Source organism: Thamnophis elegans, chromosome Z, assembly GCF_009769535.1.
Source record: "Thamnophis elegans isolate rThaEle1 chromosome Z, rThaEle1.pri, whole genome shotgun sequence".
Taxonomy (NCBI): domain Eukaryota; kingdom Metazoa; phylum Chordata; class Lepidosauria; order Squamata; family Colubridae; genus Thamnophis; species Thamnophis elegans.
Genome location: NC_045558.1, coordinates 44354096 through 44610604, shown reverse-complemented (window position 1 = coordinate 44610604; position 256509 = coordinate 44354096). Strand labels below are relative to the sequence as shown.

The 256509-nt window shown below is 40.6% G+C and overlaps 2 protein-coding genes across 3 annotated transcripts in view; one reads left to right on the top strand and one right to left on the bottom strand.

Moving 5' to 3' along the window:
• The window catches only part of TBC1D5 (TBC1 domain family member 5), a 379115-nt gene extending 334001 nt beyond the window's left edge, over nt 1-45114 (top strand). The window contains exons 17-19 of the mRNA XM_032235839.1: nt 292-371; nt 1819-1995; nt 41694-45114. Of these exons, the coding sequence (XP_032091730.1) occupies nt 292-371; nt 1819-1995; nt 41694-41984 (548 nt within the window). The 3' untranslated portion in view covers nt 41985-45114. The remainder of the gene's footprint in view (nt 1-291; nt 372-1818; nt 1996-41693) is intronic.
• A 69737-nt stretch (nt 45115-114851) lies between these two features.
• Nucleotides 114852-214610, bottom strand: PLCL2 (phospholipase C like 2). Of its 2 annotated transcripts, XM_032237320.1 has the most exons (8): nt 214370-214610; nt 213198-213716; nt 181916-184302; nt 146587-149073; nt 144576-144779; nt 126129-126204; nt 120723-120832; nt 114852-115905 (listed from the first exon to the last, which is right to left on the bottom strand). In XM_032237320.1, exons 4-8 carry the CDS (start codon nt 149020-149022, stop codon nt 115774-115776), a joined length of 2958 nt encoding a protein of 985 aa, XP_032093211.1. In that variant the 5' UTR covers nt 149023-149073; nt 181916-184302; nt 213198-213716; nt 214370-214610; the 3' UTR covers nt 114852-115773. The 2 variants fall into 2 exon arrangements, with proteins under 2 accessions (XP_032093211.1, XP_032093212.1); XM_032237321.1 differs by lacking the exon at nt 120723-120832 and having other exon boundaries at nt 115815-115905.
• Nucleotides 214611-256509: the final 41899 nt, after the last annotated feature.

Here is a 256509-nt window from a genome sequence, read left to right as displayed (position 1 = left end):
GATGTATGTGTCAGTAGGAGAATAATGTACCGTGTCCTAGAAGTTCTATTTCTTATATCAGTAGCAAGTAAATTATTGCTGCAACTGTTGAAGAGTACTTGTGCTCAGTAATGGTCATGTTTATCTTTAATTTAATTATACTTCATAGCTTCAGGTTTAGGAAACTCCTGAATATTTTTTTTTAAAAAAATCTTAACAACTTGTGATTTTTAACATTTTATAAAACACAGAAAAGCACGTCTGTTTGATAGAAATAAACATGAGACTGATTCATTGATAATGACATTATAGGAAATATTCAAGAAGTCATCCTGCAAGAACACTTGGAAAAGGAAGATGAAATTCTAGTTTCTTTGGCTGGACTGAAGCAGGTATGGAAGAAAAGTGATATAATTTTAGTATTTTATTGATCTATAAATCTTAACATTATGTTTAAAAAATCAGTGCAGAGGAAAACTAAATTTCTCTAGACTACTCGTAATGGGGTTGTCTTGGAATACCAGATAAATTTTCTCTGGGAACATACCTTGATTACTGAAATTCCCTCCCATTTTAATTGTTACTTTCCTCATGTTCATTAGCAACCAGAGATTTCTATTTTTTTTCTTGTGCGATAATAGCATTCTTCCAGGAACTACCTAAAAGTCCTGTCACTATTTCCAGAGAGGTATGGTTACCCAAGTTCTACCCATCTGTTTCCATCTCCCCCACCCCCTATTATTATGCAGTAGTGTGGCTTTTACTGTATACAGCCAGGGGGATAGAATCATAGTGGGCCACTTTACCTTCATCCCAATGATCCCCAGTTTTCCCCAGATGCTGTTCAAAGCTGAAATGTCAGGTGCAAAACATGTGAAATTACAATTAAAGTGATTTATTACATCACCACCACCATTATTATTATTATTATTATTATTATTATTATTATTATTATTATTCTGTATTCATTAAACATAAAACTCAGTCAACTGAACATTCAAAAATGTATCACAAATATCATTGACTGGTGTTAATGGGTTGCTGCCAGCGTCCCAGATATCAACCAAGTACCTTCTTAAAATATACAATGTTCCAAGTAGAAGGTACTTTGTTGACACCCAGGACCCATATCAACATCTTTTTCTTTGACTCTGGCATATCAATAATAATAACAATAATAACAACAATAGCAACAATAATAATAACAACAATAACAATACATTTTTCATTAAACATTAAACTCAGCCAACAGAACATTCAAAAATGCATTACAAATACCATTGACTGGTGCTAATGGTTGATACGGTTTGCTGCCAGCATCCTAGGTATCAACCAAGTACCTTCTTAAAACAGGTTTTTTTTGCAGTTCCGCTGGTGTTATTGCAAGAAGCTGTAATTTGTTGATGTATCTTATAAAATTCTTGGACATGGTGCTAAGTGCCCCGATGACAATGGGTATCACTGTTACATGCTTCGATGGCCAGGTCATGATATTTTTTCTTCTTCTTCTTCTTCTTCTTCTTCTTCTTCTTCTTCTTCTTCTTCTTCTTCTTCTTCTTCTTCTTCTTCTTCATTATTATCATCCTTGCATGGTATATGTCAGCATTTTAATGACATTAGAACCTGTTGTAATATTTTATTCTTTTAAATGTATTTGCGTTGCCTAAAAGATTCATGAGTTTCCTAAAGCTTTTTTTTTACTGAGAAACACTGTTGGCCATTTTGTACATGTTTTAATCACTTAAGTTAGTTGATGATAGGATAGTTCTCTCTAGAGAATCTAGGTAGCCTTTTTTAGAATTCATCCAAAGCATACATTTCTGTCCTTATCTTCAACAGATTAAGGATATTCTGAAAGGCTCCCTCCGTTTCAATCAGAGTCAATTGGAAGCAGAAGAGAATGAACAGATTACAATAGAAGATGATCATTATTGTTCCACCAATCAGAGCAAAAGGGCAGTTGAAAAGATAGAAAACCCCTCAGCTCCAAAGCAGTTTGTCCCTCTACTGAAGGAGGTAAAATGCATGCTTTTCAGTGAAATGCTTGAAGAGAATGTATCCATCAAAAAGTGTATTGCTATAGTTCAAAAATAATTTAAAACTTATACAGACCCAATCTTATGCATTCCTAAAAACCAAAAAGTTCACTGAATTTGTGTGTTTTGTAGTTTTAATAATTAGTATTAATTTTAGCAGATCTATCTTCTAGGATGACATTAAGCCTTAGCAGTTGTTCCAATACAGGTAGCCCTTGTTGAACTACCATTCATACAACAACCGATCAAAATGACAATAGGGCTGAAATGAATTGATAGTTATGGCCACTCCTTGAAGTTAATAGTTGTTGCAGCATCACTAGGGTCATATGATCAAAATTTGGATGTTTGGCAGTATGCCCACTTAGAACTACAACACATATTTCAACTTCGATAACCCACCCCGATCTGTTCCTCATCTCTCTCCTTTTGGCAGCTTTGTATTCTGCAGCTACTGTCCACTACTAATACTAACACTTGGACTGATAAGGCTTGTCATCAATGGGAAGAATATGGCAAAGATTCAGGTTATACTCAGCCATCTTTAGCAGTATAAAATTGCTAAATTTTTATAGGAAATCAATCAATTACAATATAGTAATGTAAAATCAGAAACATCTAAGCTAAAAGATCTGTGGAATTTAATAATATTACCTACTATAAATTAGAACTTACTGATTTATTTTAAAACAAATTCACAGGAGTCCATGGAAAAATAGATTTTGGTATGTTTTAAAATTTCAAAGATGAATTAGAGACAAAAATAGTTCTCTATTGTCATTCACATACTGGGTACTCCTGTTCCTAACGCTATGGCTCTTCATCTTTTTTAATGACAAATTTAATATAGTCCCACAACCAGGGGTGAGCTCCTACCAGTTCTAACCACTTCTATAGAAGAGGTTCCACAATCTACAGTGCCATTTAGAGCCGGTTCCAGCTCCCTCTCCCCGCCCGTCCGCGCATCATCAAGATGAAGAGCGAGATGAGGAATTCTGGGAGTTGAAGTCCACAAGTCTTAAAGCTGTCAAGTTTGAACACCCCTGGGTTTTTTTTTTTCTAAAGGGTTAGGGATGCAAGGGTCTTGTAACTTGACAGCTTTAAGACTTGCATGTTTCAAATGCCATAGTTTCTGAGCCAACATTTTGGTTGCTAAGCAAGAGCATTGTTAAGTGAGTTTCACCACATTTTACAAGTTGGCCATGCCCACCCAACCACAACACTGGCAAGCCACTCCCATCCGGTCACATGGCCGGCAAGCAACTCCCACAAAGCAGGCCACACCTACAGAAGAGATTCTAAAAAAATTTGAAACCCATCACTGCTCACAACTATTTATAAATTGTTACTGGAGGTAGTCCTCAACTTCATTTCAGTTGCATAGGGGAAATTAGATTACAATTCAATAAACATAAAAGCCTTATATTACTCCAAAAGTAAATTAATTTGTTTGTAATATGGTTTTAGAAAAAAAGACAATATAACAAAAACAATTCTCTGTAAAAAATCACATAAAATAGTTCAGTTAATGAAACAAATAATGAAAAAATAAAATATGTTTATGTTTTTTGTTCTTTATACTTTTAACATTTAATATTTTATATATTTAATTTATATGAACATAATAAATTATATAATGGATTTTATTTAAATAAGCCCAGTTTACTTAAATGGATATATACTTTATATATTTAAACAAGCTAAGTTGGCCAATGAAGATGTCAGAAACCGTTTTTGTCTTTATTTCTTCTAATGTAATAGCACAAGATTTGTTCACTTTCACATGTTTGCATTGGACCCCTCTCTCAATAGAAAAAAACATTATTTCTGGTTAGGACCATTTAAAACATCTGCTAATAGTGGGGATGTGGGGGAATTAGATAAAATATAGAGTGCAGATCAGGAAGACTTGTACAGTTATGTCAATCTCTACATCTGAGGATCTACTGAGATCTTCTTAAAAAGGAATGTTGCTAAATCTCCATCATGTTCAAAGGTAGGATATCAAATCTTTCCATATTGTATGCTGTTAAAGCAGTGGTGGGATTCAAAAATTTTTACTATCTTTTCTGTGGGCATGGGTGTGGAAAGGATATTGCAAAAATCCCCATTCCCTCCCCACTCCAGGGCAAAGATACTGTAAAATCCCCATTCCCTTCCCACTCCTGGGGGAAGGATGCCGTAAAATCTCCATTTCCACCCTACTACAGGGCAAGTATATTGTAAAATCCCCATTCCCTCCACACCCCACTAATCTCCTTTCCAGCTCCTTTCTCCTGTGCCGGCCAATAGAAGAAGACCAAGCTGATCAGCTGGAATGCCGATCATCTGTGACTCAGGAGGCAGTGAATGGATGGGGGCAGAGCCAGTCAGAGGTGGTATTTTTTGGTTCTCCAAACTACTCAAAATTTCCGCTACCTGTTCACCAGAATGACTGAATACCATGTCTGAGATATATAGGGATAACAGGGATTGTCAACAAAGACAATAAAAGAATAAAGGTTTTCCTGTCCAGTTATATCTGACTCTAAGGCACTGTGCTCATTTCCATTTTGGCCTGTCTTCTGCTTGTTTGTCCTCCACAGGGCTGATGTAGTCATTATACTGTATATTGCTGTCTTTTCTTGGGATTACTTAGGATATTTTGATGGAATTTATTTGGCTTGTGTGCTATGCTGATTCTGTGTGGGTGTAGCAGTCTTTCTGAAATGTTCTTGAACTATGGCAGTGTTATCCTTTTTAGGGCTTGTATTGTGCTGTCTTAGGTTGAATGGTCAGGAACATTTTGTTAAAGTTGAGGGCAGTGGTGGATTTCAATTTTTTTTACTACCTATTCTGTAGGCATGCCCTATTTTGTGGGCATGGCTTGACAGTCATGTGACTTGCTGGGAGTGGCTTGATGGTCATGTGACTTGGGTGGGCATGGCCAACTTGTAAAATGTGGTGAAACTTACTTAACAACGCTCTTGCTTAGCAACCAAAATTTTGGGCTCAATAGTGACCGTAAGTTCTCTTTCTTTCCTTCCATCCTTCCTCTTTCTTTCTTTCTTTCTTTCTTTCTTTCTTTCTTTCTTTCTTTCTTTCTTTCTTTCTTTCTTTCTTTCTTTCCCTTTCTCTCCTTCCTTCCCACCTTTCTTGTCTTTTTCTCTCCCTCTTTCTTCCTCTTTTTCTTTCCTTCTTACTCTTTCTTTTTCTTTCCTTCTCTTTCTTTCTCTCTTACTCTTTCTTTCTTTCCAAAGAGACACAAAAGGTGGACCTAAGTAGATGTTTTGCATCATAAAATATATGCACCTTACAAAGCTGACCCACCAACTTTTTTCACTGCTGTGAAAAAAATATTCCTTGTATTTATATAATATTCCACCTTTTATAGGCTTTATAAACATATTTATTTCCCTAAGAGAAGAGAGAGATCAGCTGGCAGAAGTGGGCTTCATGTTAATCTGAGGGGACAGCCAGCTTTACCTTTCCTTTTCATCCAAAGCTGGTGAAATAGTGGTTATTCTGAACTGGTGACGGAAAAGAATGAAGTGAGGGGCCAATATTTTTGTCTCTTGTATCCACGCAATATAAAGGCATTATTGTGGGTGCCTTATTTGTCTGAATAAAAAGAACAGCTTGAGAGGAAGACAGACATTTTATCAACTCAGCTACCTTATCAGGTATAATACTGTTTGGACAGAGCTAGCTAGCTAGTTATCAAGGTAGGTAAATAGAGATATATGATGATACGTAAGTAGGTAGGAAGGTAGGTAGGTAGGTAGATGATAGATAGATAGATAGATAGATAGATAGATAGATAGATAGATAGATAGATAGATAGATAGATAGAGAGGAGGGAGGAGGGAAGAAGTTCCATCTTCTGAATCAATTTTCCAACATGAGAAATATTCTTAGAAATTTTGTAATGAATCTAGATGAACCCAAAAATACCTTTGATATTTACAGGGTGGACACATTCACAATCTATAATATTTCAACATTATAGAAAACTTAATTGTTATAGCCTCTCATCTTATATCCAGAAAGATACCTGAGATAAATTATAATTTCCCAAAGAGTTTATCTTTCTTTCCTTCCTTCCTTCCTTCCTTCCTTCCTTCCTTCCTTCCTTCCTTCTTTCTTTCTTTATCTCTGTCCCCCCCCCCCTCACTCACACACACACCTCTTCCAGTTGGCAAAAATTTCTCCACGCAACCTCCCCGCCATGCCACCAACCTGGGGACACTCCATGTTCTGCTGGACAACGGCTCCTTCGCGTCCCATTGCCAGCTGCAGTTGGCTTTCTTCTGGCTGGCAGAGACCTTCTGGGGCAGACCCACCACTCCGGGCGGGCACTCTGCCCCCAGAGCGGTCACATGACAGCAGCACATGGGCTGCTGAATATCCCAGAACCTGCCCAGACGCAGCCAGAGTGACGGGGATGCTCCAGAGAGGAAGGTTGCCAGGAGAAAGCTAGCTGCACCAGCAACAGAGCATGAAGGAGCGTCCATCCAGCAGCTGCTGTGTCCCGTTGCAACCGCCCAGGGCGGCCTCAACATCCTACCTCCCTGCCGCCTCCAGCCCTGTGCATTCCATTGTCAGCTGCAGTGGCTTTCTCCTTGTGGCTTTCATATGGCGCACCTCTCTGCCATCTCCAGCACTGCGTGTCCCATTGCTGGCTGCAGTTGGCTTTCACATGGGGGCTTTCAAATGGCAGCAGTCACAGGGTGGCGCATAGGCTGCTGACTGTCCCAGGGCCCATCCAAGTGCAGCCAGAGCGATGGGGACGCTCCGGAGAGGAAGGTCGTCAGGAGAAAACCAACTGCAATGGGCACGAAAGAGTGGCCATCCAGCAGATGCCACATCCCGTAGCAGGTGGCCAGGACGGCCTCGATGCCTCGCCTCACTGCTGCCTCTAGCCCTGCACAACCTCCCTATCACCTCCAGCCCCGCACGTCCCATTGCCAGCTGGTGCACAGACTGCTGACCGTCCCAAGGCCCGCCCGGATGCAGCCAGAGCAACGTGGCTGCATCACCAGGAGAAAGCCAACTCCAGCCAGCAACAAAATCCAAAAAGAAATTGCAAATGGTGTTCATGAGCTCAACCAGCCAACCTCGCAGGTTTTCAAGCTTGTCTGGAGAGGTGTATTTTTTTAAGAAAACCTTTGAAAAAGCTGCAACATCCGGAGAGACTGGCGGGAGGTCTTTTAGGGGGGATCCCCAGAACCAGGTTGCCCAGGACCCCATCACTCCGGATCTTGCGGCTTTTTTTTTTTTAAAGCTCTCCAGATGAGCTTGAAAACATCCGAGGTTGCTTCTGGAGGGGTAAGGCAGACAGGCAGAATTCCACCGACCCCCCGGGTGCCTGCAGCTAGCGAGTCTGCAGCAACTTGCACAGTAAATGCAATTAAGAACTTCTCACATTCGTGAAAAGATTTTCTTTACTGTGCAAACGCTTGCTCCAAGGCTGCAGGGCCAGGGAGAAGGGGAATGCTGCCCATCTGCCTCCTCCCAAAGCAACCTCACAGATTTTCAAGCCGCGAAATCTGGAGCCGCCAGTCTCCGGTAAGATGTGCATCTCATAGCCGGGCTTTCCCCACCCCGTGCCCCACTTGCCACCCCAAATTGAGGGTCTCTCAGCCGTTGTGTGCAGGGAAAATGCTTGCACAGAAAAGAAAAACTTCCCAAGAATTCAAAAAGCTGTTAACTGCCTCGCACTCATGAGAAATTTTTCTTTACTGTGCAAGATTTTTCCCTCCACACAACAGCTGAGAGATGCTCGCAGTGGGATGCAATTTGGGCTCAATCCCCTCCCCTAGGACCTCCTGCCTTCTTGTCCAGTGCTCGCTCAGCCGCCCCCTCCAATCCCCCAGCTGGATGCAGCCACTCACCGGCGACTGGAAAGCAAGGTCATCCACCTATATTGCCCAGCGTTCACTCAGGGACCTCATGGCTCCTTCCCACCCATCCCCCCCCAACATCCCCCCCCCCAACCTAGACGTAGCCACTCACTGGTTCTTTTTTCTTCTGGTTCCAAACTAACTCCCAGTTGGTTGGTTGGTTAAAGTGCAGGTTGGGTCCTAATGCTTCATCACTGGCTTTTAAAATGGAGAATTTTTCGGAGGCGGCTAGCAAAGAAAGCTCTCAGCCATGACCGGCACCGCTGATGCTGATGCTGACTGGGCAGGCAAAGGAAGTGGTGAGCAGGGCAAACATGGTGCAGACAGGCAGGGAGAGAGAGTGAGTGAACAGGGAATGAACTGGCGGGGGCAGGCCAGGGGACCATACCAGTACGGCTACCGGCCGATTACCACTAACTGTATGCCCGTCCAAGGGATGGGTTTCTGCCAGTTTGGTCCGGTACACCCCTACCGGATGGTCAAATTTACCGTGCCTTTCAGTACTGGATGGTCTGGTGGCACCGAACCAAAATGCTCCTGCCCACCCCCGCTCTCTCCCCCTGCCCGCCTGGTCACCACTTGATCTCTCTCTCCCTCTCCCCCACCTCACCATGCTTGCAAAGCGTGACATGTGGGGCAGAAGCCCCCCAAACCCAGCAGGGATCCTTAGCAAAGGAGGAGGCGGAGAGCTGGATGGAGGAAGGGAGAAACCCTAGTGAGGGCTGCCTGCCACCAACTCGACTCCACGCAGAGCGGGCTGCAAAGGGTGCCATAAGGCAGTTTGATCAGGGCAGTGTGCTGCTGCAAAAAGCCACACTGCTACTGCTGGTGCTACATTTCCCCACTGGGTTAGGGCCTTGGGGACTTCTGCCCCTCGTGGTGCACTTTGCAGCTGCCAAAGCCCTACACAGATTTCTTTGGATGCAGAAGGGGCAGAAGTCCCTGAACTAGGGTTTCCCCCTTCCTCCACCCAGCTCTCTGCCTCCTCCTTTGCTTAGGCTCCCCGCTGGGTTTGGGGGCTTCTTCCCCTCATGCCGTGTTTTGCAGCCACTGCAGCCCCATGCAGACCTTTTCAAGGTGCTGGGCAACCTGGTTTTGGGGATTCCCCCCCCCCAAAAAAGACCGACCATGCTGCCGAGAACGGGCACTGGACGGGATGTCGGCAGTGCTGGGAACAGAGGAGCCAGAGGCTGGGGCGCCCTGCAAGAAGAGCCCCAGAGGCAAGGGCAGCAGCGCCACGCCCTCCTCTGTACTGCCCATTGCCCAGCAACGCGCTGCTGCCACTGCTTCATCAGGCAGGGGGCAGGAGCGGCCCAGGAGGGGGCGGCCAACGGGGGTCACTGTCCAGCCCACCCTCCCTCAGCAGCAGCAGTGGGTTCCACAACATCACCTTCAAGGTAAGCGGTGGGCGCTACTTGGCCAGGACAGCGGGGCTAGCCCGGCGCCCACCCAGCCACTGCATGGCGGCAGGTGGGCTGGCGGAGGTTTGCCCTGACCCGACTGGTGGTTGGCTCGACCTCCCCTCCTGTTCCTTCTTCTGCGGGGCATGTTACCTTGTCTTTCACAGATGCCTCATTTCCAATTGGGGGGAGAAATCCTCTGTGAAAAATGTGTACGGTCCGGAGCCCATCTGTGCTGCCGAGGACGGGCACCAGGCGGGATGACGGCGGTGCTGGGAGCTGGGCTGCGCATGGAAGAGCCAGCGGCCGGGGCACCCTGAAGCACCGCCAGCCAGCATGTCCTGCAAGAAGAGCCCGAGAGGCAAGGGCGGCAGCACCGCACTCTCCTCTGTCCTGCCCATCGCCCAGCAAAGCGCTGCCACCACTGCTTCATCAGGCAGGCCGAGCAGGGGGTGGGTACGGCCCATGAGGGGGCGGCCAATGGGGGTCACTGCCCAGCCAGCCCTCCCTCAGCAGCAGCAGCAAGTTCTAATTCTATCTTTAGTATTTTCTGCCATGCTGTGATGATTGTCACAAATCAGAAGTGGAAAGAGACTTGGCTAGGATTGAAATTATTCCAAAATTGAGAAGGCAGTTGACTTCAGGATTAGTGTGCTTCTTCTCTTGAACAAAGGATGCAGTTGGATTTATTCCATTTTGTTCCAGCCATAGGATTCTCAAAAGGAGTCTCTTTGAGAAAAGAAAAGCTGTATAATTAGCCTGGCTTAAATGCTGAAGATGGATTCTCATCTTCAGCAAAAACTGCCTTCTTTAAATAAGATGTGAAGTTGAAGAATTTTTGTATCCTTCATAGAAATGTGTTGATAAGCACTCCTTGGACATTCTTGATTGACTTCTCAGTAGGTGTGGTTAAGCTAGTAAGACTAATGAGGAAGCAAAATCCTTCTGTTATTTCTGATTTTGGATCTTGCCTTAATTCAGCTGTAAAAGGTCAGAAAGATAATTTCAAGCTAGCTTTAGCATCTATTTTGTTAAGAACAAAGAAATCCTGAAAACTAACTGGGATATAATAGAGTGTTTGCATATCTATTTAATTTTCCTTCTTTATGTGGTGGAAAGCACTATACAAAAACAGCTGGGAAGTCTATCTGAGCATGAGTGTTGTGAAAGAAAAAGAAAGTGGGAGAGAGAGAGGAAAGAAAGGATGGAAGGAAGGAAGGAAGGAAGGAAGGAAGAGAGGAAAAGGAAAAAGGAAAGAGGAAGAGGAAGAAAGGGGAAGGGAGAGAGACAAGAAAGCAGGGAAAGAAGGAGAGAAAGAAAGAAAGGGAAAGAAAGAAAGAAAAAGGAAGGAAAGAAAAGAACTTATGACCACAATTGAGCCCCAAATTTTGGTTGCTAAGCAAGAGCATCACATGACCGCCGAGCCACTCTCACAAAACAGGCCACATCTACAGAATAGATTCTAAAAAAATTTGAAACCCACCCATACTGATGTCCAAGAAGAGCAGAGAGATGATGTTTTCTCTTTCTCTGGTACAGTAGATTCCTTTGAAGAAGTAGATTATCCTGTGGATGTTCTGTAATTGGCCCTTTTATATTGAAATGAAAATATCATCTATATTGTCGGTTGTATTTGTAGAAGTGCCGTGGCTTCTAGATGTTGCATAACAATCTTTGCTATAAGTCTTGAAATCATTGGTGCCGTAGGTGTACCTTTAATTTATTGGTAAAATATGTAGTGTAGTTTCAAATTGAAAGTAGATAGATAGGCAGAGGTTTATAAGATCCATAGTCCTCAGTGTTTCAGTCTAAGTGTATTTGGTTAAGTCAGGTGTGCTAGGAGCAATAGATTATAGATCTATTAGATCATAGATTTGACTAATTCCAGATCTATAGACATAAAAAGGCTGGGATATCTACTACAGATCTTAAATAGCTTTAACAGGATAAAAATGATTTCTGGATTATTTAGATGGTGGAACATTGAAATGAAAAATGCTGCATAAAATAAAAATGTGTTTTGCCAAAGCACAGCAAATTTCATTAAAGTTACTCTGAAGTAAACTCAACAAAATTAATTTATCAATATTGTAAAGTGAACCTAATGTAAAATAAATGGACGAACAAAGAGAAACAAGGCTACTGCTTGTCCATTGTCACTATCCCAAACAAAAAGATGAGCATGATGCCTCAATTGTGAATCTTTCAATGAACCCTGAAGTTGCAGTGTTAGGAGACTTGACTTAATTCAGTGCCTGTTAGAAGTCAGACTTCCAAATGTGATTCTAGGGGAAAAGGGCGTTGGTACTCACTTCATATGCCTCTTCTAATAGAGTGGAGATAGCATCCACTTATGTGTTAATCCTGTCCGTTCTCCTATTGGACTGAGTCTGATTAATAATTAATTAGCCGCATATATAACCCGTCTCTGTGAGTGACCCCACCCATCTTTTCGACGAAGAACAAAAACAGACTCCACATGTTATCCAACTTTCAACTTTAGTAACGATATATAATAAACCCAACAATAAATTCCACAATGATACAAAATGCAATGAACAACAACTTCATCAACACTTTGTCCAGGTAATCACTTAAGGAACAGTCTCCAATCAGGGCGGGCTGGATGCTATCTCCACTCTATTAGAAGAGGTGTATCAGGTAAGTACCAACACCCTTTCTCAATAGAGCTGGAGATAGCATCCACTTATGGGACATACCCAAGCTAGTCCCCATTGGGAGGGAGAGACTGTTGTATTACTTGTCAGTATGGACCGCTTGTAGAACTCTGTGACCAAAGGCAGCGTCTGCCGAAGTGAATTTGTCCAGCTTATAGTTCTGAACAAAGGGCGATGGGGTCGCCCAAGCTTCCGCCCTACAAATTTCCCCCAGGGAAGTCTGGATGTTCCATGCCGCAGAAGTGGCCGAGCTCCTGGTGGAATGGGCCGTAATTCCTTGCGGGACTGGCTCCTCATTGGAAAAATAGGCTGTGGCTATACATTTCCTAACCCATCTGCCTATGGTAGTGACCGAAACCCTCTGCCCCAGAGAGGAAGGCTGGAAAGAAACGAAGAGACGTTCCGTCTTCTGCCAAGCCGCATCCAGCATGTGCCACTGCTCCTCCAAGGGTCTTGAAGGCAAGGGACAAAAGTCAGGTAATACAATGTCCTGCGCCCTATGGAACCATGAATTGACTTTGGGGCGGAAGGAAGGGTCAAGCCTGAGGATCACCCTATCTTCATAAAAGGTGCAGAGCCCTTCGCCAATGGATAGCGCCTGGAGCTCTGATATTCTTTGCGCAGATGTGATTGCCACTAAGAATGCAACCTTCAGGGAAAGAAATAGAGGAATAGTGTCTAGAGGTTTGAATGGTGTTTTCATTAGGGAGGCAAGGACCTTTGCCAAGTCCCATGTGGGATATCTGTGTACTATAGGTGGCCTAAGATTAGAAACCCCTTTTAAGTATCTCCTAACTGCCAGGTGCTGAGATAATGATTGTCCCCCTCCCCAGAACATAGTGGACAAGGCCGCTACCTGCCGCCTAAGGGTATTGGGTGACAATCCCTTTTCCAGTCCATCCTGGAGGAACTCGAGGACTTGGGGAACCAATGCTGAAACCGGCGTTACCCTATCAGAACACCATTCACAGAACACTTGCCAGGTAGCATTATAAACACGATCCGTGGAGGGTCGCCTTGATGCCTGTATAGTGTCTATGACCCTAGTGGAGAACCTGTCCAGTCTCAGGCCTTCCCTCTCAAGCACTAGGCGGTTAGCTGGAGCCACTGGGGGTCCAGATGCTCCAGCGACTCCCGGGTGAAGGACACCTGGACTGGCGGGATTCTCCAGGGCCTCTCCCCAGACAATGTCTGAAGATCCGCAAACCATGGCCGGCATGGCCAGTGCAGTGCAATCAGTATGATTTTTGCCCTGGACGTAATGATTCTTTGTACAACTCTGGCTAACAGTGGAAGTGGCGGGAAAGCGTATAGTAGTCCCTGAGGCCAGGGCCAGCGGAGAGCATCCGTCCCTTCTGCCCCTGGTGTAGGGAACCTCATGAGGAACCGTGGCAGCTGAGCATTGGTTGGAGAGGCGAAGAGATCCATGATCGGGACCCCGAACCAAATCACCTGGAAGAGAGAAGGGTGTAATCTCCACTCCACCTGATCCAGAGTAGAATGGCTGAGCCAGTCTGCCCTTACATTATCAACCCCTGAAATGTGTTCAGCGACCAGGGACAAGAGATGCCCTTCCGCCCAGCGACCCAGCTCTTCTACCTCCCCCATTAGCTGCTTTGACCAGGTGCCCCCTTGTCCGTTGACATGGGCCTTGGCCCTGTCAGAATACATACATGTGTCCCCTCGACCTTGTCAACGAAGTGGAGGAGGGCAAAACGGATGGCCCTAAGCTCGAGGAGATTAATGCTCAAGGCGCTTTCTACCTCTAACCACCTGACCTGAGCAAAGTATGTGTCAAGGTGGGCACCCCAACCTGTGAGACTTGCGTCAGTTGTGATCATGATCCTGTCCTCTATCCTGAAATAACACCCTCTCTTAATCGCAGGGGACCTCCACCAATGCAAAGAATGACGTACTTCGCTAGGCAAGGTAACCCTAGTTTATGTTTATGTTTATTTCATTTGTATGCCGCCCTTTTCCCCCGAGGGGGACTCAGGGCGGCTCACAACTCAAAACAAGGGAAGGGGGGATACAAACAATTTGACAACAACACAAAACAATACATAATTTAAAAGCGCAACAATCATACCATTCGAGATAGGGGCACGGTTCTTTAGCCCCAGGCCTGTCGGAACAGCCAGGTTTTAAGGGCTTTGCGGAAGGCCTGGAGGGTGGTGAGGGTGCGAATCTCCACGGGGAGTTCGTTCCAGAGGGTCGGAGCAGCCACAGAGAAGGCTCTCCTCCGGGTAGTCGCCAGTCGACACTGGCCAGCGGATGGAATTCAGAGGAGGCCTAGTCTGTGGGATCTAATCGGTCTGGTGGAGGTAATTGGCAGCAGGCGGTCTCTCAAGTACCCAGGTCCAATACCATGAAGGGCTTTATAAGTGACGACTAGCGCCTTGAAGCGTATCCGGAGACCAATAGGCAGCCAGTGCAGCTCGCGGAGGATAGGTGTTACGTGGGTGAACCGAGGTGCACCCACGATCGCTCGCGCAGCTGCATTCTGGACAAGCTGAAGTCGCCGAATGCTCTTCAAGGGCTGCCACATGTAGAGTACGTTGCAGTAGTCCAGTCTAGAGGTCACAAGGGCGCGAGTGACTGAGGGCCTCCCGGTTCAGGTAGGGACGCAACTGGTGCACCAGGCGAACCTGGGCAAATGCCTCCCTGGTCACAGCTGTGGTGTTCAAAAGTCAGCTGTGGGTCCAGGAGGACTCCCAAATTGCAGACCCTGTCTGAGGGGCATACTGTTTGACCCCCCAGCCTGAGAGATGGAACACTTGGCCAATTAGTAGGAGGGAAACACACCAGCCACTCGGTCTTATCTGGATTGGGTACAAGCTTGTTAGCCCCCATCCAGTCCCTAACAGCCTCGAGGCCCTGGCACATCACGTCCAGCGCTTCATTGAGTTGGCACGGGGCGGACAGATACAGCTGCGTATCGTCCGCATACTGGTGATATTTTATCCCATGCCGTCGAATGATCTCACCCAGCGGTTTCATGTAGATATTAAACAGGAGGGTGGACAGGACCGAACCCTGTGGTACCCCATACATCAGGTGCCTAGGGGTCGATCTCTGCCCTCCGACCAACACCGACTGCGACCTGTCCGAGAGGTAAGAGGAGAACCACTGTAGAACAGTGCCTCCCACCCCCACCTCCCGCAGTCGTCGCAGAAGGATACCATGGTCGATGGTATCGAAAGCCGCTGAGAGGTCAAGGAGCACTAGGGCGGAGGCATAGCCTCCATCCCTGGCTCTCCAGAGATCATCGATCAATGCGACCAAAGCGGTTTCCGTGCTGTAGCCAGGCCTAAATCCCGACTGGAAGGGATCTAGATAATCGGTTTCCTCCAAGGACCGCCGGAGCTGAAAGGCTACCACCTTCTCAACAACTTTCCCCACGAAGGGGAGGTTGGAGCCTGGACGATAGTTGTTTAAGACGGCTGGATCCAAAGATGGTTTCTTCAAAAGGGGTCTCACCACCGCCGCCTTTAGAGCGGGGAGAAAGAACCCCTCCCGAAGGGAGGTGGTAACAACCGCCTGGATCCAGCCCCGTGTCACCTCCCTGCTGTTAGCAACCAGCCAGGAGGGGCACGGGTCCAGTACACATGTGGAGGTACTTACAGCTCCCATGGCCTTGTCCACGTCCTCAGGGGTAACAGCTTGAAAATCAATCCAGTGATGTCCTGCCAGATTCTCCCCTGGTGCCTCAGCTGGTTCTGCGCAATTGGAGTCCAGGTCCGCCCAAAGCCGAGCAACTTTATCCACGAGGAATTGGACGTAATCCTCAGCTCTGCCTTGCAAAGGATCGCTCGTATCCCTCCTATTTAGGAGGGAACGGGTTATCCTGAACAAGGCGGCTGGGCGCGACTCAGCGGAAGCAATCAGAGAGGCAATGTGTGTTCTTTTAGTCGTCCTAATTGCCTGGAGGTAAGCTCTGATGCTGGATGTTAAAAGTGTTCAGTCTGACTCGGACTTACTGGATCTCCATCGTTGCCCTAGGCATCTCTTTCGGCACTTCATCTCCCGGAGTTCCTCAGTAAACCAAGGGGCCCTCCTGGATCCACTGCCTCGGATCGGCTGTAAAGGCGCAATCCGGTTAAGAGCCTCTGTCGCTGCTGAGTTCCAGGCAGCAACCAGAGTCTCTGCCGGACTGCAGACGAGGGTATCAGGAATAACTCCAAGCTCCGTCTGAAAGCCCAAAGGGTCCATAAGTCACCTGGGGTGGAACCACCTAATCGGTTCCTCCTCCCTACAGTGGGGGTTTGGTCTCCGAAAGTCAAGCCTCAGTAGGTAGTGGTCCGACCATGACAGGGGTAAGATCTCGCTACCCCTCAAATCAAGATCACAACTCCACTGCTCCGAGAGGAATACGAGGTCGAGCATGTGACCCACCGAGTGAGTTGGGCCCCAAATTACTTGGATCAAGCCCATGGCTGTCAGGGAAGCCATGAACTCCTGCGCTCCATCAGAGTGTTCACCGAGCGAAGGCAAGTTGAAATCCCCCAGAACCATAAGCCTGGGAAACTCAATTGCCAGCTCGGCTACCGACTCGAGGAGCGAGGGGAGGGCTGCCGCAACACTTGACCCTTGAGGTCCAACTTCACCAGCAAGGATTCACACCCGACAAGCTCCGGAGCAGGGATCCTACGAGGTACTAGGGACTCTCGGATAACAATAACCACACCCCCACACCTTCACTGGGGTCGCGGCTGATGAAGCACCTGAAAGCCCTCTGGGCACATCTCTGTGAGGGGGACTCCTCCCTCCGGACCCAGCCAGGTTTCAGTAATACATGCCAGGTCTGCCCTCTCGTCTAAAATTAGGTCCCGGACGAGGGGAGCCTTGTGAACTACAGACCTGGCATTTAGCAACAGCAGCCTGAGACCAGGGTCCTGATTACTCGCGCCATCTGGCCTTGGAGTGGGACTCATAGGGCCGGAAGGAGGGATCTCTGTAACGTAGCGAGCCCTCCTTCCCCGGTAATGGCCAGCCCTAAAGTCCCCGCCATATCTGCCCCTCCCAGTTAAGACCGTAATGCTCCGGCCCACTCCCGTGTCCATAGTCCCTCCACCCACACCCATAGCCCCCGCATTTCCCGACAGGCCCTTCGAATCAATCATCCTGAGATTGGAACAGGCACAGGTCCCCCCAACACTTCTGCAAGCACTCAGTGTGGGGGAACCCGATTCCCATCCCAATCTCGCTTACACACTGAGACACTCACTCACTCACCCCCCCACAAAAAATTTAAAATACAACAATATAATATAAAAAGGGGATTACACAGTTAAAAGTGTGGGATCATTCAATCAATACATACGTACCACATGCACTCCCCATACAAAAAAGAATTGCGCAGCTATTAAAGATGTGCAAATTCGAGTACAGTTTGTAGGTGGATGTACAAAAAAGTCCAGTCCCGTGGACGGTGGAGTAGATGACGATTGTAAAAATAGAGGGCAGATGGAGTAATATCCCTGATGTCCCTGGAATGCCAAATTAAAACAGGAGGCAGTCCAAAGCCTCACCCCCCCTCTGTTTCTCACCATTAGTCCAAAGTAGCACAGTCCCAAGGGGGCATAGATGAAACAGGACAGCATTAAGAGCAATGGTGGAAGGGGTGGGAAAGGAGGCAGGAGAGGCGTGGGGGGAAGAGTCCAAAAGTCCAAAGTTCGAAAATTCGGGAATGACTGAAGTGGTTGCTGGCCCAACCTAGGGTATGGTTGCAAAATGTCTCCCTGTGGGGCAGCAGATGATGGATAATGAGCAGCAAGAGCGAGGAGGGGGGAAGGGGAGGGGAAGGCTGTTGCAGCAGCAGCACAAACCAACCTACCAATCATAATAGACATGGTCCAGTTGATAAGAACCACACACCGTTCCCCCTCAACCCAAACGAGCGATCCCTCTCCAACCAAAACGCTCCTCAGGATGTCCCAATGGATAGCTTCGGCGGGGGGTTTCTCCCTTCAAAGTTCAAGTTCTAGAGGCTCCGTCCCTCTCAGTTCCGTTCTTCACCTCTCACACGCAGCTCAGCGTCTCGCTCGAGCAGCCGTCTTCCATTCCTCGCACCTCCTCCCTTGGAATTTCCCAACACCTGGTAACAGCGTCCCCAAACAGCGTTGGTTCCTGGACAAAGATTTCACTTTCTTAATCAATAAGCTGGTCTCGTTAAAGAAGGCGCCGTCACTGTCTGTTGTTCATGCGGCGAGGGGGGGTGGTGCGGCGAGGGGGGGGTGCCTAGCAGTTGCTCACCACCAGGAACTATCCAGGCCACCAAAGCAGTCTCCCTCCAGTCTCCCTCTAGATGAAAACGCCGCTCTTCCCGGTTAAAACCCTGCCTCTCTCGCTCCACGCCAAGCAAAAACACTGCCTGTCGGTTAAGAAGCCACCATCTGCGGGGGGGGGAACGCCGCCCGAAGGCCATCCCACACTGTCCGACGCCGCCGAGGCTCGTCCCAAGTCGCCCGAGAATGTCTCTCCAAGTAGGCAGCCCTCCAGGACGCTCTGGATTCCTCTCTCCCTAATTCTCCTGTTTGAGAGGTCCAGCGGTCAGCGGAGGCACGGACCAGGTATTTTTTTTTCTGTCTTCCAGCCTGAGCGGCGAGCTCAGGCAGCCATCTTCCTTCGCACATGCGCGCAGATAGTCAGGGAGGTGCTCCTCCGTTCTTTCTGGAAGGGCAGTAGGAGCCATTGCAATTCCCTTGTGTGTAGTCTGGTCCAAGGAACAATTGCGATGGCCAAAACCATCTTCCCCAGAAATTTAGACAAAGTAGCTAGTGAAACCTTCCTTTCCCCCCCCCACCTGGGACACCAATTGGCAGATGCTTTCCTGTCTCTCCTTGGAGAGGAACACCTGGGTTGCTTCCATGTCGATCCAGGCTTCCAGGTGTAAAATGCGAGTGGTGGGCAAAAGGTGACTTTTGGCCCTGTTGATGGAAAAACCATGAGACCGGAGGGCATGAACAGTGGTGTCGAGGTCCGCCAAGGCCCTATTGTGAGAGCGTGTCTAAAGGAGGATGGGCCATAATCCTGATTCATAAGGATCCCCCATTATCTAGTTGTCTAGCCCCCTGCCTCCTAGGATAAGGTCCTGGGCAGTACGACCCCTTTTTATAATTGGTGGGCAAGACCTTACGCTTATCTTTCCCCTCTACTAGGAGAGGCGTGAGGGAATCCCCGAATAGGTCACCCCCTTTGTATGGCTCCGAGGTTAGACGCCACGTGCCGGAGATCAGTCTGCCACAGGTTCAGCCACAGGAGTCTACAGGAGGCCACGGAGGACGCCATGGCCCGTGATGCAAATCTGGTGGCACTCAGGGTGGCATCCGCCAGAAACTGCACTGCAACTATGATTTTGTTCAGGTCCTGGTGTGATCTGGAGTCCCCGGCCAGGATCCTCCCCTGCAGCTGTTACAACCAGCTCAAGCTAGAACGAGAAAAAAGGAAGCCGCCACTGAAGCCCGGACCGCCCAAGCGGCTGCTTGGTGGCCCCGCTAGAAGATTTGGTCAGCCTTCTTTTCTTCAGGTTTCAGGATCTCTTCCTGGGATCCTGGTAATGTAGTGCTAGAGTGTAGAGCTGAAATCAGGGTATCCACGGTCAGCCACAGCAATAGCTTTTCAAGGCACTCAGCCATGTTATAAAAACATTTGTCTGAGCTGGACGGGGCCAGGCTTGATGTTGGTGTAGCCCATTGCCTCTGGATGGTGTCCATAAACAATTGGGGGGCAGGGATGGCGTCCATCTCCAATTTATGTTCTGTAAACCAGGTGTTGGCTGATTTGGTGGTCCTGGAGGTTGATGGAGCCTCCACCTGCCCCCCCATATCAGCCGCAACAATTGCCTTGGTCAGGAGAGGTTTAAACAGGGTTGGTGGAAAAAGGCCCAAGGCCACCAGCTTGTCCAGGCCTTCCCCCACTTCTTCAGATAAGCCATCCTCCCTGATCTCCTCTTCTGAAGCTGGAGATGACTGTGCTCTGGGCGTTGAGGCGAATGTTCCGCCCTTATGTCAGGAACAAGGGTATCGTGTGCACGCACCTGAGTAGCTGGTGGAGGTGGTGGTGGCACCCGCTGCTGCAACCCAGCCGCAATCCCCTGCTTAATTGCCTCTGCAATGAATGACTGGTATTCCAGAGGCATGGCCGGGGCCAGGTACTCTTGATGAAAGCCCACAGCCGTGGGCGTAAATGTGGCTTCCGCATGCCTGCTAGGTAGGGGAGGTTCCATAGGGGGTGGTAGCACTGATTGCCCCCAGATCCCTGAGGTATTAATAGACAGCATTGGACTAAATGGGCCAGGCCCAGAATCCAACTGTGAGGGGGGGGTTGCGGCCTGAGATGGTAGTAGGGGAATGAGAAAGAGACCCAGTCTGGGCCGGGGATGGAGCCTCTTTGCTGATTTCTGAGTCTTTTTTTATTTGGAGCCCTTGCTGGAGGATTTAGAGTCCTTAGAGCCTTTATCTTGAGGCTTATTTGCACTGCTGCTGGGATGAGGCAGGCAAGGCTGGTGGATCGTGGCCCCCATCCACTTATAGCAAACCTCCTTGGGTGCTTCCTGACATGTCAGGCTGGCCTGATGCTGTGCTATCTGCCATTTGAGGGACCGTTGGCATTCAAAATGGCGGCCGCACCAATTTTCCTACCAAAATTCTCCTCCTTGTAGATGGCCACCAGCTCTCTTTCTGGGCTCCTGAGGTCTCCCTCAGCCTATTGTGGTCGCTCATGCTTCAAATCTCCCTCTGCGGGCCTCACAGGGATCAAAGGCAATGTGTGAGGCCCTTTTGTCTCTCCGCAGCGTGCCATTCTTTGACAGCGCGGCTGCTCCGATCCCTAATTAGCTTGGAGAGGTCGTGTAAAGGCCGGCAAGGCGTCTCCCAGCAGCAATCGACCTTTCACAATAGGTGGAGGGAGGGAGGCATTTGAAGTGGCTGGTTGTCAGCACGCAATCCTTCCTCCCCCTTTTTACATCTGTGGCTCGGAGGCTACCAGAAACCTCAATGAGCTTCTCTCTCCAATAGCCCCAAGGCTCTGTTACTCACTTTTCCTGTTAAAAACAATTTCGCTAACGAAGAAGATCAGATACTGGATAATATTACTGTCCAGAGTGGACTGAGTGAAAAAGATGGGTGGAGTCACTCACAGAGACAGGTTATATATGCAGCTAGCTAATTAATTATTAATCAGACTCAGTCCAATAGGAGAACAGACAGGGTTAACCCATAAGTGGATGCTATCTCCAGCTCTATTGAGAATTCCTGAGTCATCTTGCTGACAATTTTTTTCTTCAGAGGACAAAGAAAAGATGATCATCTCTGCTTGATCTGTTACTAATCAGTAGAAACATAGTTGAAGAAGTAGAAGAAAGAACTATGAAAAACTGCAGTCCTTGGTTTTATAGTTACAGTATTTTTCAGAATATAAGACATACTTTTTCCCCCTAAAAGAGGGTGAAAATTTCGGTGCGTCTTATACAATGAATGTAGCCCCGCCCACCCACAAGCCCACATCCTTTGGCCTCTGACTCCCAGCAATTTGCCTCTTTGAAGCATACAGCCTATTTCACTTTCACCTTTAGCACAGTTGGATCAGCCTCCCAACTGTGATGATTTGACATAAAATAAAGGCAGACAGCAAGGAGGTTAAACTAGAGGCTTGTCTTTATTCAGCGGCAGCCATCTTAAAACTACCTTCTGCCCCAGATGACATCATTAAAAAAGTTAACTGTTTCCTAACCTCCTTAAAGAGATAGGCATAACAAGTAAACTTTGAATATAGCATAAAACATACACATCATTACATCTCCCTTACATATAAAACATATAATATGATTCCATATATTTTTTTTAATAGCTTGGCCATAGCGAGAGAAGGTTACAGTTGTCTGATATCAGTAAAATTGCTGTCAGGTTGTGAATCAGTTCCAGCATTGTCACATGCTGAAATGCTTACATTATCCTTGCCGTTCTCAGTAGGCTGTATATCCGTGTTCAGGAATTCTGTGCCATCATGCGCTTGCACTTCATTTTCCTTGTTGTTTTCTTCTTCCAATGTAGTATCAGCAGCAGTGTCTGGACAAAGATGACACCTGTTTCTTCTCAATTGCTGTCCACACTTGGTTTCAATTACATATGATTTTGGTGAATTGCCTTCTCTGACAAAATACAATTTTTGCTTTCTCATGTTTATGTTGCTCTGAGCTGTTACCTGCTCATGTGCAATGGAACGAGGCTGCAATTTATGCAGAGCAGTAGGCACTGTAGTCCTTAGTGTTCCCCCATTAGCAGCTTTGCCGGTGAGCGTAAACCCTCAATGGGTGTTGCACGATAGTTTAATAAGCCTAAATACACATCCTGCCCTGACGATTGTGCTTTCTGTATAATGGATTTGGCTAAGCCAACATACTTCTCTGCTAAGCCATTGGCCTGTGGGTGATAAGTGCTTGTGGGTTTGTGCTTGATTCCCCATTCATGCAGGAAGCACTGGAATTCAGCACATGTAATTGTGGCCCATTGTCAGACACAAGTTCTTCACACACTCCATGTCTTGAAAGTATTGTCTTGAAAGCCCATGTAACTGTTGACCCGTTTAGACTTTCCAACTGTACTAGTTCAAAGTATTTGTTGTAGTTGTCTACTATCATTAGGTAGTGGATGTCTTCAAAATTAAAAGTATCTAGCCAATCTCTGCCATGCCCGTGAAGGAGCATTCCACGGTGTAAGAGGTGCTTTCACATTGTTTTTTGAAATGTTTGTCCTTGTTGAGTCAGTACAGTACCTAGCCCAAACTGGGATGCATCCACTTGAAGCACGGTGTCAGCATTTGCATCGAAGTATTTCAGTATTGGTCCTTGATGTTTAGTGATCAGTTTCTTCACTTTGTCAAAAAGTGGAGTTGAAAGTAGTGAGGTAAGTGCTGACTTCATCAAGACCCAATTGCCAGTAACCAGACTGGGCATCTAATACACTGAACACTGTTGATCCTACTAGCTTGTGTGCTAGGTGGGGAGTTTGTAGTTTCTCTCATTATTACTTTGTTCAAATCACGTGGGTCAATGCATATGCAAATTGCACCTGTGTTCTTCTTTTCCACCACAACCATACAACTGACCCATTCCGATGGTTCAGTGACCAGTAGATGGTTTACTACTCCCAACTTCTCCATCCTAGTGAGTTCCTGTCTAACTTTATCCACAAAACTTAGAGGTATTTATTGGGGCATGGATGACAGGCTATGCACCCTCTTTTATATATATGTGGCTTATGCCTGGGAGACACCTCAGGCCCTTGAATAGATCACAGTACTCATGTTTAATGTCAGCTTCCGTCAGACCTCTATGCCCACCATCCACAGTCATTATGATCTTCACAAGTCCAATCTCTTTACTTCTTTTGAGACCTAGCATGGCTGGGGCTTGCGTTTCTATCACAAACAATTATAAAACTCTTTCAGATCGCATTTGTAGGCGCATTTTACATGACAGCGACCCATTACTTTCAGCTTTTCACCACCATATCCCATTAATTTCGGTAGGTCCAGAGTCTCTAAGGGGAATTCATTCCTTTTTTTTTTTTTAAATATATTTTTTATTAAACATTATTACCTTTAAAAAAATGGAAAAAACAATACAGCGACATAAATACAACGACATAAGCAAGACAAATCATACATAACAATATAAAGTAGAACATACAGATACAAATGCCGTTTTAAACATACAACCCCCCCCTCCCCCCCCCCCCACGGTGACAGTCATTCACAGCCCGGTTTTTCTTTCTTTCCTCATTATTAGGTCTCTAAGCCACATCTTCTCATTGCAAGATTCAGGGATCTATTACGGTACCTATGTTAACTTTCCCCATTTTAAGTCCCTGCTGTTCTCCTAGTCGCCCACATATACCATAGGTTCCAGCTAAGATAATGTTCTGTTTCTCCTTTGTCCCTCAGCCAACCCGTCATTCTGTCCATTTCTGCACATTCGTAGATCTTTTTAATTAAAGCATCTTCCGGCGGTATAGTGGTGGATTTCCAAAGTTGTGCATAGGTTATTCTTGCAGCCACAATTATATGCAGGCTCAAATGCCATATTGAGCTGCTTATGTTATCTGGTTTGATGCTTAGTAACAGGTTCTCAGGTCTCCATTCAATGTTTGCCCCGGTAACCTCTTTTAACCATTTTTTAATCCTTTTCCAATATTTCGTGGCCTCAGTACAGGACCACCAAATATGGTAGAATGTGCCATCCTTTCTTCCACATTTCCAACACAATGGAGATAACCCAGGAAACATCTTAGCTAATCTCGTTGGGGGGAAGTGCCACCTATAAACCATCTTGTATATGTTTTCTTTGAATGCAGTAGAAGTTGTAAGTTTAATGGTCTTACTCCATAGATCCCACCATTTGCCCATTTCAATTTCATAACCTAGGTTTCTCTCCCAAACTGTTAGAAGGCTTTTGTCCATCTCTTCATTAGTATCTTGGCAGGTCAAAAATTGGTAGATCTTCGATAACATTTTTTTGTCTCCACCAAACAAGATCTTATCTAGCCCCTGAGGGTTTGGGTAGATCCCGAAATGTGCCTTATCACTTTTAAACCTGTTTCTAACCTGTAAATATTCCCACCATTCCAAATTCCTGCCCTGTTGCTCTAATTCCATCTTTGTTTTTATGTTGCCCTCTTCTGTCATGATATCTTTATATGTTATGTTTCTTGTCCAATTAAATAAACTCGGATGCGTTAAGGCCTCTAATGGTGCCAACCAACATGGAACCCTAAGATAATATTTTTTCCTCATTTTTTCCCAGACCCCCATCAAAATCTTCCGAATATAATGTCCCATGAAGTACCTATGGGGGGTGTCTCTTTCTTGCCAGAGGGAGGCATGCCATCCCTGGGGGAGGTCATGTCCCTCTATAGCCAATAGGCGCCTTCTATTCAACATCACCCAATCTTTCACCCATGTCATGATTGCTGCGTTATAGTATGCTTCCCAGTTGGGTACTCCAAAGCCTCCCAGTTCTCTGCGTTTTTGTAAAGTTTGGGCTTTGATTCGTGCTTTCTTGCCTTGCCATATAAACTGTGTCACTATTGTCTCCAAGGATTTAAAAAAAAATTTGTCCAATTTAGTTGGTGCCGTTTGAAACAAAAACAAAAATTTTGGTAATACATATGTCTTGACTGTCGTGATTCTGCCCATCAGAGACAATTGTTTGCTACTCCAATTAGTCATATCTTTGGATACCTGTTGTAGCAATTTCATATAGTTATCTACCTTGATAGAGGAACATCTCTCCGTCAGCCAAATTCCCAAATATTGTACTTTGTGGGCCATGTTGATCCCTAACAGGCTTTGTACTTCCCTTTTCTGGTTCAGAGTCATATTTTTAATTAACAGTTTTGTCTTCTCTTTGTTTATACGTAGCCCCGCTATCCTATCGTACTCCTCTATTTTACATAAAAGTTGTATCCCAGACGCCGTAGGGTCCTCCAGGATAAAAACAAGGTCATCGGCGAAAGCCTGGACCTTGAATTCCTGAGCTTTAACTCGTAACCCTTTAATTTGTGTATCGCTTCTCACTATTCTAAGAAGGGGTTCTAATGTGAGGATAAACAGTAGGGGGGATAGCGGGCATCCTTGTCTTGTGCCTTTACCAATCACAATGTCACCCGCCTCTTCTCCGTTTACCAATATTGTCGCGGTTTGTCGTACATAAATTGCCCGAATTGCATTTAAAAAACTTTCTCCAAACTTCATGTTTTCTAGTTGTGACAACATAAAATTCCAATTTACCCGATCAAAAGCCTTTTGTGCGTCAAGAAAGGGAATTCATTCCTGATGTGTTTCAGATATATGTGGCTTGGCACACAGTTTACTTGTGCTCCAGTATCTATTTTGAATGTGACTGGAGTTTTGTTGGCCCCTATCTGTAATGTTACATTGGCTTCATCTGCAGACTGATGAGCTTTCTGTATTGCTGCAAGATATATCGGGGAGCAGCCTGAGTCTGACCCTGCATTGTCATCATTGTCCTTTATGACGTGTACAGCCCGTGTTTGTGGCCGGAATTCCGGTTTGCGAACACAGTTTACACACCCTGGCAAAGTGTCCTCTTTTCTTCCATTTGTTGCATACTTCCCCTTGCAGGACAGACACTGTTTTTGTGGTGCATATTTCCACAATATCCACAAGCTGCTTCTTTGTTACTTGTTCCAGTGCCATAGGTACCTTTTGTTCCTTTGTGTGCCCTTTCTTGACCATATCTACTGCTTTGAGTTTCTATAGCATTGATCTGGTGCTGTGTTCCTTCCAGTATCTGCATGTCCTTTCTTGATATTTTATATGCTCTGGCAATCTTAACAGTTTTCTCAAGATTTAAGTCTTCTTCCTGCAGCAGTTTTTCCTGAACTTCTTTAAACTTACTGCCCATCAGAATACAGTCTTTAATCATGTCTCCCGCATCATAAAAAACACAGTCTTTGGCAAGCAAGCGCAGCTGGGTCACCCATTCATCCACAGATTCACCTCCACACTGGTTTCTCTCATAAAACAGTTTTCTCTGCACTATGGAGTTTTTTTCTCAGGTTGCAGTATGCTTCTAACTTTGCAACAGTACCTCTGTTTTTGTCCTCTGCAGTGATCTCCCCACTTGCTTGCCAGGCTCTGCACACATTGCGTCCTTTCTGTCCCACTTATATTAGAAAGTGTGCTGCTTTCTGCTGATTAATCTATTTTTCTGCATCAGGTCTTGCAAACACAATCTCTATCAGCTTACTCCACTTTGACCAGTTTTCAGATATGTTCCCTGACTCCAAATCAAGGGAAGGAATGTTCTTTGTGTTGCTATTTGCTGCCATGACTCTTCTCACCCCACCCCTCAGTACCATGTGATGATTTGGCATAAAATAAAGGCAGACAGCAAGGAGCTTGAACTAGAGGCTTGGCTTTATTCAGTGGCAGCCATCTTAAAACTACCTTCTTAAAGAGATAGGCATAACAATTAAACTTGGAATATAGCATAAAACATACACATCATTACACCAACCATCAGCTGTTTCAGGCTGCAGGGATTGCCATTGACTATTGCCATCTCCGCATGCCCCATTTTCGGCCTCCGCATCCCATTTTCCAGCCATTTCGTTCCCTGCCAGCGCAACAGGCGGAAAATGGGGCACGCAGAGGTGGCAATAGGCTATGGCAATCCCTGCAGCCTGAAACAGTCAGGAGTCCGATCCAGCTGCTTGTGCTAATCAGGCTGCTGAAACTAAAACAGGCTGCTGTTTGCTGCAAATTGCTGGGAGGCAGAGGCAGTTTTTTTTTTCCTTGTGCTAATCAAGCTGTGCTGAAACTGAAGCAGGCTGCTGTTTGCTGCAAATTGCTGGGAGGCAGAGACAGAGTCAGATTTTTTTCTTGTTTTCCTACAAAAGCTAGGTACTTATACTTTGGAGCATCTTATACTCTGAAAAATACAGTAAATATGTATTTAAGGGAACTTTAATTTAAATGTTTAAGTGGTAAGCAGGAAAGTCCAGTTATTTGCCTTTATTTTTTTCTACCTGATGATGAATTAAGGAGCTAGGTCAAGAAGATGGAGAAAGCAGCAGACTTTGTCAGAGGAAAAAATTAATTTGAGACAGAAAGGCCATTTGGGAGACTACCTGTACTTTATTCTCAAAATGTCCACCCTGAATATCCTTGTAGTGTTAATTATCATGATTCTTTTATAGGAAAGGACTATATCAGAAAACATTCCAATTATATCTCATTCTCATACAACGTTTTATGCTAACATTGGATGCATGGTGATTGTTGTACCATGCAAAAGTATAGACCGTTGTGCAAAAATGTTATAATTTTAAGAAAACTTTAGAAATAGAAGTGCTAATAGTTTATTTTTCTCAATTAACAAAAACGGAAAGGAAAGAAATAGAAGAGAAATCCAAATCAAATCAATATTTGCTGTGACCACCCTTTGTCTTCAAAACAGCATCGAATCAAGTGCAATTCTTGCACGCTTGCAAGGTTGAAATACAGTCATTATCTGAAACAGCAACAGCTGGGTAAGAGGCTTAAAATTGGGTAAGGAACACCCAATTCTAGTGGCATGAGGTTGTGGATGACAGTTTGATCAGGGCTGGGTTTCAAAAAAATTTCCTATTCGCTTCTTCGCCTCTGCCCAGAAAAGGATGCTCCCAGCGCGAGACTGAGACGGAGGCTCAAGGCAGCTCCTTTTCTCAGGCAGTGTGGGGTGGACATTAAGGCTAACCTGGAAGAGGTGGCGGCCTGGTGCTTGCTGCTTCTTCTGGCTCGGGGAGAGGCAGCTCAGCCAAGCAAGCTCTCTCCTTCTTTGGGTGGATATGACGGGAGGGCAGGAGGAGCGAACTTCCTTGTCGGGCTTGAGGAGGGGAGAAGTGGAGCTGTTTCCCAAGGTCGAGAGCAACCCCTGACTGCCTCTGGGTTAGGGTAGAGAGTCGCCTTGAGCCCTCTCTTGGTCTTCTTGCGCTGGGAGCATCCTTCTCTGGGCAGGGGTGAAGAAGAGCTGCCACCCTCCTCCTGTGGCTCCTGCCCAGCGCTCTCTCTTCTCCCCCCCCCTTTGCCTCCCCACACTTGGTTACCCGTCCCAGAGAGCTCAGGCTACCCCTCCCTCCGCCCCCAGCCACCTTCCTCGCAAACTCTTCCATCCTTGTTTGTTTGCAAAGTGGCTCTCAAAGAGAACAAAGCGGGTGTGGCACACCCAGAGCCGCCACTTCTTCACAACAGCCAAGGACCTCTTCGGCTTGGAGCTCCAAGTAGCAGGGGGCAGCTGCAGTGCTGGCAACTTTGGGGGGCTCCATCCCTCAGTGGCTTGTTTTCTTACCTCTAGGTGGCTACCCCGGCTTTGTCCTTAAAGGCTGCTCTGCTCCTTTTGATCTTTCTCGGGCATGGAGAAAAACAATCCTGTGAAGGAACTGAGCCTGCTGCTGAAATTGGAAGCCGAGAGGCTTCTTTTCCACCCAGCCGCTGGCACAGGGCACCAAAAAGATCTCCAGTTGCTGCCACCATCTTTGCGCATGCACAGCTTTCTTCTCACCGGCTGGAGGGCTTTTCCGCACCCTGTGATCAGCGGCTGGGTGGAAAAAAAGCCTCCGATCCCCCGGCATTCAATGAGGTGGCTAAAAGGCTTCTTTGCAGCCATCCGCTTCCCAGCACAGATCAGCTTGCAGTCCAACGGATGCGTTGGATGGGCAAGCAAGCAGTGACCTGGGAACTGGTTTGTGGACGTGACCAACCTGCCGTCCCTACCAGTTTGGCAATCCAGGCCCAATTACCAATGCCAGTTCACCCGAACCAGTTCAAACTGGTAGGAACCCACCTCTGAGTTTGTTGTCACACATCATACATCTTGATGTATGATAAAAGGTAGATATACTGCATTGGCAAGGTCTCTCCCAGGCAAAGATTTCAAAGCAGCCTGGGGTTTCAAGATGTGCTGTCCAAGATCTTTTGAAAAAGCACCAAGAAACAGGCAGCATTGAGGACCAGGGACACAGTAGTCAGCTAAGGACACTTAATGAGCAGGTGTAAGATATATCATGTTTGTATCCCTTTGACAATGGAAAATGTCCGGCAGTGCAATCAGCACAGAACTGGCAGAAACCACTGAAACCCAGGTACACCCATCTACAGTCCAGAGAAATCTGGCTAGAATTGGTCTTTATGGAAAAATTGCAGCCAAAATGTCATACCTCTGATGTGGAAAAAGACTAAGTGACTTTTAACTATGCACAAAAACATAAGAAACAGGATGCAGAAAATTGGCAGCAGGTGCTCTGGACTGATAAGTCAAAATTCAATATTTGGCTATAGCAGGAGGCAGTTTGTTCATTAAAGGACTGGGGAGCAGTATGATATTGAGTGTTTGCCAGCAACAGTGAAGCATGGTGGAGGTTCCTTGCAAGTTTGAGACTGCGTTTCTACAAATGAAGTTGGAGATTTGATCAGGATCAATGGTATCCTCAATTGATTGATACGACTGAGGTACTTCAACCGATGTGTTGTTCCATCTGTCATTGAAAAAGTGGGATGGATCACATCAAAGAGGACAAGAAATATGTGAATGTCACTTTAGAAGATGCCCTGGATCAACCCAAATGGAAACAGGTTTGCCGACAAGCATAGTATGGAAATAAAGCTGGGAAGAAGAAGAATGGTGTCATCAATGCAGATACTTATTGGCAGATACCTATCCATTATCCATACCACCAAGGAGGTGTGTAATTGGCCCCAATTTTATTCTGAAGAGGACAGTGCCCCAAACATACAATCTCATGAAGAACTATCTTCAGCATAAGCAAGAAGTCCTGGAAGTTTGACCCTCCTCAGAGCCCTGATCTCAATATCATGACATTTGCTTGGAATTACATGAAGAGCATCCTACATCCACAGAAGATCTGTAGTTAGTTCTCCAAGATATTTGAAACAACCTTGAATGAACGTTGCCGAGTTCCTTCAAAATACGTTCCATTTTGTTAAATGCTAAAAAATAAACTATTGACACTTCAATTTCTGAAAGCATTCTTAATTTACAGCATTTTTGCACAACTGCCTAACATTTTTGTACAGTGTGCATATTTCTATTTTTTCCTAAATCTATGCCACACTCATTCTTGATTGTTCATTTTTAATATCTATATTTGATTGGATGCCTACATAGATTTGTTTGCAATGTTTTATCATACTCTATTAGCATTTTAAATTAGGGGTCCTAATTTTCCCAACAGTATTAGAACACATTGTTATTGAAAGTTTTGCATTTAAAAATAAAGCTGAAATATTTTTTTTAAAAACTGTCTTTATACAAAAAGTTGCACAAGTTGTTTGGGGTGCTTTTAAGCGACACATTAATATATTTTCAGCTTATGTAAAAAGAGAAATTTTAGAACTAATATATAAAATACGATGGTAAACCTATGGCACGCGTGCCACAGGTGGCACAGGGAGCCATATTTGCTGACACAGCAGCCTTCAGCTCCAGTGTGGATGTGCATACCAGCCAGCTGAATTTTAGCCTTCTGGAGGTCCGGGAGAGACCATTTTTGCCCTCCTCAGGCTTCAGGAAAGCCTCCAGAATCTGGGGAAAGTGAAAAACGGCCCAACGGGCAAACCGGAATTTCAGGAATGGTTGGGCATGCACAGGGGGGTGGACAGTGTGGGCATGTGTGTATGCGCGATAGCATAGGTGCACACAATTTTAGCACACCTTTAGAGAAAGGTTAGAGAATCACTGTTCTAGAGAATATAAACATCTTTTTCTGCCATAATATTTTTCTAACTTTTTATCATGACTATATGACACTAAATGCATCAGCATTTTATTGCAAACACAATTTGGGCAAGATAAAACGATTGCCTTATCAGCATGTTGGAAAATAGAAACTGTTTTATAGTTGGTTTGTAGCCCTCTTCCACTTAGGGCTCAGCTTTCTGCTGGAATCAGTTAAGTGTAATTTCCTAAAGAACATGCTGCATGCTCAGTGACGGATTAAGGCTCACTGGTGCCCTAAGCACTGACAAATCTTGATGCCCCCCTCCTTTGTACATACTATACAAATCTTCCCTGTGGTGCTCCCTTGGGCCTGGTGCCCTAAGCACATGCTTAGTCTGCTTAATGGTAAATACAGCACTGTGTGCATGCCTTCCTCTAGGAGCAAGGACATTTCATTTTGGCTGTTTCTTGGCTGTCAGAATGAGTCTCTGCCAGTTGAAATTCTGGCTGAAACAAACTGATGGCTAAAGAGGGTGGAGGGAGTTTTTAGACCAGCTTATCCTGTCTGATTATGTTACCTTAAGTAAAAATAGCTTCTGATTTGACTTAAAAATTCTCAATTTATGTTCTGTTTATGTTGGGATTAGAAAAGCCATGGAGAAAGCATTTAATTCAGACCTCCAATTATCTAAAGATTGAGCTACAAAGGTTGTTGTTTTATTTTTACAATTTTTTTTCAGTATGGGAGAGGTGGGTAGTAAAAAAATGGTTGGCATCTCGTAGGTGTACCGAAGAATAACCACCACTTTAGACAATCACCTTATCCATGCCATTTGCAATGTATTTACTATTAAGGATTTGTTTTTATTTAATGTTTAATTTGTTTAGTTCTGCAATAAATTGCTGTTTGTTTGTCTTGTTTCCCCTTGCTCCCAATTTGTTTGCTCCCAAGAAAGGAAAAAAAGAAAACTAAAAAGAAATCACTTCTGATCTTTTTGACAGAAGTTATAAATGCTCTGATATTTCATCCTCTCTTTCTAAGGTTAAATTCTAATTTCCTTCTTTCATAACCTGCCCTATCTAATCTTCAAATGCATAAATCACAAATTCATTTTTCTCTCTTTTCAGCAAAAAAACTCCTATAGGGTTTCCATTTTCTGATATTATAGTGGTCATTCTTTTTCAGATCAAACAAGTTAATATTTGTCATCTCTGCTGATTTAGTCATCTTCACCGACCATTCCCCCAATGTGGATATTTCATAGGTTTTTCACTTTTATGCACATAGTAGGCTTGCCACAATAATCATACATTAAAATAAACTTCCATGATTCTTCTTTAATTGACTATTCATTAACCCCATCAAAAAAGTTCTAATTTGATTGAATGTTGATCTGTAAAATTCAATTCAGTATTTTAATTCAGAAATTATGCCTTTTTTACAAGTCCATCAGGCGTGATAAAATGATCTTTCAGGTTGTCCACATTTACAACATAAATTTGAAGTGCATTCTACACTTATACATCTTAGACAATTTTTTTGGAGTCATGTGCTCAATAGTACATCATTTTATAAGAATTCTTTTTTAAGTTATATAAATGTTCATGCCTTTAACCACAGAGCCGAAGTAGCACAATGGTTAGAGTGTATGTAGTCTGCAGACTACTTCAGCTCCAGTTTGGCAGTTCAAATCTCACCAGCTCAAGGTTGACTCAGCCTTCAATTCTTCTGAGGTGGGTAAAATGAGGATCCAGATTGTTGGGGGCAATACGCTGACTCTGTAAACTGCTTAGAGAGGGCTGTAAAGCACTATGAAGCGGTATATAAGTCTAAGTGCTATTGCTATTGCTATAATTTTCTATTCTTCGATCAGTAAGATTTCATTTGGTCTATTTCAAATTTACATTTTATCAATTTGCAAATAGTTTTAATTCCTATCTTCTGCTCAATTCCAAATATTTTATCATCTATCTTAAATCTGTCTCTTAACTGTGCATAAAAAAACCAAAAAAGCTCTTTTTGATTTAATCTTATATTCTACTAAAAGAATTAAAATTTTAGAATTTTTAATTAGAAATTATTTTAAAAAATAAAATGGCAATAATAATCAAATTTTGTTAAAAATTAATTTTCAAAAGAAAAGAAAAGTCTGCAGTAACACCAACCAACCCCACAACTGCATGCTTCGTTGGGCTTCTCAAATGGAAGGCCACAGAGCCATGTTTTAACCCACTTCTGGAAGAAGAATATTCCATAGGATGGGGACATTCACAGAGAACACTGTATTCCTAATCCCACCAGTCAGTTTATTAACTGATGGGGTCTGCAACATACCTGAGTTGGTGGGATGCAGTGTGGACTACATATGTTGGCCTGCAGAGTAATGAAGTAAAAAATAAATGAAAGTACCCTGTTTCTCCCCCCCAGATAATAAGTCCAGTCGGGCTTTTGAGTGTATGTGCTAAAATAAGCCCTCTCAGAAAATATTGCAGCAGCAGCCATGAGGTAACCATGCTGTCAGATCCTCTCCATTAGTTAATTAGGAAAGAATGACCATGAGACTCCATGCGTAGAAATCAAATGTACTTTTACTAATTAAAAATGGTTAAAGGCAATGCATAGCGAAGTCTGGTTAATTAGGCGCGAAAACAGTTGATATATAGAATAGCCCATTCCCCACCCCTTGGCATCATAGACCCAGTCCAATCATAAGTCTTCCAAATGTCAGGTGCAAGATAACTTCAAAAGGCATCACGAAGATGGAATGTCAGTGCCGTTAGAGCTGGCGGGAAACACCCACGCATGCGTAGTCCAATCAATCGGTAGACTCCAGAAACTTCCACCAGCACAATTAGTAACCCCTCCCAAATACCATGCCCACCCTCCCCGTTTCATGGCAGCTGAAGCGATAGCAAAGCAGAAGCTGACATCCGGCCGTCCCCCGAAAAAAAGGCGATCAGGCCTGTAAAACGACAGACAGACGAACAACAAAACAGAGAAGGAAAAAAGGGGGGGTAGAGAGAAAATTAAGGCTTGTCAGGATAAGCAGCATAAAACTTCCGAAGTAGTCGGGGAGCACGAACATGGGACTTGTCAACCCATTCCGAGTGGGAGGGGGAAAAATGTTTCCAAGCAACCAAGTACTGGATGCGGTTACGCCGCCTGCGGGAGTCCAAAATCTCACGGACTTCAAAGTGTTGTTCACCATCAATCAACAACGGAGGAGGAGGAGGAGGAGTATCAGGCGGACATAAAGTGGAAACACGAACAGGCTTAATGAGGTTAACGTGGAACACGGGATGAACACGATTGAGATGCTTAGGCAGTTGCAAACGAACGGAAACAGGATTGATGATCTTGAGGATGGGGAAAGGACCAACATACTTAGGCCCCATTTTTTTGGATTTTTGAGTGGTCTGAAGGAACTTTGTGGACAAGTAGACTAAGTCACCCTCCTTGTACTGATAAGGCTGAGCACGCTTCTTATCAGCTTGTTTCTTATGAGCGCGATGAGCAGCATCCAACGTAGCAAGAGTCAAAGGCCAAACACGGCTGAGATGCTCACTCCAATCAGCGACGGAAGAAACTTGCGGCTGGTCACGAGGCAACTCAGGAATAGGAACAAAGTCCTGACCAAAAACAACCCGGAAAGGGGTAAAACCAGTGCTGGTATGAACAGAATTGTTGTAGGCCACTTCAGCGTGCAGCAACAAGTCCACCCAATCATCCTGCTGATAATTAATGAAACAACATAAGTACTGTTCTAGAACAGAATTAGTCCTCTCACAGGCCCCGTTAGTCTGAGGGTGGTAGGCGGGGCTAAGGCCCTGGGCGGAGCCAATGCGTTTAAGAAACTCCTTCCAGAAGGTGGAGGTGAATTGGACCCCTCTATCAGAAACAATACGATCAGGCACTCCATGCAACCGGTAAACGTGGGAGATGAAGAGTTTGGCGAGAGCCTTAGCAGAAGGAATCTTGTGGCAAGGTATAAAATGAACTTGTTTGGAAAATAAGTCCGTAACGACCCAAATGATGGTGTGCCCCTGGCTCTCAGGAAGCTCGACAATGAAGTCCATCGAAATTTCCTTCCAAGGGGCGACAGGTCGTGCCACAGACTGGAGCAGCCCCTGTGGTTTCCCGGGCGGCCTCTTAGCGGCAGCACAAACTGGGCAACTGGCCACATAAAGTTCAATGTCCTTTTTCAAAGAGGGCCACCAGAATTGCCTCTTGACTAGATGTAAGGTTTTGACGAATCCAAAGTGACCCGCCAACTTGGAATCGTGAGCCCGTTGGAGAACGACGAGACGAAGAGAGGCGGGCACATAAAGCTTGGCGCCGATCCACGGTAGATCGTCCCTCACAGTGCACTCATCTTGATGTTTCTGGAACCAGTCGTCCTGGGGAAGGGCTCGTTTGAGGTCAGACAGAAAATCTTGAGGCACCTCCACTTTCGAACGTGCTTGCTGGCGAGTGACCACCGGAGCCGCCAGGCTGGAAGTGGGAACAACAGGTTGAACAACACTCAGTTTGGAGCAGTTGTATTGGGGAAGTCTGGACAAAGCATCAGCCATGAAATTTTTCCCTCCAGGGGTGTACTTGAGCGTGAAATTAAAACGGTTGAAATGTTGGGCCCACCGCATTTGTTTAGGGGATAGACGGCGCAGGGTCCTCAACGCCTCCAAATTCTTGTGGTCAGTCCACACCTCAAAAGGGTGCTTAGCGCCCTCCAGAAAATGGCGCCATGTGGTTAGGGCCCATTGCACCGCAAACGCCTCCTTCTCCCAAACGGCCCAACATCTCTCAGTGTCCGTGAGCTTGCGAGAGGTGTAGGCGCATGGTTGTAAGTCACCGTGGTCGTTGGCTTGTAGCAAGACGGCCCCAACGGCGACATCACTGGCATCAGCTTGGACGACGAAAGGCTTGCCATGTCGGGATGTCTGAGGACAGGCTCTGCAGCAAACAGGCGTTTTAGTCTTTCGAAAGCAGCTTGGCATTCCATGGTCCAATCCAGTGGTTTGCTAGGCTTAGGTCTAGGCCCACCCTTGGACTTCAACAAATTTGTGATAGGAAGTGCAATTTTGGCAAAAGAAGGAATGAACTGACGGTAGAAGTTAGCAAAACCCCAAAATTTTTGCAACTGCCTGCGTGTTCGGGGTGCTTCCCACTCAGTGACCGCTTTCACTTTTCCAGGGTCCATCTCAATGCCAGCGGGAGAGATGCGGTAACCGAGGTAGTCAATCTTAGCCTGGTGAAACTCACACTTAGACAATTTGGCATAAAGTTCAGCGGCCCTGAGTTTCTTTAAAACAGTGCGCACCAGAGCGACGTGGTCGTCATAATTGTGAGAATAGATAAGGATATCGTCCAGATATACGATAACGCCTTTGTAAAGGTGGTCATGCAAGATTTCATTTATTAATTGCATGAAAACGGCAGGCGCCCCCTGCAGGCCAAAAGGCATGACCCGGAATTGGAAGCAACCAAGAGGGCAGTTGAAAGCAGTTTTCCATTCATCCCCTTCCTTTATACAGACCCTGTAGTACGCCTCCCTGAGGTCCAGTTTAGTGAAAATGCGGCCCTTCCCCAATTGGGCTAACATGTCCTTCATCAACGGTAGCGGGTATAAATTTTGGGCCGATATGGCGTTAAGGTTTTTAAAATTAACACACAATCTCAGAGAGCCATCTTTCTTTTCATGGAACAGCACAGGAGCAGCGACCTTAGGGCGGGCAGGCTCAATGAATCCCCGCTCCAAATTTTTATCGATGAACTTCCTCATCTCTTCCATTTCCCTAGGTGACATGGAATATATTTGGGGTTTCGGTAGCTTCACCCCGGGTAAAATGTCGATGGAGCAATCAGTAGGCCTGTGGGGCGGAAGTTTGTCGGAAGATTTCTCACTAAAAACTCCTCTCAGGTCCCAATACACTTTAGGAATTTTTTCCTCTCCTTCAATCCTCTCCTGCCCTCTGGCGGCCAAAACAGGACTGCAGCTAACAGGCTCTGAAGAAACTCCCTCCCCTTCCGGAGGTGTGGCCGTGCAAATCCGTAACCAACCCTCCCTCCAATTTATGCGAGGGTTCCATTTTCGAAGCCACGGGAGGCTCAAAATGAGTGGTCTGTCCATCCCAGGAGCCACAATAAAAGAGATTAGTTCTGTGTGGGATCCCATTTTCATCTCTAAGGGCTCAGTGAAGAAATGGGCGGGTCCCCCCCCTGCGATGGACCCATCTATCTGGCAAAAAACAATAGGGGTTTTCAAAGTTTTCAACTTGAGGCCCAGTTTTTCCACCATAGCAGGATTGATCATTGAGCGGGAACAGCCTGAGTCAAGGAGGGCGGGAAGGCTTTTGGACCCCCCATCGGGCAGAACTCTTAACTCTACGGGGATTAGCATAGGGCCTTTGTTTGAACTCACCCAGCGAGGCGAGGCGTCGTCATCGGAGTCATCAAAGGAGCTGGTGGAGACTTCCGCTTCTCCCTCCAAAGCCTGGGCGAATTGGGGGGGTGGAATCAACGGCGAATGCAGCTTCTTTCTTTTTCTTATCTGAGGCCTTGGTGGGTTTTCCCTCCCGTTTGGAAGGGGTTAGGGCAGCCGTGGGCAGCTGGGCGCGGCATTCAGGGGCGCGATGGCCGATTTTCCCACAACGAAAGCAAGCAAATGGTCTGGATTTCCCAGAGGGGCCTCCCCTCCCTTCGCCTCTGCTTCCGAAAGGGGTTTTGCGGCTTGGGGGGGAAGATTTCGCAGCTTTCTCCTTTCTCTTCTGCCTCTCCTCCCTAGCACATTTGAGTCTCATTAAATCCAGTTCAATGTCTGCCGCATTTTCAAACCAAACAGTCAAGCGTTTGGGAAGGTGGCGATTAACACATTGTTGATAAATATCTTCATCCAAGCCCAAAGCAAACTTGTCCAAAAGGGCTTCTTCACCCCAACCCCTCATGTAATTACATAGGTGTTGAAACTCCTGAATGTACTCGGACACTGGCCTGTCCTCCTGCGCGAGGGTCATAAATTTCAGTTTGCCCCATTTCTCAGTCAGGGGGTCATCAAAACGTCTCTTGAAAGCTCCCATAAACGCATTGAAATTCCTCAGGAGGGGGGAATTTGATTAGTGTAAGCCTGTTCCCCAGTCAGAGGCTTCTCCGTCTAATGCAAGTAAAACCATGCGTATTCTCAAGGTATCTGATTCAAAATCGGGCCCATAGATTTCCATGTAATTATAAACCTGCATGATGAAAGACCCCAGCTTCTTAGGGTTTCCATCATATTTCACAGGTAATGGGGGAACTTCAGCCATTCTGCGTCTTCTGGGGTGGGGGGCCCCTGGCCTGGCAGCACCCCTGGCAGGGGGGGTGAAGCTGCTCATGGGTTTTCTTGCTCCCATCCCCTCTCGGCCTCTTCACCTTGCCCAAATCTTTGCCCAGAGTACCTCCGCTCCAAGTAATCAGGTTGATCTCTCTCCTGGGGTCTTCGTTCGGCTCCCGCCTCGAATGGCCTTTCCTGGTGTCTTCTTCTGGTAACGGCCGCATCCCAGTTTGCCCCCTCCTCTCTTTGTCCCACCGACATAGACAAACGGGGGGGACTAGCAGGGCTCGATATCTCCAGCTGAGCCAATTCTTCAGGAAACAAGATATCAGTGGTTTCTTTGTCCTTTTCTCCATCACTAACTGGCGAAGACATTTTTTTTTCCTGTCTCCTTGAAGTTTTTGCACCTTCCACGGTAGATTATAGTCTCCTGGAAAGGTGTTTTGAGACTTCGCTACCTGTCAGATCCTCTCCATTAGTTAATTAGGAAAGAATGACCATGAGACTCCATGCGTAGAAATCAAATGTACTTTTACTAATTAAAAATGGTTAAAGGCAATGCATAGCGAAGTCTGGTTAATTAGGCGCGAAAACAGTTGATATATAGAATAGCCCATTCCCCACCCCTTGGCATCATAGACCCAGTCCAATCATAAGTCTTCCAAATGTCAGGTGCAAGATAACTTCAAAAGGCATCACGAAGATGGAATGTCGGTGCCATTAGAGCTGGCGGGAAACACCCACGCATGCGTAGTCCAATCAATCGGTAGACTCCAGAAACTTCCACCAGCACAATTAGTAACCCCTCCCAAATACCATGCCCACCCTCCCCGTTTCATGGCAGCTGAAGCGATAGCAAAGCAGAAGCTGACACATGCTCTGAGCCAAGGTGGCGCAGTGGTTAAATGCAGCACTGCAGGCTACTGCTAGATCAGCAGGTCAGCGGTTCAAATCTCACCGGCTCAGGGTTGACTCAGCCTTCCATCCTTCCGAGGTGGGTAAAATGAGGACCCAGATTGTTGGGGGCAATATGCTGACTCTCTGTAAACCGCTTAGAGAGGCCTGAAAGGCCTATGAAGCGGTATATAAGTCTACTGCTATTGCTATTGCTATTGCTCTCCGCCTCCTGCACCTCAAAAATAATAAGACCTCCCTGAAAATAAGGCCAAGCTCTTATTTTGAGGGTCAAGAAAAAAATAAGACACACTCTTATTTTTGGGGAAACACGGTAAGAAAAATGGATATACTGTATGTCTCTGAAACTAAGAGCCCTGGAAATATACTGGACCTGAATAAAGGTGGTCTGATCTTGTAGAATAAAGTTGATAAACATATGTTTTTAAATGAATATAGATTTTATTATGAATAAAAAAGATACATGAAAAAATGCTTAGTAAATTATTATTCAGTGAATAAGGACATTTGATGTGAAGTTGAGGACATTTGATGTGACTTTTATTGTTTAACCTATTCCGTTTATAAGTAATGCTTATAGTAATGATAGAAACATGTACCGGTTGAATGATTTATAGAGCATATTAGACAGATTTGGGAATGCAGTGAGAATGGAGATACAAAATAATGATAGGAAAAGTAAGGAAGTAAAATTAACTTATAGAAGTAGTGCAAGAAAATTAGAAAAGGTAAAGATAGTCCTTGGTTTATGACCATAGTTGGGAGAAGACTTTCCATTGATAAGCAAGGTGGTTGTTATTAGCGGTTCACCTGATTTTATGACTTTTTGCCATAGTTGTTAAGCAAATCACTGCATTTGTTAAGTGATTCATGTAATCATGAACTGACTTTACTTGTCAGAAGCGGGCTCGGAAGATCATAAATGATGATCACTTGAATTCAGGATGTGACAATTGTCATAAATACATTCTGGTTACCAAGCACCCAAATTTTGATTACATAACTGTGAAGATGCTGTGATGGCCATTAGTGGAAGGACCAGTCATTAAGTCATTTTTTTTCAGTGCCATTGTAACTTTGAACAGTTGCTAATTGAATGGGTGTAAATCAAGGACTAATTTCCCATAAGTTTCCATATCTTCACTATTAACATTGGTCTCTTTTTCATGTTCCCCAATTTTCATCTTCAACATTCAGTCTTAGCCTTTGGATTCTTATTCCAACTATCCAGCAGTTAATCAAATTAATATGGATTTGTTTTAATTTCCTTCTGTCTCTCCTTCATATATGATACGTATTGCCGATTTTTTCCCCATATCATGATAAGAATGTAATTATTTTATATAATTATTTTATATAATAGTTGTACAATTTATTAAGCCTGTTGCCCTGATGCTTGAGGTATTGCTTGGACATGCTTGGTTGACTATATTTGATGCTATTGAGTTTTATTCCCCAATCAGAAATTCATCAGGAAAAGTATTCTGAAGAACCATATGGCATTAAGTTTAAGGTTGTTAATTTTCAAAGCTCCTGGAAGTATAATTCTATTATTTTCCATTTATTCGGGAGCGGGAGCAGATGGAAGGAAACATGCTTCGTGTCACTATAAGATTTTTTTAAACGGAAACTGGCAGAGAAAGAATAGGGATAAACTCTGGAGATACCAGCATCAGAAAAGGCTAGGATTACCAAAGATGCTGTAGAAACCTTTGTCTGTAAAAATGAGTTGAGAAAACAAGTGTGTATATCAAGTTTTACATTTTAAATTTCTGCATTGAAACTATTTCAGAACCTTTTCTTTGCAGTTTAGTACTCATTATTAAACCAATTATTTTTTTGTATTGTAAATCACTGAGGACCACCTCATAGTGACATTTTCCATGCATAAAGATATTCGCCATACAAGAAGACAAAGTGCGCTGAATAAAAATACAGAAATACCTGGCAGTCCAGAAGCTGAAGAAATTTTCTAAATTCTATGCATGTTTCTATTAAGAAAGGGGACATCTCTACTTGATAAACCAACTATCCTTTATGATCTATAGGAGAGGCGCTGCTTAAAGAGTTTCCATCTAGGATACCCTTTATATGTACCTTTTTTGGCATGTAACTTTATGCGGGAGCAATGGTGGAGGCATCACCAACCACAGCTGTAGAGGTATGTCCCAGCTGTGATTATGGTGGCTGTAACTGCAACCTAAGGAAATGACCGCTTAAGCTTTATCATTTAACTATTTTTTTTCTCTTTCATAGGCTACTGATCATCCAGGTAGAAGTCCTATCAAAAGACACAGTGATGATTACATCCTAGTTTCTAAAAAGGAAGGAAACGTTTCTGCTTCTGACCAGGAACAGACTCTGCCAGCTTCCCAGGATATGAACATGAAGATTGAGGCCCCATGTCACACTTCTTTAGCCTTCACTGATCCACTGCTGGGATCTATGTCTGCCTCTTCAAGTAACCTAAGTTCTAGTCCTGAAGATAGCAATAGCAACAACAGCAAGGATTCTGATTTTACAATTGTTAGCCCTCTTGAAATGTAAGAATGTTATTCAAGAAGTTAGCAACTCCTGTGCCTCAAGACTTGGTCTGTTGGGATTCCAGATTTATAAGGCTAAACATGCAAGTGCACAGATGCCATCAAGGCAACCCACATTGCAACACCAAACATGTAATGATTGCCTTTAAAATGCACACATGTAATATCAAGATGTAATACATGAGTGCAGATATTGTTGGTTTACTCCTATTAACAGATTTTTGAAACCTTGAATTAATAAATTTATATTCCTTCATCATATAAAATAAAATGCATTGCATAATCTCATGAATTTATCTGCTCAAATATAGGGAAACAAATGAATATTAAAATGATTTCAGAACCTGATAGATCATAGAAGCTATGAGTAAAATCAGATATTCCTGTCATCAGACAAGAGGAATGCTTGTTTCAAGTTATATCCCTCTATTTGTCTGATGCTGCCTCCTCAATCATTTTCTGAAGAAGAAAACAGCCATAATCACTTTATAGATGGTGCCGAACCAATAGCTACTATTCATGCAAATATTCATCCTTACAAGGTAATACAAATTCAATGCCTTGAAACAGTTGGGATTATAGCTGTTCTAGTCCTGAATTTGTTTCCTAACATCTGGGATGTATTTTTAGTTATTTCAAGACTTCTGCCATCCTATTTTGTCTAGGAACAAAGTTTTTGAGAACCTTAATAAAAAGTCATTTTTAAATATTAATTTAAAGTCCAGGATCTATCTTTTCACACTAAGGACAGCAAGACTCCTAAGTGATTGAATTTCCATTCTGACTGTAATTCACTCAAGGGCAGAATTTCTAGTAGAGAGCTAAAATATTTCTGGACACAGTCCATACTATTATCCTGACAATCACAAAACAATATTCATAGGTTAGTGTCCAGTTTGGGGAGGAGTTAGTTTGTTGTTTTTTGGGAATTTTAGTAAATAATGATAGAAATAGTTACAGACATCAACTTTAAGAAACAGCCTAAAGTCTAACTTTATTGAAGCACTCTGATTTCTAATTAGATTCTCTTTGCTCATGTGGCCATTGCTAATTCCATACTTGCTAACTATATTGACCCAGAGAGAAAAGAAATAATGTATTAAGGTTAATTAGTCAAAATCATGGTGTTATGCTGGTCTTTCTTCCTGGTATGTGGTATTCATTCCAAGGAAATTGCATTTTCCAAACTGTTTTGTTGTTTGCAAGTTGAATGCTATTTAACTCACAGAGAAATGGGTCTTGAAACCAATATATCTTTTTAATATTCCAGCAAGCTTTCTCTGGATTTAGTTAAGAAGAGAGACATTTGTTCAATGATTTAGCCTCTAAAAACTAATTCTCTACTGTAATAGGTAATCAACAGTTCTTAATAGAAAACTCCCATAGCCACAGTCTAAGCAACCCATTAAAAATGGCTTTACTGAAAAGCTTAGGTATATTATATCTTGAACCCTTGGAACTAATGATCACAACAGTGTATAGTTTAACATGATCATTTTTCCCCTCCTGGTTAGTAATATTCTTGGAGCTTTATTCTTAAGCAAAACACTCCCCATATGCTTTATTTTTATTGGATGCGCAATACTGTAACCATAATCATGGTGAGTGATAGGATATGAGAATGAGAACACTGCTGTATAACAATTGTCATCATAATTTCCATGAGCAATTCTTTTCCCTGTGAATATGACGTATGAATCATGATAACCCAAAGTATAACCTGATCACAAACTACAGAGAATGTGCTTACACAGCATACAATTCTTTTTGAATATTACGCTAGTAACTATCTAGATCATACAGATGAAATTTGAAATATTGAAAAATCTACTACTTTCTGAACATGTTCTGAGCTTGATGTGGTAAATTTAACTGAATTGACACTCCTATAATTCATTTGGTTCACCTAAACTCACTTGGATTTGTAATGCCCTGTCCTTTAGCCATAGTTTTGCTTCTATAAATTTACTGACATAGGACTAAAATTATCAAGTAATTATATATGGCAATTGTATAGTTACATGTTTAGATAACTTGAATGAGTTATGAGAAGATGCTTCCTGGTGTTTTAAAGTTAGATATAATATTGAGAGTTTCTATAAAGAGCTTCAAAGTATATAGTTAATAGAGTTAATGAAGAAAGTAATCACATAACTATTGATTCAAATGAAAAACCTAAAAGTGTTCTGTTTATGCAATTTTAAATCTAATGCTCTTTTACTTAAACTATCATAAAATAAATCACCTCAGGATTCTGCCCTATGATCTGTGTAGAGTTATTTAATTTCCTTGATTTTCATGAGGATGATAACTGGTGATTAATTTGACATGGCTAACCTTACTGCTTTCTGCCCTGAATTTTTCGTTTCTTACCATACATTAAAAGTGCCATTTAAAGCAAACTTTTTAATAGTAGAAAATGAATAGGAATAGATGAGAAAATAGTAGGTCACCTTTCACTAAATGAAAAAATAGTTGGGCAGAGGTTTGTTTTGTATGTTTGTTTTGTTTTAAAATGTTTGACTCCTTTGCCTATTTCATGGTTCAAATATTTTTTCTTGTCAGAGCAATTTTTGCCATAATATGTTTGCCTTATTTGGTATATATTTACTTTCTCAATGTTATCTTTCTGGTTTCATGTAATAAATAGCACTTTGCTAACAGAAAGGTGAATAATTTCTTTGGAAAATTCAAATAAAGTAATGCCATGTGGTAAAACTTAATAATATACCAAATTTCATTTTGCATGACACTGGAAGTGTCAATCAAAGAAAATTAGACCATAATAACACATTGCTTTCTACCAAGTGTACTAAGGTTCCCAAATTAAAGCACCAATTTATTTTCTCTCTTAAGTACAATCTGCTCATCTCAGCTATTGTTAACAGTAAACTGACAGGAAAGAATATATAGTATAAAGGGTTTGTTAGTATTAATATGTGATGCTCTAAAACATTTTTCAACCTGTTAGAAACTCTTCTGGATTTCTCTCTTTTGCATGTCAGCTTACATTGCTGAAGAATGTCAAGGATAATTTAGTGACTAGATCTGTTCATTTTTTAGCTGTGAAAAGTTGTATTTTTCCTCTCTAAGAATGACTGGCTACTTTATTAAAGAAAGAACTAACATGCACACATCTTGAATTTTGTGTTTTATCTTGTAAAAACTAAACACTGTTTTCTCTCTTACCCATCATAGGAAAGTAGAATTTACTCCAATTTTTTAATCCATGAAATGATGGTAATAAATAATGTAAAATACCCTTAAGACACTATATTGAGATACGTGTTTGTGAGTCAACAGTGTGTGTAATGATAGAGAAAACTATATACAAAGAAAGGAAAAATGAACCTATCCCCTATATTTTTACAAATATTTGGTGATGATTTTATATCACTCTTTTGCTTGAAGAAGCCTATTCCTGTCAGGTTAATCCAGCACAAATATTAAATATTTGTTACATGGGGAAAAAATTGGAATGTGTGTTAAAATCCTGCTCCTTCAGCTCAGTGGGTGTGTGTGTGTGTTTTTATTGAAAGTTCTCACATTTTACGAAGCCCTTCAATTGTGCAGGATTTATAAGTGATATTAAACATAGTTACAGCACCACTAACATTTTCGGTTTTACTCACATTTAAGAGTTTTTATACATCTGAAGCATGGTCAAAGGCAAGAGTGGAGCCCAAATGACAAAATAACATAAATTCTGTCCCTTTTGTATTATGAATTGTAATAGATCACTACATCACATGGTACAATTCTGAAAGTAGCCACCATGTTGGAAGGGAGAGAAGGAAGGGAAGACAGAGAAAGAGGGAAAGGAAAGGTAAAAAGAGAAAGTTTACATATGTTTATAAATCCAAACCAATGAGCAAAATGATAGGAAAAAAGCATCCAAAGAAGAAGATTAAATAAAATAGAAAACGGCCCCTAACATAATAAACAGAGTAATCAAAAACTAAAGAATTTAAGTTCTCTATATAAAAAGGTAACTTGGTTGCAAAGAAACAGAGTTCCAAACCTTCGTCTTCTCACTCTATAAACTAAATCCAACATCCAAATAAATTTTCTATAAAATACATCCTAAAGTACTGAAAATTTCTCCATAGTATTTCTCCAAGTAGAAATATACTTCATAATTAAAGAATGCCTCTCTTAAATTTAAAAAGTAAAAAATGCTTTAGAAATTGAATCTGTTCCAGTGTCTATTCTTTAGGCTATGCCACAGCATTGAACAGTTTTCTTACTCAGCAGCCAATTGCAAAAGGTCCCTTTTCATGATCCCACAAACACCACTTGTCCCTTGACATCTAACAGGTTGTGGGCTGTCCGCAATGTGTCTTCAGGTGGATGGTAAGGCCTATACGGGAGTGAAATGTTCTGCCACATGTCAGGTAGACGTGTGGGCACCATTGTTGCAGCATTTACAGCTCTGGCTTGGCGGAGTGCTCGCTTCTCTTGTGTTGTGATTATTGTTCTGTCCTCAGATGTCTGGCAACTTTGGTGGCTCAGCGTGCACCATGTTGATCAGTATTGTGCCAGGATTTCCAGGAGGTAATGTCAATTTCCAGCATCTTGAAGGAGGCTTTCAATGTGTGTCTGTATCGCTTCCTTTGTCCCCTGTGTGATCACTTTCCTTGAGACAGCTCACCATAGAGTTGTTTGGGAATGTGATGATCTGGCATCCTTGCAACAGGGCCTGCCCAGCCTGTCTGGGCTTTCATTAGCAGAGTGTGAACTGATAGCAGGCCTGGCACCTTGTCTTGCCACCAGATACTCAATAATCTATGGAGGCATGTCATGTGAAAGTGGTTCAATTGCCTAGCGTGCCTCCTGTATACAATCCAAGTCTCACTGATATACATCAGGGAGTTACCACTAGTGCTAGGTAGATTTTGAGCTTTATAGCAAGGCTTATTCCACGGCGGTCCCACACATTAGTCAGTAACCTGCCAAATGCAGAGCTTGCTTTGGTGATTCTGCAGTTGGCATCAATGTCAATTGTCACTGCACAGGAGAGGGTGCTCCCAAGGTATGTAAATTGGTCCACTGCTTGTCCCTTTTGTCCCTTCACTGTGATGGTAGGCTCTTGGTGTTGGGCTTTTGGAGCTGGCTGATGCATCACTTCAGTCTTTTTATGTTGATGAGGCTAGTTGCATGCTGCTGCAAATTTGTCCACACTGGCTTGCATTTTCTGCTCTGATCCAGCATTCAGGGCACACTCATCAGCAAAGAGAAAGTCATGTAGCACAGTCTCCTTTATCTTGGTGACAGCCTGGAGTCTTCTCAGACAATTTCCCATCAGTCCTGTATCTCAGGCTAATTCCCAAGAAACTGTTCTGGAAGGCATATGACAGTTTGGCTGAGAATATTACGCTGAACAAGGTCGGTGCCAATATGCACCCTTGCTAGATGCCCTTTGTAACAGGAAAGGCCTCTGAAGTTTCTCCGTCATCCAGAATACGAGCTACCATACCGTCATGGAACTGACATACCATCAAAATAAAGTTATGAGGCACCCAAATTTTGACATGATGAGCCACAGACCTTCATGACTGACAGTGTCAAAAGCCTTAGTGAGCTCTACAAAAGTGGTGTACAATTCACAATTCTGCTCTTGATACTTCTCTTGGAGCTGTTCAACTGCTATCTCTCTTCACTCACCATAACTTACCAGTTAACTTCAGGTGGATGAAGAGAGATGGCAGTTGAACAGCATCAGTTCTGTGGAATCAAACGCAGAACCTCAAGCCAATAATCAACTCTCACCATAATATTCATTGTTAATTGTGCATTGAAGAAATTTCCTCCAAAAAATAGTGGGCGGAGCTTCTACAGACAAAACTATTCAGCCATATTTATACGTTTCAAAAAAGAAGAAAATGATATAGGCTACATATGCATAAATAATAGATGATGTAAGTATATATATTTATAGTTACCAAATATAAAATTACTACCCTACCCTTCTCCTGTTACTATCTTTGAGAAACGACCATAAAAGACCATAGAAATTGCCATAGAAATTTTGATGACTTAATAAGAACCAGTCATTTCATGTTTGCCTACTAGCATATATAACTTTGGGGTTTCTATTTTGCCAATATGCTCCAACCCTTTAAAAAAATATTTCATTTATGAAGTATGATTGTCTTTCCAGATATAACAGTACAGAATCTAATGCCATTTGCAATGCCCTTTGCACCACGTATCACAAATCACTTGAAGACATAAAGTACTGAAAAATAAAATATTTAGAATTGTCTATTTTCCAATGCTTACTTTGAACCAGAGCCCAATACTATGTTAAAAAAAACTTATTGGTTTAAAATTTGCCTCTTAAATACAATGTGGTTGAGTCAAAGTTGGGGCAGTTTATAGGCTTGTGTTTGTATCTATGTCTGTGTGTATAGAAAGAAAAAGAATTCTTTTTGCTTACCTAACATAATGATTAAGCATGAAAGGTATAATTTGATAGCCAAACGTGTCCTCATGCAGAATAGTAATCAACCTGCCTACTGCAGTAGGATGCTCTCTGGAAGACATTAATTAAGGTTGTGAGCTAAAATTAGGCCAAATTACATATTAGAAGAAGAAACATACGACTAGATCATCTATTTTTTCTTTTTTTTAAAAACCCTCAAATGTAGCTATAGATGTTTATATGAGAGGATAGTAATGAGAGCATTCCAAATCCATGTTATATCAAACACCAAGAAAAATGTGTAAGCTTTCAAGATCTCCAACATTTGGAAAGTGTTAGAAGAGGTAGTAAAAGAATAAATGAGAAAAAGAAAAACATAGGAAAACAATATTTAATTCAAGAAATAACCATTTCCCCAGACACCAGATTTCTTTGATTTTCCTGAACCCAGTAGCAGTCAGATTATTTGACTATACATTGCCCCGCAGATTGTTGATTATATGCCATCAAGTAATTATTGACTTTTAGCAACCATAGAGACATATTTTCTTCATGATAATCTGTCCCTAACCTGATCCTTCAGCTCTTCCAATGCTCACCCTCCACTGAAACTGAGTCAGCATCTTTCCCATTCTCCAGTTAGGTTTTCATATAATGTGTCCAAAATAGGATAACTAGTCATTTGTGCCTCAAATGAGAGCTTTGGGTTAGTTTTTATAACACTAAAGTTCAAAAGCATCAATTCTCTTGTTATCTTGCTTCTGTGGTACACTGGTTAGAATGCAGTACTGAAGGCTCAATCTGCTGACTGCCAGCTTCCAGCAGTTCAGCAGTTCAAATCTCACCAGCTCAAGATTGAGTCAGCCTTCCGTTCTTCCAAGGTTGGTAAAATGAGGGCCCAGACTGTGGAGAGTGGGGGAATGCTGACTGTGTAAACCACTTAGAGGGGGCTGTAAAGCACTGTGAAGCATTATTAAGTGCTATTGCTATTCTTGGCGTTATAATAGCAATTGTAACATCAGAAATTGGTGCTTCAGCTTTCTTTCTTTGAGGTTTGTGGTTGGTCAGGCACTGTGAAGATCTCTCCAGCATTGCTTGCCTGGCCTCGAATGATGATTGACCAATGACTGAATTTAACAATTTAACACAGAGTTGTTTATTTTTAAGCTTCTTGAATAAGAAGTAAAACATCTTCAAAGAAAAAACAGAAAGTCCAGTTGCCTCTTGAAAAAAGCACAGTTGGGACAACCATGGCCTAGATTAATGAGAATCTCCATAGAAAATAATGAAAGTAACCAAAAAAACCCCCAATAACTTAACATGTATTTATCATACATGTATGTATATGAAAACCCAGATTTTTAATCCTTCTTAAGAATTGAAGCTAACTAATTTCAGGGGAAGGACATGAGAACAACAGAAGCAGCATATTTCTTGAAAGCGGGCAAAAGCGTCCCGCCTCTATGTCGGACATAGCACCAGGGCGGCCAAAAGCCGCTTTCTTTCTTTTTGCCTTACCAGCCATAAACCTCGCTGCATGTCACTGGTGATTACAATATTTATATTAGAGTCTTCATATTAAAGTTTTAAAACATTAGTTCTTATCTGCTGGATTGGAAAGAAAATCAAGATGCCCACTTCTTTTGCCCTGGATGACATGAGTTTCTGACTCCCACTGTCTCTTCAGTTTGCTTTAAAAAGGGATCATATTATATCTACCTTAAACAAAAGAAAAGAAACAACCATTCTAAGAGAAGAACTAGAAGAAGGAAATTAGGAACAGGAAAAAAACTACTTATAAAACCCTGTTTAGTAAAACATCAAAAAAAAAATCTTGTAAACCCAATAATTCAGTAGTAAATCAAAGATTGCTAAATATAAGTTAAGTTGAAAAAGTGAAATGTCTAGCAGAAGAAAAAGAATTTTAAATTTTCTAATGTGACAGTGATTATGATGACGATATTTGATTGCTTGTAGAATTAAACATTTAGAAAAATGGAAATATTGGTTTAAGTCTCATTTGAAAAGGTTCAGCAGAGGATATGATCAAAAACATTTTGAATTCCTGAGGAAACTGACACATAACATAGAAAGAAAGTACATGAATATTGTAGCTGCAAAGTATGCAATAAATTGCAAACTTTATTTAAACATTTCCATTTCTCTACCAGTTTGTAAAATTGGGATGTGAATTCCTTCATACGACCTGATTCTAACTAAGATTTCAGTTTCTTCTATGCAGAATCACATCTTTTCTAGGAGCATCCATAAACTGAACAATAATTAACAATAATAATTAAATTGGTTCCAGCTCAGTTTAATTGATCCCAATTAAATTGGCTCAGCATCAGTTTAAAACTCAATAGGAAGTATCATATAACTACATTTGTAAAAAAAAAAATCCCATAAAGTCTGTTTAAATCTGAATAATATTTTCCATATCATTCGCTCACAAGATTTTCCTATATAATTGGGATTTTAGAAAGGTATTGCAATTATTAAAGACATTATAAACATTGTCGTTTCCTGTTCTGTCCAGTCTAGAAACCAGTGGTTCGTGCTTGGAAAGAAAAAATAGATTTTTGGATTGTCTCCAAAGTCTTTCATATATAAACAATGCCATTTAATCAATTAGCCATTGTTTCCCCCTCTCCTGTTTTTGGTACCACTTGGGGTCGACATTGAAGCTGAAGTTGCACCATTTTTGGTTCTGATTGTCAAAATTAAAGCAAAATGATCAACTACAGTGAAAGAGTACATCACATAAATATACCAAAGTAATTACTGGTAAATCTAGTCCATCCAGTCTAGGTTGTGATGAGGGGAGGCATTAAATAAAATAATTAGAAAGAATTATGTCAGAGAGTACCAGCTAGTCTGATTCCATTCAGTTACTCTGTAACTAACAACCTTCCCAACAATCCAGGAAAGGTGAGAGATTAGGCTGCCTAAATTGCCTAGATTTAGGAAACAGTTTACAGAATGGGAAGTACCATCATCTCTTTCAAGGGAACAGCATGACACCAGAGAGATGTTGATAGTGTCTTTGATCCAGGCCTTCACACCACCTTCAACCCGATGTATAAGCCAGGTTTAACACTGATCCTGTGAAAGCATTTTGTATTTGAGCCAATGACCAGTTTGTTCTGTCTTGTGAGTAACCTCTCTATGCTTGAAGGAATATATGTGAAAGAGAATTATTCCAGCTGGGTATCTGCATTCTGTTTAACATGATATATACATCTCATTAGTAGAATTTTGCTCCATGCCTGTTTTTTGCTGCTGTATATAGAAGTAATACATTAGAGCACATTATTTTTAATACGCATGTTCGATGTGGCTAGCGTTCCTGAAAAGGGTCAGGTACGATGGTGTCTAAAATTCAAAAATAACATTATGTATTTAGAAAACTATTATCAAGAACCAAATTAACAAAAGAATGTCTGTAGTTTGCCAGGCTTTGGGGAGGGAGAACAAACAAATGGAAAACATCTTATGGAACTTTATTTTAATATATGATAACTGCAGCAAGACTTTTATATATTCAAAGGGGGAAGGACTTACAAATATATACAATGTTATTCTTAAAGTAAGAGTTTGATGGGGGGAGTTAAATCTATATCTACACAAAGAAAATCAGAAACCATTCTTTTTCTATCTTTACTTTCCCCCTTCTTTCTTCTCTTCACTTTTACTCTTTTCTGAGGGTTCCCCCCCAATATAACTTTTTTTTCTGTTTATTTTTTAATTTTGTAGTTTTTTAAAAATATAAATTTTCAGTTATATGTGAAAAACAATACGTCTGAGAGCAGAGGATGTACAGATGTCTAGATTTCTTTGGTTTCATTTACCATAGCCCAGTTGATTAAAATGCTGCTCCCCAATTTTCCATTCTTGGAAGAAAAAAAAAAAGCACACTAAGCAGTCTTTCCCATCCCAGGATGCTGGGACTGCAAAACATTTAAATTCCCAATCTGCATGTCTAATTGGTTAATCAGAGTTGATTTATGCACTTATGTACTTTATATTAACGAAGTTGTAGGGCTTTACTTTCTGGATCTTGCTGGAGAGAGGGAAGAGATTCCCAAATAGCAACAGAGCATAAATTGCCAGTAGCAAAAAGACTGAAATAAATCTTCTGACAAGAAATGTGCAACATTATTACAAAGAAAACTGCCTCTTATTTGGTAAAACGAGGTAGGAAAAGCATGACTCTTTGTTATTATGATTGTTAAGCTTCCATTAGCACTAATTGCCATGGTTAATGATGAGGCCTGATATAACATACATAGGGACATCCCTGAGATAAAACCCTTGGACTGGCTGTAGTCTTACTGGAGTAATACTCTGTGGTTATAAAGGAGGGATTCTTATTGCTGTGAAGTTTAAAAGAGATGTTGCTGAACTAAAATAGAAGCAGCAGGCAACATTTAAATTATGTGAAATGCTGGGAGTTCAGCATTGAGCTAGAAGGTATCAAGGATTCACCTAGAATTTTCTCAATATACATTTCATCAAGCAATGGCTTCAGTCCATCCAGTGTTATTTATGTCAATTACAGTACAATTTCACTATCCACACAAATGTTGTTCTTTCAGGCTTAAAAGGAAGGAACATGGAGCAAAAATATAGAGAAGGAAGTCCATTTTTTTTCAGAATGATGACATAAGATATTTACATCCAATCCACCTAAACGCCTTTCTTGCTAGTATTTTGAATGGAATATCAATGGCCAAGAAATGATTGGATCACAGCATTTTTTCCTCTCACTAGCAATTGCATATGGGCCAAGTCAGGAAGAAGCAAGCTTTTTGTAGTTTTGGATCGGAAGCCTGTGGTACTCCATATGTTACTAAGAAATCTTTTTCAAGGACCCTTATATGCCAGCAACATCCGAAGTGCAGCAGGTTGTCTTCTCCAATGGATTCTCTCTCTCTTTTATTTTGATATTGTTACACAGTTTTTTTCTCCTGTAAATACATGCTAATTTTTTTTCAATTGCTAATATTATTTTCCCATTTTCCATATCCTTTTCTGAGCTACCCATAAGCTAATTTTAAAAAATGGAGTATATTCTTCCGGAAATCAAAATTTAAATGAGACACTGTGTCCTCTGAAAACTATTAAAACATATTTACGTATTGTGTTACATGCAGAAAGTTTATTTACTATAATTATACAAGGATGCCTAGATGTTTAATAATGTCAACTTGAAATCAAGAGTGCTGGGTTTTACTGGGTTTTTAATTTTTTTTAAACCAGGTTTTCTTTCAGCAAACATTCACTGCCAGAATAGATAATATTATCAGCATTATGTTGTGGGAAGATTTCTGTGCATTTATCCAGCACATATATCCAGCCATTCTATTTCTATTGGAGAACATAGCATCCCCCAGAAAAAACTAAACTTCAAGACACAGAATACCAACCAAGTAGATTTATTCACAGCTATATATAGCATTAATCAAAATAACTGAATTAACCAATGAGAACAAAGAAAATGTGTAGCAGACAACTTTATTTTTTACCAAACAGCCAAAAAAACAAAGCTACTCAAGGGAAAAGAAAGATTGACTGCATTAAAAAAAACAAACATAACGAGATCAAAGGATGGCAAAGTGTAAGTGTTTTGCTAATAAATTGCATCTGACAATTTTTTATGTTTATCTCTATATTGATTAAAAAATTTATACGGAGCAACAAAATTTTTCATACAACGCAAAAATAGTATTGTAATATTTTTTATTTCAACATAACTACAATTTACAAATATAAATTGTAACTGTTGCCAAACATCAAAAATTTGATCACGTGACCATGAGGATGCTGCAATGGTTGCTAAGTGTGAAAATGGTCGCTAAGTGTGAAAAATGGTCATCAGTCACTTTTTCAATGCCATTGCAACTTTGGTCACTAAATGAACTGTTTGAAAGCTAAGGCTAGCTTGCATTATAATACCTTATGGTAGCTTACATTTTCAAGAGAGAGAAGCTAAACTCCTAAACACACAAGGAATTTGTCTTTGGTGAATATGCTCTCAGTGTACATAAAGAAAAATAAAATAGAATACATTCATCAAGAATCATAAGCTACAACACTTAGTGATGGTCACTAAAGCCTGGAGGATTGTTCCCTCTGTACTTCTTTAAAACAGTATATGTTAGAATAGAATAACAGAGTTGGAAGGCACCTTGGAGATCTTCTAGTCCAACCCCCTGCTTAGGAAGGAAACCCTACACCATTTCAGACAAATGGTTATCCAACATCTTTTTAAAAACTTCCAGTGTTGGAACATTCACAACTTCTCTCCTTGATTAGTTTCCACCCATTGCTTCTTGTTCTGCCTCCAGGTGCTTTGGAGAATAGCTTGACTCCCTCTTCTTTGTGGCAACCCCTGAGATATTGAAACACTGCTATCATGTCTCTCCTAGTCCTTCTTTTCATTAGTGGTTCAGGCACCAGACAAGAAATCAGGAGTTTCTAGTCCCATTTTGGGCATGAAAACCTGCTTGGATGAAATGAGGCCAGTCACTCTTTTTTTCCCTTATTTCCTTCCTTCCTCCTTTCCTTCCTTCCTTTCTTCCTTCCTCCTTTCCTTCCTTCTTTTCCTTCCTTCCTTGTTTCCTTCCCTCTTCCTTTCCTTTCCTTCCTTCTTTCCTTCCTTCCCTAACTTTCTTCCCCCCCTGCCTTTCTCTGTTGTGGGAAGTTGGAAGGAGCATTAGATCTGCTCACCGCCTTAAAAGTGGGATTTTTTTTAAATGGCTTTTTTTTTTAAAGTGATTTCAGCCGGGATGCCTTTAGTACTCACCCCATCCGTCCTCCCATCCTCCTTCCAAAAAGTTGATTTAAAAAGCCAGTGATCTGCGCCCGCTTCTCCAGCGTTCCTGATTCAGGGGCAGAGGTGCCTGGGCGCACCCTGTTCCCCCCTCAAGGCTTCACATTAAAGCCAAAAAGGACCTCCACAGAGATGGCTCTGAGTCTGGGAAAGCAGGGACGGGACGGGATGCTGGAGAGCAGCTTTCACCTACAGCCTTGGGGGGAGGGGGGTGTTTGCAACCCTGCCCTGCTTGGCGCCCCTCGTTGCTTGAAATGGAGTGCTCCATTTGGGAGGGGGATGCAGGAGGTCCAAATAAGAGGTGGGCTCAGCCTTTGCTGGGATGGAGCAAGCAGAAGGAAAGGCAAGAGCGGGGGGATGGGACTTTGCTGGCAGTTGCAAAGCAGCCTTCCCCCATTGCCTTCCCCCACGCCTCCCAACCCTTTCAAAAGCTACCCCCATCACCAGCCTCTCCCAACTGGATCCCCGCCTGCCTCCCCTCGGCTCACCAGACTAGATTGGCAGCAGCTTGCACGGCATGGCTGCAGAAGAGCGGAGCCCAAAAGAAGCGGGGGGGGGACTTCCAACGGCTGAGCTGCTTGGCCCAGGACCTAGCCTCCTCCTTACCATCGCTCTCCCTGCAGAAAAACAGCGTGCGTCGGCGCGCGCACGCGCAAAAGGGGAGGGAGGGAAACACTGCCCTCTAAAGGCCACACCAGGAACGACACTTAAGAGAAATAAAAAAAAATTTTTAACGGCGTCCTTTTTAAAATTGATTTTCTTTCTTTTGGAAAATCGGGACTTTTTCAATATGCGAAGGGACACGGGACAAATTATTAAAAATAGTGACTATCCCACCAAAATCGGGACGTCTGGTCACCTTACTTATTATCACATGTGATAGACATATGTGAAAGCAAAGAAATATTGGACAAAAATACATGCATGGTTAGAAAAAATGTTAAAGCTGCAAATAGATTATAAACCAGAAATATTTTTGTTAGGTAAAATAATAGAAAAGTATGATAAAGGGAATTTGTATTTAATATTACATGTTTTGACAGCTGCAAGGATTGTATTTGCAGAGTACTGGAAAAATGAGGAAACACCGACAGAAGTAATTTAAAAAATATTAGATTGTGCAGAAATGGACAGACTGACATTAAAGATAAAAGAAAAAGAAGATACAGAGTATTTTCAAACATGGGATTTGTTTTATAAATGGTTGAATAGTACAAATTAGGAGCTAGAAAAGTATTATGTAAGCAAATTGACCCAGACAATACACTGTTCACAAAGCACTTACAATATGTATGTTAAATGAAAATGTATAAATAAACTCTTAAAAAAGGAAAATAAAAATAAAAACAATCAAATGTTTCGAACTAACCAGATTTAACTACAAATCAACCTTAACAAACAATCAGGATAGTGGAGTTTAAAGAAAGCAACACATTGTTCTTTAAGTCAATGACTTCAATGTCATTACAATGCAATTGACTTACACTTGGTGGAGTGGCTTCCTAGCAAGATGGGTTGTAAGTGAATCCTACTGACATACAAGCAGTCTATAGTTCCAAGAATGCCTTTTGAAATGAAGCCTATGCTGACTACCTTTGTAATATTTCTAAGGCATGTATTTCACAAGATATAGATCACACAGAACACTTATTGAGTCACTTTTTCAAAATGCACTTTAAATGAGCATCAAGAAGTGGAGGTTGTGGTTGACACCTGAGAAGATAATATACCTGTCCTTGGAGAAGTTTATTCAAATAAACAATTTTAGGCAGAAAGAGGAAGACAGGTTACACCTGAATCACTGGAGGCAGAATTAATTGACACTTTTAGAGCTCCACCAATCTTTAAATCAGAAAATGTACTGAAGAAGTTAGAGGGTCTTATTAAAGGAGTTAGAGGATCTTATCCAGATGTTAACCAAATCACATAAAATGGCTGGACCAATTTGGTTTCTATACTCTTATACAAGAGACTATAAAAGCTACATTAATATGAGCTATAATATTGGAGAGCAAAAACTGGAAGGCCTTATATGATTCCATTGTGCTTTGTATGATTATGCTGATATTTTCATTAAAATAAATATAAATTAACTCCAGAACATACTACTGGTCAGTAGTGAAATTCAATTTTTTTTTTAGTAATGGTTCTGTAGGTGTGGTTTGACTTGGTGGATGTGGCTTGGTGGGGATGGCAGGGGAAAGATACTGTAAAATCTCCATTCCCACCGCACTCAAGGGGAAGGATACTGCAAAATCTCCATTTCCACCTCACTCTGGGGCCAGCCAGAGGTGGCATTTGCTGGTTATCCGAACTACTCAAAATTTCCACTACCGGTTCTCTGAACTACTCAAAATTTCCACTACTGGTTTTCCAGAATCTGTCAGAACTTGCTGGATTTCACCCCTGCTACTGGTTCTTTTGTTATTAATTATATTGAGCAAATCCTAAAATCCATTAATTCTTCTTCTAAAATTTTATCTTAACTTTGAGTTCTATAACTGCTTTTAGTCATGGGCATCAGTTGTTTCTTTTTAAGTTATGTGCTTCAGTTCTGTCATGTGCGGTGAGGTTTATGGCTGGTGAGGCACTGACACAGTGGTGGGTTTCAAATTTTTTTAGACTTGTGGACTTCAACTCCCAGAATTCCACAGCCAGGCATGCTCAGTTCCGATTTAAAGCGACAGCATTTGTTGGAAGGGTGGGGTTAGTTGCCAGCACAAATGGCTGCTTAAACGGAGAGCTCCATGAAGAGCAGCTGGATCTGGCGTCCGGAGGGGTTTCTGGAAAGATTTTGGTAAACCGAAGGTTTCGTGTAGGGAAGACTGAAGAGAAGGTTGGTTTGGCATGACCATCGGATGGCAGTTCATGGTCTGCGCTTGAAATCTCCTTCATAACCCCGGGCGTGGAAGAGGGTGATCTGTAAAGGCCGTCCCAGAATGCTGACAGCAGTTCAAAGTAAGCGAGGCTTTATTACAGAGAAGCTGCTGGAGTCACAAGTGGCTTAACAGTTCCTGATCTTGGTGGAAGGTATTTTTATTCCAAAACAGCTCAAGAGATTAAGGGCTCAAAGAAGGAGTGGGGTGGTTGTTTCGCCAAGGTGGCGCAGTGGTTAAATGCAGCACTGCAGGCTACTGCTAGATCAGCAGGTCAGCGGTTCAAATCTCACCGGCTCAGGGTTGACTCAGCCTTCCATCCTTCCGAGGTGGGTAAAATGAGGACCCAGATTGTTGGGGGCAATATGCTGACTCTCTGTAAACCGCTTAGAGAGGCCTGAAAGGCCTATGAAGCGGTATATAAGTCTACTGCTATTGCTATTGCTATTATTCTATTCCCCCCCCTCATTATAGCGGTGAGAGGAATATGCTGAGTGAAGGCTGGAGACTATTCTTTTTTTTTTCTGAACTGTCTGAGGAGCTGAATCTAAACTTAATTAGTTAACACAATAAAGGCCGGCTGTAAATAACTCTGATTACATGGATGCCTTCAGGGGAAATGAGTTAACTATTCAAGGTTTGAAGAAGAAAAAAGAAAGCTGACTCATGGTAGTATATTTTGCCACATCTGTTTCTTGTTCCTCTGTATCTGGTTAGCTTGTGGAAGAGTGACATCCATTGGCAAAATCTGGAATTTTCCCCCTATGGTATACCTTAAGAGAAAACAGATCTTTTGGTGACTATACCCCTTGGATAACAAGAGAGCTGATTACTGGAGAATATTGAGGTTAATCTTTGGACATTACTAAAAGAAACAACCGGAGAGAGAGAAAGAAGATTTACTGGACCAAGGGCACCCAGAACATTTTCATATAATTATTTAACTCAGGAGGGTCTCATGTAAGGTTGAACTTAAAGAATAGGAATTAATGTTATAATATTACTAGCAAAGGAATATATTATTATTGTCATTGGTATTGCTATAAGATTATTAATTCCAACAACTTTGGATATTATTGGCATTAGTATTGATTAACTAAGGATATTGTTTGATTACAATATAATCAATAACTATAAGCAATTTACTCTTAGATTTTACTCTTAGGTTAATAGAATAAATTAATAGATTAATAGAAATATAGGAATATTATAAGTGTGATATATATATGTGTGTGTGTGTGTATGTGTATGTGTATATGTATAAATTGATAAGTGTCTCTCATTCTTTCTATCCTATGATAGTTGTTTTCATATAATATACGAATCTATAGATATATAGAGTATATCACCCCTTAAAACTACTTAAAATTGATAATTGAGTGGTGGAAGAGGGAAGAGGGAAGGGAAAGGGAAGAGAGGGAGAGGAAAGAAGGAAGGAAGAAGAAAGAAAGAAGGAAGGAAGGAAGGAAGGAAGGAAGGAAGGACTGGAGAAAGTTACGAGGGAGAGAAGAAAGTGGGAGTTCTGGAAAATAACTAAATTAGGGATCCAATTCTTCCAAAAAATGACAAGTGGTACAAATCTAACAAAAATTGGCACGGGGAGGAAGCCAGCATCCCAGCCATCTCTAGTGGCAGCCAGCCCTTCGAACCAAAGATCTTTGGAGGATATGCTCCAGAGAGAAAGATCCAATTCAACTAAGGAGCTTCAGATGATATTACAGGCTATGCAGGAGGTAATAACTAAAAATCACAAAGAAATAAAAAAGGATATTAGAGAAATAAGAAATGATACTGGAGAACTAAAAGAGAGGATGCAGAAGATGGATGATAAATTTGAGAAGTTCCAGGAACAGATCAATAAACACGAACAAACAATAAATGTAATAGAATGAAGGTTGAAGAATGAGGGGGGGAAATGGAACAGCTGAGTTCTAGGCTGATCCAGGCAAACAAAGAACTTGAGTTAACAATCCTTACATTACAATTGGAGAAAGCAGCCCAATTTCTACGGTTCCAGAATGTAAAGGAAGAAAAAGGCAAGGATTTACCAGACACAATGGAAGACCTTATGGCAAAGGCTTTGGAAATAAAAAAGGATGAGATGGCAAGTGAGATTGATGAGACATATAGAATACAGACAAACTACACAAAAAAGAACACTCTACCGACAGAAGTCCATGTAAAGTTTGTTAAAAAATCAATATGCGACGAGGTGCTAAATAGAACAAAAGACGACCCGATAATACACAATCAATGACAACTAACAGTCCTAAAACAGGTACCGAGGAGAATTAGAGAACTAAGAAGGCCCTATCAATTTTTAACATCTGTCCTGAATAAATATGAAATTAACTTCAGATGGCTGATGCCGGAGGGCATACTGGTAACTTGGAGAGATAGAAGATTTAGAATAGACATGGTGGAACAAGCGGAAGATTTCTACAACAATTTTGTTGGGCAGGAGGATGAGGAAGACAAAGGAGAACAGTCGGGAGCAAGGATGCAAGGACTCAGGGCCCAGATAAGAAGAGACAAGGAACTAGTGGAGACAAGAAAGGAGAAAGAAGTTGTTTTAGACAAAAAAGGAGAAGAACCAAAGGAAGTGAAAGAGATAAGGGCAACAAGAAGCACACGACCTAAATACACATAGAATTATGTCGGCAGAAATCAAGATTCTATCATTGAATATCAATGGTCTTACCCCAGAAAAGGAAAACAATATTTAATAAACTAAAACATTTGAATTATGATATAATTGCAATGCAAGAGGTCCATATAACTAAACAACAGATCCAGATCTTAGAATATCCTAGATTGGGTAAACTTTACATGGCATTAGCTGATCAAAAGAAAAGAGGAATAGCACTATATGTTAAAGACACGATCCAGACTAAACTAATTTATCATGATGAGGAAGGGAGAATATTAATTGTAGAAATAATGTTAAACCAAAAAAAGGTGTCACTGGTTGTAATATATGCACCTAATGAAGGTCAGGAAAATTTTTATTATAGACTATATAGCATTATTCGAGAGATGGGAAATGAAAACGTCTGTTTATTGGGTGATTTCAATGCTATAGTTGACCAGAAATGGGACTATAAAAGTGGAAAGAAAAGAAAAGGAGCTAGGAGAATTTTGCCGAGGTCGTTCTTCCAAATGGCTGAAGAACTTAATATTTATGATGTATGGCGAGAAAGATGTCCAGAGGAAAAGTAATATACCTTCTACTTGAATAGACATGAATCCTGGTCAAGGGTAGATATGGTCTGGATGTCGATGGAGTTAATTTCGGAAGTGAGCGAGATAGACATAGAACCCAATCTATGGGCCGATCACAATCACATGAGGATTATATGGAAAAAATAAAAGGGTAGTTATTGTTGGTTATGCAATAGAACAATACTAAAGGTTCAGGAATATATTAAAAGAGTTAACCAAGAATTAAAAATTTTCTTCAAAGAAAACTGGCCAGGAGACACATCCATACAAAACTTATGGAATACAACTAAGGCAATTCACAATTCGCAATTTAATGAGTTTATATGCCGACCAATCCAGAAGGACTCCGGGCGGCTTACAAATACGAAATGAAATAAAATAACACATAGAGTGAAAGAACAAAAACAGTTTAAAAAACACAACATACATTTGGCTTATCTGGGGGTTTGGACTTGATTTAAAATCAGCAACCCCAGGCCTGTCGGAACAGCCAGGTTTTGGTGGCTTTTTGGAAGGCCACGAGAATGGGGAAGGTCCAGATCTCTGCTGGTAACTCATTCCACAGAGCTGGAGCAGCTACAGAAAAGGATCTCCCCCGAGTAGTCGCCAGCCGGCATTGTCCGGTCGGAGGAGGCCTAGCCTGTGGGTTCTAATCGGACGTTGGGAGGTGTGTAGCAGGAGACAGTCTCTCAGAAATCCAGGTCCAATGCCATGTAGGGCTTTACCAGCACTTTGTAGCGCGTCCGGAGACCAATAGGGAGCCAGTGCAGCTCGCGGAGGATAGGTGTAACATGGGTGTACCGAGGTACACCCGATATCGCTCGCGCAGCTGCATTCTGGACTAGTTGCAGTCTCTGAACACTTTTCAAGGGCAGCCCAATGTAGAGTGCATTGCAGTAATCGAGCCTTGAGGTGATGAGGGCATGAGTGACCATTTGAAGTGCCTCCCGGTCCAGATAGGGCCGCAACTGGTGCACCAGGCAAACCTGGGCAAAAGCCCCCCTGGTCACAGCCGACAATGATGTTCTAAAGTCAGCTGCGGATCCAGGAGGACACCCAAGTTGCAGGCCCTCTCTGAGGGGTGCAAACTTTCACCCCCCAGGCTAATTGATGAAAAATCTGGACTGTCCAGATTTATAAGAGGGGTGACAATATCGGCCACAGCTAGGAAGAAAAAAATTGAGAATCAAAAAATAAGAGAGTTGAAAGAAAGGTATAGAAATTTAGAGAGTGAACTTCAAAAGAAACCACAAAATAGAAGTATAAAAGGAAGTATGGAATTGATCAAACATCAATTGGCTATATTTGAAAGAGCAAAATTGGCACAGTCTATAAAAAAAGCAAAACAAAATTTCTTTGAGAATGCAAATAAGCCGGGGCGGTGGCTATCCTATAGGTTGAAGAAGCAGAAGCAAGAGAATTGGATCAATAAATTACAAGATGAAAAAGGCGACATCTGCTATCAACTAGGGGAAAAGAAAAGAATTACCCAAGAGTTCTATGAACAATTATATAGAGAAAACCGAGACTATGCAAAGGAAGGAATACTACAATATCTGGAAAAGTAAGATCTGCCAAAGATACCAGAGGAAATAAAGGATATGCTCAATGAGAACATTAAAACATCAGAGATAATTGAGGCCATACAAATACAAAAGAATAATAAAGCTGCAGGGCGGATGGACTGCCAGCGGAAATATATAAAGAATTCCAGGATATGCTTGTTCCAATGCTGTTGGAAGTTTATAATGCTGTGTTGAAAGAGGCGAAGACACCGCTATCATGGACGGAGGCTAATATTGTATTATTATCTAAGGCTAACGCAGACCAGATGTTTATACAAAATTACAGACCAATCTCACTGCTAAATGCAGATTACAAAATTTTTGCTTTAATAATAGCAGAACAGTTGAAAAAATTCCTTACATCATTCATCCATACAGATCAAAACAGATTCCTCCCCAGAAGACAAATTAAAAACAATATGAGAATTATGCTGAACATTTTTGAATATTATGAAGTGCATAATGTAAAACAGGTTGCACTATTTTTTCTCGATGCCCAAAAGGCATTTGATAATGTGAACTGGGAATTTTTGCATCAATAATTAGAATACATGGAATTTGGGGATAAATTTATAAACATGACCAGAGCAATATATACAAATCAAAAAGCCAAAGTAATAATTAATCGTGAATTAACGCAAAGTATAGCAATCCAGAAAGGTACAAGACAAGGTTGTCCCCTATGCCCCCTGCTGTTTATATTAACCTTAGAAGTATTAGGCAGGAATGTACATAAAGAGGAAGAGATAAAGGGACTAGAAATCAAAAAGGAACAATTTAAGTTACAGGCCTTTGCGGACAATCTAGTGTTTGTGTTAGAGATCCTATAAAGTTTGGTATGAAACTCATTGAGGAATTGACAGAGTATGGGAAAATAGTGGGTTTAAAGATAAATATGACAAAGACTAAAATGCTGGTTAAAAATATGACATCAAAAGCGAAAGAGGAGTTAACGAAGAAATTGGGTATCCAAACTGTCAAAAAAGTCAAATATCTTGGTATACATTTATTTGCGAGGTGTGTGACCATCAAAGAAGATAACTATACTAATTTGATCAATAAAACTAAGAAAGACTGATGGGTAGGATTGCAGTTATAAAAATGAATGTATTACCAAAATTTCTTTTCCTATTTCAGAATGTTCCCATTAAATTAGAAAAAGGTGTTTTTAAGGATTTGAATCAACTGGTTTTGAAATTTATTTAGCAGGGAAGAAAACCAAGAATAAAACTCAAGGCTATGCAAGACATTAAGAAAAAAGGAGGATTTGGCGTATCAGATTGGGAGCTTTATTATACTGAAGCCACTCTAACATGGCTAAGAGAATGGATAATGTTGAGAAATAAAAGATTACTTAAATTGGAAGGTCATGACCTCCAAGTAGGATGGCATGCCTTCCTTTGGTATGAAAAAGGATCTGCACACAAATATTTCAGTAGACATTACATCAGACAGTCCCTGTTACTAATATGGAACAAAATTAAACACGAACACTATACTAAAATACCCGTTTGGCTATCTACAATGGAAGCATACATACACCCAAATTTAATTAATATGGAAAATATAGTTACATATAAAGAGTTATTGAACAGACAGAGGGAGATCAAAACTAGATCAGAATTGACATCATAAGGGGTACAAGTAGATTGGTGGTCTTATTTACAGATACAATCAAGGTTTGCACAGGATAGGAAGAAGAAAGGTATTGCCGAAGATTACACAATATTAGATTAACTTTTGATACAGACAGAAAACAGGCTGATCAAAGTATTGTATAGATTCTTGTTGAAATATAAGCTAGAGGAGGAACATGTCAAAGAAACTATGGTCGCCTGGGCGAAAAATTTCGGTTATAATGTGGAATTGGCTAAGTGGTAAAAACTTTGGATACTGAATCAGAAACTAACAATGGGTACGGAGTATAACGAAAATCTGTATAAGATGTTCTACAGATGGCATCTCCCCCCACCACGGCTTTCCAAAATGTTTAAAAATCTGGCCCCAAATTGCTGGAAGTGTAAAAAAAACAACAGGCACTTTCTATCATATGTGGTGGACGTGCAATGAGGCAAAAAAATATTGGAAAATGATTCAATCATGGTTAGAACAAATGGTGGGAGACCAAATTATGTTTAAACCAGAAATTTTTCTTCTAGGTATAATACCGGAGGGGTTTAAGAAAGATACACTTCATTTATTTATACATATACTAACTGTGGCGTGCATAACCTATGCACAATATTGGAAAAAAGAAACTACACCATCAGAGCTAGATGTAATCAGAAAAATGTTGTCCTGTGTGGAAGCAGATAGGCTCACTCTTGAACTTAAAAATAAAGGGGAATCAGAATATTTTAAAGTCTGGAACAGATTTTATGATTGGTATAAGACAAGGTGACAAGACTGGAACAAAGTGTATATATTGTGATTGGACAGAAGGATAGACAATGTATTAAGTAGGCTAATTGTTAATGGTTGAAACTAGCTGTATATAATGTGAATGTATGGTCATGTCGACTTCGCAGTATTGCATTGTTTTAAATATAAAAATAATAAAAATATATTTTTTAAAAAAGCACCAGCATTTGTTTTTCTCCTTTGAGAAAAAATTTCCTTCATTCTTTTTCTTCTCCCTCCCCCTCCTTCCTCCCTCTCTCCCTCCCTTCCCCCTCTCTCAAACAGACACACACACACAGAGAAGTTGGATTATCTCTCATATCCCCTTCCCTCTCTCACTCTCTCTCTCTCTCAAACAAACACAAACACAAATGGCTTGAAAGCAGCTCCTCTGCCATACCCTCCCATTCCCCTGCTGCCTTCCCCAAACACAATAAAGCCCACCCACCCATTCACCTCCTGCTTGCAGGCTGGGGTGAGAGAAGAGGCAGAGAAGCCGGAGGGGAGCCGATCCGAGCCTTTGATTGCAGGCGGAGCCACGTTACCTTTTCAAACTTGTAATCAGTGAAGCTGGGCTTATATAGTTTTATCCAGCTCTGTGTGTGTGTGTGTGTGTGTGTGTGTGTGTGTGTGTGTGTTTGAAAAGGCAATGTGGCTCTGCCTGCAATCAAACTACATTTGGGGAGGGATCTACACTTGAGGATGAAGTTTGAATTCCTCCCCCTTCCTCCAACCCACACGTACCTTTTCCAGCTGTTTCAGAGAGGATTTCAACTCTGCTCTTGCCTGTCATCATGAAAAGAAAAAAAATGTAAAAGGAAAAAGGCAAGAGCTGAGGTTAGGCTGAGCTAGTTGCTGCCAGAGTCACCGTGGATGACTCTGCTTAACTATTTAAAAAAGCCTCTAAAAAAGCGCCCTCTACAGGAGGGGGCAGGAGAACGACGTCCCTCATCTACGCCAGGAATTTTTAGGCTTTTAATCCTTGCTTAACTCTGATCGAAGTGATCATAAAACGCCTAAAGTCAGACTAGATGAGGCACATCATTCTCCTGCCTCCTCCTGTAAAGGGCGCTTTTTAGAGGCTTTTTTAAACAGTTAAGCACTAAGCAGAGTCATCCACGGTGACTCTGGCAGCAACTAGGTTAGCCTGACCTCAGCTCTTGCCTTTTTCCTTTTACAATTTTTTTCTTTTCATGATGACAGTGGTGAGGCTCTGCCTTCCCTGCCTCCCTTGACTGCACGTCCCTGCTTCAGTTCATATTTGGCTTTTAGTTCAGATCAAAGACTGATTCAGGACTTATTTAGTCTCCAAGATCATACAATCTGATGTAGTATTAGATCAGGATCCCCAATGTATTTTGTCTCTTTTCTCCAGGACCATTTTCTTAAATTATTTTGTTCCTGATAAGTAAAATGGTTCATTATATTGGCTTCATGCAAAAAGAAGGGTTAAAACCCTGACAATTGTTGAATATAACCTTGCTAGGTTATTTCCCCCCACTTTTGGTGTTTTGCACCAAATTTTATTCCAATAGGCATTCTAATGATGCCTATCACACTGGGTTTTGTAACCAAGTCTGTGATGGTTTTATTACCAGTACGACTTTTCTTACCAATAATTGCATGTGGTTTTGCAGTAATTTAATAATAATTGATCCTCAATTTAATTTCTGTTGTGAGAATCTGCTGTGGTAAAAAATAATGTCTGATAGCTATTTTGTACAACCAGCTTGACACTTTTTATACATTAGTTTCAAAAATCACTATTTTAATTTCCCCCATCTCTATATTTTAGTATCACTCTTGTAGAGATTAGACATAGTATGCTTGCCCAAGTAGTAGAGAATATCTATAGCTATCAAGTTGTTTCAGTCTGCTGTAATGTATTTGTCAGTTTCCAAGTAATGTATCCCTTGCAAATCGAACTCTGAGGCATTTTCTTTCCTCAAAGAACACATTTATTTAGATACACCATCTTGTCATGAACTAATGACAAGCCAGTACTAAAGTTTCCAGGATTTTCACCCCACTATAAATAATGGTTTCTTATTTTTTTTAAAAAAATGTCACATTGTCCAACCGGGATGAGAGTTGGTGGCTTGGCTACTTCACTCCTCCTCCTTCAGTCAGTCAGCCATTGGAATGTAGCTTACTCATCAGCCAACTATTTTATTTTGGCTGAAGACTCCAGCCACCTCATTTCTCCCCCCTTCCATTCCCAACTGTTTCAAACTGAATTCATGTTAGCATAACCCAGAGTACAAACAATCCCACAATCTGATCAAATTCAGGCTTGACAGGCTGCCCCCTCCCCGCAACAGAAGGGACATTTCTACAAGAGACAAAGCACAATGGGATTAGTCAATGCCACTAACTCTCTCTGCCTCCACTTGGAGGCCCTGTTAGTTTCTGAGGATACTTGGCATGAAACTGCTTCACCAACCTGTCTGCATTTACCTTTCAACTCTTTACCCAGGTTGCCTCAGAAAGTGGGTACCCCTTCAATACATTAAGTACTCCAATTGACCACTATGCACTTTTGAGTCTAAAATCCTCTTTATCTCATAATGAGTCTGACCCTTGATTGCCGTAGGCTTAGGGGAAGCCCTATCAACAGGTCAGACTTGTGAACTCACGGCTGGTTTCAATAGATTACTGTGGATCACTGGGTGTACCTTTCCCAGCAGCCAGGGGAGTTGAAGTTGTACCATGACAGGGTTGATCACTTTCATGATAGGGAACAGTCCTATCAACTTAGGCCCAAGCTTTTTAGAGGCTAATTTTAATCTCAGATATTTTAAATATGTACACCCTATCCCCCACCCTAAACTCCTCCTGGGCAGAGCAGTGCTTGTCAACCTGTTTTTTATAAGCCTTTGCGGTCTCACTTAGGACCTGCTTTGTATTCTCCCATGCCTTCCTCAGCAACTCCATCCACTCTGCTAGCGACATTGAGGAGGGTGCCTCTCTAGGGAGCTCATGGGGACAAATTCTATACCACTGGTCACATGGAAAGGGATCAGACCAGTGCTACCATGTACTGCACTGTTGTACACTGCCTCACAAATGGCAGCAACTCTGCCCAGTTTGATTGCTGATAGTTGACATAACACCTCACATATTGTTTCACCAGGGCATTAGTCCATTCTGTGGCCCCTTTGGTGTTTAGATGAATGCTGAGCTAAGCCCCTACAAGGTGCCAATGGCCCTCATGAATTCTCTTCAGAACTTCGTGGTGAATTGAACCCCCACATTGGAGATAATCTTACAAGAAACCTCATGCAACCTATAAATATGCTTTATAAATAGGTTAGACAACTTCCACACCGATCAGAGCCCTTGACAGGCTACAAGGTGGACCTATTTGGAGAACAGGTCTACAACGGTCCAAATGACTGTGATCACTCCACTCTCGGGGAGCTCGACAATGAAATCCATAGCTGTCTCCTCCCAGGGTCACTATGGATTTGTCACCTGCTGGAGTAATCCTGGGAGGTCTCCTGACCTCTTTTTCATTGTCACGCAAGTAACACAGCTTTTCACATACTCCTCAATGTCCTTCTTCATCTTCAGATACCAAAATTGCCTCCTGGCCAGGTGCATGGTTTTTAAGTAGCCAGTGACCTGCCTGTTTGGAGTTGTGACTCTGGTGGAGGACTTGGAGTTGCAAGCTACTGGGCACATATAACCTAGATCCCTTCCAGCCTAGTCCATCCTTATGGGTTAGTATTCCCCAGTTGTCCTTGTACTACGGGTCATCCCCCCATCTACGGCCCTCCTTAGGGTAGCCTGACCCCGGGTTAAAGCTTGTGATGCAGGATGAGAAGAGGGGATCATTGCATGAATCACTTCTTCAGGCTTACTGTGGTACTGTGGCTTGGGTGACAAAGCATCAGTCAAAAGGTTATTTCCCCCTGGGATGTATTTCAGTTGATCAATCAAATTTGATTCTTTTGAAGTATTGCACCCAAAGGACTTGTTTTGGGGAAAGTTTGTGGGGTGTCTTTAGTGCCTCTAGGCTACTGGCTGGTGGGAAGGAAGTGTAGGTGAGAGAAAAGAGGCTCTCCCCTCATAGGATGATGTGGTCCTCTCTTCCCCGGGCTTTGACTTGTTTGTTGCCTGCTGTCCTGGGCTTTGGCTGAAGACTCCAGCCACCTCATTTCTCCCCACTTCCATTCCCAACTGTTTCAAACTGAATTCATGTTAGCATAACCTAGAGTATAAACAATCCCACAACCTGATCAAATTCAGTCTTGACAGTATTTGTTTATGTCCGTGTGTGAATTTAAAATAAATAAATTAAAAAATAAAGAATGGTCACCATCATAGACTTACAACAGACAACCAACCAATCATAAATATGGATACAGCAGCATACATACAAAAAGGAGAACTGCTGAATATCAAGAAAACCTGTAGAGGCTTCCGGGGAGGAACTTGGCCGTCGACAGCGGCTTAATTGAGCCGCTCCCAGATTTCTGGTTCATTATCTAATTAAACACCCTTTAGATAACTCAAACTTCAGATAAGAAGATTGTAGTGAGCGTCTCAGCTGGTAAGAACTTTTCCTTGCAGTTTGTAGCTTTTTTTTCTGCTGCAAACGAGGGGGGGGGTTGTTTTTTTTTTAAGCTGAGTCATCTCCGGCCAGATTTCTCTGCTGTATTAATGGCACAAGGCCAAGAACCCCCCCTTAGGACAAATTAATGAAATTATTTTTTTTCTTATGAAATTAATACAAGCAGAGCTCATATTTGAGAACTTTACGTCTGTTTTTTTAGGAAAACTCAAGCTTCAGTGTTAATTTTTTTTTAAAAGATGGCGATTCTCCAGCCTTTGTATTTGCAATGATGATACATTCCGGCAGCTTTTCTAATCAGCCTTATTCCCTTTGAAGAGACTTCCTTATCTAATTAAAAGTTCTCAAAGGCCCTTTGTTGACACAGAGACATTCCGAACAGGGCTTTTCTCTGTTTTTTGTTTTGTTTTGTTGAACTGTTTTGGCGTAATGCCAGCCCTTTGAAATCCTCCGTAAAATTCTTGGCAAAAAAGGGAGAATTTTTTTTTCTCTTCTCGGCATAGTGGTTTGTTAAGTGCTTGAAGCAAAGATATTATGGCTTCCAAGTCGAATCCTGCGAAATTACCTCCTAAATCTGCTTCTCCCATACCTGGCACAAAGTCACAGCCCCCACCTTCTATGCCCCCTAGTGGAGATGTATTAACAAAAGAATTTTTGTTGGAAATGTTTAGAGAATCAAGGGAACAGAATTTGGAAGCTCTCAGAGAGTTCAGAGATGAAATAAGGAAAGAGATAAGCAATGAGATAAAAGTCTCATATGATAAATTTGATACCAAGATTACCAAAATAAATGATGATATGTTGGGAATTGTAAACGTACTCACAGAATATATTTCTGGAATGGAAGAGAACTTAGAAACTCTCAATGAAGCTAAAATTAATTTGACATCTAAAACCGAAGAGGTGGAACGAAAAGTTGAAAATGCTGAAAAACAAATGATTATGATACAGTATAACCAGATGGAACTTGCATTAAGAGTTAGGGGGCTGCGTGAAGAGAGACAGGAGAACTTAAAGCAGATGTTTTCTGAGGCTTTTGACTGTCTGGTGGGAAGACCGGGATCTAATTTTGATTGGCAGATTGATAAAATTTTTCACGTCAACTCCTGGGCGGCAAAACAAAAGCAACTCCCCCGAGACGTGGTAATATATTTTGTTACAAGAGAATCCAGAAATAAGATATTACAAGAGTCCTACAATACCAAGCTTCAAATTGGCGGACAGGATTTGATGTTTTTGAAAGAGATACCACCTCAAATGCTAAGAGCCAGAAGAGATTATGCTTTTTTGGTGGAAGAGCTCAGAAAGCGCCAGATACAGTACAGATGGGATGCCCCATTTGGCATCATAGTTACATTTGATAAGCAAAGATATCGTCTCAACTCTGTATGGAAAGCTCGAGATTTCTATCATAAGATTTTGAAAGTGGGGCACCCTGAACCATCGGGATATGGAGAAAAACCACAAGCAGGACAAGAGAAACAGCAAACTACACAATCACCAGACAAAACGTATCATCTCCCCCTCCCAGAAGGGCAAGGGGTTAAGGAACAAAGATCTAACCATATGACCACCAGACAAACAGAAAAACAAGCCATAACGCAACAATCTTTACAATTTTCGGCCATTGACCAAGGAGCTACAGCAACAAGCTCAGAAGCTGTGGGAGGAGCTAGACCCAAGGTGAGACAGGCCATGCGGGAGGCTCTAAAAAAGCTTCAGGCAACCAAAAATGACAACTAAGATTCTGACATGGAATGTTAATGGACTGAACTCTCCACAGAAGAGAAAGAAAATATTTCATTATCTTAAACAATCTAAGAATGATATAATTTGTTTGCAGGAAACTCATATCAAAATAACTGATCAGAAATATCTGTCCAATCCCAAACTTGGTCAACACTTTGTGACCTCTGCTACGGAAAAAAAAATGGTATAGTAGTATACTTAAGGAAAGACATTAAAGCTGAGCTAATCGAAGCAGATCCCTTTGGAAGATATATCGCATTAGATTTAATCTTAGAAGGGAAAAAGACACTGCTTTTGGGAATCTATGCTCCTAATCAACAACAAGATGGATTTTATAGAAATCTCCATGCTAAATTAGTACAGTGGGACTTTAAGTCGTGCATACTATTGGGTGATTGGAATGGCGTGATTGACACCAAAAGAGATAAGAAGACATCTCGCCCGAATACTAAATTCCGAGCTAAACTACCCAAATCCTTTTTTGACATGATAGACGACTTCGAACTGCGAGACGTTTGGTGTGAAAGGCATGCAGAAGAATATGACTTTACCTTCTTCTCCGACAGACATCAATCTTTTTCAAGGATCGACTTTATATTAATTACTAATGATTTACTTTCTAGGGTGAAGAAGACAAAGATTACGGCCAGAGTCCTTTCGGATCATAACCCAGTTTGGATGGAGCTGGGAAGGGTAGTTCAGGCTAGAAGGTCCTGGAGGCTGAATGAAAATGTATTCAGATATGAAAAGTATGTTAATGATTGTAAAAAATTGTTATCTGAATACTTTGTTTTTAACATGAATAAGGGTACACCTATGGAATATGTATGGGATGCAAGCAAAGCCTATATGAGAGGAGTATTGGTAAATATAAACAAAATACATAGACATAAACAAGGGCAAAAATGTAAAGAATTGGAAGAGGAAATTAAAGGGAAAGAGCAGGAATTAATATTGAACCCAGGTGATACAAAGACTAAAGAAGCAATTTCCATATTAAAATCTCAATTTGATATGCTGATCTCTGACCAGGTAGCCACCAGTTTATTATATGCTAAACATAATACTTTTTGCAATGCAAATAAACCCGGTAGATGGTTGGCTTATCAGATCAGGAAAAAAAGGAAAATTCGAAATGTATCCAAATTGTGTTACAGAGGGAAGGAAGTGTTTCAGCAGGAAGAGATCCAAAAGGGATTTCGAGAATTTTTTACAGAGTTGTATAAAGGGGACAAAATTAGGGACTTAGATATAAATAAATACTTAGATAAAGAGAAAATCCCCCTAGTTAGCGAAGAACATAGGTATAGGTTGAACCAACCAATAACCTCTGGGGAAATCCTGCAGGTAATCAAACAATTAAAGCTAGGGAAAGCACCAGGTACAGATGGCTTAACAGCCGTTTATTATAAAAACTTACAGTTAGAAATGGTAGAACCTCTTAGAGAATTATCTAATAAAATTCAATCGGAAGGTAAAGTGCCCCCTTCATGGAAGACAGCGTTCATATCGTTGATACCCAAAGAAGACCAAGATCTTACTCAGCCGAAAAATTATAGACCTATTTCACTACTTAATGTAGATTATAAAATTTTTACCAAAATATTAGCAAATAGGTTAATGGTGGTTATCCAACAACTGATACATACTGACCAAACAGGTTTTATACAGGGCAGACAGATGAAGAGCAATGTCAGGTTAATTACTAATGCTTTAGAATACTTGGGAAAGAATAATCAAATTCCTGCCGCATTCATATTTTTGGACGCTGAGAAAGCCTTTGATCGAGTCAATTGGCAATTCTTGTTGAAGATACTGCAAAAAATGCAGATAGGAGATGGCTTTTTAAGGTCAATTGGTGCAATATATCAGCAGCAAAAAGCCCAAATTATAGTTAATGGAAGTTTAACAGATTCCTTTCAAATAGAAAAAGGTACAAGACAGGGTTGTCCTTTGTCCCCACTATTGTTTATTATAACTTTGGGATTATTGCTGAATAAGATACGGGCTTTGGATGCTTTAAAAGGGATCAAGATCAGACAGCAAGAATACAGAGTCCGTGCTTTTGCGGACGACTTGGTCATAATATTGAAACAACCGCAGGAATCCAGTAAGGTTTTAATGAATACGATTAATCAATATGGTCAAGTCTCTGGATTTAAAATTAATTTAGGAAAAACCAAAATATTAGCAATGAATATGAATACCAAACAGAAGGAAGAATTGGGAGTGATGTTAGGATGTGAGGTTGTTAAAAAAGTCAAATATCTTGGAGTTAATATTTTAACTTCAAATGGGAAATTATACAAGCATAATTATGAACCACTCTGGCATAGTATACAAATGGAGATGAAAAGGTGGGAGAAACTGCATTTATCTTTGTTGGGAAGGATAGCGGCAGTGAAAATGAATATTTTACCAAAATTTTTATTTTTGTTTCAAATGTTACCAATACTCAAAAGAGATGTGAACCTTTTAGAATGGCAGAAGGGTATCAACAAATTTGTATGGGCAGGAAAGAAGCCGAGGGTTAAGATGAAGCAAGATGTACGTGAAAGAGGAGGATTGAAATTACCAAATTTAAAATTATATTATGATGCAGTGGCTTTATCTGCAATTAGTGATTGGATCCATTTAACCAATGACAGAATATTGAATATTGAGGGACATGATTTGGTATATGGTTGGCATGCTTACTTGTTATTTAACAAAAAACTGGATAAGAATTTCAAAAATCATATTTTAAGAAATGCCTTATTGCGGGTTTGGGAAAAATATCAACATAAACTAAATGACAAATTGCCCATGTGGGCAATTCCTAGACATGCAATTGAAAATATGAATATAGAACAAAAACACGATAGAACCACTTATAGACAACTTCTTATTACAGAAAGAGGGGTGTTGCAATTAAAATCCTTAGAGGTACTTAAAAAAGAGAAGGTAGTTCAAACGTGGTTTCAGTATGGCCAACTACAGGCCAGGTGGAAAATAGACCAAAAAATAGGTTTTGTAATAGCTGAGGATAACTTGTTTAAACAAATAAGAGATCAAAGTTTAATGCACATAAAGAGGATATATAATGTATTAGTACAGATGGACTCAGAAACCGAAATGGTTAAAGATTGTATGATAAAATGGGCTCAGAATATTGAAGAACCTATAATGCTGGACACATGGGAAAAAATATGGGTAAGAAATGTAAAATTTACACAAGCACAAAATTTGAGAGAAAATTTTTATAAGATGTTTTATAGATGGCATTTAGATCCCAAAAAGCTTGCTTCTATGTATTCAAATGTTCAGCCTAAATGTTGGAGATGTGGTTCTTTTGATGCTACGTATTTTCATATATGGTGGACATGTCGTAATGTTAAGGCATTTTGGATAAAAATTTGGTGGATCCTGCAAAATATCTTCAAAAAAAGGATAAAATTCACTCCCAAACTGTTTTTACTAGGTATATGTATTGACTTTGTAGCAGTAGAGATTAATTTGGTTCTGTACTTAATAACGGCAGCAAGACTCTTGGTGGCGCAATACTGGAAGAAGAAAGACCTGCCTACAATTCAAGAATGGACTTTGAAGGTTACAAACTTAGCCGAAATGGCAAAAATTTCAGCATATCTTAAAGAACATTCAAATGAGAGGTATAAACGAGACTGGAAAAAATGGATTGATTATATACAAAGCAAATACGGGACTAGGAAATTCCAGATAGCTTATGCTTAAAATTAGTAATAACTTAAATTGTTAAAAATTTGGGTAACAGCAAGAAGCTGAGTTCAATGTAGAGATATTTTAGACTGTGATTGTCAAAAAGTTATACCATGTATGGGCTCTGGGAAGTCGGGGGGAGGGAAGGGAGGCGGGGATCTAGGGGGAGGGGGGAAATATAATATGTGTTAAATTTTAAAGCATGATTGCACTTGTATACTGTGGTTTTTATTAATGTTAGTGTCAAAACAGAACAAACTGAATATATCGGAAAGTAAGAGATACCGAAGGGAGGAGCTGAATGAAAGAAGAAGGAGAGTAGAGAGAGTGAGAGAGAGGAGGAGGAGAAGGAAGGGAGGGAATGGATTAAGAGAGGGAGTGATAGGGTTAGGGTTAGATAGAGGGGGAGGGGAAGTAGGTGTAGAGGGGTATGAGAGAAGGAAGAATGAAAGTTGGAGGGGGATGAAAGAGGGTGTATGGTGGGCTAAGGCGGTATATTGGGTTTGTATTGTAGGGGGCATTTTCTATAAAAGTGAGGGCTGTGTTTATTACTCAATGTTATATGCCTCGGTTGCACAGTAAACATGTGATTGTATAGAATGAAATGGAAATAAAAAAGATTTGTATTAAAAAAAAATAAAAAAAATGAAGAAGAAAACCTGTAGACTTGTAAACACAAGTCTAATTCTATTAATTGGGCAATTAAAAAAAATGTCTAACATATAACATAAAATGACAAACTATGAAAGAACAATTACAAAAAGCTGTGAATGCGATGCACAACAGTACAGTGGATTCCCTAATATACAGAAACCTGATATATCACTCTGCTTAATTGTATTACTACCAAAGACCTCAAAATAAATTTAGCCAAGAAACTCACAAAAACTTAATCATGACATAGATGAAAGTAAACAATCCATCTATATGCCAATACAGCGTCTTGAAAAAATCAAAATTCTAACAACTGAGAAATATGAAATAATGTGCTATTTCATGTTACTGCACTCTTCATACTCATTGATCAATTGTAGTTTCCTATAAAACATACATAGCAGAGAGAGAAAATTAGATGCCAAGAGTTATGGAATTTGCCGATTTTTGCTTAACTGCAGACTTTCAGTTTGATGGCAAAATATACAAACAAATCAGGGGAACTCGATTGATTGATATAGCAGACAATTTATAGCAAAGAAGTGATGCAACATCTGGAAGCAACAGTACACCCACATATACAACTGTGGCTCTATTATGTGGAGGACATATTTGTCATAATCGAATAGAAGAGTTAAAAGACTATCAACAATACCTCCGAAGGAATCAAATTTACAAGAGAAAAGGACAGCAATGATAGAATATCCTGTTGGATATTGTCCTTAGACAGAAAACAAATAGCAAAAGAGCAAATCTAAACATATTGTAAATTAAGCTATTCTAGTCAACTACCCAACTATCTCAAAAATAACATCCCTAAAAAGAAAGCTATCCTGAAGAATCCTTTAAAGACAAACAAAATGACATTGCAGTAATCCAGAAATCCAAAAAGCAGATTACCTACTGTATGTGGCTTGGAATGATGGTATTGTGTTTTGGTTGGGTGGGTAGATACTTTTTAATGAAGTTGTATGTGGATTGAATTAAAAAATGGTATATACTGTATAAGATTACCTCTTGCAGACATCAAAAGCATCTCAGAAACACCAATAAATTCTTACAACACCTTCCATTACCATAGCCCACAAACAACAAAACCCTTCCAATGCGCATTGAAAGGCCTAGTCGTCAATTAAGACAAAGCAAGACTCAATTACAGTATACAATATTTGGACTGTAAAATCACTGTGTAGAACCAACAGACAAAGGATCATATCAGCAAACATCAACCAATAGTCAGAAGACATGATGAATATTATTTTTACAGCACATAGACAATTTCAATCACAATTTTATCTAGGAAATTGTAGACATTTTTACATCAGGTTGCATGAAAGAAAATTCCTATATGTTTGGTTCTCTGACAAATTAGCAATCAGATGACATACAGTCATAAAATCTTGTTTATAAACTTTTCAAAGGGAATGACCAAAGATCAAAGACAGGGACAAATAACTAAAATGCATTGTCTCATAACACTCACTTGTTAATACAGGAACCAACACCTAATTTCCACCATAACGATCAGATTCTCAGTAAAACAAGTCTCATTGTCACAGTTTGAAAAACTGCTTCACAGCATTTATGGAAGCTCATTTCTGGATCTTTAAGACTTGGGAACAACCAGAAGAAGTGTAATAGAAGGAGGAAATTGCCAATTCAAACTTGTCCTTGTGCTTATGGCTTTAAATAGGTTGATTGGTGAACTAGAATATGTCACGGTTTTTCAGGAAGGATGTCCCCAAGTTTATTGTACACAATCAGGACTTCAGTCAGTAATACTTTTTCTTCAAGGTGAATGTTACATTCAACAAAAATGTGGAGAGAAAACAAGACAGCGAGAGAAGTGTATATGAAAGGAAGTATGACAGAAAAACCGTGCTAAAATGGTGCAATTTCTAATGTGGGGAAAACATTTCAGACTTACAGCATAAAGTTTCATGCAATTACTGATGACATTGTGTGCTTTGCGGTAAGGTCATAATAATGTGGGTAGCAAAGTCTACACACCCCTGTTAAAATGCCAGCTTTTTGAGATGTAAAAAATCAGATCAAGAAAATTTCTTTCAGAATTTTTCCCCATTTTTAATATAACAGATACGTTATACAGCTCAATTGAAAAAAAACCTGAAATTTTTTCAGGGGGGAAATAAAATAAAATAAGTATACAATCCTTAAATTAATACTTTATTGAAGCACCTTTTTATTTTATGACAGTGTTCAATTGTTTGGGGTAGGAGCCTATCAGCATGGCACACCTTGCCTTGGGAATCTTTTCCTTCCTTCCTTCCTTCCTTCCTTCCTTCCTTCCTTCCTTCCTTCCTTCCTTCCTTCCTTCCTTCCTTCCTTCCTTCCTTCCTTCCTTGCAAAAGCACTCTAAATCTGTCAGATTGCAAGGCATCCCCTGTGCATAAACCTTGTCAGGTCACCCCACAATTTTCAATTGGATTCAGATCTGGACTCTGGTTGCCATTCCAAAACTTGGATCTTCTTATAGCGAAGCCATTCTTTTGTTGATTTGGAGGCATGCTTTGGGTCATTGTTTTGTTGAAAGTGAAATTCATCTTCATCTTCAGCATTTTAACCTGAAGGTTTTATGCCAAAATTAACTGATATTTAGAACTTTTCATAATTCTCTCCATTTCCACTAAAGCCCCACTTCTATATGGAAAAAAAAGTAGCCCCAAAGCATGATCTGTCACCATCATGCTTCACTGTAGTCATGGTGTACTTCTGGTGTTGTGCAGGTTGTTTTTGCACTAAACATATTTTTGGGATACCCTAAAGCAGTGTTTCTCAACCTTGGCAACTTGAAGATGTCCAAATGCTGGCTGGGGAATTCTGGGAGTTGAAGTCCAGACATCTTCAAGTTGCCAAGGTTGAGAAACACTGCCCTAAAGCCTCCTGGGACCAAAAATGGGCCGGGGGGGCTCACCCCCCACCGTGCCCTGTTTTGGGCCCAACAGGCCTCCCTGAACATGTCTCCCACATGCGCAGCAAAGATGCAAAAATCAGCTGGCCAGTGGGAGGCACAGCTGGCCATGGAGCTGAGCTGGGCGACGGCTCGCTTGCCCGCAGAGCGGGCTCCTTATGCCACTTGTGACACACATGCCATAGGTTCGTGATCCCTGTTATAGAAGGTAGTTGGATAAATGTCAGAAAAATGTTACCAGAACAGCTGAATTTTATATGGGTTTGATCAAAGTCACTTTAATTGATAGCAGATGTATACTGACTACTATATAATATCAGTTTGAATGTGATTGGTTAATTCTAAATACAGCCACACCTCTACTTAGGAGAGTGTGCACACTTATGCAACTATGTTATTATAATTTTTATTTTATTTTTGCCCTGAAAGACTTTTTTTATACAACGTATATGTTATATTAAAGGTGAAAAAAATTCTGCAGTGATTTAACTTGATCTGATCCTTTTTTTACATCTCAAAAAGCTGGCATTTTAACAGGGGTAAGTTGTCTTTTTATATCACTTTATGTAGGTCTAAACTATTCTAGTTATATTCAGAAGGTATGTTTGTATCAATTCTATATAAAAATCTATATAAATTCTATTTAAAAATCAGAAAAAATAGTGATTTTTCTTTTATTTTCTCTCTTTACATTTAAGACAAACCATAATAATGAATTAATACCTTAACATACATCAACCAAGAAAAGAAACATTCACATGTTGTCTTGATCTCAATCAAGCTAGAAATATAGCCACAATTGCTGGATACCAAGGCAGTCTAATCTTTAGTTAATCAAATCAAATCAAATCAAACCTTTATTGTCAATGTACAACATTGTACAATGAAATTGAATGAGCCTCCCTTGGTGCAGCCCCCCCCCCCCACGGCCTCGAAACACAAATTAAAATAAATGGACGTAATAATAAGTGTATTGCCATACTGGATTGTTACAGGATTTATATAAAGCCCTTGTTGTTTAGTGACAGACATAATTATGGTAATTATGAAGAGCATTGTAGAATTCAAAACAAAGAATTGGCCAAGCTCCTGTTTCTTTCAGGGCCTCAAGCATTCCAATGAGGAAATAGCTGTGAAATCATGCTGCAATGACTTATTTATACAACAACTACCTGGAACTGAGGGAAATCATAGCTCAATCAATTCAGAAGCTGAAAGTCTGGGTCAATCTCAGAAGCTGACCAAAAGCTCTACCCAGATCCTGGTAGAGTTCCATTTGGACCTTGTAGCTTTTTGTGAGACATAAGGATAAACATGGAATGGCTATGATGCTGTAAAGTAAGGATGGAACATTGAAGAATCATTTAAAGCAGTTGTTCAGGAAAGAATTCAGAAAGCAAACCAGCAGGGAAAGAACTTTGCACAAGGACTCATTCATGAAGCCACTTGGCCATCAGTTCCTATTGTCCTCGAGTCAGGAAGAAATTACATCAGCATAAATCATTCTATGTTGTACAGTGTGTCTTTATTGTGTACCTGGAATGAGACCATGCTATGATTGTATTCATCTCTGTTCTCTGCAACAGTGTAAAAGGAAGGACAGTGATTGGAGAGTTTCCTAATTGATATTTGAATATAAGCCACAGTGGAACAGTGGTTAGAATGCAGTACTGCAGGATAGTTCCACTGCCTGCTGGCTGCCTGCAATTTGGCAGTTCGAATCTCACCAGGCTCAAGGCTGACTCAGCCTTCCATCCTTCCAAAGTCGGTAAAATGAGGACCCACATTGTTGGGGGAAATATTCTGACTCTGTAAACCACTTGGATAGGACTGTAAAAGCACTGTGAAGTAGTGTATAAGTCTACTATTGCTATTATAAATTGTCTTTTATACTACTAATTGCAGTATAAAATGAATATGCTTGTTATGCTTGTAAGATCTGGGAGTGCCACCTAATCCACATTTCCTAATACAGTTGTACAAAAGACATATAAAGCAATGGCCATTAGATGGCAGCAAAGAATCTGTATCTCTTAATTGCAACATCACAGAGAGTTCTTACTGCTTAATGCCACATAAATGACTCTTGAAGCTGGAGTTTAAAAAAAAGGTGGTGAGGGGAGTGGGACATGTTTAGCTGTGGAGAGTTTACAGGTATAGTCACATAATTTCTCAAAAATGATTATTGTCAGTTGACTTAGTGACCACTAGATTGTAGCAGTGGAGGTTGGACTTGTTTAAATCCTTCTAGATTGCTATCTAGTCATTCTTTCGGTTGAGATGTGGTCTCTGGAGAAATGTTGCTAAAGAGCTGGAGTCTGACAAATCACTTTACTGATTTCAGTGTCAAATCACAACATACATTCAGTTGTGCTTATACAAAAGTAAAGGAGCAGGAAAATATGATTGCATGTGAAAGCCAGTGTCTCCACCAGTTCAAAAATTCAACAATAGGATGAACTTTTTAAAAAACATTTTTGAGAAGAAGAGTGAGGTACCAGGATTTCCTGTTCAAATAAAAATCCAGGGCATTCTATGGAATCTGCAAAATCATTTCAACATGGGCAGAATGATGATGAAAAAACATGGCCTGTCCTCCATAAAGTTGCTGTATTTCTATGATACTTCCATGTTAAATTGGTAGATTAAGATTGTGTATGGCTCACTATGCCCATTGATTGTCCAGTGGGAAAAAGACTGCAAAATCAAATCTTACTATTTTCATATTGTTGCAGTTTTGGTTTATGAACTGTGGAAACTTAAAAAGCTAGAGATTCGAATTGAACCACTCTTTACTTTTTAAGTTATTTCCTCTACCACCACCACCACCCCAATAGTAGAAAATGTCCTTTTTAGGCTCGCCAGAGGTTATGAGGGTGATGGTGGTTTTCGAACAGTAAAGAGGGAAGTACTTGTAAATTGGTGGTTAAGAAAATCTGAATATGGATCAAGACTTTAGGTGATAAGGACATTATATGTTTATTTAATACCTCTTTTATATCCACTCAAGTCCATCATTGGCTAGGCATATTTTACAGGAATAAAATATAACAAAAATTGAGCTAAAATTAAAATAAATTTTCAGATAAAAATCAGAATTAGGCTAAAATTAACGAATAACTAAAAATCTGGTAGAACTATGCTTTCCAAAATTTTAAAGGGAGCCCCCAAGCAGCTCTTAGGAAGCCCTCTCTACAGCTAGAAAGCTACTCATGAGCACTTCCTGTGTACCATATATATCTGTGATGGTGAACCTATGGTACACATGCCACAGGTGGCATGTAGACATCTCTCTGCTGGCATGCAAGCTCAGGTCTGTTACACATGCGTGCACACCTTCCACCAGCTGGTTTTCAGATCTCTGCCGCACATGTGTGGGAGTGGAGCTTATGCAGGAAAAGCACGTGGATGCCCAGGGGGCAGGGCACATGTACAGGGGGTCATGCACATATGTTGGGGTCGCATGCACATGTGTGAGGGTCATGCATGCATGCACAGGGGGTGCACATGAGGGATCACGTGTACATGCACAGGGAGCACGGCACATGGGGTGAGTCGACTGTGCATTGCATTATGGGCGTGCCCATGCAAGTGAACACTTTCGGCACTCAGTGCCTAAAAGGTTAGCCATCACTGATATATACCCTCAAAAGAACTTTTTCTATTGGTCTGAACATCAAGGCAGGAGAAGCAGTCCAAATTGTCAAGCATTTTGGCCTTGGACAATCAATACCAACATCTTGAATTATGCCAAGAGACAACTGAGAACTATTGCAGATCTTTCAGAGCCATTAACTGATCACATGAAACTTTGTGCCTTTCTGCCACTTTATGTGCCAATGTACCAATTGCACATTATGTTCCAGACATATTTTAAAAGTGGCCCATCTAGAGTGCAGTGCAGGAGTCAAGATGAGTTGCAACCAATCCATGGATAACGGTCACTAAATCTCAGCTCCTCAGGAAGGGTTACAATTGTGGCACAAATTAAATTGTGAAAATAAACTGCTTGACATAACTACCACTTGTAAATTCAATGATATATGGAGCAGCAGCTGTGATGCTTCTTCTAGAGAGTAAAAGACCATACCGAACAAGCTTCACCTCAATCTCCAGGCTGACTTTTTTTTTTAACAGTATCTTTATTTTATCTGAAGTTAATTTCAGTTTGTTTAAATCCAACCCATTATTGGATTTCAGCAATATTCAAAGGTATTGATTACTTTCATGGACTTAGAAAATAAGAAGCAATATACTGGGAAGTTCATCATATTGATGGCATCCATTCTGAATCTTCAACACTATCATGTAGATGTTTAAAAAGCATAGAAGTGGGAGTAAACCCGTGGGAGATATTACATGTCAATGACCTAAGTGTTTGGCAGCAATATCCTGGCCTCACCTATAACATATCCTGACCAGATGAATGGGAATCTTTTGAGCAGTTGATCCCACCAGATCATCCAAAAGATTACTATGAACTATGATTAAAAAAAAACTGCCAAGAAGTCCAAAACTACTAGCAGATCTCCCCTTTCTAACTTCTTACATAGGCCATCAAACAAAGCAACTAAGGCAGTCTTTGTACCACATTCTGGACAAAATTCCTATTACAATGTTTCCAGAAAAGCAGTTGTCATCTGTGCATATATGGAACATTGCATTCTCAATCCCATTATTCCAAAATTAAATGAGAAAATGAAACAAGACAACAAAGTAACATTTAACCTCTTCACTTTTACCAGCCAAACTGTATAGCCAACTCAGAATGTGGTCTGCTGCTTGTAGTGACTAGATATATGGGATTGTCATGGCAGACCTGAAAACTTGACTTACCCCAATTGGGTAACCTCATCATACATATTAAATGTTTCAAGATTTTTTAAAAAATGGTTACTATATATCAGTTATAGACCAAATATATAGTAAACTTTAAGTATTAGTACATGAAGGCAGATATGATATGGATGCTATTCAGTGGTGGGATTCAAAAAATTCAACAACCGGTTCTTCCTAATGACTGGCTGGGTGGGAATGGCTGAGCGGGAGTGTCATGTGACTGAGTGGGCATGGCCAACTTTATATCACTCATGTGGGTGGTGCCTGAATGGGCCAGGTGGGGTTGGGGAGGGAATCCAGGGGTCTGGTGGGTGGGCCAGGAGAGGGGCAGGAGGAAAGAAAAAAAGATCCAGTGTTTGTGTGTGAGAGAGAGGGGGGGGGACATACTGCCATCCCTGCTATAACTCTCCAAGATTGGATGATCTCTCTCTCTCTCACACACACACACACAGACAGACACACACACAGACATTGGACCAGAGTCTCTCTCTCTTTCTCTCTCTCTCTCTCCCTTCTCCCTCCCCCCTCCCTGCTTTAGGCAGGCTTACAAAGTCTGTCAGGCTGAGGGAAAATGCATGTGCTATGACATGCTGCAGATGCCCCTCGCTTCCCCCTTTGCCTGGCTTCCCTTCTCCCATTGCTTGCGCTCTTCCTCCCCAGTCTATCTTGATTCAGGCAGCAACTCACAATTCCCTTTTCCGCTGTTGGTGAAGCTGGGTGCTGGTGAGGGCTGGCTTTTTGCCTAGGTTTGTCCAGCTGTCAGGGAGGGATGGACAGGGGCCTGTGGAAGAAGCTGTTTTCCTCCTGACACCCAGACAAACCTAGACAAAAAGCCAGCCCTCCCTGGCACCCAGCTTCACTGATAGCGGGCTTGCAAAGGGCATCCTGAGCTGCTGCCTGCATCACCCTAGACTGGGGCACAGGCCAGAGTCTGAGGCTATAGGCTCTGTCCTGCTCTCAGAGCCGCTCTCTGGCCGGCAGTTGCTCCCACTGCAGCTCCTGGAGGTCACCATGGAGCCACTTCAACTGCTTCCCTCTGCTGGGAGAATGCAATACCAGGTGTAAGTATGAAGCAACCATCTAGTTGGGCCTTATTTCCATAGCGTCACATGACTCTCCCAGGGAAGTAGGAGACACGGTCCCTAGGGGACTGTCCAGGAGCACCCAGCGGGCTTGGGCTAGGCTGGCTGGCTTGTGAAGTAGCAGAAGCAACTGGGATCATTGCTTGAGGGATGCTGCCTGGCCTGGATGCAGCGGACTGACCTCGCTCGGATGGCTCCGAAGTTAAATGCGGAAATGCCGGAGAGGCTGGCAGTCAACACCAGTTAACAAAGGCTCCGTGTTCAACAAAGGGACCAGGTAGGAAGGCAGAGATGGCAGAAAGGGATCAGAAGGATAGGGCGTGCTGGGGGGAGTCTCTGGAGATCATGGAAGGCAGAGGTGGCAGAAAGGGAGAAGAAAGGTAGGCAGCAGCACTGAGGAAACAGCAAGGAGTGGAGTCTGCAAAGATCAGGGAAGGAACAGGCAGGCAGTTCAGGGCTCAGGCAGCAGAAAGATAGGCCATGGCACAGGGAAGGAATCTGGCTGAGGAGCAGAGATCGGGGAAGGCAGGTACCTGAGGCAGAAAGGTAGGCCGTGTAGACTGTGTGGTCAAGGGAAACAATTGAATCCCACCTTTAATGCTGTTACTGAAATTTGATTGGATGAAAACTTATGACTGGAATGTACTGGTGAAACAAACTATTAAAAAGAAACAGACCTAACAAAAGAGGAGGTTAAGTTGCATTTTATATAAAAGAGCACTAGGTTTCTACAGAAATACACAAAACCAAGGATGAAAACCTCCTAATACCCATATGACATTGCTATAGGTGTATATTACAGGCCACCCAATCAAGCAAAGGAAATAGATGAACTCTTTGCTAATTAATTAACAAAGGTAGGTAGGAAACATACCACAATAGTAATGGAGACTTTTACTCTGATATCAACTGGGAGACAAAGTCTCCAGCAAATGGGAGATTGAACAGATTCTTAATCAATTTAGCTGACAATTCTGTCACCCAAAGGATAAAGGAGAGAATTAAAACCTATGGTAGACCTAATTCTTATTAACAGAGAAGAAGTAATAGAGTTGAAATTGCCAGAACATTGGGCGAGAGTGACACATTATATTGGAATTCAATACAATGAAACACAACTAATAGAATATAATCCAAGCAGTGTCTTGAACTTTAAAAGAGCTGATTTTAATTAACTCAGACAGGGCTTAAGAAAAATTCTATGGATTAAAAATCCTAAAAGGAAAAACAACCCAAGAAGTGTGGGAAATTCTGAAAAATATGCTCACAGAAGCCCAGTCCAATACAATACGACTGAAAAAGAAAAAATCCAAGAAGAAACTAACATGGTTGCACAAAGATCTGTTTAAATGTTGTTTGAATGTTTATTTAATTTGTTTGCTGCCCCACTTCTGAGGGACTCAGGGCGGCTAACAACCAAAGTGGGGAAGGGGATACAAATAGGACAAAAGACAGACAGAGTAAAAACAACAGCAGTCACAACATTTCAAGTGGGGCTGGAAATTCATCAGCCCCAGGCCTGCCGGAACAACGTGGCTTTGCGGAAAGCCTGGAGGGTGGTGAGGGTCCGGATCTCCACGGGGAGATCGTTCCAGAGGGCCGGAGCAGCCACAGAGAAGGCCCTCCCCCAGGGATTTGCCAGTCGGCACTAGCTGGCGGATGGAATTCGGAGGAGGCCTAATCTGTGGGATCTGATCGGTTGTAGGGAGGTAATTGGCAGGAGGCGGTCTCTCAAGTACCCAGGTCTGATACCATGTAGGGCTTTAAAAGTAACGACTAGCACCTTGAAGCGTGTCTGGAGCCCAATAGGCAGCCAGTGCAGCTCGCGGAGGATAGGTGTAACGTGGGTGTACTGAGGTGCACCCACAATCGCTCGCGCGGCTACATTCTGGACAAGCTGAAGTCTCCGAATACTCTTCAAGGGCAGCCCCATATAGAGCGTGTTACAGTAGTCCAGTCTTGAGGTCACAAGGGCATGAGAGACTATTCAAAGGGCCTCCCTGTCCAGGTAGGGTTGCAATTGGTGCACCAGGCAAACCTGGGCAAATGCCCCCCTGGTCACAGCCGACAGATGATGTTCTAAAGTCAGCTGTGGGTCCAGGAGGACTCCCAAATCACGAACCCTTTCTGAGGAGCGTATAATTTCACCCCCCAGCCTGAGAGATGGAGTACATGGCCAATCTTTGGGAGGGAACATCAATAGCCACTCAGTCTTGTCGGGATTGAGTGCAAGCTTGTTTATTCCCATCCAGACCCTGACAGCCTCCAGGCACTGACACATCACTTCAACCACTTCACTGAGTTGGCACAGGGCGGATAGATACAGCTGAGTATCGTCCGTGTATTTGTGGTATTTTATCCCGTGCCGACGTATGATCTCACCCAGCGGCTTCATGTAGATATTAAATAGGAGGGGGGACAGGACCGAACCCTGCGGCACCCCATAATTGAGGGGCCTGGGGGTCAATCTCTGCCCTCCGACCAACACCGACTGCAACCTGTCCGAGAGGTAGGAGGAGAACCACCAAAGAACGGTGCCTCCCACTCCCACCTCCTGCAAGCGCCGCAGAAGGATACCATGATCGATGGTATCAAAGGCCACTGAGAGGTCAAGGAGCACAAGGATAGAGGAGTGACCCCTATCCCTGGCTCGCCAGAGATCATCAATCAGCGCGACCAAAGCAGTTTCCGTGCTGTAACCAGGCCTGAAACCGGACTGAAAGGGATCCAGATAATCGGTTTGATCCAAGGACCGTCGGAGTTGAAAGGCCACCACTTTCTCAACAACCTTCCCAACAAAGGGTAGCAGATCTCTCTGCTAAACTGAAAGACAAAAAGGATAAGAACAAAAAATGGAAAGAGGAATACACAACTAAGGCAGAATATCAATAGGTAGCTTGAATCTGCAAAGATGAAGTCAAGAAAGAAAATACTCAGACTGAACAAAGACTTGCAATAAAAGTCAAATATAATTAAAAAAAACAGTTTCTTTAACATATAAATAACAAGAAAAAAATCAAGAAACAATTAGCCCACTACAGAGACAAGAAGGTAAGGAAATAACAGTAGAGAAAAAGCAAAAAGCTGTTTAACTCATTCTTTGCATCAGTCTTCACACAAAATGAAATTATAACTCAACCTACCAAAATATGACTGTAAAACACAGACTAGAAATAAAAATTAAAATAAACAATAAGAGAACACTTGTCTGATCTTGATTAATATAAATCATCAGGGCCTGATGGATTACATCTCAGAGTTCTGAAGGAATTGGCAGATGTTATCTAAAACCATTGTTCAATATCTTTAAAAAGTCTTGAAGCACCAGGAAACTACCAGAGAATTTAAAAAGAGCTGATGTGGTTCCCATCTTCAAAAAAGAGAAAAAAACAGACCCAGGAAACTACATACCAATCAGTCTAACATCAATACCTGGGGGAAATATGGGGGAGGGGGCAGCGGGGGGGGGATAAAAAAGATCTGTGAACATCTAGATACAAATAAAGTTATAACTAGAAATCAGCATAGATTTGTTAAAAAGAGATCATGCAAAACCAATCTTATTTCATTCTTTAACAAAGTAAATAAATTAGACCAGTGAAATGCTATGGACATGGTATTTAGCAAGGCACTCAACAAAATATACCACAACCTACCGTATTTTTTGGAGTATAAGACGAACCGGAGTATAAGACTCACCAAGATTTTGAAGAGGTAAATTTTAAAAAAAGGTTTTGCACTCTGCAGACCTCCCAAATACCTCATTCTTTGTAAAAAATGGAGCATTCAGAGAGTTTGAGAGGCCTACAAAGTGCTCCTGGAGACTTGTGAGCGGGGGGGGGGATGAGCAAAAAAATGCCCCATTTTTCACAAAAACAGGCCCATTTTTTGCCAAAAAGGGGCATGCATAGGTTTTAGGAGGCTTGCAGAGTGTTCCTGGGGGCTGGGGGAAAGAATGAGCAAAACCTGGCCAATTTTTCATGAACACGGGCCCGTTTTTTGCTTTAAAAAGGTCATGCATAGCCTTTAGGAGGCTTGAAGAGTGCACCTGGAGGCTGGGGGGTGATAAACGAGTAAAAAATTGGCGTTTTTCACTTGTTTTTGCCCTCCCCAGCCCCCAGGAGCACTTTTGAGGCTTCCCAAATCCTCTGCACATCCATTTTTGTGAAGGGACGGGATTTCGGGAGGCCAAAAATGCTGTATTCAGTGTATCAGACACATCCAAATTTTCACCCTCTTTTTGGGGGGAAAAGGTACGTCTTATACTCTGAAAAATACGGTACATCTTGATAAACTAGAAAAATGTGGGAAAGCATCACCACCAAATGGATTTGTAACTGACTGACAAACCGTACTCAATGAGTAGTCCTTAATGTACTACATCTACATGGAGGAAACAAGATTCTGTCTTAGGCTCAGTACTCTTCAATATCTTCATAAATGACTTTGACGAGGGAATACAAGGTGAACTCATCAAATTTGCAGATGATACTAAGTTGGCCAAGAAGACAAGCTCAGGATCCAAAAAGATCTTGACAGACTTGATTGGTCCAATCCAATAACATGAAATTTAATGTGGAGAAAAGTGAAGTTTTATACCTAGGCAGGAAAAACCAAAGGCACAAGTAGCCAAAAGTGGACTCAAAACAATAACTGTGAGAGAGACCTTGGAGTTCTAATGAATGATCACTTAAATATCATACCATACCAGCAGGTGCAGTAGCAGCCAAAAAAAGCTAATGCCATCCTTGGTTGCATAAACAGAGGCATAGAATCAAAATTGTGTGAAGTATTAGTACCACTGTATAAATCCTTAGTAAGACCACACCTGGAATACTGCATCCAGTTTTGGTCATCACATTACAAAAAAGATGTTGACATTTTGGAAAAAGTGCAAAGAGCCACTAAGATGATTAAAAGCCTGGAGACAAAAACATATGAAGAACAGTTGCAAGAATTGGATATGGCAAGTCCAAAGAAAAGAAGAACTAGGGGGGACATGATATCAGTACTCCAGTATTTGAGGGGCTGTCACAAAGAAGAGGCCAGCTTATTGTCCAAAGCACCAGAAGGCAAGATAAGAAACAATACATGGAAAATACTCAAGGAGAGAAGCAACCTGGAATTAAGGAGAAACTTCCTAATAGTTAGGACAATTAACCAATGGAACAGCTTGCCTTCAGAGGTTATACATGCTTCATCACTGGAGGTTTTTAACAAAAAACTAGATGGCCACCTGTCTGAAATGGTACAGGTTCTCTTGGTTGAGCAGATGGTTGGACTAGAAGATCCCTAAGGTCCCTTTCCAAGAAGAGTGGCTGCTATGCTGTAGACAATACATTAAAAATATTATTATACAGTTCTGACTACCCAATAAAACAGCAAACCCTCAATTTGGATGACCAATGAATAAAGCTTTTGATAGATGAGATGGAGTTTCTGTAAGCAGCAGCCACATTGTGAATCTGCCACCCAGCCGTAGCCCAAACCTATTGCAATACATGGCTGGAAGACACTAACCCACCCTTTCATAAACCTGGATGAATACCCTCTGCAATACATACCAGGAAGTGTGTTCATCCAGTCTACATAGGTGTCTGCCAATTGATCTGGTATTAAGAGCTTTCGGTTGAAGGAACTACAGTAGTGGTGGGATTCAATTTTTTTTTACTATCGGTTCTGTGGGTGTGGCTCTGTGGGCAGGGTGTGGTTTTGTGGGCATGACTTTGTGGGTGTGGCAGGGTAAGGATACTTCCCCATTCCCTCCCCACTCCACTAACCTGCTTTCCAGCTCCGTTCTCCTGTTCAGGGCAACAAAAGAAAGATCTGTTGGGAGACTGGGAGGCAGTGGGGGCGGGGCCAGCCTCTTTGCCGGTTCTCCAAACTACTCAAAAGTTCTACTACCAATTCTCCAGAACCTGTCAGAACTGGCTGAATACCACCTCTGGTCTGCAGTTGTTGTTTTCTAGACCTCCTTGATCATCCTGCAGTGTGAAAGGGAATAAGGGCAACCAAAATTTTCTGCTCTACGATAATTTTGAATCAGCTCATAAATAAAGAGAAATGTGTCAGGATTTCAAGAAATTTCTCTGGGTTTTGAGAATATGTCATGTTTAAATTTTTCACCCAGGTTTTCTAGCCCAGGGATAAATGCAATGCAGAGAAGGAGGGTACAAATGAAAATTGTTTTTATCTTGCCTTTGTTCAGCAGCAGCAGTGATAATAAAACCCAGGATTTTATTTCCTGTTAGGAAATGGGGACTAGGGAAGAATAAAAGTAAAGTCTATAAATATTATTGTATAATTATATAGGATTAGTATCTATATTAACCACAACAAAGTTCCAAAGCATTTTATGATAGTCATATGGAGTCATTAGTTACTAGAAATAGATGAGCTTTATATGAAAAGTAATAGTGCACCTAAATGCATAATTTGTTTATTTCTTTAAATGATTTTAAACAAAATGACTCTGGGCAGCATGTTATTGCAATAAAATCCAGAGTTTCCATAACACAGGTGGTCTAAAATCGAAAAAACATTAAAATATGGAATATTTTGGGCCATTTGGATGGAAAACTTAGAAGTCACCTGCAGTCATGGATTTGTTGGAGTGAATCAATAAAAATAGATAAACAAGCATGATTTGGATAAATGGAAATGAAAAGGAAACTCACATGGAAATTAAAGCAATTCAAACAAGTGAAAAACACAATAAACAAAATATCATAGAAGATACCTAAAACAATGTGTATATAAATAAAGTTAAAGGGTTTGTCACATGTTGTTATGTTAATTTGGCCAATTGCCTTGAGGTCTGTTTAGTTTTTGAATATGCAATTTTATTGTACATCATACTGCTTTACAAACAATGCAGATGAGCTGGCCAGGAGACAAATTGATCAAGTAAGCACTATCATTACACAAAGTCAACATTACAGCAATGTTAAAATCAGCAGTTCTTCCAGTTCACTTGTAGCTTATACTTTCCAAAGCAAAATATGTACTAATTCCATGTCTCTTTGATTGCTAGCTGTGTGTTGACTATGTTGTTCTACTTATAATAAATAGTATATTGCATGAAATTGAGCGTAACAATTGCCTTGATGTGCTGCTTCAGTGCAAACCCATAGAGACGCCAATATAAATGTGCTTGTTTTCTGTGATATAGTTATTGATATTCACTAACTGGCATTTATTATTATTTATTAATAAAATTTATAGGCTGCCCAATCCCAAAGGACTCCGGGCGGCTTACAAAAAGAAGAGGAAAAAGAAATAATAAAAAAATAAAAAGACAGATTTAAAATCGCAACACATGCACTCGTTCTGATCAGGGCTGGACCTCAACAGTGAGGTCAACAGCTCCAGGCCTGCCGGAATAGCCAGGTTTTGACAGCTTTTCTGAAGGCCATGAGAGTGGGTAAGGTCCGGATCTCTGGGGGTAACTCATTCCAAAGGGTCGGAGCAGCCACAGAGAAGGCTCTCCTCCGGGGAGCCGCCAGCTGACATTGTCTGGCTGACGGCATCTGAAGGAGGCCCACCCTGTGGGATCTCACCAGCCGCTGGGAGGTATGTGGCAGTAGGCGGTCTCGCAGGTACATTAGCCCTAAGCCATGTAGGGCTTTAAAGGTAATAACCAACACCTTGAATTGCGTCCGGAGGCCAATAGGTAGCCAGTGCAGCTCGCAGAGGATAGTTGTAACCCAATATCACTCGTGTGGCTGCATTCTGGACTAGTTGCAGTCTCCAAACACTTTTCAAGGGTAGCCCCATGTACAGCGCGTTGCAGTAATCCAGCCTTGAGGTGACAAGGGCGTGAGTAATGGTTTGAAGTGCCTCCCGATCCAAATAGGGCCGCAATTGATGCACCACGCGAATCTGGGCAAAGGTCCCCCTGGTCACAGTCGACAGAAAGTGTTCCAGTGTCAGCTGTGGATCCAGGAGGACCCCCAAATTGCGGGCCTTCTCTGAGGGGTGTAAGTTTTCATCCCCCAGGATTAAGGATGGACTGTCTGGGCTGTCCTTCGGGGGCAGCATCCACAGCCACTCAGTCTTGTCAGAATTTAGTGCAAGTTTGTTCACTCCCATCCAGATCCTGACAGCTTCCAGGCATCGGCACATCATGTCCGCCACTACACTGAGCTGGCATGGGGCAGAGAGATACAATTGCGTATCATCCGCATATTGATGGTACTTAACCCCGTGCTGTTGAATGATCTCACCCAGAGGCTTCATGTAGATGTTAAATAGGAGGGGGGGGAAGACCGAACCCTGTGGCACACCACATTTAAGGGGCCTAGGGGTTGACCTTTGCTCCCCGACCAACACTGACTGTGACCTGTCAGAGAGGTAAGAGGAGAACCACTGTAAAACGGTGCCTCTCACTTCCACCTCTTCCAGCCGTCGCAGAAGGATACCATGGTCGATGGTATCAAAGGCCACGGAGAGGTCAAGAAGCACCAGGATAGAGGAATGTCCTCTATCCCTAGCACGCCAGAGATCATCGGTCAGCGCGACCAAAGCAGTTTCCATGCTGTACCCAGGCCTGAAACCAGACTGAAAGAAGTCTAGATAATCCGCTTCATTCAAGGTCCATCGGAGTTGAAAGGCCACCACCTTCTCAACAACCTTCCCCAGAAAAGGAAGGTTGGAGACAGGACGATAGTTATTGAGAATAGCTGGGTCCAGAGAAGGCTTCTTGAGGAGGGGTCTCACCACTCCTTTCTTTAATGGACGTGGGAAACACCCCTCCTGCAAAGATGCGTTCGTAATCGTCTGGAGCCAGCCTCGTGTTACCTCTCTGCTGGTCGAAACCATCCAGGAGGGGCATGGGTCCAGTAAACAGGTGGAGGCACTCATCGCTCCAATGGCCTTCTCCACTTCCTCAGGGGTGACAAACTTGAACTCATCCCAGCAAATCTGACCAAGACTCTCCCTCGGCATCTCCGCTGGTACTGCCCAAGTAGAGTCCAGGTCTGCCTGAATCTGAGTGATTTTATCCGACAGAAACTGAACAAACTCCTCAGCTCTTCCCTGCAGGGGTTCTCCCGCCTCCTCACCTTTCAGGAGGGAGTGGGTCACCCTAAACAGGGTGGCTGGGTGAGATTCCGCGGACGCAATAAGAGCGGAAAAATGAATACATTTTGCCGCCCGTATCGCCACTAAATAAGTCCTGATAAAGGCTCTTAATAGTGCTCGGTCAGATTCAGAGTTACTAGCCCTCCAGCGTTGCTCTAGGCATCTCTTTTGGTTCTTCATCTCCCGGAGTTCCTCGGTAAACCAAGGTGCCCTCCTGGATCCACTGCCACGGAGAGGCCTCAAAGGCGCAATCCAATCCAGTGCCTCAGCCGCCACAACATTCCAGGCAGCGACCAAGGACTCTTGTCGGATTGTGGACAAGGGAGTCAAGTATCTTTCCAAGCTCCGTCTGAAATCCCTCCGGGTCCATCAGGTGCCTGGGGCGGAACCACTTAATCGGCTCCACCTCCTTGCGATGGGCGAGTAGCATCCTAAAGTCAAGCCTCAGCAAGGAGTGATCTGACCATGACAAGGGCGACGTCTCTATTCCCCTTAATTTAAGATCACGTCTCCACTGCCCCGAGAGAAATACAAGGTCGAGTGTGTGTCCCGCTCTATGAGTTGGACCCTGAACTACTTGGGTCAAGTCCATGGTTGTCATGGAAGCCATGAACTCCTGAGCCCCGTCAGAGTGTTCACCCAGAGATGGCAGATTGAAGTCCCCCAGTACCATTAGTCTGGGGAACTCCACCGCCAACCCAGCTACTGTCTCTAGGAGTGCAGGCAGGGCTGTTGTGACGCAGCTGGGAGGTAGGTACATCAAGAACAAGCCCAATTGAAACCCTAGGTCCAACTTCAAGAGGAGAGACTCACACCCCACAATCTCTGGGGCAGGGATCCTACAAGGACTGGGAGTACAGCCGGGTGCCTTCTCCACTGAGTGCTATTGCAGAAGTGATAGGGGGCCCATCCTAGAATCCCGTTCTAGAATGATTGAGACTGATAGCCTTCCGGAGAGAGCGGAGGCTTCAGGAGGGAAACGGGGTCTACGGTTGCGGGAGTGGGCCGGACCATTATGGTCACGAGGGGGAAGGGCAGGTATGGTGGGAACTTCAGGGCTAGCCATTACCGGGGAAGGAGGGTTTGCTACGTCGCAGCGCTCCCTCCTTCTGGCCCTGTTAGTTCCACTCCAAGGCCAGATGGTAAGAGTGGTCAGGGCACTGGTCTCAAGCTGTTGTTGCTAAATGCCAGGTATGTGGTTCACAAGGCTCCCCTCATCTGGGACCTAATATTAGACGAGGGGGCAGACCTGGCATCTATTACTGAAACCTGGCTGGGCCCGGAGGGAGGAGTCCCCCTCACTGAAATGTGCCCAGAAGGATTTCAGGTGCTTCATCAGCCACGACCCCAGGGAATGGGTGGGGGAGTGGCTATCATCATCCGAGGGTCATTAGTCCCTCGTAGGATCCCTGCTCCGGAGCTTGTCGGGTGTGAGTCCTTATTGGTGAAGTTGGACCTTGAGGGTCAAGTGGGCTTGTTGCTAATGTACCTTCCTCCCAACAGCGTTACAACAGTCCTCCCCTCGCTCCTCGAGTCAGTAGCCGAGCTGGCGGTAGAGTTCCCCAGGCTTATGGTCCTGGGGGACTTCAACCTGCCTTCGCTTGGGGGACACTCTAATGGGGCGCAGGAGTTCATGGCTTCCATGACAGCCATGGACTTGACCCAAGTAATCCAGGGTCCGACTCACTCAGCGGGGCACACACTCGACCTCGTATTCCTCTCGGAGCAGTGGAGTCGTGATCTAGATTTGAGGGGCATTAAGATCTTGCCCTTGTCATGGTCTGATTGCTTCCTACTGAGGCTTGACTTTCGGAGACCAATCCCCCACTGTAGGGAGGAGGAACCGATTAGGTGGTTCTGTCCCAGGCGCCTAATGGACCCTATGGGATTTCAGACGGCGCTTGGAGAAATACCTGACACTCTCGTCCACAATCCAGTAGAGTCCTTAGTCGCTGCTTGGAATACAGCGGCGGCGGGCGCTCTAAACCGGATTGCACCTTTACGGCCTCTCCGAGGTAGTGGATCCAGGAGAACTCCTTGGTTCACTGAGGAACTCCGGGAGATGAAGCGCCAAAAGAGACGCCTAGAGCACCGCTGGAGGGCCAGTAACTCCAAGTCAGACCAAGCACTGATGAGAGCCTTTATCAGGACCTATCTTGTGGCAATACGGGCGGCGAAATCTGCACATTTTGCCGCTCTTATTGCATCCGCTGAATCGCGCCCAGCCGCCTTGTTTAGAATAGCCCGCTCCCTCTTGAAAGGGAGGAATGCGGACGACCCTTTACAAAGTAGGGCTGAGGAATTTGTTCAGTTTCTAACGGATAAAGTTGCTCGGATTCAGACAGATCTGGACTCCAATTGCACGGTAACAGTCGAGGTACCGGGGAAGGTCTTGAGCGAATTTTATGGAGAGAGTTTCAACTTGTCACTCCTGAGGAAGTGGACAAGGCCATGGGAGCGGTGAGTGCCTCCACCTGTATACTGGATCCGTGCCCCTCCTGGCTGGTCTCGACCAGCAGGGAGATGACACGTGGCTGGATCCAGACGATAGTTAACACCTCTCTCCGGGAGGGGTCCTTCTTGCACCTCCTAAAGGAAGCAGTGGTGAGACCCCTCCTGAAGAAACCTTCTCTGGACCCAGCCATTTTGAGCAACTATCGTCCAATCTCTAACCTTCCCTTTGTGGGGAAGGTTGTTGAGAAAGTGGTGGCCTTTCAATTCCGACGGTCCTTGGATGAAACCGATTATCTGGATCCCTTTCAGTCTGGTTTCAGGCCTGGTTACAGCACAGAAACTGCTTTGGTCGCGCTGATCGATGATCTCTGGCGAGCCAGGGATAGGGGTCACTCCTCTATCCTTGTGCTCCTTGACCTCTCAGCAGCCTTCGATACTATCGACCATGGTATCCTTCTGCAACGGTTGCAGGAGGTGGGAGTGGGAGGCACCGTTCTTCGGTGGTTCTCCTCCTACCTCTCGGACAGGTCGCAGTCGGTGTTGGTTGGAGGGCAGAGATCAACCCCTAGGCCCCTCAATTATGGGTGCCACAGGGTTCGGTCCTGTCCCCCCTCCTATTTAACATCTACATGAAACCGCTGGGTGAGATCATACACTGGCACGGGATTAAATATCACCAATATGCGGATGATACACAGCTGTTTCTGTCCACCCCGTGCCAACTCAGTGAAGCGGTAGAAGTGATGTGCCAGTGCCTGGAGGCTGACAGGGTCTGGATGGGAACGAACAAGCTGGCGCTCAATCCCGACAAGACCGAGTGGCTATTGATGCTCCCTCCCAAAGATGGTCCAGCTATTCCATCTCTCAGCCTGGGGGGTGAAATTATACGCCCCTCAGAGAGGGCCCACAATTTGGGAGTCCTCCTGGATCTGCAGCTGACTTTAGAATATCATTTGTCGGCTGTGACCAGGAGGACTTTTGCCCAGGTTCGCCTGGTGCAACAATTGCGGCCCTACCTGGACCGGGAGGCCCTTTGGATAGTCACTCATGCCCTTTTCACTTCAAGACTGGACTACTGTAACACGCTCTACATGGGGCTGCCCTTGAAGAGTGTTCGAAGACTTCAGCTTGTCCAGAACGCAGCCGCACGAGCGATTGTGCGTGCACCTCGGTACACCCACGTTACACCTATCCTCCGCGAGCTGCACTGGCTGCCCATTGGTCTCCAGACACGCTACAAGGTGCTAGTCGTTACTTTTAAAGCCCTACATGGTGTCGGACCTGGGTACTTGAGAGACCGCCTCCTGCCAGTCACCTCCCAAAGACCTATCAGATCCCACAGATTAGGCCTCCTCCGAATTCCATCTGCTGGCCAATGTCGGCTGGCGACTCCTCAGGGGAGGGCCTTCTCTGTGGCTGCTCCAGCCCTCTGGAACGATCTCCCTGTGGAGATCCGGACCCTCACTACCCTTCCGGCCTTCCGCAAAGCAGTTAAGACCTGGCTGTTCCGGCAGGCCTGGGGCTGCTGAACTATCCAGCCCCATTCGAGGTTATGGCTGTTGTAGAATTTTAAAGTGTTGTTTTTTATTTTATTTTTTGTATCCCCTCCCTTTTTATTGTTAGCCGCCCTGAGTCTCTCAGGAATAGGGCGGCATACAAACTTAATAAATTGATAACTGATAAATTGATTGAGGAGCTAACGACCTTCGGATAATAACTGCTACTCCCCCACCCCCTCTCTGGTGTTGTGTTTGGTGGAGCACCTGGAACCCATCTGGGGACATTTCTGAGTGGGGGAGTCCTCCCTCTTGGCCCAGCCAGGTTTCAGTTATACATGCCAGGTCTGCCTCCTCATCTAATATTAAGTCCCGGACAAGGGGAGCTTTATTTACCACAGATCTGGCCTTTAGCAACAGCAACCTGAGACCAGGGCCCTGATCTCTTCTGCCACCAGGTCCTTGAGTTGAGCCTGAGGGGCCAGAACAAGGAATCGCTGTGATGTAGCGAGTCCTTCTTCCCCGGTAATGGCTAGCCCTACAGCTCCAGTCGTATCTGCCCCTCCCAGTCGTAACCGAAATGCTATGACCCCACCCATCCCCATAGACCCTCCCCCGTCACCCATGGCCCCCATTCTTCCCGGCAGGCTGCGCACAGCATTCATTCCAGGACAGGAGGCGAATCTGGGCCCCCATCCACTTCTGCTTCTGCACTCAGTGGAGGGGGCTCCAGGTTGCACTCCCAGTCCTATCATATGCACCAAGCAGAAACTCTCCTCATACACACCCCACAATAATCATTAAAATACAATACAATAATATAATAAATTAATTAAGTTAAAAAGTGGGTACATTCTCTCTCCCATTCATACATTCATACACTCAGCAAACAGGCTAAAGACACAGTTCTTAAATCCGCAAGGGCGGTTGGTGCAAGTTCGAAGTGGCTGGGACTGGTAGCAGTTTGGGAGGGAGGGGTTCCTCGCTCTCACTCTCGCTCTTCTCTCCTGCGGGGCCCGGAAGAATGTAAAAAGTCCGAAAGTCTGGGGGGGTTGTGGAGATTGGGGCCAGTTGGGGGGGCAGGTTCCCTGTCCACGTCTTCCTCATCCCCCGTCCTCTCCTTCTGCAAGGGCCGTGTGTCACAGGGCAAAATGCAATGCCACCGGCATGGCAAAAGATCTCCATGGCCACTGCAGCAGCCGGAGAGGCGAGCAAAGGAATCCCTTGTGGCAGCATTGTCTGAGAGGTCAAAGCGGAGGAGAAGAAGAGGAAGAGGCCACGTCTGGAACGAGGAGCGGTGGTGGCGGAGGAAGACGGTCACTCGATCTCCAGGCACACCGGCTCCCCGCATACAAAGCTATGATTGGTTAACTGTAATCCTTAGTAAATAGAGGCTGAGGGAGAATGAGGGGAGAAAATAACCTTTGGTCAAAATGTCAAAATGGTGGTCACAATGGTGCAATTGAAATTCCAGCTAGTTGCACATGCAATACATATAAAAACCATCCACAGCTTCAACTGTTCCATTGTAGCTCCCATTTTGACTTTTTTGACCACTCTCTGCAGACCAATTATCCTGGGAGAATTGCCAAGAAAACCATCTCTGAACTCTTTTAGAGCAGGTAGGTGTGTAGTTGGATGGCCAGTATTCAAAGCCTAACAAACTGAGGGGAGTGGAGATTGATGAGGAAAACCAAGCTGAAGATTAGAGGACCAAACATTGACCAACTCTTTACCCCACTGGGCAGGATGAAGAGCCAAAAGACCTCACCATATATCATGTATGGACTGAGAATAAAGGTTTGTTTGCATCACTACTCTTGACTTTGAAAGATCCCAGTAAAAGGATTTATGTATTCAGTTGACTTTTATTCACTGTGTTCCAAGAGTCATGTTGAAAAACCATAGCGCAACCTAAGCAATGTCAATTCTCCTTCAGCAAAAAGGAACCCCATTCTCTGATCATCCATTGATTGTTCCCCTTGATTTAATCCCATTTTTTAATTGTCAAAACATATTCACTCATTTATTCTGTGATTTGGATTGATAGTGTTAATCCAGTGTTATTCTTATAGAAATTAGAAGGAAATTGTATATAACTTGCAAATAATTTGCTAGATGATGGCAGCTGGAGTGGTAGTCATACTTTGTCTGTGCAGCATGATAACCTTGGAAAGAAGGTTGCAGTTATGGTCTGGTATAAGCAAACCTTTTGACTAAGTAAGATGAAGACATCATTTATGCATACTAAACCAGAAAGTGCATTGCTTAAATTTAATTTAGAACATTGTGGAAATGCTGTCACTATGGTTTGTAAACCATGATTTATGACATGAGTCATGCAGAAAAGCCACAAGGAGTAAACCTTTGTGCCACTGGTCATATTCTACCTTAAGTTGCATATTGAATCAAAACGGCAACAATGAATTTAGCTGGTTGGTTGCATGATCTCCTTGGAAAAGGTAATGGATATAATGTGGATTTATACATGGCAGGATCTAGATGAAGTATTTCCTATACTGAACATATGTATGTACAAGTACAGTGATTTATGGCAGCCTGGTCAAGGCTGAGTTAGAAAGGGACAGGAAATGGTAAGTTATGGTTCACAAGATGTTTGTCATTAGTGATAAAAAATAGCATTCTTCATGGCTTGCATTGAATTCATTAATATTTCAATATGCAAAAGGTCTCCATTGCTTGCAAATTTTTATTCCCCAATTAATTTTCCTTTTATGGATGCTCTCCTAATAGAGGATGAATCTAAATTGAATCATACTATTAAATGGCATTTTAAAACTGTATTGAAATAGCACAGGGAGTTCATAAAGCCCCCTTAACTTTATGCTATTTCTCAGAAAACACTCTGTCCCATTAATCCTTCCTTCCCCCACCCCATTCCACCAAGGCTCCTCACCCCGATTCTCTCAAATGTTCTATGACATTTAAGTGTCTCATATGGAAAGTTATTCCTTCCTCACATGATAACCTCCTTACCTGAGGTAAGAAGGAAAATCACGTTCAGAGAAACCAGGAATGAGAACACAAATATACATTAGCATTATTGTATTATACATTAATATACATTAGCATTATTGTATGAGGATAAGGCAATGGTTTTCCTTAATGACACCATAAAAGTATCAGCCATCCAATTGCAAGCACTTCCCCAATGCTACAATATTTATGCTATGAGGACCTTGATATTTGCTGTGCAAGTATTTCATGGTGAACTAATGCCTATAAATTTATTTATTCATTTATATTTCACCTTTATTTTTATAAATAATTCAAGGCAGTGCATATATCAACATTTCCTCTCCTATTTTTTCTACAGCAACCCTCTGGGCTGGGCTGGGCTGACTGAAAGCGACTGGTTTAAAATCACCCAGCTGGCTTTCATGCTTAAGGGAGAACTAGAACTCAGTCTCCTAGTTTCTAATCTATATAGCCTTATTCACCAGGCACAAGTGGTTCACTATGGCATTTCATATCTATGATCTATTTTCCCTGTGTTCACATAAGTCTCCATGTTGACCTTGACTCTGAGTGGCTATATGGACATGTTTGTGTTTGCAACCGTATAACAGTCCCTTGCCGTGGTTTTCATTCAGAATTCAATATTTTATGTATGTATTATTATTCTTAATTTACAATATTTAAATGTATACTGATTTTCCTTTTTTCAGGTAGCTCTCCAAATGAAAGCCTCAAGCTGTTTTCAATCATTTGTGTTATGTTCTTAGATGCAATCTTAGAAAATCCCTCCCAAAAATAATGGAAAATTGATGGGCGGGGGGACTTTTGCTGAACACAGTGGTTGAATGTCTCTTTGTTAAAAGGACAAGTCCAGAAGTATTTCCCAGATTTGTGGAAACAGAATTAAGAAAAAAGGAACTTTGGAGACCAAAGAAAATTGAAGAATGATCCAGCAGAGAAGGGACAAAGGTTTGGAAGGCAATCAATAGCAACTCAAGTTATAAAGGCAGAAAGAGACTTTATGATTTTGCAGAAACCCTAAACATGTGTTTATTATGTAGTTTATGCTCTCTCCTTAAATTGCATTCCAGTTTGACTCCCTGTTTGACCCTGAGCAAGCCATGAATAAAATACTATTAAAAAGGACCCAAGGATGACCTCTCAAGCTCAAGCTAGTTCCAAAATCCTCTCAGTCTCCTCTAAACAAGATAAAAAAGGTATTTGCATCAATTATTTTTGCCAAGTCCTTCTGACACTTAATAAGCAAATCCTTACATTTTCTGACTCCTCATTTGGGGCCAGAAGGAATGCCTTTCACGACACCAAACAGAGCACTAAAATATATTCTTTGCAATTCTACAATATAGCCTTTTTAATGTATAGTTGTTTTTGCATTTTTAGTTTAATGTTATGCATTCTTTCTGAAATGTAGTCTTTAAAAAACTTTTCACCATTCCCTCTTTTTCATTTGCTGTATCTTTCATAGCTTTCTTAAAACAAGATAATTGAAAGAATTAATAACTGAGACAGAACTGATTGTATTTAAGTCAAGGAGGAACAGCTGTTGATCCTTTTTAATGAAACATACTTTTGGGCTGCAGCCTAAGTTTCTTAACTTCAATTTACTCCTTTGTGGATAATAATTAATATTTGACTATTGAATGATGAAAAGATGGAAAAACTTTCACCTACACAATTAATAATAAATGGAACTTATGTTGAGTAAAGATAGCCTGCTATAAAAATGGAGGCTCTTTAACACTTGTATTATTGCCAATATTGCTTGCTTAAAATCATAGATCTACAATCATAGTTCTATAACTGGAAAGAAAGGGTGATTGGTTAGCTAGAGAAATAGAAACAAGTTGATGAAACAAGATGATGCTATAAAGCAGGGGTGTCAAACTTGCATCATCATGGTGTCGTCATGAGACATATCCTCTTTTTCTCTTTTCTCCTCTAAACTGGGCATGGGTGTGGCCAATGTATGACACATCTGGCCTGTGGGCCTTGAGTTTGACACCCCTGCTTTAAAGAAAAGGCTAAATCCTGGAGCCTGTACACATGGGAATTGCATTGCTTGAATTTGTCATGGCCTGCTACTTCAGAAATTTTCTATCTATGGCCAATTATTATATTCCAGAATCTCCTCCCTTCAACTCAGAAAAGCTATTTAATTTTTCCCCGTCTTCTGACACCTTACTGACACCCACTTCTCCAAGAGAGAATCTGAGATTGACTTCTTTTAATTTGCTAAATTCCCCTCAAAAATAAACAAAGAGACACTGAAACATTCAGAATAGAAGAGTTAAGAACTCTTCCCAAATGAGCACCTTCCCCCGTGTGGCCTGAGGCTGCTCTGGGTTGCATGTGGCCTTTTATTATTATTTTTTGAAACATGCTCCATTTGTGTGCAATTTTTGCTACACAAGACACACCTTATTTTTGCTTGGCCTTCATAGACTCTACAAGTTATGTGAGAACAGGGTATACTAGAATAGCTTTTGGGTGTTGGTGAATACTGCCATGTCACCCAAAATGTTGTGGCCTGTCATCTTGGATCATAGATCTGCCATCACTAATCTAAACTCTGTATGCTCCATTCAAGTAATTATTTCATGAAATTGCCCCTTATTCTTGAAAAAGGCTTGCTGCCTTGTCTCTTTGAATTATTAATATCTCTGTAGAGTATTAATTGCTTCTTCTCTGATAACCTAGTGTTTTTGGTTTCTAATATTGTTCCAGAAATTATATTGATTGGTTAATTATTAGTGAATTATTGATTTATTGCTTTAATCCATTTATTATCATAACATAATGCTTAGATTTCTGGGACTCATGGTCCCTATTTAATGTTAAATAATCCATAGCAACCTTAGCAACTTTAAGATATGTGGACTTCAATTCCCAAAATTCTCCAGCCAGCTTGGATTTGAAGATTGAAAAACACGGATCCATAGCATTAAAATTTTGATAGAACTGAGGCTATTAGGGTTTCCAAGATTATAATACGTTTATGTTTTAGGGTTCCATCCAGAACTTTGATACAGGGAGGAAAAAATTACAAGGCACATGGATGTATTTAAATAAATAGACTCATTCTCATGGGTATTTCCTCTGTTGTAAAACATATTCATAGAATTGTGGTATGCATGATGAACAATTGCTTTTTATTTACCATTCATCTAATTTGTTTAATTTGAAGCTGTCCCTATAAAGTGAAAAAGTCACAATCTATATTTCTATCCTAAGGACTGTAATTTACACAACCCAGTATCTATAATGCAGAAATTTTTTTAATTAAAACAGTTAGCTTATCCTTATTATAAAATCGTAGGATTAAAATAAGACTTTGGGGTTTACTACTCCAACTTTCTATTTAGTGCAGGAATCCGCATACCATTCTTGCAAATAGCTGTCCTGTCTTCTATTCATAACCTCCAATGATAGCGCACCAACAAGTTCAGAAATTTTTTCATTGCTTCATAGGTCTCATGTAAGCAAAATGTAGATGGTTCATCAGATTATATTAAACAATGCCCCTTATGTTCCATCTTGAGGAAGAAAAAGAGAAGAATTTGAAATAGCTATAGTTGTGCAAAATATATAAAACCTTTCTGAATCTCTGAACTATCAGAGATGTGACTCAGGTAAGGTATAATTTGAGGATATTTTAATGTATTAATTGTTTCAAATCAGACAAATCAAAACATACTGGAGGCTCCTTTAATTATGACTTATGAACTCCTTCCAGCAATATAATTACATGCTGCTGTTTTCTACCAAGCTTCCTCGAAAATACAACCTACTCCAAAAACAAGCTCTAGCCCGATTTTCCCCATTAACATTTTTATTGAGTTATAAAGTAAAGTAACATACAAAATACAAAGTAAATAGGAGAGCAGTGGGGAGGGAAAGGGGAAGGAGAGGTGAGGAAACTTAACAGAAAAGAAAAAGAAGCATTGACGTCCGATTCTCACTGTTACAGTAAAATAAAACATTAACATCAAATCACAACTTTATGCTTTTTCATAATAATATAAACAAGACATTTCTATAAAGATCTATCAGTCGGATCAGTAAAACCCAAAATCAAAGTTTCATTCTTCTCCACTTCAAGTTCAGAAGAGGTCTCCATGTGGAAACAAAAGTACTTATGTTCTATTCTTAAATCAAAGTGGTCAATTGTGCCATTTCAGCCAACCCCATCCATTTCTTTAACCATTCATCCATAGTAGGAATCGAAGTGTCCTTCCATTTTTGTGCATACAATTAGTCTTGCTGCTGTCAACATTTACAGTAAAGAAGTTCCAATTTTTTTCCTCTAGTATTTTTTCCATTAAACTCAAAGGGAAAAGTTCTGGTTCCATTTGTATCTCCATTTTGAAAAAAAAGTATTAAAATATGAATCATACTCCAATATTTTTGTTTTATCACATGCCCACCATAGATAATAAAAGGTCCCCTTTTTAGTTTTACACTTCCAGCATTCATTTGACAAATCTTTACACACCTTAAATAATTTATCTGGTGTTACATGCCAACAATGCATCATCTTTTTCTTTTTGATTGTAATTTAATGTGATTTTTAAACCCTTTATACACATATTTTCCCATTGTTCAAGCATCACCCTAATCCTAACCCTAGCCTGATTTTTATGCCTGCCCCTAATATAAATCCCAAAATAATCCCCACCCACCATCTGGGTGACGTGGGGCAAGGCACAGGCATAAAAATCAAGCTAGGGCAGAGTTCAGGGATTGGAGCTGCCCCATGCCCCGTAACTGCTTACCTTAGGACCACCACAGCCAGATCTCATATGCCCCAATACCTGTTGCACCGCTGCCCGACAACTTCTGCAGCCGCTTTCAGCCATTCACCACCAGGCACCTCATGGCTTGTTGCACTAGTGATGCCACTTGTGGCAGAATGCCACAAGGCTCGTTGCATCGGTGCCACCATTTGTGGCAGGAGGTCACGTGGCATGTCAATGCAACTGCTTGCATATGCAATAACACATGCCACACAACCTCCTACTATGAGTGGTGGCACTGCCACAAGCTTCACAGCATCCTGCCGCGAGTGGTGGCACCAGTGTCAGAAGCCATGCGATGTCTGGCTGTGAGCAGCCATGAGGGACCACAGAAGTCAGGCAGCAACATGACAGGTCTCTGGGTGTGGGAGACATGGCTATGGTGGTCCTAGGTAAATGGGTAAGACATTATTTTGGGGCCGAAAATAAGACTGGTCTTATTTTTAGGGAAACATGGTAACCGGATGGCCTTGATGCAAATAATTATGGCAAATGATATCCTGATAAATTGATAGCTAACATCTTAACTGATTAAGTAAAATTGATTTTACTTCCATCTGATATATTAAATATATACGTAACATTTCAAAGTAAGGAATTGGAACAGGTGTCCCCATTTTTTTTCATTCTGCAAATTGGCAGTGGAGGGCAATAGTTTCACACATGTAAACTTAATCCCACAATGCGCAAATGTAGCTTTGCATACTTACCCACTGGTTTGGTGGCCCGGTTCCCAACTGGCTGTGGCCCAAAAACAAGCTGTGACTCAAGGGTTCAGAACCCCTAAATTAAAAAGTAAATATTGCTAAATGGATGGTTACACCCAGATGATCTCAAACAGCTATGTGGTTGGGCAGAATGAGACCTTGTTAAAATTCAGAAGGGAGATCATTAGAATAATCAGGGCTGTACCAATCCAGGAAGTCAAAAATATTTTGGAAAAAAGCAAGAGCATACCACTTTTTTCCTATTATCAAGAAAATGGCAAAAGTCTTCTGGGAACTCACCAGCAGTTGACTTCAACTCCAAAACAGTTTGACCTTTTTAAGGAAGAGAAAAAAATATTTTTCTACAATCAAGGTGCGTCTGATTGCCATCAAAAAACATATATGTAATGTTGCATGATGCAAAGCTGGAACAGAATATGAGATAGGGCCATTTCATTTTTTTCATAATGGTCTAGATATAAACTATTATTCAAAAGCAAGACCACCTGGAAAGGAAGAAAGCTGGGGTAGAAGTGGTGATGGACGCACTCTTACTGTGGTGTATCCTCCAGAGAAACCAAAACTGACCATTGGCACAGAAAGCCCGAGGGACTGAAATGTGTTTGAATATTAGTAGGTCGGATTGGTAGTTAGGTTGTTGGTTTGAGCTCCGAGCTTGGCAATTTGGTTGCAAAGGTTTCGTTGCCATTCGATGAGACATCATCAGTGCGTTTTGAATTTTGCTTGCCTGTTAGCACAGGGGTTTTTAAATACCTTTTTATGAGATGCAAATTAATCTGAATGTTGTTTGTTTGGATATTTTTGATCATGGTCTGATTTTGGACTGTTTAATTGGCTGGCTCATGTTGCTGGACTGTAGTTAAATACCATCTTTGTGATGCAGATTAGGATTAGAGTTGTTATCTGGGTGCTTCCGAGTCATGGTCTGGTTTCGGCTTGTTTGATAGCTTGAGTGGCTGGCTGTTGTTACTGAGATGTGATCCGATTTCTTGTGAGTTGATGGGTTATAATTTTGTTATGGTGTAGTGGGGTGTCTGTTCATTTTAAGAATCGTGGTTGATGCAGTTCTTTCGTTCTCAGCGATTGGTAGACAGAGTCGATGTCAATGTGTCTGTTTATTAATTTATTGGTTGAAAACCAGGCTTCAAGGAATTCTCTTTCTCTCCTTGATTTCACCTGGGTTACAACTATGGTTCAGGGTAGATCAAATTTGTAATCTTCTGAATCTTCGTGGACTGACAGGAGGGATAGTGAGTCATGTATTTTGATAGCCAGAAAATGTTCATTCTGTCTGGTTGTCAGCTTTCTTCCTGTTTGTCCAATACAGTTCTTTTCGCAGCTGCTGCACTGAATTTGGTGTAGGGCGCCTGATCTTTGGTTTGTTTCTGTCTGCCCTTTCAATTTTGATAGGGTCTATCTGAGAGTTGAGGTTAGTTTGTGGGATACCATGAGGTCATGTTGGCATAGTACTCTTGCTGTCATTTCTGAAACATTCTGTATATAGAGGATTATGATTCGTCTGATTGTTGTTCTTCCTGTTATAGCTGTTGTATTACTTTGAGTATTTGTATTGTTTGTATGTAGGCATCTCTGGATGAAGTTTCATGGGTATCAGTTTCCTCTAAGACTTTGTATAGGTGCTTTTGTTCTGCTGATCTGACCTCCCTGGTATTACAATGAGATTCTGCTATCCCAAACAGTGTTCTGATGCAGCTTTGCTTATGGCATTTTGGGTTGTTGCTGTGGAAGTTGAGGATTTGATTTGTATGTGTTGCCCTCCTGTACACAGATGTTAGAAGTTGGACATTGGTGGTTCTGATTACAAGGATGCCCAGAAATGGTATTTGTCATTCTCACTTTCTATTGTAAATTGGATATCTGTGAAGACATTATGATTATTTGGTAAGTTTAATCGATCTGATTGTGCTGGATTATCACAAAGGTTATAATCAAGCGCGATCAAGTCGATCAAACTTGCACTTGATTATCACAAAGGTAGGGGCTACGGTGGCTCACATGGTAAGATGCTGAGCTTGCACTTCACTGAATTTGGCAGTTCAGCAGTTTCCATGAGTGAATAAACCACGTATGGATAGGAAAGAAGCCTCCCTCGATTGTCTATGGCTTTCAGGCATCCCGCAGGTAAAAATAACACCACTCGAAAAAAATCCTTTCACAAAGGCAGTCAGCCGCTTTGGTGATTCCTGGCTAACACATGCCATACGGTAAAAAAAAATCACAAAGGTGTCGTCAATGTAGTGTACCCATAGCTTGGGGTTTATCTGTGGAAGTACAATTTCTTTCATCTTTTGCATGATAACCTCTGTTACTAGCCAAGATATAGGAGATCCCATAGGCAATCCCTTCAGTTGTTCATAGATCCCTCCGTCAAATTTGAACTAGGTAATCAAGCATAGTTGGATGAATTTACATACACTTTCTGTTGTGAGTAGATCTCTTGGTGGCTATGCATTGTCCAGTAGTTTTTTGATTGGGTCAATTATTAGTTTCAGATCTACTGATTTGACTTTGTCCAGGAATTGTGTGGCATCGTTTATGGAGTATTGGGAATCACTGATGATGCAATTTATGCATTTCAAACATTACTTTTGCAAGATTTTAAGTGGGTGTGCCAGGGAGTGAGACAGTAAGTCTGAGTGGGGTGTTTTCTTTATGCACTTTTGGAGGTCCATAGAACTGAACTGTTTAAGTCAGTCGCTTTCATTCTCTGATATTCTTCTTTGGTGAATTGATTTGATTCTTGCAACTTTTTAAGAGTTTTGTTGATCTTTATTGGTCAGCTTCCCAGTTGGTTAAGCTGTCTATAGGTGGATGTATTGTGTGGACTTGCCTGGCCTTTTGTATGTAGCCAGCCTTGTCGAGTAAGACTGCCATACGATATTTGTCGACTGGTAGGATGACAATATTGTTATCAATTTTGATGGATTTCATTGCCTGTTGTTTCTGGTTGTAAAGATGCTGGAGTTTTGTTTGCATCTCAGCATCGAGACAAAAGTTGACATATTTATTGTTGCACTTCTTCGCTGAGGTCTTTCAATTTTAAGGTGTTTTCGAGGCTTGCTAAGAATTCCGTGTTTGATGCATCTTTGTGGTTGAAGTTGAGTCTCTTTATCAGGACTTCTTGTTACATATCTTTGAGTTGTCAGTTGGATAGGTTCTTGATCCAGGTTTGTTCGTTGTGAATGTTGTTAGCCATTAGTCTGGATAGCTTACTTTGCGGGGCAGCGTGCTTCTTTTCTTTTGTATTTGTGTATTTGTATTTGTTCTGTGCTCGATTGCTGTGTTCAAACTTTGAATAAGTTGAGGGACCTTTGTTGAAGAATTTAAATTAAAAACATTTAAATGTATTTTAAATTTAAAGACAATAATCATGAGGTACGGGGTGTAATATGTTACAGAGTAAAGCTTCACTTTAATATCATCCCAATTTACCAGGATGACTTTGAATTCCATCTAGGACTCATGGATTTTCTTTACATGTAAAAGAGGCAAGAAGCTGTTCTGCTTGAAAATATCTCTTTCCTAGAAAAAAAAAGATACAAGTAAACCAAGAGCAGAAGTCATTCTGTTAAGGTTTAGAAAAGGGAAACAACTTGACCTAATTAACTTTGGGTACAGGGATGTTTTATGATTGGCCCAATCCAACCTGTGGCTGTTGTTTGATGAGTAAGCATACATCTAGAATCACACTCAGCAAATTGTACAATCCAGGGTGATTATATAAATTTCATAAAGCAGCATTGATTAAACCAGGGGTAGTCAACCTTTTTATACCTACTGCCCACTTTTGTATTTCTGTTAGTAGTAAAATTTTCTAACCGCCCACCGGTTCCACAGTAATAGTGATTTATAAAGTAGGGAAGTAACTTTACTTTATAAAATTTATAAAGCAGAGTTACAGCAAACCCCTACCACCCACCATGAAAGCTGGAATGCCCACTACTGGGCGGTAAGTACCAGGTTGACTACCACTGGATTAAACAATCAATGATTTAGCAATCTAACATGACATTTGCAAGATGGCATGTGAGCATGCTAAATTCACCAGACATGTTGGCATTTTGTAAGAAAAATAATTTTGAGGGAGAAACAGAAGTATTGTTTTGGAAGTGATCACACGTCTTAGCATTTGCATGCAGTATCACCGAGCCCTCATGCAGCAAAAGGACATATATTAGCTACGCAAATTATGGTATATTTGACCTTCTTAATATTTCTCTTAAATACCTTTATTACTAAACTTTTAAGGAAGGAAATAATAATTTATCTACATGGTCAATCTAAGCAAATACCTAGGTATTTTCATAGGACTGCTAATGTTATTTACATTTTCTTATAACTAAAGACTTCTAATACCATGCTTCTAATTGTGGATATTGTTTCAGATGCAACTGCTTCATAGTTCAGAAAGAGCATTTCCTGGTGTTAATGAGTTGAGCCTCAAACAGCTTGAGAATACAGCAGACCTAACTTTTTGAAAAAGCGAGATCAGTTCCTTTGCTTTTCACATGATATCCCTTTTCAGGAAACTATTAGTATTCTACTTGCTTTCAGTAGAGAAACATGGTTATTTATCCCATATTGTGAAAACTAGGACTATAATGTCTTGTATTAATTAATCAAAAATTCTGCAGGACTCTGTTCAAAATCCATCCAGAATCTTGTAAGTTTACTTAAATGCTGGAGATATTTGCAGAAAATGTGGTTTTTGAGCTTTTGTTCTCATCATACAATGTGGCAGGTAGAGAATGCTCAGATACTGAATTATTCTGGATTATTTAGCTTTTTAGGGGTGCGTCTGGAGGAAATATAATTTAGTTGCTGGTCTGTGGCTTTTAAAGTAACTCTTGGGAAATCTCTGCTTTGCCATGCCTCCTCCCATTTTTACAATTGTTATGATGTCTGCACTTCCTTTGTTGTTGCAGCTATATCTCGCTCCCATTTTCAGAGACCTTAACCTTCTAAAATTGTTTTTAATGGCTGCTTCGGCCAATGAAAAAAGGCTCAATAACATAAAGACTGCTACTATGCATTTTTAAGAATATTTTAAAGCTCTCTCAAAAGCCTTTGTGGTTATTCTCAACAATAGACTTTCAACTGCTGATCTACAAATATCATGTAATTCAAAAGGCCCTGCACTTGGAATTGCACCACTAAAGGAAATGATTACATTATATTCTTCACATGCTCTTAGCCAAGTAATTTCTGTCCTGAAGAAATCAAAACCAACTAAGTACTGGAGTTTTTTTGGTAGTGATATTCAGATTGGCTTAAGCTCTTCATAATTATTAAAAGAATCTGAAAAAGTATAGCATTACAAACAAAGTGTCATGCTTAAAAGGAAAAGTACAGGTAGCCCTCAAGTTATGACCATTTGCCCAATCATTGTTATGCTGATGCTGAACAAATGGTATACATAGTCTCAAAATTGCAACTGTTCAGAACATCCCTTCCCCAGTCATGATAGAAAATGGCAACCCAATTAGACTTAGAAATGCAGGGGCACTTGAACTCATTTTGGATGAGTTCAAATGCCCCTGGATCATGAGATGGGTGTATTATAAATTTGCTGAACAATTCTCCCATCTATTTTCCTTCCATGTCTGTCCTTTGGCCTTCCTGCACTGCAATGCCTCCATCATTGCCATGTTCTTGCTCCTACTGCTGACTAAGCATGCGCAGCATGGCCCTTAATGAGGCAGCTGTTGGTCACCCAAACTTTTCTGAGGTTACTCAGTTATTTCCTTACAAGACATGGGGAAGAAGACTTCACGTGGCCAGCAGTTGCATCATGAAAGGCCAGGCATAACTTATCAGCAGCAGGAATAAGAAGAGGCAAGTCAGATCACCTGAAAGTGTAAGGCGGTGAGAGTGATTGCATCTGGGCTGCTTCACACTGCAGCTCAAAAGCTTCTTACAGTTCAACAGCATGGCAAGCGACCCCGGAGCCATGTACTTTTGGTGCTACTTGCTTACCTATTAGGAAAGTGCAGGACCAAAAGGGTAGAATTTGGGGGAAGGGGAACATAGAGGAAGGGGAAGATAGAGAGTTTGAGTTCTTCCCTTTCCTTGGAAGAACTAAAGCTCAGAACTGGGAAAGAATAAGCTGTGAATTGCTTAGATTGGGGTGGGTCTTCAGCTAAAGACTGATGGGATTTGAATAATGACAGCAATAAGTCGTGTCAAGATTGCTATGTGCAATGTAGTCAAGCTTTATGATCACATCATTTAACAAACATTTCAATCAACATAATAATTTAAAGGCTACCTTTATAAAGCAATTTATTTAAAGCGACAGATTGAGTTGTCTCTATTGGAAATAAATATTGCATTTGCTTTAGCAGTAAATCAATATTGAAATAAACCCTTTTTTTTCACTGAAACTGAGTTGTAAAGAGCAGAATACTTTAATAGAAGGTGCCAGCTGATAAACCTACATACTGTATTTTTCGGACTATAAGACGCACCAGTGTATAAACGCACCAAGATTTCAAAGAGGTAAATAAGAGAAAAGAGTTTTTTGTCGTCCCCCCCCCAGCCCCCAGGAGCACTCTGCAGGCTTCACCCGGGCTTGGGGAGGGCAAAAATGTCTCATTTTTGCAAAGAATGGACCGTTTTTCACCAAAACGGGGGCATTTTTCCCTTCCTCCAACCCTGCTGAAGCCTGCAGAGTGCTTCTGGGGGGTAGGGGAAGGAAAAAACACCCCCATTTTTGCAAAAAATGGCCCGTTTTTCACAAAAAATGGGCTGCGGGGGGGGGGGGGGGGGCTTTGGGAGGCCAAAAATGGCTGTACTCGGTGTACAAGACGCACCAACACTTCCATGCTCTTTTTCGGGAAGATGCATTTTATACTCCGAAAAATACGGTATAATGAATTACACTAAGATCATCTTTTACTTTGGTAGCTCCCAGTCATCTTTATATTATTTAGGACAGTAAAGCAGTCTAAAAAATAATAATGATGACCTCCATTTGCTGCTCCACTTAAGTTGACTTCTTGTTGTTTGAAGATTTTCATAGAACAAATGGATACTTGCACACTCATAAACAAATATCAGCATGTTCAAAGGGCCTCCCTGTATTACAGTCTAAATTTCCTGTCTTGTGCTGTGATTAGCTTAGGGAGTTAACAGCAACCTATATACAATTGGGGAAAATGTACGAAGCTCAATGGCTTTTCACTTATTCCATTTCTTTTTTGCGTCACCAAATCTTTGGATTACTTTGTATGAATTAAGTTTCAAAATCTCCTTTGTGGAAAAAGATAAAAACTTAGCTGAGGACATTCTTTCAGAAAATAATCTAGAGAATAGAAACCAACTGCATTTTCAACAAGTTCGACACTAGCAAGTATCCCATTCTCTTCTAGAGCCTGTGGTCTTTTTTTATAGTTTTCGAGAGAAACAACGTATAGTTTGGTTATAGTTTATGTCCAGAGATAGTAATAGGAATGTGTACAAGTAGATAACAATACGCAATAGAATCAAACTTGATATTTAACACTAATTAATGGACTGCTTGTATGATTCCTTAATTAGTATACCTTTATTATTTTTATAAATAATTCAAGGTGATGAACTATCCAACACACTTCCTCCTATTTTCCCTACAATGACCTGTGAGGTAAGTTGGACTGAGAGTAAGTGATTAGCCCACCGTCATCCAGTAAGCTTTCATGGCTAAGATGGCTCTTGAACTCAGTTCTAGTTTTCTAGTCAGGCGCCTTCATCATTAAACCAAATTTTTTTTTCCACCTAGGGACAAGCTAGAGGTACACTGACTGTGTAAAGAACAAAGGATTAATAGTTAAGATGTAGCATTATGAATAAGGAGTCTCTCTTATAAATAGGGATCAAAATGGTTGGGATAATGTCACGAAATTATACTAAGAGCTACGGTGGTGCAGTGGTTAGAATGCTATTCTGCAGGCTACTTCTGCTGACTGATGGCTGCCTACAATTTGGCAGTTCGGATCTCACCGGGCTCAGGGCTGACTCAGCCTTCCATTCTTCCAAAGTCGGTAAAATGAGGACCCAGATTGTTGGGGGCATTATGCTGACTCTGTAAATCACTTACAGAGGATTGTAAAGCACTGTGAAGCGGTAAGCAAGTCTAAGTGCTATAGTGCTATACTGTTTGAACAAAATGTTAAAAACTGTTTAAATCTCTAACGTTTTAATTAAATGTGCTTCAATTAAATTGCAGTTTATTATTTTGAAGCACATATAATTGCTTATAGCATAAACTTTCAGAAGGCAGATCTTCGGTTTGTATCTTCATATTACATTGAGTATGAACTTCTTAAAATAAATCACAGCAATATGTTTGTGTTAAAAGTACTAAATAGCTATGCTAATGGACCCAGAGGTTAAAACTTTATTAAAACCCGAGACCAGCAAGGAATCAGATTAGGAAACTAATACGGGAACTGTATCATAAAACATTTTAATGTGAATACCTCACATCCACAAAATAATAAGAAAAACTATTTACAAAATTTTGTTTACAATTTGGTCACTTTTATATTAGCTTTAGACATCTACAGATGTTCTTGGGTGGAAACAGGTATGTGCCTTACTCGGGCATTTAATGGCAGATTAATTGCATGTTTTTATATGCAATGGCTCTCCCTTAGTGCACTATGCCGAAGTAAGCATGTTGTGTTTACATTCCCCTTTTATTTATGGCTCAACAACAAAAGAAACCCCAAACAATAGCACTTTCCTACCTGAACACTGCCAAGTTTCTTAATCACACAATTCTGTAAAATGTCTTCAATTACACAATTCAGTAAAATGTGTACCCTTCCATAGTTTTCCTATCCAATTTTTAAAAATCATGTATCAGCAATGGTTTAATTGTCCAAACTACCCTAAACCAAGGAAAGTATATACAACATAACTAGATCCCCCCCCCCCAGATCAAGGCACTTTTCTGAGCAATGACAAAAGTTCCTTTCCCTTGCCATTATAACAAATTTAGAAACCCAATTTGTTTCTCTTTTAATAACAATAGTATTTTCTGCATATAATTCTTGAATTATGGCATTTAACATGTATAAAGGATGCTTTAGCCAGCAATATTATTTCCATGAAAAAAATTCAATTGCCTTCATCTATAGAGTTGCTACATACATTCACAGTTTTCAGAAATTGTAATTAGTTTCTCCAGTTGTGCTTTTAAAACTCTAGGATTCCTCCCTCCCCCTCCCACAAAAAATAGTAAGTGCAAAGAAAAATGTCTTGTGCAACTACAACAGTTACAGAGTTATAAACTCCAAAGGAATGAGAATTTTTGTCATTCTCAGTTTCTTTCTGTTATCTATTCAGGTGTTGCTTCTAAGCTTCGTCAAGGCTTTGAAGAGTCAACATTTGCAGATGATACTGGTTTATTCAATCCACATGAAACAGCAGCATCGTGGATTTGCTTTAGGTTCTCCAATGCCTCATTTTTAGCATACTTGAGAAGATCAGCTTGGCCCTGTTAAGAACAAAAGGAGTTTCATTTATCAATATTAAGTCCACTCTTCAGCCTTGATTTATCCTACAAAAGCCCCCCACCCCTTCACAAAGATGAAAAACAGATCACTTTCAGCTAAAACCCTTGAAGATAATACGGCTGGACTGCTCTGTATCCAAGTGGTCAAATACATATTTTAAAAAGACAAGAATCTTTCCCACCAAACAACTTTTGGCAAAAGCAAACTTTTGTATTTTGAGTGGAATCCAAGAATCCATGGAAACCATGAGAAATTTATTATTGCTCGTGATCCAGCAATTATAATTATCATACACTGTACAACTTGTTTTTTCAATGATGAAATTAAAACAATGTGTATTCAACTGAAAATTCCAAAGTGCCCAGAGTCATTTTTCAGAAACTGGACAGTCACCCACCAAAGCATACCACACATCTGAAAGCTTTTGAATACTGTATTCTCAACTGTTCTGTCTAGAATCTCACATATCTCATATATTGGGGAAATCTCATATATTGGGAAAATTCAGCTTACATATCATATATATAATTAATGGACCAAAATCATACCTCTAAGAAAATAAATATATTTGAAGACTGGAATGATTGACTTTACTTAACAATTGCTAAAAATGATTAAGTTCTGCAAAGTTTCTGAAATGGAGAAGGTAGAAAATGTAACCCGTCTTGAGAGACACAGTTAGGACAATGTAATCAATCACAGAAACTCCTAAGAATAATAAAAACCAATGACATTTTGATCAATAGATATTTATAGAAATTTTTTAAAAATACTTTTTCCTGAGTCAAATAATTGGATAATTAAAATGGAAAAATCAGAATCACAGAAAGTTATATTTGGCAGTTTTAGTTTGTTGTGTAAGAGATATTTATCAATAGAACTTTTACTTTAATTGCATTCCTTAATTTGTCAAAATAAAACTGCTTTGTTTTATTTTCCCATAAAAACAAAGAATGTTAATTTAAAACACTGTAGAATAAATAAATTATATACTTTATCAGAATCATTTCCATAAAATTCAGTAATGCATTATTTATTTATTTTACTTCATTGCTGCAGTCATAAATCAAATTTGCATTTGCTGAAATTAACCTGGTGAATTGCATTTTGAATTTAATCTGCAAAGCATTGCAATCTAACTATTAAATACAGTGAACAAAAACATCGTTATTTCATCTGAGACTTGTTCACTTCTATTATTAGTAAACCAAGTTATTTCCAAATGCTGGGGAATTAGCAAATAATTGGCTATACAATTTTAGATTGATATGGGACAACAGCTGGTAGCTCACTTTCATAGCAGAATAATTTAGCTTGACCAATAATATACCAAATATTGCCACAGTTCAGAAATATCTTGAAATAAGTGATGCCTAAAATTTGGACTATGGAAATAATATGTCATTCTGCTCCTTAAATTCTTTCATGTACCCATGATACAAATTCTCAGTAAGATTGAAAGATACTGGCTTTAACACAGAAGATGGAGATGGCTGCAACTGATAGTAATATTGGATTTGAAGATGCTTAATGGATCTATGTTTTTTTTTTAAGACACAGCATTTTATCATTGTAGTAGCTCAGGAAAAACAACCAGTGACCCAGTGCATTGGTATGCATGCATATGCTGTATATTCATTCCTAATTCAATACAGAATAGCCGGTTGTAGTGAAGGAGTTTCCCTAAGAAGAAAGCAAGCATATTAGATAAACTGAGTTTGCACAAGTAAAATAAAAACCACTGCTTTTGGCACATAGGAAAAGATAGTCAGAGATAGACTTCTTGGTGAACTGGAAAGAGGAGATATGGTTAGGGGCTTCTATTTGTGCATTAGTCTGACTAGACTATGGCAAACTTCTTTCCAGATCAGAAAGAAATATTTTAAGTATTACATGATCCATGGTCACAAAGAAATATTTTACGTGTTACACAGTCCATGTTTGCTGGTAAACAATCTTTTTCTTTACCAAATTTCTTATAATTGTAGTTCCTGACACTCTTGCATAGGAGAATGAAATGTCCTACTTAGTCAATATAAGGAAGATCTTGTAGATCAGTTAAGAATATGAATCTAAATGTACCTTTCCACAGGTATTCTAGAGCATGCTACACACTATTATCAGCCAAGCCATTTTTTTCTTTTGAAGACACCAACATTAACAACTTTCATAATGTTTTACAATGCACTTTTCATAGACAAGTCTGCACTTGTGAATATTTTCTGCAAAAAATGATTTTGAAATTGCTCACAAGAGTTAAATCAAAACTCTTCAGAACTAGCCATAATCATGAATAGACTGTAAATATTAAATACATTACTTGTAGTTTAAGAACTACTAAATGAATCAATATATAAAAGTACAATTTATGATCTACCTGTTCCCAGTAGTTTAACTTAATTTTAAATGATGTTAATACTAGTATTAATAAATTTTTAAATTATTTTTAAAATTCTATCACAGGTATGCAAAACCATAATTTTGTCTAATTTTATCTAACATTTCTAAGCAATTAGATTTGAATCATCGATAATTATGACACAAGCAGAACAAATTCTGTGTTGGTTTATACAGCTTCTATGGGCCTGTTTTGCTTTCAATTTCCAAATGAATGGCTTTCAGTTGTCTATGTTGACCCAGCAAAACAAAAAGCTACCAGGAAAGAAAGAGTTCATTAATCAGTAAAATGACAAAATAAACCAAATTTCATCAATTATGTTTTGTTCCCTACAGGAAACAGAATCATATTCAGAATCTTTTAAAACACTATTTCTATGGGCTATGTTGGAACAAAATTCAAAACGTTAAGTGTTTCATTATAGGAAACAATGCTTCCTGCCCCTTCACTTTTTACAAAAATGGGAATTTCTGCAGAGTGCTCCCACCAGTCAATCTACAGAGAAAGTGACCAAGGAATGATTTAAATATTCTAAATTCCAATTGCAAGCAACAAAAGCAACAGCTAAGCAAACTTTTTGCAGTCTTCTGCAAAATCACATCACTCAATTAATAGTAATGTATTATTTTGAACAAAATTTATAAACAGCACAACTATAAAAATGCACTTTGCTAGTTACTAGCTTCTCTACAATTGGCAGCCTATCTACAAAGCTCAACAGACAAGCAAAAAGAATATAATTGTTTATTGACCAATGTACTTTCTAAATCTTAATGACCTGAAGGGTATAACTGCACTGGAAGTTAATTGTGGAATACTAAAACACTCAAAATAATACTCCATTATTGTCCTAAAATCAAAACAAAATGCTTTATCATCAAATGTTTGAGCTTAGAACATTTCAAGCTCAGAACATTTTGCACATCCCTCCAATCCAAAAATTGAATACCACCATGTCTCTTTCAAATTGATCATATTGCAGTATCAATGAGCATGTGCTTATAAAACATGCAGCAATCTTAGAACTATTTAGAAAGTTCCCATTTCTACATAGCAGATCCCATATTATAGGAAACAAAAACTTAAGTATAGATGGATTGTAAATATCGAGGAAAAATTATTCAAATTAAGCTAGTTACAAACAATATAATAATAATATGTACAAAGTAAATTATGTGTACTAACCATTCTCAAAAGCTCTGCAACAGTAGCAGAATAATCTTGAAAAAAGGTTAAAATGGAAGTATTTTTTAAAAACTGAAATAAGGTTATATGGTGGAATAGAAAGATAAATAGCATGAAATGTTATATTTTAAAAATAGATTCCACTATTCAACGCATAGATGCCTTCGGAAACAAATGAAATTTTTGTCCATAAAAATATACTGAATTAGATGATAAATGCAGAGAAGCAGCTGCACTAATTTTGTCACACTTATTTCCTTTTGAGCGAATCAAAGTCACTCCAGATGACAAATGGGAACAATTTTGCATTATAATCGTATGTTTCAATTTTTATTTTAAAAAAGCTCACTTTAGATTTTATATTCAGCCAGAACTTACAAGGAAAAAAGTCCTATAGTTAAGCAGATAGAGAAGCATGAAGCAAGCATATTCCACCACTAAATAAGAAAATCTGTTAATATTTTAACTTCTGTGATTAAATCATTAAAATCTATTGATGATTTTTGCTAAAGACTGAAAAAGTACTTAATTTCTCTCTTAACTCTGTTACTGTTAATGCAGCAGCTGTTACTTCTACTTTTTTAAATGTAAGATAGCTTTGCAGTACCTTATCACTTCTCAGAAAAGTTAGTCTTCATCCTTCCCGGCTTCTATTAAATGGAAGCTTTCATTATAAAGGGCTCCCTATTGAAATCACTTTGTATTTTTATTTATTTATTTTCTTTTTAATCCCATATTTATTACTTTATAAATAACACAAGGCAGCAAAGATGCATAATACTTCTTCCCCTTCCTATTTTCTTTCACAGCCCTGCAAGATGGGTTGGGCCAAGATAGCCACCTTTCAGAAATGCATGACTGAGGAGAATTGCTGCTCATCCCTCCTTGCAGGAATATATCACTTAAACAGGCAGATACTTTCCCATTATGTTAATTATGCTCAAGTCATTATTTCCTTTATCTCAATCCTTTTCTTCCTCAAAATATTTTCAAAAGTCACCTCAAATATTCAAAAAATATTCAATTGATGCTACTACACATACCACACCTACTGTTATTTACATAATAGTAATATTCTGTAAATTTCTGCATCAATTGTTCTTTTGAAACATCAAATTATCTCGATAGAATATTTGACATGCTATTCTTTTATTTTAGTAACAAATTAAAGGGAATAATTTATGATAGAAAAAAACTTCAATAAACAAATGTTACCTTTAAAATGGTAATATTCCAGGTAAAACTCTCCACTGCTTTTTGTAGTTTTCTCTCTTTCAATCCTTCCTTTGCTCCTATATTTTGTAAGTTCTCATGGAACTCCATTGCTGGGGAATAAGACATATTTAAACCTTCTTATTCAACTTTCAATGCTTTTACTATAAGATTTTTTTTGTGCTAAAAAGGAAACACACTTATTAATTTCCTATCAATCGATGGCTTATCAAAATTAGAAAATATATTAAAAACAGGAATAAAATCAAATTATGCTATTATTCTAAATATACTAAAATAATTTGTTTTTAATGTTTTATATATAAAGGGATCTCAGCATGTTTTCTTAGTTCAGAAACTAGAAACACCGCAAAAGAATTCATATTCAGTTAATCCTTGGTTGACTACTACCTCAATCAGTGACCATTTGCAAAATCATTTTTGGAACATTGCAGTATTTACAACAAAATGTCTTGGCCTGAGAAGAAAAGCATTGGGCAGTTCTAATCAGTTTCTGATAGCAAGATGAGTAGTAGGAGGGTTCTAATCAATTAAGATCGCAGACCTCAGCTTGTGAATTTTCAGTTAGCACTGTTTAGGAAAGCATTCCACTGCAGAGGAAAGCAGCTCTGGAAGAGATGGTTTGTTTAACCAATATCTTTGCCCAGCAGCAACTAGTGACTTCATAATGTCTCCCTCTGTCATATGTTTGCTTAGCAATTATTTTGCTTAACATCAAAGTCCCTGGAAGGTATTACAGATTAAATGAGGAGAGGGTGTATACAGTTCTCTCCAGGAGGCTCTCCGACAAGACTACTTTTAAAGTAAAATGATAATATTTTATCTTTAATTGCATTTAAGGCATTGCGTCTTTGCATTGAAATTAGTGGCTCTGTATTGGTAGTAGCCACAGGGCCCCATATCACTTAACTGGAGACCTCAGCCCCTGTTAACTTCTTAGCCAAATTTAGCCCAGTATGTGGATCTAGTTCTAGCTGCCCAGTATGATAAAGAACTATTCTTGGAGTCTCAAGAACTCCAAGTCAGCTTGAAATATTGAATTTGTGTCTGAAATCATACAGTAGTCTCTTCACCTGCAGAAAAAATACACACAATTCTCTGCCTGAGTTGCCCTTCTAAGAACAAAGAAGATAGATTGCTTAATACATACTGAAAAAAGTAACTGAGTTTCAGCTAAGAATGTTTTATTTGTATAGGCTATGTTGATGGAAGACAGAATTCTCAACGTATTGAGTATATGGTAGCAATAACAAAGTAATACAGAATAATAATACATCCAACTTGCCCCCTTATCCATTCTTCTATGACAAAAAAGTAAAATGTGATTTGATTTTATCATGCTATATTTTGAAATGCCAATCAATGTTGCTTATATTACTAAAGAAAACAATTGATACAAATCTTTAAAAAAATTTGCTTGTGCAAAGCAAAATGATAGTGAATATGCTTTCCATTTCAGCACCAGACTATGTACAGAGCTCATATATATTTGGATTTTATAAGTTGAGAGCATCAAGAGAGAAAAACTAAATAAGTCTCCATCTTTTACAATACTACCATAGATCAGTTTATTAATGAAAATCATGTCTTAACCACAGCATAGAATCATCCTATAGCCTTAGCAATCTTTTTTATCTAAAAAAAGGATATATTAAATTAAAAAATAGTAATACCGCCAAATGAAATATAACTTTTAATACACAATAAAATGTGTTTTCTATAGAAACTATTCATTGTTATGCGATTTCATGTACATTCAGAAATAGGCAGATGGGCACACGCATGCAGGTCACATGTATTTCTGGGGACAATCTTTACTATATGCATAGAAAGGTTGGGCAGCCTTTTGTCCAGCAAACAGTTAACCAGAGCCTTTACAAAAAACTGTTGTCATTTAGCTGTAGCTACTGAATGGAGGTTTTGAGTGATAACAAAAGTAAGCTCAGCAGCGATTGATATGTGTGAATTAATCCTTCAAATATGGAAAATGAAAATAGCATTCATTTGCCTCTTTTTCACTGACATATATGTGTCGACTGCTAGCAAAAACACAGAAATTCTTACTATACAATACAGAGTTATAATCTGTATTAGATTAAATATACTGTTGCAGAGTTAAATGTTTGGGTTAAATTAAATTTGGTATTACATAATTCTTAAAAAAACTAGTAAAATTACATGTGTGTAATCATGCATGCTAAAATGTAGCCTGTTAAGAAATAAATACATCTCGACATGCAACCACAACAGAGCCCAACATTTATGTTGCTAAACAAGACATTTATTAAGTGTTTTGCCCCATGATCTTTCTTGCCATAGTGGTTAAGTGAATCACTGCAGTTGTTAAGTTAATGATACAGTTGTTACTTGAATCTGGTTAACCCATTGATTTTCCTTATCAGAAAATCACAAAAGGTTATCACATGAACCTGGGACACTGCAAGTCATAAATATGGCACAGTTGCCAACATTTGAATTTTGATTACGGAGATCCTACAATGGTCGTAAGTTACTTTTTTCAGTGATATTTTAATTTTGAACAGTCACTAAATGAACTGTTATAAGTCAAGGACTATCTGCACAAGAGAAAGTGAAAATAACAAAGGAATACCTAATTTATATTTTATCAACTAAATTTAAATCTTATAAAATCTGGTACAATTGAAAAACATGTTTATTTTTAATAATAGTTGCTGAAAGAGTATCAAGCTTCATGTTATTTACTTTTTTATTTGTGACATCCTATTTGTGGAACACTTCTATATAATTTGCTGTGTCAGGTTTCTATATTTCTTCTATTTTATCTAGATAGTTACATATTTAGTTATATTTATTTTACTGTAGTATTTATTCTGTATTGTAGTATTTTATTATTGTTTAACTGCTCTGATAATTGATTTCTAAGACATAGTTCAGAACCAATCAATCAATTAATCTATCAATCAATCAATCAAAAGTAAGTTGTTTGGCTAATTGTTTGCTAATGAAATATGATTCATTTCAAAGTAGCATATCTGTAATTACCTTTACAAAGAAGTACTCAATGGTTCTTAAGGGGACCTTGGGCACAGCTATTATACTACAAGGAGATGTACAACTCTCAGAGTTCCCCTTGTATTTACTGTGGCAAAATATGCAAAGTGAGATAAATAACTACAAAGGTTCTTTCTAGAGGATTTCATGATACTTCTAAAATCAATTCATTGATTATTTTAATGTGCTTTTATCATAACTCCAAGGCATAATTATTATGTAAAACTAACCATTTATTTAAAATGGGAAGGATGTCTGGCATAATAAACAATATGTAGAAATATTTAAGATTCCAGTATGTTTTTACTACTTGGTTCAATGGCACAAACACACCAACCTGAAGCAATTAATGGCAAAGAGCAAAAATTACAAAAATTACATATGAAGAGAACACGTTTGCTTTCTTGCTGTTTTTACAAAAGAAAAATGTTATATTATAGTCAGAACAAGTGTAAATGAAGACTATAATTTAATAATCCGATTTGAAGTTCCCTTCCAAACAAAATTTAGTATTAAGGTCTAATTTAGATACAATATTTTGGTTTCAGATACCAAATAGAATAAACCATCATTAAGAATGCAGTATAAATGTTTAAACAAATTCCAAAGTTATTACATAACTTGAAACAGATGAGTCACAACATATGTGCTTAAAGAGGAAACATGAGTATTACAAATGTGTGAATTTTTTACTATGCACTATTGAAAATGCCTTTTCATAATGTAGCTGGCAAAGACCTAATGTCTTTATATATGACTCATTTTTTCTGTAATTTTGTATAATTACATACATATTCTCAGCTATGCCAGAAAAAGTTTGAAAAAATATTTTTTCATTGAAGGGACACAATGGAACATAGAAAACATGTCCATACAACAAAATTTAACCAATGATCCAAAGAAAATGCATTTTCCTGATTATAAACATTGAAAAATAATTGCCATTTTACTTATTGTTTCTTATTAGTGGAATTCTATATGAGCTACAAAACTGGTAATTTATGCTGTTACTCACTGTAATGTTCTGCATACAAAAATAGCCAAAGAGTGAAGAGATACTTTCTTAAAGAAATATGATGTGTATATTAGTAGTGTTTATCCAACAACTATTTCAGAGTATCATCTACTGTCTTTCTCATACAACAAAAGGTTATTCAAATATTAGCATTATTTCTATAGCAGAAAATCCTACTACAACACAAACAGCAAAATGCCTTGATAGTTTACACAATTGTTGTCCCCCCCCCAAGTTTGTGTAATTGTACAGTGACTTACTGTAAATCTGGGTTGCATATTAAGCTAGGCCCTAAAATGTTCTCACCTTCTTAAAATTATTTCTTATAAGAAAAAAAGGAAAAACAAAAGCAAATGGTTAAAATGAAATCTAACAAACTTCAAAGTCATACTGCCAATTGCTTTTTTCCTGAATGAACCGTTCATCATTGTTTCTTACACATTAATGACTATTATCTATATCTTATGCAATTTCTTAATTGTGTATCACAAATCAATATTTCAAAGAAAACAATATCCTTTTCTTTTCTATAAATTTATCAATAGCAGTAATAAGACAATAACTTAAAGATAAACTACAGGTAGTCCTTCACTTGCAATCACAATTGAACCCAACATTTTGGTTGCTAAGTGAGACAGTTGTTAATTGAGTTTTGCCACATTGTACAACCTTTTTTGTCACAAATGTTAAGTGAATCACTGCAGTTTCTAAGTTAATAACACAATTAAGTGTATCTGGCTTCTTCACTGAGTCTGCTTGTCAGAAGTTTCACATGACTCCAGGTCACTGCAACATCATAAATAAAACTGTCAATTGCCAAGTGGCTAAATTTTGATCATGTAACCATGGCGATGCTGCAAATGTTGTAAATATGAAAACTGTTATAAGTCACTTTTTTCAATACCATTGAAAATTTGAATAGTCACTAAATGAACTGTTGTAATCTGAGGACTATCTGTATGACCATATATGACAGCAAATATGGTGGAGAAATGTTACATAATGTTAAAGGATTAATATAAAAGAATGAATCTGGATTGTTCCAAGAGTTTCAACATTAAATAATCTAACAAATGAGTGTATTGCTACAATATTCCATACAAATCATTCTTTCATATGAACCAAATTCATAGTTGAAAAAGTCATGATACATTGTGCAGTGTATACAAATTCTTTACACTGTACAGTTCTTCAGCTTAGTAGAATATATAACATAATAGAATATATAAACCACCCAGGGTAGCCCCACAGAGAGAAGGGTGGCTAATAAATTTAACAAAATAAAAATAAATAAAATATGTAGCAGAATAATTGCATGCAATGCAAAATAATATCCTTACCTGCTTTTTGGCACTGGACTATTTTATCATATACAGTATCTGCATTTTCTGTCAGAATCTTTATCATATTAATCATCTGCAAAAAACAAAGTTAGAGTTTGTCAAAACTGAAGTGTAAATATAAAAATTGACATTAACCCATTAAAACCAGCCATCTGCCTTGATTGGCAACAGATTTCTAGCATATGTACAGCTAAAGATGCAAATATTAAATGTTGGTATATATAATGATACTGTATATGCCATTGAAAAACGACTGCACCTTAAACAGGTTTACATAGATTAAGGAGAGGAGGAAAGGATGAATTTGATTTTTTAAAATTCTTTGAAGTAGCTAATTTTATATAATTTGATTCTTTTTGCCCCATTTATCTTAAATCTAAAAAATGTTGATGTGCTTTTTTGTTTAAAACATTCATATATTCATTTCTATGTCCCAAAAATTGAAAATCCATATGATTCTATCATAATTAATATCATAACAAAAAGTGTTGTTTTATTTTTAATTATCTATAGTTATTTATTTTTTAGTATATCTGCTTGTGTAAAACATTGAGTTATGCCCCTTATATCACTGCCACAGATTCAATTAAAAAATTCAGGAAGCAACAAAAACACAGAAAAGTTTTTGAAATGTTTTAAAACATTTAATGAATGAAAGAAAAGTAAGTATCGAAAGAATCCTATATGTAATCAATTTTAACATAGACCTATTGAACCATCAGAGTTAACAACTAGTTTTGTGAATCAGCTCTAAAGATTCACTGTAGTAATAATCGTTATCAAAGTTACTACTAATATTTTGAACTTCAAATCTGAAAATAAATTACAACCACATTTTCTAAAATAACCCAAACTGAACTACTTAAAATAACTGTCGGCATTTTTCTCTTAAAATGTTGTATGTACATATTTTTCACAGACTCATTTTCGAGGCTACTGGAGCAAAATAAAAGTGCTTTTTTTCTGAATGTTGTGCCCTTGGAATTAATTTTCTATTCATTTTCACTCTATCAAAGTTATCTTAACTGTCAGTATACGCAGGTTATATCTTTCACAAAAAAAACTCTCAAGGTGTATGTATTTTTTGATATCAACAATTGGAATTTCAAAACTGGGTTTTAGCTGTGCGGGTATAACTTTCTGCACATTAGAAAAATATCCCATTTAAGAAGACTGTTCTTGAGTGGAGAATGACGTTGGCTTACTTGAACAATCATTCTCTAGGCGCTGCGGAAGAGTATAAGCATGGGTTAAATTCTGTCTATCTGTCTGAGTTGATTTTCTTAGATACGTTTCCTGCTCCTAATTGAGGTCTAGTTTAAAAATGAAGGTGTGATCCTGTAGAGGATGTGTAATGGTGTGACTTCCAGTAGCTTGTCGAACTCTGGACTGTGTTGCAGAACCCTGGGTGGGGTTGGACTCTCCCACAGTACCGAGAGAACAACCGTTCAGGTAAGCCAACAATAATTCTCCTGTGTGTTGCTTGGAGAGTTCAAGCATGAGACATATCCAAGCTATGATGCACCGGGGTGGGAAGGTCTGTCCAGGGTTTGTGGCTTGGCAACTACCCTTTGTAATACCCTTCTCCCAAACGAACCCTTGGCTGCAGCAAAGAATCAATCCTATAAAAGGGAGTTGGGGACGACCATGTCGCCGCCCTGCATATTTCTTTGATGGACACTTACTTTGTCCAGGCAGCTGTAGTTGCAGTGCTCCTGGTGGAATGTGCCATTATATGAGCAGGAGCTGCCCTTGCCCGATGTTCATAGGCCAGGTTGATACAGGTGCGCAACTAACACCCGATGATAGAGAAAGACACCTTTCAGCTCATGGATTCTGGTTGAAATGATACAAAGAAAAACACTGATCGCTGGAAGGAGGCCGTTCATTTGATGCAGCTGCATACTGTGCGACAGACATCTAATTTATGCCAAGACCTTTCTCTACGGATGAGAGCAAAAAATTGAAAGGATTACCTCCTCCTGCACGTTATGAAAATAGGAGTTGATTTTTGGAAGAAATGTGGGGTCTAAATGAAGGATGACCCGATCAGTGTGGAGGAGGCACAAATCTTATCTGACCGACAGTTCTGCAAGCTCCGATATTCTCCTTGCAGATGTAATGGTAATGAAGAAGGCAGTCTTTAATGTCAGGTGTCGAAGGCTAGCTGAAGGCTTGAAGGGAGCCGAAGTCAGGGCCTGTAATACAATGGTAATATCCCAAGTAAGGTATCGATGGAAGACAGGTAGATGGAGATTAGAGGCGCCCGTTAGAAACCTCCGAACCTGAACATTCTGGGCAAGGGAACTAGAGGAGTCTCTTGACAAGATGGTGGCAGGGCTGCGACAGGATGCAGAAGGGTATTGGGAGCTAATACCTTGTTCAGACCCTCTTGTAAGAAGTCCAAAAGATGTGGAATGGGCACTGAGGTGGCCTCGATGTTAGTCATCTGGCACCAGGAAGAGAAAGTGACCCAAGTAGCATTATATATTCGAATAGTCGAGGGGTTCCTGGACACTTGGATGGTTCGGATGACCTTGCCAGAGAAGCTGTTCTTCCTCAGGAAATACCCCTCAAGTGCCAGATGGCCAATTGGAGCCATTGGGAGTCTGGATGAATGATGGTCCCCTAACTGAGAGAGATCTGGTCCTGAGGTATTCTCCAAGGCCTGCTCACAGAGATACTGACAATATCCATGTACCAAGAGCTCCTAGGCCAGTGAGTTGCCACCAGCAGTAGTTCCGCACCATCTGTCAGGAGCTTTTGGAGAACCTGAGGAATGAGAGGGAGGGGTAAGAAGGCATAAAGAAAGCCCAGGAAACAGTGGCATCGCAGGGTGTCAGTCCCTCCGCCCGTGGAGAGTGGTAGCAGGAGAAGAACCTTTGGAGCTGAGCGTTATCTGGACTGGCAAAGAGGTTGACTGCTGGAAGGCTGAACCTCCATGTCATCTGGCGGAAAATGGTCGGATGTAGATGCCACTCCGAGTTGTCTATGGTTGTCCAGGTCAACGAATCTGCTGTCATGTTGTCCACTTCTGAGATGTGATCCGCCTTTATTGACACCAGATGATGTTCTGCCCACCTCTTGAGTGACTCTGCCTCTGCCATGTGAGCCTTGGAACGAGTTCCGCCCTGGTGGTTGATGTGGGCTTTTGTCGCAATGTTGTCTATGAGCAACAAGACATGTTGGCCCACAATGTCCCTCCTGAAGTGGCAGAGGGTGAGACTGGTAGCCCTCAACTCCAGCCAGTTGATGTTGTGGCCGAGTTCCTCCAATGACCACTTAACTTGTGTTACTTGTGCCTGTAGATGGGCACCCCAGCCATACAGGCTGGCACCTGATGTAATGACAAGGAGGTTGGGTTCCCTGAAGAGACAGCCTTTCATAATGGCTTGGGGCTGCCACCACCTGAGGGACCTTAGGACTTTCGGGGGGAAGCTTGACTTTCCTCATGGAGTTACTGACGTACCACCGCTAGATGAGTAGGAGGAACCACTGAAGTTCCCTTGCATGTAGCCATGCCCAGGGGACCATTTGGATGCACAATATCATTTTCCTCAATAGTTGAAAAAGAGTCGCTATGGGAAGTGATATTGAGGTTCAGGCTTGTTGTATCAGGGCCCTGAGGCTGTGCAAGTGGTCTGGTGAGAGAAAAACTCTGCAACTCTCCATGTCAATGACTGGGCCGAGATGGAGGATCTTGGTGGTTGGCTCCAGGTGGCTCTTTTCTCGGTTCACCGAGAACCCATGGCATTGTAAGGTGATTTGGAAGTCTCGGTGAGCCTGGACTGTGGACAATGAGTGAATAAGTATGTTGTCCAGATAACATTGGAGTCTGATTGGATGAACATGAAGGTGGGCTGCTATGGCAGCTCGAAGCTTTCTGAAGGTCCTGGGTGTGGAGGAGAGACCAAATGGAAGAGTCTTGTACTGGTAGTGCTTGCTGTCATAATGGAATCTGAGGTACCTCCTGTGTGACCAGCGGATGGGGACATGCAGGTACGCTTCTTTCAGATTTATTGATGTCAACAGATCTCTCTGTCTGATGCAGTCCAGGATCGTCTGGAGGGATTGCATTTTGAAGTGTTTGTAGGTCAGATGTAGATTGAGGTTTTTTAGATCTAAGATGGCCCTCCACTCCCCCCTGAGCTCTTTGAGACAAGAAATAGGATTAAGTAGAATCCCCTCCTTTCCTGCTCTACAGGAATGTTTATGGCGTTTGGGTCTAGTAGGATCTAGAGTCAGTCCCTGCCTGACCGTGTTGAGGACCCACAAGTCCGTGGTGATGATCTGCTCCCATTGGCTACCGTATAGCTGCAGACGCCCACCAATGGGAGGAATGCAACAGTGGGCATTTATTCCTTCGATAAGGTCGATTATTGCCCCCGCAAGTGCTGATGATTGGCTGGCTGCTGCCTACCCCAATCCCTGATTGACAACCTATCCTGGGCATGATCATTTGATGATCCTACCTGGGGGTAGGATCTCTGATAGGAGGACCCACTGGCCGGAGGGTCCGGTGCCCAAAAAGGCTACCTTTGGGAGAAGTTGGAGCTTTTCTGTTTGGGCCTCCTGTGGGTAAATGGCAGGACCTTACGCTTGTCCTTCATCTTGATCAGGACCTTATCTAAAGATTAGATAATTATCTAAGGATAATTATCTAAGGAACAGGAACCAGATCTTGAATAGTGGCCTTTTCTTGGAAGAGACCTTCCCTGGGATGCTAGGACCCAGTGTTCCCCTGAGTTCCCTGGGCAGGTAGAGGCCCTGGCCTAGTGCAAGATGGATTTGAAAAGAGAGGGCTTGAACAAACCTGCAAATGCACGCTTGTCAGGAAGGAGGTCCTCATCCTCCGATAAATCCTGGTCCTCCAAGGCCTCCTCCTCCCAAACGGATTCTTCCATGGCTATGGATGTACCAGGAGACCTTGATCCTTGGGTTGCTCCCTGTTCTCGGGGACTTGAGTCTGGCAAGCCTGCAGTGGCCTGCATGGGCATCGCGCTCTATGCTGAATGCCTTCAGCAATGCCCTTGGATATCGCCTGGGCAATGACTTGGCACATTTTTGCTGATAAGTCTGGGCCCTGATCTTCCCTATGTCTGGCCCTTGCCTGTGCACCCCTGTTTGTGTGTCGACAACACAGGCCACTCCTCTTCTGGGAGGGAGTAATCAAAAGGCTCCAAATCCTATGTATGGAGGAGCTTGGGGAAGGGGAATCTCACGAGGCATCTAGAGATAGGTCCAGTGACTCCTCCCCCCCAAGGGAAGGTATGGGGTCCCTGGGTAGGAAGGTTGGGGGGGATACTCAGAAACCTCAACAGGAGACTATCCTGGACTTGAGAGGTACTAGGGTGTTGGGCCTGCTGAGCAGAGATGGCCAGCCTTTATCGAAGGCCTTGTCCAAGGCCTTTTGTCTCCTCTGCTCCTCCTTGGATGGACCCTGAGCCTCCTTGATACCCTGGGGATCTTTCCCCTTGGTGCCCTCCTTGCCTCCTTGCAAGGGGGATCTGGCCTGCTCCGCTTTGTGGGAGGCCCTGTCTGCTCTCCCTCCTCCACTAAGCCTCAATCTGCCGTAGTTGATGAACCTATGTGCCTCTCTGCAGTCGTTGAGCAGATGCTGGTACAGGGCAGTGAGGAGGTGTTAGTTATAGTGGTAGAAGAGCACATGGCACAGACTGACTAACCCCACTGTACCCATAGATCCGACTCCTTGGAGTATGACCCATGGGCCAAAAACTCTGAAGCCGCCTGCTGCTTAGTCTTGGTGATGGTTGGGGAGGCCTTGCCAGTGTCCTGAACAAAGCCCAACACCCTCCAGTGGTGATCTGCAGTGGAGAAGGCTGCAGCAGCAAGATCCGGTCCCGGAAAGAAAACATGCCAAAAAAAATGGCAACCAAAATGGCTGCTGCACACATCGGGACAATCAAGGGACTGTCGGGTGCAGGGGACCCTCCATGTGGCCTCCAGTGCTCGAGGAACAGTCTTTTGACAATTGCGGGAGAAGGAAGCCTCCTAGCTCCTCCAGTGCTCGCCAGCAGCCGCTGGGCGAACCCCCTGTGGAAACTTTCACTGCAAGCATTGCGGGAAGGCTCCAAGTCCTGACAGCCTTCTCTGACGGGAAAAAAAAACGAAACTTTTTCTAAGAAGCTAGCTAACTAAAATAGTAAGGTAAATAACTAGACAAAAAAAAAACCTTTGCTAATTATATGGAGAGTCCCAGTCTATTTGCTCAAGAACTGAGGAGCTTCCCAAAAACGATCCTTACTGGGTTAGACTGAGTTTTTAAACTGGATCTCAATGAGAAGCAGGACACATGTCTAAGAAAATCAACTCAGCTCCTTGGGCAGATAGACTGAATTTAACCCATGCTTGGTATCTCCATGCAGCGCACAGGAAAATACTCTTTTTACCTGGATTTTGGATGGAAAAGAAGAGGATTTTCTTCTTCCCCAAAACCAAGCTTTCAAATTAATTATTTCAGTTTCCCCTTAATATCAGGAATCAAGCATTTGGAATGTTTGATGCTAGTACAATCAAAACACTTGAGTAATCAAGAATAGATTTTTAAAAATCATAAATAAAGTCAGCAAAGGAGGTATTTGGAGAAATTAACTAATTGAAGGAACAGGGCATCCATGCAATATGATGAGCCATGTAAACAGATTAGATAATCAGAATATTTGCCAGAATAAAGATACAAAATGCTAGAAAGCAGCACAGAAAAGAAATAAATAAATAAAAGAAATTAATTGCCCGTAACGGCTATGCTCTTATCTTATGGGGTTCAGTTCTCTTTTGAGTTTTTGGCATTGAACAGAAACCTACTCCTAAAATGATTGCTTTTTAGGACTTCTAGACAATGACCAAAAGTTAATAGCCAGTCTTTTTAGTCCACTGTTTTTTCTTAAGAAAAAGAACTGCACATTAATCTTTCCACATTAATTGTGCAACACATGTATGACATGCCATTATGAAAGTTTCCTGTGCAAGCATGACATGGACTTTAATAATTCAAGGATAGACTTTCTTTATAATGCCAATTTTTATATGATGGCGCATTTCCCTGCAGTGATTTACAACATGAATCCATTATTTATATCAAAAAATATGATCGGTGGTATACTGTGATAGTTCAAAGATTTTCCTAAACTATTTAACTGCTATAGCAAATTATTTAAAATTGACCTTTTCCACCTTCTGTTAATTTTGGTAGAATTGTCTTACTCAAAAAATTATCTTGAGTACCAGTATCTCTGGTATTTTAAACATGCCACAGATTTTATTTCTCCCACTTAAAGGAGGAATCTGACAGATATATTCTTCTTATGTAAAAGAACAAGTTTTGAAAAATTCATAAAATACTGGCATTTAAAGATATTCATCTCTTTTACAATAGTTCCTATACATTTCTTTGGCATCAAAATGTATGCCATGATATTTTAGTAGTTAAATCTAATGTTCAAAACTGACTTTCTTTTGTCTCAACATACTCTTAATGTAGTTTTTGTTATGTAAGTTCATTTACCTTAGAAAAAGGACCTGAATTCAACTACATTATTGCTTCTGTCACCAGGCTTATGCAGAATAGATTTGATTGTAACAAATCCATTTTAATTTTGCCTTGATTTTAACTTTAAATATAAAAAAATAAAAACTGCCAGTGAAATTCCTTTATTGCTGCAAGTCATCTTGAAAGTTGTATGGATAGAAAGCAAAGTTCAATCAATAACAACAAATCATAATTGAAAATAAATAAAAAGCTTTCAAGGTTATTGGTTTCTTTTTTAATCTTATTTAAGTCATCTCTTCTTTATGTCTGGGTTGAATAATATTTTGAAGAATTTAAAGAAAAAAGAAAAAGCTTTTTATTTTTATATCCTATTGAATTCTTTGTGATTTCAATCCTAATTCAAACCAATTTTGATTCCGATTGTTTTCCATTTCAATTAATTTCTTCATTGTCCCCGTCTTTTCTGTTAAAATTGTCTTACATATTATATATGCAAGGGAAAAATAAGGACAAGATCGGGAAAACTAGAGATTAGTCTTTGATTGCAGTTAAAATAAACTACCGAGACAGAGAGAGTTCCACAAGACTAGTTATTAACAACATTAGATAGTGATAAGGATATGTATCAGAATCCCCACTGATATTAATATGTCCAGATACAATATGACAAACTGTCTGTCTTACCCAGCTAAATGTTATAAAAATTCTTTTTATCTTAATAGAAAATTCAAATACCGAAAACCAAAACATTACTTCAGATTTACTTCCAAATAACTATGGATGGCTAAAGCCTGAAGCTTTGCTTAGACCCATATTTTCAGGTAGGGGAAAAGATAAACGAGTATGATGGAGAGCAAGGTATAAAATTGACTGTACTATTGGAGCAGCCTGGCAAACAGTTATTTTGTTCACACCAATTACAGCAGGCTTGTAGTCTCGCCAGATGGGTTCTGAGGAACTCTCTTGGTGCCGATGACAGGCCAAACGGCAGCACCCTGTACTGGAGAGCTGGCCTGCGTAAAAGAACCTCAAAAACTTGCAGTGAGCCCTGCAAATTGGGATGTGCCGGCATGCCTCCTTGAGATCTATGGAAGTTACTAGATCTCCTGGCCTGATGCAGCCTAGAACTGATTGGAGGGTCTGCATTTTGAACCTATTGTATGCTAGGTGGTAGTTTAGCTTTTTTACATCCAAAATGCCCCTCCCCCCTGGAGTTCTTTGGGACAAGTAACAGGATGGAATAACCCTGTACCCTCCTGATCGGGCGGAACCGGTTCTATGTCCCTGATTTCCCACACATGAAGGATCTCCTGTTCCATGAGAGCCTTCTTGACTGGGTGGGTGGGGCTTGTGCACTGGATGAAATGACCCGGAGGGGGCAAAATGAATTCTAGAGTCAGCCTCAGGCAGATCATTTGCAGGACCCATTGGCCTGACATGATTCTCTCCCACTAGGCGTGGAACAGTTGAAGACGCCCTCCAATGGGAGCCGTCCGTTGATGGTCACTTATAACGCCGGAAAGATCTGGAACCCAACCCCCCCGTGAAATGGGCACTTGTAGGGTTCCACCACAAAATCGCGGAGGACAAAATCGCGCTCGACGAAAGCGCGCATTTGACGTCATCACAGCGCGACGAAAACATCGTGCTGTGATCAAAAAATGTAAAAATAAAGCTAAAACCTTACCCTAACCCCCCAAACCTAACCCTAAACCTAACCCTAAACCTAACCCTTAATCTAACCCTAAACCTAATCGTTAACGTAACGCTAAACCTAACGCTAACCCTTAACGTAACCCTAAACCTAACGCTAACGCTCTAAACCTAACCCTAACCCTTAACCTAACCCTAACCCTAACCCTAACCCTTACCTTTATGTGAATCGGCTTGCTTTAATTTTAATTTTATTTCAATTTTTAATTTTTTTCGTCGCGCTGTGATGACGTTACATGCGCGCTTTCGTCGAGCGCGATTTTGTCCTCCGCGCTTTTGACGGGTCATGCACTTGTAGATCTGTTGATGGCCTCTGTCCCGAGAGGACCGATGGTTGTGGGCCCTATCCGTACCCTGGGAATAGGGGTGGTGGGAGCCTGAGGTAAAAGGTTGTTCTGAGGAATGAAAGGACTGCCTCCTATAAAAATTGGAACCCTTACGCTCTGACTTCTTAATGACCAAAGGCATGACCTTTTTCTTGTTGTTCTCTACAAGGACAGGGCCCAAGGCCTCACCAAAGAGCTTGTCCCCCTTGAAGGGGGCAGAAGTGAGCTTCCACTTGAACCTCATGTCCACATTCTAGTGTCTAAGCCAAAGGAGGTGATGGGTGGTGACATTGGAGGCCAAGGCCCTAGATCCAAACTTTGTGGCATTCAACGTGGCATCAGCTGTGTATTCCTTAGCCACAATGATCTTGTTGACTTCCTGTCTAAGCTTGATGTCCCCAGCCGGAAGTTTGGTGAGTAACTGCCTCAGCCAGAGAAGAGAGGTTCTGGAGAGAAAGGAAGTTGAGGCGGACGTCTTAATCGCGTTTTGTGGAAGGCCTTCTCCGCCCTCTTGTCCTCCGCCTTGAGCCTTTCAAGGAGATCAGGGGGAAGGACAAAAGAGGACATGAGCGCGGCCACCGGAGGCAACTTCAATAAGTCCTTCAAACTAGCAACCACAGTGTACAGCTTCCCATCACTATCACTGGGGGTGGCAAGGATGCCAGGCTGCACCCACTGCTTCTGCGCTACATTTAGGAACAATTTTGGAACGGGTACTATTTCATGCGGTTGAACTGCTCCTCAAAAAGGCCTCACTGAGTCTGTGGAATCTGAGACTGTCTATTCAGGGGCCAAAAAACCAAACCGAGTCGAGGCTTTAGCCTTACCCAAAATAGTCTTGAAATTGGCATGTTTCAACATGTCGGCAAACACGGGCTTGTCAGGGACTGTTCCCTTATCCCCTGAAAACTTGTATTCCTGACCTGGAAGAATGTCCTCTTCCCAATCCAATTCCCCCCTCTCCAGCAAGGAATGGGGAGACGTTGGCCTCTGAGACTGGTCTGCCCTTCACAGGTCAGGTGGACCCGGGTTAGGCCGAGGTCTCTGTGCTTGCTTGGCCTTACGCTGCATGCCAGCCTCAATGCTTTGAGAGATGTCCCTGGCAATGATCTCCTGCATCTCTGTGGATATCTCGGGCCCTCTTTGGCGGTGGGGGTAAGGCCTGTTCAGGGGCTAAGGGACCCGCAGGAATGACCTCCTCCTCCACCTCTAAATGGCAACCAAAAAGGTCAGCATGCTCAATCACCAAGGCCCCGGGGGAACTGACTGTGACCAAGGAAGTCACAGGGGAAAACTCCTGTTCCTCATCCTCACTGTCTGAAATAGAAGAAGCATGCCTGGCCTGATCTACCAGAGAGACCTCGCTGGCTGGCTCCTGGGAGAGGCCTGTGGCTTGACTGTGGGCCCTGGAAATTTGTTTTTCTAGCACCTTAAAGCATCCCTGTCTTGGGCCAGGGCCTGCTTCCTGCCTTGCCTTGGAGATTGCTAGGTGGCCTTAAGGGCCTCCCTAGCTGCCCTGCCAACCTGCCTGGTAGAGAGGCCCGGCTGCTCAGAGACCCCGGGATCTTGTTCAGCCATCTCTCTCTCAGATGGGGTCCTGCGAATGATTGGGTAGACTGGGGACTGAAGCACTCACCACCTGCTACCACAGCAAACAAGAGGCTGAAGTGCTCCCACAATGGAGACACTGAGACCACAGGTTTGGAGCAAGGTCGATAGACTGAAGACCAAAGGTAAGAAAAAAAAAAAACCAATGCGAGCGGAACTGCTCCCAGCACCAGTGCAGATGAAGATCTGAGGGGGTATGATAAGAGAGGCTAATCCCCCCTTTTGCCGCTTGATCTATTAGTCCAGGCTAAGGAGCAGACCAGCCGAAAGGATCCGGACAGGAAGACTCCCTGATGTAATATGCGCAGAGCAGGCTATTTATTGCAAAAGCGTGCCAAACAATAAGAAAAAAATGGCTGCCGCTGCAAGAAAAAATGATTCCGAATCTCCTTTGTGCCAAAAAATGCTTCAAAATGTCCACGACACCAAATTCAAGATTCAAAATGGCCACCAGGAAAAAAGAGAGGCTCCAAAATGGCCGCCGGCAGTCCAGGAACTCAAAGAAGCTCCAATGCTAGTTGCGAGAGGCTCCGAATTGCCACCGGCTGAGGCTGCCGCCTCAAAAACAATTGATTCTGAATGCAGCGGAGCTGCAGCTATCGTGCGGGGCTCTGCAGACTGCCTGCGCGCTCCTTGCCTCTAATAGCCTGCCGGACAGTGGCAGGAGCCCAAGCAACCTCAGGACACTTGAAACCGTAGCGGGGAGATAAGGAAGAACAATAAACAAGGAAAAAAACTCACCAAGCCTGCTCTCTGGGGGAAGAAAAAAAGATAAAAGTTTACAGTAAAAAAACAAAAAAGAGAGTTCAAGCAATCTGCCTATAAAATGAAAACGCACCACTGGGCTTTGACTGAATTGAAAAAACTGGCAGTCAAGGCAACATCAGAGGCATGGCTAAAGTTTCAATTCAGTCCTGGGCAGATTGGCTGAGTTTAACCCATGCTTGGACTCTACAAGCAGCGTACAGGAAAATTGGAATTTCTATTATATGTCATTGTGGCAATAAATCATAATAAATTTCTGACAATTTTTATAGCAGTTGTTAAGCAAACCACAGAAATGTTAAGCAAATTGCAGGATTAAAGCAAATCCAGCTTTCTCATGGGCGCTTTTGATGGAAATTGGCAAATAAAAGGTCACAAATCCCAATCATGTGGACTATGCATGCATAAAATGAATGAAATGCAGTGCCCGAATTGCTGGGTGATAAAACAATCGTATGAATTACAGGTCATAAATAACTTTTTCTGAGATGATTATAACTTTGAATTGTTGTTAAACAAACATTTGTAATTCAAAGACTATTTGTAGTTTAATTATATCTCACTTTCTTATCTAAAAAGACCTCAAGATAACATGATCAGTAACCAAAATCAGTCTGAACTTTTTATTACTAAAAACCAAGCACAAAATTGCATGCATATTTTGAGTAAGATATATTCTCAATTGCACATTGTTTATAAATGGATTATTTACACTTGATTGTTACCTCATTCCAAAATTTTCATCTATAAACCATATATGCATTTTAGAAATATAAATCTTCATTCTTTAAGAATGCTTTTTTCCCTCTAAACCAGGGGTGTCAAGACCTGTGATGAGGCTGAATCCGGCCCATGTAGCCATCCTGGTATAAGGGTCTGGCCCGCATCACTTTGGTACGGCCCACGCCATCCCGGCACACATGCCTACAGTCCTAGTTCTCCTTCGTCATATGCATAGTAACTAACATAGTCTATGGGACTATGGTAAAAAAATAGTTCAGACCTTTCAATCTCGTAAGATCCATTTTTTTCGTGAGTAGTTGGAAGGTCTGAACTATTTTTTTTACCGTAGTCCCAAAGACTACTTGTAGTTGCTTTGCACATGGTGGCGGCGAAAGGAGCTGGAAAGGTTAGTGAAGAGATGTAGCTGCCCTGGGGTGGCAGGGATGAGGGTTTGGCTTGCCTGCTTGAAGGGCCCTTGTGTAAGCCGGGGCGTAGTGGGGCAGCTCTGCGCCCCCTGCCTTGCTTCGTCCTCCACCTTGCTTTATTCTTCTCCACTTCATCTCCTTGCTCGCTGACGTAACCTAGCAGGAGGCTGAGCAACGCACTGTGCAGCAGCCATAAAGCAAGGCAATGGGGTTCAGAGCTGCCCCCATACCCACTTATCTGAGTGCCCCGCCAGCCAGGCACTGAAGCACCACAACTGTAGCCGCAGTGAGACACAGAGAGAAAGAGTTCTACAACTTCTGTTTCTCTGTGTGTATGAGGGAGAGGGGGAAAGAGAGAGATCAGTCAGTTCAGCTGAGGTACTCAAGCTGCTGGCAAAGGCGGCAGGAACCACCAGAGCAGCCGCTTTTCTCCTTGTCCTCCCCACTTAAGCAGTGGCAAGCTCTGCAGGTCAGCAGGGCCTCTCTTCCATGGTTCGGCAAACTCCAGTTTCAATTGGGGCATTCAAGCTGATGGCAATGGCAGTCACTTTGCAGCCATGACTGCCCCCTTCCCAACCTGCCAGTCACGCAGCCCACCTGACTGCTTCCTGCTTGGCCAGCCGGCTGGCACAAAGCCTCACTGTTTTTCTCCTCGTTGTCACCTTCCCCACCCAAGTGGAAGCTGGCTCCATTAGGCAGGGTCTCATTCCTGCCCCGGCACAACAAACTCCGGTGGGCTGGACTTCGTTCAGTGTTCAAACAATGCCATCTGTGGCTCTGGTGCGCTGCTCGCTTGCGTGTGCCAGCCTTTCTTCAGTGCCTGGCTAGTGGGACACTCAGGTAAGCTGGTGCAGGGTGTGGGGGAAGATCCGCAACCCCCACCACCTTGCTTCGTGCTCCCTTCCCCATCACCTTGCTGCTCAGGTAGTTCCTGCCACCTGTGCCACTGCCTGCAGTTTGGGTGCCATGGCATGGAGATCTCTCTCTCTCCCTCTCTCTCTAACACACACACACACACACATACACACACACAGAGTGCATTGTTGCCCTCTTGCTCTTTCTCACCCCATTGGCATGAAAGAATGCTCCGTGGGACAATGAGGTCTCATTAAGTGATTAAATGGAAAATAGGGAGGTTTTTTTTTGGGGGGGGGGGGCAGGAGACAAACACTTTTTACCTTGAGAATGTAAGTTTCTGGGTCCCTGACTCTCTGCAGAAGAGGATGGGTGCCTGAATACCAATAGTGTCCATTCTTAGCACAAAAGCATTTCCAAGTCAACTCTCTTCTCCCTTCCTCAAAAGCAGAGAAACAAGAAGAGGAGACAGATTTTTGCAAGGTAAGTGAGTTCTTGTGGCAGGAAGGGAGGGGGAAACAGGAGGCATTTTAGTGGGTCGAGGAGGTCTTGAGGACCTGTTCTATCACTAACCCCTCCCAATGGCCTTCCTCACCCTGAGATACATCATTTGCAGTTAACAAATGGCACATTGGTATTCTTGAATTGTTAAGTTTTTAGGAAACTATCCCCTCCTTGTTTGTTGCAAACAGGACAAAGCAAGTGGAGATAAATATTTTCCTTTGCTATATTTACAGTCTGAATTAGACCATGGCAGAGTCCCTGCAGGAGAGCCCTTGTAAGGATTATGTATTAATAGAAAAGTAAGTAACTTACCTCTGTTCTTAAACACTAAAGCTGTTGCACATAAAAAACAGGGGAGCTCTGATCAACTATCAGAGCCATCATTTTGCTGTACTGTTGTCTGTGGAGGCTCCCACAAAATGAAAGCATGGAATGAGCTGAGCCTATAACTGGCCACAAACTACTAGCAAAAGTGGCATTTGATCATAAGATGAGGATGCATCGAGAAATGTTTGCCCTTTTGCATTTGAGCATCCAAGAAGGGCAGGAAAGAAAAAGAAAAAAAGAGGGGAACAAAGCAAGGAAGGAAAAAGAAGGGAAGGAAAGAAATTATGAGAGAGAGTGAGGGTCTGAGGTAAATCATGCCTTAGCACTTGGCCACCAGCAGCTCTGCTGCCTTTTGCCATCCACTTTGACTCCTCCTTCTGACCTCTCCCATCCTATCACTGAGGATCCTTTTGGAGGATCTCATAAGGAGATGGAGTGAGCTTCCCTCTGACCCGCACATTGCCTTCACACACACACCATGAGCAACCTGGCCAAGGAAAGTGAGCACAGCAGCAGTGGGAGCTGGCCATGCCTACCATGGACACACCTAACAAAGCCACGTCCACCCAGCCACCCCCCGCAAAGTAAACCACAATCCTGATGCAGCCGTCAATGAAATTGAGTTTGACATCCCTGCTCTACACCTTGTCTCTATCTATCTCATAGGGTTGTAGTGGTAAGACAAACAGTAGTGAACACTACATATGCAATTCTATTTGAAGATAGGATAGCAATCTAACAAATAAATAAAATACCCCAATGTAAATCCAATTGTTTGTTTCAATAATATATACAAAATTTGTAAGACAAATTCTATAACTCCCTGTAGAAAAATTAAGTAATATAATGCAATGTAATTCCATACCATCTAGAGATATTTTAATTAACTAAAATGTTCATTTGAAACTAGCAGTAATAATCTTTCATCCACCTTTCATCTACAATTCAACATATATTTCCATTCTATTATTGCATAACTGCCTGTAGTATTTTTTAAAGTTATCATTGTTACATGATTTTTATTTTATTGTTTACTTAAAAGTCTTAAAAGATTTCTGAAATTGAGTTTTCTACTTACTCCCCCTTTAAAGATGTGGTAAGTCTAATGCTCACTTTATCCCTTGCAATTATTTGCTTTCATTTTTAGTGTGGTACTTTGATTAAAAAATGTTTAATATTTCTTTGTGTTCCACATTATGCCACTGCTTTATGAACTACACTAGTTACCAGTTTGCTTTCAGGTGCAATTCAAGGTGTTATCAACTTCAAATCTCTGCATGGCATGGGTCAGGCAACTTGAGGAACTCTCTCACCCTGATGGAATTGGCCCACCCTAGCCACGTTGGCAGAGGGTTCTACGCCAGATCCCATTAGTCATGGAATTTTGGCTCACAGTAACTGAAGAAGAGTCTTTTCTATCATGGCTTCAGAACTCTGATACACCTTATCCCCTGAGATGAGGTTGGCTCCTATTCTGACATTTGTGGCTGTGACCAGGGGGGCATTTGCCCAGGTTCGCCTGGTCCGCCAGTTACGACCCTACCTGAATCGGGAGGCTCTCACAACAGTCACTCGAGCCCTTGTGATCTCTAGGCTGGAATACTGCAATGTGCTCTACATGGGGCTGCCCCTGAAGTGCATCCGGCGACTGCAGTTAGTTCAGAATGCGGCCGCGCGAGTGATAGTGGGCGCACCTCGGTTCGCCCACATAACACCCATCCTCCGCGAGCTGCACTGGCTACCTGTTGATCTCCGGGTGCGCTTCAGGGTGCTGTTGACCATCTTTAAAGCCCTTCAAGGTAGTGGATCTGAGTACTTGAGAGACCGCCTTCTGCCGATTACCTCCCTCCGGCCGATAAGATCGCACAGACTGGGCCTCCTCCGAATCCCATCCGCCAGTCAATGTCGACTGGCGACTACACGGAGGAGAGCCTTTTCTGTTGCAGCTCCGACCCTGTGGAATGATCTCCCCGTCGAGATACGCACCCTCACCACCGTCCAGGCCTTCCGCGCAGCCCTCAAGACCTGGCTATCCCAACAGGCCTGGGGATAAGCCTCTAATTTGCCCCACCCGAGTGTTGAATGTTGAATGCAAGTTGTGTTTTTATTATTTTATTTTGCTCACATATTGTTTATTTTGAATTGCACCCCCTCCCTAATGATTGTAAGCCGCCCTGAGTCCCCTCAGGGAAAAGGGCGGCCTATAAATCCTAATAAAATACTAAAAAAAAATACTAAAAATTTTGTAAATGCCTTAAGACCTGGCTTAAGACCTGGTTGGCTTGGGGACCCAACAGGGAGCTTCATACTGGAGGTAGTTGACTAATTAAAACTTAACTACCCCTCTCCCAAAGTCCAATTCCCTCCTTGCCATCTTGTGGTTAATGATTTTATCTGCTGTAGATTGTTGTTTTTTATGATTGATGATTTTATCATATTCTAATATTTTTATGTTGTACGCACCCAGAGTTGTTGGACGAGATGGGAAGCAAAAAAGTTTCATAATTTATGGTTTAAATTTCTACTCTCCCCCAAAAACAAATATTCTAAGCAAAATACTTTAAAATTTTAATTTAAGGTTCTACTATTAAGTTTATAGTCATGAATGCTGGTAGTTATTCCTATATCTTTACAGAAAATGGGCATCAGATCAAATGGGGAATTCTGGGGGTCGAAGTCCACACATCTTAAAGTTTCCAAGATTTACAACATATTGAAGTACAGTACAGAATCTTTCTTAATTACCCAGAGCCTACGTATCTACACATCTGAAAAGTTGGAAAAAGATCTTTATGCCATCTTTAGTGCTTATAACTTGTTCAGTGGTTAATGGAATTATTCTGTAAATTTTACTTTTAACAAGAAATGGCAGTTGTGTGTCACAAACCGAGAAGGAAGCAAAACTTGAGAAATTGTAATTGGTGCTGTTTCTTTCTGATTTACTAAATAACAATTCTATTTAGACTCAATCACATTTACAGCACTTTTCTTACACTTAAGGCCACACTTATTTCAGCAATGATTTTAGTAAGTATGAAATGTTTACATTAAAAAACTCAACCATTTTAAAAAGTCATTTTTGTGGAAATTCTATTCTATTAATATAGAATGAATATAGATTTTAAAATATTTTTTAAACATGGAAAATATATTCTAATCTGTAAAAAGTTACTAGAAATGAAACTGAATTTTAGCTACAAATTTCAATATAGAATGTGATTTTTAGTTCAGAACTTATCATAACACATTAAAGTCTAAAAAACAAATTAATTTTCCATTTGTTTATTGAACTACAAAATTATAATCAGTATTACATGAGTATAAGTGGAGCAAAATTACTAAACCAAATCAACAGCCAATGCGCAGGTAAGATATATGTAAGCATGTATCCAATAAAGTTTGTTTAATTACAATAACAGGTTTACTTGAGATTACTATACTAATCTCAAACACCTAGACATGTTCAGCAAGAATCCAAATAATCATAGAGAGCACCAAAGAGAAATTTTGTGCCTTAATTAATCTCCAGAAATAATTCCTCCGTGTTCACAGAGGTAATTTTCCAAACAGCAGATGGGGGTTGAAGAAGAATTACAGAACAGTAGACTTATATATTTAAGTCTACATATATATATAGATATACAAATATAACTCTTTCAAACTGAGAAAAAAATGGTAGATTACTTACTGTTTCATATGCTGTGATAATTTTTTTTAAAACTTCTGGAACAATCCCTTGCAATTCCATTGTGGGATACTGATCATTGAGATTTATCACAACCAAGGTTGTATTATCAGATTTCACTAAGCGGCTAGACACTGCCAGAATACATTGTATAAGATTTGCTACAGGAGCAAGCCCACACAACTCTTTGAATGAAACTACTGCATTCTATTTGGAAGAGAGAAAGGGAGGGGGGGGGGGAGAGAAAAATGTGAAGTGATATTGTACTGGTCAATTAATAGTTTATAATGTAGAAGTTATAACAGTTAAAGTATTAAGTAATACATAGATAGGCCTAACTACTTTTCCTAGGCAAACAATGAGCTATGTGTATTTGTAGCATTTATAACAAATACTCAATATGATAAATACATTTTGAAATGTTGCCAAGAAACCAATTCTTTTCATTTGTAATTCATAAGAATAGCTTGCTTTCTTATGCAGAAAAATACTGAGGTATCCATGTTGTAATTTTACATTATGGCCACCATTTCAAAACCTTCTATGTTGAAAGTTTATAATATTTGTCATGCAACCTTTTTATTCTTGGAGGTTTAAATAACTGTGGGTCATTCACTTAATTACTGAGGTTTTCTTTTAAAAAGGTCAATAATTACTTATTTTGCCATGAAAAATTTGAGAGATGTTTTGATCTTGTTGAATCTCAGCTCCACTTCAAACTCTGATTTCTAATTAAAGACAGTAGTGAAATAATGATCGCTATTTTATTATATAACTGAATTTAAAAACATTAAAACTTAAGCTAAGGCAGCTAAATTAGTCTTTGTCTAAACATAGGCTAAACATGCTCAACATCCTCTCCACAAGTAATTTTCCACCAAATATAACATCTAAGTTCTTCCAGGCATTTCATTAATGTATGTTTTTGTATAGGTGGATGGGTAATTAAGGGAAGGAAATGCAATGATACAAATGCAAGAAAAGTGAAGGAAGAAAATGACTCCCACAGTACTATTTAGTATTAAACACAACTCCTGATATTTATATACATTGCAAGTCATTGCTAAAAATAGAAAACTGCCATTTAATAAAGAAGCCTTTAAAGAAAAACAATCCATCATTTTAGACTTGAAATTACTGTACTAAACAGACTGCTGACATAAGGAAATAGGTTCATTTACTTGATTGACATAAGTTTACACGGTGTTTGGATTCATCAGCTATTTTAATTGCCTGTGCCAGTTTTCTTTAGGAAAATTGCCCAAGGATACTATCTGGCAACAATTTTTATACTGAAGGACTGACATTTAATTATTGACTGAATGTTAAGTTACAATCAAAAGCTTGTTCTCACCACTATGTATTCCAAGTTTAGTTAAGTGCTATTGAAGAGGCACTTATTTTTATCCACATAAAAATATTCAATCTTAAAATAAAAATAACCTGCCCACATTTAATTTTCTTGTGTATGCTATTTATTTGATTTTTATTCCACCTGTATAAAATACTTATTATTTTATAAGTAATTAACATGATGAATATACCTAATACTCCTTATTCCTATTTTCTTGACAACTACAACTGTGAGGTGGGTTGATCTGAAAAAAGATTGCCTGGCCCAAAGTTATCCTATCAAGAAATTCATCAGGTAAAACCTAAATATTCCTTTATAAACTATTATTATTTCTAGAAACTAATATTCCGTTTAGATTCTGGATTCATAATTAATTAAGTATATATGCAAAAATATTGTCTATGAGCCTTGGGGGCACAATGGAGTGTAGTACTGCAGACTACTTCTGCTGACTACCAGCTGACTCCAATTTGGCAGTTCAAATCTCACCAAGATCAAAGTTGACTCAGCCTTCCATCCGAGGTGGGTAAAATAAGAACCCAAATTGTTGGGAGCAATATACTGACTCTCTAAACTGCTTAGAGGGAGTTGTAAAGCACTGTAAAATGGTATATAAGTCTAAGTGCTATTGCTTTTGCTATGAAAGATGCAAAGTCATACCTGCATATTTTCTCTCAAATCTGTGGCATCACGTATGGGCTGAAGAGCATTCTTGAAAACTTCATCAATACTTTTAATCCACAAAGTCCTCATAGAAGCATATTCTCTGGATTTCTTGCTTTTTCTAACAGAAAGTCCCCGTTTATGAGGTTTCCCTCCACCTCTTCGATTAGTAATAGCAACATGAACAAACAAGAAAGCATATGCTAGAGCATCTCCTGTTAGAGACTGAAGTGGGACATGACGATAACCTGGTTGTAAACATTCAAAAGGAATTGTGTATTGCCCAATGAATTCATCTCCAATGTAATCATCATCTAACACAACAAAGCGTACCATAGCAAGTTCAGGTAAGTTAATCTGAAATTCAAAGCTCTCATCAAAAATAGGATTGTCTCCATTTTGGTGGATGGTTTTTGTTCTTTGTTCTGCACAATCTGCTGGAATCCCATGGATTTCTACATACACATAAGGATCTACTACATCACCTTTGGCACCTGAACATTTTGGCTTTGGAAAATTTTGCCCACTAATAATCTTAACATGAAGAAGCTGAGGTGATACACCAGGCACTGAGTCCTTTGTATTTGCGCTAAAGAAAGATACTTCCTCCCGCATGATAGCAGGTCGCAACACATAGCCACAATTGCCATTTTGTCGAAACCAGCCAATGTTAAGATCCATCATTAATCCAGGTGTCTGAAAGTTCATTGCCACAATTTGACAGCCGCATTTCCAAAAATCCTGTGGGTTCATATTACTAGAATCAATCCTCATAGGGCTTGGGAAAACCCTTGCAAGAAAGCGTTTATTATAATTCACAAAGTCTCCAGGATGTTCATTGGCATATTTGGTAGCGAGCACTTCATTAAAAGAACAAAATTCCCAGTACTTCTGAAGTTGAAATGAAACTTGAAAATCTTTGAACTGAACTGATTTACATATGCTTACCAGTTCTGATAGTTCTTTACAAAGCTGAAACCGTTTCACTGGCACAACATTCTGTGTTTCCACTGCATCTTTTCCCATTCTCTGTGACATTTCTGCGCCTTCATCTTCATCTGTAACATCTCCCTCTAGCCCAGAGCAATTAGATGATAACTTCTTGGCTTTAATTAGTATTTTTCCTTTAAGATATTCAGGAGATGGCAGGTAAGATTCCTCTGTATTTGGAGGATTCGTATACAGTTTATCCTCCAGGATTTTCTTCGTATGCTGGACCATCACATTCTGTTGCTTGAGAGAACAATGATTTTCCAAACATAAAATAAGAGGATATTCGGAAGCGAAAAATGCATATGTGTTAATTATGTCAATTACACTTCGGAAAACAATTTGTGAAGTCATTGTGTGACCTGTATAAATTACAGGCTCATTGTCAGGACCGTCCCACACATCCAACTCAACACTGCGGCATCCCATTTTTAGAGCACGAATATAACCGCTGATATCAGATGGTCCTCGAAACTGATCTTCTATTAAGTATGTGTTATGAGAAGAATTTATGAAATAATGAGATAAAGGCTGTTTCATGTCCTGGCACACCTTTTTATGCTCCGGATCAAATATATGACATTCTGGGGAAGTAAGATAATTTGTAAAACCATCTATGGAGAGCCAGCCTCTTTCTTGACCTTCTTTAGATGGTTCGTATTTGTGAATAATATCAAGGCTAGTCTTATCTGTGACATGAGGCATACCCTGTTCTGCTTCTAAAAACATCATAAGGTCTTTTGTATCAAGAAATTCTTTATTACTAGAAAACTGAACTAGTAAGAAATATATTTCAGGACGAGTGCAAAGCTCATGGAAAACTTCAATAAATTCATTTTTCGTGATTTCTGTATCAGATTTGTCTTTTGAACGCTGCAGTTCTTTGAATTTTAATTCAATTTTATTTGTTTTTAAACCAGGATTTAAATTTTTTATAAACTGCACAGCTTTGTCCAAGGATATCCACCCGATATGATCTATATCTGTTTCACTAAACATTTTGGAGACCCATGAGGTGCGCATTTTATCTTGCCTACTTTCTAGCATGTCCAGTGTATGTTTTCCATAAGATATCAAGTACCTTAGGCCAGTAACCCAAATATTTGCAACATCTGCAGTGTTTGCAACTAGATCCAGAGATTCATAATTGTCTCCATAAATAATAGAAAATGCACAATCTTCTGAAATTTGGTCAGAAATTCCATTGCTACGAAAAATGTCTGTATTTTTCCCTATTCTCACTTCTTTGACTGATTTGATATCAATTTTTGCTTTTTCAGAATCCTTCTTTGAAGGTTCCCATCTTAGTGACTGCATATCTGCATCTAAAAGAAAATATCGATGGTATATCCTAGAGTTGGACCGAACTTTTCTGAGTTCTGAACCTTCAACCATAGCATTGATACAGTCACTTGCACTACTTATTTTCTTCTCAGTAGGCATGCTGCTAAATGAGACAGTTTTTTTCCGTTCCCTTTTTTGTTTTGTGCCATCCTGGAAATAGAGAAGAAAAAAATATAAAATTACATGGTATGGGAAGATTATAGAATAAGGGGACAACCTACAGTAGGGTAGATGAATTCAATTACAGTAGCAATTAGGACACTATTGGAAGATTCAAAAGATCAGGTTACAGATAGATAATAACAACTTGATGGCATGTAATCAATCAATCAATCAATCAAACAAACAATCAAAATAGTATTATACATGGATAATCAAATCAGCAACATCTTCCCATATGCTAAATCAGGTAAAATGTCCTACTAATATTCTACTAATGTAATGTCCTAAAATGATAATAGAATGAAGAAAGAGTAATTATAATCTTCAAGAGTAAAAATAATTTCTGGTAATGGAACTGAAAATAGGTGTTCTTCTCAAGTTGCAAATAAGACAGAAGTAAAAAGAGGTTAAAAAAACCCTAGGTAATAAAATGGAGCAATTTCCTGACCTTTCTCGAGAGCAAATATGGAAACAAGACAGAGAAGCCTTGTGTAAGTTTGAGCTAATCACTGTATAGCAGTACAAGTATATCACAGTGTACCACTATGCATACCAATATAATAATTGAGAGTCAGTTTGGTGTAATGCTATCCTAGAAACCAGGAAACTGAGTTCTTAGCCTGACCATAGGCTTGAAGGTGAATTGAGTAACTTTGGGTCAATTATTGTCTTTCAATCTACCTCAAAATGCTATTGTGGGGCATACAGGAGATAGGACTATTAGGCATGTCCACCAACTTCAGTTGACCAAATTTATAAAAAAGGCAGGAAAAATCTTCTTCATCAACCTATGAAGAAATAGTGAGTATTTATTAAAAATGCATTGTAGAGACAGTTTTGTGTGGTGATTAAAATGTCAGATTAGTAACAAGGAGATTGTGACTCGGATCCTCCTTGAAACAACAAAGTTGTTTGTATGACCTGTCACTCAGTCTCAGCCCAACCCACTTCCGAATTTTTGTCTCATATAGACAATAACATTAAAAACTGTTTCAAGCTACAAAAATAAAGAAGAGTCGAACTGTTTATGAAGTAAATATTACATTTGGATATCCTGGTGTACAAAGAACATGGGAAAATGAGTTATTCTGGAAAAAGTGAGACTAGAGAAACAGGATAATAAAATAGTAAATTCAGTTGACAAATAGGGTTGACAGACTAAAATCTGTTTCCATTCTGAACCCCCGTAATATATCTTATCTTATCTTATCTTATCTACCTACCTACCTAATTACCTACCTATTGTACAGCTGTTCATATCACGAAACAATAGTAATGCTTAGTAAGATGCATGTTTACATATTACATGTTTTACAAGAAAATTAAGATGAATAGTATTACTATTTCAAGAAATATTTCTACTCTTATTTATACTTTAATATTAAGCACTACATTTATAGAATAATAATTGTTACTCAATAATAATTGTTCAAAGACATTCATGGAAGTAATTCTCAACAACAAAACCACACAAGGATTAAGAAGAATATGATTTGAAATGACAACATAGTATAAATGACAATAAGAGATGTAGAATATCAGACTAAATATTTGAAACAATAACAAATAGAATTGTTGTTGATCTTACCTGAGACGCCCGTTCTCTGGGCAGGTGGAGATAGAATCCAGGAATGGGTTAACTCCATCTGTTATCCTATCAGACTGAGTCTGCAAACTTTCCTGCCTCCTTTGGTAGCTCCACCCAGTTTTTGACGAAGGCATTGCTGCAGATTGACATGTGCTGAGTGAAAAGTCTCTCCTTGCTGACACCAGACTGGACCTCCTGGGGGTGGGGGCTGGATGCTATCTCCACCTGCCCAGAGAATGTGCGTCTCAGGTAAGACCAACGCCTATTCTCCATTGTTGGTGGAGATAGAATCCAGGAATGGGACATACCAAAGTCTGTCCTGTTCTCATGGATGAGTCATAGTCTGGACCGAAGTCTCCTGGCGCATGTGAACCTGTTGTAAAACCTGCCTGCCAAATGTCATGTCTGCCAACGTGTAGCTGTCTATCTTGTAATGGCAGATAAATGGGGATGGAGAGGCCCAGGTGGTGGCCTAACAAAACTCTTCCAGCAAAGCCTACGTTACCCATGCCACTGAAATGGCTGCACTCCTGGTGAAGTGAGCCATGATACGCCTTGGAGACGACTGAGACTGCAGTTCAGAGGTTTTTGCAATGCAGCCCGTATCCAATACCCCAAAGAGGAAGGAATTGCTTTGTGTCCCATGGACGCTGGCTGAAAGGAAACGAAGAGTGCTTCTGTGCAATGCAATGAAGATGTCTGACTGATGTGGATGCAAAGCGCCCTTCTGACATCTAATGTTTGCCACTGTCATTCGAGGTAATGAACCGGTGCCAGGTAAAAGTTTGGTAGTATCAACTCTTGGGCCCGGTGCAACCTGGTGTTGACACCTTTAGAACAAATAAAGGGTCAAGTCGTAAGACAACTCTGTCAGAATGGAACACGCACAAATCCTGCCTTACCAACAAGGCTGCCAATTTTGATACCTGCCTGGCTGATGTGATTGCCACCAAGAATGCCACTTTCAGAGAAAAGTAGCGGAGCCAGGTGGCCCTCAAGGATTTGAAAGTGGCCCCTGTGAGGGAATACAGTACTTTGGTCAAGTACCATGTTGGATATTGGTGAATGATCGGAGGTTGGAGATTGGTGGTCCCTCTCAGTAATCGTTGAATCAAAGGATAGTGTGAGTGATTTGTAGGTGAGAACTGAAGAGAGGGCTGCTACCTGTCTCCAGAGGGTGTTGGGAGACAGGCCGCTGTCCAGGCCCTCTTGCAGGAATTCCAACCTGATGGATGGGGGCCTTCAAAGGAATAATGTTCTTGTCTCTGCACCAGCGGCAAAAGGCCCTCCAGGTAGCATCGTAAATGCGGTTAGTCGGTGGGTGCCTCGACACCTGTATTGTCCCGATGACACTAGGGATTGTCTGTCCACACTCAGGACCTGCCACGCAATCTCCAGGCAGTAAATATGAGCCACTTAGGGTCCAGGTGGAAAAAGGGACTCTTAGCCAAGTGAAATTCGGAAGACACGGATCCTCCAGGGGGACGCTACTCATTATATCCACAAACCAGGGCTGATGGGGTAAATAAGGTGCCAGAAGCTGAAATTCCCTCCTCCAGCATCCTCCGGGTGACTCACTGAATTAGAGGAAGAGGAGGGAACACATACCAAAGCCCAGCGGGCCACAGGCAGTTTAGCACATCTGTTCCTTCTGCACTTGGAACTGTGTACCTTGAGACGAAGCATGGTACCTATCTGTTGTCCTTGGTGGCAAAGAGATCACTGGCATTCCATACCACTGGTAAGTTCCCAGAAGAGGTCCGGGTGCAGTGTCCAGTCCACGTGGTCTGAGTGCAGTTGAGCCAGTCATCCAGAATGTTCCTCACCCCTGAATTGTTTAGCCTTATGGGCAGTAGGTGGGCTTCTGCCAAGAGGCTGAGAAGCTCTGCTTCCCGCATGAGGGACCTGGAGTGAGATCCCCCCTGGCAGTTGATATGGGCCTTCGCGGTCATGTTATATGTGAGGACCAGGATGTGCCTGTTGGTTACGCCCTTCTTGGAAATGCACCAGAGCCAGCCGGACAGCCTGTAGTCCCAGCCAGTTGATGTGCTTGAGATCTGACAGGGACCACTGGTTCTCGGCCATCCATGACTGAAGGTGAGCGCCCCAGCTGAACAGACTGCCATCCATGGTCAAAGTTAGGCGGTCTGGCTCTCTGAACCGTGAGTCCTTGGAGATGGCCGGGGACAACCACCACCTCAGGGACTTGGTTACCTCTGGAGGTACCTGCACAGTGGTCAATGAACAGCTCCTGCCAGTCTTATGGTGTGGAAGCAGAAACCACTGGAGAGTCCAGTTGTGTAGATGGGCCCAAAGAATGATTGCGAAGCAGGACACCATCTTCCCCAACAGTTAGGAGAATACAATAAGCTGGACTCAGTGTTGAAATCTCATGTGGCCAGCCAAGGTTTGGAAACTGTCCTGGCACTCCTGGGAAAGGTAAAACCTGCCCTCCTTGTTGTCTATGATAGTTCCCAGGTGGAAGAGGCAAGTCGAGGGGCAGAGATGGTTTTGTCTAGGTTTATGGAAAATTTGTGATTCTCCAGGGCCTGAACTGTGATATCTACATCTCTTTCTGCTTGACTTGTTGATCTGGACAGTAGAAGGATGTCATACAAATAGCACTGGATTCTAACTTGTCTGACCCAGAGATGAACCGCTACTGCGGCTAGTAGTTTAGTGAACAAATGGTCACTATGGGGAGGGGCAGGTACGGCGGGAACTTCAGGACTAGCCATTACCGGGGAAGGAGGGTTCGCTACATCACAGACATCCCTCCTTCCGGCCCTGTTAGTTCCACTCCAGGGTCAGGTGGCGAGAACTGTCAGGGCCCTGGTCTCAGGCTGTTGTTGCTAAATGCCAGGTCTGTGGTTCGCAAAGCTCCCCTTGTCCGGGACCTAATTTTAGATGAGGGGGCAGACCTGGCATGTATTACTGAAACCTGGCTGGGCCCGGAGGGAGGAGTCCCCCTCACTGAAATGTGCCCAGAAGGATTTCAGGTGCTTCATCAGCCGCGGCCCCAGGGAAGGGATGGGGGAGTGGCTGTCATCGTCCGAAGGTCTTTAGTTCCTCGTAGGATCCCTGCTCCGGAGCTTGTGAGTCCCTGTTGATGAAGTTGGACCTTGGTGGTCAAGTGGGTTTGTTGCTAATGTACCTACCTCCCAACAGTGTTGCAACGGCCCTCCCCTCGCTCGAGTCAGTAGCCAAGTTAGCGGTAGAGTTCCCCAGGCTTATGGTTCTGGGGGATTTCAACCTGCCTACACTTGGTGAACGCTCTGACGGGGCGCAGGAATTCATGGCTTCCATGACAGCCATGGACTTGACCCAAGTAATTCGGGGTTCGACTCATTCAGCTGGTCACACGCTTGACCTCGTATTTCTTTCGGAGCAGTGGAGATGTGATCTAGAGTTGAAGGGCATTAAAACCTTGCCCTTGTCATGGTCTGATCACTTCCTACTGAGGCTTGACTTTCAGAAACCAATCCCCCACTGTAGGGAGGGGGAACCGATTAGGTGGTTCCGCCCCAGGGGCCTGATGGACCCTATGGGATTTCAGACGGCGCTTGGAGAAATACCTGACACTATCGTCCACAATCCGGTGGAGTCCTTAAGTCGCTGCCTGGAATACAGCGGCGGCGGGTGCTCTAAACCGGATTGCACCTTTGCGACCTCTCCGAGGCAGTGGATCCAGGAAGGCTCCTTGGTTTAACAAGGAACTCCGGGAGATGAAGCGCCAAAAGAGACGCCTAGAGCGCCGCTGGAGGGCCAGTAAATCTGAGTCAGACCGAGCACTGATGAGAGCCTTTATCAGAGCCTATCTCGTGGCAATACGGGCGGCGAAATGTTCGCATTTTGCCGCCCTTATTGCATCCGCTGAATTATTATTATTATTTCAATTATTCCATCTCTCAGGCTGGGGGGTGAAATTATACGCCCCTCAGAGAGGGTTCGCAATTTGGGAGTCCTCCTGGATCCCCAGCTGACTTTAGAACACCATTTGTCGGCTGTGACCAGGGGGACCTTTGCCCAGGTACGCCTGGTGCACCAATTGTGACCCTACCTGGATCGGGAGGCCCTTCAGACAGTCACTCACGCCCTTGTGACCTCAAGACTGGATCATTGTAATGCGCTCTACATGGGGCTGCCCTTGAAGAGTTCGAAGACTTCAGTTAGTCCAGAACGCAGCCGCGCAAGCGATTGTGGGTACACCCAGGTACACCCAGGTCACACCTATCCTCCGCGAGCTGCACTGGCTACCCATTAGTCTCCGAATCCGCTTCAAGGTGCTGGTCGCTACCTATAAAGCCCTACATGGCATCGGACCTGGGTACCCGAGAGACCGCCTCTTGCCGATTACCTCCCATAGACCGATTAGATCTCACAGGTTAGGTCTCCTCCAGATTCCATCCGCCAGCCAATGTCAGCTGGCAACCCCCCGGGGGAGAGCCTTCTCTGTTGCAGCTCCAGCCCTCTGGAATGATCTCCCCATCGAGATCCGGACCCTTACTACCCTCCCGGCCTTCCGCAAAGCCACCAAGTCCTGGCTGCTCCAGCAGGCCGGGGGACTTGTGAAACATCCAGCCCCACGGAAATTGTGAATGTTGCGGTTTTTGTTTTTAAAGTGTTGTCTTTGTCCAGTTTTCCCCTTCCCTTGTTATTGTGAGCCGCCCGGAGTCCTTCGGGAGTGGGCAGCATACAAGACAAATAAATACAAATACAAATACAAACTGGGGGATGACGAGAACCCAAAGGGGAGGGCCCTGTACTGAAAATGCCTCCCCTGATAAAAGAATTGTGGGTACTGCCTGTGATCCAGGAGGATTGGGACATGGAGGAATGCCTCCGTGAGGTCCACTGAAGTGAGATAATTGTCCCTCAGGATGATCTCTAAGATGGTCAGAAGGGAATGCATTTTGAACTGCTGGTAGACAATATGGTGGTTCAGGCATTTTAGATTGAGTAACACCCTCCAATACCCCAAGGATTTTGGGATGATGAATAAGAGGGAATAGAACCCCTGATCTCGTGATACGAGACAGCTGATAAAATACCTCAGGGGAGGGAGAAGAGAAAAACTCTAGGGAGCGGCCGAATTTTACCGTCTCCCTGACCCAGGCGTCCGTAGTTATCTCCTCCCATCGGTTGGCAAAGGCCACTTGACTCCTGATAAGATTCTCTAGGCAGTCACTTTTGATGCCATAAATGATGGCCTCCTCCACCCCTGAAGGACTTCTTCGGTGGAAAACGTTGACCACTCCTGCTTATCCTGTCCTGTTGTTGACCCTCTCTGGAAAAGAACTGTCTGCAGATGGGGGAGGGTAAATCCCATATGAACCATGAAAAGGCAAACGGCGAAAATAGGGGGAGGAACGGTTCTCAGACCTCCTAGAGGGAAGGCAAAATCTTGTGCTTGGCTCTGTAAGGAGTGGTTCCAAAGGAGCAACGGATAGTTGTTCCCCTGAAAAGGGAGCAGAAGTGGAAGCCAGCTGCCACTTGTTTCTGGCATCACCTTGCCACTGTCTAAGCCAGAGAAGGCACCTGGTTACCACCAAGGAGGCCATGGACTTAGAAGCGTACCTAACCGCATTTAGGGAGGCATCTGCTGAAAATTCCATTGTGGTCTTCAGTTTATTAAAATCATGGTGGACCTGGTGTCACTAGCGGTAACCCTGCCTTGCAACGGCTTGTCATAGTAGGAAAGCCCTGTTAAAGAAGGAGGAAGCCGTGGAGGCTTGCACTGCCCACTTCCTTGCAGGTCTTGATCCCAAGGGTCCTATGACTAGCTTTCCCTGCGGGAAGGGGGAGTCTTGAGGATCATTTACAGTGCCCAATGTGGCCACCAAAATGGTGTCCTCTATGCCTGGAAACCATGTGGCAAGCTCACCTCCCGATGTTTCTGCTGCCCAAGCTTGTCTGGAGAGAAGGGCAGCCGTGTGGTTGTGCTGATAAGCCCCTTGGCTAAGGCTTGCCTAGGTCTGCGCCGCTGAGATCAATTCCCTGGTGTCCAGTGCTCCCAAAATGGTGGCTGCATCTTCAAGCCCTTTTAAAATGTTGCCTGTCCTTCTCGGAGCAATTTCAAAATGGCAGTCAGCGTTCTGGGGTAGAAACTTGTGATGCTGCCCTGCAATGCTTGCAGCCCTCAGCACTCCAGGAATGCACCCTGGGCACTGGCTGGAGAGGCAGCTCTACAGCAATTGAATATTAAAGGGAGTAAGCCTCAATTTTAGGATAAAAGTTATTTGGAGAACTCTCGAAGAGCAGAGAAATGAAACATGCCCAGTCCTAATGGCAGACTGAGTCTAAAAGCTAGGTGGAGCTACCAGAGGAGGCAGGATATTAAAGTTTGCAGGCAAAGTCTGATAGGATAACAGATGGAGTTAACCCATTGCTGGATGCTACCTCCATCAACAATGGAGAACAAAGATATGATAAAAACAATCAATCTAAAGATCTTATATCCTACTAAAAGCCAGGAACATTATCTTCGGAGTGTAAACCAAACTTTCCAATAAATATTGATGGTATCTAACATAAAATTAATTTTGGTGGCGTGCTGATCTGCCATTGCCTTTTTTCCTTTTAATTTTCTTTTAAATTTTACTTTTAAAATATTTTTTTATTAAAAATATTTTATCATAATGTTAATTATAGTGTGTCCTTTTTACACTAACCTATGCTTTATCATCATACTTGTGGCTGTGAACAGATGTTCTTTTTGTCCTGAGTAGTCTTATTTGTTCCTCCTACTAGAAAAGTCACCAAATTACTTTCAGCTGTCATTGCCAGTGAAGAGGTGACCTTGATGGAAAGGAAGATCAGTTACCAAGGCAATGAGCAGGTAAACAATGCAGAAACCCAGGTGAGGGAGGGACTAGTGTGAAAACATTTCAGACAGGGACACACTTTACATGAAGATAGAAGAGGGAGGAGGAGAAGCACATTCAGACCTGCAAAGCTCTGATGATATTGTTAATCTTAATAAAAGTAGTTACACCACATATGTATTGTCTGTTCTTGGGGTAGTCTATTTTGTGCAGCTAATATAGTCTTAAACAAAAACTACTTTAACTTTCTGATTCTATTAATGAATAATTGTATTCCATTATTTAAAATCTCTTATACTGCACCTAGGTTACATCTTTGTTATTATAGTAAATGTGTCACAAAGTAAATTTTTACTAATTTACATTTGTATTCATATTCTATATTCACTCATATTTAAAAGATAAATTTCAGAATTTTACATTTCTTTTATTAAAGTTTAGTTTGCCATTTTGCTTTTAACATCCAAGTTTATTTGTTGCTACTCACTAGATTGCAGAAAATTGTTGTAAGAATTTTTATTGATATTTTAGAAATGAGTTATTACACAAATTACATTTATTAGGAACAAAATTTGATGAACAAATAATTTTATAGTTACATAATAAGCCATAAATAAGAACCATTGGGTGCATGTAAAAATGTTATGGGTTTAAATTCTATGTTGGCCTTGAATATGGCAGGAGCAAAATGACCGTTGGCTTACCTGAATGGTCGTTCTCTAGGCGCTGCCTAGAAAAGTGCCGGGAGTGTCCAAGCACGGGTTAACTTCAGCTTGCTGCCCAAGGACTGAGTTTAAAGATCGTGTAGCTCCGCCTCTTGCTCGACTCAGAGGCTCAGTTTTAAAAAACGAAGAGAAGTCCCAAGTGACCTGTATATGGTGATGATCCATGCCCCAAATGGTGTACATGTCCCAATGGGCACACATTTAGGGTGGGGTTGGACACTACCGCAGCACCTAGAGAACGACCATTTAGGTAAGCCAACGGTCATTCTCCTAGGCGCTGCTTGGAGTGTCCAAGCACGGGACATGCCAAAAACTATGCCATCCCAGGAAGGAAGAATTGTCCAAGCCCGCGGGTGTCGCAATGACTTGTTGCAGAACTCTTCCCAAATGAGGCTTCAGCAGAGGCAAAAACATCAAGTCTGTAATTTCTCACAAATGGAGATGGGCTCGACCATGTAGCAGCCCGACATATCTCTTCAATAGGTGCTTGTGTGGCCCACGCAGCCGAAGTCGTGGCACTCCTCGTTGAGTGAGCTGTAATGCGAGGAGGGACCAGTCTAGCTTGTTGTTCGTAAGCCAGCTTGATACATGCCCTTATCCAGCACCCTATGGTGGAAGATGTGACCTTCTCGCCCATGGAGACGGATTGGAAGGACACGAAGAACCCCTCCAACTTGCGGAAAGGAGCAGTTCATTTCATGTAGACCCGGACTGCCCGACGAACATCAAGCTTATGCCACGTGTGCTCCCTTCGGTGTTTGGGACATGGGCAAGTCCGGGAGAACCACCTCCTATGTTCTGTGGAAGACACTGTTGACTTTCAGCCCAAAGGCCAGGTCCAGTCTAAGGATTTCCCCAGCAATTGGGAAAGAGAGACGACAGACGCTGCACGGATGGTTCTCATGAGGGATCTGATGCTGTCCACTCTCTCCCGTGTGAGGAAGACCTTGCAGTCCCTTGAGTCAATCACCGTGCCGAGATGTTGGATTCTGCAGGTTGGGATTAGGTGGCTCTTGGCGAGGTTGACTGAGAACCTGTGGCATTGCAGGACTTGGATGGTGACATCGAGATCCCTCTGGGCCGGCCCCTAAGAGCCGAGGTGGCACAGTGGTTAAATGCAGCACTGCAGGCTACTGCTAGATCAGCAGTTCAGCGGTTCAAATCTCACCGGCTCAGGGTTGACTCAGCCTTCCATCCTTCCGAGGTGGGTAAAATGAGGACCCGGATTGTTGGGGGCAATATGCTGACTCTCTGTAAACCGCTTAGAGAGGGCTGAAAGCCCTATGAAGCGGTATATAAGTCTACTGCTATTGCTATTGCTATCCTTGGATGACGAATGGATGAGGATGTCGTCCAGGTAGCATTCCAGTCTTACTGGGAGAGATCGGAGATGCGCAGTGATGGCGGCTAGTAGTTTGGTGAATGTTCGCGGGGCTGACGAGAGGCCGAAGGGAAGGGCCATGTACTGGAAGTGTTGGTTGGCAAACTGGAACCTCAGGAACTTGCGATGCACTAGATGGATTGGAACATGCAGGTACGCCTCCTTCAAGTCTACAGAGGTCAAGAGATCGTCCTGCCTGATGCAGCCCAGAATGGTTGGAAGGGACTGCATCTTGAAACCCTTGTACGCCAGATGGATGTCGAGTTTCTTGAGCTTCAGTATTGCCCTTATTCCCCCTGAGGATTTGGGGACCAGAAACAGGATGGAGTAGAACCCCCTGCCTTCCTGGCCTCTGGGAACCCTTTCTATAGCCACTATCTCTAGTAAATGATCTATCTCTGCCCTCATGAGCTGGAACTTGTGGGCCGATTTGGGAGTGGGACAACAGAAAAAGGTCCTTGGGGGAAAGGAGAGGAATTCCAGGGTCAACGGACTCTATTCAGAATCCAAATGTCCATCGTGGTCTCCTCCCATTGAGCAGCATAAAGTTGGAGGCAGCCGCCTATGAGAGGGTGCTGGTGCCAGTCACTTTGACTTCCAAAAGAGGCGGTTGGAATACCCCCGCGGAATGGTCTACGGTTGCCCTGTTGTCTGAGGTTGCCCTGTTGTCTGCGGTGTTCCCTATAGGAGCATTTGTCCTGGGATTGAAAGTAAGGTCGACTGAATCCCCCAGAAGAGGTGGAAGGCTCTGAACTCCGAAAGGAATGTCTGCGAAAGGGCTGGCCCTTATGGTCAGGTTTTTTGGTGACCGCAGGCAAGATCTTACGTTTGTCCTTGGATTCAATTAAAAAGTGGTCCAAGGCATCCCCAAACAGCTTTCCCCCTTTGAAGGGAGTGGAAGCAAGCTTCCGCTTCACCTTCACATCCGCCTGCCAGTGGAGTAGCCACAACAGGCGGCGCAAAGTTACATTAGAGGCAAGGGCTCTGGAGGAGAATTTTGTGGCACTGAGCGAGGCGTCAGCCAAGTACTCGACGGCCGCTATTATTTTATTTACATCCTGCCTCACCCTGGTGTCCCCTGCTGGCAGGCTGGACAACAGGTTGCGGAGCCAGAATAATGCTGCCACACTAAAGTATGAAGAAGAGGAGGAAGCCCTCATAGCCCATGCAGCGGCCAGGTGAGTTTTGTAGGAGGCTTTCTCCGCCCTCTTCTCTGGTTTTAAGCCTTCCAGTAAGTCTGCTGGGAGTGCAGAATTAGAAGTGAGAGAAACAAGGGGGTCATCCACCTGAGGGAGCTTCAACAGCTCCTCTAGGGGACTCTCCATGGTGTAAAGTTACAGCCCATTGGCGCTGTATGATGTCAGAAACAACTGTGGAGCTGGAACCAGATCGGGGGGGCTTCCTTAAACAGTCCCACACCTGGATCTTGCGGTCCAAAGGCCTCCTTGGCATCTGATCAGAGGGGGGCTTATCTACCGGTGCTGGGAGACCCATTTGGGTGGCAGAGGCTCGAGCTTTGGTAAGGATAGCCCTGAACATGGAGGGCTTGAAGAGGCCTGAGGATGCAGGCGTCTCAGGTGTGGGATTTTCATCCTCTGAGAGGTCCGGAGCATCCTGCTCCGCCTCCTCTCCATCGGATACTTCACTGATCCCAGTGGGAGTCGGAGAGGCCACCCTAGCCAGAGGTTCTTGAGATCTTACAGTTCGACTCTTGTTGGGATTAGCAGTGGCAATAGGCAATTTAGAGGCAAATTGCTGGATGGCATCAGAAATGCCTTGTGAGATCGCATGTGCGACCACCTGCATTGTCTTTGACAACTGAGGCTCTTGAGCCCTAGGAAAGGCTGGGCCCGTCTCAGAAGGAGCCAGAGAATCCTCCCCTGCAAAGGAATCCATATCATTAAGGGAATCCTCAGCCAGGGAATGACAGGGGGAACCTAGAGAAGCCCTGGATGGATTGGGTGAGAAACTGAAATCCTCCTCAGCTGGCAGACAGGGGGATCCCTCTTGCTGGGGGTGGTGGATAGGGAAGGGCCTGCCTCCTCCTCCCTGGATGGGGGGGGCTACTGGTTGCTGTTGCTGTGCCTTTTGGAACTATTTTTCAAGGGCCTTTTGGCATCTTTCAGCCATTCTTTCAGCTGCCTTAGAGGTCTTTTTAATTTTGGAGTGTTTCTCTTTGGGTGGGCACCCCACCCCATCACCTTTGGCAACAGGATTGGGCCTGCTGCGCTTACTGATGGTGGGACCAGCCTGAGGATCCACTTCAGTTTCCACTACACTGGCCATGATGAAAACAGGCACAGGAATAGGAGTGGCTGTGATGGCTGGCAGGCGCAGTTGTGGCAGAGGCAGTGGAGAAGGCCTTCGGTGGTGGTAAAGTCGCAGCTCAAGGCCTTCAACAGCACAATGTAAGTGGGCTGGAAAATGGCGTCGGTTGAATTAATCTGGGCGCCTGCAGATCTGCGCTGACAGATAACAGAGGAAAAAGGCCTGACAATGGCCAAATTCCCTGTGGCCACCTAGGAAAGATCCAGTGGGAAAGGGAGGCATGTCTGGAAGCCCGGAGCGAGGCCCAAAGTTAAGAATTCCCTCCGTGGCGATCTGCGGATGAATACAGGCTGCGCGGCAATGGTAGGGCTTCAGGAGAAAAGCGCTCCAATTTGCAAATTCATAATGGCCGCCACGCGCCTGGAGCAGCACCAGGGGTAGCCTGAGGAGCCTAATGCTCCCTTTATTCCCTTTTGGGGACCCTAACTGCCTACCTGTCCCCAGAAGCTCGTTAGCAGCCGCTAAACGAGCCCCCCGCAATGTGGCTGTAATCGCAATCGGCGAGAGCCAGCCACGCTCCAGGCAGCCTGTTTTGCGCGATGGAGTATAATTGAAAGAAGAACAGGAGCCAAAAACAACAAATCTGCAAAGTTAAGCTAACTAATAACTCAGGAAAAAAATAAAGAGCTACACTACACTATCTAGAGAGTCCAGCTTGCTGCACAAGGACTGGATCTCCCCAAAAAGCATCCTGTAGGGTGACTGAGTTTTTTAAAACTGAGCCTCTGAGGGGAACAAAAGGCGGAGCTACATGATCTTTAAACTCAGTCCTTGGGCAGCAAGCTGAAGTTAACCCGTGCTTGGACACTCCAAGCAGTGCCTAGGAGAAATGGTTCAAAACAAAATATAAATAAATTATTCTCCATATTATAAAAACAAATATGAATGGAAGCCACATAATAATGTAAGAGGCTAAATAGGACATTTGTCCCTTCTACTGAAGCACAACTGAATAAAAAAATATTATAATAGTCATATTAATTGATGCTATTGATAGGGGGGAAAACATTTTTGAAAGCTAGCACAATCTAGTAAAAGTTAAACAAGGGAGACCTAGGATCTAGTTATTCCACCATTAGGAACAGAAGCCATCTAGGTGACCGTAGGCAGTCAATTTCTCAGTCCAAATCAGTATCACAGCCTTTGAAAAGCCATCTGAAAGTCAGGTCCCTTGTTGCATCATGTATTGATAGTTTGTTTAAGAACAGGATGAGTTTAGCACAAAATAAACATAATTTGCAAGTAAGCAGGTAATATACAGAAATAAAATACTGCTACAAAATATTTGCTCATTAAATTTATCAGGCAAGTTTATGTCATTCCTTTCCTCCAGGAGCTTGAAAGAGCAAACAAAGCATTTCAATACAGATAACATATGCAGTTTACTCCCACAATCCATGAGATCCTGTGACATTATCCATGGGATCCCCACTCTCTGGACTCAAAACAGATTATACATACAACCAAAAGTATAGATCCAGTATGTAGGTAAAACTTTCATTATGTTAAAAAAAGGAATTAAAAACAAATGAAACAATCAACATCTTCAAACAGACAACCAGACAGAAAACAGCAGAGCACATTCCATGATTGTACAGTAGCTTCAAAGATGGCTAAGTACCTTTTTAAAAAGCCATTGTACCTTCAATCCGTCATTAAACATCCCAGTCCTTAAGCAATATTACTTTTATTGTATAAAAAGATTAGATGCTTTAACTGTTTTCATCTCATGTAATAGTTTTAAGAAAGAAAACTATTATAAGACTTAAGTAGTAACTTACAATGACATTTGCTCTATTTGTGTTAAGTAGGCTATTTTTGTATTTAAACTACTAAACTACTAAATTTATAACACAAGAGAAATATCCCTTTGAGTTTGTAGCCAATAACATGGCAAATCTTTTTCGTCTTGGGTGCCAAAAGCATGTGCGCGCATTCCCAACCCCATAATTAAATGCCCTGCCTGCGCTGTGTCCTCTGTGCATGTGCGCATAACTAACCCCCCACTGCCCTGCATATGTGCACACAGCTTTCTTGAAGCCTGAGGAGGGCGAAAACGGCCTCCCTTGCCCCCTGGAGGCCTTCTGAAAATAGACTGTTTTCCAAGTTCTGGTGGGCCCGGTAGGTCTGTTTTTCGCCCTCCCCAGGGTCCAAAAGCTTTCTAGGAGCCTGGGGAAGACGAATAACGGCCTAACACACAAAGCGAAATTCGGGAAAGATTTCCAGGTTTCCCATTGGACTGTTTTTCACCCTCCGGAGGGAGAAAACAGCTGAAAATCAAGGCTGAAAATCAGCTGGTACGGTGGAGCTGACAGGGCAACGCCTCGCATGATCTCAGAAAAGGCTCCGCACGACACAGGTTCGCCATCATGGGCCTATAAATTTTCCTGTCCCAAAAATGGCAATTATCTGGTATATTCAGTTGGATCTGACTAGGAAACCAAATGCTCCTATTTTCAAAAAGAAAAAAAATCCATCAAACTACAGACCTAGTCATCTGACAATGATATCTGGACAGATTCTTGAGATAACAATGTGCTATATAGACTTCCATGTTTTTGGTGGCCAATCCTGACCTACACACAGCAGAACAATAACTGGAAATAGGGTAGCAGCGTCCTATTTCTGCCATGACTATGAATTATCCTTAGTTTAAATGCAGTGCTGCAGCTAGTGGGGAGACTAAGAAACAGTTGCATTCCTAGCACTGATAAAGTTCATTTCTCATTATGATAAAGTTCAGTAAGGGTGGGGTGGATGCAGGGGGAGGCATTTCCAATTTTCCTGCTATCAATCATCTTAACACTCCCTTCTGGTGCCTTCTCCCTGCCTGCCCTAGCTCCATATATAAGATGAGGATAGGGATGTTAGGGACTCTGAATTCCAGTCATTCACTGAGATTCAAGAGAATAGTCACTTATGGAAAGGAAGGGAAAAGTGAGAAGCAACAGCAGTGATGGGATCTTTCAGTAAATCCTTGTGAAGTTGTCTAGCAGGAGTGTGTGCCTGTTGTTATAAAAGAACCCAAAGAGCAAGAATGCACTCCTGATGCCATCTGCACTTTGCAATTTGAGGCTAAAGTCAAGAACCTGTAGGCCTCTCACTCCTAGGCTCGTTTTCTAGCATTATCCAGATGAGCAGTCCCATTATGGCACTGGCCTATCATGTTCATGGCAGGACCCAGTTTATGCTCCAGTTTATGCAAGAGTTTCATGAGTCAATGCAATATTGAAAGCCACAAATCTCCATACTTCTCTGTTAATTAAATAGGTAATCACCAAGTGCCAACTGCATTTTTTCCTCTGACAGAATGCATTTATACCATTTTTAGTTTTTTTTCCCCCCATTAAAAGTAATCTCAGGTTTCTTTTTTCCCCAGGTATTTGTTACTTGGTGTATCTGGAAATAATTCTGGGATGAAAGGAAGGAATGCTCATCAAATTTGCAAGTGGCACACAAGGGATAGCTAATATCCCTAATATATTAGAGAAAAGAATTGAAATTAATAAAATGAAAATTGATGGAGATATAAAGTTAATTTAGAAAACAAAATTTAAATGATGCAAATATGGCAGGCTTGATTACATTACTGGTTAAAAGGTTTTGGAATAAAAGATGACCACAAGCTGAATATGAGCCAGTGGAATGCTGATGCTGCAAATAGAAGACAAGCAGAAAGCATCAACAAAAATCCTATTGAGGAGGAAATTCACCAAATGCCATATTTTTGGAGTATAAGACGCACTGGAGCATAAGACGCATCAAGGTTTTGAAGAGGCAATAAAAAAGTTTTTGCACTGTGCAAACTTCCCCAAAATGGCCTGTTTTTCAGTGAAAACGGGCCCATATTTTTTAAAAAGGGGGCATGAATAGCCCTTAGGAAGCTTGTAAATTGTTCCTGGGGGTGGGGGTGGGGTTTAGGGAGCCAAAAATGAGCAAAAAACAAAACGGGCCTGGTTTTTGTACAAAAAAAAAGAGCATTAGGAAGCTTATAGAGTGCTCCTGGGGGCTGCCGGGGGGGGGGGGGCGCAAAACTGAGCAAAAAAACAACAATAGCTCATTCAGAGAGCCCCCAGGAGCTCTCTGAAAGCTTCCTACAAGCTATGCACAGCCATTTTGGTGAAAGGGCGGGGTTTCAGGAGGAAAAAAAATGCTGTATTCAGTGTATAAGATGCACCCAGATTTTCAGTCTCCTTTTTGAGGGAAAAAGGTGCATCTTATACTCCGAAAAATATGGTACACGAAGACACTCAGAAGAAGTTTCTTGTTCCCAAAGTTACTAGAAAGTAGGCTCCAAATAAATGCTGGAAAGCAATTACCTAGTGAGACTAGACTGCCATTTGTATGGCACATATAAATTGGGATTCTGCCCAAAATGTAGAGAGGTGAAACTCAGTGGATTAAATTGTATCTTCCTTTTTTTAAAAAAACTTTTTATTTTGTTTATACAAACTTCACATCTTTGCACCCATTACATTTTTTTACATATCTGTGATTCTTTTACCTATACAAATAAATCTTTCTATATATATATATATATATATATATATATATGTTATATTTATGCTGATAAATAAATAAAGGGAGACTAGTATAGATCTATTTCAAGCTATTTAGCTCTCATCAGCTAGCCATACCCAAGTTTGGGAATCGAACCTGTGCTCTATTGCCTCCCAGGCAGGGAGTTAACCATTTAAGCTACAGAGAACGACTCCTTATCAGCCAGCCAGGGTGGGAGGTATATACTTAAAGTCACAACCCCTGGTATGCCCAAGTATGGGAGGAAGGTCACACTTCCACTCTCTGTCATTAGGCTCGTCACAAGAGTCCATCCAGACAGAAACCCAATATTTTTTACTGTTGCCTTTTTTGTTACATTTGTTATATTTATGCTGATAAATAAATATATATATATATATATATATATATATATATATATATATATATATATATATATATATATATATATATAATGTATGAAATAATATAAATGCGCACACACACATAAATAAATGCATGCGCATTTATATTATTTCATACATTTTTCTTCGTTCTATATAATATTCTATATATTCTATGCATAACAGCCTTTCCTACATTTGAGTCATTTTGTATAATATTTATTTGCTATAATCTATCTCATATTTCTATCTTTTAATCATTTTCCGGTTTTATAATTGTTTATTAATTTGTTGATCTTCCTTCCTTTCTTTTTCTGCTCCCCCCCCCTTCCTCTAGCCAATTATACCATAAATCCCATACGGTGTCATATTCAGTTTCTTATTTCTCTTTTAGTTCTTTCGTGAGCCTATCCATCTCTGCACATTCCAATAGTTTTTTTATTACATTTTCTTCTGTTGGTGTATAATTATTTTTCCAGTTTTGTGCAAATGTAATTCTCGCTGCCGTGATTATGTGTAGAATTAAGCATCTAATATTTTTTTCATAATTTCCTGTTATAATTCCTAACAAAAAATAATTCAGGTTTTAGTGCAATTTGGTGTGTAGTAATCTTCTCTAGCCAATCTTTTATTTTTTCCAATATTTTTTCGCAGCTGTGCACGTCCATCACATATGGTAGTATGTCCCATGTTGTTGGTTGCATTTCCAACAGATAGGTGAACACTCCAGGAACATTTTCGCAATTCTCGCTGGTGGGAGATGCCATCTGTAGAACATCTTGTACATGTTCTCTCTATATGTCGTTGCCATCGTTAATTTGTAATTTTTTTCCCATTCCGTCAATTCTATACTATACCCAAAATTTATTGCCCATGTTATCATCGTTTCTTTCATAGTTTCTTCTTCCATTTTAAAATTTAATAAATAATGATATATTTTTTAATCAATTTTTCTTTGGTTTCCTGTAGAATTTTATTTAGCTCTTGCGGCTCCTTATAAAATCTATCTCTTTCCCTGTCTTTTTTATACCTTGCCTGTATTTGTAAATAGGGCCACCAGCCTATATCTATTCCCTCACCTTTCAATTCTTGCCTTGTTTTTAATCTTTCTTGGTTGTCTAATATGTCTTTATATCTTATTATCTTATTTATGTCCAATATGTTTGGGTATATCAGAGTTTGCGTGGTGGATAGCCAGATTGGGATTTTGTTGTAGTGTTTTGTTTGGATTTTTAACCATATTTGAAGTAGAGCTTTTCTAATTAAATGTTTTTTTGAAATAGCTATGAATTTTGTCTTTCCCATCACAGATAAAGGTGTGCCAACCCAGTTCCAAATTATATCCTTCTATTGTTAGTAATCTTGTTTTTTAGATTGATCCAGTCCCTTCTCTAGGTGAGCACTGCTGCTTGTTAATAAAGCTCCCAATCAGGAAGTCCAAATTCTCCTTTTTCTCTACTATCCTGTAACAATTAATTGCAATTAATTTGTTTAAATCTATGAAAAAGATTTTCCCTAGGCTAACTGGTACCCCTTGAAATAAGAATAAAAATTTTGGCAGTATATTCATTTTAATGATGGCAATTCTTTTCATTAGTGATATTTGTAGTTTCCTCCAATTTTCCAAATCTTTTTTAATTTTCTGAATCATTTTATCATAATTATATTCCTTAATTATTGAGCATTGACTTGTCAGCGAAATTCCTAAATATTTTACCTTTTTTACTATTTGCATTCCCATGTTTTCCTCTAATTCTTGCTCTTGTTTTTTGGTGAAATTCTTCATAACGATCTTTGTTTTGTTCTTATTAATTTTAAGTCCCGCTACCTTACTGAATTCCTCTATTTTTTTGATTAATTTAATTCCTGGTTTTAATGGCTCTTCTAATATAAATACCATATCATCCGCGAATCCCTGTGTTTTATATTCCTCTTTTAATTTTTGATCCCTTTATTTCTTGATTGTTTCTAATTTCTGTTAATAGAACTTCCAGTGCTAATATAAATAATAAAGGTGATAATGGACATCCTTGTCTCAGTCCTTTCCATATTTTAATTCTTCTGTAGTGTCACTATTCATTATTACTTTTGCTGTCTGAGCTGAATATATTGATTTTATCATTTTTATAAATTGTTCTCCAAATCTCATCATTTTTAACTGTGTAATAATGAAATGCCAATTCAAATTATCAAAGGCCTTTTGGGCATCTAAAAAGGCCAGTGCAACTTGTTTTCCTGAATTCTCTTCCTAATATTCTAGTGTGTATAATTATCCTCATATTGTTTTTTAACTGGCGTTTTGGTAAGAAGCCATTTTGATCTGTGTGAATGATTTCATTTAATATTTTTTAAATTTGCTCTGCCATTATTGATGTAAAGATTTTATAGTCTGCGTTTAGTAAAGAAATTGGTCTATTATTTTTTTTTGTTGATGGTCCGAATCTTCTTTGGGTATCAATGTTATATATGCTTCTCTCCATGGTTTTGGTAGCTTTGTTTCTATAAGTGCTTCATTAAATAAATCTAAAATCACTGCTACTGTCTGCTCTTGCGTGGCTTTATAAAATTCTACAGGTATACCGTCTGGGCCCGGTGTTTTATTATTTTTTTTCTCTCTTCAATGCTTGCATTATTTCCATCATTGTGATTTTTTTGTTTAGCATTACTCTTCTCTCTTCCTCAATTTTATGTAGATTCTTTTTATTTAAGCATTGTTCAATATTGTAATATTTTTTTCTTTGCTGTATAGTTTCTCAAAAAATTTCTGTACTATATCCCCCCCCCCCTCTTTCCGGTATTGTATGTTTCCTTTTTCATCTTGTAAGTGATGTATAATTCTTTTTTTTCTTTTTTCAATTTGTGTGCTAACCATTTTCCCGGTTTATTCACATTTTCAAAATCGTTTTGTTTTGCAAATTTGATTTTTTAGGTCATCTCTTCTTGTGTCATCAAATTTAATTTGTGCTTTATTAGTTCTTTTTTCTCCTTTATTTTTGCTTGTGGATTTTTTTGCAGGTCCATTTCTAATTTTTTAAGTTCTTTCTCTAATGTTTCTTGTTTTTGTCTTTTCCTTGTTTTTTCTTCCCAAATATGCTATTGTAAAAGCTTTTGTAGTATCCCATAGGTTTTGTAATGATGTTTTTTCTTTCGTATTTACTTTGTAGAAAACTTTCAATTCCCTTTTCATCATTTTTATATATTCTTTATCTTTTAATATTCTTTGATTCATTATCCATCATTTTCTTTTTTGTCCTTTCCATGTTATTTTTATTGGGTTGTGATCTGCCCAGGTGTTTGTCATTATTTCAATCTCTTCTGTATCTTTTCTCAATTCTTGGGTCGACCAAATCATTTCTATTCTTGACCATGATTTGTGGGGATTTGAATAATATCAAAATTATTTGTTTCCTATGTTCCTTTCTCTCCATATATCTTTCAGGCTCAGTTACTGCACCATTTCAAAAAAGGTAAATGGTAGTGTTCTTTTTTTCTTATTTCTTTTGTTACTCTTGTAGTCATCATTGATATTGTTATAGTATTGAAATCACCAATTAGACATATATCCTCAGATTCTATTTCTGTTATTTTTTGGTGGATCTTCTTGTAAAATTCTTTTTGGTTTTTATTTGGGGCGTACATTGCTATGAGGAGAATTTTTCTTTGTTCTGCTTCTAGTTCTATCATTAAAAAATCCTCCCCTCTTCATCTGCATATATTTTTTAAATTGTATCTTCCAACTCTATATTCTATTGTGGTAATTTACTATTTCAAAAATAACATAAAGCATGATGCATATCAAACATTTTAGTAGCTCTAGAAAAAACAGATAATAGAAGAAACTATGGATATTTCTGTTCATTGGGCTTTGTTCTAAAATAATAACATATTTTCTACCCATTTGAAATAATTAATAATTTATTAATAGATCTTAAAACAACTAGCAACGCTTTTGTGGGGAAAGGGGGGGATTTTATGACAAGTGACTGTAAAGTTATTTAACATTAAATATGTTGGCCTGCAACGGGCTGGGGAAGGCCTGCAGAGGACCGAGGGTCAGAAGGATGGATCCGCACCTCAGAAGCTCCATTTCAGCCAGCAACTTGTCATTTGAAGCCTGTGGAGACCCCAATGGAACTACAGAGGAGTACAAGTGGCCGAGAGGCTGGAAATGAGACTGCTTTTTAGATCTTCACGCGGTAGGATGGAGGAGGAAAGCAATTGTGAGCATGAGGTATTTCAGTGGGTCACAGCAGCTTTTAGTTGTCTTAGTCAGGTGACCTGTTCCATCAGTAGCTCCCCTGTGGCCTTCCCCACCCTGAAATACCTCATGTGCACTTAACAAACCTCACATTGGATTAGCAAATGTGTGGGCAAAAGAAGTGATCCCGTTCAAGATACAAGATTCACTCTCACAAATCCTCAGCTTACGAATGGAATCCATTACATTCATAACTCGAGACTACCTGTACTCTCCATATCCAAATCATATTGAAAATCCCAGTTGTATTTAGGATGCAAGTTCTAAGTTTAATTGTGTTTAAGAATACCTTTGAATAGGAAGTCATTCATAAAAAGACTTAAATTTTAACCAGCAGAAACCAAAATCGCATACCAAATATGCAAAGACAGATCTCAGAAGTCAAATCAACCTAAACAATGGGCAGCATTTTTTCCTGTCATGTGTGTATACATTCATAACCATACATATTTAATAATATTTCTAGCAGTCAAGTTGCAGGTTTTTTTAACCTACCCATATGTAATGCATTTTTCCAATAGCAATCTACAAAAAAACAGCAGTAGCTCACCTTTCAGGTTATCAGGGAGTGGCAATAGAAAGCATCTTCTGTTTCTGCCTAGTTTATGATATTTATTAATAACTAACCTTCATACTGCATTAATATATGCCATAGTTCATGTGGTCTCAGAGCAAGGGCAGTTTGATCTAGCTGGTCAGATACCAGCAAAATTGTCACAAATCTTGTGTGAAAGATGAGTCATGGCAGTGGAATTGAGATCTATGTGATGTTGAATGAATCCCATTTTTAACTAGATAAAATGTGGCCACCTAAAAAAACGGTAACTGCTTCTGGGTTCATGCCACCCAGAAAAAGACAGGAGGAGAAAATAGCTTGCCCTCCTTTCTTAATTTTCAAAATATAAATGAGGAAAATTTGGGGCCTTGTGGATTGGGGAAAAAGGCCCCAATACTGCAGGGACAAGGGGGGATATATAGGGGAGAAATGCGTAGGTAGAGGGCCTATTGCAGCATCCCTATGGTTGATCTTAAGAGCCAACTGTGGAGTGCTCCAGTGGGCGTAACTTTGGAACCAGGACATAAGTAGTTTATAATCAACCACTCATAAATCAAGGACTACCTGAATTTCATTGCAATGTTGGTGGATTCTTCTGTTTTCATTATTAACTTTTTGCTTTCCTTCATACGTATAAAAGTCAGGGCGTGTCTTTTAGATTTCAGTAATCTACAACTTCATTTGGAACAAAAATAAAAAAATGCCATAAAATAAATTCACTCAATAAAATGTATAATTAATGTCTAAATAATTATGTCTTAAAAGAGTGCAAAGAATTAAATATAAGTGTTAAGAAATGTTCTTCAATGTTCCAGCTGCAGTAATTTTTTTTCTCATTGCTTCAGTTTCCAGAACTTTGTCATTTCTACTGAAAAATGGTTTAAAAATTAAATGATTAAAATGTGTTTTTAGCTTGCAGTTTAAATTGGAAGAGTATGCTAATGAACTGTGACACAATTCCAAATAAATTGGATTGAAAAATGTGAAAAGATCTGTTGGATAATTTCTGGCTAAGTAAAAAGCTTTATGATAAATCTGTTGTCATTGCTTGAATTATAGAATTAATTATTGTTATTTATGTATCCTATTTTTGACACACATGCAAAATAGTTTTGTTGCCATTATTGAAGTATATATTTTGAAAGATTATAAAATTATTTTTTAAATCACCATCCAGAAAATGCTTAATTTGTGATAAGAGTTAGAATACTGTGTAAAGAAAATTCAGAATTTTCCAATTTTCCACATTCTCCCAAAGGCTAGATTAATAAAACATTATGGCAAAACATTCACAAAATGAAAACAATTAAAAATCTTGATTATCCTTTCACTACTCAACAGTATCTAAATTTACAGTCTTCCATGTCTTATGTTTCTCCCAGTTCTTTTTTCAGTATTCTTACTTACACATTAATTTTTACACAGAAATGCAATATGCAATTATACTTTTAATAAAATAGTGAAATTAAATAAATTTCAAACACATTAGGATGCTTCTTTGTAAGTTTCATTTTAAAGCTTCCAGAACATTAAGAGAATATCTACTCTTAAGTAATTCTTAAATGAATGTGTACCTCTGACATGGGGCTTTGGCAACTTTTCTGTCTAGCTAGTATTAATAATTTTCAAATTTTATAGCAATAGGAGACATGGTTCCAGAAGGGTGAAATTGAATGCCAAGAGCTCTTTCTCTCATTATGCTTGCATACTACTGAGAGGAACACATTACTTGTAACTTAATCATCAACTAAATCTGTAAGAATTAAATGGAGAAAATACTATGATACATGATGAAATAATACATTCTTAATTTTAACATCATGTAAGTTCCATACAACTTTTTGTGTTATTTTATCCACTATGCTAATTTCTTCATCATCAAACAGCAATCATAATATAGCATGAAAGGAAAGAATTAGCAATATTTGGCTCTTCCTTTCATTATGTTTTCATTAAGCTGCTTATTATAAGAGCTTTGTGAGAGAAACAGTGCCTGTTTAGTCTTCCATCTCTCAATTCTTTTTTGTTTGGATTATGTCCTTGTGAACTAGGTATATCCTTTATTCTCAATCTATGCATCCCTCTAGTAACAGAATAAAAATACTCCAAATAATTAACAAGTTAATTATTTTATTGTTTACATATAAAATGTTCTAGTCTGTTGGAATGCCAGCTAGAATTGGCAAAAAAAAAAAAGTTTAGCAACAACTTGTATGTTATGACAACCCAAAAGAGAGAATAGTTAGAGTTTTGTGGTATGACAACAAAGACATATTTTATTAAATATGGAATATTTTCTCTAAATACTTTTATCCCAAGAAGATAATTCACTAGTGTATTTGTAATTGTTAAATGTTCAGTCTGTTTTTAGAAAATAAAACACAATTGTTAGCTAATTTGTGGCCACATCTCTTCAAAAGTATTGCCAACAATATGGAAAAGCTTTGTATTACTTTCTCCTGAGATAGGAATATACTATGGATCGTCCAGTAGCCTTCCATCTATCAGATCTGACCTCGCTTAGCTGCCTGACAAGACCTATTTGGTTCAAAGTAACAACAGATGCCTACATAAAGTAAGTAATTTTTGTCCCAAAAAACTTTTAACCTGGCAATTTATCTGATAGACTTTTTCTTTTCCGAAAATATCTCTTTCCTTGAAAAGGGATAATTAGCCACTGGAAAGACTATAAACAGGATTAATAATTTGATTTTTTTTTTAAAAAAAAAACAATCTTTCTTAATCTGAATGCCTCTGAATGAGTATAATGATTTCTTTTTCTCTTTGTTAAACCATGAATCTATATATCGGCTATGTACAATTTTTCTTGATTCCAGAAGCAATATACATGCCACTTACTCTCTGTAATTGATGAGAACAGCACTATGGATGTTAAAATTATTCTTAGGTAATTTATTTTGTGTTTCTACAATAGTTTTTGCCAACCATCTGGTAGATTTTAAACCAGATACAGCATAATATTCAAACATTGTGTAGACAATTTTGTATTGCTATCATTTTCTGTTAAGATTTAATACTATTAGAAACTTATAGAAATGAATAACAGAATGTGGACTTAGAAAAACCATGAAAGCATTCTAAGACCTGTTTATTAAAAATAAGTTTAAAATATACAAGAGGTACTCATAGAAGAGAATATTTTAGCTCAGGACTGAATTGCGGTTCTTGGTGTTTTCTGATCTTGGTTGTTTTCTTGCAGACATTTCCTTACCAAACTAAGTAACATCGTATGTATTTCATCATAAAAACTTAATTATTTATTTTTGGCCTTCTAATCTGTGTTAGACTCCTGATATACCTGAAGTAGTCTCTCTAAATTTCTTGGAAAGATATTTAAGGTGATTTACCATTATCTTCTTCTTAGGACTATAGAGTGTAACCGGATCCAAATCACCCAGGTGTACCTAAGTGGGTCTAGAACTAATATTTTCCCTATTTCAAACATCATGCCTTGACCACTATTATAAACTGGATCTTTTTACTTCTTTAAGTCAGCCAGAAATATGTCTTGGGATAGAAAATAAAGGGGGGGGGGGCAGCCTATCTATATAAAATATCATCCTTAGCAAAGCAAATCTAGTAAGAACTTACTATGCCTACCCAACAATATAAGAAGCACAGTGAGTGGAAAGGAATATGTTTCTGAAATAACCTTATATAATACACTGGTCCTCTTCCCAATATAGAAGAAAATTGATTGAGTTTATAGTGTATCTGCAAGAGCAGATATATAAAATCATTGATTTTATATATACAGTACTGCACTTATATATACAGTATTGCACTTTCTGGACAAATTAAATGCCATGTATATTATACATTAATATGATTACATTAGTTCTTAGAAAAGCTAAATTGGACTTTAAATATCCTAGTGAGTTTCTAAAATATCCTTAGCTCCTCCCCTTTACAATTAACAAGAAGCAAGTTAAAAAATTCTATAAAGTTTTTTCTGCAAAGTTCATACTGACTTAATTTCTCTGTATTGACAGAGATAGACACTTAACCTGTTGAAATTGGGAAATTAGGAAAAATAAATAACAGCATTTATCTCAGTTATCACAGAGAAAGTACTTACAAAATTCAAAAAAGATACTTGTTATAATTGTTAGTCATCCAATAACAATTAAGAAATAACGAGTTTATCAACATGTATTGCTGTTCTAATCTGTATGGGTTGAACAACTCTGAAAAAGCCAGTATTAACAAGTAAAATGTTCAAAAGCAGAAACTTAATATCTCCTTCATTCTCAAGAACTGATAGATCTCATCCTTCTAACTCAGGAAAAAATACATTCTATTTGTAGAGGAAAGAAAATAACCATGTATTTCCACAAGTTCCTCAGAATACAGTAATAATGCATTTTAAAGTATATTGCATGAAATCTGTGTAGTGAGAATCCATTTGGGGTCAATCATACAACATAATCAAAGGTTCATTTTCTTTTGATCATAAATCAAAAGATGTAAAGAAATTTATAACTGTTTAATTAGAATTGTAATCAATTTAAATGCCCTCTAATGAGATCCGAGGATTCTGTTGGGTTTAAGAAACATATAACACAAATACTTTTTATAACACAATTAACTTTTATCTATAAATGTTTTAATAATTAGGATTATTACACAATCAGAATCAGAATTAATCAGATCAGAATTCCTGATTAATTATAAACATATAATTGTAATTGCTTCAATAAAAATCAATAATTTATATCTATAAATATGTTATATTTGTAAAGCACTATATAAAATAAAAACAATTTATGTATTCATTTATTTAAAAGATTGACCCTAAAATGTAGACCCTAAAAGAATGACCCTAAAAAGTATTTGTGTTATAAATATATATAGTCCCTGTCTACATTTATATATTTTTGTAGATTTTCATGGGTGTAGGTATGCTGGTCTCGTTGTATTTGGGTCTTTTCCCATATAAGATTGAGATTGTCTTGGCAACGTTTCAGAGAGGTCTCACTCGCCATCTTCAGGCTGGGTTTTGGGCTTAAAGTGTGATCGGAGCTGCCATCTTTCTATAAATTTTGGTGGGGGTGTGTGGAGCACTGGCTTTGTTTCAGTAAGTGGAATGATTGGTTGTGTGGTTATATCATGATTGGTAGATTGGTGTTGATTGGTGCTGGCTGTGTATCTATTGTTGTTTCATGTTGTAACGGCCTGGATGGTGGGTGGGGCTTGTTTGTTGACTAGGGCTGGTTTCCAGATGTCTGGTAGGCAGGAGGTATCGTCATGTTTATTCATGTTGTGGGGGTGTTTCTCTATTTCGATACCTTCAATAATTATTCTCTTGTTGAAGTGTTCTGTTTTGGAGATTAACCTGGTTCCTTCAAAATTAATTTCATGTCCTGTGGCTTTAAGGTGCTGGAAAAGGGAGGAAGTTTTTTTTTCTTCTTCTTACTGCGTTCTTGTGTTCTGCGATGCGTGCATTTATTCTCCTGTCCGTTTGTCCTGTGTATGTTGCAGGGCAGATTTTGCATGGCATTTTGTAGACTCCTTGGTTTTCTAGCTGGATTTTGTCTTTGGGGTTTCTTACGATGTTGGTTATTTTTTGGTCAGTATTGAAGGCTGTCTTGATATTGTGTTTGTGGATAATTTTGCTGATTTTATCTGTGGTGCCTTTGATGTAAGGGAGGAGGGTGATGCCATTGCCAGAACTAATCAACCAATCATGATACAACCACACAACCAATAATTCCACTTACTGAAACAAAGCCAGCACTCCACACACACACACCAAGATTTATAGAAAGACGGCAGCTCCGATCACACTTTAAGCCCAAAACCCAGCCTGAAGATGGCAAGTGAGACCTCGCTGAAACGTTGCCAAGACAATCTCAATCTTACACGGGGAAAGACCCAAAAACAACAAGACCAGCATATATATATGCTTGACCTATATATGCTTGACCAAGCAAGGCATGAGAATACCCATGTCTCAGCTGTCCTGCTGATTCATGAAAATCAATGTTCAGGTAAACCAATGTATGTTCTCTTCAAAAATTATGTTACCCATTCTCCTGCATTATTATATCTGAATTTCCTATTGGAGACATTATAGGATATTGAGAAAAAGAAATTAGGAGCCTACAAACTATAGATAAGGATAGTTACCAAGATTATCATAAAGTAGAAGAATAAAGATTGACTATTCTCCTGAAGTAGTATTCATCAAGCAGAAATTAATATACTTAGTTGAGTGCAAGTGGGTGTTAGGAAAAAAAATGTTTTACATTGCAAATCCTCAGGAAATGGAAAAAGGGAATGATAATGGATAGCTACTTGGATGTATAAGATTATATTTTATATTTTCCAATAGGATTCTGGAAATATTCTTGGGAGAACTGTAAAGTTTTTTTTATTAATAAAGTCAGTCAAAATAGCAAGTATTTGCTTATACAAAAGTTAATCCAAAAGTTCAATCTTGATAGTACTTTATAAGCAAGATATTTCCAGATTAAAAGAAAAAATAAAATTATGTTGTTACATATTGTTAAATTATTTTATTGATTTTAAGTTTTTAATTCTTCCTTTTTTTGCTGCATTTTCAACACAAATTATCCTTTTTAAGAAACCATGCTAATAAATATAGTTCTATAAAGGATTCTTCTGGAGTGTCTACTTTTGTTGCATAAACATTATGCAATATGTCTTATGAAATCTATCATAATTGAAGTAAATTATTTTCAAAATTGAAGAACTAAATTACATAATTACTAATTATTATTTAACATCACTGTTTGAAGAGCTGAAAAATCTAATTAAAACTTTAAGATATAAAAACGTTTATACCTACTACTGAGCTTCATAGATCTAGTTATTTTAATATTAGATGAATATTGGCTCCTAAAACACTTAATTATTCCTATAATATTAATTTTATTTTCAATCAATTGAAATAACAAATCAAGTCCCTGTAACAGGATAAACAGATGGATGGATAGATTGTTATAAAAGGAGTTGCCTGAATGTCAGTAAGAAAAATATATGCATCAACTGAATTATCATATAATATTTTCCCAAGATTTACTTTAATAATGACTATAAAAATATTAAGCAATGGATATGACTTATTCAAATGATATTTTAATATTCCCAAAATCATAATTGCAAAAGCAGCAACAAACTTTATTAATTATTTCTGTCCAGCAATGTCTATGTCCAAACTCCACTATCCAGTCAGAGCTGAAGAAGTTTCTTGGATGAGAAGTAAAACGTCTTCAAAGAAAAAACAGAAAGTCTAGTTGCCTCTTGAAAAAGGATCGCCATCAGACACACCTTTTAGTCCTTCTCTGAAAATGACTTGTACATCCACTCCTTACACATGATTTTATGTAAGATATTTGCTTTGCAGAAAATCTTTTTTATCATATGTCTTTGTCTTAATTTCAGATTCTATTCATGGATTTCGAAAAAACTGCTTTTGTGTATATATTTAACATAAAACGTGTATAATTTTAGGATGATAAAAAGAGGCAACACGTATGCATTCATAAAGCTTGTTGCCAAGTTATGATTAGCCAAGAGTCAATTTTACATCTGCTCTAAGATAAAATATTTAATATATTAGTACTTTATCCAGAAATATGACACGTTATAGGACTAATTTTCAACAAATTTCATCAATAATCCTGGGTCAAGGCACCAAGAACATTTGGAGAGGAAACTGCAATTACTGCAGCTAAATTGTGATAAAATTTTGTATTAAACATTTTATGAGACAGTATGTTGTCCAACTCTCATATATCTGAGAATATTATATGTCTGACTATCTACACCATTTTACATTTCTCTCTGATGTTGAAATCATTTCTTTTTTCTTATAATAGCAATAGCTCTTAGATTTATATACTGCTTCACAGTGCTTTCCAGCACTCTCTAAGCAGTTTACAGAGTCAGCATATTGCCCCCAACAATTTGGGTACTCATTTTACCCACCTTGGAAGGATGGAAGGCTGAGTCAATCTTGAGCTTGGTGAATTTGATCTGCCATAATACTGATTTATTCAGGCAGTACCATATATAGTACAGATCTACTTTAAATAAGAGCAAACTTCTTTGCAAATATTAGTTGAATGAGGGAAAGTAAAAAAGTAATTTTAAATTTGCCTCTTACTTTGCTCATTTAATGCTTTCCTCTTCTTTCACTTTCTATTTTATGGTTTTTTCTTAACCCACTTCCTCCATCCACACTCACCCCCCCCCCAAGTTTTCTATTGCAAGTAGAAGTTACTAAAATGAAATCTTCAGTAGATTTCCTTGAGATTTCATCAGGAAGTAAATATTGTGATCATTTTAACTTTTTAGCCCAGGTTTTTAACATTGATACATGTAATTTCCTGGACTTGCACATTTCGGGTAACTAGCAGGCTTATAGTAAGCCATTTCTACATTAATTTTGAAATATTTGCCTCGGCCATAAAAGGCTAGAAAAGTAGAAGTTATATTCTAATTAATTTAATTACCAAGCCAATTGAGGATTAATCCTTCCAGGTCAGCTGCAATCTTTTACTTAAATAATAGGCCTGAAAAAATATTCAAAGTTTTGTATTCCAGTTTGCATATTATATAGTAGTAAGTTAGATACAGACAGTTCAATTTACTATTTTGGTTCTATAGATTATACTATGGCAAAATCTAGCTTTTTAATAAAACCTTTTTAACATCTTTTGATAATATAATATGGTTTGGTACCTTTTTTCTGCTAAGGTTAACACATACACATACTCTCAATCACCTTTGTTCTGTTTTTTTGTGTAGTTTTCTTAAAAATTAACTATCCATAGCCTCTAGTAGTTGTGCAGCATATAAATGTAGAAATTATAAAGCTTTCTTTCCATATGAATGATATCTAAGTTGTATTCCATGGAGGCAATTCTGCCTCTATTTCCTCCATGTGGACACTCTGATTGCTTCAATGGATTTAGCCCCAGAAGTATGAAGAATCATTACTTGTTTGCTTTTTCATTTGACTCTATCCCAACTTTTATTTTATGGAAATCAAGAGAAAATGTTTTCTTTCTGATTTTATCTGTAGAAGATATAGACAAGAAATATCAAATACAATTCCATATAGGCTAATACAGGTAGTCTTTGACTTTTCTTGGTGATAGTTTGAAATTAAAAGGCACTGAAAAGTGACTTATGACCACTTTGATATGACTGTTGCAGCAACCCCATGGTCATATGATCAAAATTTGGACATGTATGTAAATGTATGGAATATATTTATGATAGTTGCAGCCGCCTGGGTCATGTCGAGACCTTCTGACAAGCAGTCAATGGGGAATCCAGATTCACTTAACAACCATATTACTAATTTAACTGCAGTGATTCCCCTAACAACTGTGGAAAGAAAGATTGTAAAGTGGGCCAAAATTCAATAACTGCCTTACTTGGAAATTTTGGGATGAATTGTGGTTGTAACTTAACATGAAAGTTTTCATAAAATGGCCTGTGTTTCAGCTAACCATCACTCAAAAACACCTGCTATTTGAAATACTTTACTTATTAACTTTAGGAGACATGGTTATTCAAACATTAACTTTTATATATAACAAACTAGTAATGTGAAATCCATCAGTTAAAAAAATAGATTTGTACTAGAAATAATGCTGATAACAAGTTAGATGTAATTACTACCACTGTTCCCCTTTCCACAAATAATCTGATGTTCACAAAAAAATACGATTTTTATCTTTGCCAAAGTGTTTTGCTCTGAGCCTTATGCTTTGCAGTATTTTGTTCTTAATAACAGCATAACATTCTTAAGACAGACTGATTTGTGCCTGTATCATTGGATATAATTTGAAAGCACTTTTATAAGAATGAGATTTACTACAACATGGTATGCATTATTTAGACAGTACACTAATCCAACCCATAAACAAATCCATCATGCTCTTCAAAGTTTTCATTCAATGCTTTCCATATTATTATTGGAACTTTTTCATTTTAGATTTTGGACATTTCTTGTATCTTTCCACTTACACTCTTTCTCATAATATTCCCCAGAAGAGAATCAATATATGAAATGTTAGGATATTAAGACATTAGAATATTGAAATTTTATTATTATGGCTTGCTTGTTTGACTGTAGGAATAAAAACAATTCACATATTATACAAAATTAAACTATAAGATTGAAATAAATTGTTATAGTCCAATAATCAACTATAGTGTCTTTAGAGAATTCAAATCACACCATAAAAATATGATTGGTTGAAAACGTACATTGTCTTACATGAACGTTGATTCTCATGGAACAGCAGGATGGTCATAGCCTGATTGGTCGAGAGACTGAGTCAATAATTCAGAAGCCACGCCTATGACTCTCCTCATCCTTGGCCCAGTTTAACGAGGTCATAGCTTTCAGGATCTGAAACAAATAAGGGAAGACAAACAAGGGAGCCCTGTCTCCTCTCACACTAGCTAATAGCCAGCTGCAACTACTGGGGGGGCGGGCGAACCTGAGCCATCCTGCTGTTCCATGAGAATCAACGTTCATGTAAGTCAACGTATGTTCCCTATGAATACAACGGGATGGTTCAGGAATGGGATGTACCAGAGTTAACGTGGGCCACTAAGACTGTTCTTCCGTCTAGGTGAGTCTACGACTTGTTGAAGCACTCTGTGGCCGAAAGATGCATCAGCGGACGCAAAAGCGTCCAGCTGATAGTGTTGAATACAAGGAGACGGCGAGGACAAGGCTGCCGCTCTGCAGATGTCCTCTATAGGTGCACTAGTGCTCCAGGCTGCAGAGATAGCTGCACTTCTCGTGGAATGTGCAGTAATTCCTTCTGGGACTGGTAGATGTTACGCCTCGTAGGTCTTTACAATAGCCCTTATCAACCACCTCCCGATCGTGGCAGGGGACACTCTAGCACCCCTGGAGGAAGGCTGAAAGGAAATGAAGAGAGCCTCCAACCTATGGAAGGGGGCTGTCCTCTTTAGGTAGATCCGTAGGTTCCTACGAACATCCAATCTATGCCATTGACACTCTCACTCCCCTGTTGGCCCAGGACAGAAGTCTGGGATGACTACCTCCTGTGATCTGTGGAAGAGAGAGTTGACCTTTGGGAGAAAGGTTGGGTCTAATCGAAGGACCACTCTGTTTTTGTTAAAGGTGCATAGGTCAGCATGAGATGACAGAGCTCCGAGTTCCAAAATGTGCCTGGTGGAGGTAACCGCCACATTAGGAACTGGAGAGAGACGGTCCTAATTGGCTTAAATGGTTCGCCCACTAGGACCGGGAGAGCTGTGGGAAGATCCCATGAGGGAAAACTGTGAACCACTGGGGGCCCCAGGTTGCAGGCCCGTTTAAGAAAATGCTGGGTGATCGGCTGGTGGGCTAAGATAGGGTAATGACGATCCCCCAGGGCCATGGAAATGGCAGCCACCTGACACCTTAGGTTATTGTGTGCTAAGCCTCGTTCCAAGTGTTCTGGAGGAACTCTAGGACCTGCGGTGGGATGCCCATACGGGATCGATGATCTTTGCCCTGCACCATCTAGCAAACGCCAACAAGGTCGCACTGTAGATACGCGTTGTTGAGGGTCTGGATGCCTTAATGGTCCCAATTACCCTGTCTGAGATGTTGGCCATCCCCAGGATCCGCCTTTTAAGTGCCTCTGCTCCATGGGAATCGGGAAACAAATCACGGAAGCTGGATGTTTGCCGGTGTGGCAAAAAGGTCGACCACTGGCGTCCTGAAGCGATGCCAAATCTTCTGGAACAGTTCGGGTTGCAACTGCCACTCCTCATGGTCCATGGTGGCCCTGCTTAGCCAATCGGCCTGCATGTTCCCCATTCCCAAGATGTGCTCTGCCACAATTGATCCCAGGAGTCTCTCTGCCCACGTGCCTAGTCTGAGGGCCTCGACTCTTAGGAACTTTGTGTGCTCCCTTGCTGGTTTACATGGGCTTTTGCCGCCACGTTGTCTGTGAGTAGGAGCACATGTTGGCCCTTGAGCCGGGTTTTGAAGTGGAGTAGTGCTAGGCAAGCCACCTTGAGCTCTTCCCAATTTATGTTGTGAAGGAGGTCGGCCTCTGTCCACTGTCCCTGCGCTAGCTGGTTCTCTAGCACTGCTCCCAAACTAAAGGCTGGAATCTGTGGTTAGTGTTAGATGGGATGGCTCCCAAATCTTGGATCCCACTTAGGGACAGAAGAACCTGCGGAGAAACATGGACCAATGCGGCCTATATGCTGGTGCCGTCACTGTAATGGAATCAGGGTCCATTGCAATGTACCAGAGTGCAAGTAGCCCAGGGCATGATGCCTATGCAGGAAATCATTTTTACTAAAAGGCTGGATAACGTGAATATGGACACAAACGAGCCCGACATACCTGATGTATTAGTTGAACAAGGCTGTCTCGGCAGTCCGGTGATAAAAAGATAAGTCCCTGGACTGTGTCGATGACACCCCCACCCCAGGTGCTGAAGTCTCATGATGGGTTGTAGGTGGCTTTTTAAAAAGTTCACCGAGAACCCCAAAGTTTGCATTGTCTGTATTGTCAGCTGCAGGTCGTGTTGTGCCCAGGCTGGCATTGATGCTTGGATGAGGACATTGTCGAGATACCACCACTCCCAACACCTTTGTGACGGTCCGGGGCGCCGATGCTAAAATAAAAGGGAGTGCTCTGTATTGGTAATGTATACCTGCATACAAAAATCTAAGAAATTTCTTGAGATTTGCGAAGATCAAAATATGCAGGTATGGCTCGATTAAATCAATGGAGACAAGGCAGTCACACTCTTTGATGCCTGCTAAAGTCAATTTCAATGATGACATCTTGAATCTGTGATACACCAGTGGCAGTTGAGGGATTTCGGGTCTAGTATAGTCCTCCAACCGCCTTAGGGAGCACAGAGGTTAGAGTAAAACCCCAACCCCTTCTCCGTTTCTGGGACCAGTTCTATTGCCTGAATGTCAAAGAGATGAGTGATGGCCTTTCTCATAAGTTTATGCTTTTCCCTGACATTGGACATGGAGAAGCAATTGGGGGAGAGAACTCGCGCCTGAGCCCCTCACATACTGTGCTAAGTACCCATGCGTCCGTGGTGACAGCCTCCCAGGCCTCCGCAAAGATGGTGAGGTGACCGCCAATGGGATGATCCCCTGAGGAATCACTTCTCTCTGCGGAAAGAACGACCGTCTCCCCCTCGAAAGGGCCTCCTGCCCTGGGATTAATAATGGTTTTGGTACTGGGGCTGAAATCTCTGCCTGTCCCTGTTAAAACCTCCTATCTGCCTGTCTATCTGGGCGAGGCTGATAATACTTGTGAGATGGTGTCTCGTGGTCTGTAGGTCAGTCTGAGATAATAAGGTGCCAGCCATTGTTCTGCGTGCTTGGTGACAGATATGAGGAGGACTTTCTTTTCATCTTTGTTCTTGACCAATATTGGGTCAAGAGATTCTCCAAGTAAGGAACCCTCAGAATAAAGTGCAGCTGCTCGCTTCCACTTGGAGTTAGCATCCGCCTGCCAATTGTGCAACCAGACCAGACATGTGGTGGCAACTGACTATGACAAGGCCCGGGAAGCGAACTTCACCGCTGTGAGGGTGGTGTCCCCTGAGAACTGGGTGGCAGCCAACAGTTTATTAAAGTCCTGCTGGAGGCGTGTCTCCTGAGGGGAAATTTGTTCTTGAACCTGTTGTAGCCACAAGGATGTTGTATTGAAGAACAAGGCAGCTGAGGCAGCTTTAATTGCCCAGGCAGCTGCCTGAAAGTTTTTGTGGAGGGTGTGCTCTGCCTTCCTGTCCTCAGGTTTGAGGTTGTCAGCAATATCCCCACTAGGGTGGAAGATGTAGCCAGGGCCGCCACTGGCGCATCAACAATTGTAACCTGAAGAATGTTAGTGAATGCTTGATCCATGTTATAGAATTGTCAGTCAGTACCTCTGGGTTGGAGAATGCCCCTGGACAGGCCCACTGATTTTTAATTACTTCAGAAAATAACTGTGGGGACAGGTTATCTCCTCCTTATCTGGTTGGGGCTGAGAAAATAGGATACTTTTCTTGGTGACTGGGGCTGAGCTGTAGGAGTTTGGGTAGAAGGAACCTGAGCAGGTAACTCCAAATCAGCTGTAGCCCTGGCCTTGTGAAGGAGTGACTTAAACAGTGAAGGAGGAAAACAATTAGAAAAGGCAGGAGGGTCTGGTTACATGATTCCTCATCTTCAGATAAGTTTAGGTTCCTCTGGGGCTCCTCTCCCAATAGATGCCTCACTGGCCACCAAGGGTGAGGCAGGTCTGACCTCCATAGGAATCATTGTCTCCCTGCTGTGAATGGAGCTAGGCCCCTTATCTACATCCCTAGGATTAGATGATCCTTGTGGAGACAAAGAGATATGAGAGATCATGCTGGACACCGAGCAAGCAAAAGGATCCCCCTGAAGTGCTCCCACATCTCTACCAGACAAAGGAGGGGACAACGAAACTTCTCTTCCCCTCCTTGAACGTTGGGGAAAAGTAGAAATAGAATGGATGGCCCTTTCACTGTCAATAGATTTGGATCTGTAAGCAGGTGGGCTGACACTGTGGCTGCAGAAGCTAGCTGTTTCTCTTCTCTGGTTACCCTCTTTTCTAAGTGTTTCTGCCTGCATTGTTCATCCCTCTCCACTGCCCTGGATTGGCACTGGACAGCAGGTGCCCTGCCTCCCTTGGATTTGGCCTTGGCTTTCCTGAGGGGGGCTATTCTGGCTTTGGGCCCTGGAAGTGCCAGGCTGCCTAATGGGGCTATGTTGGCCATGGCTATGCCAGGCTTTCACTCATGGCCCTTAGAATAGCTCCTAAGACATTTCCAGAGTTGGGAGACTTCTGAGGCTTTTTTTCCTTTGCCTCTTGCTTCTCCACATAATGGCACTTAAAATGGCTACTGCAATGAGACCTTGCTGTTGGAGGTTTCAAAATGGCCACCGTGTCTTGCTACGAGGCTCTGGAGGCTTCACTGCTCGTCGATGTCTCCGAAAGTCCAGCAACTGAATTTAAGGGAGCCACGCAACCTCCGAGTCCAGAGGATTCCTCTGCTCCCTGAGACTAGCCCTGTCAGGGGATTTTCCTTGAGGGGTAAGATACTCCCACAGATCAGATTATGTTGGACATGTGGACAACATGAAAGGCCACTTTATCATGCCTGGTAGACTCATAAACGAGTCAAAATTTCTGGATTCAAATATGTATAATAAATACATATAATTTATACAAAGAATTTTAAAAGTCAACATTCAACTAAAACAGAAACTTTTCTTGTCAAGATTGATGGCTAGTTGATTAGAAGGAAGATTGTTCCTATATATGATTATTGTTGCAAAACTAATATTTTGGGGGAAAATTTAATATTAAATAGCCACAAAGGGTGTTGAAGATGCTTGGTGAAAATGACCTAACCAGCAAAGGCAAAAACAACTTGTTTGAATAAAGAATATCAATTAACTACAAGTACCAGTGAATGGAAACCCTTTATGAACTTTTTTCTGAAAACAGAAAAATAAACTTGTGATTTATGATTTGAAGATTAGAAAAACTAGCTTTGGGAGGAAAATATGATGCACTCTCAGAGAGAGATAGTGTCATATTTATAACTACCATGAAAAAGTTCAGAAGCTTTTTTCTTTTCTATTTTCTATTTTCTTTGTTCTTTCTTATTTTCATTGTTTTATTTCTAATATTTATATTATCTTATTAAACATTTCTCCAATAAAGAAAAAAGAAAAAGGAACTTCTCATCCTTGTACTTGATACATATAGGAAATTTTATAGAACCTCAATAAGATAATAGGTGTAAAGGTGTAAGTTTTCCTTAGAATATATATGGAAGAGGTAACTGAGGTGGGTTGAAATTTGAAATAAGGTTGTATGGAAAACAATAGTGATAGCACTTAGATTTATATACTGTTTCAAGTTATTTAGAGTCATCCTAATGCCACCAACAATCTGAATCCTCATTTTACTAACCTCAGAAGGATGGAAGGCTGAGTCAACATTGAGCAGGTCAGGATCTAACTCCTGAGGCGAGCAGTGAGTTAGCCCTGGAGTACTGCATTCTAACCACTGAGCCACCAATGGGGGGGGGGGGGTAAGAGTTCATTCAAAAGTATGAGCTGAAATTAGATTGTTGACATTTTTAAACATCAGACCTCTAACGTGTTCATACCCTGCTATACTTGTCTAGTTTTATAGTTGTCGCCACTTATCTCCCAGAGGCTTCCAACTTTCAATCTCCCTCATCTAGTGTATGAGAAATAGGATTCTCATACTGTACCACCTTTCTGGTAATTAAAGCATAAAAATATAAAATGTTAGATCATATTAAAATGTATTACATGTATTTTTATTTATTTGTTAAACTGATTTGCTGTGTTATCTTGTCATGGAGCTACTCTAGGCAGTTTACAATAATAAAAAATAAAAGGCATGTAAATAGAAAAAAAATAATAAATGAACAATATAAACAAATACACTAATAGAAACACATGTGATTAAATGACTAGAACATGTAATGTTTCAGGCATACTGTAAAATAGTGCAGATTTATTACAAATAAGTATGTTTAGTGCAGGGGTGGGTTTCTCGCCCCGTTCCAACCGGTTCGGTTGGAACGGGGCCGCCGGCGTCCTCGTGCACGTGCGCGGTGCACACATGCGTACTAGCGTCTGTGCGAGGCTCCAGTTGCTCCTGGAGGATCACGCAGGCGCTGTATGCGTCCTGCGCATGCGTGGAAGCGCAGAACTTGTCAAAACCGGGTAAGGAGTGCGGGCGGGCGGGTGGGCCCTTTGCCGTTCCCAGAAGTTACTTACTTCCGGGTTCGCCGACCAACCGGTTCGCAGGGACCGCCGCGAACCGGTTGAAACCCACCCCTGGTTTAGTGCCAAGTATATAAAACAGGGAAATATTTACCGGTAGATGTTTCAGATTAATATTGTATGAACATTATAGAGAAAATTACAAATCTTCACATTCTGTTTAACAAATGGAAAAAAAGACTGAAGTTACCCATTCACTTTCATAATTTGTAGCAAAATTAAGAATTAATCATTTAATTAAGAGATTAAGAATGTTTGAATGGACAAAAAAAATCAAGAACCTAAAGCAAGTTCTGGCTATGCTTTTATTAGTTCTACTAGAATTGCAATACCTCAAGCATTTCTTTCTCTGCCTCAATTTTCCTTTCTTGGAAATTTCCAATTAATCAGGGTCTAAGGAAATGATGATAGTTACATGTATTTCCCAGCCTCAGTTCACATCTTCATCCTTATCCTACTCCATCTTAAAATAAACAGTCCATTTATTTTAGCAGAAGAGGAGATACTTGGGTAATCTGACTGTACATGACCTTGTCTCATTGAGGAAATGTATGTTGAAAATATCTTCAATATTTATGCAGGGATCTGTATCTTTTCCAACTGGCAGAGGAATCACATTCATAAGAACCCAGATAGTAATTCTTCAGCTCTTATCCAAATAATATGCTACTGAACTTACTGCCAAAACATACAGGAGTGGCTTACGGTTTTAAGATTTTAAATCTATTTACTGAAATAGATGATGGATGGATGGATGGATGGATGGAATTTAATTTCATTTTAGATTTAAAATTAAAATTAAATTAATAATCATGTATTTTATTAAAAATTATAATTTGGTTTCAGTTTCTCCAAATATTGGGATCTCAGATTGTGCAAAAATGCTTTAAATGAGGTTTGATGAAGTTAGCAAAAAATCATTTACAGTTTTCCTTATGCACTTTCATTTTTTACCAAAGAACAAAGAATCCTCCATTTTAATTTAAATAGACCCATTTGGATTTGTTTAATAATTTGCTAAATATAATCAATAATTATGTTTCCATGCAAGGTTTTCACTTAATGATATTAAGTTTTAAGTCTGAAAAACTTGGTTCTAAGTTATTGTAGTTAAGTGAGTTATCCTGTGACCTGATTCAATTTTACAATGATTGTTATGATGGACAAATTAACAAAGTAAGCTAAACATATTGTTTTAAATATGATTTTCTGGCTGGAAACAGGCAAAAACATCACAAATCATAGTCAGATGATCATGTGCCATGACAACTGTTCAAAAATGCAATCCAGTTTTTTTCATGAAATTAATGCTGAAAATAAGGTAATAGAACCTTTTACTTTAATAGCTAATATAATGTGTGAAATTTCATCTAAAACCTTCTAAAGGTAAAGACCAATAGCTTAAAATGCACATGAAAGCAAACTGGCAACAAATGCAGCTTGGGCGTGATGTGCCAGCATCAGAGTCTTCCTAATTGCCCATACTGCTATATTCCGTACCAGTTGTAGCTTCCAAATACTGTTCTGGATTAACTCCATGTGGAGGCTTTGCAGTAAGTGTGAGATAAACAGGGCATAAGTAACTGTTTTAAGTACCAAATACATAGTAATTTCATGTGTGTCCAATCACACTTGGCCAATAAAGAATTTTATTTCTATTCTATGAGTACTATGATGAAATGAGGGGATCAAATAAGTCAGTAATATAATGAGATTTCAGTACTCTACAGCATATAAAGATTAGCTCTTCAGAGTTTTCTTTTAGAAAAGATAATAGATCCAATTTAAAAGATACCTAGATGAACCATTCCTCAGTTCTCTATCAATTTCTCAATCTGTTTTATAATTAATATAAGGTTCTTGACTTCGCCTAAAATCTTTTCCATAGTCTGGTACCACTATATTCAATTTTTCAAATTGGAACTTGCTGTAAACCTAATGTTGTGGCCAGCCAGGTGCCAGCAGAGTTGGTGGCAGACTCGGGACAATGAGAAGGTTGGGGATGAACTGGAGTCTGGGGAAGGCTCTGATGGATGCTCTGTGTCGGACACAGAGCTAGAGCCAGGGCGATCCATAATTTCCCAGTCACCAGAGAGGCAGCTCCCTTTGGAGGCTGAGATAAGTGGGGAGGAAGAAAAGCTAGGGCCTGTTCCAGATGTGCGTATGCACAGAGCTGTTAGGAGAGGAGAACTACTGAGGACAAGGAGTCGACACACATGGATGCTCAATGACCCCACCCTGGCTGGGGAATAAATAGAAGGAAAGGGGAGTGGTGGTCATAGGAGACAACAGTTCGGATTTCTGAAGATTTGGCTCATTGTTTCATGCCTCAGAGACTGCTTGCCAGAAATAAATTTGCAGCTTTGCAGCTGGGAACTCACAGCCTGGAAATTATTGCAAGGAACTGATAGGGTCTATTACTGCAGTTAACTCTTTGAAGAACTTTTCGGTGTGTGAATGCCATTAATTCACAGGAGATAAATAAAGGGGGGGGGGTTCTGACAAGGAATCTGTTTCTTGTTTCTGCTAAGGCTGGGTCAGAACACCTAAATAGCTCCTGAAACCCAAGGTTCCAATCACAGATTTCACCAAGTAATTTTCAGGTCATAGCATCTTTGCTTCCACTTCAGGTTTACATTTCTTTCTTTCAACTAATTCTCATCTTAACTATATACTCTTTTTAAGTCTGAAATTTGTTTTGAAATTTGGGGTCTTTTTCTTTTCTACTTCCACAAACAACATGAGTATGTGTCTAAGTATGCCGTTATCATCTATTTCTCCCAGTTACTAGAAATCACATTATTATAGAGCTAAATGACTTTGCTCTAATAACAGCTTACATATAGTTCCTAAGGTTTCTTATACAACTTTTTATTGTTTAGATTTTTTTAAATTCTGCTTTTGTTATTTCTATAAATAAGGTGAAGATATCTAATACTCCTTCTTCCTCCTGTTTTCCCCACAACAACACCTTGGTGAGGTGAGCTGAGAGACAGTGACTGGCCCAAAATCATCCATTTGGCTTTCATGCCTAAGGCAAGACAGAATTTATAGTTATTTCTAGCCTGGTACAATTAGATCAAATTGGCTCTTTACAAATAACTCTTCTATAAATGCAGAAGACTGTATCTTTACAGTTTTAGTAGTTAAGATTATTTTCTGCCTCTTATCTATTAGCATGGAACAGATGCTAGGAAAAGTATCTGGCAAGCTGGAGATTCAGTTTAGATCCAATTTAAATAAACAGTTATGCCATATATTCAATCACTTACTCCATGGCCAAGCAAAGACAACTGTCTTAATCTCCATTCTTTTTACAGAAACATCAAAGTAGCTCTGAGAATTAAAGTCTTTAATGTTTATAAAAGAATTTTTCTAAGGATTCTGCTGGGACTCTACTTCAATTCTCAGGGAAATGAATCCACAGAAATAGTGAGAGAAGCTGGCCTTCAGTCTTACTCAATAACAACATAAATTGCTTATTAAAAATTAGTTGTCTAAGCACTCTGTTTTGACATTCCATTCTTTCAACCTTTTTAACAGTATTCACCTACACACAAATCTTTTCACTGTTTTTCTTCTCTGTAATTAACAGTATTTTAAACTTTTAAAACATTTTACATTGTTTCAATTATCTATGATATCGAAAACAAACACACACTGGGGAAAAAAACCGATAGGCAGAATGTTGGTATACAATACATTACCCTCTCCATTGATCAAATACAACAGTGGTTTGGAGACCCCAGGAACTTTAAAGGACACATAAGACAAAGTTTCTTAAAGATTTCCCTTATTTTAAAAGCAAGAATAAGACTAGCAAATTCATCATCAAACACTTTTTAGTTCAAGGATAATTACACAGAAATAGTTCTATATATACCAATGAAGGAAAGAATTAACATGGTTAATATATTTGCACATAGCTACAAAAAAAAGTAATCTAAGAAAAAGCAAAGACTTTTGAGAAAAACATGCAGAATTTGAAAATTCTTATATAAAATCATGTATTAGGATCATGCTGACACATATTAGAGAAAAACAATTTAAACAATTTAAAACTATAAAGTTATTGGATGCAAAAGGATGCAAAATTTAGAAGACATAATTACAACAGATCAACAGGAAAGGCAATGAAAAATCAATAAAATTTGCCCATGCCACAATCTAAGGTAGCGATGGCAAACCTTTTTGGCTTGCGTGCCATAAGTGGGGGGAGCACAGGGGAGAGTCATGTGCGGACATGCCGCACCCATAATGCAATGTTTATAGGAGCCTGGGGAGGACAAAAACAGCCTCCCCTGCCCTCCCGGAAGCCCTCCGGAGGCTTCAGGGACCTTCAGGAGGCTTCTCTGAAGCCTCCAGAGCAGTCAAAATGACCCTCCGAGCAAAGCAGAAGTCACTTCCAGTTTGCTCGGAGGGTTGTTTTAAGCGCTCCGAAGGCTTCAGGGACCTTCAAGAGGCTTCCCTGAAGCCTTTGGAGCAATCAAAACGACTCTCCGAGCAAACCGGAAATCCGTTCCTGAACTTACGGTTTGCCCGTAGGGCCGTTTTTTTGCGTTCCGGAGGCTTCAGGAAAGCTCATGAAGCCTCCGGAAGGGCCGGGGGGGGCTCTTTTCACCCTCCCCAGGCTTCTATAAAGCCTCTGGAGCCTGGGGAGGGGGAAAATGGCTTTTAAAAAGAGTGAACTCGCAGCACCTCGCGTGCCCTGACAAATGGCTCCGTGTGCCACTTTTGGCACGTGTGCCATAGGTTCGCCATCACTGATCTAAAGGAAGTGTTTTGTCTATGGTTTACAGATGGTAAATAATTCTGATTGCCAACTTAGATAAATACATACAATGTATTTAAATATAAATGAAAAACATAATTTATTAAATTCATGTTGAAAGCAACCAGAAGAAACCTTACAGAGCATTTGAAAAGAAATACTTTGTCTGCAATACCAGATTGGGATGCCAAAATGGGAAAATAAGTTGCAAAGACAAAACTGACTATATCTATAACAGATGTCTAATATGTTAAGTAGGATTAGCATCTTTGTGTACAGTACAGCATACAGCAAGGCAAAATATGTTAGTTAGGGCTTAAATAGAAATTAACAATTACTAGTCTTTAATATAAAAATTAAACATGATTAGTGATTGGGGAATATAGCCAAAAGTAGATAATATATTAGCAGAAAATATTTTTCTTTATTTTAAATCTAAATGTAGTATTTAATTTTTCCTTCTTTTGTAGTTTAATATTTCAACAATAAAACATATGAATTATATTTAAAAAATAATACTGAATATCTTTTAGTCTATCTAAAGGCACTGAGGATATGCATTTGTTAAAACAATATTGGTGACAAAGTGTTTATTTTTATAAAAGGAAAATTGAGCAAGAGAATATTAGTTGTTGCTTTCAAAACTCTCCCAATCACGGACAGAAAGACTTCATAAAATAGATTTGGTATAGAGAATTTGATACTGGGTAGAAATTTAAACACAAAGGTTGGCATACTAGGGAAAAGGGACAGACAAAAATCCAAGACAACATTCATTGTGTAAAAATGCAAGCTCAAAGGTTAACTGATACATGCAACCACAATTAAATGGATTTATGTATTACTTAAACATTGATTTGACTCAAGAATTGATTATATATATGGCTTCTAAATTCTTAATGAAGCAGACTCAGCAAACAGAAATTGACTCTATCTATATAATTAGACAATGTAACATTGACTTTAGTTAAAATTGAACAACAATATGCCCTGCCCTTATTTTTGCTATTTGAATCAATACCTAGCCAAGTAGCAGAACAAACTATATCATCCATCTTAATAACTATTTTATAGAAAATGAAAGAAAGCACCAGCAACAAGAGAATTAAAAAAAACCCTATAAACTAATGCTAGTGTTAATTTAAAATGGAAAAGAGTAATATATGTTGTAGAACAGATGCAAGGTAGCATCCTTTTTATAATTTTTCCCTTTGGAATTTAGGAGAGAAAACAGAGCATTCCACTTCAGGGAATTCAGCAAATGAGGTGTTTGTCAAATCTGGAACAGCAAAGAGAAAGGAGCTGCATTTTTAAGCTTTCTACTGAACAAATTCTGCAATCTCACCCTCACCCTTAGTTTAAAAAACTAAATAATATGTTTTTACTTAGAATATTTTAAATTACAAAATGTAAATGACACTTTTAAGCTTAATATGCAGGAATTAACACAAAGTTTTAAAAATTGTTTAAAAATAATCAGCAGTAGTAATCATTTTCAAAAACTCAACCTCTCTTTAAATTACACAAATTCTGGAGTCTATGATTATTTATAAATCAAAATTGATTTTTAAAAAATTATATTCTCTTTATTGTGCACACAAGACTATGGTTCAAAAAAATGACAACTGTTTAAACCAGAGAAAATAATATATCTACTTTAGCTTTTACTTGAAAACTGTTTCTACCCTCTGTTGGAAACAGAAAAAAAATGAAATCTTGACTTTTGAGATATGTTGATTAGATTAGCTTGTTGTTATAGAAATGGCTAATATTACTAAATATTTAAAAGTAAAGATTTGAGACTGTAAATTTTGCATTCTACTGTACTGGAAAAAGTTGGAACTCACTGCATATTTTTGTTTTCCCTTGTGGTGCGGCTGGAGAGATGGCAGCCTGGGTTCAAGATTCAAGTGCGATGTGATCAGTTAAGCTCCCATCCTCACCCCATCTCCTACCAAGATAATATTTTGAAAACATGCAAATGCAAATAGATAAATAGGTAACATAAATGAGCAGCTTCAGGGATTGGGACATGGCAGCCAATCAACAAGGGTCAACAATAGTTCAACCCGATGAGACAAAGGAAGCAAGCTCCTCACTGACTGGCTACCAAAGCTGTCCTGAAACAGGACCCCTTTTCTACTACCAAAGCCTGAAATATTTTATTCAGAAGCTTGCAAAAATGTTTTCCTTAGATTTCACATTCTTATAGCTCCGCCATCATCTGAATAAAACACTTTGGCTTCTCTTCTCTTCTGGAAATCTTCAAAAAGTAATCCAGGGGATGCTAGCAAAGCAGAACCAGTCTTTGGGGACCCGGTGGGACAGGATGGAGGGAAGCAATTGTGGGGACCCCAGGGGAGCATAAGGTATCTCACTGGATTGGGAGAGGCCTTGGATGGCCTGTTGCCGCACTGGGCCCCACATGCTTTTCCCCACTCTGAGATACCTCATGTACATTTCATGATCTACACATTCGATTAACAAATGTATTGGGAAAAGCAGGGAGTGATGATGTTCATTTAATGTGATGCAAACAAACAAATCCTTGGGTTATGAATGCAATTGGCAGCCTCTATTACATTTGTAACTCAAGAATTTCCTGTATGAGAGTGAGGGAGAATCTCAGGGAAGTTTTGTCTTAGCACTTTTTGGGGGGCAAAACAAAATGTTGCTGTTTACAAGTCACTACTGTGGAACCTAAGAACAAAGTGCTCCATTTTACTGTCTTAAAGAAGTCTGTACAGTGCTACAAAAGTTTCTAACAGCTTCAGAAAGCCACTGGAAACATGATGGCTCTTTCCAGAATCATGCTATGTAACCATGGGATCTAGTCCTCTGGAAAGTCTCAGAACCCTTCAAAAGATAAATGGTATTTGGCTTGGTGGACTGGAAAAGGTCTATGGAGATCTAAACAGTGGAAAACAGATCACAGAACCTTTCAAGAGGATGGGAAAGGCCTTGGAAGAACCAGGGCAGGCAGGTCTGGACCTGTGCTAGGCCTCCAAGGGCCTCTCCCACTCCAACGTATGACATGCATGTTCATTTAATGATTCATTGGGGAGAGCTGGGAGGGAAGGGTTGTTAATTGAGTGTCTCCTGGTTGCCGCTCACCCGCCCACCACTTTCAGTCTCTGCTTTCCACTATCCCAGCCTGCTTCCCCGTGTGAAGGCAGGCAAACGGAAGGCCGCAGGGCTGCGGGGAAGGGAGTAGGCTGCCACACAGCCTTCCGCTTGCCTGGCTTCGCAAGCTGGTCATGGGGACACTGGGAAGGCTGCATGGAAGGCAGGCAAGCATGGCAGGGATGCGGGAAAGGGAGTAGGCTGCTAGCTCTCCTCCCCGTGGCCGGCCAGCCTCAACATGCTTGCCTGCCTTCCGCTTGCCTGCCTTCAGAAGCTGGCCAGGAGCGGCAATGGGGACAGAGCTTGCCCGGGCTCTCTGCCATCCCGGAACTGCACTACCCCAGGGAGAGCAGTGGAGGCGGCAGAGCACACCCTGAGAGGAGGGGCAAAGAAAGAGAAAGAGAGAGAGAGAGAGAAGAAAGAAGAGAGAGAGAGAAGAAAGAAGAAAGAGAAAGAAGGAAAGAGAAAGAGGAGAGAAAGAAAAGAAAAAGAAAAAAAGGAAGAGGGGAGAGAGAGACAAGAAAAAGAAAGAAAGAGCAAGGGGGGGAGAGGGGGAGAGAGAAGAAAGAAAGAAAGAATTTATGACCACAATTGAGGCCAAAATTTTAGTTGCTAAGCAAGAGCATTGTTAATTGAGTTTCACCACATTTTACAAGTTGGCTATGCTCACCTGGCCACCAAGCCAAGCAGAGATAGATAGATAGATAGATAGATAGATAGATAGATAGATAGATAGATAGATAGATAGATAGATAGATAGATAGATAGATAGATAGATATGATAGATAGACAGATGATAGATAGATAGATAGATAGATAGATAGATAGATAGATAGATAGATAGATAGATAGATAGATAGATATGATAGATACAGACAGATGATAGATAGATAGATAGATAGATAGATAGATAGATAGATAGATAGATGGATGGATGGATGGATGGATGGATGGATGGATGGATGGATGGATGGATGGATGGATAGATAGATAGATAGATAGATAAACATGCTCTGATACTAAGGAGTTAATTATATTACCCCTCCCCACCTGAAAAACATTGTGATGCTAAGGAGGGAGAGAAGGGGATAAGATAGGCAAGACCTCTGTGGTGCAAGCCTGAGGGAACGAAGGGGATGCCTCTGTGGGGCCAGCCTGAGGGAGAGAAGGGAGATGAGATAAGAGAGATTTCTGTGGAGCAAGCCTGAGGGAGATAAGGGATGAGATAGGAGAGGCCTCTGTAGGGTCAGCCTGAGGGAGAAGGGGATAAGATAGCAGAGGCCTCTATGAGGCAAGCCCAAGGAAGTAAAGAGGATCAATGGGGACAGCCTGGGAAGCAAAGGGGAGAGGCGAGGCCGATCATAACTACTCATTTATTTTCAATATGTAAGTCTTGATTTATCAAGCCTGATCACATAGTTTTGTAGCAGAGCTAGTAAATATATATATTTAAAAAGCTATTTGTTGCAAACCCACATACAAACAAAGAAATATAAATTAAAAGGTATGATTTGGTTTTAACTGCTTGTACTTAGAAAAATTAAGAAAACCAGTAGAGAATGCCAGGATATTAAGTGGTAGTACACATGAGACTGAGCATTTTTTGTTACTGTCAATATAAACTTGAAAAACAGCAAAAAAAAAAAAATAAGTGCAAGAAATGAAAGTAAAAGTAGAACTATAGGAAAATTGATCCTGTAAGAAAAAGATAAGACAACAATGTTTCAGCCTAATGAATGGATTGTAGAAACAGAAAGCTTTCTAATAATACTTACAAATACTGTGGCTGTTTTGCATTGAGGCAATTAAAGCATGCCAAAAAACAATGCATGCCTAGTTAATATATTTGTATGTTTTTATCCAGATTGTTGATTGTAATCATATATATAAAGTATGTACACATAAGAAATGTATGTAATAGAAGCAAAGCATGAGTGGGAATATATTGAATGTTTACCAAATCATTGAACAGGGAGCAAATAAAGATGTAAATTTGTTGATTAATGTATTTATGGATTAATGTATAAAAGAATATTTACGGTGATGACAGAAGTGTCTTCAGGATGAAAGATTTGTAAAGAATATTGGACAGATTTATTTTATTGATACTTATATGCTGCTCTATTATCAACTCTCAAGACACTGCATTGAAAGCTAAGATAATTGTGTTTCACAGGAAAAACTAAAAAAATGATTGCAACACACATATAAATTGGTGACAAACTAGAGCTAATACATTTGTGAGTATATCTTTGTAGAATATTTCCTGAAGGTGGGAAAACCAATGAATTTTTTTTAATAGTTCTCAACTTACAACAATTTGATTAGTCACCATTCAAAGTTACAATGACATTGGAATATGTGACTTATGACTATTTCTCAGTTATGGCCTTTGCAACATCCCCATGATCATGTGATCAACATTCAGATGCTTGGCAACCAACTCATATTTATGACGGTTGCAGTATGCAGGACATGTGACCATCTTTAACCTTCTGACACGCAAAGTCAATGGGGAAGCCAGATTCACTTAACAACTGGGTAACTAACATTAACTGCGGTGACTTACCTAACAACTGTGGCAAAAAAGGTTATTAAATGAGGCAAAATTTACTTAACACTCACAACAACAAAAAAATGAGCTCAATTGTGGTCATAAGTTGAGGACTACTTGTATATGTAAATATTGACAGAAATATAATGAACAATATGATTCCTTGTGAGGAATAAACAAACCAATATTGAAATCAGTGTATATGACTATGTAAAGGTATCCTGATGATTTTGAAAAGTTATTATATGAGTGATAATCAGTTTCTTAAAAAGAGATGGAGACAAAAATAGACATTGAATGAACATAGATGAATACAAAAGGGATTAGAGTGTCAATTTAGTGTATGGTTTAAGCCTTTAAAACACAGGTGTCATCATGTGATTTTTTCAAGATGTTTTTTCCCTTCACGGAGCTGGGGTGGGCATGGCCATTCCGTGGGTTGCCAGTTTGACACCCATTTTAAGGCATCAAGCTAGAAACCAGAGACTAGGAATTCTGGTTCCACCTTGGGCATAAAGCCAGTTGGATGATTTTATTTTCTCCAAGACTAGGAAGGAGATAATAACAAACACTTCTGAAAAAGCTTGCCAAGAAAACTGCAGGAATTTGCCCAAGCAATCTCCACAAATTACACACAATATAAGAAAAGAAAAATCTATTCTGATAGTATGTTGAAGTAGTTTGAAAATCAAACTAAGGTATGTCTATGCATGTGTGTGTGTTTGTATATGTATGAATGTAAATGGATTGACAGTATTGAGAAAGCTATGGCTAAGTTGACTTGATAAGATGTATGAAAAGAAACAAAAAGTTTAAAGCATAGCTATCCACATTTGGCTTGCCTGGGCAGCACTCACTGAGTGAAGAGGAATTGTCTTGGACCACATCTAATAAAGTAGTCAATGTATATAAATCACATAATTTTAAAAGTTTACAATCGTGTGAAGCCACTTTACTAGCTGTTCAGAACCACACGTCCACAGGCTATGGATTGAATGCCTGATTTAAAGAGTAAAAAGCAATATAAGAAGCAATATATGGACATGGAAACAATGATAGTTTGCAAGGCTAGTAAGTTACACATAGGTAAAGTAATAGTGGTGGAATAGACTAGATTTGCTATATAATACTATTATTTTTCTTCCTATCTCATGTCTTTAATTTCTTTGAGTAGCTTTTTCTTACTTCCTCTATGCAATGCAGACGGTTGCTTATCATAAAAGGAAAAAGCATGACAACATAAATTTGTTGATTTTACATAACAAATACATTTTATAATAAAATACTGGAAGCACACATGGAGCTATTTACAGCAGGATGTGCCTGCTTATGTTAGGCTTCAGTCTAAAGTTGAAGTACTAAAAACATTCTTTTTAATGAAGAGCAAATATACAGCCTGTTTTCTTTGGAATTCCAAACTGAAATGCAACATTACAAGAAATGATACCGATGCTACTTCAGTAGGAAAAAATAGAATTCAACCACAGAATATTAAAACAATAAAAATTTTGTATGTTTAAAGATGCATTTTTCACTAGCCATTCTTGGGCAAGTACTTATACATGGTGTCATAACTTTGAACAATCACTAAATGAACTGTTGTAAGTCAAGGATTTCTTATAATTATGCATATAAATTTACCCATCCATAGCAAAAAACTGAATTTGTTCTTCAGAAAATTTTCTTGATAGAAGTATTGAGAAATATTATAAAAAACTTTTTCTTAGAATGTCAACAAGCATTTTCTAAAACACCAAGTCTTTACAACAAGTCTTTCAAGGCTATAAGTATATGCCACTTTAGTGCCACAATACCAGAACTAAAATTTATAATCATAATTGTAAGCAAATTCTGCCTTGTCATTTAGTAATGGAAAAAACCCTTTACATTATAAAAAGAGGAAGTCCATAACTGTCTTATATAGAATGATTATGATTCTCCCAGCAGACAAAGGCAATACCATAGTGGTGATGAACACGTCTGACTACCAAGCCAAACTATCCAACCTACTCCAAGACCCTGCTTACAAACCTCTAAACACAGATCCCACCATCTACCTGGAAAAAACCACCAAATCCAAAATAAAAGCCACTCCCATCAGTGAAGAGATCCAGCAAAGAATCATCCCCAGTGAGAAATCATCCAGATGCACCAAGCTCGATGGCCTCCTCAAGATACAAAAGGAGGAACATCACTCAGCTCCATAGGCTCACCTCTATAGAATCTTGCCAAATTCCTTGCCAAACAACTTTAACCCTACACAGAACCCATCACCTCACATGTACAAAATCACCCCACTTCATAGAAACAATAAAGAAACAAAACCTACAACCCAGAAACCTATTCATGAGCTTTGATGTCATATCCCTCTTCACCCAAGTGCCTATAAAAGAAGCCTTGACAGCTATCCAGAACAAGCACAACCTCCCTAAACACATCCTGGACCTGACCAACCACTGCATAATCAATACATACTTCATCCATAATGAACAAGGATGCAAACAGATAGAAGGAGCATCCATGGGATCACCCCTCTCATCCATCATCGCAAACTTACACATGGAACATTTTGAAACTAAAGCCTTAGATAAATCTGAACACAAACCCAAACTCTGGCTTAGATATGTTGATAATACTTTCGTGATTTGGCACACAGGAAAGAAAAACTGGACAACTTTCTCACACATCTCAACAGCCTACACCCCAAAATACAATTTACTTTGGAAATAGAAGCAAACAACCAACTTCCCTTTCTGGATGTCCTAATCTACAAAAAACCCAATGGCTCCCTAGGACACACCATCTACTGGAAAAAAACACACACCAACCGCTATTTAAATGTACAATCCCATCACCACCCTGTTCAGATCAACTCTGTAGCCAAGATCCTCAAGAACCAAACACCTAGCCGACAAAGACCACCTGAAAACTGAATTACACACTCTCACAAACGTATTAATCTCCAACGGATTCCAAAGAAAAACAATTACCAACCTAATCCAAAGGGAGACTTCCCCCCAAGAACCGAGACACAGAACAGGACAATGACATCGCCCTCCTCCCTTACATCAAAGGCACCACAAATAAAATCAGCAAAATTCTCCACAAGTACAATATCAAGACAGCCTTCAGCACTGACCAAAAAATAGCCAACATCTTAAGAAACCCCAAAGACAAGGAGGCTACGAAATACCATGCAAAATCTGCCCTGCCACATACATTGGACAAACTAATAGGAGAATAAATGCACGCATCACAGAACACAAGAACGCAGTCAGGAAAAAAAAAATATTCCTCCCTTTTCCAGCACCTTAAAGCAACAGGACATGAAATTGATTTTGAAGGAACCAAATTAATCTCCAAAACAGAACACTTCAACAAAAGAATAATTATGGAAGTCAGCGAAATAGAGAAACACCCCCACAACATGAATAAACGTGATGATACCTCCCGCCTACCAGACATCTGGAAACCAGCCCTAGTCAACAAACAAACCCACCCACCACCCAGGTCGTTACAACACAAAAGAACAATGGACACACAGCCAGCACCTCACCCACACAGGATGATACGAAACAGCCGATTAATCTACAAACATCAACTCCATGTACCAATCAGGATGCAACTGCACACCCAATCAACCCTCTTACAGCAACAATGCCAGCACTCCACACACCCTCACCAAGATTTATAGAAAGACGACAGCTCCGACCACGCCTTACTCACACAAGCATGAAGCAGAAAACACCAGCCTGAAGATGGCAAGTGGGACCTCGCCGAAACATTGCCAAGACAATGTCAATATTACACAGGAAAAGACCCGACACTATATCTAGTGTCACAACCCCTGGTATGCCCAAATATGGGAGGGAGCATACTGCTTCTCTTTTCTGTCTATCGACTCACCCTAGGAATCATCCAGGCAGAAAGCCATTTTTTTATGTTACCTTGTTACATTGTGTTGCATTTGTGCTGAAAAATAAATAAAGGGAGATTAGTATAGATCTATTTCAAGCTATTTAGCACTCATCAGCTAGCCATATCTTTATACCCTTACTGGGAATTGAACCTGGGCTGTATTACATATTAGGCAGTTGTATTAGCCACTAATGAGCCTGTGGCTTAGTGCTAATATTTGGGCATACCAGGGGTTGTGACACAATACATACCTATTTCCCTGGCTTAGCTGATAAAGGAGGAGAGCCTGTGGCTTGGTGGCTAATACAACTGCCTAATAGGTAATACAGGCCAGGTTCAATTTCCAGTAAAGGTATGGCTAGCTGATGAGAGCTAAATAGCTTGAAATAGATCTATACTAGTCTCCCTTTATCAGCACAAATGCAACATTTATATATATAAATGTTTATATATAAATATTTATATATAAATAAATATATAAATATAAAAAATATTGGGTTTCTGTCTGGATGGACTCTTGTGACGAGCCTAATGACAGAGAGTGGAAGTGTGACCTTCCTCCCATACTTGGGCATACCAGGGGTTGTGACTTTAAGTATATACCTCCCACCCTGGCTGGCTGATAAAGGAGTCGGTCTCTGTAGCTCAAATGGTTAACTCCCTGCCTGGGAGGCAATAGAGCACAGGTTCGATTCCCAAAAACTTGGGTATGGCTAGCTGATGAGAGCTAAATAGCTTGAAATAGATCTATACTAGTCTCCCTTTATTTATTTATCAGCATAAATATAACATATATATATATATATATATATATATATATATATATATATATATATATATATATATACACACACACACACACACACACACACATATATATACACATACATATATATATATATATATATATATATATACACACACATACACATACATATATATACACATACATATATATACACACATATATATACACACATATATATATATACACACACATACATATATATACATACATATACCGTGTGTGTGTATGCACACGTGTGTGTGTGTGTATGTATGTATGTATGTGCATGTGTATGTGTATATTGTGTATATATATATATGTCTTGGCAACGTTTCAGCGAGGTCTCACTCACCATCTTCAGGCTGGTGTTTGAGACCTCGCCGAAAGTACCTTTTCAGTTTAATCTTTGTTTGTTTTACGTGGCGTATCAATTGTTACCTTCCTTATATTTCAAATATTTTACAGATCATTTTACAGTTCCCCAAAATCCAGGGTTAACTGATCAATCAAAATATAATGAAGTATTTCTTTTGTCTTTGTGTTAAAATCTATCTGAAAGCCTATCAAATATATCAGCTGGAAAAAACAAGCTTTGATTTATAAATGTAAGTTTTACTTCAGAAAACATGTTTCAGAAATCTAATATTTTATGTATTCAGAGCATTCAGCATTCTTGTTTTTGTGAATTTAAAACCTGCTGTCAAATAAAGTATTTTTTTATTTGATACAGAGATGATTTCACATTTTCAAAATTCTGCACATTGGGGAACATTTTTCTGTCTTTTGTAGTTTAGATAGCTATGTATAATAAACAAGAAACTGCAGGGGGAAAAACCTACACTGAAAGTCAAAGCCAGTCTAAACAGAACCTGGTAGCTGACTTGAACAATTCCTGTTCAGTTTCAAAATTATATTTTATACATAGGGTAAACAATTCTTCTTAAAATAAATGAATACAAATGAGTTTCTGTTACCTGTCTTCTATAGTGCTGCAACAAAACATTTCTATAAATTGTAGTAACTGATTTTGCAACTTCTTAAAATATTAAAGAGTCAATAAAAAAATTCTAAAAATTATAGGCAATTAAGAGCAAGAAAAATAACTCTTAACAATACAATAATATAATACAATAGCAGAATTGGAAGGGACCTTGGAGGTCTTCTCGTCCAACCCCCTGCCTAGGCAGGAAATCCTATATCGTTTCAGACAAATGGGTATCCAATATCTTTTTAAAGAAAGACTTCCAGTGCTGAGGCATTCACAACTTCTGGAGGCAAGCTGTTCCACTAATTAATTGTTCTGTCAGGAAAGTTCTCAGTTCTAAGTTGCTTCTCTCTTTGATTAGTTTCCACCCATTGCTTCTTGTTCTACCCTCAGGTGGCTTGGAGAATAGTTTGACTCCCTCTTCTTTGTGGCAACCCTGAGATATTGGAACACTGCTATCATGTCTCCCCTAGTCTTTCTTTTCATTAAATTAGACATACCTAATTCCTGCAATAAGAACAACATATTACTTGCTCCAGGAATTTTTTTAATGAACTTTATTTCTGCAAACATAAATGAAATTATATTTTTGCTTATGAATTAATTTTTCAAATGCTGTTAGTTCATCTTTAGCCATTTTTAACTATATTTTACAATAAAGAACAGTTCTTTTATTCTGAAAAGTATATTGATCTCTTCTGGTATTGTAGATATTAAAAATAGGAAATTCCAATTTATGTTATCTTATTATCATGCTAATTATACATACAGTAGAATCATTTGTAGAATATATTTGTATTATATTATTGTAATACAATAAGGCAATAGCATTCATTTCTTAATATCTTAATCAGTGGCCCTTAAGAGGATTAACATTCCTTGGCTTCTTAAAATAGACTTAAATATTAGAACATATACATTATTTTACCCTGTTAGTCGTAAGATTTTTAAAAGCGTTGAATGAAAACTAATGCCTCCAATGTCATTAGCTGCCAACAGATAGCAGTAGTGACATGGTACAAACTTGGATTTAGTATCTGTTCTTTCACTTCAGTTGATAGAAAGTTGCTATGCGAAAAGGGTGAATTGCTATGAATTGGAAGCCTGCAATAAATACTAGTCAACGAATTTTATGCAATGCATCATGTCTGAATTTTTTTTACCACTGAAGGAGTCTTTCCAACTGATATTCAGTGCTAAATGCAGGCTGTTTATATAATGGCTCTGTTGATGCAAGTACTGTGCATAATTGGGCCAAAAATGTACAGATAGTGAACCAGAAACCACTGATTTGTGTGATCAACCATGTAGTGTATAATCTATCACAGCAATCAACAAGAAACATTAAACTGGTAAAGGACAAACAGTGGATCAATCAAAGGGGAACTGTTGTTAAGCTCAGCATTTCATAGGCTATATTATTGGAAGAGTTTGCAAGATAGATTTACTGCATGTGACAGCAGAGATGAAAGCTTTAAGAAATGAAATTTGTCAGTAATCATGCTACGGAAATAAAAATGTGGAATTTCTTGACAATATTGTAACAACCAAAGATGATGGCTCCATCATCATGGACCCATCATTATGACTCAAAAATGAAGTGTCAGTTTATCAAATATGATTACAAATCTTCAACTGCAGGAAAAAATAATCAAATCCCAGGGCCTAGTTTTTAAAAAAACTTTGTAAAGTGTTGAATATGTTTTGCAGGGACGTTTTGAATCGCTTGTCATCTCGCAATAAACATCTTACTCTCTGATTCCATGGCTCCTGCGTCTTTCCCTCAAATATATTCAACATAAAGTTTGGGGGGATACACATTATTCACATGGACTTCCTTTAATCTGGCAACAACTCAGTGTTTCACTGCCACATTAACAAATATAAACTTTGTTTATATGTGAAAGCACAAGAAAGAAATTTTGCTACAACAACAGAGTGCTAGGCCTCATACCTCAGGACTCAATTAATAGACACAACAAAATTGAATATCTTGGTCTTACCTGTCCCTAAATATCTTCCAGACCTACTACTATGTAGCTTCCAATCTTCCTCAAAATTGAAGGAATACTTTGTAAACAAAAGAAGTAGTAACTGAAGAATCAAATAAAAAGGAAGAGCCAGTTTATTCTAACAATTAAGTCACCAGACTACAAATCAGGTGATTGTGCTTTTGACTCCTGGCCGAGAAACAAAAGGCAGCTGGGCGACTTAGTGCTAATCACTCTCTCAGCCCAATTCACCTCACAGCATTGTTGTTGAGGTAAAATATGAATATGAAAAAATATTAGGTATGTTTGCTACTTTGGATTATTTATAAAAGTAATAAAGGTGAGGTAAAAAAAAACATTTAAAAAATCTTAAAAGTGAAAAAAACTATCAATACCAAAATCTTTGTGGAAGGCTTTACAATATTTTCCCATCATTTACACAAGTATGCAGATAATAGTTTGCAAAAGGGATTTGATTTCTTTGGATATTGATATTTACATCTTTCCACATCTCAGGCATCTTTCTTTCACTATGATAAAAGTTCATCTTTTGCAAAATTTACAAATATTCACTTCCAAAACATTCACTGATTAGAGGCTTCATGTTATTCCAGCTCTTTTCTGGTTTAATCTTTTTTATAATTTCAGAAACCTTTCATTGTTTTAGGTCAGTGACGGCTAACCTTTTTGGCCCAAAGTGCCCAAGCATGCAAAGTGTGCATGTGCACTGGAAACCCAAAAAGCAGATGATTTCCGGTTTCAGCCATGTGGATGCGCACCAGCCACCTGCTCTCCAGTGCGGCGCATCTGCCGGCTCCACCTGGCCTTTCGGGGATCCTCACACCTCCCTGCCAGTCACCCTGCCCCGTCAGGATGGCAGGAAATCCCACCAACCACCTGGTTCCTCAGCCCCAAACAGGAAGAGAAAGTTGGGTTGCTTCCCTTTGTTGGAAAGCTGGAGCCCCTTCTCAGCCTCAGAGGTAAGGGGCATCAGTATTCCTGGTGTTCGGGTTGTGGGGCCAGCAGGCGAGAGAGATGGTCGGGATGAAGCACCACCCACCCAGCCCGCCACCAAGAAGAAGCCAGCGCAGCCCGTCCCCTTCCTGGCCAGTGAGCCTCTTACCTCTCAGTGGCGTCTCCATGCTGCGCTCTCCTCCAGCCCTATTGGGGCAGCTCGCCTCCCCAACAGCATCTCTTCCTACTTCAGCATCCCGACTGGAACAGCACAGCAATAACCACCATTGCCCCCTTGCTCCAGCAGGTGTAGTGGGTGAGGTGGGTAGGCGGGTGCCCAGCCAGCAAACCCTGCCCCGTCCCCAAGCTGGCCAGGTAATCGGACGTGGACACATGGCAGTGTGGGGAGGGAGAAAAACCCGCCCCACCCATCCTGGCTGGCAGCTCTGCTCCCCTTGTGGGTTCCGGCGCGTGCACACGCACTAGCCAGCTGCTGTTTGCACATGCATGTGTGCCGGAAACTGGAAGATCATCTTCCCGGCACACACATGTGCACCGGTGGCTACTCTTTTGGTTTCTGGCGCTCCGGCGCAAGTGAACACCAGCTGGAACCCAAAAGAGCAACGGGCAATGGCTCCGTGTCTAGAGAGATAGATGCCACTTCCAGCCCACGTGCCATAGGCTTTTCATCACGGTTATGGGTCCAATCATAACTGGTGTTTGCTTCGTGGCATTCTTTGGTAACTTTTAAAAAAAATCTAATTTGCACATGGAAATCATATCCTTTGTACAAATTAGAATAGCTGATGAAATGCTTTTTGTACTGTCATATTATTCCTTAGTATAGTAACTTTGAAATTCTTGAAGTTTCAATTCTTTTTTAATTTATATGTCAACCATTTCCCTGGTTTATTCACAAATTCATGTCTTTATTTTTTTTAAAGAACACATTTTCTTTTTATATCACTATTCTTTTTTCTGTAATATTACTATTTCAATAATATTATTTCATTTAGTCTCCACTGAAAAGTAATAGCTTTCTTTTTCTAAACCAAACTCATCGGGTTATATAGTCTGATAAGATCTTTACTTTAGAAATCTTAACAGAATAAAAAGAGCTAATTTTAAGGATTTTTCTGCTTCATCTGCTTCAACTAAAGTTACGGAGCTGGAGACTTTTCATTCAATCTTGATAGATGGTGCACAAAATAAACAGCTGAAGGAGTAGAACAGGAATAGTCAATTCGATACTCTCCAGGAACTTTAAATCTGATCCCCTATTAGCCTGACCAAATGAGTTGCATTGTAGATACTTAATCCTAAATTACGATAGTTAGAGGAGAACCAGAGACACTCAAGGTCTGAAAGTTCTTAGACTTCAAGCTTACAACATAACAGAAAACTTACTTTTCAATCTAATTTACTTCACAGAATTATCTTCATAAAAGGATGAAAGAAGAGTAGATCATCTCCTGAGCAACTTAAATGAAATAAAGATTATTGGTTCCCCTAAAGACAGAAGAATCATAAATCTTTTTTTACTTCCTCATTAACATTCTGAGAAATAGCCAGCAATGTCTACGTTAATTCAGTTCATGAAATATACCTTCTCCTAGTTCTCCTCTGCCTTATATTTCACTTGCATAGTACACAACTGTAAATTTATCATTGAAATGTACGAAGTGCTATTTCTCAAACTGAGACATATAAACTGAAATTTTAAATGCATTTAAGTTAAATAACCAAATGTATCCATTCATTTCCTTTTGGGACACTCAAAAAATCCACTATGTTTAGGAAGGAAAAAATACTAAAACAATAAAGCCTTTTCAATAACAATTTTTAGATGGGGGTAGGGGAGAATTTGCCTTTATCATATTCTCTATGAGTTTAAAAGAACAATTTTAAGAATAAATTGTTTTAGAAATAAAGCAGCTTAGCTGCAGTGGCCCAGTGGTTATAGTGCAGTACTACAGGCTACTTCTGCTGCTTGCCAGCTGCCAGCAGTTTGGCAGATCAAATCTCACCAGGCTCAAGGTTGACTCAGCCTTATATCCTTCCAAGGTGGATAAAATGAGGAGCCAAATTGTTGGAAGCAATATACTGACTCTATAAACCGCTTAGAGAGTGCTGTAAAGCACTGTGAAACGGTATAGAAGTCTAAGTGCTATTACTATTGCTATATGCATTTCTAAAAAATTGTTTATTAATAATATGAACTCAATGCAGATATATTACTTGCATTATGTAGCAGACTATTCTGACCAACATGGGTACCAATATTACTGGAAAAAAAATTTGTTTTTGTTAACAATTTGAGAGAAATAAAACCTTTTGTTGTCAACAGATCTGTAAATATTTAAGAAGATAATGTTTGCAATACAAACGAAAGATATAGTTTTAAACTTATAGAGAAATTGAAACTGAAAAAATCTTTATAAAAAAAGTACAAAAAAGTACATATAAAGTACTATCTGTAATATATGTATTTACAAACACTAAAGTTACTACAATTTTCCCACTCTGAAACACATGCAGAAACCAGATTCATTACCTTATACTGTTTCCTATAAAAAAGCAAAGTGTAAAATGCAAAAAGTAACAATGCATTTAAACCATATTTTAAAAGAAAAGAGAGGAAAGGAAGAAAAGCAGTGTAAAAAAAAAACCATTATTCCAAACTCATACAGAATTTCAGGAGAGAGAATTCCAGAATGTTAGCCTATAAGCAATTACAGGATGACATTTTATAAGTCTATCCCCAGGCAATAGGATCTATCCAGATGAACTCAGATATAAACTATATAATAGTCAATTGGTCCTGAGCATGTTAAGGCTTATATACTATAAGTAAAACCTTGGTTATGGACTTGGATCAAGTATTTGCATCCTTGCAGCTACAGCAACATCCTAAAAAGAACCAGAGCTTGACTATGTAGTCTTACAATATTTTTCATTTATCTTTGTCTACTGCACTGAAGACTTTGTTGCAATCAGGATGTACCAAATGGTACACAACCACATGAGGTTACAAATGAGACATGGAGAATTGCAACACAGGTGAGGCCTACCACAGAAAACTAACACAGAGACTAGATAGCAGGAACTATCTTTACTATAAGACCTACAAGGGCCCGTCAGAAATACTATCTAGCCTAAGGCAGGATTTTAAACATGCAACTAAAATTAACAAGTCAGGTTTTAAAGCTAGCTGAAAAGAAACAAAATACTCATCTTGCAACTTGGACTATTTTTGCCAAATTTTAAATTCAGCTACAAAGGCAAAATAAATTGTAGTGAAGCCTTTGGACAAAATGAAATTTAAGAATAGAGCAACAGTAGGAAACAAGATAGCAAGAAAAATGTATTTATCAGTCAAAAAGATAACAAATGCTTTTAAAAATACATTATATACAGAAAAGTAACAGCATCATGTATTATTACATAAATATGGGTTAATACCTTATTTCAATATCAATGTTTATCATATAATTTGGGAAAATTATATAGAATCAAATGACAGGCAGACCCATTTTAAAAATATGTACCCATTACATTTGTTAAATCTATTCATTTTATCAATAGATTTCTGCATTAGCCACCATATATATTGAAAATAATATTACATACTACATGAAATATATTTTACTGACTTTAATTTGGAAAACTGTTTTACAGTTAATATGTTTTTCTGTTCTGTAGCCATGCATGTATATTAAGTGTAATAATCCTGAATATAGATATCAATAAACAGCACATTAAGAAAGAAAATGCAGCTTTCAGAAATTTTGCATAGATATTTATATACCATGTATATGATTATGAAATTCCAAGATATGGCTCAAGTAACATTCATATAGCTTTAATGCTGATAGCATTTACATGGAAGTAAGCTCCACTGAATCTAGTTGGGCTAGCTTCCAAGTAAACATATATAGGATTTGGCTCTAAAGAACGACACTCCAGTCCAAAATAAGAATGAGCCAATGCACCTAAAATAGCACTGAAAGTCAGACCACATGAAGTAATGACAACTACTATACAGATAATACAAAAATAACCTTATATAATACACAGAAATTGTCAAGCAATTTTGTCCTAAAAATATTAAAGAAAATATGCAGTTTTGCATTGACTGCTAGATAAGTGAGTAATTTAGTGTCAACAATTACAGAGAAGGCAAAGTTCATTTTTGTATATCACAGTGTGGATCCTTAGCTTATTTCCAAATAAGTTATAGTTTGAGTTAAAACAATGTTTCAAATAAAAATTAATATTTAAAAAATACATTTAATAAACAATGCAACATAGCACAAATTACAAAATCCCCGTTTAAAGATATCTGGAATATTTGAATCTGGACTTGGGCATTCTTAACTAAGATCAGATTATACTTATACACAAACATAAACTACTGTGTATGTGTAGAAAAGCATACTGTTTTGTGTGTAGAAACTTAGCATTGTAGAAAAACTTTACTATAGATTGTCACAAACACTGTTGTGGGTTATTAACTGTTCGCAAAGCCACTCTCTAAAGAAAGGGTAGACGCAAAATTTTGACAAATGCATTATGGTAATGCCTGTCCTTGAGTTCTTCCCTTGAATCTCAAACAAGATTTTGAAATATATTTAAGACTACCCAAAACATTTACTCCTAGAGAACTAGAGAAATAACACTGATTGCAGTACTGATATATATGTCACTCCATACAGAATCCTGTTTTATGTAATTTTTGATGCAGCTCATTTCTGCACCAAACAGCCAGGATGGAATATATGCAAATAGGCTGTTTTAGCTGGGAATTATTATTTTTTGTTTACTTTATATTTAAACAAAGGACATATAAACATTTTATTTTTGCTCTAAATATGATACTCCTATTGTCTCATCTCTAACACTGTCAATATCCTGAATGATATGCTGTCACCTTCAAGAAAGCGTTCTGTATTTTTCTCTTACCCACATCATTAATCCCTCATATTCATGACTTGCTGTAAATCAGTCAGCAAGAGGAAAAACTGTTCTGCACAGGTGAATCTAATAGCCCCTACAATAAGCAAAAAACTGTTTAATCTATAATCTTTGTAAGTTGAATTGATTTCATACATTACTGGGGTGGAATACCCTACCATTCATTCTGAGAATACAATTTATTTACCAAGAACCTTTTACAGATAGACTTTATATAAATTAAGAAACATGCAACGTATTAACAAAACTTGTTATTGGAATTTTGACATATTTCCTAGCCTGCACAGGTGCAATTACTACCAATCATAAGTCAGACTGCTTATAACGCTAAGACTAGTGATCAGGATAACCTCACTCGCACAGGGCCACTTGGGCAAGGTCATTCTGTATCCCCAGCAATATTTACCTTCAGTTCCATCAGCTAATTTGTCAAGAACCTTTTACAGAGATAATGTTTCTTAATTTATATAAACAAAACTTGTTATTGGGACTGTGACGTCTTTCCTGGCCTGTACAGTTGCGGCTTCTGCCTATCAGCAATCAGACTGCCTATGACGCTGAGTGATCAGGACAACCTGACTTGTACAGGGTCATTTTGTATCCCCAGCAAGTTATATTCTCCGAGTTAATAAAAGCTAAAAATATATTGTCTTACCTTGATAATGCTGGCTTTCTTGGGAATACCAGATTTGCCTTCTGGGTGCAGATTGGAACATCCTCTCTCTACAGCAGGACTGCCTGGTTGAGGAGTGTCTATGTGTTCTCTGTTTCCTACTAGAGCACAATCCCCATTGGAGACCCCATTACGAGCACTGTCCAAGTGGATTCTTGCAATACCACTGCCCCCTCCTCCTCCTTCCCCATCACCTGCTTTAAAAGCCACCTTTCCATGTGCCAAATTTGGGGAGGACGTTGCTCTCCCCCCACTAGTGTCTCCCCCTCTGCTGCCAAATTCCGCCATCTGATTCTAAAGAAGCAATACAGTATTGTGATTTTCCTGCTTTCCTTTTCTTCTCCACCTCCTGCAGCAGCTCAGTGAGGATGATTGCGCTTCTCTTTCCGCTTTTTTCTCCCTGACACAAAAGATCTGAAGAGATGAGTGGCCAAACGCTCCCTTCTCCTTTTGTAGTTTAAATTGCAAAGTGCTGGAGACACCTCTGAGATCTACACACACCTGGGGAAAGCAAGAAAAAGGAGAATATGGCAGGTCAATCTGTTCTTAAATGAGGTTCCCAGAAATATTCATAACTTAAAATATTACACACCACATGCATGAAAGATGAGGAAGGAGGAAGCGATGAAATTCAACAATCAAACGCTTTAGCAGCACACAAAGGTTAAGGCTACAAGCCCTTCCCGCTACCACAAAGACGATTTCTCCAAAGAGAGGGAAATGTAGAAAAACAATCGCAATCCTTTCCCCAAAAAAATCTAGAGGCGCCCGTGTGCGATGTACGAGGCGCAGCACTCCTGCCAAAGGTAAACGCTGCTACTAGCAGTTCGCGTTTGCAAGTTCTAAGGAAAGGAAATTAGTATTTTTTGCACCGTCTGCAATGGAATAGCCAAAGGAATATAGTTAAGATTGAAAATGATAAGCATCGGCGTTTCCCTCCCAACCATCAACAAGCATACCGCACGGCTACATTCTGTGATTTCCAGTTCCCCTATCTCAGTCCGGATACACTGTGAGCAAAGGACCAAGCCCTGTCCCTTTATACCCGCTATCAATCCACACCCGCCGCATGTTAGCCTTGAAATGCAATTCCCGCCCCTACTCATTATCTAGGCGTCCGAGGAGCAAAGGGCGCGCGGGAACAACATACACACCTCCATCCAGAAAGAGAGCTGCGTCGACTGCCCCGAAGGAGCGGACGGATCCACCTCTGAAATTCAACGCGGACAAACATCTCTTCCGACAACAGTAACTGAGCCTGCAAGCCCCGGCACAGATCCTTCTTCCGGCAACAGGGCGCCCACGTGCACAATTTGCCTGCGTTACTCTGAGCTTGCACTTCCCCACGTCCTCCGCTTTCGGCCCACTGCTCCGGGCAACTCTTGTGCCTGTACGGTGTCCTCAAATCCCGCCCACGCAACACCCCCCCCCCCCCCAGCACCGTCCAATGCTATCCTTTATGCTACTTCTCACTTTTACTGCCGCCCAATTCTTTGTCACCCGCCCAAAATAACACACCTCCACAAGGTGAGGGAAGTCACTACTGCTGGCTTGGCTGCTCTTCCTCTGGCCTCAATAACAGCAGCAGCAATCGCGGCTTCCCCTCCCTTCCCGCCTCTGCCTGAAGCCGGATACGCACAGTGATAGATTCACGGCGCCGCCGACTGGCTAGGAAACTAGCGGGTGGAGAGCGAGACACCCTTAGGCAAGGCAAGCGGGGTCCACCCACGCAGCAACAGCAGCAACCTCGGCTTCTGGCTCTTGCACCGCGGCGGGCCTAACCCAGTTGTCAATCATTCGAAAGCGCACTAGTCAGATTGGGCAATCACCCAGGACCCCTTTCGGCAGGCCAAACACACTACGGTGGAGTGGACGCAGGGAGAAGCCCAAGTCCCCGAGCGATGCTACCCTGAAGGAGAAAAAGGCCACTTTATCACAACCCTGCCCCCCCTTTGATTTTAATTAAACAAACATCAGAATTAGTACTGAATTGTTTTTAAGCATCTGATGCCTTTTTCCCAGTCATTCCCTTACCGCATTTGCTTAAATTTACTTATTTCTTAAGCGGCATTTTTTTTCATGGAGGCGCTTGCCTGTAAAGAGAATGCCTTTGTGAAAGCAAACATGCTTTCACAAAGGCATGTTTGACAGCTTTTCATTTTCTATCTGGGTTGGAAGTAAAACCTAATCTGACTAACTTGTGGATTCCATTAAAAACAGGTGCCCTCCACATTAATGATGATCATTAGTTTTTCATCCTGAGCAATATCACTGACTTCACTTGTGAAAATATCCCAGGACTATCAACGTTCATCAGATCAGATGGATTGGATTAGAGCAGAGTCTAATTCAACTCTGACCATAAATCGCTCACAAAGTGTAAACCAAACTGAAACGAAGGCATTGCATAGTATATACTCAAGGATATGCAGATGACCCTTCCAAAAAGAAAGAATGATGGGAAGTAAAGGTGCTGCCCCAAAAATATGCAAAGGAATATCTCTTGCAAATATTTTCCAACATACGAGCCAGATCATGACACCCAAAAGCCTTCTAGTGTACAATCCAACAGGAAAATAACACTTACAAATGCTGTATGCTTGCATTTCATAAGTTTAAATGTTACGTAATAAATTAGTAAGAATTATATGTTTGCACATGCTATACAAATGTCAGTCATTTTTAAAGACTGAATATCAGAAATCATACCCCCAAAAGCCCTTTTTTAAAATGAGTGTAGCTCAATTATGGAGCCCATATTTTCCATGTTATCATATGTCAAATTAATTCTTTACCATTTCCAAATAAAATGTAAATTCCAAAAATCTAACAGGAATCATTGTTGACAATGACTAGAGTAAGTGGACTAATAGCATTACTAAATATAAAGCAACTTCTGGTTTTCAGTGAAATTTATTAGACATCCATATAACTATACAAAAAATAATATTGTATTTCTGAGATATTTTCTTCCATTTCAGTACAATAGTCTTCAACTTACAACAATTCACTTAATGATCATTCAAAGTTACAACCACATTAAAAAAGTGACATGACTATTTTTCAGTTACCACCTTTCCAGCATCCCCATGATCATGTGATCAAAATTCAAATACTTGGCAACTGGTCTGTATTTATGACCGTTGCTGTGTTCCAAGATAATGTGATCTCCGTTGCAAACCATTGCCTTCTTACAAGCAAAATCAATGAGGAAGACAGATTCACTTAACGACTGGGTTACTAATTTTAGCACCTATAGTGATTCACTTAACAACGGAGGCAAAAAAAGTAAAAAAAGAGGCAAAATTCACTTAACAAATGTTTCAATAACAAATTTTGGGCTCAATTATGGTCATAAGTCAAGGACTACCTATAGCTTTTTTTGCCTAATCTGACCATTTAAACCAAAAGTAAACGAGTCTATAAACAACTAATCTTTTAAAACAGCATAAATAAAAACAGTAAGTAAGCAGAATTTGCAAGAGATTACATTATCTGAGAAAGTGATGAGAACTAAAAAGGAATATGTAGCAAATATATATAACAAAAAAAAATAGTGTTCCAGAAATGTTTTTGAAAAAGAAGCAATTGTTTGGAGTGAAAACATTCTGAAATTGCCAGAAATGAAATAGGAGATTGTCCTGAGAACAAATTTCCCTATGCACATCAACTGTTTTTCTGAGAAAATGTCTCCTGCAAACTAAGAAACCCCTTTCTCCCAGGAGTAAAAGATAATACATGATAAAGATCTGTAAAAAAGCAAAAGAGGAATACCATTTATAATCTGCAGCTGAAAGACTTTTCCTTCAGATTTTCTCCTACAATGAAGTTCTATTTTTTTAAGTTCCTTGAAAACTGGTAGACTTAAAGGGATCTTTCAAAATGTGCACTGGAGCTCATTTATAAGCCAATAATTTTATTTTTATTTCATTTTATTTGCAGAATATTACCTATTGCATAGAAATTATAAACAAGTACATACTATGAACCTCAGCATTTACAAACCTAAGGAGTTAAATGGTTGGAGCTGAAGTGCAGAAACATAAGAGCAATAACACTTGGTTTTATATATTACTTCACTGTACTTTACAGCCTTCTTTAAGTGGTTTACAGTGCCAGCATATTGCCCCCAACAATCCAGGTCCTCATTTTAGCAACCTTGGAAGGATGGAAGGCTGAGTCAACCTTGAGCCTAGTGAGATTCAAACTGCCGAATTGAAGACAGCCAGCAGTCAGCAGAAGTAGCCTGAGTACTGCATTCTGACCACTGCACCATCATGGCTCTAATAGAAGGTTATGTCCAAGAAATCCAGCAGGATTGTACGGTAGCATATGTTTAGATACGCTAACACCGCCAGATAATTGGGCGTTCTTCTAAACTCATAGCTCCTGCTTGAAGAGCAGATGACAGCCTTGGCTAGGAGACCCTTTGCATACATTGGGGTTGGTGTCTGCTCACTGTCATGCATGGTCTTGAGAACTCTTGTTTAGATTACTGTAATGCACTCTACATAGGCTAATCTTAAGAGCATTGAGAAACTTCACCTGGTGCAGAATGGAGCTATGTGTGTAGTAAATGATGACAAATATATGGCACTTAACACTATTACTATGTCAGTTGCACTAGTTACTTGTATGTTGTAAGTGTAATTCAAGGTGCTGATTATCACTTTTGAAGCCCTACATGTTTTGGACTGGGATACCTAAGGGACTATCTTTTTTCTAACAGTCTCTACCCACCCAATACAATCTAGCAGATTAGGCACACTTGAGATCATATCATATAGAGCTGTGATGGCAAACTTATGGCACATGGAGCCATATTTGCCGGCATGGCAGTCCTCAGCTGATTTTTGGCCTTTTAAAGGGCCGTGGGAGGCCATTTTCACCCTCCCCTGGCTTCAGGAAAGCCTCTGGAGCCTGGGAAGGGCGAAAATCCCCCCCCCCCGTGCAGGGTTGGTTGGACATGCAGCGTGGTGGGTTTCTCATGCATGCGCAGGTGGTGCATTGCTCATGGATACACAGGTGGGGGGTTGCTTGCACATATGCAGGTGGGTGGGCACACGGGCATGCGCGATAGCAGATACACACAGTTTTGGCATACCTTTAGAAAAAGGTTAGCTATCACTGATCTAGAATGGTAGCTGGCAGTGACCAGAAGATGGGTCTTTTTTGCAATGGCCCATGCTTCATGGAATATTCTCCCCACAGAAAACAGAACGGCCCCAATCCTGCTGTCTTTTCTAAAGCTTTAAAAACTTGGCTATGTATTGAGCATGGAACTCTGAATGTTTAAGAGCCGTTTCTTGTCTTTACGGTTAATTGGTTAATTTTCTCAGTTGCTATATATATTTCTTTTGAATGTTTCTTATGTTTGTATTTTTAGAATATAAGCTACCTCAAGTCTGTAGCTGAGATGAGAATAGAGATGGATGGATGGATGGATGGATGGATAGATGGATGGATGAAAGAATGACAAAAAAACAGAAATTACAAACCGTATTATTACAAATAATATTATTATTGTAATTTGCTATGTAGGCTCACTACAAATCTAATAAAAATGAAGACTGATTTTTGACATTATAAACGCCAGGTGCAAAATCCATCTCCTTGCCCATGTTTAGGAAGGTAACAAAGTCTGATTTGTGCATCTATGCAGAAGACATTAAAGTTCTCTTGCCAATTTCATAGACAGATATAGCCCTATACTACAGCATCTGCTTTGTTTGGAAAAAGTCCCAGTTTCAGTCTCAGAGTAAATCCCTAACGCCAGTAGCAGTCAGCTCTGGAGGCCATCTTTTATTTTGGATCTTCAAGGCTGCCACACTTGGTGGATGGGCATACTGTGGAAAACGGGAGGGGTAGATGGAGGCAGGAGGAGAGGTATAGCCATAACAACATTCTTTTCCCTGGGAGTCAAGGACATTCAGCCTGCACCTAAAAAGACATGACAGGAAGCAACTCCAGTTGGGACAGGGATGTGATTGGACCATGTGATGGATATATGGGTGCAGGGGAAGGGACTTTGATATTCATTTGGGTGGGGAAAACCCGGGAGCCTTTCAGATTCAGGTTTTTCCATTTCTCTCTAATGTAACTGAGGAAAATATCTGCCTTGGAGTGTTACTTCTGTTGGGGGTGTTACTTGGAACCTTGTCATTAACCTGAATCTCCTTTAAAAATATCTACCCAGCTCCCTGCTCCATGGGGTGCTTTCCAGGATCCTGAGCTTTGAGCATCGGCCTGATTGCCGGGTGGCATAAAGACTCAGGGAAGATGGAGGAGAAGATGGCAACCACAGAAGAAACTACAAGGATTAGCTCAGAGGTCATCCTCGAGACTAATTACTCCCCCTCGGAGAGTGTGGTGGCAGCAGCGGAGGCTGTGGAGACTGAGCATCGGCAAGGTGCCCGACGCAAAGAGCTAGTGCCCTGGCAGACTACTTAGCTCGATCCTTCCCAATGGGGTGAAACCGTGGGAGTTGTGCCATCTGAGGAGTTGGCAGTTGGGAAGACACTCCAGGAACCTCAGATTGCAATGGCTAGAGCAGAGCATGCCAGGATCTTCGAATGGAGGACGACAAGACCTCCTGAGCCCAGCAATTTTAGGAATGGGGTCTCCTGCCTTCATCATGGAGCCAGTCACTAGCAGGTCTTCCAGAACAGTTTGACCAACTCAGCATCGTCTAGCTTGCCCAATATAGCCAGCCCGGCTGGGTTTGGCACAACCCACATTCACTTATCTGGACTGAGGAGTTGCGATCATCCAGAACAGAGCGCCGGCTTCATTTCACTCAGCACAAAGCAGTTCGCGGCTTAGTGTCTCTCGCCAGGCCCAGTCCACTGGGATTGCAGCTCCCGTGGTATCAGTGCTGCAAAGCAGTAAGGGCCTCTGGGCCAGTCCAGCCTGGGATCGTTGGGAGGATTGTTGGGGCTGCCAAGATCTAACACCACCCTTGCCAGCTGGCCATCAGATTGCCTCCTGTCAATCAAATCCTCCCCTGGCTGGGCCTTTTACCATGACCAGGGGTGGTTGCAGTTCTAGTGGATGCCAGCTCTGGCCCCACAATCCATGCCGGCCTCACAATCAGCACCACCAGCCGCCATTCCCCCATGATTCAGAGTGATATTCAACTCTGGCCTATTTCCTGAACTGGATTTGATCCCACCTTGACTTCTAAAGGGACCGGTACCAAACTGATCAGGATATAGTTTCAGCAATTGCTGACAACATGATGGAGAGAGAAGCCTATCGAGTATGGATTAGGGAAGGGGATGAATGGAAGATGGCATTCAACTGCCCACTGGGAAGCTTCCAATTTAAGCTCTTGCCCCCTCCATGTATTTATGCAGCTAATCAATGAGGTGCTGCATGAACATCTATACAAGGTAATCCTAGTCTACCTGAATGACATTCTCATATTTAGTGAGACATTAAAAGAACATGTTAAACTAGTGTGGCAGGTCTGAAAAAACTCCTAGTCGCAAAGCTCTATGCAAAGCTTTCTAAATGTGATGGACATATGGGTGCAGGGTAAGGGATTTTGATTTTCATTTGGGTGGGGGAAATCCTTTCAGATTTGGGTTTTTCCAGATGTGCCAATATGACATCTCTAATAAAATGGAACTCTGAGAAAAATGCCTGCCTTGGAGTCTTACTTCTGTTCGGAATGTTACTTGGATCCCTGACATTAGCAGCATGTACAAACAATATTCTCCAGACATAATTTATATTGACATACAATAAGGCATGAGATTGGGAGACATCGTATTTTCCTATTTTAATAGGAATCACGTCATACAATAGAGCCATTTTGATGTAGTACAGGGGTGCCTAACTCAAGGCCCATGGGCCGCAGACCCAAGGAGTGCTTAGATCTGGCTCACTGCGTGCACCCCCCCCAACTCCGCTTTCACTGGCAAAACAAACTGAAAACAGCAAAAGGAGAAATTTTCTCTTTTTGCATTTGAGCATGCAAAAAGGGACATGAAGGAGAAAGGGAAAGTGGAAAGAAAAAGATGGGAAGAGAACAAGGAAGAAAGAAGAAAGGAGAATGAAGAGGGAAAAGAAAGGAAGGAAGGAAGGAAGGAAGGAAGGAAGGAAGGAAGGAAGGAAGATTATAATGAGAGTGAAGGAGGATCTCAAGGAAGTCCTGTCTTAGCACTCGTCTACTACAGGTGCCCCCGACACAACTGACGTTGAGCTGTCCATGCCCACCGTGGCCAAGCCCACACCTAGCCCTCCAAGGTCAAACTGATGCGATCCTCAATGAAATAATTTGACACCCCTGATGAAGTGGATAAGGTGTTGGCCTAGAAACCAGGATATTGTGTACTCTCACCTAGGCAGGCTTGGTGACTCTGGGCCAGTCTTTTTCTCTCAGCCCAACCCACCCCACAAGGTTGTTGTTGTGAAGACAATAGGAGGAAGGAATATTACATATGTTTGCTAGAAACCAGGATATTGTGTACTCTCACCTAGGCAGGCTTGGTGACTCTGGGCCAGTCTTTTTCTCTCAGCCCAACCCACCCCACAAGGTTGTTGTTGTGAAGACAATAGGAGGAAGGAATATTACATATGTTTGCTGTCTTGAGTTATTTATAAAGTACTGAAAGCAGGATTTAAAAAAATATAATAAATACATAAACAAACTCTGTGATTCCACAGAGTACCATAATTTTACATCAATATAACCCTACCCCAACCATATCAAATATTAGGATTCTGCACAGTAACATTTTGGAAAGATAAATAAATACTGAGAATTTTTATTTTATATTTATACATTTTTCACTTAAAAGATAATCTATTCTATCATGTGCAGATTATTTTCCTAAAAATAGTCAATTCGTATTGGAAAGATTTCTGAGCAGGTACTTATTTCCATCCTATTCTCAGTTAGAAATATTATCATCTCCCCAAATACCAGTAAAGTCACAGAAGAGACAACTGAAAATCAGAGGAAATGTTTAATTACTTTTCTCACATTACAAAAGTAAAGTTAATTCAAACTGTCAAGTTCTCGGACTTATGACCTGAGTCGGGCGGAACAAACTGGGACTTCTCTGATTGGTTCTAGAGCGCCTTTCGGCAGGCACGGAATTTTCAGCTCTCGGATTGGCTGCCCACTTGACAGCTGTCATAAATAGCTGTTGCTTGTTGTTTCTAATGTTCGTTCGTTAATAAAGAGTTCAACCGCAGCACAGCATTTGTCTTACCTCAGCTTGCAAACAAAGCACAAACTGATCTCAATTCCTGGTGACTTCAAAAATGCTGTTTTCTTGGTAAAATATGGAAGTGGATTGTCATAACCTATTTTCAGATATTAATAACATTTCCCATTCTAATCTTCAGCCCTAAATTGTATAGTGGTTCCCCATTCAAGTATTATATCCTACTTTGCTTTGAATCAATTTGTGCAGTTTTATATATCAATTTTATATTATGCACTAGTGCAGTGTAATTAGTGTAGTGTAGAGGGAGTGTGACATTTCTCTACCATGGCAACTTTAGATGTGTGGACTTTAACTCCCAGAGTTCTTCATCTAGCACATACAAGGCTCGCTGGAGAATTCTGAGAGTTGAAATCCATATATTTAAAAGTAGCCAAGGTTGAGAAATGCTGCACTAAAGTCCCTAAAATCATATACAAAGTATATCTCTGTACTCTGGACAAACACTATGTTAAAGCAACTGTCCCTGCCTCATTTCAATTGTATTCAAAATGAATCCTAACCAGGCAGAATACAGTGGAACTATATAGTCTGGGATTTATTTTCCAGGATTTGGAATACTAAAGCAATTCAACTAATTTGTTGAATAAGACAAAATGATGTCTACACAATACTATAAATCATAAATTATGATGTACAAATTACAGAAGGATTATAATTCCATTAAGCCTAAACTAAACAAATCATATTACGGCTTCTGATCTTGTGTCAGAAGCAGGGCTGTTGAATGAACTTCAAAAGCCAAAAAGGTCAGTGATCTACAGAAAACATTCTGTAAGTTTAAAAAGCTTCTCATAAATCAAAATTTCATTGTATGTAGAATACTGCTCAACTTTTGGCAACAGCTAAGCTAAAATAATTGTAACTGATAAAAAGACAATGAACAGTCAAGAAAGGAGCACAATAAACACTTTAATTGTGTGGTCTTCATTTTAAAAAGTGATTATATCTTCCTTTACAGCCTAGCAGGTTTGTCAGTGAAAACTAAGAGACTTCTCTTATATTTGTATTTTGTAAATATGTTTATGCCTGCTGTAAACAACATAGTCATACCCTCTCTGTTGTCTAAGGAACAAAATACAAAGATAATATTTTGCTTGGCAAGCCAATAAAAATTAATTTTTTCAGTGATTTACTAAGTACCGTATTTTTCAGAGTATAAGACGCAGCAGAGTATAAGACGCACCAAGGTTTTAAAGAGGCAAATAAAAAAAAAGTTTTGCACTCTACAAACCTCCCAAAAACGGCCCATTTTTCGCAAAAATGGGCCCAGTTTTTTTTTTTCAAAAAAAGGGGCATGAATATCCCTTAGGAGGTTTGTAGGGTGTTCCTGGGGGGGGAGGCAAAAACAAGCAAAAAACAGCCCTTTTTTGCAAAAATGGGCCCATTTTTGTCAAAAAAAAGGGCATTAAGAAGCTTACAGAGTGCTCCTGGGGGCTGGGGGGGCAAAATTGAGCAAAAAACAGCCCATTTTTGCTCATTTTTGCCCTCCCCAGCCCCTAGGAGCTCTCTAAAAGCTTTGTACAAGCTATGCACAGCCATTTTGGTGAAGGGGGCGGGGTTTCAGGAGGCAAAAAAATTGCTTTATTCAGTGTATAAGACGCACCCAGGTTTTCAGCCTCCTTTTTGAGGGAAAAGGGTGTCTTATACTCCAAAAAATACGATATTTTTATTCTCCATCAAAAATAATTGAAAAAAATATCATACAATAGAGATAAATTTTCTTTTTCACAACTGAGACCCAATGTCTTGAATTCTTACTTCAATCATTGAAGAATTCTTACTTCAATCATTTGTTTTTAAACATTATTAATCATATTCATTATCAAAATAATTTATTACATTTCAAAATTACTCTAACTTCATTGCAGGGATGGTCAGTTCAGGTTATCACGCTGCATATTGCCATCTGCTTTGCTTTCATTTCTTCCTTGGACTACATCTTACCCGGAGATGAGTTACAATTATTATTTTTGGGGGGTAATGAGTATTAATTTCAATTTTGAATTTTACATTTTATATTCAACCCACATTAGGAAGAATTGAAATAGCATGCAGAAAGTGTTCTGTGATCATGACAATGCTGTCACCAAAATTTTTATGTAATTCAGGCAGAAATAAAAATGCAAAATACCTAGCCAAGTGAGAGGATAGGTTTATGGAGGCTTTGGTATTCAATTCCATATTAACCAGTTGACAGATGAAATTGATGGTGTTTTCAAGCAAGCTAATTTATCCTTTTTTAAGTAAATAAAGTCTGTGATAATCAACAGGCAGATCAGGATGAGGGGATTTTCAGGGGCCAAGGCCACCCAAAAAGCAATATAGTCCCATTTTATTAGGAGGTAGATTGGGCAAGCATGATTTGATTGTGTGATGAGTGATGTTACTTTGTCCTAATTGTTTTGTTAGTTCAAAGGAGCTATTTTCTCTAAAGCATATTGGATTGTTTCCCTGCACCTCAATTTGCAAAAATCAATTTTTAGTACAGAGTTCCCACAGAGCAGCAGGAATACGATGGCAGTGCAAGACTGCAAAAACTGGAAAAGAAATTAAGAGAAAGTAGACATAAACACTGAAAAGATTTAGGCAAATCAGTGACAGTTGATTTTAAATGGAGAGAAATTGGAAAGGTATTTTAAAGTATTGAAAAATCTCTGCCTTTATAATTTCACTGTAAATGAGGGTAGAAATTCTTATAGCTTGTAAAATTCTGAATTTAACCATATTGCATTAAAGAAAAATTAATAAATCTGTGCAGTTCTTGTTTCCTTGATGTTGCATAATAGTGATCTGGTGTTGATTGAGTCCACAGATTGCATAAGTCGCATACATTTCTAAGATTTGAACAGCACAAAAATAAAAGGAATTAAAGTATATGAACATACTTCAGGATGTAATATTATGTTCAACTTGAAATACAAAAATAGCATTTCTGGTGCCTGTGCCTCCTATAATTTCTTCATTCAATACAGATCTATAACACTATTTCAATCCATTACTTTATAAGAACTGGTTTTGGAGGAAGAAAAAGTAAGTAAAGGAGAACTAAGAAGATATACAGTAAATCTAGTACATGTGTAAATATCCAATGCACTATACTGTGTTCAGAAAAACCAATGTATTCATGTATGAATTTGTACATGTATTCTGGAAGAATTATTTCAAAATAATGAGAATCATTTGTATGAATTGTTTGAAACACACATTAAAGTGATTGAACTAATTATGGAACTATTAATGACTGAATAAAAACTGGAGTGCAGGTAATCCTTGACTTACAACCATTCGTTTAATGACTGTCTGAAGTTACCACAGCACTGGAAAAAATGACAAAAGGCCCCTTTTTCACACTTATGACAATTGCAGCATCCTCACAGCCATGCAATCAAAATTTAGACACTTGGCAGCTAGTTTATAATTATGCAGTGTTTTAGGATCATGTGATCATCTTTTCCAATCTTCTGATAAGACAAGTCAATGGAGAAACAAAATTCATTTAATAACTGTTACTAACTTAATAACTGCAGTAATTCACTTAACAATCATGGCAAAAAAGTCTTAAAATGGAGCTGTTCTACTGCTAGAACAGGCCACCTGCTTCAGATTACCCGCCTCCTCTGAACCATTGAAATACCTCATGTTTCCCTGGGGTTCCCCCCCCCCCCGCATCCTGCCTTGACAGGTCTCCATAAGCACTAGATCTGTGGAAACCCATTTACTTTGCGAATATGCCATGATCAAGTGAACTGTCTCTTCTCCAGACTCTCTGCTGTGGGTTCTTTGTTTGCTCCCAGAGCTCCAATAGCAGAGAGCAGAGGCAGACAAGTACACCATGTTCAGCATGACTGACTCACTGAGACTGCCTGTGCAGGACACCCAATCCGCTTTTGGAGCACCAAGCAGCCTTGGTGAGTCTGAAGAAGTGAAAAATATCCTGAAGGCTTCCATTCTCTGTGCCAAACGTTTTTGCTGCAGAAAATGGCGGCTTACAGTGGCACAAGATCATGTTCCCGAAGGCTTCCATGCTTCATGCCAAAAGCTTTGGCTGCAGAGAATGGTAGCCTGCAGGGGTGCAAGATCTTGAGGTGCTTCAGTTCTCAGTCTTCTGAAACAAAAACTTTTGCAAAGGGTATGGAACAGGGGTGGGTTCCTACCGGTTCGCACCGGTTCTTGCGATCCGGTTCGTCAGTGAACCCGGAAGTAATTAACTTCCGGGTTCCTAGCTCCTAGCCCCTGTCGCTGGGTGCCTGCAGGGTTTTTCTTTTTAAAAAACGCCTCTCCGGAGAGGAAGCCCTGTCAAAGCGCACCTTTCCCGCCTCGGCGGCTGCAGGGACCACCCCACCGCTTTACCTTCCTCCTCCTCCTCCTCCCCTTCCGCCCGCAGCAGCAGCAATGGCAGCCGAGCCGGGAAAGGAGCGCTTTGGCAGGGCTGTCAAAGCGCACCTTTCCCACGTCGGCGGCTGCAGGGACCATCTCGCCGCTTTATTTTCTTCCTCCTCCTCCTCTCCTTCCGCCCGCAGCAGCAGCAATGGCAGCCGAGCCGGGAAAGGAGCGCTTTGGCAGGGCTGTCAAAGCGCACCTTTCCCGCGTCGGCGGCTGCAGGGACCATCCCGCCGCTTTATTTTCTTCCTCCTCCTCCTCTCCTTCCGCCCGCAGCAGCAGCAATGGTAGCCGAGCCGGGAAAGGAGCGCTTTGGCAGGGCTGTCAAAGCGCACCTTTCCCGCGTCGGCGGCTGCAGGGACCATCCCGCTGCTTTATTTTCTTCCTCCTCCTCCTCTCCTTCCGCCCGCAGCAGCAGCAATGGCAGCCGAGCCGGGAAAGGAGCGCTTTGGCAGGGCTGTCAAAGCGCACCTTTCCCGCGTCGGCGGCTGCAGGGACCATCCCGCCGCTTTATTTTCTTCCTCCTCCTCCTCTCCTTCCGCCCGCAGCAGCAGCAATGGTAGCCGAGCCGGGAAAGGAGCACTTTTGCAGGGCTTCCGCCGCGCCCCCAAGGACCGCTGACCTCGCGCTGCCGTTTCTTCTTCTTCCCCGGCCTTCCCAGTTAGCTTGCTTGAAGCTCCGAGGAGGCGGGAGGAGGGTCGCAGGAGTGGAAGTGGGGGGAGGTCTTCCCGGCCGGGAAGAGCTGAGAGGCTGCCGGCCCCTTTCGCAGGAAAGTTAACTTTTCTTGGCGAAATCCTGCCCCCCCCCCCGCGTGAGTGAGCTGTCCTCTTCCCGTAAGCCGCCCGGAGTTACCTGTGTGTGAGGTGGGCTGCCCTATGCATTTGCGTGTATGCGCTGGAAAGAGAGTGAAAAAGAGAGGGAGAAATAATTATATTAATTAGATAGATCAGTCTTTCTCCACCTTGGAGACTTGAAAGTGTGTGGACTTCAACTCCCAGAAAGGGAGTTGGGAGAAAGGGAGAAAGGAGGAGAGAATGAAAGGAAGATGGGGGAAAGAAGAAAGAGGTAAGGAGAGGAGGATGGAAAGGAGAGAAAGAGGGGGAGAGAGGGTAGAAAGGGGAAGAGGAAGAGCAGGAGTAGGAGAAAGGTAAGGGAAGAAGGAAGGGGAAGGAGAGGAAGAAGGAGGAAAGTAGAGAAGGGAGGGAGAAAAGAAAGGGAAAATAAGGTGGTGTTATAACAGGAGGAAGGGATGGTAAACAAAGCAACCCAAACTGTATATTATAACCTATTAAATGAAATAATAAATGTATAAGAATGATAAATGTTAAAACACTTGTAACCAAACGACATGCTATATGTGATGATGGGTTTTTTTCTTTTTGTTTTGTTTTGTTTTTATTGTTGTGGGCATGTGTCGTCTGTAACAAAAAAAATTAAAAAAAATATTTTTATAAAAAGGTGGAGAAACACTGAGATAGATGATAATGAGGGAGGGAGAGGGAGAGAGAGAGAGAGACCATAACTAGATAGACAGATAGGCAGGCAGATAGACGGATGGATAGAGAGAAAGAGAGAGAGATAGGTAGGCAAGCAGATAGATGGATGGAGAAAGAGAGGGGGAAAGAGGGAGAGGGATACCATAACTAGATAGGCAGGCAGTTAGACGGATGGATGGATGGATAGAGAGAGAGAGGATGTATATAATTAAGGTGACCAGACGTCCCTAGCGAGGTCGCGGGCTGGCAGTAACTGCCGCGGCCTAGCTCCCCCCCCCCTCCGGTCAATGGTGTCCCTCTTTATCAATCTGAAAATCTGGTCACCTTACTTGTTTAGGTAATTCTGAGGTGGTTGATGGTTCTGTGAGTGCCTGTCCTTTATAATTTTCCACATTGCCTTGATGGTTTTTATTCCAGTGACTTTGTCTTTCCTGTTCTTAGGCTTAGGAAAAAAAAAACTGGTTTCATTGGCAGTCTTTTTTTTTGGGGGGGGGGATTTTTATTTTTTTGGTGTTTTCCTAGCACTGTCATAGTTTGTGGGTGTGGGTGGGTGTGTAATGTCCCACAGTTATCTATGCATTAATAATGATCTAGTAATATTAATAATATCTAGTAATTAGTAATATCTAGTAATAACATCGTCTTGGACACTCCCATCCGGTAACATGGGCGGCAAGCCACTCCCATCCGGTCACATGGGCGGCAAGCCACTCCCATCCGGTCACATGGGCGGCAAGCCACTCCCATCCGGTCACATGGGTGGCAAGCCACTCCCATCCGGTCACATGGGCGGCAAGCCACTCCCACAAAGGAGGCCACGCCCACAGAGGTGGTTCGAACAATTTTTGAAACCCACCCCTGGTATGGAAGATTTCGGGAGTGCAATCCCATATACTTTAGGGCTCCATCTCCTTTGCAAAAGCTTTTCTTGTAGGGAATGGAGGCTGAAGTAATGCATGATCACACCCCAAAGTCTTCCATTCCCTTTACCTTTGAAGAGGAAAATGGAAGCCTTTGGGGAACCCAATCCAACAGTGGATCAGGCATGCTGTGCAGGCAGTCTCAGTGAGTTAGCCAGCTGAGCAGGGTGTGCTTGTCCCGCTTTGATTCTGCTCTCATCGCTCCACTACTGGAGCTTCATGATCAGGCAAAGAAACCACAGCAGAGTGGCTACAGAGGAGACAGCTTTCTTGATCATGGAGATCTTCAATGTAAGTGAATTTAGGTCCCAGGAAGGGAGGGGGAATAGGCAGGAGGAATGTTGCAGTGTCTCTGTGGTTGGTCGTAAGCAGGAATAATTGCCATGTTGCTGCAGGCATTTGTGACTTTGGGACTGTGTCACTTTTGGGGGTGATGTCGTAACTTTAAACCATTGCTAAATGAACTGTTGTAACTTGAAGATTACCTGTATTGCCTTGATTAGCAATGCGAATTTTGGGTTCAATCATTGTACCTTGAGGACTACCTATAGAAGAATAGGAAACATTAGGAAATTGAACTGGAAGGGGGATTTCTGGGGAAGCAATGGCGAACTTATGACATTTCCCTTGAGAGCAGAGCCAACAATCAAAATGGAATGAGGAACCAATGAATGAACCAGCTTATCAGAATTCCTCTCCAGACAAGGAAAAGACCTGAAATCATCGCCATATGCTCCAGACAGTTGCTTGCAAAATAAATAAATAAATACATACATACATACATACATACATACATACATACATACATACATACATACATACATACATACATAATTTTTTTTAATATTATGAGCCTTCAGAATGGCATTTTTCACTACACCTGGTAAGTTTCCTTCCATCCTCAGCAAACAAGTTTTATGTAAGTTAAAGGGCTTAAATACTTTGGACAGCAAAATCAATTATAACATTGATTTTGAAAAGTTATAAATTGTCTAAGGGGCCAGAAGTATTTTAAATAAGATTTGGAAATTAACTATTTCCTCTTTTCTGAGGGAAAATGTTCTTTAGAATTCTATTAAAACTATATATGAATATTTGGAAATTCAGTGTAAGAAATCTTCCTGTGAGGAAAAATGTTGATTAGAAAATAAACATAATAATATGGGATTTTGAAGATTGGATACTATTGAGAAACAGAAACAATTAAAATCATAATTAAAGGAGAAGAGATGTACTAATAAAGAGTTTCACAAAATCTCTAACTTTGGACAATTTCAAGGACATTTGGGGAAAATGCACTAAAAGTTTCTCTTAAAATTGTATAAAATAAAATTTTAAAAAGATTATGGAAGAGGAATATGCTTTGCTGAGCTAAACAAAGAATCTTAAGGATTCTTTGTTGACCAGAACTTAATAAGGCTTTAAAGATTATACAGATGAGATATGGGAAGAATAAATCTTTTGTATTTCAGGAAAAAATACATTATTATGCTAAAAGGGAAAAAAAAGAAATATAAAATGGGTTTATTTGATTAAATTCAAAATGTGTTATCTTTAGTACCTCTTAATAGATTATTCCTGATTAAGACTAAGGCTTTAAGAATTTGTTTATACACAGGAGATGAATTATGGGAAGAACAGACTTTTGATCATAATATCAGTATAAGCTACTGAAATTGTTTGTAGTTGTCATGATAAAGGAGAAAATAATCTTTTTTTCTTTTCTATGTTTTTAATTTTTTCTGCACTTTTATTCTTTTTCTCACTTATATGTTTCTTACTTTGTATTAGTATTTTGGTCTTTAAACTTCAACAAAAATATTTTACAAATAGGAAGTTGAACTGGAACAAAACTGTTTTTGTTTGCTTTTTAATGTTTTGTTTTTTAACATTTATCTAGCATTGTCACTGCTTTAATTCAAAGGATGCAGAATAATCTGTGCTGACATATATAGTTTGTTCAAGTGCAATAATCACAGTTGATCTAAAAATGTACTATTAATACAGAATGCAGTATGACCGAAAATGCTTTTTGCTAGAAGTCATTTCACTGTAAAACAGAGATAACAATAAAGGTCAGAGACTAATCTCTTGCTTCAAGCCATTTAAAGTTCAAGCCACAAGGTCATTCAGTGATGTGAATATTAAGATGTATGATCCATCATAAAATTGACTGGAAGAAGTATATAATGCAAATAATATTATCAATTTCTGACTAAATAGCTCATATTCCTTCAACAGTCGAACAGTAGCTTTATTTTGATTCTGTTATGTCTGATTTATAAGATACTGTAATCATTCTAACTACAATTATCTATATAGAAAAGTTATACTGCTCTATTTAAACATAGATCTAAAGAAAAAAACTTAATTATTATAAAAATGGTGAGGATTCCCTGGTTTCAGCACTACTGTAGTTTTCAACCTTCTAATCCTTATTCCTACATCAGAGGTGGTATTCAGCAGGTTCTGACCAGTAGCAGAAATTTTGAGTAGAGAGAACTGGTAAATACCACTTCTGACTGGCCCTAGATATTAAAGTTAACACCCAAGATTATGTTATTCTATTATAAAAATCCAGGTACTTGTTGTTTCTCAACAAAAAAAGGTTATTGAATTAGTTTCTGGGTTAAGAGAGCTCTTTGATAGTAATTCAAGGGTTAAAAAATTGGAAATTGAAGAAAAAAATTATGCAACAGCACCTTTAGGATATTCTGAATATGTCTGCATACTTTGCTACTTTGACAAATACTCCCATATCAGGATAAGTATCAAATTGAATAATCTGACTAGTAAAATAAAGCTCCTTTGGCTTTGCCTGGCTGATTAGCATATATTGTTATTTTAATTGGCTCATCATAAGCTTAAGTTTGCATCACAAAAGCTGAAACAGAACTCTTAAGATTGAGATGCTGATTGTATATTACAAGTGACAAAGGAACATGCCCTTCCATTTCATGACACATGCACAAGAAATTCACTTTCCCACACTAGCCATATATTTGGTTAAGAATCCACTTTGAATAGAGAAACTCTATAGGTCTAAGCCAGGGGTGTCAAACTTGATTTCATTGAGGGCCGCATAAGGGTTGTGTTTGACCTCAGGGGAGCTGGGGAGGGCATGGCTATGGGGGGGGCATGGCCAGCTTGACATCACTTGTGTTGGGGGCGCCTATGGTGGCCCAAGTGCTCTGCCAGAGAAAACGGGCTCTCAAGCTCCGTTTTTGGCTGTGACAGCCTCCTGTAACCCTCTGCCAGCGAAAATGGAGCTCAGTAGGGTCACACTCAGCCCTCACAAGCTCCGTTTTCAGCTGCGATGGCCTTCTTCAACCCTCTGCCAGCGAAAATGGAGCTCCATTTTTGCTGGCAGAAGCACTGTGGCCAATCCTTTGCTGTTTCCAGGGCAGCCTCGTGGGCCAAATCTAAGCACCCAACGGACTGAACTCAGCCCCTGGGCCTTGAGTTTGACACCCCTGGGCTAGGCTAATATCCATAAAGGTTTAATTCACCTGTTGCCTCAGTGTACAGGCAGGTAAGGGTTAAAAGATATGAAGTTAAAATTGAGCACAATCCTGCCTTCTTGTTTGATCAACATTTGAGATTAATTTATGTGTATGCTGTAGAGATCCTTGATGCTAAATCTGTTTCACTCTTATTTCATAGGTGCAAAGCAATATATTTCTAAAAAATCAGTATTTGTCTCTAGCTTGGCATTTTTTATACCTAATTTACAGTTGCCTGAACTTCATAATATGAAGGATTCGGGATTCAACTTTTATAAAAAGAAGTCACTGCCTAGAAAAAATTATGTTTCTTCATTTTTCACTTAACTATTATTTTAACATATTCCTGTTCACATTTTCATGCTGTGTTTTAATGATAAAAGAGTTGGACTATGAATTGGAAAATCCTGATACAAGTCTCTCTGTCACTGAATGGCCTTTTGCCCACAAAAATGGAGCTCAGGTTGGCTGCACGAGGCTCTCTGAGCCCCGTTTTTGGCCAGGACGACCTCCTGCAGACCTCTACCAGTGGAAACAGGAGGCCATCACAGTGAAAAATGGAACTCCATTTTCACTGGAAGTGCACCATGGGCTGGTCCTTTGCTGTTTCTAGTTCTGTGAACCAGATCTAAACACCCTGCAGGCCAAATTTGGCCCACGGGCCTTGAGTTTGACACCCCTACTTTAAAGTATCTAAAGTATTGTAGTTGCTGTGAAATATGAGTTAGAATACTAATAGCAATGCTTAAGGCAGTATAGCTTTTCCTGTTTAGGATTTTACTCTATTGGGTACAATTCGGATTATTGATGTACTGACTAAGACATCATAAAGAATAATTAGTCATTATTTTCGAATCTCTTACTATCATCAAACATGGGAGAACCGACTACATTTATTGTATGATTCATGATGGAATCATTTACAGACTACTGAAAAGGCAGAAAAACTGACTCAATAAATATTAGTTGCAAAAAAAAATCTTTAAAAAAGAAAGCAATTATGCTGCTAACATTTTCAAAAACTGTTTCACTATCAATATTAGTATAAAATACAACAGGACATCACAAAGTCCTCAAAAATCATAGGAATAAAAGTGCAACTTGCTTAGACTTACACCGCAAAATACCTCAGAATTAATTATGAATACACTTGATTGGTCCATTCTGTACAGCTTTATTAAAAATCATCAGGGAAGATTTTATTCACAACATCTATCCTTGCAATTGCAGTATGACAATCATTTGGAATGAGTATTTTTAATAATTACTGCTGTCTTTCGTACCACTTTTTCTTTGATACTTATGGAAATCTTTTTTATTTTGTGTTTGGTGATTCTTAAAGATACATTGCTTTAACCTGCCCTGCTGTTTGATCCTAGATGTATTCGTTATTTATTTATTTTATTTATATTATATCACAGCTTGGAAAACATTTATAGTGTAAGAAGTTTTTTAGAAATTGTATCAAATAAATGTAATTTTTTTTTTTTTACTGTTTATAATAGTCTTCCCCAAACTAGACCTGCTGGTGGAAAATAATATGTCAGGTACAAAGAAACAGGACCACTGGTTCCGTTGCAGCACAGATTTATTCAAGCCTACGCGTAAGAATCTGGTGAATTTAGGACTATTTTTCACATTTATGAACTTTGCAACATCTTCATGGTCATGTGATCAAAATTCAGACACTTGGCAACTGGTATGTACTTATGACAGTTGCAGAGTTCTAGGATCACATGAACATCATTTGTGACCTTCTGATAAGCAAAACCAATGGGGGAGTCAAATTAACTTAATATGTTACTAACTTAACATCTGCAGTGATTGATTTAACTGTGACAATAAAGGTCATAAAATGGGGCAAAACTCACAACAGCTATCTTGCTTAGCAGTGGAAATTTTGGGCTCAATTCTGATAGTAAATCAAGGACTACTGTAATTAAATTATTGGTCGAATATCATTGTTTTGAGTGAATTTTGAGATAGATATTTCATGCTATTTTATATAAGTAGTACTTAGGACATTTTAATATTGTATGTAGAAGCCACTGTGTATATTTAGTGGTTGCCATTTAGCTCAGATATAATATTTGTCTTCTTATTTCAGCCAAAATGTTTTTGCAAGATTTCAATATGATATATACTTAGCCCAGCAGAACCAAATATTTTACAAAGGACTAACAGTTATGCCCTTTGCGAGGAAAAATAAAATGCTAGTGCAGAAAGGTAGCACCCACCCCTCTCATAGAAGAATGAAATATTCTAGGAAATATTAGAAAGGCAGAATATTATACCTCTCTGGATGAGAAAAGGTGAAACATGCTGTTGGAAAGCAGCCTCCAGAAAGATTTGTTAATAGCCCCTATTTGTTAATAGCCCTAGAAAGACTGGCCCATCCTATCTACAATACAAAAGGTCTTCAGCTCCAAGGTGATAGAATTAGCCCTCACTTAATATCCAAAGCAAGACAAAGCTTTTAAACCATAATAGGAATTTTCCAACACCCTTTCAGAACACAACCCTCTTTATTACATCATCACCCAGCAAGACTCAAGCAAGCCTAGGAAACAGACAGCCTACAAGGTTAGCTAGACCTCTGCATAGCTCCCTGGGAGTCTGACAACCAATAGGATACATTTCTTCCAAGGCCCAAGAGAGGGTATAAATATCTCTCTCCACTCAATGTGATCTTCTACCAGAATCACATGTGCTTGGTGGTTCTCCTGCACCATTAAACCATCCTTCCAAGAAGCCTCCATTTTTTCAATGTCTTTCTTCCCACTTGGAACTGAGTCCAGATGGACATTTCTTCCCACACTAGATTACATACAGCAAGACAACTCCACCCACATCATGCTACAAACTATAATAAAATTGTATTTGGTATGGCATGTGTTACTGGTAGCTAAGCACAACTTTGTTTGTTTGTTTATCAGAAGGTTAAAACCAGGAGTTTAAAATCTTATGCTTAAGGCCCACAAGTCTAGAGTTGCTGCAGCAAAATCTGCAAACCGATAAACACTAGAAATAAATCTATTCAATTTGACAGCCTTACTTTTCTTGCCTTTGTGCATTTGCTTTTCAAATAAGCAGATTAAATTTCTCAAAAATGGAAATTAAAACAACATTCACAGCTATTCTGCACTGATATCAGGAAACACCCATGGAAGCTTTTGAAATGCATTTCAGAGAATTATTAGAATTAGTCAGATTGCTAACTTGTTATTTTATCCAATTTATTAGTGCACAATAGCTGATTAAGGTATTACTTGAAAATTGACTCTATGAGACAAGAAATCACATATTCACAAAATATTGTGGATTTGGTGGCTGGGAAGACAGGAAAGATCTTTCCTGAAGTATTCACATTTGGTATCTTCTTAGCCTTGTTGCAGGCAAAGTAGATTTAAGTAGATACAAATGAGCTGTGTCTTACAAAATGAAGATGGGTGCTCCGTTAATATTTAAGATGCCTCTTTCATGTTTTTACAATATTGTTATTCATTTCTCTTAGATATTACACCAATACTGTAGGAAGATTAGTCCTGAATGATGCTGCCAAAGTAATTGAATGACAACTAAATGGTACAAGAAAAAAGCTGTCTTCTATGGTCAAACAATTGTTATTTCCTATTGGAATCTTTCATTGATCTCATTTGATTTTAGTATAGTTCAATTCAGTCCTACAGTTTTCTATGTGCCTATTCTAAAATTAATATATTTCTGAGTCCCTTCACTCATGGTGCTGGAAACATTTAACACAATTGCCTGCTGTCCAATTAACACTTCAAGATTTTGTCATGGAGAGTCTGTTCCATGACAAAGTTGCCTCCGTTTCTGGAGAGAACAACAAATGGACAAAAATGAGTTATAGGAGCAATTGTTGGATTAACATTCCTATCTGTAATCACTATGATTTTTATCATTTTATGTCTATATGGGCTTCCATTTTATTATTATATATTTTGAAAAATGTTTAAAAAATAGGCTGTGCAACTAAGAAAATCAGGCTCATGTAGAAAAGTATAGGCAGATAAGCAACAAATATAAAATATCATAAAAATAATATTTTATAATACATAATTACTGTATTTTTTAGAGTTTAAGACGCACCTTTTCTCCCCTAAAAGTGGGTGGAAACTTAGGTGCATCTTATAGACTGAATATGCGTGGTTTTGGCCTCCTGAACCCTCTGCATGTCATGTTTTTGCCCTCTCAGACCCCTAGAAGTGCTCTGCAAGTTCCATTTTCGCCAAAAACAGCCCCTCCTTGATTATTAGCATCTAGATGGCCTAGAAGACCCAGAAGATTAGGAATTATAATTCAAGATATGAAGAATAATTATCTTTGGTGAGGCTGAGATTCTCATATGACCTGAAATTTCTGGGGTTATTAAAGTCATACATAAAAGAATAACACTGTAGCACTACCACTACCAGCTTGTTAATGCAATTACAATTGAGGTCATGTTTCAACTAAACATACACATTACAGTTGCAAGTGGTTTGGATAGCTGCTTCTAGTTTGTATTTAATTTAATTACCATAAAAGAAATTGTAGAATCTCATCAAATTCAAATATTCTAAAAAGGTTTAGAATTTTGCTGGAAATCAAATGTATAGGTTTATAAGATGTTCCAAACTAATTAGCCAAATGACATTGAAATCTGAAGCAAATGAAGTACAACATGCTTTAGAGATAAAAAGGGCAAGATCCAATGTTTGATGTACACCAATGTTTAAAAAGGCTCTGTTCTAAAATCTTGGAAATCTGCTGCCAGTTAGCCTGTAAATAAATCTAAACTGGTAACCTAGTAATTTGACTTGACTGAAGACATTATTATGTTAGAGTAGTTATCTCAAAATAGTAAATCATGCCATTTTTAACATTAAACTGTTTCAGCAATCCTTATTACTAAATAACAGCCCTCCAGAAATATAATTTTGTGTGCTTATCTCTCATCTTGAGATGAAGCAATTGATATAACTTGATGATTGGCCTCAAAAATTCAGCTTGGTTAAAAAAATTTGTGCAATCTCTGTCTTCTTTCCCAATTCAGTGTTCCTCAGAAAAACCAGTCAAACAGGGGAAATGCAAAAGTACACACTTGGAGGGCCCCAGTTTACAAAATGCTGTTTCTAGTACTTTGTTCAGTCTGGAAAATTATGTCTCATTTTCTATTTGTTCCATCATGCTTAGTATGTGTAAAATTATCAAATTAAGCAAATAATTCAGCGATAGTATCTCCAGGTTAATGAATCATAAAACATATTTTTATTATTTTTTTTCAGATTCAAGAAAATCATCTTTTTCAGATTTTCAGATTTACTCTTCTTCTGAAATTTAATTAGGCATGTTACCAGTTAGAAAGTGCTATTCCTAGTAATTTCTTCATAGTATTTTACATGATTTGCCATATATAGACATTTCTTTACACATGATCCTAGAATCAAGCCTTTGCTATGGCAGTAAACAAGATTGCAAACAAAAAGATCTATTGCCCTGATTCCTTTACCCCAAAAGAATCTTGTGGTACTTGGGGATAAATTATGCCTTGTGGAAAGAATGATAGTTCTGCCATGGTGCAGAAGTAAAATTGGGATGGTCAGTCACTTTCAGTGATGTTTTAATAAAGAAAGTTATAAAAACTGTGCTCAGATTTCTTTTAACTCAGTATTCTTAAATGCAAGAAAATAATTAGGACAGGCTAAACTGAGAGCACTACAGAGCAAGCCAAACAAAAGTGCTGGTCCTGTATTCTGACATTGAGAACATATTATATTGTTATAGTTCTCAAATCTGGAATCTTCAGTATTCAGATAGCACTGACTCATATCATATAAGTATTTTTATAATCCAAAACATTTCTTGTTTATGATATTGTTAATCTGAAGGCTTTCAGTTTACTGATATATAGGGAATGTAGATGAAGGTTTTCCTGTTATAGCAGACAGAGAGGCGAGGATGAAATGATAACTACAATACATTGTAAGAAAATATCCAGAATAAAGAAGTAAAGAAGCTTTGCGGCCTAGTTGGTTCAGACAGATGTTGATCCTGGAGTCACATTTCTATCACATTCCCAGTATTGGTATACACATATTTTACCTTTGACATCTCCTAAGATCAGAATGCTCCAAGATTTGGCAAATTGCCAGAAGGTTTAGGTTGTAAGTGGCTGTGACATGCATTTTGGTTACTACAAAATCCCCATTCCTCCCGATCAGCTGGGACTTGGGAGGCAGAGAATAGATGGGGGCAGGGCCAGTCAGAGATGGTATTTACCGGTTCTCCGAACTACTCAAAATTTCAGCTACCGGTTCTCCAGAACTGGTCAGAACTTGCTGAATACCACTTCTGGACCCCATATATGTCCTCCAGAGTGGTTTCATTTCTCACCTAATCTGAATAGGCTCATTAGGTGGGTAGGCTTAGGTTCATTAACGGTCATTGTTCCTGAATCTTTCTCTTAGGTGGATCATTAACAGGGTTGTTAAGAGTGACCTTCTTGGTGAACCTGTAAAGTGATATTGATCTTCTGGGGACAGATGCAAGAGCAATATAAGGAAATGGGAGATAGATTGTGTCTGAGATCTCCACCTCTATTGAGGGAAGGATTTTCAACTTTAGCATAAATGGATTCCTTCACGCTTTTACAAAAATATGGAGTCTCCCTAATCAACTTGCTCAGACTGAAGAAGCTACTTGGATAAGCAGTGAAACATGTCAAACCAAAAGGAAAATGAAGTCCAGATTTCATGACAATTTCCAGACAACTCTGGATGACTGAGAATTTTCATCGTCATAAAGATTATTGTTCTTTCATCAGTGGCATATTGAGCCAGGGGAGGGATGGAGCAATTCACTCTGGGTGAATGCAGTAACGGAGATGCCACTGAAGATGAAGAAGCTGCAGGTATGGATTCAATTCTCTGCTGCCAACACACTGCTCAGAAGAAGAAAAAAATGCTATCAAGTCAACTTTGACTACTGATTCTTGTCCCCTGATTCTTGGTAGCATTTTTCAAAAGTTGTCTTCCAGTTTTTTCTTTCTATAGCTGAGAGAGAAAATGACTGTCCCAAGGCCATTCAACTGACTTTTATCCATTAATCAAGACTATCACTCACAATCTCCCTGGTTTTCAACCTTATGTTTTAACCACTTGCCTTATTCTAGCTTAATTTTCTAAATTCAAGGCAAACATTATTCTCCTCTACCCCATTATTATAGAGCTTCATCATCACATTCCTGATGTCTGTCTGCAAGCATTATTTTGAAGGTATGGCTTTCTAACCTCCACTCATCCACTTTAGCAACATGCAACCATGGTTACAGCTATTGGAAAAAGAGCTAGCATGAAAACGGCTCACATACTACCACCTCACCTTCACAGCTTGCACAGCTATCATTTCACCTTCACAGCCTTAATTGCAAGAGAGGAATGGCATCTTTGTAACTGCTCATAGCAACCACTCAGATTTTGCTAACATGCAACATGCATTCAAAAAATGGAATACTACTATTTATTTTAGTCTCTATCAGAAATGACCAAAATTTTGTTGCTCTGTGGTAACTCAGGTGCAGGATAATGGTTGAATTACATTTGTTGTACTCTCCTATTGAACAGCTGCATGGCAAGCAATGTTCATAGTGCTCATTTTGAGATCTAAGAAATTAAGTACATTTGCAGAAATCAGAAATTTCAAACGGTTTTATGAAGGAGTAGAAATGAAAACAGTATGGTACGGAATGCCATACTATTAAACACAATGTTTAACCCTTGTATGAAAGAATACAGTGTGTAAATTTCAAAAGTAATACTACAAAATGCCATTTTTAAATGGGAAATATAAGCAGAACTGTTCTATTCACTTCTCAATTTAATTAAGTCTAATCCCTCTTTTTTGAAATAACATGAGCATTTCTTAACAAATCCGTCCTCAAAGATTTCCAACTGCGTGTAATTACATTTGCCACTATGGACCCTTAAAATTCTGATCACAACAAACCACTAGGTTGAAACGCTATCCATCAGTCCATGAACTAGTAGAAAAGCAAGGCAGCAGCATATTTGTAGCCTCATTTGCCCAATCTGCTATATTTGCCAGTATCTGCTATAACAAAACTACACCATCCTTATAATTTTAGTGCAGGGCAAGTTAAGAAAAGTAACTGGAGAACTCTCTTCCCCGCTTATCAAGCATCACCTGATAGTAAAAAAAATTAAAAGGGGGGGGGTGAAGTTGAGAGTAGAAAGATGCTTGAAATGGTGTGCTCAGCAAACTGTCAAATTGCCCCAATTCATGGGATACAGAGGACAAATAGTAAGAGGCAAATGGTGAAAATAGGAACCAATGGTAACAAGCAAGCTTCACCCTAACGTACTGAGACAAGAAAAAGGCAGTGCTGGTAAAGAGGCGGCGGCTGCAGACCATTCATGCCAGCATGTGGTGGCAGGCCATTCACAGCAGCTGCAGGCCGTTCACCTTGGAAAAGAGGCAATGGGGACAGGTAGTTGGCGCAGGCCATTTGTGCCAGCAGAGGCAGCAGGCCAATTTCTCAGGGCAGACTCATGCCCAGCTGCACCAACAAAGACCAGAAATAGTCACCTGCCTGCTGCAAAAATCTTTTTAAAAACTGGTCAACTCGATGTCACTCACGGTGAGGTGGGTCAGCACAGGCGGGTCGAAGTGGTGGTGGCGATGACCAGAGCCTTAGGCTTACCTTTGTGCAGCAGCAGCAACCATGATTCTCCTACACTTCAACTATTGTTGGGTCTCGCCTGACAGTCAGGGTTTTAAAAAAGATTTTTGCAGCAGTAAACGGTGGGCGGCTACCTCTGGCCGTTGTGGTGCAGCTGGGTATGAGTCCACCCTGAGACACTGGCCTGCTGCCTCTGCTGGCACAAATGGCCTGCCTGCACTGCCTCTTTGCCGACACAAATGGCCTGCCAGTGTCACTTCTTTCTGGTATCACCTCTTTGCCTGTGTGCACAGCCTGCCAGCGCAGCCTCTTTGCTGGTGCAAACGACCTGCCTCTGCTTCTTTTCTGGTGTGAACAGCTTGCAGCCACCTCTTTGACACCATGAATGGCTTGCTGGCACTGCCTCTTTGCTGGCATGAATGACCTGTAGCTGCTGCCTCTTTTCTAGCACAAATGGCTTCCCGGTGCTGCATGTTTGCTGACGCGAATGGCCTGCTGGCGCCACCTCTTTGCTGGCACTGCCTCTTTGCCAGCACAAATGGCCTGCAGCCATCTCTTTGCCAGTGCAAATAGCCTGTAATCACCGCCTCGTTGCCAGTGCGAATGGCCTGCAGCTGCCGCCTCTTTACCAGCCCAAACTGCCACCACTGCCACCTTGTCCCAGAACTGTCAGCAGGCCATTCATGTTAGCAAAAAGGCCATGGCAGGCCATTCGTGCCAGCAAAGAGGCGAAGGAAGGCTCACCAGACAGGCAGGGAACTGGGCCACATGGGAGGAAGCAGAATATAGCAAAGGAAGGCTTGGCGGGGAGCTGGCTGCGTGGGAGGCCAGGGCAAAGGCAGTCAAGTGGGCCGGGCTGTGGGGGCTACAAGCGAGTAAGGGAGCCAGAGAGCAGTAGCAGCTATGCCATGGCCAAGGACAGCGAGGCGAGATAAGGAATGGCTGGGACTCCTGGGAGGGGAAGACCAGCCAGTGGTGAGATTAGCTGGTTCTTTGAACTGTGCAAAAAGCTAGCAACCAGTTTGCCCGAACTGGTGCAAGCCAGCTAAATCCCATCTCTGGGTAATATTTTACCTAGCTGAATAATAAAACACTTGCAAACAACCAAGCTCAGTGAGTACTAAAAATTCCAGAGATATTTTCTATGTTTTCTTCTGTCAGAATGGAAACTATCTACTATATTCCATGGTGACAAAACTGATTTCTTTTTCACAATTTACATCAGCCTATGCAGCATACTGTAGAGTGTAGAACCATCATCAAGTACTAATCATATTTGTATGAGAAGCCTGCATAAACCCAATAAAAACCACCAAGAAATAAATGATTAGAAGTTGCTAATGTTGCTGAGGAAGTTAGATGTCTGGACTTTCTTCCAACAGAACACACCCTGGCTGTGGGCCACAATCCAGATGATTATAAGGATGGGCATCATCAATCCCATTGTCAGGGAAGCCTTCCAAAGCTATTTTAAAATGGAACAGTTAAAGATTATTTTAAACTGCCTCACCTGTGAACTGGGAATAAAATAAAGGCAATATGACAAATGCACATCCTTTAAAAAAAAATCAGATACTATGACATGCTCATGCAAAAAATAGGTGGATATGGACATAAACAAATGAGCTGTTTAAAAGAGTATTTTAAACAGCTACGTTCTGCCCACTTTTTTTAGAATAACCATTGAAATAAACTTGTCTATTTCTCAATTAATTTTTCTATGTTGTTTCAGAAATAAAGTCTGTACCATTACAGCAGATGGAATAATGGTACAAAGATGCTATTTCCCTCAAGCTGTCTCATCTTAGTGTAAGTTAGCTGCTGATTGTGTTTGGGTCATTCTCTTTAATTCAATTTTCATGAAATTATACCTTAGAGAGAAACAAAGCAGGAACAAGTCAAGGAATCATTACACAAAAGAGAAAAATTTTCAATCGTATTAATAAACACAAAAAATTGAGTGGGACAGAAGACAAGAGACAGCAGGAGCCAAGCAACATGTATTTGGCAACCACATGTTTTAATGCTACCTTCTCGAATAGAATACTTCAAAATTTCAGAATTATGTAATGAGACAAAATGAGGCAAAATTGTAAAAAATGATGAGTGTTTCTCAGACTAATTTCTCAGTATGTGCACCCACACACATACACAGATGAATAAATTATAAAGTATTCTCAGGAAACTCTTCTCCAGAGGAAAGAAGAAAGGAAGTGTTATATTTTGATTATGCACATACACATTCATGGTATGAAACATACTAATAGCTAATAAACCCAAAAAGTACAAGTATAAAAAGTGGAAAGAAGGGCACATACCATATTTTTTGGAGTATAAGACGCACTGAAGTATAAGACGCACCAAGATTTTGAAGAGGCAAATTTTTTAAAAAATTTTTGCACTCTGCAGGCCTCCCCAAAATGGCCCATTTTGCGTGAAAACAGGCCAGTTTTTAAAAAGGGTATACATAGCCTTTAGGAGGCTTATAATTGTCCATTTTTGCTCATTTCTGCCCTCACCAGCCCCCAGGAGCACTCTGAAAGCCTCCTAAAGGCTATGCATGGCCATTCTGGTGACGGGGGCAGGGTTCTGAGAGGCAAAAAATGCTGTATTTAGTGTATAAAATGCACCCAGATTTTCATCCTCTTTTTTGAGGGGAAAAAGGTGCATCTTATATTCTGAAAAATACGGTAGCTAAGGCAGATTATCAGCAAATAGCCTGAACCTGCAAATATGAAATCAGAAAAGTTAAGGCTCAAAATAAACAAAGGCTTGTGACAAAAATCAAAAATAACAAAAAAAAGCTTATTTCAACATGTCAGAAAACAAGAAAAAAATGTCAAGGAAACAATTGGTCCATTAATGGGAGAAAATGACAAGAAGATGACCAGCAGGCAAAAGAAAGCAGAAATGCTTAACTCGTTTTTTGCATTTGTCTTTATACAAAAAGAAAAAAAACCAATCCAGTCCATACAAAAGAACCCCTGTAAAATGCAGATTAGGAATGCAAGTCAAAATAACCAAGAAAATGGCAAAAGAACACCTATCTGCTCTAGAGGAATTCAAACCACCAGGACCAGATGGATTATATCCCAAGGTTATGAAGTAACTGGCAGATGTGATCTCAGAACCAATGAAACATATCTTTGTAAATCTTGGAACACCTGACAACTACCAGATGACTGGAAAAGGCCTGAAATAGTTCCCATCTTCAAAAAAGAAAATAGATCCAGGAAACTACAGACCTATCAGACTGACATCAATGCCTGATAACATTCTGGAAAAGATTATTATCAAGCAACAAAACTGCAGACATTGATATTTTTAGGGATCACAATAAGAAAGTCTTGCAAGGAAAGAACATTGGTCTTACCTGAACGTGTCTTTTAAGGGGAAGAGAGGGAGTGGTCACATGTGGGGTATTCTCAAAGCCTGATTGGTCCAAGACTGAGAGTAAAACTTCTTAAATGCTCCTTCCTGCCTTTCTAGCCCAGTTTCCTCGAAGATGAACAACAGAACTGCAACACTTACAACGAAACAAATCAGAAACAGCACCCCCCCTGGGAGAAACCCCCGGTCCTCCCCTTGGCCATACCCACATAAGAGCGGGTTGTGACCACTCCCTCTCTTCCCCTTAAAAGATATGTTCAGATAAGACCAATGTTCTTTTTCCAGTGGAAGAGAGGGAGTGGTCATGTATGGGACATACCCAAGTTCAGTCCCAGGGAGGGGAACAAACCAACACTATGGCCCAAGGAGAGCCTCAGCCACCCTCTGCAAGATCCTTCGACTGAAGGAAGCATCCGCCGAGGCGAACGCATCCAGTCGATAATGCCGGATGAACGGTGTCAGAGAAGCCCAAGTGGCCGCCCGACAAATGTCCTCAAATGAAGCCCTTGTGGTCATGGCACTCCTAGTCAAAGGGGCAGTAATGCCCGATGGGACAGCGTGCCCGAAGCCTGACAGGTCTCCACAATGGCCTGACGCAACCAGTGGCCAATGGTAGCCAAGGACACCCTGGCCCCCAACGTTCCAGGTTGGAAAGGGACAAAAAATGCCTCAGACATGCGGATTCCCGCTGTCTAACGAAGATAAATCTGCAAGGCCCGACGCACATCAAGCCGGTGCTAGAGCATCTCCCTATCGCCAGAGGGCCCCAGGCAGAAATCGGGAAGGATGATTTCCTGCGCGCTATGGAAAGGCGTGTTCACCTTTGGGATGAAAGTAGGATCAAATCAAAGGACTACTCTATCCTGATGAAAATGGCAAAGGTCGTCCTTGGAAGAATGGGCGCCCAGCTCCAAAATACGTCTGGCCGAAGTGACGGCCACCAGAAAGGAGACCTTAAGAGACAAAAATTGCAAGTGAACAGACCGGAGTGGTTCGAAAGGAGGCCCCGTCAACACCCTGAGAACGAGGGGCAAATCTCATGTAGGGAACCTGTGAATGGGTGGGAGGCCTGAGATTAGCCGCCCCCTTAAGAAAACGCCTGATCAGGGGAACGTGGGAAAGAGAAGACCCCCACGCCCCCCCAAGACCAAAGACAGAGCCGCCACCTGACGACGCAAAGTGTTGTGTGACAGACCGTCATCCAGACCCTTCTGCAAGAAGTCCAAAACGTTGGGAATAGTAGCCCTGGGCAGGTTAACGCCAAGAAGGGAACACCACTGAGCGAATGCAACCCACATGGAGTTGTAAATCCGAGTTGTTGAAGGTCGCCTAGAAGCTTCGATGGTGCGAATGACCCCGGACGACAAGTTCACCCCCCTCAGAAGCCGGCGTTCAAGAGCCAGGCAGTCAGATGGAGCCACTGGGGATCAGGGTGGAAAAGGACTCCTTGGCGCAAGACCACCTCCTCCTGTGGAATCCTCCACGGGGGAGCTGCTGAGAGCTGGACTAGATCCGGGAACCAGAGCCTCCTGGCCAAAAAGGAGCTACCACAATGACCAGAGCCTTCTCCACTACCACCTTCCTGAGGGTTCCCGGGGTTAGGGGAATGGGAGGGAAGGGGTAGAGAAAGCCTGGAGGCCACCTGCTCCTGAGGGCGTCCGTGCCCTCCGCCCCGCAGGACCGAAACCAGGTGAAAAACCGAGGCAACTGCGCATTTGCCAGAGTGGCAAAGAGATCCACCAGTGGGTTGCCAAACCGCCGACAAATCTCTTGGAACAAGGATGGGTGAAGCTGCCACTCACCATTGTCACCCGACTCAGCCAGTCCGCCTGGTGATTGGACAGGCCAGAGATGTGTTCCGACACCAAGGACGACAGATGTCTCTCCGCCCAGGTGCCGAGTTGGAGGGCCTCCAGCCAGAGAGCCCAAGAGTGGGTCCCTCCCTGACGGTTTATGTGGAACTTGGTGGCCACGTTGTCCATCAGGAGGAGCACGTGATGGCCCTCCACTGAGAACTGGAAGTGCAGCAGCGCCTTCAGCTCCAACCAATTTATGTTGTGTTGGAGATCTGAAGCTGTCCACCTGCCCTGTACCAAATGGGAGCCCATCAGAGCTCCCCACCCGAACAGACTCGCATCTGTGGTAACTGTTACCCTGTCCAGCTCCCAGAAACAGCAACCCCACCGAATGGCCAGGGAGAGCCACCAACTGAGGGACACCTTGACCCCCGGTGGCATCCTTCCTCTTTGGAACGGGATGAGCTCCCACTGATGAGAATGGAGATGGAGTCTGGCCCATGGAACTATCCCTATTCAAGAGACCATCTTGCCCAACAACTGCGATAATGTGAGGACTGAAACTAACCATCTTTAGAGCACCTTTTCCGCCAACAGTCTTAGGCTTGTCTGGCGGTCCGGAGACAGCCGGACCACCCCCAACATGCAGTCTATGACCGTCCCCAGATAAAGGATGCATGAGGATGTTGTCAGATGGCTCTTTGGAAAGTTCACCAAAAAAAGTAGGGCCTGAAAACTCCGAATTGTAAGTTGAAGGTCCACCACCGCCCGGGGAAGAGACCCCGCCTGAACTAAGACATCATCCAGGTAGTATTGAAGCCTTATCAGGACGGAATGGAGGTGGGCCACCAGAGCTGCCAGCACCCTCGTAAATGTGTGCGGGGCGGAGGCTAACCCATAGGGAAGAACCCGGTATTGGTAATGGTACTGCCCATGGGAAAACCTCAGGTACCTGCAATGAGCCGGAAGAATTGGAATATGGAGGTAGGCCTCCATCAGATCTATCGTTGCCAGAAAGTCCCCCTTCCGGATGCCTTGAAGAATAGACTTTAGGGAAGACATTTTGAAGCATCTGTACACCAAGAACCGGTTCAGACGCTTGAGGTCCAGAATTGCCCTCCAGCCTCCCCCCTCGAACTCTTCAGGACCACAAATAGATTGGAGTAGTGGCTCAGCCTCCTTTCTTCTCAGGGAACCACCTCCACCGCCTGAATATCGAGAAGGTGTTCTATAGCCTGATCCATCAGGCGGCGGCGCTCCAGACTCCGAGATGGAGGGAACGACTGGAAGAGCTTCAGGGGGGAGGAAGGAACTCTAACCTGAGACCGTAACGAACTGTGGACCTGACCCAGGCGTCTGATGTGATTTTGTCCCACCGATCCACATAGAGGAGTAGACGGCCGCCTTCCCTCTGCAGTAAGGGCGACCGCGCCGCCTTGAAAGGGCCACTGTGACTGGTGATGGAACCTACCCCTGTCCTGGTAGGATGACCTGGAATATTGCCTGTTGGACCTGAAAGAGGAGAAACGTTGTGATGATCATAGTCAGGAGCCCTGTAAGATTGCCTACGAAATGGATGAGACCGCACCTCGGACTTTTTAGTGTTGGATGAAAGTACCTTTTTCTTGTCCTTATTCTCAACCAGAATAGGATCAAGAGCCTCCCCAAAAAGATTGGGACCCCTAAAGCGGGGAGCCACCAGATTCTACTTGGCCTTGTTATCCATCTGCCAATTCCTAAGTCACAAAAGATGGCGGGAGGTAACTGAGGTGGCCAATGCACTGGATGCAAACTTAAAAGTCTCCAGAGTTGCATCCGTCAAGAATTGGGAGGTCGCAATAATTTTAGTCAGATCCTGGTGGAGCCACTCATCCTGGATCGGGATGCGATCCTGGAGCTGTTGCAACCACATGACAGTAGTCCGGTTGAAATAAGAGGCCGTTGCTGTGGGCTTAATCGCCCACGCAGTGGCATTGAAATTCTTCCTCAGTGTAAGCTCAGCGGGCTTATCCTCAGGTTTCAATTTATCCACCGCGTCCCCAGAAACCACTGGGGATGAAGAAACCAAGGTAGCAATAGGCATGTCAATAACTGGCAACTGGATAGCCTGGGCAAAAGCCTCCTCCACATTGTAGAAGCAGCGGTCATTGCTCCCAGGATTTGCAAAGTTGGAGTGGCGGGACGACTGGTTGGTCAGGACCTCCAGGAAGTGGAGGTGCAGCAATCTTCTCCTTGTTAGTAGCCGTGCTGAAAAACATGGCCATGTCCGGGTCCCTAGACGGAGGAACGGTAGAGTCCCCCGTCCCAACCTTAGTGGTCTTCCTCGCCTTGTTCAGAAGAGTCTTGAACATGGCCAGGACAAAGAGGCCCGAGGAAGACAGAGGATTGGGAGAGGCCGCACCCTCGTCCTCTGCAGAAATAAGCCTTTTAATATCTTCAGGAAGGTGCTTCAGGTCCTCCACGTCCCCATAAGAGGTGTCAGGACCCTGAGGCACCAATCTGTGCAAAGCACTAGGCCCTCCAAGGGATCCTCATACCTGTCCCTAGCCCGACTTGAGGGAACCACAGGGAAAGGGGAAGGGGATCTCCTCCGCCCGGAATAACTGTGGGAGCCAGCCCGGGACCTCGAGGAAGAGGAAGGGCTGGATCCTCGGGGTGAAGACCACCCAGCAGGGGACCTGATTGGGGACCTGGATCTGTTGGATGAGACAGGCCTAGCAGGCTTGGCCTGCCTCTCAGCCCTCGCAAAAGTCTTCTCAAGCGCCTTGTGTCTCCTGGCCTCTTCCCTGGTGGAGGCCCTAGTGGGGTGCTGAACAGCCAGGGGCCTTGCAAGGAACTCCCCAGGTTTGGGCCCCTGCCCCACTTCTCCCCCCAGCGGGCCTTCCACCTGGCCCTGGGGAATACCTGATCCCTCCTCCATACTCCCCACTTACGTGACCAGATACCGTGGAGGACAAGTAGGCCTCTGTAGGCCCCACCGGAGCCTGGGCCTGGGCAGAAAGACTAGCTGATCTCACTCTGGCCTGGGCCTTGGAAAGGATACATGGGCAAGAAGAGGCCCCGCGCATGTGGCGGCAGCCAAAATGGCTGCCGGAACTAAAAAAGTGACTGGCGTGGCAATCCCGGGAAATGAGCCGCAATGGCCGCACCCGGTCTCCAAACATGTGCTCCGCAAACCAGGGGCTTCTCATGGCTCAAGGGCTCAAACACCCCCTCCAAAGTCAGAACTGCGCTGGATGCACAGCGGAGCACGCGGAAGCCACCCAAATGCAAGTGGCAGCTCTGCAACCGCGTAGGCACCTCGTGGCACTATTGGAGCTTCTGCCAGCCTTGCCCAAGGATCCAAGCTCCCCACGACAGCTGCACTGGAGCGCCGCGCTCCCACAACCCCGGGGATAGGCTTGGGGCTCCGGGTCCACAGATGGGGGGGAAGAACATCCCAGAGCCCCCACCCACCTCCAGAGGCAGAAAAGACTGACCCCTGGGCCGCAGCAACAAATAGAATTTTTGGTAAATTTAAAGCAACGTAAAAGCCCAATTAAACCGAATACAATAAGCCAATTCAAACAAACAGTACAAATCACTAACTCTCTACTCACTAAACTGAAGCAGTGCTGGGACCAATAGACTGTGAGGAAACTGGACTAGAAAGGCAGGAAGAAGCATTTAAGAAGTTTTACTCTCAGTCTTGGACCAATCAGGCTTTGAGAATACCCCACATGTGACCACTCCCTCTCTTCCACTGGAAAACTTGCAAGTTATAATCATAATTCAACATGGGTTTGTCAAAAACAGATCATGTCAGGCAAACCTTACTGCAGTCTTTGACAATATGACAAAATTAGTGGACCAGAGAAATGCTGTGGATATAATTTACCTGGACTTCAGTAAGGCATTTAATAAAGTAGACCACAATCTACTACTAGATAAGAGAGAAAAATGTAGGTCAGACAGCATCACCATCAGATGGATTCTTAATTGGTTGATCAACCACACTCAACATGTAGTCTTTAATGGAACTGTATCTACATGGAAGGAGTATGCAGTGGGATACCCGAAAGCTCTGTCTTAGGCCCAGGTACTCTTTAATATCTTCATCAATGATTCAGATGAGGAAATAGAAGGGGAACTCATCAAATTTGCAGATAACACCAAGCTGGCAGAAATAATCAACACTCTAGAACTGTGATGGCAAACCTATGACACATGTGCCAGAGGTAGCATGCAGGGCCCTTTCTGTGGCCATGTGAGCCTTTGCCCCAGCTCAGCTCTGCTTTGGATGCGTGCACGCTTCCGCCTCCTTTCGGACAGCTGGTCTTCAGGTCTCTGCTGCAGATGTGTGGGGGAAAGAATGCATGCAGGGGTGCATGCAGGGAGCACATACAGGGGGCAGGGATGCATCCCAGGAAGGCACACATGCATGTGGGGTGTGTGCGCACATACAGGTGGCGTATATGGGGATGCATACACAGGGGAGTATACAGGGGTGCATGCACGTGGGCCATTTGCGCATTGCATTTTGGGGGTTTGGGCATGCATGCGTGCATTTGCACGCACTTGCGCTTTGAGCACTCAGTTTGGAAAAGATTAGCCATCACTGCTCTAGAAGATAGGCTCAAGATAAAGAAGATCTCAACAGACTTGAACACTGGACTGTTTCTAACAATATAACAAAGATGTTGAGACTCTAGAACAGGGGTGTCAAATTCATGTCACCACGGCGGCATCATGTGATATATCCTTTTGCTAAACCAGGCATGGGCATAACCAGTACGTGAAAGAATGCAGAGAACAACAACAAAGATGATTAGAGGACTAAAGGCTAAAATATATAAAGAATCGTTGCAGGAATTGGATATGTCTACTTTAATTTTTAAAAAAGAACTAGGGGTAACATAATAGCAGTGTTCCAATCTAAGGGGTCAACCTATTCTCTAAAGCACCTGAAGGTAGGACAAAAAGCAGTGGATGGAAACTAATCAAGAAGAGAACAACTGGAACTAAAGACAAATTTCCTGATAGAATAGTCAGTGGAATGACTTGCCTGCAGAAGTTGTGGGTGCTCCTACACTGAAGGAATTTAAGAAGAGATTGATAACAGTTCATCTGAAATGATATAGGGTTTCCTGTTAACCAGTAGGTTGCACTAGAAGAAGTTATAAGTTCCTTCCAATTCTGTTATTCTTGTCTCATGCTTTTCTCCACAATAGCCTTGGATGGCCCAAAGTCATCCAGCCAGCTTAGATCTCAGTCTCTTGCTTTTTAGGACAGTGCTTCTACCACTACACCAAACTGGCTCTCTAGATTCTTCCCATTCTTCAAGTTCTCAAGCAAGCCGTGGCAATCTCTGGGACAAAAGTTGCTAATAAGTTCTTTCTTTCATCATTTCTTATAACAATTAAACCACTTTTATAAATGTCACAGCTGGTTAAATCAGCTTCCTAAAATGAAGAGTCTGTATTCTCAGGAATCAGCAGTCTCAAATCTTACTATGTTCACTTTTTTTCTCAGTTCAGTAAATACTCACTATAAAGGGACTTAAAGGATCATATCTCTCACCAGTTCTTAATGTTTTACATTATTTTATAATTTCATTTGCAAGCATAGTTCAACATTTGTTTTTTGTTTCATTCCAAGTGATATTTGCAATCGCTAAGAGTAAGGCAAGATTTATATAAAGTCCTTCATTTAACCAAATGCTTTCAGCTTCTCATTTGCTGCCTCCCCTCCCTCTTTCCCTCTGTAGTATTGTGCCAAGTCATTCATTACTATCTATTCCTTCAACAATAGCTGGAAATAATCCAACACCATGACCCGTCAAAACCGCGGTCCACTAAAGCGCGCCCGATTAAAGCGCGTACATGACATCAGCAGCAGCGCGACAAATAAAATTAAAAATAAATTAAATTAAAATTAAAATAAAATTAAAGCAAGCCGATTCACATAAAGGTAAGGGTTAGGTTTAGGGTTAGGGTTAGGTTAAGGGTTAGGGTTAGGTTTAGGGTTACGTTAAGCGTTAGGGTTAGGTTTAGGGTTAGGTTAAGGGTTAGCATTAGGTTTAGCATTAGGTTAAGGGTTAGGTTTAGGGTTAGGGTTAGGGTTAGGTTAAGGGTTAGGCTTAGGCTTAGGCTTAGGCTTAGGGTTAGGTTTGGGGGGGGTTAGGTTTAGATTTATGCGTTAATTTTAAATTTACCGCTCACAGCATGCTGTTTTCGTCGCGCTGTGATGACGTCACATACGCGCTTTCGTCGAGCGCGCTTTAGTCTACCGCGGTTTTGTGGTGGAACCATCCAACACATCTGGAAAACACCAAACTGAGGAAATTTACCCTATATCAACAGGCAAATAGGCAGATATTGGCAACGCAGTATCCATAAATATATTCATCCAACAATCTCTTGCAATTACTGCCATAGTACAATTTCTGATTTTCAGTTTGTCCATTCCCATTTCATAAACCAATTAACTCTATTTTTATTTCAAAGTTATGCTTCCCAAATATGCATCACTAAACTACATATACCTTAGAACTGAGAGAGATGGTGTCAATATGTTTGTTGGCTTGCAAAGCATGCTTCACTTAGAAAAGTTTGTTGATTATTCTTGTGACATAGTAGCTAAAATATACCAAAACATATAATCATGACTATTATCAGGAAACGCTGCATGCGCTCTGATACATTTATACCTGGTAACCAAGACTACAAGAAATCCTTGAGTTATTAACACAATTAAAGTCAAAATTTATGTTACTAATAAGACAGTTGTTACGTGAGTTTTGCCCCTTTTTATGACCTCTTTTGTTGTTTGTTGTTGTTTGTTTGTTGTTGTTGCAGTTGTTAAGCAATCACTGCAGCTGTTAATAACATTGCTGTTACATGCATTTGGCTTCCCCAATTACTTTGCTCATCAGAAGGTTGCATAGCAATTTATGTTGCCATGTGTCTGAATTTTATCCTGTGACCATGAGCATGTTGCAACAGACGTAGTGTGGAAAACAATCATAAGTCACTTTTTTCAGTATCATTGTAACTTTGAACAGTCATTGAACAAATTATTATAAGTTGAAGTCTTTTTGTATATCTTTTCTAATTTGCTATTATCAGAATACTTTAACTGATCAAAACAAAAGTCTACATCTATGAGTTCATCTAGTAACAAACACAACATATGAAACAGGGGTGATATTCACTTACATTCCCCACCAGTTCACAAATGTGAGCACGCCTACCTAGTTGACACATGCGCTTTGGTGAAAAATGGGATGCCATAGAGCCTAAATGGGATGTCATAGAGCCGTGGTGGGTGGGCAGGGCAATCCACAATTTCCATTACTGGTTTGAGTAAACCAGTCCGAACCAGCAGAATATCAGCTCTGCTATACTCAAGTTTAATAAGCTACACAGGAGTTTGGAGTTATACTGAGCAAATTAATGAAGACACAGAAATAATCCCTAGGTCTAGCCTCTTTTACAAAGCAAAAACTTTATTCACTTACCCATGAAATTGCTACTTGATGTTATTAGCTAATCTTGAAATTAGTAAGGTAGCTGAAGTTAGGCGGCGAATCTGCCAATACAGGTAGTCCTTGACATGATACAATTGAGTCCAAAATTTCTGTTGCTAAGTAAGACAGCAGTTAAGTGAGTTTTGTCTCATTTTATCTTTCTTATCACAATTGTTAAGTGAATCTCTGTAGTTATTAACACAATTGTTAAGTAAATCTGGCTTCCCCACTGCTTATCAGGTTGCAAAAGATGATCACATGACCCCAGGACACTGAAACCATCATAAATACAGGCCCAGTTGTCAAGTATCCAATTTTCTACCATAAGACCATGGGGATGCTGCAACAGTTTTAAGTCACAGTCATCACTTTTTTCAGTCATGTTTGAACTGTGAACAGTCATCAAACAAATGGTTGTAAATCCAGGACTACATGTATGTGGCTTTGGCATTACCAGATCACAAATTATCTGGTAATGGTAAATTATCATAAACCAAATTATCTGGTATCTGGTAAAATTATCTTGGAGTCCTAGTGGACACCATTTAAATATGAGCCAGCAGTGTGCAGCAGCTGCCAAAAAAGCCAACACAGTTCTAGGCTGCATAAATAGAGGGATAGAATCAAGATCACGTGAAGTGTTAATATCACTTTATAATGCCTTGGCAAGACCACACTTGGAATACTGCATTCCATTCTGGTCACCACAATGTAGAAAAGATGTGGAGACCCTGGAAAGAGTGCAGAGAAGAGCAACAAAGATTATTAGGGGACTGGAGACTAAAACATATGAAGAACGGTTGCAAGAACTGGGTATGTCTAGTTTAAGAGAAAAAAGGACTAGGGGAGACATGATAGCAGTGTTCCAATATCTCAGGGGTTGCCACAAAGAAGATGGAGTCAAACTATTTTCCAAGGCACCTGAGAGTAGAACAAGACGCAATGGGTGGAAACTAATCAAGGAGAGGAGCAACTTAGAACTGAGGAGAAATTTCCTGACAGTTAGAACAATTAATCAGTGGAACAGCTTGCCTCCAGAAAGTGTGAATGCCCCAACACTGGAAGTCTTTAAGAAGATGTTGGATAGCCATCTGTCTGAAACGGTATAGGGTTTCCTGCCTAGGCAGGGATTAGACTAGAAGACCGGCAAGGTCCCTTCCAACTCTGCTATTGTATTATTATTGGTAGGATCACAAATGATTTGCAGTATGATAAAGAAAGGTTTCACATGAAGTAACCTTTCACCTACTTAGTTTCCCCTCAAGTAACTTTTTAAAAATGATTCTTTCTACACTAAAACATATTTGGTTTGTCTCTTTATTTGCCAATCCTTTTATGTGCTTTCTAGATTCTTGTTTTTGGTTCAAGCTTCCATGTACATAATCTTTATGAAAGCTAAGTAAGTGCAACTGTAATAATATTCTAAAACTGTTTTCCAAATGGAATTAAAAATCTGGATTCCAGCATCTCATAGTTTGGCTGAACTCACAAATTCTGTTGTGAATACAGAGGTTGCAATATGTGATCCTGTTGGAGCTCAATGGCATTACATGGAGCAGAAATCAACCATGTGACTTTAATTTTTCCAGTAGGTGAAGGAACATTGTAATGAACACCACTGATTGCTATGCTGGTCTTATTCCAGCATACTGCTGTACTTTGCTGATCTACATTAAATAACACAGCAAATAAACACTTCAAGCAAGCTATGCAAGGTGTATTAGGATGGCATTATATTAATATTAATATTTAATATTTTATTGCCTGCCTGTTTATTCAGAGATAAAGCACAAGAAGTATGGCATAAAATAATATACTTTATTAAATTTATACAGGTAGTTTTTGACTTGCGACCAAAATTGAGCCCAAAGTTTATGTTGCTAGTAAGACAATTATTAAGTGTATTTTGCCTCATTTTCTTGCCACAGTTGCTAAATGAATCACTGCAATTATTAAGTGAGTAACATGGTTGTTAAGTGAATCTGGCTTCCAGGTTGACTTTGCTTGTCAAAAGGACACAAAAGATGATAACATGATCCTGGGACACTTCAACCTACATAAATAGAAGATAGAATATAGAATAATTTGAGGCAGTTGCCAAGCATCTGAATTTTTATCACGTGATCATGGAGATGCTGCAATAGTCATGTGTAAAACAATCCACTTTTTCAGGGCCATTGTAACTACGAACAGTCAGTAAGTGAACTGTTGTAGGTTGAGGACTATCTAAAAGAAAGTTATATAATTGTATTAAATACATAATACATGCAACCTGAGTTCCAGTGATTTGGGACAGTTTACAACTATTTGAACATTTTTTTAAACAAATACAGAAAACATTAAAAACAGCACAAGACAA

Coding starts and splice junctions, on each gene's coding strand:
- PLCL2 (XM_032237320.1), bottom strand. CDS start 149,022: ATGCCTACTGAGAAGAAAATAAGTAGTGCAAGTGACTGTATCAATGCT. Junction 126,205..144,575: donor TTATCACAGCATATGAAACA/GTAAGTAATCTA, acceptor TGTTTTTTGCAG/ATGATTAATATGATAAAGAT. Junction 115,906..120,722: donor GGAATATTACCATTTTAAAG/GTAACATTTGTT, acceptor TGTTCTTAACAG/GGCCAAGCTGATCTTCTCAA.